Below are 246,105 nucleotides of genomic sequence, written 5' to 3'. Positions count from 1 at the left end.
GGCTGAGAGTCATGGGGAAAATAGTCCACTAGTGATGGCCTGCCAATACCATCATATAAGTTGGGACGGAGGAGGGAGTTATTCATTAACCTCTGCATTGTAGAGCTTGTCATGACTTGGGTTTGTAGGAGTTGTAATACAGCTGTCAGTGTTCTACAGTAGAACCAATACACTGAAAATGTAAAAAAGAAATGTCTTTTGCTTTCTTGCAACATACCCACTACAGTGAGCTGTGGGGGTTATTGTGCTTAAAGCATCCTTTAAAAAATAACTTTAACATGCAATAATGTTTAATTAAAATTATGTATTAATACCCTGTATGGAAGGGATTGCTGCACTCCGGGAACAAGCCAGGTACATTATTTTGTTCTTCGGTATAATCAATAATGGGCTCTCATAATTTAGGAGGGACACTCTGTGAAACTGAATAAACAGGTCTGGTGTGTGGGTGAATTCTGTGCATCTGGTATCAAGCCGGAAAATTGGTTTTGGTTTTATGAGTGACACTTCATGTAAATATTAAAACTAAGCAGTTAAATGATCAAATATCATGGTTTAAATAAATTAGTCCATTCTTTGCCACTTTAACAGTATATTCATAAACAGCCTTTAGTATACCAACAATATGTATAATTTCCATGCCACCAGGGAAGACTGTTAATTCATCACAGTTCCTATGGGATCACAGCTCTGTTTTATATGGCAGAGTTAGAAACTTTTTTTTTCTTCTTCTTTTTTTTTTTTTTTTTTTTTATTTTTTTTTTTTTTTTGGTGCCTGCTCATCTATGCAAGCTATGGAAAAAAACATGAACAATAAAATATATATATATATATATATATATATATATATATATATATATATATATATATATATATATATAAAATGTAAGGTCTAAGTAGCCGAACCAAATTCATTGCTGACTGTGAGAAACTTTCCAGTTTGGCTTTTTTGGTCTTAATTTAAAATTCACTTTGTAACCTTGTAAAAAAAAAAAAGGCAGCACTCGATGGTAATTATATATGTGTGTGTATTTATTTCTAGTGTATATATAATATAATGTTAAAAAATACCTATATAAATATAATAAAGACTAAACCTTTTTTTCTTTTCAAATGCTTTTATTTACATTTTAACAAAATTATAAAAATCAAACATAATATTAATTCAAGGTATAACAACAAATTGTAAAAATAATAAATGGGAAAGAAACAAAAAGGGGAGATTGGAAAGGGATTTATAAAATAAACGTACATGACTTCTATTATCAATTATATCATATAAAATGCCTATTATCTATATCTATCTGAGCTTAGGGACCTTTTGTAACCTTTAATTTAATGTAATGGTTCCATACTGCTTCATCGTACTGTATTCTCCATGTCAGCCACCTTCAACCTTGTGCATTATTATTACTAAGGAGCAGAAACTTCAAATTGAAACAAGTCCGACAATATCTTTCAAAATGAGCACACATATAGAAGAGAGTGTGAGTCTATATACAATGGTGGAAAAACATCTACAGTGTATTATGCATCCTTGTTTGAAAGCAGTGGTTTTACTTTCCCAGAAATGGCTATAACACCTGGAATGAGCTTGATGTGGCCAGCAATGATGAATCTCAAGGTCCATCAGAGGAGGAGACCTTACCATGGCCATCTCTGCTAGAAGAAGCATCTTCCACATACTTTACAAAATTATATGATAGCACTGGTTTCACTTCCCCAGAGAATATATTTAACATCCCTATTTGCAAGTTTTGTTTAAGGTCAAGACTTACCTTTACTCAAGTTTCGAGCCTCCATTGTTGCTGCTAGCCATTCTGCTTCCTGCGGCATCATCAAGCTCTAGAGCCAATGGCCAATCAAATGGTCCTTCTAGAGGAGCATTGGAGACTGCTGCACATGTGATTCAATGCTTTCCTATGAGATTCCACCTCATGTGACAGAGTTTTACTCGGTCATTCCAGCAGAAGGGCCTCCAGTGGCTGTCATTGCAGTGTTAAAACTAAAGGACCAATGCACCCAGACCAGAGGCGGCTCTAGACTTTTTGAGGCCTTAGGCGAAAATCAAATATGAGGCCCCCCTCCCCCCCCCCGCCACACGCGCTAAAAATAAGCAGCTGATATTAAAATTAACTGTATAAATTGCATATTTTAAGGCAAACATTAATAAACCTCATAATCTCACTATTAACAAACTTATTTTTGTTAATAAATTATTCTACAAAATACCTATATACAAACATTGGGTATAGATAAAAGGTTTGTGGCTGACTACTTAGTTATTCTTGTTGATGTCTCCTAAAACTGAAATAAAGTTGTCAACAGTGTATTAAAAGAACACTACAGTATCAGGAACACAAATGTGTATTCCTGACCCTATTGTGTTTAACTATTTAGCCCCCACCCCCCCAATGAAGTAAAAACGTACCTAATTTCTATAGCTGCACAAGTCCGTCAGCGCCGGATCCGCCCAATTGGCTAACATAATCTAAACTGATGATCTCAGTCAATCACAATGCTTTCCCATAGGAAAGCATCGGATTGGCTGAGATCTTCAATTTTGATGTCAGCCAAGGAGTTAATATATTATTAAATGGACACTCCAGGCACCCAGACCACTGCTCATTGGAGTGGTCTGGATGCCAACTCCCACTACTCTTAACCCTGCAAGTGTAATTATTGCAGTTTTTTATAAACTGCAATAATTACCTTGCAGGGTTAACTCCACCTCTAGTGGCTGTCTCCAAGACAGCCACTAGAGGTCACTTCCTCCTTCATAGCACAGATTATCTGTGCTAGAGCGTCGCTGGACGTCCTCATGCTGTGTGAGGACCTCCAGCGTCACTCATTTCCTCATAGGAAAGCATTGAAAATATTTTTCAATGCTTTCCTATGGGGAGCGCTAATGCGCATGCGTGGCATTGCCGCGCATGCGCATTAGGTCTCCTCGGCCGGTGAGCGGGATCAGTCTCGCCCACCGGCCGACGGAGACAGTAGGAGGAGCGGCGCGGAGGAGGAGACAGCGACGAGGGACATCGTCGCTGCCTCAGGTAAGTAACCGGGTATTGGGGGGTGGGAGGGAGAGGGTACCTCCAGTGCCAGGAAAACTGATTGTTTTCCTGGCACTGGAGTTTTCCTTTAATGATAATAATTTATATAATTATGATAATATATTATAATGAATTATTATATTAATAATATTTAAAATTGTTAAGTAATATTGTCATGATATACCACCATTATTCTGTGGAAAGATGGGGGGGGGAGGGGTACAGCTCTCCTGCTTTTTTTCTCTCTTCTGCTCTGCTCTCCTTCCCTTTTCTTTATTTTCCTTTGCTCTCTTTGCCTTTAATTTATTTTCCTTTGCTCTCCTTCCCTTTCCCTTTAATTTAATTTTCTTTTGCTCTCCTTTCCTTTCCCTTTAATTTAATTTTCTTTTGCTCTCCTTTCCTTTCCCTTTAATTTAATTTTCTTTTGCTCTCCTTTCCTTTCCCTTTAATTTAATTTTCCTTTGCTCTCCTACCCTTTCCCTTTAATTTAATTTTCTTTTGCTCTCCTTTCCCTTTAATTTATTTTCCTTTGCTCTCCTACCCTTTCCCTTTAATTTATTTTCCTTTGCTCTCCTACCCTTTCCCTTTAATTTATTTTAATTTGCTTTCCTTCCCTTCCCCTTTAATTTATTTTCTTTGGTCTCCTTTCCTTTCCCTTTAATTAATTTTCTTTTGCTCTCCTTCCCTTCCCCTTTAATTTATTTTCTTTTGCTCTCCTTACCTTTTTCTCTCTTCTCCTCTGCTCTCCTGAGTCCTTCCGTTATCTCAGTTTTCTCTCTTCTCCTCTGCTCTCTTTTCTTCAGCAGCAGCTACTCTTCTCTCTTCTTCTTGGTACCGCAGGCGGGGGAATGCAGGGAGGGGTTACGTCATGACGTCGTCGCGTCGTGACATCATCGGCATCGCGGATTGGCCGATTACCAGGAAGTGTGCAGGAGGAGGGGAGGGGACTCACTCCTGCACGGATGAAACCCATGTGAGAGGGTTTCATCTTTTAATAGCGCCGGCGCCGCGGCAATCTTAATGCGGCCGCCGGCCGGCTTTAAAGTGTTTATTAATTATTTTTTTTTACTGGGAAAGAGAGCCCTGCAGCGGCTCTCTAATTATATGGTTTAGGCGGCCGCGAGGCCCCTTCTAGCGCGAGGCCTTAGGCGGCCGCCTAAACCGCCTAATTAGAGAGCCGCCTCTGACCCAGACCACTTCATTGAGATGAAGCAGTCTGGCTGACTTTAGTGGTCCTTTACTTGGTAACATGTTCTACCAGTAAGCAGCTCTTCTGCATCTATCTATCTATAGGCAGGGTGACTAGATTTAAAAAAAAAAAACAGAACACCTGGTCACCCTAGCATGGCCAATATGATTTTTGTCTCCAGCTGAATATCAGAAACTATGTGAGAGAACAGCTATAGAGCACTATTAACTTGATCCAACAAGGCTCCTGCACTGAATCCTTTCCAGCACATTGGCTGCCTTTCTGCCAAAAAAAACGGGAAATGAATACGTCCCCAAAAATCACACAAATATTAAAAAATTGAAATCTAATTTTTTAACCCATGGAGGTCTGAATTTGGAGCCACACTCAAAATTAAAGTGGAAAAACACACTACAGGCTGGTCCAACTTTGATGTAATGTCCTTAAAACAAGTCAAAATGAGGCTCAGTAGTGTGTGTGTGGCCTCCACGTGCCTGTATGACCTCCCTACAACGCATGTGCATGCTCCTGATGAGGTGGCGGATGGTCTCCTGAGGGATCTCCTCCCAGACCTGGACTAGAGCATCTGCCAACTCCTGGACAGTCTGTGGTGCAACGTGACGTTGGTGGATGGAGAGAGACATGATGTCCCAGATGTGCTCAATTGGATTCAGGTCTGGGGAACAGGCGGGCCAATCCATAGCATCAATGCCTTTCTTTTTGCAGGAACTGCTGACACACTCCAGCCACATGAGGTCTAGCATTAGGAGGAACCCAGGGCCAACCGCACCAGCATATGGTACCTAATGGCAGTCAGGCTACCTCTTATGAGCACATGGAGGGCTGTGCGGCCCCCCAAAGAAATGTCACCCCACACCATTACTGACCCACTCACAAACCGGTCATGCTGGAGGATGTTGCAGGCAGCAGAATGTTCTCCACGGCGTCTCCAGACTCTGTCACGTCTGTCACATGTGCTCAGTGTGAACCTGCTTTCATCTGTGAAGAGCACAGGACACCAGTGGCGAATTTGCCAATCTTGTTGTTCTCTGGCAAATGCCAAACGTCCTGCACAGTGTTGGGTTGTAAGCACAACCCTCACCTGTGGACGTCAAGCCCTCATACCACCCTCATGGAGTCTGTTTCTGACCGTTTGAGCAGACACATGAACATTTGTGGCCTGTTGGAGATCATTTTGCAGGGCTCTGGCAGTGCTCCTCCTGTTCCTCCTTGCACAAAGGCGGAGGTAGCGGTCCTGCTGCTGGGTTGTTGCCCTCCTACGGCCTCCTCCACATCTCCTGATGTAGTGGCCTGTCTCCTGGTAGCGCCTCCATGCTCTGGACACTACGCTGACAGACACAGCAAACCTTCTTGCCACAGCTCGCATTGATGTGCCATCCTGGATGAGCTGCACTACCTGAGCCACTTGTGTGGGTTGTAGACTCCGTCTCATGCTACCAGTAGAGTGAAAGCACCGCCAGCATTCAAAAGTGACCAAAACATCAGCCAGGAAGCATTGGAACTGAGAAGTGGTCTGTGGTCACCACCTGCAGAACCACTCCTTCATTGGAGGTGTCTTGCTAATTGCCTATAATTTCCACCAGTTTTCTATCCCATTTGCACAACAGCATGTGAAATTGATTGTCACTCAGTGTTGCTTCCTAAGTGGACAGTTTGATTTCACAGAAGTGTGATTGACTTGGAGTTACATTGTGTTGTTTAAGTGTTCCCTTTATTTTTTTGAGCAGTGTATTATCCCAACCAGACCACATAGCATTATAGTGCCACAAGTTGGTCTAGCCTCTGGCAAAAGTATGGGCTTTAATATCCTAATGTAGAACCTACTAGCTTTTGGAAGCCCAGTCCACATTTGCTTTAGCTACTCAATATTCTCATATAGTCATTAATCCTTTTTTTTTTTTTTTTTTAATTCTTTATTTTTGGGAGCGCAATGTTAAGTACAAGCTCAAAATAAGACATATGCATTTCACAAGAAGTATAGTCACAGGTATATGCGGAAAATGTCAAGATGTTGTGCGCTTATTTTTTTTTGTAGGTGTACAAGTAAGATTATACATGCAGAAAAAATAAGAGAAAAAACAAACAATTGTCGCTGAGTAGTCGATTAATATAAGATAAAGCATTTCTATCTAAGTGTTGCGCTACGTACACGCCTAGCGTGTGTAGTACAAGGTTTTAACGATATGCTATTTGGTATATAAGTAAGATTATACATGCGGAGAAAACAAATGTCGCTGAGTAGTCGGTTAATATAAGAGAAAACTTTCCCATCTAAGTGTTACGCAAAGTGCAAGCCTAGCGTGTGTAGTACAAGGAGTTAACGATACGCTATATGGTGTATAAGTAAGATTATGCATGCAGAAAAAACAAAAGTCGCTGAGTAGTCGGTTAATACAAGATATAACATTTCTATCTAAGTGTTGCGCTAAGTGCATGCCTAGCGTGTGTAATACAAGGTTTTAACGTTATGCCATATGGTGTATAAGTAAGATTATACATGCAGAAAAAACAAATGTCGCTGAGTAGTTGATTAATACAAGATAAAACATTTCTATCTAAGCGTTGTGCTGATTTACTCATGAGTAAACATGTAAAGAGTTGAACAGATAGAAGATCGCTGGTGATACAGCAGGTATAAATGTGAGTTATGCTATGCTGGGCAGTAATCGTATGTCAAAGTCTACCTAGCTATGTGTGATATGTGTGCACCCTGAGCCTTGGTATGGCGGGGATGGACAGGAAGGTGCTTACGAGTATTGTGCAGGAGGAGGCCTCCGGTTGTCGGTTGCAGGGTGTAAGGTATTAGTGCGAACAACAAATTAAATAAAATTAAATTAAATACAACAGTTTGAGTCCTCTCTTGGAACTGAAACGTCCGCTTTGCCCTTTACAGCGGTACCAGCGCCTGTCTTCGATCAGCCGACTCCACACGTGGGCCACTTGAGATGGACAGGCTCTGTGACTGGCAGGATTATAGGCCCCTCTCCGGCGTGGGTTCTCCTGGTAGTCTGCTGTACCGTAGCTTGGTAGGGCTCTTTGGCCCCAGATTGCAGAGTGTTGGTTTGCTGGCCAGAGATGTTGCGTTCTGGTGCATTGCTGGGGCTTTGTGGCTGTCCGGCATTCACGTTTGCATAGACTTGGGAGCGGGTGCTTGGTTGCCGCCGTTTGCCCTGCTGGGTGGCGGCTTTGTGGGCTCGTGGCAGGGGCCTATAGTGACGGCGCTGGGTTGTGGGGCGGATCCAGTGGGCCACCGTTCTCACTGCTTGATCGTGGGTTAGCCCCTGTTGGCGGAGTAGTGTCCAGAAGCTCTCACAGAGCTGCTCGAAAGTGTCTTGGTGCCCTGCCCTTGGTCTGGTGTGTTCGGCTTTTGAGTCGGGTTGCTGTTGAGTCGCCATCTTGGCTGGGCCTTGGAGGCGCGGTTTCCTCGCGGGTGGAGACGCCGGTAAGCGTGTCGTTTGCTGCCGCAATCTGCTTTTCCCGTGGGGACCGGGATGGCCTCCGCCGGTGTCCAGCGGGTCTCGTGAGGAGGCCTTCTCGGTGTCCGCCATTTTGATTGGCGCCCCCAGGTAGGCCTCGGAGTTCAGGTCGCTTGTGGTGTGTTGGATACCCTCTTAATGGGAGGCTTTAATCTGCGTGTGGGTGCCGTGATATTCCTCACTGGCAAAAAGGGGGGGTACCGGAGCCCCTTCCACCTCCTATGTGCCGAGCTGCTGGCTGCAGGGAGACTGGCCGTGTCTCCTCCGCCGTTCCCGCATGCAGGCCCAGAGGGAAGCTTCAGGTTCTGACCACCTGTCGAGTGACTAGACGTCTCACAGGGTGTCTCTCGGAGTTGCAGAGTGGTTCTAGTCGGATCGGAGCTCTGTTTCTCGGGTGAGAAGTCGTTTTATTCTTATTTGTTTGCTTTCCTTTTGCAGGAGCTCCCTTCATGTGCGACTTGTCTGCATGGCGGTCAGGCCCCGCCCCCATTAATCCTTTTTTTTTATGAGATAAAAACACATGAATGGCATACCAAAGGGTAGAAGAAGTAAGTGATACTGATTAAGTTTCCAATGGGTATATAGATAGGGGAAATCGCTGTCTGAACCTATAAAAAATTAATAAGACATAGTGAAGACTGTTACATATATAAGATAACAGACACGTTCTTGAGTGCACTCACAAAATGTAGGAAGGCAAATCGCTCTGAAATAGCCACCACCTACTCCTGTAGGGGGGTCACACTGAGAATACACTGGATCTTGTAGATATTAAAATCCGGAAACCAAAAGTAGAGCAGGAACAGAGTATGGTAGAAAAAAGTATTTATTCATAAATACAATAAAAGGCACTGGTCCAACGCGTTTCGTTCAAACAGAACTTCTTCAGGGACCTTTCAAGTTAAAAATAATAGTACAGATACCATACATAAAAATTCCCGCTGTCACACAGCGGGAATTTTTATGTATGGTATCTGTACTATTATTTTTAACTTGAAAGGTCCCTGAAGAAGTTCTGTTTGAACGAAACGCGTTGGACCAGTGCCTTTGATTGTATTTATGAATAAATACTTTTTTCTACCATACTCTGTTCCTGCTCTACTTTTGGTTTCCGGATTTTAATATCTACAAGATCCAGTGTATTCTCAGTGTGACCCCCCTACAGGAGTAGGTGGTGGCTATTTCAGAGCGATTTGCCTTCCTACATTTTGTGAGTGCACTCAAGAACGTGTCTGTTATCTTATATATGTAACAGTCTTCACTATGTCTTATTAATTTTTTATAGGTTCAGACAGCGATTTCCCCTATCTATATACCCATTTGTTCTATTTTGGCACCTATGTGGAAAGTTGCCGTTGGGAAGCTGTTGTTAAGTTAAGTTTATTTATTTATTATTTATATTGTGTTTGCACAGTCTATTCGAGTGTGTATTTTGTGTTGATTAAGTTTCCAGTTTGTCACTGCACCCATGAAGTAACTTGCTAGAGAAACTTGGGGCCAAAATCAAAAGTGGGGGAGGGGGAATCATTATAATTGCATATAACTGTACTCATTTGACATGCCTGTATCTGCAGTTGTCATACAAACCTGTCTGATTCAGGATTTAATGGTAACTTGGTGTAGGGGATGTGGCCTCCCTCCCAGCAGCCCACTGGGTTGTGTTGGACAGGCTTCATCTCCAATCAGGTAAAATATCCAAGGGTAAAGGGGAAATGAATTTGATGGTGGGGAATGAACAAGGCTGAATAGAATGCACAATTTTAAAGAGTGAATTGTCAGAAATAAAAATTAAACTTCAAATTCTAGGCCAAAAATTCTAGTTCCTCCAAATTGGCTATTGTGACTTAAAATGTGGAATTCACTTTGAATTCACTATGTTCCTTACAGTTTGGATTTAAAGAGTTACTCAAGCATTATGACCACTTCAGTGATTTTGAAGTGGTTATGGTGCCAGGAGTCTGTATGTGCAGCGTCATTAGCCAGTCCAGAAGGTCTGGTCTGGCTAATGTCAATTCTGTGCAAAATTGGTATCTGTTGCAACACTAGGACTGCTAGCTGTATTATGAATTGAAAAGCACATTCACAGATGTCACGGAATCAGAGGCTCCTCTATGAGAACCCTCTGATTGGTTATTTGTCTTAAAACAGACTGAAAGTTAGTTCTGGGGGGGAGGGGAGAGCTTGCAAATGATGCAGACAGACAGTGGCGTACACATGACCCATGGGGCCCCGGTGCGAAAATTGATCCTCCCCCCCTCCCCACCCACGCTTACTCTGCAACACATGGCGGCAGGCACCTGGTCGCAGGGGTTGCGGGGCTGCGACCCCTGCGACCGCGGTATGTACGCCAGTGCATGCAGATGCACACACACTTAAAGGACCACTACAGACACCCAGATCACATCAGCTCAATGAAGTGGTCTGGGTGTCAGGTCCCTCTAGTTTTAACCCTGCAGCTGAAACTGCTATGTTTCACTGAGGGTTAATCCAGCCTCTAGTGGCTGTCTCACTGACAGCCGCTAGAGGAGCTTCCGCGATTCGAAGACACTGAACGTCCATAGGAAAACATTGAGTAATGCTTTCCTATGGGCGGTTTGAATGCGCGCACGGCTCTTGCCGTGCATGCGCATTCGGAGCTGAGAGGCGGAGGGATCCCCAGTGCCAAGGGAGTCCGGCGCTGGAGAAAGGTAAGTGCTTAAGACACATACACACACACTCTCACGAACAGACGCATACACACTAGCTAACAGACACACACATTTACTGACAGAGACACACTCAGTGACAGACATACATAAACACTCACTTACAAAACATACACTCTCACTGACAAACACACACTCACTAACAGACATCAAACGGACTCACTAACACACACACAGACACACACAGTAACACACTCACTGACACTCACTAGCAGACAAACACTCAACAGACACACTCACTGACACTCACTAGCACACACACACACTAACACTAACACACACACACTAACACACACACACTAACACACACACACACACACACTAACACACACACTAACACTAACACACACACTAACACACCCACTCCCACTAACACACACACACTAACAACCACTCTAACACTCACAGTAACACTAACACACACTAACACTCACACACACTAACACTCACAGTAACACTAACACCCACACTAACACACACACACACACTAACACACTAACACTCACACACACTGACACACAAACTAACACACACACACTAACACTCACACTAACACACACACTCACAGTAACACTAACACACTAACACACACACTCACAGTAACACTAACACACACACTAACACACACACTCACAGTAACACTAACACTCACACATGTTTTTTTTTAAAATTTAACCCCCCCAGCCTCCTTACCTTTTGGAGTGCTGAGGTGATTCCCTGGGGTCCAGTGGTTCTGCTGTGCTCCTGGGCGACCTGTCACCTCTCCCCCCTCCCCCCCCGGCTGGTCCTGTGGGCGCGCGAGGGAGCACTCTTCCCTGAGTGCTTCCTCTTCAGCTCCCTCGCGCGCAGGGATGCCGGCGCCGGAAGATGACGTCATCTTCCGGTTCCGGTATCACTCCCTCGAACGCCCGCTGGACCGGCTGTGGGGTGACAGCAGGGCCAGCCTTGGGGAGCCCTGAGGTGGCTAGCCCCCCAGGAGAAGAGGCTGGCCACAGTGCATACATCCCGGGTCGCAGGGGCGGCCGGGTCCCCTGGTGGCCGGGCCCGGTCGCAGCCACAACCCCAGTATGTACGCCACTGCAGACAGAAGAACTGCAGCATTTCTAAGCTGTTTTTAGATATGGTGTGGAGTGTTCCTATTATTAAAGAAAATACTTTAGATGAAACACCAAGAAAGCTCACTGACACAAGAGATCACACAGCTGGTGTCAGGGTGTCACATTCAAAATGCGGGAATCTCACAGAACCTCAGTAAGACTTGGTGTGTGTGAGATAAAAAAATAGAGATATAATACAGAGAGCTGGACACAATATAAATGTATCTATACAATACACAGACCTGGATAGATGACAGAGATACCCATACAACAGGTAGAGCTAGTAAAATACAGATAAAGAACACACAGAGCTGGGCCCAATAAGGAAATACAACTACCCCACACAGTCATGATCACTATGATAGATTACACAGAGCTGCAATACAAAGATACCCACACAGTACATACATGTCTGTATAATGCTCTCTCTCTCTCTGTAGCAGAGGTGCAATAGTAAAATCCACGATCTCCGCTGGTGCAATAGGTAGTCCACAGTCAAGCGCTGAAAAGTAAGGCAATATCCCAAATCCCCCAGTAACCGGACGAAACACAGTTCTGGGAGTCAACTGAGGTCTTTATTCACAGCTTCCATTTATGCAAGTCCCCATGCAAGGGGTTTCCTTACTGACATAGCAGAGGTAATACAGTAGGGGACTACATGGGGGACTTAACATTTGGAGCATTTCTCCCATCAGGCACTGCTGCACAAGAGGGACACTCCCACTGAAATACACCGTTAAGTGGATTATCCCTCCGTGCAGCAGAACCGGCAATTCACATGAAAATCTATAACTTCCATAATATTCACTTTATTTGCACGGACGGATGTTCGGTAGATAGCTGGGGTCTGAGTGCACATTTCGTGAGAGTATCGCTCAGATCCCAGCTAAAACAACCGAACGCTGCACGAAATACACTTTATTACTAAAGTCGTCTGAAAGTACTGAACACCGATGGGGAACCACAATAGGGGAAGACCGGAGCTCCCAAACGGCCTGAAAGTACAGTGGTGTTCGTGCCGTCGAGTAGCCATTTTCAGTTCCAGGCACTCGACGACAAAACACCGCTGGGGAGACAAAGGATCCAAGATGGCCGACAGCCGCGTGGTCGGTAGTCGAACAACGGCCAGCCAGGAAAGCACTTAACTACCGATTGCAACAATGTTGCAATCTGTTAATTGGTGCCACACGACCCTCAGTGTGTGGGCTTGGGTTCGGTACTTAATTTGTTTCACGAACAGCCGGTAAAGTTGCTGTTAGTGAAACAAGCAGGTAAATGCTAGCGGCTTTCGGCTGCCAGCATACGAATGCTATAGGAATACAGGTAATCATACGGTTCAATACAGAAAGCAAATTACATTTAAACACAATATGGCAGCAGTGTGTAGGACAACCTTTAGAGCCACAGTTCTATCATCTGAAGTGGCTAGGTTTTGCCACAATGCTCCCCCAGAACCAAGCTGGCATACACAGTCTGATCCTAACGGATCGGCTTGGGGATGTCCGGAGGAGTACTCACAGATCATTTTTCAAGTTCAGTCTGTCTGGACAACTCGTCGGCGTTACCGTTTTGCTTCCCTGGCCGGTAATGAATTGTAAAGTCAAAAGGCTGCAGCGCCAAACTCCAGCGCAGCAGCCTGGCATTGTCCCCAGCCACACGGTTCAGCCACACCAACGGGTTGTGATCTGTGAGTAAGGAAAAAGGTTGTCCATACAAATATGGCTGCAACTTTTTGAGGGCCCACACCACGGGCAGGCATTCCTTCTCAATGGCGGCGTAGCTTACTTCACGTGGCAATAACTTTCGGCTCAAGTAAGCTACTGGGTGTTCTCCGCCATCTGCTCCAACTTGGCTCAGCACTGCCCCCAATCCAAACATTGAAGCGTCTGTGTGGACAAGAAATCTTTTAGTTGGATCAGGAGCAGCAAGTACTGGTGCATTAGTTAGAGCCGTTTTGAGTTGGTTAAATGTCTGATCACACTCTGGGGCCCAGGTAACTTGTCGGGGAAGGTTCTTGCGGGTCAAGTCAGTCAGGGGTTTGGCTAGGGCACTATAATTGGGTACGAATTTTCTATAGTACCCTGCCGTACCCAGAAACGCCAGTACTTGGGTCTTGGTCCTAGGGGTGGGCCACTTGGCAACAGCTTCAATTTTGGCCGGTTCAGGTTTCTGGTGTCCGCTCCCCACCCGGTGACCCAAATACTGCACCTCTGCCATCCCGATATGGCACTTACTAGGTTTCAGGGTCAGCCCTGCCTCCCCTATACGGTCAATAACGGCTCCTATGTGGTGTAGGTGTTCTGCCCAGGTCTGGCAATATATGGCAATATCGTCCAGGTATGCGCATGCATATTCCTGGAACCCGTCCAGTAGCCGATCTACCATCCTCTGAAAGGTCGCCGGGGCGTTTTTCATCCCGATAGGCATGACCCGAAATTGGTACAGGCCAAACGGGGTGACAAACGCCGACTTGGGGATGGCATCATCGGCTAACGGAATTTGCCAGTACCCCTTACATAAATCTATGTTAGTGAGATACTGACCCCTAGCCATTTTATCCAGCAACTCGTCTATACGGGGCATCGGATAGGCATCAGACACGTTTTGTCATTTAGCCTCCGGTAGTCGACACAAAAGCGTGTCGTGCCGTCCTTCTTAGGTACCAGCACTACCAGCGATGCCCAGGGGCTATCGGAAGGTTCGATAACCCCTAGCTGCAACATCTCCTCAATCTCATTCTTCATATGTGCCCTGACTGCTTCAGGGACACGATATGGAGTCTGCCGCATAGGTAGCTGTCCCGGGGTTTGGACTTGGTGAGTGGCTAGCGGAGTGTACCCAGGCAAATTGGAGAAGATAGCCCCTTTAGCTACGATCAGCTCTTGTACCTGGGCACGTTCCTGAGGGCTTAGCCGCTATCCCAGCTGAACTCCCTTGGAGGGCTCTGTCTGTTCTTCCTGTTCTAATAGGTCAGGTAGGGGCAGATTCTCCTTATCCTCAGAGGCGGAGGCGCATATCGCCGCCACGTCCTCTATCCTCTCATGGTAGGATTTGAGCATATTCACATGGAGCATGCGTCTCTTCCCTACCCCTGAGCAGGGGCCAATCACATAGGTGGTGTCACATCTCTGTTCCACCACCTGATATGGGCCTTGCCAGATGGCCTGCAGCTTGTCTGTGCGAACAGGTTTCAAAATCAAAACCTTCTGTCCCACTTGAAAGCTGCGGTCTCTGGCTCCCCTATCGTACCAGCGGCGCTGGCGTTGTTGGGCCGCCTGGAGGCTGGTGTGCACGGCCTGCGTTAATGCCTCCAGTCGGTCCCTGAACTCCAGCACGTAAGATACAATGGGGGTATCATTTGGGCTACTCTCTCCCTCCTAATGCTCCCTAATGAGGTTTAACGGCCCTCGCACCCTTCTCCCAAATAGCAATTCGAAGGGGGAAAAACCTGTCGACTCCTGGGGTACCTCTCTATATGCGAAAAGTAGATGGGGTAGGAAGCGCTCCCAGTCCTTATGAGCCTCTCCAAACGTACAGAGCATCTGCGTTAGGGTACCGTTAAACCTCTCACATAAACCATTGGACTGGGGGTGGTAGGCAGAGTTTATTATCGGCTTAATGCCACATACCCTCCAAAGTTGTTGGGTGACCTCGGCGGTGAACTGGGTGCCCCTATCGGATATTATCTCTTGGGGAAACCCCACCCTGGAAAATATTTTCATTAACGCTTCGGCTACCGTCTCCGCATGAATGTTGGAGCGGGCGACGGCCTCTGGGTACCGGGTGGCGTAGTCCACTACAGTTAATATATATCTCTTCTCCGAGGGACTGGGCTTGGGCAGAGGCCCTACTATATCAACTGCTACCCTGCTAAAGGGTTCTTCAATAATGGGCAGAGGGCATAATTTTGCTTTGTGGTGGTCACCTCGTTTGCCCACTCGCTGGCAAATATCACAGGAGGTACAATATTGCCGTACATCTTTAGAGATCCCGGGCCAGAAAAAGGCGTGGGTCAATCTGTATCAGGTGCGTGTCATTCCCAGATGCCCAGACAAGGGAATGTCATGAGCTATCCTAAGCAGTTCTTGCCTATACTTTTGGGGTACTACCAACTGTTTGGTCGTCACCAGGGGCGGACTGAGAACCCTCAGGGCCCCCGGGCAAAATAAATCAAGGGCCCCCTTACAGGCCCCACCTATACTCCGCAGCAAGCGCCACCCATGTCCCGCCTCCATGCACGCCTCCAGCCACACCCTACACAATCTTTAGACACAAGGAACAAAAGTGCAATAATCCCTTCAAGGCCCCAGTAGAGACTACAATTGAGGGCTAATGGGCCATGGAGGGGGGTCTTTCTAGCAGAGGCTATCTCAGTGTCCCTGCTGGAAACAGTCGCCTCCAGGCCCCAGTAGAGACTACAATTGAGGGCTAATGGGCCATGGGGGGGGGGGGGGGGGGGGGGGCATTCTAGCAGAGGCTATCTCAGTGTCCTTTAGAGAGTGTGTTAGAAAGAATTTCCTCCAGGTCCCATTAGAGACTACAATGGAGTCTAATGGGGCCTGGAGGGGGGTCTCCAACACTCTGGTTCCTATTCACAATATAGCAACACAACATAGCTCGCTGATACCTAGGCCAAGTTGGCTCCTCTTACCTTAATTACTGTTGCTGGCTGGCAGTCTGTGGGCATGCTGGAAGGCAGTGGGCTTACTGGCTGCGGCTGGCAGGCTGTGGGCTTGCTGGCTACTGCCGGCAGGCTGTGGGCTTGCTGGCTGCGACTGGCAGGCTGTGGGCTTGCTGGCTGCGGCTGGCAGGCTGTGGCTTGCTGGCTGTGGCTTGCTGGCTGGCAGGCTGTGGCTTGCTGGCTGCGGTTGGCAGGCTGTGGCCTTGCTGGCTGTAAGCCTAACTGGTGGCCTGTGGGCTGGCTGGCTGGCTACTGGCCAGCCTGTGGGCTGGCTGGCTGGCTTGTCGGCCTGTGGGCTGGCTGGCTTGCTGGCTACTGGGGCACTTGTAGATTATTTAAAGAAATAATCCATGCACAATAACCACTACTGCTCTGTGTAGTCGTTATGGTGCCAGGAGGGCCGGGCCCCCCTCCCAGAGTAAGTAGTCAAACCGTTTAAGAACAGTTTGACAACTTACCTGGGGTCTGCTGGGATATGAGGCTGTAGTAGGGTATAGGAGCAGTGGTGCAATGTGTAAGGGGTGCAGTGTGTGTGAAAGGTTCAGTGTGTGTGAGTGGGTGTAGTGTGTGAATGTGTAGGGTGTGTGGGGCAATGTGTGTATGAGGGGGTTGTGTATGTGTGTGGCAATGTTAGTATGAGGGGCTGTGTGTGTATGGGTGTGCAGTGTATGTGTGTGTGAGGCAATGTGTGTAAATGTGTATGGTGTGTGTGTGTGTGGGGGCAGTGTGTGTGTGTGTATGGGGGGCAGTGTGTGAATGTGTATGGTGTGTGGGGGCAGTGTGTTTATGAGGCTAGAGTTCACTCTCACCACTGCGACCACCAGGAATCCCTGGTGGTCACAGTGTTGAGAGTGAACTCTAGCCCGTAGCTCCAGGGCTAGAGTTTACTCTCGCAAGAGCCGTAACGTTGCCGTGGTAACCGTGGCAACGATCTGTGCTCGCGCAAGAAGGACCCAGAGGAGCTGCAGGCTGAGCTCCCAGGTCCTCTCTTCCTCCCTCCTCGCAATTGCCCTCCTCTTACTCCCCCCTCCCCCTCTTCTTACCCCCCCCCTCTTCTTACCCCCTTCTTACTCCCACCCTCTTCTTACTCACTCTCTTCTTACCCCCTTTCTTACTCTCCCCCTCTTCTTACTCCCCCTCTTTTTACCCCCCCTCTCTTCTTACCCCTCCCTCTCTCTTCTTACCCCCCCTCCCTCTCTATTTTTACCCCCTCTCTCTTTTTACCCCCCTCTCTCTTTTTACCCCCCTCCCTCTCTCTTTTTACCCCCCTCCCTCTCTCTTTTTACCCCCTTCCCTCTCTCTTTTTACCCCCCTCCCTCTTTACCCCCTTCCCTCTCTCTTTTTACACCCCCTCTCTCTTTTTACCCCCCTCCCACTCTCTTTTTACCCCCTCTCTCTTTTTACCCCCCCACTCTCTTTTTACCCCCCCTCCCACTCTCTTTTTAACCCCCCCTCCCACTCTCTTTTTAACCCCCCCTCCCACTCTCTTTTTAACCCCCCTCCCACTCTCTTTTTAACCCCCCCTCCCACTCTCTTTTTAACCCTCCCTCCCACTCTTTTTAACCCCCCCACCCCACTCTCTTTTTAACCCCCCACCCCACTCTCTTTTTAACCCCCCACTCTCTTTTTAACACCCCCCCTACTCTCTTTTTAACACCCCCCACTCTCTTTTTAACCCCCCACTCTCTTTTTAACCCCCCCACCCCACTCTCTTTTTAACCCCCCCCACTCTCTTTTTAACCCCCCCACTCTCTTTTTAACCCCCCCCACTCTCTTTTTAAACTCCCCCCCTCCCATTCTCTTTTTAACAACCCCCCCCCTCCCACTCTCTTTTTACCCCCTCCCCTGTAGCGTGGCCGAGCTGCTGTGCGGTCCGCGGTGCCCGGCCGGAGTGATAGGAAGGTGCACCCTGAGTGTGCACCTTCCTGTCAGTCCGGCCGGGTACAGGAAACAGAAACTCCTGTTCCGTGCGGAACAGGAGTTTCTGTTTCCTGTACCCGGCCGGACTGACAGGAAGGTGCACACTGAGCACCTTCCTATCACTCCGGCCGGGCACCGCGGACTGCACAGCTACAGGGGAGGGGAGGTGAGAAGCTGCAGCCGCCTGAGGCTCTTAAGAGAGCGCTCAGGTGGCTGCAGCATTTAAAGGGGCGGCCGGGCCCCCTGATGGCGGGCCCCCCTCCCGGCCGGGCCCTCGGACCATGTCCGAAGTGCCCGACCGGTCAGTCCGCCCCTGGTCGTCACTGTGACTGACCCCCCCACTCCCCTTTCTGCCATACGATATAATAGCCCTTTCTCCCAGGTATACCGCTCCCCCTCTAACCCGGCCTGATCTGTGCTCACTCTATCCCTGTATACCTGCAGTGTGGGGTCTGACTTCACCTCCGCCTCAAATTGGGTGGGGGTATCCCAGGTCATAAGTGTCAAGGGGGTGTCATGGTCTCTTACCTGAGCCTCAGTGTGTGCTTGTGGAGCCGTGGTGCGTGCCTGCTGCCGGGTGGTCACTGGATGGGCTTCCTGATGTGGAGCCTGGGGTACAAAAGCAGAGGTCATCTGATCCAAGTCATTCCCTAGCACAACATCCACTGGCAAGTTCTGCATCAGGCCCACCTCTACCATCCCCTCCCCCGCACCCCAATCCAAATGTATTTTGGCAGTGGGTAGTCGGTACACTGCTCCCCCTGCCACTCGTACTGCCACTGATCCGTCGGTGTGTGCTGAATCAGGAACCAAATGGGGTGCTATCAGGGTTAAAGTAGCTCCTGAATCCCTGAGCCCCTGGACTTCTTTCCCCTCCAGGGTCACTAGCTGGCGATGATGCTGTCTGTTATCCGTGGCTCGAACCTCATGCAGGATTCCCAGGGGTTCTTCGGCTTGAGCGCTCAGTACCTCTTGAGCAGCTGGCTCCATTTGGTAATAGTTGGCAGCAGCCCTTGGTGCCAGGTTCTGTCGGACTTGGTTCCATGCCTGTCTGCTCCGGTTCTGGGTGCATTCACGTGATATATGTCCCCACTGCTTGCAGGTGTGGCATTGTATATTAGCCCGTCCATTATATCGGGAGGGTGGTGGTGGATTCCCCTGAGATGGACGGAAAGGGGTTGCTGTGGGAGCGGTAGGCGGTAGAGTACTGGGTTGCCCCGTGGGTCGAGGGTAAATCTTAGGTAGGGGCCCATGATGCCTCCTCGCATCAAAATGTTGGTCAGCTAATCGGGCTGCTTCAGTTAGGGTGAGGGGTTTTCGGTCTCTCACCCATTCTTGTGCCTCTGGGGACAAGCCGTTAAAGAATTGCTCCAACAGCATCAGTTGTCGCAACTCCTCCATAGTGGTGGCTTGGCTGGCTTGTATCCACCCCTGTGATGCTTGATCCAGCTTGTGTGCCCATTCGGCATGTGATTTTTTTTCCGGCTTGCGCAGGCCTCTAAACTTGCGCCAGTATGCCTCCGGGGTAATGGCATATCTTTCTAGTATCGCTCTTTTCACTTTAGCGTAATCCTTGCTGTCCTCTCTGGGTACAGCGCGACATGCTTCTGCTGCCCGACCAGCCAGCTTGCCTGCCAGTAACGGGACCCATACTGTCTGTTCCAAATCATGTAAATCACACAGTCTCTCAAAGTCCTGTAAATACCCATCAATCTCATCCTTCTCCTCGCAAAACATCTTAAAGGCATGATATGGGATTTTGGGTTTTACCTGGTTGCTGAGCGAAGCAATAATGGATTCTGCTTGGGAGGGTGCATTCCGCGGACTGTGTGCCATCACGTACTCCTGCACATCCGCCATCACCACGGACAGCATGTCCTGTGGTACAGGCTGTGGTAAAAATTCTAGCCTGGTCCTCATTTCCCTCTGATAGAGGGTCTCTTCCATGGCTGCTGGGGGTGTAGCGCTGCGAGCTCTGTCTCCTTCCATCAGTTCGGCAATCAGCACAGCTTTGGATTTGTTGCTGGCTATCTTACCCCTGGCTTCTAGCAGTTCCTTTAATGTCTGCCGCTTTAATGTAGAATAATCCGTATCCATTCACTTCGGTTCTTTTGTTGCATTCCAATTGCCATTCCCTTTTCCTGTTCGGCAGTTTAAATTGCACAAATTGTGCTTTTCGGCTGTAAGGTTGGATCCCGTCGCTTGCCACCAATTGTAGCGGTGCTGCAATAGTAAAATCCACGATCTCCGCTGGTACAATAGGTAATCCACAGTCAAGCGCTGAAAAGTAAGGCAATATCCCAAATCCCCCAGTAACCGGACGAAACACAGTTCTGGGAGTCAACTGAGGTCTTTATTCACAGCTTCCAGTATTTATGCAAGTCCCCATGCAAGGGGTCTCCTTACTGACATAGCAGGGGTAATACAGTAGGGGACTACATGGGGGACTTAACATTTGGAGCATTTCTCCCATCAGGCACTGCTGCACGAGAGGGACACTCCCACTGAAATACACCGTTAAGTGGATTATCCCTCCGTGCAGCAGAACCGGCAATTCACATGAAAATCTATAACTTCCATAATATTCACTTTATTTGCACGAACGGATGTTCGGTAGATAGCTGGGTCTGAGTGCACATTTCCCAGCTAAAACAACCGAACGCCGCACGAAATACACTTTATTACTAAAGTTGTCTGAAAGTACCGAACACCGATGGGGAACCACAATAGGGGAAGACTGGAGCTCCCGAACGGCCTGGACGTACAGCGGTGTTCGTGCCGTCGAGTAGCCGTTTTCCGTTCCAGGCACTCGACGACAAAACACCGCTGGGGAGACAAAGGATCAAAGATGGCCGAACGCCGCGTGGTCGATAGTCGAACAACGGCCACCCAGGAAAGCACTTAACTACCGATTGCAACAATGTTGCAATCTGTTAATTGGTGCCACACGACCCTCAGTGTGTGGGCTTGGGTTCGGTACTTAATTTGTTTCACAAACAGCCGGTAAAGTTGCTGTTCGTGAAACAACCAGGTAAATGCTAGCGGCTTTCGGCTGCCAGCATACGAATGCTATAGGAATACAGGTAATCATACGGTTCAATACAGAAAGCAAATTACATTTAAACAAAATATGGCAGCAGTGTGTAGGACAACCTTTAGAGCCACAGTTCTATCATCTGAAGTGGCTAGGTTTTGCCACACTCTCTATCTTCCTATACCTCTCTTAGCTCTCTCTTACATGATCTTATTGTCAGTAGTGCTCATGCTGTGATAACGTTAGCTTTCTATTAATATTGCTGATGTTATGAGCTATAAGCTATCAGCGCACAATATGCACATGGTTAAAGCATAAATATACTGATAGACTCCAACCATGTAAGCTCCTCCTGACTCACTATTAGCATTAGCACACAGTGTAAATAGGATTAAAGCAGGGTACTGATAGACACCTTATTACCTTTGCAGTTAACATGGTTAACAGAATCAGCAATCATTACAGATTAAAGCAGACTGAAATCAGATCAGTTTTCAGAGTCACAGCCCCAGTCCTGCAGTTTGAAGCTTCACAACGTCTCGGCTGTAGATTGAATGAGCATTTTAAAGAATATGGTGGGTAAGTTCAATAGGAGTTATTAAAAATATTAGTGGCAAGTGACAGTGTTCTCTGTCAAAAATGTAAAATCCCCTTGTCACCATACTGGTTTTATATATATGAATTATCTATTTGAGTAAAGTCCCTTGCTTAAAGTGGCACTGTCACACACTCCTATCTCCCTGCAAAATTAGTATTTCGTAAAGATAAAATCGTTATGAAATATTTATATTGACAGCGTTGAAATTTCACTGTAATTCCAACCCAGTCAAGAGCTATACTGAGAAAAAGTAGGGACTACTTTGTCTCTGTATTCTTCCTAATCCTGACATTTCTAGACACTGGGCGGAACTACCAACCTCTAGAAGTGTCAATTGCCCCAGTCTCCACCAGTGACAGTGCAGGGGATTGGCTTTATCTATAGAGAATCCTACGGTCTCCTCCATAGACCTCAATGCTTTACTCTTGCACATGGCTCTTAAGGGAAGAGGACCCGCCGGGCGAAGGTTATGGCGCCCTTTTTTAATGGAGAGTATGCATGAGAAAAACCTGTTGAAAGAGGGCAGATTTCAAACCAGACCCATATGCTAGATACTCTCAAGTACGGTAAGCTTCTCTAAACAGCTAGCAATGGTGTAGGAACCAATCAGGGGATGATCATACTAGAAGGGTGCCCACCTCTCTAACACCTGCCATTGATAGATGGCCCAATCGCGTGTAACAGCTTATATAAAAAAGAAAGCAATTTGAAAGAGGTCTCCTGAAACCCAATGTTGTTACAAAACTTATTTTTGCCATTGTGTTGGAGTAAACATCTCTCCCAAAGCCCCTTTCTATTCTCTCATAAAGCTTGGGGGAGAGGGAAAGTAGGTAAGCTCAAGTTTAGGAGGTTGTGTATGTCAAAACGTAACTCGTAACAAAGGGTGGTGGGGTGCTGCCAGTTTTGATCTATGTATCGGGTCCAGCCACTGTAGAGTTGTCATCGGTCTACCCACTTGTACTGCTTACACCTCTTTCCACCATTAAAAAAAAACTCCTGTTTAGACCATTCAACCACCCTTTGGATGTGTGTCGCTTGATAATAAAGACCGAAATCCGGGAGAGCCAGACCCCCCCTCACATCTCAGTAGAGTGTGGGTATCATGTCGGGTGCGTTTTTTTTTTTTCTTGCACCAAACAAACCTCAAAATCAAAGCACATAGTAAAGTGAAAAATGCATTTGGGACGGTAATAGGTAAAGCCTGAAAAAGGTATAGCACATGCAGTAAGAGGTTCATCTTGATGACCCCCACTCTGCCAAGCCAAGAGAGGCATGGCCAGGACCAGTTCTCACAAGTTTTTTGAATGTGGTTAAGCTGGAAATGAACTTGATAAAGCTAAGATCTTTAGTTAGCCAAACCCCAAAATATTTCAGTGAGGCATTTGTCCATTGGAATGAAAAAAAAAACCCTGGAGTTGCCTTTTCATTAGATACTGAAACATTAAGTATCATAGATTTAGAATAATTGATTCGAAAGTTGGATAGGGACCTGTAGATATCGAATGCTGTCATGATATGTGGCAGTGAGTTGTCAGGATCTGTTACAGAAAAGATCATTAGCGTATGCTGCTATAGTGTGGTACATCTTACCTGCCCGCAGGCCCCGAATGCCTGGGTACTATCTAAACACACTGAGAAAGTGTTCAAGGGCTATGGTTATTTTTTTTTTTTTGTCTCAAAGTACCTCTCCCAGTTTACTCAAGCTATCTCAATAAGCTCCTTTTTTTGATGAGAAGGCATTTTCACAGGTGCTATTTACTGTTATGTGTTTAATTATGTCTTCCAAACTTGGATTTGTTTGCTAGCTATAACCTGAATAGCTAAAGAAATGGCAGAAAAGAGAAGGTTCTTCCGTGATATTGATCAGACCCTTTTCACATTTGACAATTTTCTGCACACTACGTACCTTCATTTCTCTAGGTACTGTATATAAAATCTCTCTCCTTAAAAGTATGTTAATGTCTGCTAAACACCTTCCAGTGGAGATATGCGCCACCATGTATTTTTCAGATTGGATCAAGCTACTGGATGTGGCTCTTTAAGGACCATAACCTCTTCATCTTTCTGGGCTGGTTATGTTCAATTTCATGGCCAGATAACTGATTAATAATCAAATTATTATGAATTGAAAACCAATTTGTGAAATTTAGGCAAAAATATCTAAGCTATGAGATGTTTTCCAAATGTGCAATTGTTGCCTACATTTTGCAATTCAGTTTTCAATTCACCGCAAGTCAGTTTAATTGAAGAAAAAATGTTTTGCAAAACTTACTTTAATCAAGGTCCGTCTAGTCTCTGCCTTAAAAAAAAAAATCCATCCCTACACCAGATAGAGATTTTGGACAATGTGGAGATATTGCTTTATGATTTCCCCCCTCCTCCCCCGGGAAATATTTTACTATATAGTCATAAAGCATAAGTTTAAGAGTCATCAAGAAATCTAAAAAAAAAAAAAAAAAAAAACCAAAAAACCTGACCTTTGGCGTGTTCCACCTCTGTTTCGCAAGAGGAATCCTGAGAAATACATGGAATGACAGATCCAAGTCAAAGGTGCTGGTTATTGCAACATGGATGTGATCAACCTGTTAAAGCACACTGACAATTCCTCCAGAATGAGATAGTCTGAGCCATTAACAGTATTGTAGAATCAGCTATGTACTTCTCTTTCCAAACTTTTCTAGAGTAACAGAGCCAAAGTTTAGCAACTCAAAGTGGATCTGTCACCACAAGTAGTCACTGTCTAATCTGCTTCTATATAGCTCCCTGTGTCTAAATCTCTTTTTATTTTATTCCTGAATGAATGAATTTTCATAAAATACATAAAGAAAATTAGAAACTACGTTTCCTTACGTATAACAGTCAAGTTGACATAAATTGACAATAGGCTGGCCTTAAAGTTCTCTGTCAATAACTAATCAGATTTACCCACAATTTACAAGTACAATCAATGCCACACAGGGCCAAACAGCAGACATGATGGGCAGAGGAGAACAAAATGGCATGAGCACAAGAAATGTAATGGGAGCCTCCATGGTGGGGCTTGGAGGCCAGCTTCCTTACATACTATGGACGCTGACACAGAACCGAGCCACTTTAACCCCTTAACCCCTTAAGGACCAAACTTCTGGAATAAAAGGGAATCATGACATGTCACACATGTCATGTGTCCTTAAGGGGTTAAGGACACATGACATGTGTGACATGTCATGATTCCCTTTTATTCCAGAAGTTTGGTCATTAAGGGTTAAGCAAATCTGTTCACTAACCCAGGAATTAACCAAGAGATTTCAGATTTTCTTTTATGAGCTTAACTATATTGTGTTTGGAGCCTGCTTGTGGGATTGCGTGTGTGTAGAGTGAGCTGCTTGTTGTGTGGTAATGTGTAATAAGGTCGGATTTAGTCGTGTGTGTGTAGGGGTTGTAGAGAGTGTATGTTTAGGGAATGTAGTAAGTGTATAGGGGATTCAGAGTGTGTATGTCAGGAATGTAATGTGTGTTTAAATGACCCAGAAAGTGTATAGGAGATCTAGTGAGTGTTTTTATATAGTGTGTGTCTGGAATGTAATGTGTTTAGGGGTGCAGTGTGTGTGAGGGGTGCTGTAGTGAGTGTGTGTATATATATATATATGTTTGGAAGTATTGTGTGTGTGTGTGAGGGGTGCAGTGTGTATGTGAGGGGTGCAATATGTGTATGTGTGAGGGGAGCAGTGTATGTGTGTGTGAGGGTGCTGTGTGTGAGTGAGAGGGAGCTGTGTGTGTGTGTGAGGGTTATGTGTGTGTTTAAGGGGAATGTGTGTGTGAGAATGCTGTGTGTGAGGGTGATGTAACACAGTAAAGGAGTTTAAGCATGCGTGGGATAGGCATAAGGCTATCCTAACTATAAGATAAGGCCAGGGACTAATGAAAGTATTTAGAAAATTGGGCAGACGAGATGGGCCGAATGGTTCTTATCTGCCGTCACATTCTATGTTTCTATGTATGTGTGTGTGTCTTAGGAGTGATTGCGTGTTGGGAGGGAGGCAGATTAATGCCACTATATAAGAATGTATTTATTTTAAATAAAAAAAAAAAACAAGCATTATATCCCTGCCATCCCTGCTGGTGCTAGTGGTCACTGAACTCTAGCCTGCGGAGCTAGAGTTAACTCACGTGACATCAGGGGCATTGCCATGGCAACGCTCCGAATATTGCAAGAGGAACCGGGTAGAGCTGCAAGTTAGAGCTCCTCCAGGTCCTCTCCTGTCTCCCTCCCTCCCCAGCCGGCGGCCACATTACACTGTGGGCCGGTCCATGGAATACTGCAGGGACCGGCTGGGGAGATCCTGTGACCTCCCCTGCCAACCTTGGCCCATGGCAGCCCACCGGGCATTTGCCCAGTGTGCCCGATGGCTAGTCCAGGCCTGAGAGCCATTGTTTTATTTACACATTATTTAAACATTAACCCCTTAAGACCGGAGGGCGTACTATTACGTCCTTTTCAAAGCGGCTCTAAACGCCGCAGGACGTAATAGTACGCCCTCCGGTTTTTTGTTACTTACCCGGTCGCCGGCGATCCCACGCCGGCGATCGCGGTTAGGGGGACTCCCAGGGAGCCCCCCGCGGCACCTCCGTCCTCTTCAGCCCCCCCCGGGCCATGTGAAAGTGAGGTCCTTGCGAGGACCTCACAATCACATGGCCGGGATAGCTGGCTGCAGCAATGCCAGCAGGGGGACTAACTGTAATGACAGTTAGACCCCCTGCTGGCTGGAAATCAAATTAAAATAAGTGTAAAAAAATATATATATACTTAGATCATATATATATATATTATATATATATATATATATATGATCTAAGTATATATGTACACATATACACACACACACATACACTGTCTAGGTGTATTTTAATATTAATATATATATAATTATATATATATATATATATATATATATATATTAATATCAAATTACACGTAGACTGATACTGATTAAATATATATATAATTATTGTTATATATATATTTATATATAATATAATTAAAATATGTAAATACGTAAAAAAATTAAATAAAAAAAATAATTAAAAATAAAATATTAAAAAATATATAGATATGTTTTATTTCGTTCTAACTGTATTGTGATATTAATATATATATATTTATCAAAATACACATAGAAAAAATAATATATATCTATATACATAAATATATACGTATATATCACTTTATATATACCTATATATAAATAAAAACATAAAAAAAATTATATATATATATACACATATGTATATATATATATATATATATACATATATTAATTCTACACATATATTTATGTAATAATTTTACATAATTAGGTATCCTAATTAATTACAATTAGCGGGACCTGCCTGACAACCCATGCCGAAAGTATAGGGAATTTAATTTGCTAGCACTATATTTAATACTATAACTTTCCAAGACACCATAAAACCTGTACATGGGGGGTACTGTTTTACTCGGGAGACTTCGCTGAACACAAATATTAGTGTTTCAAAACAGTAAAATTTATTACAACGATGATATCGCCAGTAAAAGTGACGGTTTTTGCATTTTTCACGCACAAACAGCACTTACACGGACAATATTATTGCTGCAATACTTTTTACTGTTTTGAAACACAAATTGTTCAGCGAAGTCTCCCGAGTACAACAGTACCCCTCATGTACAGGTTTTATGGTGTTTTAAAAAATTACAGCGTCAAATATAAGGCTTGTGTTTAATTTTTTTCACATTAAAATTCGCCAGATTGCTTACGTTGCCTTTATGACCCTATGGTAGCCCAAGAATGAAAATTACCCCTATGATGGCATACTATTTGCAATAGTAGACAACCCAAGGTATTGCAAATGGGTTTATGTCCAGTCTTTTTTAGTAGCCACTTAGTCACAAACACTGGCCAAAATTGGCGTTTTTTGCATTTTTCACACACAAACAAATACTAACGCTAACTTTGGCCAGTATTTGTGACCAAATGGCTACTAAAAAAGACTGGACATACCCCATTTGCAATACCTTGGGTCGTCTACTATTGCAAATGGTATGCCATTATGGGTGTAAATTTATTTCCTGGGCTACTATACAGTCTCAAAGGCAACGTAACCAATCTGGCGAATTTCAATTTCAAATGTAACACGCTATATTTGACCCTGTAACTTCCCAAAACACCATAAAACCTGTACATAGGGGGTACTGTTTTACACGTGAGACTTTGCTGAATACAAATATGTGTATTTTATTGCAGTAAAAGCAAACAGTATTATGACATTGACAGTTAAAATGTCATGTAGAACTAAAAAAATTAAAATAAATCTTATTTTCTCCCATTGTTTCATATTAAATTATGTTTCATAGCTAAATATTTGATATTAAATGAAAGCCCTGTTTCCCCTGTATAAAATGATATATAATAAGGGGGGGGGGGGTGCATTTAATATGAAAGAGGTGAATTACGGTTGGACAGACATTTAGCGCAAATGCCAGGTTTTGTTTACGTTTTGTTCTGTTCACAACTTGTACATTTGGCTCCGTCCTTAAGGGGTTAATTCTCAGATATACACAGCTATAGTCCCAGAAGGATATTTTAGCCTAATTTAGCAATTCGGTTTTCGATTTACTACAATTCAGTGTTTAGTGAATAAACCCCTATTGTTATGACACATCCTTGAGTCTTAGGTTCCTGAATTGTCCCTTTTTAAATGTCAATAAATGCAGGATTCCATATCACACAGTATATATCATGTCACACAAAACTGATTATACTTAGGAAATCATTAAAGGGCTAGTCACCCTGTAGTTCTCAAACTTGTGATAAATACAAAATTTATGATAAATCAGCCAAAAATTTGTATCAGAAATCTCTCAAGCTATGGGGGCCGAAGGAAGGTATATAATGGCTCTTACTATTCCCCGTAGCTTGATGAGAACCAGACTATATTCAGGGAGTGGGAATGAGCTCCCTATAGAGCTACAACATAACCCAGGGAAAGTTGTGTTTGTCCAGCAGCTGTCACGTTGCAGAGTGGAGCTATCTCTGTAGCTGGTGTGTGCTGTCGTTGTTCATTGAATGTGCACAGCCATGTCCAGGATATTAATTGTTGGTGCTGGGCTAACAGGAAGCCTGTGTGCTTACCTTTTAAGGAAGGAACTGGCCTCCAAACTGCAGCTTGTGATATGGGATAAAGCCAGGGGAGCAGGTAATAATAAATTCTAATTATAATTCATGGTGATATGTTACATAATACCCATCCCCCAATTTAAAGGGACTGTCAGGAAGTAAGTGCTAATAACCAAAAACCACTTCTGTATTTCTCAGATTTGCTCTAACATGCACATAATTCCTGATGGTTTCTGCTATAATAATATATAACCACAGACCCCCCTTCCTGCACTCTGTAAGAAAGTTTGTGAATGTGAACTTGGAATTTGACATTGCAAATGACTTACTATTTATTGAACTAACTCACAGCACTAATTTAAACAAATGCATAGGTTACATAATGTTTCTATCAACCTTTTTTATTTTTATTTTTTTAAAGTATAAGTAGTTACAAAATAAACTTTTTGTTGGATTGATTTTTCAAGTTCCATCTAAGTTATTGTCATCTAATTAAAGGGACATGCAGTATTGGTACTTTCTCCGTTTTAGTTTTAGTGTGTGAACACCCAGAGGGTACAGCACAGATATGGTTAAATCTCTACTTAAATACACGTACATATGTATGCAGAATATTTTCATGATGTACCATAATTGTTTTGTATAAGGATGGATTTTCATTATTAGAATTAATAGAAAGTTGCTAGCAAGAATTGGAGGATCCTAGCCAATAAAACAAATCAAGGTTAGCTTCACATGGATGGCACAATTTAAATACAAAATAGAGTGTTTCATAGCTTGTTGACCATACTGACACCTTTTTATTTAGTGAGGGCTGCACCAAAGGGCAAAATATTAATATACCTTAACTAGATAATGTTGGTTACTGGTTATAGTGTAACAATTCTGTTAATCAAGAAACCGCTGTAAGACTTGAAAGGATGTGTTTTTATATATATATCCAAAATAAGTAAGCAGGGCACTCTCCTCCACTCTTCTAAGAATAAAGTATATGTTGCCTAGGTGCAATCCCGCGTAAATATATAAACAAAAAGTGAAGGGAGCACACTAGGACTCTTCTCAGTGGAAAAAACAAGTATTTACTGTATCAGCAAGTAATACATATTCTGTGTAAAGTACAAAAATCGACGTTTCGACCCTCCTTGGGTCTTTATCAAGATCACAGTGAAACAGTGCTAACAATGACAATTTATACATATACAAGTAATAAGGCTTACCAATTAGGTGATCGAGCAGCCGGCGGGCCGAGAAACCCGGAAGTGAAGCGGAAGGACCACGTGAGCGCATGCATGTGACCAGCGTGAACGTGCATGTGACCTGGTTGCTAAGCAACCGAATCAACGAAGCTTACGATCCCATACCATGGGAGTGAGTTTATTCTAAGTGCCTGTAGGAGGAGGATTGCTGCTAGCACCCAAGTGAGGATAGATCTGATTGAGAAACCAATCGTGATGTGCTTAAAAAAATCCATCAAGTGACAATCGTGAAGTAATATAATAAAAACATGTCCAAATCAAATCTATAACTATCTGGAGTATACTAGATAAACAAAAAAGGCTACACAATTATAAAATATAATATACATGTCCGGAAAATATTTCTAGTCCGGACTTTAAAGAGTATACACAAAAAGTATGTACAAATAATTCCATATAAGGATACTATACTCTAGTTATTTAAAGGAGCAGTGTCCTTTATACAAAATGCGATTATTATTCCTAATAGGTGTGCACATAGTTATTCCAACATCTAATCTATACAGTAGAAAAAACATATATCTATATTTGAAGGCCATAATTACTAAGGTGCAGGTCCATAGATCCATTGGGAGAATCTGTAGTTTAAATCTTCTACCGCCTGCATTTAAAAGTGAAAAAGTATAATTCATTAGAAAATTAATTAATATAGCGAGGCGATATGACCGCTTACACTGATAGTCAGCTGTGTTGTTCTATTTTTTCCACTATCTTCTCAGCTAGTTCTTTGTTAGTTTTCCGGTATACTTTCTACTATGCGGTCCTACTGGTGCACGTTTAGTTCCAATTGAGTTATCATATTATGGATAGGCATTATGAGTTGCACCTTAGTAATTATGGCCTTCAAATATAGATATATGTTTTTTCTACTGTATAGATTAGATGTTGGAATAACTATGTGCACACCTATTAGGAATAATAATCGCATTTTGTATAAAGGACACTGCTCCTTTAAATAACTAGAGTATAGTATCCTTATATGGAATTATTTGTACATACTTTTTGTGTATACTCTTTAAAGTCCGGACTAGAAATATTTTCCGGACATGTATATTATATTTTATAATTTTGTAGCCTTTTTTGTTTATCTAGTATACTCCAGATAGTTATAGATTTGATTTGGACATGTTTTTATTATATTACTTCACGATTGTCACTTGATGGATTTTTTTAAGCACATCACGATTGGTTTCTCAATCAGATCTATCCTCACTTGGGTGCTAGCAGCAATCCTCCTCCTACAGGCACTTAGAATAAACTCACTCCCATGGTATGGTATCGTAAGCTTCGTTGATTCGGTTGCTTAGCAACCAGGTCACATGCACGTTCACGCTGGTCACATGCATGCGCTCACGTGGTCCTTCCGCTTCACTTCCGGGTTTCTCGGCCCGCCGGCTGCTCGATCACCTAATTGGTAAGCCTTATTACTTGTATATGTATAAATTGTCATTGTTAGCACTGTTTCACTGTGATCTTGATAAAGACCCAAGGAGGGTCGAAACGTCGATTTTTGTACTTTACACAGAATATGTATTACTTGCTGATACAGTAAATACTTGTTTTTTCCACTGAGAAGAGTCCTAGTGTGCTCCCTTCACTTTTTGTTTATATATATATAATGCCAAATAATTTTGCACTCCAGCTATCCCTTGAAGTGTTGCCTGGTGCTCGGCTGCACGATGAATGGAAAAAAGCCAGCACTTTAGGTCTTGTGAAAAACTTCTCAGGTTTATTCCAACAGTCAGTCAACGTTTCAGTTCTATCAGAACTTTCTTCAGGACATAAATAATTGATGTTCACAATATTGATCATATATACGGAAAAACTCACTCACCCAGACCTCGATCACCTGTGCGCATTGGTGATGGCTGTACGTCAACACACAGGTGATTGGAGGTACGGCATCCGGAAGTGACGTCAATAGGGGGGCGGAGCTTAATCGCGCATGCACAGTGGTGATGGCTACACGCCGGCACACAGGTAATCGAGGTCTGGGTGAGTGAGCTTTTCCTTATATATGGTCAATATTGTGAACATCAATTATTTATGTCCTGAAGAAAGTTCTGATAGAACTGAAATGTTGACTGACTGTTGGAATAAACCTGAGAAGTTTTTCACAAGACCTAGAGTGCTGGCTTTATATATATATATATATATATATATATATATATATATATATATATATATATATATATATATATATATATATATAAATATAAATAACCACTGACTGCATGTGTTTCTAGTTTGGATTTTCCTGGGCACAAATAATTTGTTGGTATTGTTGGGTAGTGCATGAAAAGTGCTGTTCTTTGAAATGCATTTTAAAAAAAAAATTACTTTTTTTTTTCCCCAGACCATTTTCTTTATTATTTCATTATGTAGGACACAAATATGCAGCCTTGACCTTTTGAGAACCCCAGTGGGAGCACTGTACCCATATGGTATTTGGTATAGATGTACTGTAGAGAGTTAATAGTAGATTTGCAAAAAAAAAGGGGTTCAGATCATTCCAGATGTCTTTTAAATGATGACTGCACGAATCAATACATCTGTGATTTACCTGTGTAGTCTTTTTCCATGAATAAGACTCCACAGGCAAATCTGGGATGTATCAATTCGTCTGGATATGGATTAAAATGCATATGTTTCATCCTAATCAGCCATAAGGAAACTTTGCACAAGTCTAGCTGACAGCTGAATTAAAACCCACTGAAACCTAAGTCATGATTTAAAAACACTACTGGTTGGGATAGAGGAGCAGAATGGGTGGCCTTGTATACGGGCAAAAAGTTATCAATAACCAGGACAAAATTAACTATAACCTGCACATTGCTCCTAAATTGCATGGGTTCCTGGAGTCTCTGATAAAGTGGAATCTCAGAAGTCCTGTATGAAATGCTTGGTTAGTTTTCCTTTTAAAGTATATGCTACATAGTATAAGTAAACACTTTTGTGTTCTGCCTCTCATTATGGAGATGTGATGTGTCCAGGAAAACATGGTGAATCAAGCCAAGCCTTCTTACAGTCTTAAGAGTTTTGTTTTCTTTGTAGGAGGACGGATGTCCACCAGCCGATCTCCATCTGATCCAAGCTGTACTGCTGATTTGGGAGCTCAGTACATCACAGTCACGCCAGATTATGCCCAGAAACACAAAATGTGAGTTAAACTAGAACTTGTTTTGAGTCTGATTAGTTTAGTGTGTTAAAAGGACAATTTAGGCTGCTTACGACACTATAACAACTTCATCTAAATTAAGTTGTTATGGTGCCAGGAATACCCGGAGTGAACTCTCGCCTTCAGGGTGGTGGCATCCGGCTTTTGAAATTTCAGTTTCAGGAAGCACGGAGTGCCGCGGGGCAAGGGTGTCACTGATCAGTGACATCCCTTTCAGAAATCTGGCTTGCAAACAAACTTACCTTTTCCAAGCCCGTTTTGTTAATGGGGAGTCACTAATTAGCTGAGAGCATCAGTTGACCGAACTCAGCCAATCAGCTGCGTCCCTGCCTGGCACTCTGCGCTTACTGAAAACTCAAATCTGCAATTTATTAAAGCAGCCCTTTTGTATATCACACTTGCCCAACGACTCCATGATTAATCATTAATTTATAGTTGGGTGTTTTTTTTCACAAATGGGGAACCAAAACTGTCCAGTCATTCTCTTTCTTTCAAGGTTTCTTACAAACATTAATGATCAGAAGGGTGTTTTGTGTTGCCATGGAACAAAATTAAAATATGGTATACATACCTAAAATGTTTAACATGTATTTTGCTTTTTGGAAAGTTTCACACACATAATTACATGCATATATTTGTATCCAAAAATATTTATTGGAAATTATTAGAGTGTCGGCAACAGTATGGATTACATTACCAAATACCCTAGATGGCCGATTCCATTTAAACAATATAAACAAAAGGAAAGGACAAATCAAAGAGTCATACATTGTGAAAATATATAGATATATAAGTTGGGAGATCCCAGGGAAATTGTAGTGAAATAAATATAAGCAAACAGTAACCATGTACCAATTCAGAGAGGATAACACAGGTAGCTTGAACACGTTTACTCTGTAGAATATATAGGGAAATTGTCCCCCATGTTGGGATAATCAGATCTGCAAACTTTCTTTGTCTTACGGATGAGCACAACCACCTAGCAAAGCTAGTGGGTATGCGGCAGCCTCTTGGAGTCAAATGCCAGAGCTGAAAAAAGCTTGCGCTGTGCTCCTGCCCAGCAACAGCATATCAGCCAATCAGGTAATCAGGAGAGCCGTGCTAAGCGCATCCCACAAAGCAAATAGAATTCTGTATACAACCCAAAACATGGGTAAAATATACCAAAAAGGAATCAACCAGTAACAGCGTAAAAAGAGTAGAGAATTTAAACATCTATACATAAAATAATTCAAGAACCCAATAGTAAAGGGAAAACAAGAAAATATTTAATAAATCGTAAAGACATACAAGATGGACTTTAAAATGTTTGCATACTGCACACAGCTAAACCGATAACAAGACTACAATGTACAAGCTTAAGAAAGTATAAAAAATACACTGAAACTGGAACATAGTAAATTGCAACAAAATAAGTTCTGTGAAGATAAATGAAACGTTGTAACAAGTCTCTGAAAGCAGATTCTTTACGCAGGGAGCCCATGAGAATTTCCTATTGCAGATACTACTAGCATCCAACCTTATACTTAGGTGGATCCTTGGTTTGTTGGTCTTGTCTTGGAGTACGGTTATAGTCATGTAAAAAACAGAAAACAGTTAGAAATAGGCCAAATGACCACAAGATAACCTTATGTAAAGAAAAACAAAGTACCACCAGCAGGCAAAACCCTTACCCTAGGGGAGGGTGGGACAGGCGCTGTTGCTAAGTGGTAATGCTCATCCCTAAGACAAAGAAAGTTTGCAGATCATAGATTCCTGCAAACTCTGATTTGCCCTCTGGGAGGCATAACCACCTATCAAAGCGAGTGGGTAGAATAGCAAACATCTGGTAATGGTCCTAAGAAACTGAAGGCGTTCAATGTCTGATGGCCTCCAGTATAATTCAACAAAAGTTTTACTGGACAACCACCTTGCAGCTTTAAAGATAATAGGGAGAGGAAGGCCCTTTGCTGCTGCTTTAGTAGCTGAAGACATAGCGGAAAGTATCCAACCTCTAATTGTATTAACTTTGGCTGGACGAAAGGGACTCCTTGGTGTAATAAGTGACTGATATCATGTCTAACAGCAGCAGAAAGGTCAAGGTAACATTGTAACAGGTTGACTAAACATAAGCCTGGTTTGAAAGGATATTGAATCAAATCCAATTCCACTGGACCGGGGAAATATGGGATGTTTTTTGTCTCTCTTTTAGTATAATATGGAACCCTTCCGGGGTCCGGGACAACCACAGTTCTGAAATAGACAGCAGAGAAGCCAACTTAATAGCAGTCCATCTTAAATCAATTTTAGCATTAAAAGAATTATCCATAGAATTAAGGAAATTTAATAAGAGGTCTACGTCCCAAGTAGATGTAACATGGAGTATATGGGAGTTTGTGTAGAAGTTTAGGATGCAAACAGATCTACTTGTCTCTGGCCAAAATTGCTTTCTATCCGTTGGAATAGAGCAATCTTTAATTGCACCGTTGCCAGAGACAAATTTTGGCAATCGAAAGAATCTGTGAGCTTGTTTGCCTCTTCCGGAACATATTCTGCGTAAACCCGAACTTTGTTTGCTAAAGCCCAAGACCAAAGATCTAGCCTCTCCAAACAAAGACCCTTTGATCTTGTGCCCCCTCTATAGTTTATATAAGCCACCGCTCTCCTGTTGTCCGGTTGGACTTTTACCGACATCGGTAACTGGTTTAGACGAACTAAGCCCTGGAGAGCTAATTGTATTGCTCTAAACTCCAAGATGTTTATATGAAGGAGTCTCTCTTGGTCTGACCAAATTCCTCTTATTGCATTTTGGGCAGTAAATGCACCCCAACAGAGACGGACTGACAGCCTTCTGGGCCCCCGGGCAAAATTATATCCTGGGCCCTTCAAACCAAATTTTAAGTATTAAAAGGGACACTATAGTCACCAGAACAACAACAGCCTAATGTAGTTGTTCTGGTGTCCGCAGATAATCCTTGCAGGCTCTTTAATGTAAACCGTGCCTTTTCAATGAAAAGGCAGTGTTTACATTACTGCCTAGCAACTCCTTTTAGTGGGAGGCACTGATGTTCAATGTCTCCACATGCTCTGCATGTAGACTTGGACACTTCCCATAGAGCCTCATTGATTCAATGCAACTCTATGAGGAGATGCTGATTAGTGCAGCATGGTGTTTTGCTGTACATGCACAATAGCCTCTCATTGCTTTCATATAGGAAAGCATTGGGTTGGCTGATATCATCAAACTTGGATGGAACCAGCTGCAACGAGATTGGCGCGGCACTGGAATAAAGATGAGTAAAAACTATGCTTTCAAAACTATAGTGTCAGAAATACACATTTGTAATATAACTTTCAAAGAACACTGTCAGGATTATTCTCTTTAATTTGAATTGCTGGGAAAATTTAACAATTTTAAATTATGGGCCTAAATAGTTGTATTAGAAAAATTCTCCATGTCAGTTTTGTTGCTCAATTTGATTATTTAGGCATTTAATTTGAAATTTAGTTTCAATTTCTGGCAATTCTTGCTTTAGTAAATGACCCTGTGTGTATTCCTTGTGTCAAAGTAGGAGTGTATATGTGTATGTGTGTGTATATGTATATATATGTGTGTGTGTATGTAATTGTCATGCTTCTGATCAGGTCAGATAAGAAACTTCTATCAGTGTTCTTTATTAGAAAGCTCTGACATGGTTAGTCTTAAAATAATAAGAGTAGCAGGGCTTAAAGAGACACTGTACCTGGACCTATTAACCCTATAGTGCCAGACAGTCCCCCTGCTGGTAAAAAAAAAGTTAAAAGTAAAAAAAAAAATAAAAAAAATTAAACGTTAATACATTTTTTATATATATATATATATATATATATATATATATATATATATATATATATATATAACATCATACTAAGTGTTTTAATTTAGAAATATATACAAATTTTAATATAAAAATACACTTAGAGTAAAATTATAAAAAATAAATAATTCATTAAAAATAAACATGTAAAAATTATTTTTAAAATGTATATACATATGTAATTTTATTCTAACTGTATTTTCATATATATATATATATTATATGAAAATACACTTAGAATGAAATTATATATATCTATGTGTATATATAAATAAAAATATGAAATATACATATGTCAATATACATAATTACATAAATCATTTCATAAATTTAAGTGTATGTGTTTGTGTCTCTACATGTGTCTGTATGTAGGGGTCTCTGTGTGTGTGTGTGTCTGTATGTATGTGTATCTGGTTGTCTGAATGTATGGGGGGGGGGAGGCACGAGGTAGATATATGGGGGGGGGGCCCCAGGGCAGTTTTCACACCGGGGCCCTGTGGTTACTAGTTACGCCTCTGGTATTCAATATGGGGTATGTCCAGTCTTTTTTAGTAGCCACTTAGTCACAAACACTAGCCAAAGTTAGCATTTATATTTCTTTGTTTGTTAAAAATGCAAACAACAATTATGAACACCAGTGTTTGTGACTAAGTGACTAGTAGAAAAGACTGAACATACCCCATTTGCAATACCTTGGGCTGTCTTCTTTTGCAAATGGTATGCCATCATGGGGGTAATTCGCATTCCTGGGCTACCATACTCTCTCAAAGGCAACATAACCAATCTGGCAAATTTCAATGTGAAAAAACAGCCTTGTTTTTGACCCTGTTACTTTCAAAAACACTATAAAACCTGTACATGGGGGGTGGGGGGGGGAGGGGGGATACTGTTACACTCACAGACACATACATAGTCACAGACACATACTTACAGACACACACATACACTCAGACACACACATACACACACGTTTTTCAGATCAAATGTCCACCCATCCTCCCTTCCTGGAGAGCTGGGGTCCAGTGGGGCTTCAGTGCGGTGGGTGGCAGAGTTCTTGTCAGACGCGGGCTGTCTACTGATGATGTCATAATCCGGCTCCAGGTATCGGCAAGCGGCGCGAGGGAGCAGAGAGAACACGGTTCCCTCGCCACGGCTGACGGGAACTATGTCGCCTGCCAGGGGGGTCCATTAGGTATCCAGCGGGGAGAGCACGGAGGGGGCGGCATCTAGGCGGCCCACGGTGCGACCCCTGCGACCATGTTAGGTACGCCACTGTTTTCAAAAATATATGGTTTGACGGGGGTAAATTACAATGGCCGACTTTAAAAATGTCCCAAATAGGACATAGGTGCATGATGACCAGCTGTGAAAATGCCAAGTTGGAAAACAGGAATGCACACCCTCCAAATAAGGTATTTTAGCCCCCAGAGAACCCGACACACCTATGCATGGGTGGTATCAGTGTACTCGGGAGATGCTGCTGAACACATATCAGGCTGTTCTTTGGCACTAACCCTTAAAGTTCTCAGCACATGTATTCTTAAATTGCTATGTGTGTCAAAAAAAATCACCAATTATTATTTGTAAAAAAAATTTTGGGCATAGATTGGTGATAAAATGGTTGCATGAAAAGAGTCAAAATACCCCAAGTTTAATATCTTAGGTTGTCTTCTTTAAAAAATATATATACATGTCAAGGGTTATTCAGGGATTAATTACAGATATCAGTGTTACAATGTAACCTTTGTTAACTTTGAAAAAAAATGGTTTGGAAATAGCAAAGTGCTACTTGTACTTATTGCCCTATAACTTTCCAATAAAAGCTAAGAACCTGTTAACATTGGGTATATCTAAACTTAGGACAGTATTTAGCATGGGTGTTTTTATGCGGTTGTAAATTTGTAACAGATTTTGGGGGCCAAAGTATGAAAAATGTATTTTATTTTTTTTTTTACATTTTTTCATTATATTTTATAATTTTTTTATAGTAAATGTATATGATATGATATGATATGATAAAATGAATGGTATCTTTAGAAAGACCATTTAATGGCAAGAAAAATGATATATAATATGTGTGGGGACAGTAAATGAGTAAGAGGAAAATTAAAGCTAAACAACACAGAAATGTATAAACAGCCCTTGTCCCAAACGGTAAGAAAATTGAAAAGCGGTCACTAAGGGGTTAAAGGGAAGTGGAAATAATAAAGAGAAAGGTAGAACATAGAACCTAGAAACGAAATTACAGGTAAGTAATTAATGATTTCTCTGGTATTTTGGGGTTCTACCTCGTGGACAGCCGGTCAAAGTTTTACCTGGCAATCACAAACTGAGTAATACTGGCGGTCTGGTCACTAAGGGGTTAAAGATCGTTTTCTATTTTACATGTGAAAAAAAATCATTCTTCACCCCAGAATAGCAGTCAGATTTTGTCCTTGGATAAAGAAACTATTGTTGGTAGGCTTTGATCCAGACCATCCTAAACACATGGGGTGGCTTGGTGTGGCACAATGCCAGCGTCAGCTTGTCAGCTGAGTTACCACCCTCCGGCCCTGAAGAAAGGAATACCGGTAGGGCAATACCTCCGTTTAAGATGCAATTGTTAGTCTATGGAAGACTTCAAGACTAAGGCTAAGGTTCTGCAATCCTAGTTAAAAAGAAAAGGCTATCCGAACAGATGCCTTTAACCCCTTAAGGACCAAACTTCTGGAATAAAAGGGAATCATGACGTGTCAGACATGTCATGTGTCCTTAAGGGGTTAAAATGGCGTAAAAAAGGGCACTCCTGTCGGATAGGTCGGACCTTCTAAAGAAACCTCTGCCTACCAAACCAACTAGAGACCCGATTAGATGTATAGGGAACTTTCATTCAGGATGGTATGCAGTCAAAGGCATACTTAAACGGTTTTGGCCCTTACTCCATCATGATCAACATATCCACGAGGACATCCCTGCACACATCTCCATGACAGCAAGATGGGGGCGTAATCTTAGGGACATTTTGGTCCCGAGTCACCTTAAGACTCTCTCAATGGACCCTACTTGGCTTAGATCTCCCGCTAGGGGCACTTACCAGTGCTGGAGATGTAAGGAATGTAGGTACATATATAGAGACACTCTGCAAACTTTTCCAACTCTACGCAGACCGAGAGCTTCATAACCCACTCCTTTTTCAATTGTCAAATGAGGGGATTGATTTACCTTCTCAAGTGTAGCTGTCAAAAACAATATGTGGGTAAGACACTCTGTGCATTTAAACTGAGGATTTTGGAGCATGTAAACTCAGCTAATCCATCCCGACATGTTAATAACCCCATTTCCAAACACCTAAAACTCTACCATGGGAGTTCCTCATCTGGACTGGATTTCAGTGGCATAGAGAAAGTTACCCTGGGGCCCCGGAAGGGTGATTTGGACAGGAAGCTCCTACAAAGAGAGAAATTAAAAACCCTGTCACCATTGGGCCTTAATGAAAGCTTCTCGTACACTTTATTCATCTCGGATTGATACCTTCTTTTGAGGACTGGCACTGTATATATGGGCACCATGCACCAATTTATTATTGCTTTGGTTAATATCTATGTATCCATTTAGCTTCCCTATATCCTCGGAATTTGTTTTCCGCTGTATTATTGATCTGGAACTTTATATAATTTATGTACAGTCTGTTTTTTACCCACTGATCTATTAACATTTATCTACTCTATTATAATTTTTTTGCACCTTAGGCCTCTTGACCCTGTATGATGCATTTGATGGCACTGACATCCCAATTCCAATTCTTTGTATATAGGGACTGTCCTGCTCACCTATATGATAGATGTACTGTAATACATTAATGTACTTGTATCTACCTGGCCTTTTATTTATTTATATATATATATATATATATATATATATATATATATATATATATATATATATATCTATCAATAATGGGGCACTTTGAAACTTACTTAGAAATATGGCTGTACTTTGGCTCAGTATAATTTGATTTACATTTTTGTGGTAATTGAACCCTATACCATTCTTCTGCCCACTACTCTGGTATCCTATACTGGCCCCCTTATTAGGGACATTTTAAGTCTAGGTTCACTATGGTGACCATTGGCTGACTATTATCTCCTTAGTTGGGGTCTTTTGGTACATTTTTATTTATTTATTTTGTTTATGCTCATTGTTCATAGGGGGGCGATATTTAGTTTACCATATACTGTGTAAGGTTTATTAAGACTTCAAGTGCATCCTTGGCTCCATGTATTGGTGGGCTAGATAATTTTCTGCATAGCCGGAATGGTTCAATGATGTTGCTTGGCAGATGTGGAAACTGTTACCTGTTTATTTATATTGACATTATCCTAGGTTTGCTTGAGGAATTGTTTGAAGTTGAAGTTGACGGGGGCTGCATATATCATTGTTAGAGATTTGCACTGCATGACTGGGTGGGACAGGGACGCTGCACCTAACCCACTTCAGTGAATATGAACGGTTCTTGGTGGTTATAGTGTCCATCTAAAGATTAACCTGACCAAAGATAGTCATTGAAACCTTCATGCACCTCCTGTAACTCTTAATAACAGGCTATTCGAGGATGAATATGTTAAAAACAATAAATAAGAATAACATATTGAATGAACAACAATAATATAAAAATTAACCAACATTTTTTTTTTTAATTTGACAGCCCTGTGATGGGCATCTGTTATATATAATAAGGTATACTTCAGGTATGACATCAGTCATCTGTTGGTCACTCCCCCTCACACACACCCTCAAGATGTCCAGGGAACCGATTGGCTGTTGTTAATTACCTTTGGGTGCAGTATTCTGATATAAGGGAGTCCACATTCAGTAGATCTTTTCCTCTGACGAAGGTACATATACGAAACGTGTGTCAGGTTCTTTCCCAGTACATGCAGGGGGCTACAACGGAGGCAGAGCTACCTCACCTGGTACGCAGATTGCTCCAAGCGCTCCTACCGCCCAAACAAGCGAAAGCTGTGGAAATTGAGGGGATGTTTCGCTTACCCAAACCGACTAAAGCCCCGGCCGGGGCACCTCGAGACCTGATCGTCCGGTTCCAAAGGAGCAGAGACAAAACGGCAGTCCTCAACGCGGTACGCAACCACTCTCCATATTCCTTCGAGAGCATGGCGCTCTCCTTCTACGCTGACCTATCGGGGAACACACTCGCATGGCGCCGCTCTCTCCAACCCTTCACGGCTCTCCTACGAGCGAACAGCATCCCCTATAGATGGAGATCTCCCCGCACACTGCAGGTACAACATGGGGACGCCACTCACCCAGTCCACGACATACAGGGAGCAAAAGGGCTACTGCCAGCGCTGGGGCTCCCAGGGGACTCTATGGCTAACGGTGTGCCACCTACAACCACTCACAGCTGGAACCCAGCTAATGCCCCTCCATTTATACCACGAGAACTAAGGAGGGAACTCCAAACAACAAATCCCACCTGAAACACCTCAGACAGCATGAAGAGACACGCCGTCCTTCCCAATTATTATAATACCGTTACCATAGCCGCAGAATACTCAGTCCTCAATTCAATGGAAATATACCGTTGGAGACCTTTTTTTTTTAATTTTTTTTTTTTTTTTATTATTTAATTTTTTTTATTTTATTTATTTATTTATTTATTTTTTTTCTACCTAACTTATCACAGCCTCCAATTACCCTTTTGAACTGCAGCAGCCGACACCAGATGAACACTGGATCTAAAGTCTATTTGGCTTAGCCTCACAGAGCTAAACGAAAAGACAGGACTGCCTCTAAGTTCTTGTGGACTTACAGTGTATTGACTAATTTTTCTTTTTCCTTCCGCTCAAGAAGACATGGAAGAAGCCCCGCGAAAGACACAATCGGCCCTTGCACAACTCTGGAGGGGACATACCAAACCACATCAGCACCAACCACCTGGCACACGGGACAAATATCATCCCCCAGGGTCTTTGCAGATCCCGTGGTTGAGAGCGGGCTGATTGCGGACTTACCTCCTGCTACACAAGTCATGCTAGAGCGACCAGGTCTGCCGGACCCCGGTGTATGCCATATCAACCAAAGACATGATTATGCTCAATATTCGTTTTGCCTTACTATTTGCTTTGCATTAATATATGTTTTACCTTTTGTCCTCAAGCTACTAATAACAGCCCCTCCCCCCCCTCCCTCTCCCTCCATAAAGCGTAAGAGCGCTTACCCTGGTCATGGGACAATATCTGCCCCCTAGAGGGCATAGGCTAAGCAGGGGCCCACTGGTCATACCCTGACCCTCGGAGGAGATGACATGTAAATCTCACACAAGAGGGACGCTATCCTGCCACTTCTTTTTTTTTTTTTTTTTTAAATTCTTTATTTTTTCAGTGCTTAAGTTTATAACAAATGTTTGTGAGGTACCCCAAAGGCATTCCTCCAACGCATTATAAACAGATAAACATTAAGGTACGTGAAAAATCTAGCACAATTTTTGTTTAAGTATAGTTTAAGTGATAGACAATAGAGATTTTCATAGCTACAACTTTCACCTATTATGAAATATCATCGCTGTGTTATCTAAACATGAGATGCATACAGGCCATTGCAGTTAAGTCACATAATAACGTTCAGATTGGGTGTCGTTAACATAAAGGCTAGTCACAGGACAGCAGAGGACCAAGCCTATCCACTTAAAATTGTGGTACATGAGAACTTCAAATATGCATGGGTTCCTCCACCCCAGGCCAACCCCCCCCCCAGCAGCAAGCCAAGAGTCCATGACCCTGTGACATGGGATCTGCCCATGCAGTCTGAGGGCAGCAAGGGGACAAAAGCAAGGGTTCCGCTATGTCAGGTACAGTCCAGATAGGTGGCAGAGTGATAGACCCCATGTGCTATACTTGCTATTTTTAGTCCTGTGCCTGCCTCTAGTGGGAGTGTGGACCCTGCTGCCACGTTGGTTGTCCGGTTGGGCCTTGCGGATGTGAGTCGTCGGGCCATGTGTGTCCGCGTTGATCTGGGAGGCATTGCTTATAGGGTTTTGTCGCTGGGGCATCTTCTCTCATTGCTGGAGCTTCTCCTGCAAACGCTGGGCTGGCCGGTCGTCGGTGCTGGCCCCCGCTGGTTATATGCGCTGCTGCCAGCATCGGGTCGGCGTGGTTCTGTCTGCTCCTCCACCATGTGGTTGAACCCAGGGTGGGTCACAGCGGGTGTTCAACAGTGACCTCGTGGCCCGTGTCGGCTGTCCATTAATGTGTGGCGGGTGCGACTTTATTACTCCTTACTGGGGTCGCCCCGCATGCGGTCTCCGCCATTTTGTTGCGGCCTCCGAGTGTTGGGTCTGCTAGGTAAGGACCGGGATCACCCCCCCGGTCCATAGGGGGGGGAGACGGGGCCGGACACGCCCGGGATTGGGTCTCTGGCCGGGTGCTGTCAGGCAGGATAGTGGGGCAGCGGCCGTCCGCCCCACTCACCGCCGGCGAAGGCCCCAACCGGTCTGGCGGCGACCTTCCCTCCAGGGGACTGAAACTTGGGAAGCCGGCCTCTCCCTGGATCCAGCACCTCCTCGGCACTGATTACCGTTGGTGTCGGTCCATAATTATTATTTTCCCTCCGAATATTAGCGTTAATGGCCTATGATTTGCAGGAGCTGCTCTTTCATGCGACTTTCCCGCTCGGCGGTCCGGCCCCGCCCCCCCTGCCACTTCTACATTGTTAGTTTTTTCTTATTTAGTTCTCTCACCTTAACTCTCTTTAGGATAGCAGGTACAAACCTGTTTTATTCATGTCACACACTGTTTTATTTCTAGTGCATACGCTCTCTCACATAGCATCTACACATACGAGCTGATGGCTAAGATGTTACACCATAAGTAAAGATGTAAACCATGTTATATGAGCAGCACTTGTTTTCGTATGTCTAAATCTATCTGCCAAATTAATAACCAATGCAATGTTTCACACTGATGCCAGTCCGCACACTGCGGTATCCCGCTCATGCATAGATTAGTCTCACCTAACTCACTGCCACCGAGCTGATCTTGAGAAGTAAAACAAAACCCTAGCCTAAGCACTACGCCCAAGACGCTCAGTCAGTCTAGCACGCATACTACCCAACACGTCTAACATACCAAGTTTACTAACCTCTTTATCCTTTTAATACGAGAACCTTCTCGTAGACGTGTGCAAATAGCCTGTTTTAACTCTGCTTGTTCTTTTAAAAACAAAAAATGTGCTTTCACTTTCATGTCATATACGTGATACTTTGTATTCTCAATGTACTTGCATACGCCGTTATGGCTTTGTAAGAATTGTTGTTACCTCATGCACGAAAAAATAAAGAATTAAAAAAAAAAGGGAAAGTGAACTCTTTTGTGTCCTTGCGATTAGAAGACAGCTAAGGGTTAAATTATTGTAGTTTTCTGTCTTTCTAGAAGTAAATTGAACTTGGCCACAGTTGAGCTGTATTGGATGTTATCATTTTAACCCCTTAAATGGATACTATAGTGCCAGGAATACAAAGCTGTAGTCCTGGCACTATAGCATCCTCTGCCTCCCCGCTCGCAAACCCACCCCCAACCCACAGTAGTAGATAAAGGGTTAAAAACACAATTTGTACTTACCTGATCTCAGAGCAGATATCTCTTGATGATGGGTCACAACTCTGCCTCCTCCAACGTCCCTTGATGAGCGGGCGTGCATGCACGTCAAGTGCTGCATGCACATTAAGCCTCCTTACAGGAAATAGCTGACGCTGGATGTCCTCATGCAGAACGAGAGGATGTTCTACGTCAGTTACTGGACCAAAAGTCTGTTAACAGCCAGGAAGCGCCTCTGTCTGGTAGACAGCCACTGGAGGCTTCCTTAGGGCTGCAATGTAAACATTGCAGTTCCTCTGCAATAGTGCAATCAGGACAATGTACCCAGACCATTTCAATGAGCTGTAGTGTCCCTTAATGGACGTCAGGCGTACTATGCTGTCTTGCAAAATGTGGGCTTTAATTGCCGCAGGTCTGCATCGGGACCCCCTTACCTGGTGCAGTGGCGGATCCAGGGGGGGGGCAATGGGGCAATTGCCCCCTCCCGAGTGAGAGAGGACCCGGGAGCTCTTACCTGCAGCTCCTCCGGGTCCTCCTCTCGCGAGATTTGGAGCGTTGCCGCCGTAACCACGGCAACGCTCCAAATCTCGCGAGAGTGAACTCTAGCCCTGTAACTGGGCTAGAGTTCACCTCACCACCACCGGACCACCAGGGAATCCCACTGGACCACCAGGGAACGAAATATGTCCCCCCCTCCTCATCAATAAAGGTAAGAAGGGACATAAATAAATTAATTTTAATTAAATAAAAAAAAAGCCTCCCTACCCTCCTTACCCCCCCATACACACACTACCACAGAAACACTGCCCCCCCATACACACACTACCACACACTGCCCCACAAACACTGGCCCCCATACACACACTACAAACACTGCCCCCCATATACACACTACACACACTGCCCCACAAACACTGCCCCCATACACACACTGCCCCACAAACACTGCCCCCCATACACACACTACAAACACTGCCACCCACAAACACTGCCCCCATATACACACTACACACATTGACCCCACACACACTGCCCCCATACACACTACACACACTGCCCCCATACACACTACACACACTGCCCCAGAAACACTGGCCCCCATACACACACTACACACACTGCCCCACAAACACTGCCCCCATACACACACTGCCCCCATACACACACTGCCCCAGAAACACTGCCCCCCATACACACACTACAAACACTACACACACTGCCCCACAAACACTGCCCCATACACACACTGCCCCCATACACACACTACACACATTGCCCCACAAACACTGACCCCATACACACACTACACACACTGCCCCACAAACACTGCCCCCCATACACACACTGCCCCACAAACACTGCCCCCCATACACACACTGCCCCCATACACACACTGCAACTCTCACACACACACTGCAGCTCTCTCACACACACACACTGCCCCACATATACACTGCCCCCTAACACACACACTGCAACCCTGACATACACTGCCGCCCTCACGCACTCGCACTTCACCACTCACACACACACTTCACCCATAACACATACCACTGCTCCTATGCCCAATATCCCAGCAGACCCCAGGTAAGTTGTCAAACTGTTCTTAAACGGTTTGACTACTTACTCTGGGATGGGATCCTGGCACTACTGGCGCCATAACTACTACACTGAGCTGTAGTGGTTATTGTGCCTAGATTATTTCTTTAAATAATCTACAAGTGCCCCTCCCGAGATCAGGTTCTGGATCCGCCACTGACCTGGTGTGGTATACTTAACGCTTCAGCCAATCTGATCATGATCACATGACCGACTTGGCAGTGAGAGGCACAGTCTCTAGGGGAGTTGCCTGGGTTGTCAATCAGTCCTCAAAATGAAATAACGTAATAAAGAAATAAAAGCATTATCGGGCAAGAGCAACAATAATGAAATTGAAATTATTATATAATTATAAATTAGATCTCTCTCTCAATAAAAGAAAAAAAAAATCATAAACAAAAAATTATTTATATAGTATATATAAGTGTGTATGTATGTGTGTGTGTATATGTATGTATGTATGTGTGTGTATATATATATATATATATATATATATATATATATATATATATATATATATATATACACACATACACATGTACATCATTTTCATTTTCATCATAGTTAAGTGATTTTATTAATTACAATTTGAGTAACCTGTCTGACAACCCAGGCAGAACATCCAGAGACTTTAATTTGCAAGCCCTATATTTAACCCTGCAACTTTCCAAAACACCATAAAACCTGGGGGGAAGTGGTGGGGTACTGTTATACTCTTGAGACCTCACTGAACACAAATCCGAGTGTTTTAAAAAAGAAACATATAATGGTGATTATATCATCAATGGAAATGCAGTTTGTGTGTGAAAACTGCAAATAGCAAATACGAACGATAGCTTTGGCCAGGGTTTGTGACCAAGTGGCTGCTAAAAAAGACTGGTCAAACACCATTCTTGAATAGAATTAAAAAAACTAAAAAAAAAAAACTAAACAAGGAATAGAGCAGAGCTAAACAAACTAAGAACACTGGGATTGGAGGCAGCACACCTGATAATAGGGGAATCCCTCCAACCCCCAAGAAAACTAGAACAAGTCAAACAACAATATACAGGGAGCGCCAATAAAAATACTCCAAACACTATAATAAGTACAAAAATATATGGCTAAAAGGCACGTAATGAGGTAGCCAAAGTACTTTCTTTAACAACAGCCTAAAAACCACAATGTGTGTCTCCCCTTAAGGCTTTCTCAAGTGGTAAAAAAACAGGCATATAGCTCAAATGGTAGGTTTTGTTTTGGTTAGAACTTGTACAATTGCCTCCGCCCTAAAGGGGTTAAAACATGTCCTCCTAACTTCTAATACCTATGTTCTAAACATGTCGTTTTATTTATTATTTTACCCCCAGATTTCACGATGATCTATTGGCTCATGGCATTCTAAAGCCGTTACATGCTGTGGTAGAAGGAATGGTGATGAAAGATGGCTCTTATAATTTGGTTACACCTCACGGAGTCTCTTCCATAGTCAAACATTACCTCAAAGAATCAGGTAGCACATCTTTCATTTCCCTACATACATTAACACACTTTGTCTCTAACGTTTGCTTGTACACTGACTCAGAACTACCAGTAAACCAGCAGTTTATTTATTTTTATTCCTCGTTTGTTCATTGCCATATCTAAATAAAACAGTGAAAAAATGTAATTTTTACCCCATCGTTGTTTCCTGTACTTCTTACCAGTCCCACATCCGATAGCATTATTGCTGTTGGCTGTTGACTATTTCATCCAGCCAGTGATTATAGTGTAGGTTTGGTTGAAGAACAACATGTAAAAGAGAACAATTTAAATCAGCATATAGAGTTCAGAATGTTTTGAAATCCAAACAGTAGTAACCTTTTTTTATAGATGGTGCAATCCACATTGTGCCCAGTACTATGCTGTTGTATCTGTGAACTCGAAACACTTATTGTGTTTTGTTTTTTTTTTTACTTTTTTAATAGTGCATCTTTATTTTTATATTGAGTGCAGTTTGCTTGTCAATATTTATACAGTCAGACAGCACTGGGACAGGAAGATAGATTTTTAACCGTAATGCTTTGGCATTATTTGTGGAGGTTTCAATAAACTAAAAGCACTGAAAGATTAATTTGCCTCCATTATTTCACAGAAAATGCACTGTCACCTATGCAGCTTTTAGCATCATTAAATGTATTTGTCTAGACTAGCTATAGCGATTTTCTATCATTTATTTATTTTTATAATCCGTTTAATTAAAATTTTTTGTTTAAGTGTTTGGCATTACTTCCTTAATAATAGCTGCATTTAGTACCATAAAGGACAGAAACTGCATAATTAAATACTTCTCATTATTGTCTCATCTTCTGAGACACAACATTCCTATGAGCTTTCACCAGTGGAGAGAAAGTGATGAGCGAGGTGTTAAGGTGACTGTCCCAGCGTAAGCTGTCAAACTGTTTATGAATGGTTTGACACTTACCTGGCTCTACTTGACGTCCACGGTTCATCTGGTCTGTGTGCTAAAGTAGTTCATCCTTCCACATTAGCATACCAAGATTGCTAAGGATGAAAACCGGTATATTTTGAAGACACAGAACACTGCCTGTATCTATTGCCTATTGAAGGGTTTTCTAATAGCGATACTCCCCGCAAGATGTCTTTTGTAAGAATTCCTGTGGTTAAACAATGCAACAATCCTGGTTAATTATTGTTATATTGATGTTTATTTGTGTTTACTTTAATTGCTATATAGTATTTTTGAAAGACCATTTCATGTACATATATATAAAAAGAAAATGCCCAGATAAAATTAAATTTCTTTAACCCCTTAAGGACCAAACTTCTGGAATAAAAGGGAATCATGACATGTCACACATGTCATGTGTCCTTAAGGGGTTAAAGGCACAGACTAGATACCATAAATAATACATGCCGATCTAGTGGTTATGGTGCTGTTAGGATGCAAGCAACATTCCCCAGTTATTGATCAAATCGTTTTTGAGAGGTTGATTGAAATGGTGGTCTCCAAAGCAGTTAAGCAGTTAAGCTTTTAGCGTTAATTGGCAATATATGGTTCCCATTTGTACTATCAATTCTGGACATATATTTCACACTAGCAATATTCATTAGCAGACGCTGGCCCCTCTGTGCCTTGTGGACTTTAATGAGCAAGGTGGGGGGCTGTGGTCAAAGGGCTGAAACCATTCTGTGGTCAAAGGGCTGCATTGAGAAAGGTGTCTGCAGCCCAATGACACCATACCCATTTAATTGGTATGTTTGAATATGGTACTGAGGTTGCCCCTTTCACATGTTTTCTTTATCTTTTTTTTTATTTTATTGTTATTGTATTTGATCTGTTTTAGCACATATATATAAATGCTAAGCACTTTTACCATTCTAAGCAGGTGCTGATATCTACTTTGAACGCCATGTTACGCACATAAATCTTCAGGGTGACAAATGGGAGGTGTATAGAAAATGTGGTTCTTCTGAAGCTTTCGATGCAGTGGTTCTCACCATGCCTGTTCCACAGATATTGCAGATACAGGGAGACATTGCAAAATGTAAGTCATGCCATCTGTCTTATAGCCGTTCTGTATTGTGGAATATATCTGGAATGTGACAATAACCTAAAAATACATTTGTGAACTCTCCCCACCCCCGTCCAATCTATTGACTAATCCGAAACACCTCTTCCATTAACTACAGGAGATTGGCATCTTGTTGGGTGGAATGGGAAATGGATATAATAGGAAGAGTAATCAATGTCACATTAGAAGGAAGCCAATACTTCCAGCTTGTGCATCAAAGAAAACAGCATTGTGAACAACAGTATATGAGCCAATGCTTACTAATATGATACATAAATAGTCAAAATAATGCTAAATTAGAGAACATTGTAAATTTTATCAATACTGAAAATTAAGAATATAAATTTAATAACTGAAATAAATGTTTGGATTATTTGGGTATATAGAATCCCTCTGGAGAATTAACCCTTTCAAAATGATGTTAATGATAGTTTTGTGTAATGATGGCCTGTATTAGAATTTGCATGCAGATAGTTGCGATTTCTGTCCAAGTATCACTCTTAATTGAATATCTGCTCTTCCGGATTTCAATCATTTGGTTGCATCTGGGCAGATTGAAATCTGATCTACACTGAAGGTAATTCAGAGGCTGTACTGGTAAATACAGACTTTAGTAAATCTTAAAGGGACACTCCAGGCACCCAGACCACTTCTGCCCATTGGAGTGGCCTGGATGCCAACTCCCACTACCCTTAACCCTGCAAGTGTAATTATTGCAGTTTTCATAAACTGCAATATTTACATCACAGGGATAAGTCCTCCTCTAGTGGCTGTCTACTAGAGAGCCACTAGAGGGACTTCCGTGTTCATAGAACATCAAGTGTTTTAAAACGACGCTGGATTTCCTCACGCTATGTGAGGACCTCCAGCGTCGCCGAAATCCCCATAGGAAAGCATTGTACAATGCTTTCCTATGGGGAGGTCTAAATTGTGACCATTGCCATGCATGCAAATTAGGTCTCCCCCGCCGGCTGACGGCAGGGGAGGAGAGTAGGTGGAGCCTGACCCAGCGTCGAGGGACATCAGCGCTGGACTTCGGTAAGTCACTAAAGGGTTTTTAACCCCTTCAGAAACTTGGGATGGGTGGGTGGGTGGGAGGGAGAGGGGCACTAGAGGATCCTGCAGTGCCAGGAAAACGAATATATTTTCCTGGCACTGGAGAATCCCTTTAAGAATGCCTTTATTTTGCAGAGACATTTTCCCTGGATGGGACAATAGTATTGTTGATCATCTAAACAAGGGCTTCAAATTTTAAGTTGTATAGTATTAGCCAGGCCACAAATGCTACTAGCCAATGCAAGCCTTGAGGGTCTATGCCACACTTGCAAAGGATGAAGTTCTAATCGACTTGGTGTAATTTTCACTCGGTAGTGGCCAGTAACAATCCTGAATCTTGATTTGGACCATGGGTGTTGGAACATTAATTGAATAACTCTGAAAATGCTCAGAACATGTTATCAAATGTACTGAAAATACTGTTCTTGTGACTCCTGATCCTTTATTATGATTCTCATTATTATTTATCATGCCAACAACTGATGTAGCACTGTACAATGATCTATTCTACACTATACTTTCCAATTCGTATTAAACATATTTAAACACTAATACTACAAAAAACACCTCTGCATTCAAAAGTCCAAACTATACATGAACTGCTACTTTCAAATTCACCCCTGCTTTCAAACATAAGCATTATATACCAATACATTCACACACCTATACAACAGTACAAAAACATACCTAAATTAATACACAGTCGCTATAGCCCTCTAAGGATGAGGTAATGGTATATCCACATCTGGCAAAGCATCGTAGGATTTGTACAGAAGTTGAGGATCTATCTTTTGGTCACCCCTCGGTCTGCAATTATTAAATTAAATAAAACAAAATTAAGAATTTTACTTACCATTTGTCATATGCTGCAGCCGTGGCTTCTCCTAGCCTCCGGTCATTCTGGAGTCGTGCCTCCGGGACGATGGTCTAATCAGTCTCTAGGCACAATTCTACTACGATTGTTCCATAGAGAATCTTGCATGCAAAGACTTTCTATGGCAAACCATGATGGCTCTGTGCATGCGCACGTGACATCACAGTATGAGAGCTGGGTAGCTCTCATACCCAGATGGCTTGGCGACGGGCCTTAAAGCTGTGCTTCCAATCCTTCTAATTATTAAATGATGTAATTTGGGACCACTAAGAAGGGAGGAACAACTGTACGCACTAAAACAACTTCATTACTTATAGTGAGAGTACAGTGTTCTTTAAGTTCTGCCACTGGACTGTACAATTTTATATTTAAAGGATCTGCTTTAAAGGCATACAGGTGTATGTAAAATATATATAGAGAAATCAGCGCTAGGTTGCCACACAAAAAGGTAATGATAATAAGGCTGCAATCCTCAAAGGGGAGTCCCCTATAATCCCCTAATGGTAAGAAAAGATACAGAGCAAAACAGAATAAGGTTGCGCCTAAGATATATAAGTCCATAATGGTAGATGCCATATGTAAGAACAGGAATCCTGAAACGTAAAATAGTGTGTCTTCACAGTAGAGTGCTTGAAATCCAGTAGAGTAAATATGTGGAGGGAAAAAAAAAAGGAACTCCAATGGCACAGTATATAGATGAATAAAAGTGGTATGCAAAATGAAAATAATCTTACTCACACTTTTCAGAGCTGAAACCTAGCTCTGGTATGGCACACGTGAAGTGGAATGACCCCCACTCAAGGGTATGCAGAGTAATATTTGTTTGTCGAGTATCTGGCTCAGATTCAAAGTCCAAGTTGATATTATCCGACCCAGGGAAAAGATAAAATATATAGTGCTCTCTGTATGGTGGTTAGGAGGTATAAATAAAATATAAATATACTACTCACAGTATGTAGAGCAGACTTGTACTGCTCAATAAAAGCGCTTGGGTGGTATAATCCCCACCTTAGGATTCTTTAGGCTTCTTGTCAGATTGGAAATATATGTGTAGCCAGGTGAAAAAAATAAGAAAATGGCTATAAAGTATTTTATGCCAAAATATTTTTTTTATTATAAGGTAATAAAATTAAATTTATAAAATTATTACCTTATTATTACCTTATAATAAAGAAATTATTTTAGCATAAAATACTTTATAACCATTGCCATAATCATGTACCATCATCATGTTCTTCCAGAGTAACCGTATCCCAAGAATGCAGTAAATAAACGTCTAATTTCAACCTAAGGGACCAATGTAAAAAATAAAGCTAGATCACTGCCAAGAAGCTAGTAAGGTTTTATTGATTGCAAACAATTCACAGATGGTGATGCTGCTAAGCAGAAAATGTGGCACGTAAAGTACGTCTGCACCCATGAATGATCTAATGCCTAAATATAGCATTACCGACTTGTCTTAAAGAGAGCTGTGTGGATGCTTAATGGCATTTCTTCTTTATTATATATCACTTCAATATAAATACATGTAAAAGCTGCTTGGTTTTCCACATTTGTAACTAAAGATGTTTTGTTTAAAGTGTATTTGTCATTATAAATGCAACGTATACTCATCTCAAATAGCACAGCGTTTCATCTGTGCTATCAAAAATGCTAGCAAATATATAGATTTTTTTTTTGTTGCTGTTGAAACTAAAGTCCCTACCCACCTGCAAATCAATTTTCAGCATAGCTAATATGTCAAGGATTGAGTGACATGAGAGAAACCGAAGAACTCCCCTAAAGGCGCAACAATGTTTCACGTTAGAAGAGGCCAAGAGTCCTGCAGAGCTGAGGCGTGGGTGTTTTGTGTAACAATCTTGTATACAGCTTAACGGCAACGCAGGCACTTGGGAGAGGAGGTGTTACAAACGCAATAGCTCCTTAACCCCTTAAGGACCAAACTTCTGGAATAAAAGGGAATCATGACATGTCACACATGTCATGTGTCCTTAAGGGGTTAAGTCATAATCAATTTTTTATTTGTTGCTTGCTGAAATTATTGGGACTTAAAGTGAACTTAAAAAATATAATTCAAAATCCCTTACCACATCGGGAGGACTGAAATTAGAATGAGGATTAGCAGGCCTACACAAGTCTTGACCGTGCTGAAGTTTTCAGATCCACTTACAATATTGGGAGGGTACTCATCTGAAACAGGGGATGGCATGGTGAGCCTCGCTCACCAGGAAAACAATTGTTGGGGCTCGATACTAAACCGGCTCAGCTACTTTTTACTTAATGGTGACCTGACCATTAGCAGTACTATTTTCTTTTATTTTGTTGTAATATGTCACTGTTGCCTTTTGTTCTATACTTTCTTTGCATTATGATTTTTCAGGGATTGGTAGCTAAAGTTAGAGTTGCTGAATAATGCAGTGTAGTTGAGGTGCTCTCCATGGCATGTTGAGGGAGAGACTCTGCATTTTTTCTTGGGAAGGCCTTTTCTCTTTCTCTGTTGTCCTCTCAGCAACACTCCTGACAATTTTCACTTTGATCAATTATTACTATATAGTGGTGATAGTGTATACATACATTGATAAGCAAAACATATTAAAACCACCTAAGTGAGTCTAGTACAATCTGGATATAATATCCAGACTGTACTGATCAAATGAGTGGAGCGCTATAGATATACACTTACCCTAAAATAGGGTTTAATCTCAGATGTATGTTGGTACATATGAATGAAACAGAAAAATACAACACAATATTGCAGTAGTTATAGTTTTCAATCCGATTTGAAAAGCCCACATAGCGTGGGTGAAACGCGTCTCGGAGCTGAAGCCAACTACTGGGACATTCTACTCTTTTTTTTTTTTTTTTATTAGCGATTGGACACTTTAATTTTACTTTCATTGATTTTATATTTAAAGTTATAATAAATTAACTTTTTATACGAAGCTGCTTAATTTCGAGTAGGTCCCCTTGTGCTGCCAAACAGTCCTGATGCCTTTAGGTATGGGCTCCACAGAAGCGTGTCTTCTGGTATCTGGCACCAAGACATTAAGTTGTAAGGTTGCACCTTGATGGATCGGATTTGTGGTTTTTGCACATGCTCAATCAGATTAAGATTTGGGGAATTTGGAGGCAAAGGCAACACCTTGAATTCTTTGTCATGGTTTGCCTCAAATCATTCCTGAACACTTTTTGTAGTGTGGCAGGTTGCATTATCCAGCTGAAAGTGGCCCCTGCCATCAGAGAACACCAGTGCCATGGAGAGTGTACGTAGTCTGCAACAATCTCTAGGCAGGTGGTATATGTCAAAGTAAACATCCACATGAATGCCAGGGGCCAAGGTTTATGGTTTCCTAGCACAACATTGCCCAGAGGGTAACCCTCCATCTGCCTTCCTGCCTTCTTTCCATAGCGCATCTTGCTGCCATCTCTTCCCCAAGTAAAGCCAAATTCCCCAAATCTTAATCTGGCATTTTTCACAAGAACACCCAGATCTATATGTGCATGGTCCTACTCTACAAAAAAACTCTCTGTATAATGGATGCATGTCGTGTGGATAATCACTGGGTGCATTTTAGTATCCTGTTTGGTGTTGCATGGATGATGCATAGGTGTGTCCTGTTAATATTTCAAAGAATGTTAATATTTTAAGGACTACAAATGCTCAGCTTCCATGTATGTTGCATATGCTACATTCTATAATCTGTTTAACAATAAAGTTAAGACCTATATTGACTTGAAATCCATTTTAAAAGATAATTCACTTGCACCAATAATTTATGCTTCCTAATTGGATATCTTTTTAGGTATGTCTCGCCTTTGAAGATAATTAATGATCTAACGAGGAAATAATAGGCTTGGCTTTTACTCTAATTAGCAGAGTTTAAAATAGTGTATATAGCCTATTTAATCTGCATGCCTATGGTGGAATAGTTTTTATATAGGCTATATGGCTTGCATTCTGGTATTGCATGTCGGTATATTTAAAATACAAATGAAAAAATTGGCAACTATATATCACTGGATTGTAACTTTTCCAAGCAAAATAATAATATTATGAACGCAAGTTAATGTTGGCCACATGGTGGCAGTATACATACACTTCTCATACAATCTGACCTTTTAAAAGTAGCTTTAAGATAAGATGTCTGTGATTGAGTATAGAAAAGAACAAATAGCTTAGAAAATGATATTATGTATCTATCTCTTATGCTTTAGATTGAAGTATGCACTCTGTAAAGAGCTGAATGTACTGAAATGCTACTAGGTTGTTTTTTGGGGGCTTCCAACCACTGAAGCTAGCTGACAGCTAAAATATGACCCACACAATTTTTTTTTAAATTTTATTTTAATTTACTTACAAATTTAGCAACGAAGTTGTAAGTAATTTAAATAAATCCTATATATTTTCCAATTCATTACTTCTTGTACCTGTATAACTACTGATCTCCAAACAAACCTCACAATATTTTTGTGAAGGAAAATGTGGACTAACCTGAATGTTCTGATCAGTTAAAAAAATTTTTTTTTTAATTTTAATGCTAACCGCATTGTGGATTTGATTTAAATCATAATTTAAATCCTGATTTAAAACGCTAGTCTGTAAGACTTGATTGAAATCATTATTTTTAAGCTTAAAGACTCATTGCTGGTTGTTATAATCTTTAATATTTGCAACCAGATGAAGATTTCATATTTAATGAAGTGTTTTTTATGGATCAGGCCTCTGAAGTTTTCCCTGCTTAATTATCTGCCATTTAGGAGTTAAATCCCTTTTGTTTCTGGTTACACAGCCCTGGCCACACCTCCCCTGGCTGTAACGGACACAGCCTGCATAAAAACAAAATGATTTCTTTTTCAATCAGATGTTAATTAATTTGAAGGTTTTTATCTCCTGCTCAGTGAATTTAACTTTAATTACATACATGAGGCTCCTCCACAGTCTGGCAGGCTATTAACAGAGCAGGAGATAACAAATTCTAAATTAAATAGAATTTGCAATAAAGGAAGTGTAAACATTAGATGACTTTACAGGAAGATGACTTTACAGGAAGTGTTTAGGAAGGGTTTGTAAGTCAAATGCAGTGAGGTGTGACATGGCTGTATAAACAAAGGGTTTTAACTCCTAAATGGCAGAGAATTGAGCAGTGAGACTGCAGGTGCATGATCTATACACCAAAATCGCTTAAAGGACCACTCTAGTGCCAGGAAAACATACTCGTTTTCCTGGCACTAGAGTGCCCTGAGGGTGCCCCCACCCTCATGGACCCACTCCCGCCGGGCTCTGGGGGGAGGAAGGGGTTAAACTTACCTCTTTCTCCAGCGCCGGGCGGGGAGCTCTACTCCTCCTCCTCTTCTTCCTCGCGACGTCATCGGCTGAATGCGCATGCGCGGCAGGAGCCGCGCTCGCATTCAGCAGGTCGCATAGGAAAGCATTCATAATGCTTTCCTATGGACGCTTGCGTGCTCTCACTGTGATTTTCACAGTGAGAAGCACGCAAGCGCCTCTAGCGGCTGTCAGTGAGACAGCCACTAGAGGCTCTGGAGGCTGGCTTAACCCTCAGAATAAACATAGCAGTTTCTCTGAAACTGCTATGTTTATAAAAAAAAGGGTAAAAGCTAGCTGGACCTGGCACCCAGACCACTTCATTAAGCTGAAGTGGTCTGGGTGCCTAGAGTGGTCCTTTAATTAAAGCAACACTGTCATGGCTGCATTAACTTTTTTTTTTTTTTAAATCCCCTTCCAGACTCCATTACAGTTTATTGACCCCATAGGGATCCAAATCCCTTGGTCCCTCATTTTACCCTTTTTTTTAACCCCTTAAGGACCAAACTTCTGGAATAAAAGGGAATCATGACATGTCACACATGTCGTGTGTCCTTAAGGGGTTAAGCTTTACTACTAGCCAGGACTTAGGTCCTGGGTGCCGCCATATTGGTGTGGACAAATGAAGGCCCAGTGGGACGCAGTTATACAGTTGGGCATTCGCTATTGTACAAAATTTGGACAGAAATGTTGGCTCTTTGTTCATTTGTCAGAAAGACAAATTGACAAATATTTTTATTTTATTTTATTGGGATGGATCACTAGGGGCTGGGGGACCCTAGTCACTGTGGGGATGAGGGGTGACAAAGGGGCTTAGGAAAGGGGGTATTTTTACATTTGGCCACCACCCATCACCAATGAGTGAGGGCTGGCGTGGCGAGGACAATAGGCCCCTCTTTTGTCACTTGTCTCCTCTGTTAATTATTTTACGGTTTGTCCCACACTATTTAATGGGTGCCCACTTTATTAGAACAAAATCAGATGAACATGAATGGACAAACTGTAGACATTCTGCTCGCATGAAACTGTGAAATCTGACAGAACATGGTCTAAATGACAGAATGTTCAAGAATAGTAATAGGCATTGCAAGAACACTGAGGAGGGTGAGTATTGTATTTGTATTCGTGAGTATCTCTTTGACCACAACGTTATGGGGCCTGGAGGTGGCTTTCCTTTAGGCGTAAAACTGTTCATGGGCGTTTTTACACCTAAAAGTGTTTTCACTGGCGCCATTCTGATGTACATCCTCCAACATCCACTTTCTGAAAATCTCAAAAACAGAAGCCTTGGACTGCCATGGTCAAGGGTGCTGTTGATTGGCTTAACTTGGTCAACTGATGCCAGTCAGTAGCTCCCCCATTTACAAAACAGCTTGAGAAACTTTGTATTTAATTATTTTTTTTTTAAATTATATAAATGGGTGCTACCTATTGGCTTTAAGCATCAACTGACCACTCTAAACCAAACAGTGGCTTCCATTTTTTTTAAAGCTTTTCAGACATCATATTCCGGCACCACTACAGAGGGTGTGCGTGAGGAGCAGGAAGAACAGACTGAGCTCCCTCGTTGCCCCCAGCTTTCTGTCCTCCCAGCTGGGTAAAATTTAAGCAGAGTAGGCACCTGAAATGTGGGGAGAGCAGGTGCCTACTCGTGGCTCGCTGGGCCACAAAGCTATTAATTGTGGGCCGCGAGTTTGACATGCTTGATCTAGAGGTACAGTGGTAATGATAAGAAAGTGCTCGGGTGGAGAATTTCCTATGCTAAGACTGTGCCTAAGGGCACCTCTTAATCCAAAAAAGGATGTGCCCCTACATAACCTGGTATTGCCACAGTAAGGTAGCTGGATATAGTGCTGTTCTTAGTTCTTGTGGTAATTTAGACCGTTAGTCTTCACCAAAGGTGAAGATTAGGTGCGGCAAAGCGGATGATAAAGCAGAACGCTCATAATGAAGCAGCTACAGAGGCTGATACAGTGGCTGGGTATAGAGCTTGTCAGAACCCCTGACGCGCATTTCGCTTCTCTGGCTCATCAGCAACTGTACTAGAGGCTTTATCATCCGCTCAGTTCTCGGGGCTCCGCTGAGTAGACATTAGGACTCTATTGGTTTTATTATTGTATTTTGTATATAGCTTAGTTTTCATTTTTGGTACTTAGGATTTAGTATACTTTATATTTAAACATTTTATTAAAAGTTAAGTTTTACCTTCTTGAGCCCTGTAGGAGGGCTCTTTTTTTCTTTTTCTTTCTAGGGGCTATTTACACTACTCCCATACATTTACATAGCCCTCTCCATGGCTCTCACTCCTTTTAGTGATATAATATACCACTTTCTATCTCTCGTGAAAATCCTGCCTTAGGTTTACATTTGCATGCTAGCATGCGGCAGGAAAATAGTTAAAACAATAAATAAATAAATAAAATGAAACATTAAAGGCAGGATGGCTAACAATGTGGCGGCTCACCAGCTTTTACAAAATTAACTTTGGGACCTGGACTCTCTTATGCTCCCAACCCGTGAGCATCAGGTGGAGGATTTAAGTGGACTAATAGGGGGGTGGACACATCACTCCTCTGACCGCATCTATGGCTTGCAGTTGGAGGCAAAAAAAAAAAAAGAGGGGGGAGACATATACTATATATTTTACCATTAAATTTATTTTGTATTTTCTGTATACTATATATACCTGTTTCTTTCTGCTCCCAGAGCCTTTACATTGTTCCAGACTGCTTATTTATTTATTTTATTCCTTTGCATAATGTTGTTAATACCATATATTACTATTAACTCCTATAAGAGATAATGAGGAAGAACTATGAAGAAAACTACTACCGGTATTTTTAGCCTGTTGCACGCTTGTCTGTAATACTGCTTGTTAACCATGATAATTGGCATTTGGCAATCATGAATTAAAAAGATGTATAAAGTAGCTATCGACCTGGTGCTCATTTGTGATATTTTAGATAATGTACGGTTATTTATTTAATTTTTTTAAAACTGAAACAGTGACATTTTTTAAGTGTTGGTCATATAGGCCCTAAAACAAGGCAATGTTTTAAGAGACAACGGATTATTATGATTAATCCCTCCATGTCCTGCTGTTTCTGCGAGGTGTCTTTTCAGCTTCTTAGGACACTTTAAAAAAAAAAAAACTGTATTACACTATAATTTACACAGCTGTTAATTGGAACCCTTAATATCCGACCTTTTCCAAAGGATCCTGTAACTCAAATAACAATGTTTTATAAAACTATAACCATAGTATGGATGACTAATCAAGGAACTCGAGAAGGATCTGGGAGTTTATAAAACGCTATATAATTTTATGGCTTGGAAGAATTTGTGAAGTCTTAAATGGAAATGTTATAATCAACCAAAAAGTATGGCTCTCTTCATTTTAATACATATCGGTTGTAGTGACTCCATTTTGGCATTACATTGTTGGAGAGCTCTTAATAACGGAACTTATTTTGCTTGGCAAATCTTAAATATAGCAACCATTATGTCTAAAAAGAAATATTAAAGCTACACTTTAAATATGGAGCCGTATGTTTCTATCTATAGAGCTGTCTTCCAGTAAAGTGTAATACATATAGTGGTTATGAGGAAACTAGTTGAGGATATAAATCTATGTATGCAGGAAGGCTACACTTTGTCTGTTCCTCCTAACCAGCATTGTTTGTTCTAGTAACAAAGTTGCACGTCTTTTTAGATAACATAGTAGTAAGGTTTTTGCTCTGCCAACTAAGGCACAAAGCCAGCATTTGCTTTAGAAAGCTATTCTGATTTGCTGATCACCTCCTAGGCTGGCCAGTGCTCATTTCAGCATACTTCCAACATTTGGAGGTATGTAATGTGGGAGCATGCCAGAGACGCTGTTTGTTGCCGCCATGTTGCTCTGCACACTTTCACATGATAGCGCCAAATGTGACAAACCTCTCTATAGCAGACACTTTACTATTTTTATTGTTCCTTCATTTTTTAAAAAAAATGTTCGTCTCTTGTTATTTCATGCATCCTGGTTTACTAACATGTTGACCCTTCCTATAAAAGAAATATCTAGTGGCTGCCAACATTTCTCAAAAACTGCAATTTTTACATTGCAGGGTTAAGGGGACTGGAACACTGTGCCAAGACCCCTTAATTGAGATGACGACGTGCTCTGGGTGATTATAGTGTTACTTGGTATTTTATTTAATTGATATGTTGCAAATATAAATTCTGTACTGCCTTTCCAGAGGAGATTTGGTGCCCCCAACCTAGCATTCATTTGTTATACAACAGGAGTTGGCGACCTTCGACACTCCAGATGTTGTGAACTATATCTCCCCTGATGCTTTGCCAGCATTACGGATGTAAAAGCATTATGAGCTATATAATCCACAACATCTGTAATGCCGAAGGTTACCAACCCATGTTATACAACAAACTAGAGATTTTTAAAAAGGGAGAAATAAAGAGAAATCTAAAGAAGTAAACGTCAATTTACCAGATAAAGAAAAACGTTTTTTTTTTTATAACTTTTTATAAAGGATATATAAATGACTGCAATATATCACCAGTGTTCTATACCATGCTATAAATCCTAAAACTCTGAAATAGCTATGTGATTGGAACTTTGAGCATGAGGAGTACTTAGTCTTGAAGAAACACTCCAGTATATGTAATACTTAGAGCAGCATTAAGCATATACAGCACATGTGCAGCATGCCCATACAATGCTTCTGATAGAGAATCCTTGAATCAAATCTTTCTCTGTGAGACGCATTCACTTCAGCATTGAACTATAACTCAAAACTAGAGGCAAGAAACTATCCTGGCTGTCTGCTTAACACAGTGATTTGTAAAAGTGCTTTGTCCTTTTAAAATAACCTAGAAGGCACATGAGAGCTGAAGTGCTTTGTTTCCTTTCCTTTATACTTTCATGGTATCCAAACACGTCATCCAACATTGGCGTCCCGAAAAGTGGGACCCTGGTGGGAGGGTTGTGAAGGCCAGTAACTCGTTCGCACACAAGGCTATGTGTCAATCATGCATGCCTGCCCACTGAATTCACAACATGAAGGGCGCAATGTTCTAGTGCTCTGTGCAAGGTTCAGAGCTAGCACGTCTAATGATGCGCTCCCCACTTCTTTGGGCACAATTACCGGATGTCCCAAAGTAAGGATGGCATGTCAGGACCTGAAAATTAAGACTGTCATGCTGAGATCGTGATGGTTGGGAGGCATGCACACATCCCTTGCAGTACACCTCCTGACAGGCACAGCAAAATATATTAATGCACGTTTTTCCACTCTCCCAGTCAATAGGTCCACGGTGATTCCTGCCACAATATTGGAAGGGCATACATTGTTCTCAAAGCTTTTTTCCATTCTTGTTTCAATGTGAAGAGTGAAGTAATACCTTTCTTAGTTCTGTAAGATTTACACATGTGCTGGCAGTGGCAGGCCAATGAGTGCATGTGGGTGTGTTCCTTAGATCATTTGCATGACTGCATGACATTTGATTAAAAGAAAGACGTTCGTGGATATGTCAAGATGTTTTCCATCATGCTCAACGTATTTTAATGCCACACATAAAGCCAAGTGTCTGTTTTCATTGAGAAAAGCCAGAAACTGCCAAAGTCAACAGAAGGCAAAAGGAAAGCTAACAAAATTGTTAAGACATGCTGTTCCTTTTCACTGTTGGTATTTTTTATTTTTTATTTGTTTTGTGGATCATTCGTTCCACTCTATGCGTTTTTGTGTGCTCAGATTGACTATGCTCTTGGAAAATGAATTTAATACCGTTTTTTTTTTTTTTATCTATAAAATTTTGCATAGGATGATGATAACATAAGATTTGTGACCTGATCGCTATCTTATTTAGCAATAATTTATTTCCATTAGCAGTTCGTGCAGGGGTGCTACTCGACTTAGTAGTGAGTTTGAATTTTTAAAGAAGAAGGGGAAAAAATGAAAAGCATTTGAAGTGGACTGAGCTGGGTAGGGGATGGGTGGACCTGACCAGTGCTTCCATAGAAAAGTGAAATGCCTCAAGACCTGGGAATATGATCTCACACCTAGAACCAAAGGCACTCTCCGTGTGCTAACCTGAGCCAAGTAGGAAAATCAGACCGGAGCAAAGAATCAGCAAATGGGCATTAGGGGATATCTGGAGCTAGATTAACTGTACACGCGTCATGATGATAAGTAACTGCATTTCATTAGTGTGAAGCAGCTATGTAAATTATACCCACCTGAAACAAAATCACAGTACTTTGAAAAGATAAAATCTTTGTGAAATGCTAATAAATACTGTGGTGGAGGGGGGCGGGGCCTGACTGCAGAAAGGAGCAGACGTGTGTTGCTGAAGCTCCTGCAGCCCCACGCAAAGCAACTCAAATTTCACTAAGCAGAACCTGTGACCCGACTATCTTTGGCTGCTAAGTGACTTGGGACACCGAGACCTACAGAATGACACCTCTCCCGAGTTTGTAAGCCAAGGTCCCGACTATCCAGCCATTGAGGCCTACACACGAGGCGGACACGGAGGAGGCGGCCGCTCTCCCGTCATCCCAAAGCACTGACAAGCACAGCTCAAGCCTCCATTCCCCCCCCATGGACCGGCGGGGGTTATCCCGGTCCCCACCAATATGGCATGCAAAGCAACACAGACTGCAGCTGACCACCCGGACAGGGGCCCTGGATGGGCCGAACCCAGCAATATGGCGGATGCTATATCCATGCCTACACTCACGTTGCCCCAGCCTACCAGCCTGGACCGGATTTTCCAGAAGTTCTGGACCTGACTGGAATGACTCCTAGCCGGGTCCCCCCCTGTAAACGCAGAGGGGACGGAGGAGGTGAGGAGAAGAGGAAGGAGTAGGCTGATCCCGGGTAAAGCTTGCCCCTCCACACCTGCTGCGACCACTGAATACCCACCCGGGCTGGAGGTCCCACAGAGACGTCCTCCGAAGCATCAGCCACCACGCCAGAAGCCCGCCCACCACCAGCGGTGGCAAAACACCAGGGCCACCCACAAGGGGAAAGACCCGGCTCGCATAGACGTCAGTCTGTGGCAAGCAGAAGCTGACCCCACAAGAGGCCTGGGGCTGGGGAAAAGCCCTCCCTTCCTCACAATCACTCAGCACCGTTCACTTTGTCCACGCTCCAACAGCCACATGACCCACTAAAGGCCTAGGCTGATGCAGCGGCCTGTACACTGGCCTCACATGCAAGACCGGACACCTGCATGGACTAACAACCGGAATGATATACACTACTGAAGAAGAGTATTGCTCATTATCCGGACGGACACTGACTCTCCGTGACCAAGCCAATTGACCCAAAGCCGTACCACTTCAAGCAACATCTTCTAAACAGTGACTCTCTACCGGTTGGCTACCCTTCTGTCAGTTATCACACCAGCAGTTGCCAGGACTATAACGCTGCAAGTGTGACTCTAGCCCATAATTAATCATAGGGGATTAATCCACCAACGCATAGCCTGTAACTTGCTGCCAATTAGATATATCTTGTGGATAGCTTTCATTACCTAAAAGTAACTAATCTTATATCACATTTAACCCTTGCCTGTTTTACTCAGTTAGATTGTTAATTTAAAATGAACATAATGTTTGATCAGCCTGCTAACATACAGTTCTTTATGATATAACCAACCTAGCATGCTCATATACTAACACTGCGCACGTTACTCATATGACTTAATACTAACAAAAAATGTGCACGTCTCTCATATACCCCAATGTAATACTTAAATGTGACACGCTAGTATGTTAAATGCTTATGCACAGCAAAAAAAAATAAAAAAAAAAATAAAAAAAATACTGTGGTGGAATTTCACTGAAACACCAATGTATTCAAAAGATATCGTATAACGAATTAAGGACTGCTTTGTCTTATGTATTTTTCCTACACTTGACAAAAGATGGAGTAACCTTTGTCAAAACCTTAGCCAACACTATTGATGATGAAAAAGGATTTGTCTATGGAGTCTCCTACAGTCTTGCGGGATCCTCCATAGACATCATTGTTTGTACTCTCGTGCATGCACAAGAGTTCAGCACAAATGGTGGCTCCTAGCAAATGAAGCGCCAGGAAATGAAGGGGATCCTGCAGAAGAACATGTGGCAGCCACGAGGGGCAGGTTCAGTTAAGTAAAATTCACCTTTCCCTGCTCTTTGCAGTCCACCACACTCCCAGCTCCAAAATAATTTCTGGGGACCTTTTTGCTATTTTGCTGCACATGTGCAATAACCTCCCAATGCTTTCCTATGGGAATGATAATCTCTGCCATGGAGGCAGGATCAGGCGGGGACCGCCACGCCATAGGAAAAGAGGTAAGTAAACTCACCATTCCCATGCGATCGGAGGGTGGCCAATCAACTAAATAGTTAAACACTATAGTGTCAGTAACACATGTTTGTATTCCTGACACTATAGTGTTCCTTTAATCAGTGCACTAAGCCAATGAGATGCTATGAATGAAATACTTCTGTATGAGAAGCATTTTATAGTGTTTGTTGTGCATCATGCTGTGTGTGTGATGATGACACACATGAAGATTTTAAATTAGTCTTAACTAGGTAGTGCTGCTAGTGTCTGTTTGATTGCCAGTCACAAGAGGCAGGCGTTTCTTTTAAATGGCAATGCCTACGTTTTGTAAGTGTGCAGGGCCAGCATCTACACACTTAGATCACTACATTAATCTGACGCAGTGGGGGAACTAAAGTAGAGAGGTGCAAGACATACTTACACAAACATATACACTGACAGACATACTGACATACATATATTCACTGACAGATATATTGACACACACAAACATACTGACAGACATACGGATACAAACACTCAGACATACGGACACACACATACTGACAGACACACTGACACATACACTCACAGACATACACTGACAGACCTACTGACACACACACACACACATACTGACGGACATGCTGACACACCCACACACTGACAGACATACTGACACACATAGAAACATCCATTTACTGACTTGGTGACAGAAATACACACACACTGGCAGACATACTGACAGACATACCGACAGACATACTGACACACACACAGACACTGACAGGCCATACTGACACACATTCACACGTGCACAATTTACATTTTTAACCTCCATCCCATTTCTAACCTTGAAGGGTGCCTTCCCTGGTGTTCAGAGTGGTGGCTGAGGCTGTTGTGAGTTAGGGGCTGGCTCTCCCGGCCCAGCCCCCCTCCTCCCTGCCTCCTTAAAGGACCACTCTAGGCACCCAGACCACTTCAGCTTAATGAAGTGGTCTGGGTGCCAGGTCCTTCTAGAGTTAACCCATTTTTTCATAAACATAGCAGTTTCAGAGAAACTGCTATGTTTGTGAATGGGTTAAGCCTTCCCCTATTTCCTCTAGTGGCTGTCTCATTGACAGCCGCTAGAGGCGCTTGCGTGATTCTCACTGTGAAAATAACAGTGAGAGCACGCAAGCGTCCATAGGAAAGCATTATGAATGCTTTCCTATGTGACCGGCTGAATGCGCGTGCAGCGCTTGTCGCGCGTGCGCATTCAGCCGACGGGGAGGAGAAGAGGAGGATCGGCGGAGAGCTCTCCGCCCACCGCTGGGAAAAGGTACGTTTTAAACACTTTCCCCTTTCCAGAGCCGGGCGGGAGGGGGTCCCTGAGGGTGGGGACACTAGAGTGGTCCTTTAATCTCTCCCGCGCGGCTCTGTGTTTTCACTGGGAAGAAGTGAAGCCGAAAAGCATGGGGTTGGTCACGCTGTTAAAGGGCTACAGCGCGCGACCGGGCTCCTGCTTACAAAAGCCCACCAGATGGCCGTTAGTGGACCTGGTGGGCCTTCTTAGTGTGCGAGCCCCCGGCTGCACCAGGGGCCCATGGGGGAAAAAATAAATAGTAGAGGGCAGCAGGGGCCACTGGGCAGCTGCTTTTGGCCCCCCTGAGTAATTAGGCCCGGGGCAGCTGCCCCGTTTGCCCCACGTTAAAGATGGCCCTGCTTACAGGATACAACTGTTCAAAAATGGTATGTTGGCTACAATTCATTACTATCTGTAATCTATGTACAATACTTTTTGCATACTTATGATGACCAAGTTTACATGCATTGACATAGTTTTACTCATTCTAATGAACAACAAGACTGTGCATAGAAAAGAAACAAGTCTAAACTTTGATGGTAACCATACAGACAAAAAAGTTGAGTTATTGATGTTCGACATTTTTTTATTAATTTTTTTATCCTCAAAAATGGAGGACTTGACACCTACATGATTAATTTTGTGCATTTAAATACTTTAGAACAAAATTTGGCAACTAGCATCTTATCCTCGCTGTTTTATTTTAAAGGGACTCTATAGGTACCCAGATCACCTGATCTCAATGTGCCATACCCTTGTCTTGTTAACTCTGCAACTGAAAGCATTGCTGTTTCCTAGATATGGTAATGTTTACACTGCAGGATTAACATGCCTCAAGTGGCTGTTTTCCAGACATGCACCAGAGGCTCTTCTGCCCTGATAGCCGAGTTAAAGTAGGCTGTTCAAACAGATGGTCTCATAGGGACCATTTGATTGCTGCAGCATGGCATATTGCTGTGCATGCGCACTAGCCTCCTATGGGGAAACATTGATTTGGCTGAGGTCATCAACATTGATGATCTCAGCCAGAGACGTCACATGTAGGGGGCTGAAAGGTAAGGGAATCTCACACGTTGTTTTTTTTTTTTTTTGTTCCTAATGCTATAGTGTTCCTTTAACCCCTTAAGGACCAAACTTCTGGAATAAAAGGGAATCATGACATGTCACACATGTCGTGTTCTTAAGGGGTTAAATACTTTGTGTCCGCAGAGTCAGAAGTACAAAACATGCAGTTTCATGGACTGTGCAGCACTCTATTTAAAATATAAATAACCAGTTTCAGTGGAAGTAAACATTATATGGGCATACTAATTGACCACAGTAATACCTGTGTCATGTCTGTTAAAACTTCTGTCTTGGTGTCCCAGTAATTTGTCTGTCTTGAAGAAATGTCTGTTATTTTATACATTGATCATGTCTTGTCTGACTTTGGTCAGCTTGTTTAGATTTTTTTTAGTCTAATAAAAAACTAGGTTTAGATTTTGCTGTGGAAAAAGACAGGAAGCAAAATTGTGTTTATTTTTGGAATTGCTGGGTTTAGTTTTTACAGGTTTCTTTAAAGGGCATTTACATGTGTTTGTGGGAATTTAATATCTCTTAAACTCTTGATCAGTTGGTATATGTTCTCCAAAATCTGTCTTTGTGGTCAGACAGAGTAGATTTAATAGAATGCTTCTTGCTTTGCAATAACTGGAGGGAGTGTATTCTATTACATACAATCTGTGAAGGAGGATTGTTCCGAATTCCATGACAGTCTAGTTTGCAACACACACAAAAAAAAAATGATTACCACAATTAATCCACTTTATTTGTTTAGCAAAATAACGTGTATTTTTTTAGTCTCCCCTCTATTTCCTGTAAATTGCATTGAAGCTTAAACATAGCTTAGTCTCTCTTTTTAATATTTAACTGTGTCTATCCCAGTTCATACTACCCTTATACAGTTTAAAGCGGCTTTGCCACTTTTCAATATTTCATAAAGATCTATTCTTCATGAAATACTGATTATTTTAATGAAATTCGACTACTTTGTCTCCTGATAAATCTGAGGTTGACAAAAGGCAGAGCTCTGCTTTAAACTACCTTGACGAAGACCTCATACTAGGTCGAAACATTGCTGCTCCTTTTTGTTCTATTTAAACTGCCAGTGGCTTGAACAACTGTCTGGATAATTTATTGTGTTGCCTTATCGTTGTGGGATTGCTGGTCCTGCTCCTGAGCACCGGCTGGCTGCTGGGATTGAGTGCATATCCTATTATCATCTCTGCCTTAAACTTTTGTCCAATCCCAGCAGCTGTCACAATTGAGTGGACCCTGTGGGCAGACTTGAGCTGTGTAAAGGGCCCCAAATTACATCAGTGGATTTGAAGCTTGAGGACTTCTAAACCATGATAACGTTTAGTACCCTCTGTTCTCAGGCCCACAGAATGGGTTAGGGGAAATCACTGGTTCTACCTTCAGATGACTGCACGGGTGGCAGAGAAAGAGAGCAGTGAATTTTGTGTGGTTTTGCACATCTATTCTTATTTTGCAAAATGGTTCTCAACAACAAGAGGCTAAACTGGATCTTTATATCATCTGACAAATACGCCAGGTAGGCTCATGCAGGCTATTAACAGAGCAGGAGATAATAAATTCTAAATTAAACAGAATATGCAATAAAGGAAGTTTAAACATTTGATGTCTCACTACAGGAAGTGTTTAGAAAGGCTGTGCAAGTCACATACATGGAGATGTGCCTAGGGCTGCATAAACAAAGTGATTTAACTCCCAAATGGCAAAGAATTAAGCAGTGAGACTGCAGGAGCATCATCTATACCCCAAAACGTCTTAATTAAGCTAAAGATGTGTGGGTGCCTATAGTGTCTATTTAACACGAAGTGTTTTTTTCTTTTTTTAAAACAATTTAGGCAAAATGAACTGATTTTGGATTTTTTTCCCCTACTTTCAATTACATTTTGCAACATGCTGTTTAGTGAATAAGCACCCCAGAATGTCACTATGCTAGCCTATTTTATCTTGTGTAAGCATTGTTTGATATAAACCAGTTTTTACTTGAAGAAGGCACTCCTAAATGTTGACATGCACGCATAGCTGTCTGAGTGGTTGTAGTTGTACTGCACAACTGCCAATCCACAGGCTGTCTAATTGAAACATTTGAGGTTCATTGTAAATTGTGTGCTTCAGAGCAACTTTTTTTTAACATAATAATTGTTTACATTGTTTGCTACAAGTTAAAAGAAAACTCATTTGTAAAATTCACTTCTACTGGAAGAACTGCTATGGGAAAGTTTTTTTTATTATTTTTTTATTTTTATTTAAGTGATCCCTTGAGTTTCATAGTTAGTTTGCTTTCCTTATAAACTACTCAAGGAAATGTTACGTTGGTCATAATTCAAGTAAAAATATTTCCATGTGGACATCACATTTTAATATGTAGGAATATGTTCAGTGGGCAGATTTACAGGCATTGATTAAGAAAAAATGATGTATATTATGCTAAAAATATACTTGGCTTCTTACTTTATGAATCTGAAGATTGATCGTTGGTCCCGGAAGGAAGTCGGTTGGCATGAGAAAATTACTTTGTGTGTGTGTGTGTGTGTGTGTGTATATATATATATAATTTTTTTTTTTTTTTTGAGTTCTTGTTATTTTGACATGTATAGCAAAAATTTGAAATCCCAGATTACCTCTGGAAAAGGTTGCAAGTGTTGAAACAAATTCTATATAAAATTAGCTGTCACTACATTTTGGATATGTTTATATACAACTATAAGGTTGTGTCTATCACACATATCAGATTATAATGATCAGATATTGACGGTAACAGTTTATAATCAAAGTATGCATTTGTAAAGCCACATCTATAAGGGAACCCTACCAAGCTGCTCAATTCCTATTTTCCTTTGACATTGAAAAATAGCTGTAATATGTTTTTGTTTAATCCTTCTGTATAAGCATGATGTACTTACTTTATAACCCATAAGTTAGAGAATCAAGATAAGAAGTCTTGTGAATAACTTTTAGATTGTATTAAATAAAACTATGCTGATGTACAGCTTTACATTTTGGAGAGAGAAAAACAAACAAACAAACGACCCACAAAACCCCAAAACATACATACTGGCAGATTCTTGAATGCTACTAATACAGTACCTCCAGATTACACATCGAAATTTGTTAATAATTTGATAAAAGTTGATATTTTACAGTGTTTTAAAGGTACGCTAAGGGCACCCTAATCTCAACAAAGTGGTCTGGGTGCCTGTCTTTTTATCCCTGCAACTAAAAACATTGCTGTTTTGCAGGAGCGACAATGTTTTTATTGCATGGTTAACATTCCTCTGGCTGTATACCTGAGAGCCTCGAGAGGTGTTTCCGCAGCTATAAACACGGTTCTAGATCAAATGACTCACCTAGAAAGAATTTGATTGGTGCAGCGTAGCAGTTTGCCGAGCATGCGCACTAGCCTCTCAATACATCCCTATAAGGGAATATCATCGAGGGGGGCAACACTTGCATATGTAAAGAGATCCCCGCAACATTTAAGTTGAGGTGATTGATACAGTGCTCTTTTCCATTGTGAGGTGTCCTGGATCTTCACTCTCTCAACTGGAATCACAAGGCATGGTGTGGAAGATAATTGGAGTGATGTGTATTTAGTTTGTTTTTTCACTTTTTGTTTTTACATGTCCCTATATGATTCATGGTGCAACACATTTTGGAATTGGTGTAATTCTCTTCCTTTTAAAATGGATGGTTCCCGTTTGCATGTCCTGAGTGAATATATTCTATTGTGAGAACAGTAAATATTATACACCAATATTATTTTTGAAGTTGGCTTTAATTTGTTTTGGGTATTTTTGTTTTAGGTTGCTCTTGTATACCTAAATAATATGTATGTGCTTAGGAGTTTTTAAGGGAGAGTATAGGATATTCTTAGAAAAAATATAGATCTTATTTATGCAAAATAACTAGCCCGTATTTATTATTGAAAGGAGAATTAGTCTAGCTATTTTAAAAGTCCGCAGAGGATACCCCTACTTCAATTATCCATTTTGAGAATATAACTATAGGCTGAAACCACACTTTAACTTAGATTCAAAATAATGGGACCATATTTAGTAATTCTAAAAACAATTTGAGTATGCTCGATAAAATGAAACTCAAAATAAACTATTATATGGTGGTGCGCACGTGTAGAAATGTGGAGCTTGTATATAAACCATACTAGACTAAATACATCCAGTAAATAACCTACCTATTCTCCTATTGTCATATCTGAGCTTGAGACAGATGATTAGAGAGTAAGGGGAACACAGGTGAGGGCCTATGTTATGTATGTCAGGGGATGCTTAGATCAGCCAATAATAGTGGAAATAGGTATGCATACAATGCAAGTCCACATCATGCTTACATAGTGTAATACAATGCCTTATATTATAAGTTTAAGTAAATAGCTTAACAAACGTAACTTTAAATGAAGGGTGATTTAGCATCACAGGTGTAAAACTTCATACAATAATAAAACATGTACAAATAATACTTTGGACTCCAGCTGATAGAATGAAATGGTGCGGATAGTATACTGTAGTCGCATGACGACAATGGGGAGAAATTTGGACTTGAAGACAAAAACTGGATAGCGTCCTCTCCATGTATGGCTCGGATGTCTCAAGTCCCGGTGGAGGTATGGGCTGGATTCGGGCAAGAACTCTCCCAATACATACGACCCCGTGTGAATGGAACCACTTTAGTTAAGTCTCAGGAATGTAAGGTGTTGGTGGTGGTCCCTAAGGGTCTGCTGTAGGCCGTAATCTCTGTGACAAAAGCACAGTATCTATTGCTTGTAAGGCTTGAGGAGTGGTGAGTACAGTAGCCAGTAGACATCTAGTGTAGTGAAGCAATTCTTCTGTACCTATGTATCCCCCTGTTCTTTATGTTTGTGCCACAGAGTCTGTTTTCCATTGGGTCTAAGCATTTTTTTTTAGTAGTGTTTGACTCTTTTAAAGTTCTGCATTTAGGGATGCTATACTCAAGTGTTCAGTAAGAAGGCCCACAGCGTCTTCTTCATTGCTTTAACCCGCCCTTCAGTGGTGCGGATATCTACTCGTACTACAGCAATGTTCGACGGAAAGATTTGTTTTATATTGCAAAAAAGCAACAATCTTTGGTGGAGGGGAGTTCATTATTTTCATCCGATGAGGGTGTTATGTGTGGGATATCATCTAGCTCATCTAGCATTTGGTCTTCAGATAAGAATAAAAGTGTGTCGCCATGTGGCACACGACCTCCAGTTTTTTTTGTAGGCATGAGCAACAAGTCACTTTTCTGTCTTGTGATCCCACTATTTAAGGAGTCCATTTAAGACTTTTTACCTGTTTATGAGGCTCTGCACTTGTGATTTGTTAGGGGTATACCACGATTAAATATTTATTGGAGGCATGTTTGACAGCTTGTTCATCCCCCTCGATGAGTGATTTGTATTCAACATTTGACATCCTCCCTTTATTTAAAAAAAAAAAATAAGAAAAAATGTAATGCTGTGTCTTCATTATGTATTTAAATAAATAAGGCGTGAGCTCCTGACAGGTTTTCGTCAATGTTGTTATAGTTATTGTTGTTTCTAGAACTTTTTATGCTGTTATACATTATTAAGATTTTTTAAAAACTGCACACTACCTAGACACGTACAACCCACTAGTCTACAGCTCTCATCTCTGCCTCGTATTACAAATATTATCTCATATCTGCTGGGAATACATTTAAATCTTAGTTTTTCGATCAGCTTAATGCAATAACATATTATGGCTAACCTAGCCACAAGCTATGGGATAATGATATGTTCAGAAAACCTATAACTATGATTTTTAAATTTCATGTTGTGTTGGCATTGCGTCTTTTTAACAGATGACATAATTTGCTTTTTTGACTTCTACAAAGTATCTTGACTCATGCTGGGATACAGTTCACTGCAGGACTCAGCACAGACAGATATTCCGACTGTGTTTCGGAATTAGTAGAGGCAGGGTGACGAGCCCCAGGTAAGAAGTCAAACTGTTCTAAAACTGTATGACTACTTACAATGGTGGGGAGCCAGGGTACTCCTGACACCATAACCACTACAGTATGCTACAGTGGTTATGGTACTTGGAGTGTTCCTTGAATTTTGAATGTCAAGTAAAAAAAAAAATATGGTTGGGATCAGTATTCCACATCTGCGATTTTTGTTGCAATTGCTGAAAATGTTTTAAAAATCATAATAATGATATATCCTTTATCACTGGATTACGTAACAGGGTAATATATACGATGGGTATGTTTACTTTCTTAAAATTTCTGCTTCGTTGCAATATATCCAATTTATTTCAATACTGGTATCTTGAGAACTGTCCCTAGCTATTTAAAAGAGAGTTCAACTTTCGGTAAAGGCCAGTCTCCTGCCTGCAATAAAATACAAATTTACAAATTAGACTTTCCAAAAACAACGTCGCATATGTAGTAAAGCATTGGCTTTTTGAACTTTAGTGGCAACATAGAAAACAATGTAAAATTCAAGAATGGGCTGTAATACCTCACCCCTCCTAATTTCTTAAACCAGTCCCCGAGGGATTTAATGTCTTACAACAGCTGGACAGCAGTTGTTTTGGATGGCCTTAATAAAGGGTGCCTTAAATTGTTCACAAACAAAAACACAGAATTGTCAATGCTACAATTTATTTGTGCAAATTATGAAAAAAAAATTGAGATTTAAATAATGAGCTCTTCTGTCTTGGCTCGCTGTCAATGATTGTTATGAGCTCTTCCATTTGCATATTGCAGTTAGTATAAGGAGAGAGTGAAAACAATCCGGGTTATTTCCTAAAGTCAGAAATGTTGTGAATTTCAAGTAAATTCAAAGTGAATTTTAAATTTAAGATCAAAGTAGGCATAGTAGTTGAACTGGAGCATAGTTGACGAGGATCTTTTTTTCAAGTTTGGCTACTTTAGCCTTAAATGGGAAATTCTCTGCTGTTTAAGACGTAAACCATTTTAAAGTGGCACTGCACATGCCAAACTTGCCTTTCTTTAATCGATTCCTCTTCTCTCCCTCTGTCAGGATCTGTTGTTCTTTTCTTCCTGTCTGCTCTAGTTTTCAAGAAGCCAAAGTAAGGGACTATTTGTCTTTGTCTAGGTTTCCTACGCCTGACCATCTGTAAAAATAAAAAAACAGATAAAAGATGGCGCTAAAACTATTAAAATATCATATATAAAAGACCAGTGCAGCATACAGAAAATCACCAAAGTGTATAGTCACTGAATAACACTTACATACAGAAATAAAACAACAGGAAATATGGTGATTGCGCACACGGTAGATGATATCCTTGTATTAATTGAGATCCCTAGGTTTTGTGGGTATAAAAAACCATCATAGGATAATACATCTCCATATAAATACAATAATATAAAACTTGGAAAAACTCACAATATTTAGAGCCTTTCTGAGTTGGCTCTAAACTTTAGAGGCAGATACATCAATCAGATGTGGGTTTGAGCATTTGGGTCCATTGTAAAACGTCTGGGGTCTTCTTTCTTATAAAGATCAGGAACCAGGTTGCCAAATGGATAAAAGGTAAGTACTTTTATTGAAACAAAATAAAAATAAAGCACAACGCGTTTCGACCCAATACAATTGGTCTTCCTCAGGTGCATAACATAACCAGTGCCACAACCTTCTTATATAGTATACATAATAAATAAAATTACATTACAAACATTAACAGCTGTGGAATTGATGGTCCGTCCTCTTTGCCATATATGGAGTGTTTCATTTAGTGTTCATTTTATGACACGGCCTTATGAGGGACATATAAAAAACTACATGTCCACGCCCTCTCTAACCACATGATCGGAGTCGGACGAAACCGGAAGGGACTATTTTTAGCGAGACGGCAAAGGCGCGCGGCCATCTTGGGAAGGTCATATGTACCTCCATAGAGGATAATGGCACGGTGGACATCTTGGAAGAGGCGGATAAACTTGGATGATTGCCGGAAACACTCCATATATGGCAAAGAGGACGGAGTGTTTCCGGCAATCATCCAAGTTTATCCGCCTCTTCCAAGATGTCCACTGTGCCATTATCCTCTATGGAGGTACATATGACCTTCCCAAGATGGCCGCGCGCCTTTGCCGTCTCGCTAAAAATAGTCCCTTCCGGTTTCGTCCGACTCGGATCACGTGGTTAGAGAGGGCGTGGACATGTAGTTTTTTATATGTCCCTCATAAGGCCGTGTCATAAAATGAACACTAAATGAAACACTCCATATATGGCAAAGAGGACGGACCATCAATTCCACAGCTGTTAATGTTTGTAATGTGATTTTATTTATTATGTATACTATATAAGAAGGTTGTGGCACTGGTTATGTTATGCACCTGAGGAAGACCTATTGCATTAGGTCGAAACACGTTGTGCTTTATTTTTATTTTGTTTCAATAAAAGTAATTACCTTTTATCCATTTGGCAACCTGGTTCCTGATCTTTATAAGAAAGAAGACCCCAGACGTTTTCCAAGGGACCCAAATGCTCAAACCCACATCTGATCGATGTATCTGCCTGACCATCTATGACCAGCAGAGGAGCAAAGTGTGCTCAGTTTCCTGTGGTCATAGAAATTTTCCCACAATTCTCACCTTTCCTCCGTGATTTCGCGAAGTTTCCTGTCAGTATTCCCGAACGTCCTGTCATTTTAGACAGCCGGCGAAACTACCGAATTTCGTCGTAACAGACTGAGAAAAGTTTATCAATTTTGTGACTTTGTTCGGATCGGAATTTCATTTGAATGAATGAAATTCCGATCTATTCATGCCACGGCTGCATGTTGCAGCCGCTTAGTAGATAGCTCCCTAATTCCCATGGTATTAGGGAGCTAGCTACCAAAAGGCTGAAAGACTACTATACCGTGAGTAGGGGCATGTCTACTAAACAGTGAGCAGCCAGTGACTGCTCACTGTTTTAAAAAAAAAATTGAGTGGGGGCCCTAAATGAAAATGGGACCTATTGTCCTCCCCCTCCCGGCCCCCACCCCAATTTTCACTTAGGGACCCACCTGCCATTCATGGTTGGGGCCTGGGGAGGACAATAGGCCCTCCCCATTTTCATTAAGGGCTCCCAATTGTGCAGCACGGGTGGGAGCTCGGGAGGGGGGACACTAGAGGGCTTCTTATTTTATTTTTAAACAGTGAGCAGCCATGGACATTCGGGAGATTTTAATCTCCCTTATGTTATTATGGTGATCATATTGACCACCCCACAGAGTGAGGGAGGACATGGGGGGCTTAGGAAGTGGTGGGAAGCACTGCTCCCTGACGCTTCTATTTTTACATATTACAAGGAGGGAGTTGTGCGCCGGTAGCGCCCTCCTTGTAATAAACCAAACAGACATATGAAGAGGTCTTCGTTCATTTGTTTGAAATTTCTAATAATTTATTCATCTTTCTGCCGAATTAATGAATAGATGAAATTCCCGTTCGCATGCCCAAGTGTTTAACTGGGCATGCATGGGAATTTCCCAGCGCTATCTAGTGTGGGCAGATGACATGGACCTAGGTCTGGGGCATTTGGGGGTGACTAGGGGGACAATTAGATGTAGTGGAGTCAGGAAAAACTGGATTCGGCCATGATGCCGCTTTAATTCTGCAGCCCCAGCCTCCAGTCCACTGCCTGTGACTCAATGCACACTTAGAGAAATAAATAGGGATACTGTAGGCATCAAACCAACTTTGTATTAAAGGAACACTATAGTATCAGGGACAACAACATGTATTGCTGACACTATAGTATTAAAAGCATGTTTATGTGCGCTGCCCCCCTCTCCTTACATTAAAAGGTGATTTTGCTCACCTTTTTTCCCAGTGCTGTGATGGTCTTGCTGTGAATGGCCCTGCCTCTGTTGCTGATCTACTCAAATTTGATGATCTCAGCTGATCCAATTGGGAGGCCATGGAAACAATGTATCGCTATGGGGAAATTTTAGCATTTCCAGGAAGCACCTCTAGTGGCCCTCTGAGGGACTGCCACTAGAGGTGTTAGTAGGCAGTAATGTAAACATTGCCATTTATATGTTGATGCAACCCTAGCTACACCTCCCCTGCCTGTGACTGAGACAACCTGCATGAAATATAATGGTTTCATTTTCAATAAGATCTTAACTTACTTTAGAAATGTATATTTCCTGCTCTGTAAATTGAACTTTAAGCACACACAGTAGCCTAGTAAAGGAACTCTGTAGGCACCCAGACCACCTAATCTCATTGAAGTGATTTGGGTGCACTGTTCCTGTCCCGCTAACCCTGCAGTCTAAAACATTGCAGTTTCAGAAAGTTTAACTCCGTGAAATGACACTGGATGAACACGTTGTGCACGAGGACATATATATGCCGGAGGAGGCGGAGACGGAGCCAGCGCAAAGGGATCTTTGTGCTGGAATAAGGTGAGTATTTAAAGGAGTTTTAAAACTTTTAATTGCAATAGGAGGCTGTCCGTGAGGGAGAGGGGCAGAAGGACACTATAATATTAGGAATACAGCTTTGTTCTACTAACACTATAATGTTCCTTTAACAGAGCAGGCAATATGAAATTTTAAACAGAATTTGGGGCTGAGATCACCCTACCTGAACAGTACTGCCCACAGTGGGCATATCTAGTGATTTAAAGATAGGACATGTTAGGAGTTATGTGTAGGTAGTTAGATAAAGGAAGAAGAAAGTAAAACAACACAGTAAGAAACAATCATTATTTATTTGAAGCCTACAGTGAGGGTAGGTGGGAAAGGTGAGTTAACATATACACACAAGAGTATGAGGGTTAAAAGACACACAAAGAGAAAATGATTAAAATACAAAATGGGGATAGTAGGAGATAAACTCAAGAGAGGGTGTCTGAAAGTAACACAATGGGGGGGGGGGGGGGGGGTGGAGATTAGGTGCAGAGAGAGACTGGAGTAAGACATAAAATGTTAACATTTGTTGGGGAGAAGGCATGCTTACACACAGTTCCACCCCAGGTGCCAATCACTGCCAAGCTAATTAGATATGACTTTGAATAATAGGATGATGACCTTTGGTAGTGGTATGTATATTGTGAGGAGTTTGATCAAGGGGAGTTTATGGTCAGACCTATACCCTGGATACTGACTGGTCATAGAGATTTACTAGGAAATAAGCTTCAGTAAATTAGCCTACCTTTTTTTTTTTTTTTTTTTTTTTACATTATCATGTTTGGTGTTTCATCTGGTTTCCCCATTCTCGCTGTGGTCATATAGAAAGTTGGGCTTTAATAGATTTTCATTAGAGTCGTTTTTTCCCCTAGCAATGAATTTTAAGCTACTTTCATATTCATAATTCTTGTCGACATGTCTGTGATTTCTTTCCAACATAAACTTCAAAGGGCATTCATTACCCAAGAGGCTAACCATAAGCTAGTTTTACTTCTGTCATTGAAGTCTGCACAATAATTAGAATTGTATCTGTTAATTTAATGAACAAGCAGAGCTTTCATCATAAACATACTAATATCCATGTTTTTTTTATATTTTAAAAAATTAGAATAACCAGCATCGTAACAAGTACACAAAGATTAAACCATGAGAAATATTGTACACATTTCGAGGATGTAACCATTTACTGGAAGGACATCAGTAATAATTTTATGCTTTAATTATTAAGATTTATTCCATTAATTGTGCTATTTTGCAACTTCCCATTTTCTCTCTCCTTTATGATCAGTTTTACTCTATGGGGTTCATTCCCTAAACACCAAATTGTACAAAATGGAAAACTAAATGTAGGCAACAATCGGTGATTTCGACAAATTCTTCAAAGTTACTATTGTCAGGACATTTTGAAAATGAGTTTTTTGGGTTCTCTTTTTTGTTGTTGTTGTTGTTGTTGTTGTTGCAATTGTGAGTTTTTAGTTTCCTGCAATATGTTTAGTGATTTATCCACTGTGGTTGTACTTTATATATTTTTTTTTTATTTTTTTTTCCCACTTGGTTACCACGAACGACTGAAACGAATGTCTTTCTGAACAAGGGGAAGAAAAGTCTCAAAAGGATACTTCTATGATTTTCATAAACGTAATGCTAAACTGTTACTGTTGCTCAGTAGAGAGTATGACAGCAGTCTCACTCGGTCCATAGAAAATGTGTAGAAAATTAGAGCTACTTCAAGATCATGCAGTGATTGGCTGTAGGTAATCTTATCACACCAGAACAGACTTACTGCATGTAGTCGCCAATTTCTTTCTGTCAGTAGTTTGCCAAAGAACTCTGCGGTTATCTATAGTGGCTGTGTTCAGATCAAAGTAGACCATGGATTTGTATCTCCGAGTAAGAATTGCATAGTGGGTGATTCATTGTACTTGAAGTTTTAACTGAACTTTTGGGATTTGTAACATAAATTATGTTTCACATCAGTGCTGGGTGAGTCATATCTAAGAGTTTCCTATATCTCATTATTGTTAAAGATTAAGTTTAGAATTTAAAAGGTCATATATTTTCTATTTTGTTTAAGGGGAAATGGTCTTTTTGGGTGTATGTGGCCGATACATAAAATATATGATTATGTTTTCTGTCAAATATCATTTTGTTGTGGAAGAAATCTTTTTATGTAAAAGCCTTTTTATTTTTTGTTTTGTTTGGGGGTTTCATTGGCTCCATGTTGGTGGGTTTTTATAAAGTCCAACTTGATGAGTCATACACATTGTGTTCTACCCCGGTAGCATACCTTAGTGCCTGGCTTGTTTTGAATGGATTAGCTGTATGCAGATTAAATAGGTTCATAACGATAGTTGCTTTTGCAGGATTGGAGATTACCTTCCATGACTCTACTACTCGGACCTCATCTTTTTCTCTGGTGGAGTTGGAATGGACAACTCTATCCTACAACGAAAAAGCAAACCAGGCAAAATGATCTAGTTGATTATGCTGTTAACCCAATGATACCCATGCCTACATTTTTCAGTGCTGCACACCTCTCCACCTGCCACAACGCTTCCAAGGAGGCATGTCTTCCTCCGGCGATGACCCAATTCATTGCTCCTCAAGAAGAGCATGCTTTACTTCTCATGGGAAATAATACAATTTTAATGCTTTCCTGTGAGCTGTGGCGACGCGTAACCAAGTTTTTTTTTCTCGGTCAGTGCAGTAGAAGCATCACTAATGGCAATTAGTATGACAGCATAGATTAGTGGTTTGTGTGACTTTAGTGGTTATTTTAAAGGACCACTCCACACCCATAATGCACTTCACTTCAGCTTCCTTTATTGAAGAGGCATATCCTATTTTAATCCCATTGTATAAAAGTGCTGATTTCTTTGAGAAATCGGCCCTTGTATAATTATGGAACATCTCCCAGGCTGTCAATCAAACAGCCAGGGGGGTTTATGCACTCCTCCCATTAGCTACCCGGAGCTGACGGAAGTGGCAGGTGCGTTCTACTTGAGCATTCTTCTTCACAGACATCAGACCAGCGTCTTTAGCAACTCCAGTGCTTCCACAGACCTCAAACCAGACGCGCACGAGCGTGCGTGCACAGATTCAGAGGCTTCCCAATGCTTCTGAATTGCTAAGACTATTTAGGGGATTGCACAAGAAGATGACACTGCTGTTTTATTCTTGCTGAGCCTGCTGTGTTGATGTGACTCTTCCTTATGCAATCCAATACTTCTGCATCTACTATGACCCTTGCAACAGCTCTTACACACCACTTTTCCCATGGTGTCACACACAAAAATAAAAAAAATGTTAAATATTATTTAATCAGTCTATGCATGCACAACTCCATAATAACATTTAGTTCAGTGTTTAAGAATTGGTACACTGGGTACCGATTTCAAATTCTAAGTCATTCTAGTTATTGTAAACATGGGAGTCCCATTTTCTGTTCAAATATATCATATATCTCTATATTGTTAAAAAAAATTGTTGTTTTTTAAAGTATAATAAAGTGCAGGCCTCATCTTCTGCTCATCTGATGGTCCAGGTGCTTGTATGTCAGCATCATCATGCAGGCCTGATTTGTTCCATACTGTCATTCCATGTAGCTAACGAGTTTCTCTGTCTTCTTGGTCACTTGGTGTCGGGAGGACAGAGGTAAGAACAGGTCAACAACATGACTTAAACCCATACACGAGAGGTTCATTAGCGTTCACTGTATATTGGCTGAGCAGCTTATCGCTCTGACATGCCACCCCCTTTGCAGCCAGGCACTCTGTCCACCAAGTGACCGAATTATTGTCAGGACTGTTATGTTTATTTTTAAAACCCTTACATATTCTGCACTGTATCACAACTGATTATTAACAAAAGGAGGAAATGCTGGGACATTAGAATCAAACGCCAGTAAGTGAATGCATACACAGAGAATGGTGTGTGTGTATGTATATATATATATGTGTGTGTGTATATGTGTGTATATATATTTCTTTTTTACTTCAGATATGTTTACTAACTTTAGTGCATGGCTCCATAGAACAATTTTATTTGTATAGAGAAGCTTTGCCAATGTTTTAACCAGTTTATATATTTTGATGCACACACTGGGGAGGGGGCCGAGGGGGGTTGCTTTCAGTCTGGAGTTAGTCTGTGTATTAATAACCCTGCCAGTTCTGTATTTATAGGTCTATACAATCTAACACAGGCTGTTGGGTTTTCACATTCCTGATGGTAAAACCAGTTTGTAGTTATTCATTTTCCTCTGCACGGAGATTGATAACTGTGTCCCAAAGCCAATAAGAATTTATTATGTTATAAAAAGAGGACCTGATGCTGTAGGCAGATGGAAATCCGTTTACTATCTCCACCTAAAGGATAATGGTAAATAGATCTCTGTAAGCCAAAAGACAAACCACAGCCAAAAATTAACAATTTGAGTTGAACCTGCTATACTTCTTGCAGACATTTGTTTTCCGACCAGTTAAGGGTCTGCTCTGGGGAAATAAAATGCTTTCCAATCGTGCAGTTTATGTCTACGCTTTGCATTATTATTGTGTCATACCAGATGTCCTCTTGGCCAGGTGAAGGCCAATTGAACGATTATCTGTGAGCTGACGCTTTCATGGATTTAATTCCATTGAGAGCCAGAAGTAAGATTTACTAGAGAAACTGTGTTCATAGACAAGAAACAAATGGTACTTTTCACATATGATTTACTAGAATTTCCCATTTTAAAAAGTCGTTAAATCGTATAATTATTAAAAATAGAGATGTGTACACCTAGTTGACAGGTATATTGAATGAATCACTCTAAGTGACCGATCAAAACTATTTTTTTTATTTCTAATGTTAAAAAAACAAAACGCTAGAATCCCGCTAAACTAACTAGGGATTCGCCATTTTATCCCGGGACCTACTGAATGGGCCAGTTACAGTGCGCGATATATAAAGCGTGATATAGTATGTGAGAACGTGTGCTATTTAAAGTGTAATGCATGCATCCAATGGTGAAGCTATTTTTCTAGCAAGTGCTTTAAACATTAGACAAAGCTGCACCTTAGGTTACAGTTAGTCCTCCTGGATAATTAAAAAAAAATACATTTATTATTTTTAGCACCTGCAGTGTTTCACTTTTTGTTCTGATAATACAGCCTCCTAAAATATCTACATAAAACAATTAAATAAATCAGGGTTCTCACCAATGTGAGAATTCCAAGTGAATTTCAAATGTCAGGCCCAATGTAACCAAACTGGAAGCATACAATAAAACCAAAGAAAAGAGTTACTTGCACAAATCCCTATGCATATTTAAATAACTGGAGGGGTTTTATTATCATTCCAATGGCCGTTAGACGCAAGCCCACCTGCCACGTCAAGGCAAACCTCTTAGGTGGGTCCTACACTAACAATTCATCTTGCTTCCTTCAGCTTCAGGCAAAAAAAAAAAAAAAATCTCTAATGAGACAGAGAGGGGTATTTTTCTAAACACCTACATACTTATTAACCCTTCATAGGGAACTCGTGGGATGGGCAACAGCATTGTTACAGCTATTTGGTCTTACATTTAAAATTCACTTGCAGATCTCAGTTTAGCAAATAGCCCTGAATGTATAAATTAAAGGACCACTATAGGCACCCAGACCACTTCAGCTTAATTAAGTGGTCTGGGTGCCAGGTCCCTCTAGGTTTAACCCTGTCTGCTGTAAGCATTGCAGTTTCAGAGAAACTGCTATGTTTACATATGAGTTAATCCAGCCTCTAGTGACTGTCTCATTGACAGCCGCTAGAGGCGCTTCTCACTGTGAAAGGTGGAGAAAGGTAAGTGGTTTAACCCCTTCCTCCCCCTTCAGCCCGGCGGCACCCTCAGGGCACTATAGTGCCAGGAAAACGCATTTGTTTTCCTGGCGCTATAATGGTCCTTTAAGAAAAACTAACCATGCTAGGGTAACAATATGGCTAGATTTGCAACATAAATAGATTAAAGTAATACAATCTGCATATGTTTGCATGATCACTGGTTTCTTGAGTAAAATTGTAGCATATATTTTTTTCAATAGAGATATACGTGTTTTGATGTACTCCTTAGGTTGATCATTTTGCCTACCTATCCTAAGCCCAGTAGCCGAGCCACATAGTGACTGCCTGGCACTACTCAGACAGCACATCACTAAAGCAGTCCACTGGACAGCCTATTCATTTATTTCATTACGTTATTTTTATTTTAGTTATAAAAATTTCTCATGAGGGGAGAATATTGTATAACTAGAAATCTCAATGCAAGGCTATTTTCAATTATACTTAACTTTGTGAAACTGCAGGAAGCTCCTCTTGTGGCTGTCTGATAGAAAGGTGGTCTTAGCACTGCAATGTAAACATTGCATTTTGTGTGAAACTGCAATGTTTTACTTTGCAGGACTAAGGGCAATAGGGATACTACACCCAGATCACTTCAATGAGAAAGTTGTCTGGGTGCCTTTAGTGTCCCTTTAATTAGGTGAATTGTGTTGAGTTGCTTATGTTAGTTCAATAATTGCCCTGGAATTAATGAAATATAAAATTATATACATTTTAAACTTTTACCAATGCAAACATTTCTTAATTTTAAAGGATGGCATTGATCCATGTCAAGGCATCCTATTATTAATTATTATTAGATGTGCATAAAAAATCTAGGGGAAAAAAGTAAATAAAAATCAGAGGTTTTAAAAAGGGTCTTTTGAGCTGTCCTACCTACTTTTTTCATTCTGTGTGACTTGAAGAAAGTATTATACCAGAAATGAGATACCAGAGAAATAACACAGGTTAGTTTTGGATGGGTTCCATATAGGAATCCTCTTGCTAGATCTATGTAAGGATTCCTTTTTATAAGTGTTTTGTATAAAAGCACATATTTTGTTAAAAAAAATGGTCAAAATCATAGGGAAATGTCTGGCTGATAAACTGTCTCATTATAGGTCTAGGCAATGCAATAGTTGAACATTCCAACATTGGATTCTTTATTGTTTTACATTTGGCACTGTAACCCCCCTCCACCTCCCCCCACCCTCCCCCCCCCCCCAAAAAAAAACCACACACGGTACCGGTACTTCATTTATATAACTCTTACCCAAAGCACATTATGAAACAAAAAAGAAACAATGCTACATCAACTAATTGACAAATCATAAAATAGAGAGAATTAGATTAGACTAATGCTAGCTTTTAGGAAATGAAAAGCAAATAAGTGGATGAGTCCAGCAGTACCTATTGATTAAAAGGAGAAAAAAGGTTCAACTGAGAGGGGGTGGCATAGTATAGAACCTTAGAAGCCAGACACTTTATGACTCAAATGTGCAACTGTTTTTTCCATAAGTACATGCATTTACATACAGATAAAAATGTATTCAAACTCTTCAAATCTAATCATTTTGTTCATTCTCACACATTATACGTGTCATGTGAGTCAAGAAGGCCATTGAAGAGAGGGTTAAATTCCAAATCTTGTCATTTTTCCTGGTGTGTAATATTTCCAATAGTTGACTGATGGCATGACTCCTACATGTAATTATTTTTATGCTGTGTAGCCTTTGGCAGAACTGTTGGCAGCTGTTTTCACTTCTGCAAGTCATGATTTATCAGCTTTTATTAAAATTCCGCACCATCCTGAGGACCAAGTATTCATATTAGAAAGTAATGATCACACTTGAAATCATCTTTTGGAATCTGACCTCATATGATTGAGTACATTATGCAAGATGGGCCAGCATTCAGAGTAGGATTTGACAGGTAAATAACTTATTTGTTAGTAGTTCCATTTTTTTGGTTGCAGGTACATATTATAACGGAGTCTTGGGAGATGCATCCTGGATTATTTCACAAAGGAACAGCAGATAAAAATAGTTGAATTTTATTTTCAAAACTGAACAACTGTTCAGCGAGCAGGTAATTTAAAGAAATTCCCAGATTACTTGGCCACCACGTTCGCTTCTCCCGATTACTTCCTGAGTGGGGATGCTGTGTGTGTGAGAGAGGGTGCTGCATTTGCAAAACTAGATAACCAAAGGTTTTGCAAATGGTGTATGTTCTGAATTTTTTGAATTTTTCACACACAAGCAAATATGAACACTAACTTTGTGCCTAAGTGGTACTAAAAAGACTGGACATACCCCATATTGAATACCCTGGGTTGTCTACTTTAAAAAACTATGTACATGTGAGGTGTGATTCAGAGATTTATGATAGATAACAGTGTTACAATGTCACTATTGATACATTTTAAACATATATATTTTGAAACAGCAATGTCATACTTGTGCTTGTAGCCCTATAACTTGCAAAAAAAAGCTAAGAACATGTTAACATTGGGTATTTCTAAATTCAGGACAAAATTTAGAAACTATTTAGCACAGGTGTTTTTTGGCGGTTGTAGATGCGTAACAGATTTTGGGGGTCAAAGTTAGAAAAAGTTTTTTTTTTTTAATAATGGAGAGAAAATGGTATATAATATGTGTGGGTACAGTAAATGAGTAAGACGAAAATTGCAGCTAAACACAAACACCGCAGAAATGTAAAAACAGCCCTGGTCCTTAATGGTAAGAAAATTGAAAAACGGTCTGGTCACTAAGGGGTTAAGTATCCTCCTTCCTGGCTTGTTTCCTTATCAGTTCACATCAAATGTTTTTGAGCAAAAGTTAACACTAGAGTCTGAACCAACTAACAAGTCTGAGACTGGGAATCTCCAATTCGTAATGAATGCATAAGCATTTTGAGGTGACAGATATGAATTCTGAGTCCTCGTTTGGTGAGTCTGTCACTGAAGATTCAATTTTTTCCTCTGAGTCTAGTAGTGCAAGGCCTTCTGGAATATGAATATTTTTTCTATGCACCCTAATCTAAAAGATCTTGAATGGAAGTACCATCTTCTCTATTAAAAAATAAATCAATAAATAATTATGTTTTTATGTACCAATTGCTCAATTGGGTTAGACCACCCTCCTATTGGTGATTCTAGTTGCTTCCAGGATTCCAGGGACAAAGTAGAATCTTCTTGGAGAAAGCGGTTTTCTACTACAGCAGCACAGAGTTATGCCTTTATGCAGGAACACCCGTGGCTAAGGCGCAGCGATTTTGGCTTGATTCCCTAAAGAAGATTTAAAAAAAAAAAAAAAAATATTCAAGGAATTTGCTATTCATCTGTTACAAAATATCAGAATGGCATCTGACTTCCTGGCAGTTTCTTAATCAGAAACTTTAAATCTTTCCGCTAAACCAGTGGTAGTCAACCTTTTTCTACCTACCGCCCACTAATGCATCTTTTTGGTTGAAAAAATTTCCTTACCGCCCACCAGTTTTCGCGCAAATGCAGAATATTTTTAAGAAAGGAGGGTGTTTTAAAAAAAAATAAATGTACGTACATTTATCTTTTTATTTCTACTTAATGCAGGTTTATAAGGTTTTTAACTTTATAACGTTTAATGAGAAAACAATAAAGTAAATTGAAATTACCTTTACTAGTGATTAATGAGATCCATGAGGTTGATGCTGCGAGACTAAATATTTGATTTCTGGTTCGATTTTCGTAAGGAACAAACGAAGGTCTCTTTCAGTGATATTCAGACGACTTCTCTGTTTGCGCATAATATGATTTCTCATTTGTGCGTCAGCTCATCTCCTCTCCCTCCTCAATTCCCCTCCCCACCTTTTTTCCCCTTTTTTCTATTTTTTAACCGTCCTTATAGCAATGCCCAGTAGGAAGGCTGAGCTAGGTAGCCCACTTACTATAGTCCACTATAACATACAGACACACAAAAAAGACACACACACAGGACACACATACAAAGACACATACAAAGACACAGACAGGCACACATACAAAGACACAGACAGGCACACATACACACACACACACGTATGTGTGCCTGTCTGTGTCTTTGTATGTGTGCCTGTCTGTGTCTTTGTATGTGTGTCCTGTGTGTGTGTGTCTGTATGTTATAGTGGACTATAGTAAGTGGGCTACCTAGCTCAGCCTTCCTACTGGGCATTGCTATAAGGACGGTTAAAAAATAGAAAAAAGGGGAAAAAAGGTGGGGAGGGGAATTGAGGAGGGAGAGGAGATGAGCTGACGCACAAATGAGAAATCATATTATGCGCAAACAGAGAAGTCGTCTGAATATCACTGAAAGAGACCTTCGTTTGTTCCTTACGAAAATCGAACCAGATATCAAATATTTAGTCTTGCAGCATATACATACAAACAGACAGGCACACATACAAACAGACATGCACACACACATAAGACATACATAGACACACACACATGCAGACACACATACAATGAGACATACATACAAAGACAAGACACGCATACATACAGACAGACACATACGACACACACAAGACATACATACAGACAGGCACACATACAGACACACAAGACACATACATACAAACAGACAGGCACACATACAAACAGACACACATGCAGACACACACACATGCAGACACAAGACACACATACATACAAAGACAAGACACACATACATACAGACAGACACATACACACACACAAGACATACATACAAAGACACATACAGACACACACACACATATATACACAGACAGACACATACACACACACACAAGACATACATACAAAGACACATACAGACAGACACACACACACACACACACACACACACACACACACACAACATACCTACAAAGACACACACACACATTATATTTAAGTCACCCTCCTGTTTCCTACCTTTAAGGTGCAGGAGGGTGACTTTCCCTGGGGTCCAGTGGTGGCTCAGGTGGATGGGAGTCAGAGTTCCCACTCTGACTCCCTGGTGTTCCTCCCGCGCGGCTCTCAGTTTTAGCTGGGAGGAGTGACCGGGGAATCACTTCCTCCCAGCTCTGACGTCATCACAGGGGGCCCGGTCGCGCTGTTAAAGCGCCCAGCGCTGACCGGGCCCCCTTACAATCCGCATCCATCGGGTGGCCCTGACAGCGTGGGCCACCCGATGGACACTTTGGAAGGCGGCCCCGGCGGTTTACCGGGCGGGCCGGAGCCGCAAATGGTCACGGCGGTACCCAGTCGCACGGGTACCGCCGGCTCGCACCCGCCCGCCCGATCAACCTGGAAATCCCTACCGCCCACCTGGAATCCTGAAACGCCCACTAGTGGGCGGTAGGGACCAGGTTGACGAACCATGCGCTAAACAAAGAGTCTCTCCAATGCAGCAAGTAAGGCAGAGTGGTTCAGAGACTGTTTGGGTCACATTTAGATGACTTGCTCAAACAGATTGCAGAAGGGAAAAAAGTTTTACCAGTAGATCGAAGTAAGAAAAAGTGGAACAAAAGTTTTTTCAACAGAAACTGAGCCTCTCATGGAGATTCCTTAAGTTGACCCACTGCTTGAAGAAACAGTAGACATCCGTTTGACTTTAAGAACAACAAAAATAACTTCTCTGAGTAAAAGGATCATAGACTATGATTACAGTCCAGGTGGAATAAAGGCTTCTAGGGTTTTTCTCAAACTGGTACAACACCTCCACAAACAGCTGGATCCTATCTTTATACAAAGAGGCTACTGACTGAAGTTAAGCGACCTACCTCAAAGTGTTTTTTTTTTTGCATAACCGTTCATTTTCGGTGTACAGCTTCAGTACTTTTCAGTGAAATTCAGGTGATTTTAATGAAAAAGGTATTAGAAACTCTACCGAAAGAAGAACAGTTTATGGGGACCTATTCAAGGCTTTTCTTGGCTCAGATACCAGATGGCAATTATAGGCATATCCTGCATCTAAGAACATATTTATAGTCCTAAAGAATTGTTGCAGGGAAATCTTTCTTTTTCCGCTCACTTTTTAAAACCGGTTCCTAGCTGAACTCACTTGATCTGACTGATGCTTTTCTGTATATAATCAGAAGGAATTTCACCATTATTCAGATGGATGTTTTTTTTTCTGACCCGTAGGAAAAAAGGACAAATTCCATTGGCACCTTTTTGGCACTAACCTCAGACATCTGTTCCATAAGGGGAGCAGTGGGACTTTTATGTATCTTTACAGCCGCAAATCCAGCAGTCAGATGATCCAAGGCAAGAATGAGTCAGTTGCAGAAAAATACATATATTTTATTTTTTTCCTGAGACATGGATACATCTCTCTAAACTAGTTGATGAGACTAGAGTCTTCAACCTTACGGAGTTTCCTCTGGTGTAAAACATCTCAATTCCTTATAGAGTGTCTTGTCTTTTTAATTGTACAGTTTTGTGATAATCACATTTACACGTTCATATTTGGCTGAGGAGCAAATCTGTGTACCCAGTTGACAGAAGGAAAGGGAGGCATCAGGATTCAAAGAAATCCACCTAAGGGAGCTGAAGCCATTTGGTTACTCCTTCTGTTGTTCAGGCTATGTCTCCAGGGACAACATGTGCAGATAAGAACAGACAAATCACCAGCAGTTGTGGATGTGTATCAACAGGGAGGGACTCGTTCTCTGCTCCTGGAACAGTTTTCACGATGATCATTATCTGGTCAGACCTTTATTGGCTATCAAATTCTAAGGTCCACATAAGAGGAAAAACCAATACGCTAAGCCGACACTCTCTTCTTTAACACGAAGACTGGTCTCTCTCACCAGAGTTTTCAAAGATAGAGAGATTTGGAAGACCAGAGATCGTTCTATTGGCATCAAAAACAAACTAAAATATCTACAGAATTGCTTCTCTCATTTTAGCAGTAAACCCATATTTTTTAATTTTTCCGAGGCACTAGCCATGCTATGGGATTTTCATATGGCATTCATTTTTCCCCAATTGTTCTGATTCCACAAACCTTACTTTATTGGACAGATCAAGAATACTTGTTGTTCTTCAATTTTGACCTTAGAGGATTTGGTTTTGATTCTCTTAACCTATGCAAATAATGATTTTTGACAGGTTCCAGTGTAAGATAAGTTTCTGGAACACAACCTGGTCCTTTTTCACACTCTGCACAGGTTCAAGCTCACAGCTTGATATCTGAACACCAGATCCTGAGTTCTAAATGGACTAAAAAAGAGTACAGATGTCTTTGACACATTCATTACAGCTAAGAAGAATTCCTCCTGTACAGTATACTCCAGTATATGAAAATAATTCTACTCTTGGTGTTTTGATGTTAAGGAAGACCCTCTGTCAACCATTATTCCTTACATCCTAAAATTCCTGCATTTAGGATTCACCCAAGACCTATGACTGGCATCTCTGAAAGTTCTATTTCTGCTTTAAGCTTTTTCTCATTTAGAGACTTAGTGTCAGGATCCTATCCTGACAACTCAAATAATGTTTCTTTTCTTCTTTTATTTTTCTTCAATACCAGTTTTCACCACTAGTGGCCTCCCTAGTCACTAGTCAAAGAACAGTCTCTCACACCTGCCTAAACTGATCTTCTGAATGTGCTATAAAAGGCCACACCCAACTAAAAGAGTTGCCTTTACATTGAGAGAATTATTGTTCTGAACCTGACAAGACGTCTGCTCCTGGCTCTTACTGAAGAAAACCTGCTCTACTCTTACTTACTTTGAACCATCCCGATCTACTCTACAATCCTGATTTATTCCAACCAACCTGCTTCATTTTATTCTAGACTTTAATACCATTGTTACGACCTATGGTTCTCCTACCTAAAACAGTACAACCTTCCTGAATATTACAGACTTTCCTATTGTTTGCAAGTATCCTGAAAGACCAAAAAAAAAAAAAAGGTTACCTGCACTCTTTCCACATCCCTGTGTATTTTTAAACAAATGGAGGTTTTTAGTTGCCTCCAATGGCCATGAGAAGGTATGCCCACCTGCCACGTCAAGGCAGACCTCTTAGGTGGGTCCTAACTCTAACCATTCGCCTTGCTTCCTTAAGCTTCTGGCAAAAATATCTCTAATGAGACAGAAAGGGGTATTTTTTTATATACATCCCTACATGCTTATTAACCCTTAATAGAGAACACATGGGATGGGCAGCAGAATTGCAACCTAAGTATCCTGAAAGACCCTAATTATAACTATCTGAACCTGCAGTTCTGATTTCAAACCAAAGAGGCTGATCACCTCAATTGCTAACTTAACCTGTATTACTTTATCATTTATGTTCCTGTTTAGTTCTATCTAATTGTATCCCTGTTACCGGCTACCTTAAACCTGCTTAAGGCATATTGCCTAAACCTTCACTTCTGTTCCTTCTATTAACTCTAACCTCTAATTCCACTTATAGGTTCATCTTCTTCCTCCAACCTATAATTTCTCTTATAGGTTTTCCTGTTACTTTATAATCCTGTCTGGGACTTATTGCCTAAACTCTTGTTATGTTATCCTTTAATATACTTATCTGTAACTCCATTCATAGGTTCTATCTACTCCCTTTCCTCGTCACTATAAATCCTGTTACTCATATTGTTTTTCTTGTTTAACCATGTCTAAACACTCAAATAAAGAACCTCAAGTCAACCCCGGCATAAGTCTCTTGTCTGACCTGAACAGGTCGTGACACTTAGACTTAGATCCTCTGATAGCCATTGCAGTGTCAAGACTCCTTTCTACCATCAGGAAATTGGTACCTCCTTGGGATTTGAATTTGTGTCCTTTCAGCCTTCTGTGAAGCCCCATTAGAGCCCTTGGATTCCTGCTGTCTTAAGATATTCCTTATAAGAAAGTCCTGTGGTCGCTAAACATCTGTGGGAACTTTAGGCCTTGAGTTAAAAACAAAAAGATGTGGGTGAGATATGAAAATCCCAACCACAAGCAATGCCGCAACACCAAGTTTTGTAGTATCGTTGGTTTCAGGTAGATTCTTAGTGTATAGATAGGAATCCTGAAATGATATAGTTAATAGGGTTTAAATCCTGGTGCTGGACTTTTCCCAAACATAGAAAATATCGGAAAATATAAGTACAATAGTCCGCACACAGTGTTGAACCCTTAACGAATAAATTGAATGAAGGATATAGAAAATATGAAAAAGCTGCATCATTATTGCTATGAAAAATACATCAACAAAAGGCATACCATGGCAGGCATAGTATATTATACGAATAAGTGGACAGAAAAAAACTGACCTTATGGAGTGGAAATAATGGTACCAGAAAAGAGGCCAGAAGTTAGGGATACTCCCTGCGCAATAGGTAGGATGAGGAGGCGTGCAAATCCACAAAATATCTCAACTGGTATAGCTAAGCTCCCATAATAGCTATAAATGAAATAAGTGAAAAGCAGAATTGGTTAAATCCCAATAGAAATCACTGTGACTTTTAAATAAGTGTTCACATAATTTGTAGAAACCTCCAAGAGGCCTAGAAAAGTGCTGGTACACTGTGACTGGATGCCTAGCCTTGTCTTTAATTTCAACAGGAATTTCTTCTTTTTTTTTTTTTTTATTCGCAGATCTATGCAAAAAACATAAAACCGTTTGGATAAACAATACAGTACATTACAACACAGGAGTTAGGACTTGGTGTTGAGGGAGGTTGTTTCGATAGACTTTCACTTTGTAGGGGGTGTATTGATGGTGAATTAAATTCATATATTTTCTAATAAGTACATAGTGCCTTGGAAATTAGGATCTATGATCTTTAATTTAATTGTTTACCATTTAGCTTTCTCGTCCACTATTAAAACTTATGGACTGTCCTCTTTAAGACTTGTATTCTAAAAAAGAATAAGCTGTTATTGAGTTGCCTTTGTTTGAATATTGCTCAATGTCTGTTTCCATTTTACATTGAAAAATAAATTGTGCTTTGACAGTTGTCTAGTTAATTGTATTGATATCCAATTTCTGGCTTTATGCAGTTTAACTGCTGTTACCAGGTATAAGAAGACTTTTGTCTCCAGGTGATTCAGACTATCTAAGGACATCTGGAGGAGGATTCTAATTGAAGTAAATAGCAAACCATAAGATATACATAAAGACTTAGAATGGAGAAAGAAACTCATAGTGTAATAACGTAATGAATTAAAAAAAAAAAGACTTCAGGGTTGCACTCGCAGAGTAGCAGAAAATTCAGGCTCCTCAATAATCTGTAGATTTCACCAGATCCAACGTTATTCATATAATGGTTCATGCAAAGATAATTGAAAGGAACATAGTGCAACACTGATATAAAGTTAAAAAACACACTTTAATGGTTACACTTACAAAATATACTAAAAGTAGGTTAAAAGCCCATCAGTACAATCCTGTAGTCTCCAGTTTTGTTCTTAACAATATATAATACAGGAGTCCTCTCAGAAAACTTGGTGAAAAATAACGGCATCCAAAAAACCAATAAAATCAATATAAATAAAAAGCACACTCTACGCGTTTTGTCTAATAACGTTCGACTTCATCAGGAGTATTGAAAGTGCTAAATAATGCATGGATAAAGTGCTATAGTTCGTAGAATCTGGAACCTACTTTTAAATGTCCCTCTTTCGTATGTCCGCTCAATTACGGCCAATCCTTGCGTTTCTTCTCATCTGTTCTGAATTCTTCCGATGGCTCTGTCCATATATGGCGTTCTGGTCGTTGTCCCTGGAACGCAAATGCGTTATGCCTACCCGGAAGTGGTGAATGTCGATCCGCAGTAAATGATGACGTGGGTGGTATGCGCCTGAAACGCAAATGCGTTCCATAACATCCGACCGAACTCCACACTTAAAAGTGCATAAAGTCCCATATGATCACATAGGAAAAAAGAATAATTAAAACCTAATTGGTAAACATACAAATAACTTGTGTATCTGTGTATAAAAAATTTAAGAAATAAAATACCTTAACAAATTACATACTTTGTTAGTCAAGCTATAAAAAAGATGTGAAAAGATGTTAGGGAGTTGATTAAACCCTAAGATAGGAGTCAGGAGACTCCAAACAAAGAATAATACATATAATAAATAACTTCATGAAGTGTGTAGTCTTGTTAGCCAATAAATGGAGAGTAAACTCAGAACCCACTATACGTGAATTAGGCACTAGAGGGGGAGTCCGGGAACACAGATCACAGAAAAAGAGTCTACAAAATTAACGAAATATACGGAATATAAAAATTATCAAATAAATATATGTATATATTACAAAAATCATTAAAAAAATTTAATTAAATCAAAATCCACATTCAGCCCTAATGGCTGAAGCATTCTTAATCTGTATATCCAGAATCCCTCCCTTTATCTTAATCTCATAGTGATGTCACCACCTCTCACGTCCAAAGTGACCTGTTCAATTATGACCCAGGAAAAGTTCTCCACTTTAAGAGAGGGACAATAAAAGTGGTTAAATCTAAAAACAGGAGCAAACACTAGGTAAAAACATTGTTATTGAGGTATTTGAAAAAATCTTGTAGTTGTTCATCAGATCCTTTCCAAATGACAAGGATGTCGTCAATATACCGACGCCAGAGCACCAGGTTTGCCCCACATGTATTGTTATCCCAGATGGATGTATGCTCCCAACAATCCATAAATATATTTGCGTAACTAGGGGAAAACCTGGTGCCCATTGCTGAGCCCTTAGCCTGTAGGAAAAATTCTTCATTAAACAGAAAAAAGTTGTGGGTGTATATAAACTGGATAGATTCAATTAGGAACGAGATAAAGCCCGGATATAAAGTTGCATCTCTATCAAGATTTTCCTTCACGGCTTTAAGACCTAAATTGTGGTCTATAACTGTATATAAGGAACTGACATCCAGTGTTGCCCAGATGTAGTCCTTTGCCATTCAATGGAATCTAATTACTGCAGTAAATGTTTAGTGTCCTTAAGATAGGATTTGGCTAATTGTGCATACTTCTGCAAAAAAATGATCTATAAACTGTAATAATCTTGACATAAGAGAATCGATACCGCTGATATTTGGTCTACTCGGTGGTTGTTCCTTAGATTTGTGTACTTTTGGGAGACTGTAAAAAGCCGTGATTTGGGGGAATTTGCGATACAGAAATTGATGAACTTTAGTATCAATAACTTCACTATTTAAGGCTTTCTCCAACACAATTTATAATTTTGGCTTGTGTGGTGCTGCTGGCTGTGCGCCTTAACCTGCGAACGTCTACAAAGAGACTAAGCAGGAGATGGGATATGCTTCTCGCTACAGCACAACTAGTTAATCCACTTTGAAAACAAAATCCATTTTGGAGGTGCTCACTCAGGAGTTAAACTATTCTTCTCTTATAGAGTAAGTCTATACCAAAAGCAAAATCCTTGATTGACTGCCGGTATCAGTCATCTTGATGATGCAGAAAGGAGAATAGCCTCTGGTCCACTAGCAGGCCTGGGTCTTAAATGAAACAAAACAAAATTTGCACCAGTGGTACATTTGTCATAGGTCAATTGTCTAATCAAGATTTGCTTTTTGGGCAAAATATGTGTATACCTACTAACACTGGCAGGTGTGATGTTTGGATGAAATGGAAAATGGTTGTAGTGGGGACTTGCCAATAACTTGTGTAGCAGAATATCAAAATTCCTGCTTGCCAGGCTGACTTTTCCTAAATTTGGGACAGACCTGTTAGCTACACTTTGAGGTTTGCCTTTCCTTAGAACTGTGGAAAATCACTATCATATGGACATACCTTGTTAGAATAGCGGCATTTTATTACATGCCTAGCTACCCTTTTTGAAGACTTTTCTCTGGTGTTGAGCAGTAGAAAACATATCATGGACAATTGAGGTGGTATATATGTGTTCTAAATTAGAGTGCTGTGCAATTTATGATGGAAGAGATTAAGTTTCCCATTGGCAGCGTACAGTTTTGTGATCTAAAGTCTCTGTAAACATCATTCTTAGTCTGCCACATGTTCTGTATACTGTACACATTGCCAAACTGTGTAAGCAACTTTGAAACAGTCTGCAAATAGACACTGACAAGCAGTCAAAGGCTGTCTCTCTCAGATAAGAACAAAGTGCATACAATTAGTTGAAAGAAAATATTCAGTTGTGTTTTGCAGAAAGATACTCTTCTATTTGAAGCATGTACGTGGGAGGACTTTTCAAGTCTTCCATGTCTTCCAGGCTTGAGTCTTCATAGAATTGGTTAAACACAACTTCAAAGGATACTCGCCCAATACAAAGAGAACATTAATAGCAAAAGCAACAATAAGCAACAGATCTAGATAAAATGACTCGACAGAGCCATAGAATTTGTTCCAAAATCCAAATTGAAAAGACAGTCTGTTTATTTTTAACAAACATTATAACATAAGTAAGATTGCTGAATTGTAATTATTTCTCAGGATAACTGTTAGTGTTTTTGTGAAGTTTCGAACGCATGCAACTGAACAGATTATTGTTTTTACTCTAGCTTAAATAGAATTTTAATAAGACCTATAAAAGAAAAACAAGTGTTGTGCCTCTTCTCCATTATAATATATATATATATACAAGAGCTCCTGATAGATCCATTACATTTAAAGTCCTTCAACTGCTCCAGACTCATACTAGATTACTGCTTGGCTGTAGAAAACATTTTTTTGCTTGCAAAACTTTACATTCCTACTTTGTGATTTCTAATAGTATTTATTAACTTAAAGCAGGCTTCCGCAAACTCTGGCCCTCTAGATGTTGCTGAGCTACAACTCCTATGATTCTATGAATGAAATAGATAGACTGAGAATCATGGGAGTTGTAGTTCAGCAAAATCTGAAGGGCCGGAGTTTGGGGAAGCCTGACTTAACCCCTTAGGGACACGACGTGTGTGACATGTCATGATTCCCTTTTATTCCAGAAGTTTGATCCTTAAGGGGTTAAAGTAACACGATCAATTTTGTGTATTTTCAGGAGCTGCAACTTATGTTTAAATATTTGTAAACTGTGAATAAGGGTCAGTGTGAGAAAAAAGCAATCTGGGCCTTTGACAGTTGTGGAAAACAACACATTTAAAAACTGGAAACTTTTGACGTGGTTTATTTATACCTATGAATTGAACTCTTGTTATCTTTGAGGAATGGGTTGAAACACACTGAATCCAGAGATTCTTTGGGACATTGTTGTTTAATGAATTTTGACATTTTGTTTTCTTTATGAGGAGGATTTTACATATAATGCAAAGGTACGGCAATGGGCTCCAATGTGGCTCCCTCATATGCCAACACATTTATGACAAAATGTGAATCAGATTTTGTTTACAGTGATGTTTCCTTTTAAAATATAACATAATAAATATATATATATATATATACCGTCTTTCCCCGAAAATAAGACAGGATCTTATATTCATTCCCCCCCCCCAAAAAAAAAAAAACACACTAGGGCTTATTTTCAGGGGATGTCTTATTTTGGGGGAAAATGGTAGCAAGCAGGTCTACTTTCAGGGGAATTCCCATGAACATAGACCAGTTTACTAGGGCATTGAATCCCGCGAATTTATGTTCGGGGATACATTCCCAAACATAGATTAGCTTACTCTGGGATGCAATCCAGCAAATCTATGTTAGGGAAAACTTCCCCGAACATAGATTAGCTTACTCACAAATGGAATCCTGCCAATCTATGTTCTGAGAAAATTTCCTGAATATACATTGGAGAACTAGCAACTAGGGCTTATTTTGGGGGTAGGGCTTATATTACAGGAAGCCCCCAAAATAAACTAGGGCTTATTTTGGGGGGATGTCCTTTTGTCAGGGAAACAGGGTGTGTGTGTGTGTGTGTGTGTACGTATATATGTGTGTGTGTGTGTGTGTGTGTGTATATAAGATGTATTTGTTCAATGGAATAAACACCTTTTTTGATATCCAAAGTCCATGAGTGCAGTCTACATTTCTACATTGGTATGTATGTGTGTGTATATATATATATACATATATATATATACATATATATATATATATATATATAAAGCCTGGTATTGGTTTTTAGATGATATAATGGTTGTGTGGGAGGGCCCATTTAATTGCAACGTCTGTAATGAGATTAATTCTGGTAGTGATTCACTTTGAACTTTGACAACAAACTGTCTTTCTTTATGCCCTGTTATGTAATGAAATGGATCATCTGGAGACTGATTTGTATGTTAAGACAAAGTTGTTATATTTCAGTTTCTATCTAAAACCACTTATAGGACTATCTAAGAATACAGTACTATTTCTTTGGAGAATGATTATAGATCAGGAAAGAGTGAACTTAAATTCAAATAAGATGTGCAAGAAATTTCAGGATAGGGGCCAAATGCTCCTCTAACAAAATAGAGAACAGGTTCAAAAGAAAGCTAGGGCTAAATTATCACAGCTTTCTAGGAAAACAACTGAGCAGGAGAACAGGGTTGCTTTTTAAATGAAATACATCACAGCAAGTACACATATTGCCAAATGAATAAAATTATGGAAGTGTTGAAGTCATACCGATACCGATAATGCAGACCAGGGCCGCCATCAGGGTCCTGGGTGGCCCAGCACACTTTTACTTACCTCCCAGCTTCTTACTTGGCCAGGGAGGGGGGCCATGGCATTCCCTGGTGGTCCGGTGGCATGGACTGTGCAGAGGGGGCCCAGCACACTTTTACTTACCTTCCCAGCAGCTCCCTTCAGCGCCCCTATCTAACTCTCGCGAGTCCCACGGCTGTCAGAGCGTTGTCATGGGTTACCATGACAATGCTCCGCGCGGCACGCAGGCTGCGAGGTTTAGACAGGGGACCTGAAGGGAGCTGCTGGGAAGGTAAGTAAAAGTGTGCTGGGCCTCCTCTGCACAGTCCATGCCACCGCACCACCAGGGAATGCCATGGCCCCCTCCCTGGCCAAGTAAGAAGCAGGGACAGGGGATAAGAACATCATTTTATAAAATTAATTATAAAAAAAAAAAAAAAAAATTCTACTAATTTAAATAGGCTAATTTAAAAAGAAAAGAAACACTCAATACAAGTTAGGAGACAGTGTGTTGCCATGGCTCCCTGCATTCCTTGTTAAGGAGGTTTGCAACTCCTGCTAACTAAAAAGAATGGCTAACTACAAATATGAAAAACAATTAAATATTTAAAAAAAATACAAAAAAGTTACACAAATACAGATGCCACTCTAAACCCTCCCACTTAACAATAACATACCTACACAAACACACTCAGCATTCATTATATACACACAGTACACAAACACACACTGCATTCACTATACACACACTACACATACACTACATACACACTGCATTCACTACACACACTACACAAACACACACTCTGCATTCATTACAGGGAGTGCAGAATTATTAGGCAAGTTGTATTTTTGAGGATTAATTTTATTATTGAACAACAACCATGTTCTCAATTAACCCAAAAACTCATTAATATCAAAGCTGAATATTTTTGGAAGTAGTTTTTAGTTTGTTTTTAGTTATAGCTATTTTAGGGGGATATCTGTGTGTGCAGGTGACTATTACTGTGCATAATTATTAGGCAACTTAACAAAAACCAAATATATACCCATTTCAATTATTTATTTTTACCAGTGAAACCAATATAACATCTCAACATTCACAAATATACATTTCTGACATTCAAAAACATAACAAAAACAAATCAGTGACCAATATAGCCACCTTTCTTTGCAAGGACACTCAAAAGCATGCCATCCATGGATTCTGTCAGTGTTTTGATCTGTTCACCATCAACATTGCGTGCAGCAGCAACCACAGCCTCCCAGACACTGTTCAGAGAGGTGTACTGTTTTCCCTCCTTGTAAATCTCACATTTGATGATGGACCACAGGTTCTCAATGGGGTTCAGATCAGTTGAACAAGGAGGCCATGTCATTAGATTTTCTTCTTTTATACCCTTTCTTGCCAGCCACGCTGTGGAGTACTTGGACGCGTGTGATGGAGCATTGCCCTGCATGAAAATCATGGTTTTCTTGAAGGATGCAGACTTCTTCCTGTACCACTGCTTGAAGAAGGTGTCTTCCAGAAACTGGCAGTAGGACTGGGAGTTGAGCTTGACTCCATCCTCAACCCGAAAAGGCCCCACAAGCTCATCTTTGATGATACCAGCCCAAACCAGTACTCCACCTCCACCTTGCTGGCGTCTGAGTCGGACTGGAGCTCTCTGCCCTTTACCAATCCATCCATCTGGCCCATCAAGACTCACTCTCATTTCATCAGTCCATAAAACCTTAGAAAAATCAGTCTTGAGATATTTCTTGGCCCAGTCTTGACGTTTCAGCTTGTGTGTCTTGTTCAGTGGTGGTCGTCTTTCAGCCTTTCTTACCTTGGCCATGTCTCTGAGTATTGCACACCTTGTGCTTTTGGGCACTCCAGTGATGTTGCAGCTCTGAAATATGGCCAAACTGGTGGCAAGTGGCATCTTGGCAGCTGCACGCTTGACTTTTCTCAGTTCATGGGCATGGTTATTTTGCGCCTTGGTTTCTCCACACGCTTCTTGCGACCCTGTTGACTATTTTGAATGAAACGCTTGATTGTTCGATGATCACGCTTCAGAAGCTTTGCAATTTTGAGTGCTGCATCCCTCTGCAAGATATCTCACTATTTTTGACTTTTCTGAGCCTGTCAAGTCCTTCTTTTGACCCATTTTGCCAAAGGAAAGGAAGTTGCCTAATAATTATGCACACCTGATATAGGGTGTTGATGTCATTAGACCACACCCCTTCTCATTACAGAGATGCACATCACCTAATATGCTTAATTGGTAGTAGGCTTTCGAGCCTATACAGCTTGGAGTAAGACAACATGCATAAAGAGGATGATGTGGTCAAAATACTCATTTGCCTAATAATTCTGCACTCCCTGTATATACACACACTACACAAACACACTGCATTCATTATATACACACACTACACAAACACACTGCATTCACTATACACACTACACAAACACACACACTGCATTCACTAATCAAATACTCTCACTGCATCCACTACACACACATATATTCTTGAAAACAAATAATTCTGACTGGTATGTATATTTTGTGCATTTACCTTAATAAAAAAATATTTGCAAAAAAATAAATGACTAATTAACATGTTCTGTTAACAGTAGATTTGTGTAGAAATAGTTTTTTTTTAAATGGTAAATTTAATTTTTAAATGGTAAATGTACAGAATATCGGTATCGGTCTGAAAGTTCACAGATTATTGTTATCGCTCTAAAAAAATCAATATCTGTTGATCCCTAGACATAATGCATTTTGAGTAACCTGGGTTGTCTACTTTTGCAAATGGTAAACATAGAAACATAGAATGTGACGGCAGATAAGAACCCATCTAGTCTGCCCAATTTGCTAAATACTTTCATTAGTCCCTGGCCTTATCTTATAGTTAGGATAGCCTTATGCCTATCCCACGCATGCTTAAACTACTTTATTGTGTTAACCTCTACAACTTCAGCTGGAAGGCTATTTCATGCATCCACTACCCTCTCAGTAAAGTAATACTTCCTGATATTATTTTTAAACCTTTGTCCCTCTAATTTAAGACTGTCCTCTTGTTGTGGTAGTTTTTCTTCTTTTAAATATAGTCTCCTCCTTTACTGTGTTGATTCCCTTTATGTATTTAAATGTTTCTATCATATCCCCCCTGTCTCGTCTTTCCTCCAAGCTATACATGTTAAGATCCTTTAACCTTTCCTGGTAAGTGTTATCCTGCAATCCATGAACCAGTTTAGTAGCCCTTCTCTGAACTCTCTCTAAGGTATCAATATCCTTCTGAAGATACGGTCTCCAGTACTGTACACACACACCAGTGTTCTGTACAATGGCATTTTCTACTGCTAATACCTCTCCCTATACAACCAAGCATTCTGCTAGCGTTTCCTGCTGCTCTATTACATTGTCTGCCTACCTTTAAGTCATCTGAAATAATCACCCCTAAATCCCTTTCCTCAGATGTTGAGGTTAGGACTCTATCACATATTGTGTACTCTGCCCTTGGATTTTTACATCCAAGATGGTAGTCCATGATGGGGGTAATTCTCATTCCTGGACGAGTCGAGTTGAAGATACTGCCTCAGAGAACGACCATGTTTAGTTTAGGGCTGTCTATGTCAAGAGACGTAGTGGCTGGTACAGGGACTATGTTGGGTCATGTCTAGGGGTAGATTAGTTGGTTCTATAGTCTCAGCAAGGTCGAGTGTAATGCTAGTGTGGTTGTGGTCTATTATGTCCAGGCTAGGGATTTAAGAGAGCGAGAGCGGTGGTCCGCTTCAGGTAAAGACTATGGGGTACCTGTCAGTAGGGGGTACACTTATTGTGTCACCTGCTCGCTCCTGTGCAGGCTTTCCTCAATCCCGCAAGGGCATTGGGGGTGGGGGATGTTGCATAGCCCAGAGCTAACTTGTAAAACCCAGCCAGTGTAGGCTTTGGTGATTCTACCATTGGGTAGGTAACGCTTCACGTCATTGAGATGAGTTCTGTACGTATAAGAAAAGAGAAAGGAACAACAGAAACAAGAGTGCTTGAGTGGGTGGCTTAGGCTTCAGGTTGCGGGGCTTCTGTCAGCTCCAACTGGACAAATATGTGTGTTTTATTGCAGTGAAAGCTAACCATATCATGACATTTTATTCGTATTACATTATTTCTCATATATAAATATTTGATATGAAATTAAAGCCCTGTTTCTCCAGAACAAAATGATATATAAATAATAATTTATTTGAAAGAGGAACATTTTAGTTGAACAAACATATATAGCTCAAACACTAGGTTTTGTTTTGGGCAGAAATTATACAATTAACTCCTTCCTTAACCCCTTAAGGACACATGACATGTGTGACATGTCATGATTCCCTTTCGTTCCAGAAGTTTGGTCCTTAAGGGGTTAAGGGATTAATTCACAATGCAATGGGGCTTTCATTTTGTTTTGAGCACTGATTGAAATGGTTTAAAAAAAATCAAAAACGTAAAATGAAGGCTCTGTCATCATATTCTGTATTTTTTTTTTTAAAAAGTCTGGAAGCGCCATTGAAAAATACAACTAATTCAAGGATATAATAGTTAATATGTAGGACAAGAGTTACAAGGAGGAAAAACCTGCCATTTTGGAATCAAGGTGATTTTGTTTTCTTTTTTTTTTTTTTCTTGTAGACAAAATGTAGAAGTTTATTTTACAGAAACAATAGGGATGTGTGAAATGTTGAACTTGATGGAATTGTGTCTATAGTAATACTGTGTAGTAGAACAATTCTGATTGACTTAATGCAGCTCAGACGTAAATCAATGTATATTTTTGCAGAAAACGCTTCAATCGTGCTTCTGCAAATGGGACACTTAATAACCATACCATTTAGGCACCGAGGGGAAGATGAGATGTATCGCTCATGGCCGAGTATAACAGATACACATAAGAGCAAGAAATAAAAAAAATACTTCACAACAGTAAACTAGATATTTCTAAAAATATGTTTTATCATTCCGGGGGCTCCTTAAACTACTGAACCATTTTATGTTTTAAATCTATTTAAAGTGTTTACCTGCAATCAGACTTTTATTGATTTGAAGTCACAATGATGAAGAACATTAAACCTTAGACAGCTAGACTAGGTCACTGATTAATAGACGAGAAGGTAACCTTGTATTCTACCACGGGCATATTAACTACCTCTACATGGTACAGGCTCAATAAAAAGTCTCTACCATCTATGTCTTCAAACGTGTCTTGTAAAATCCAAAGTAATTATCTTTAACAATGTTATCCTGTCTCTCCTTTCCATCTCGTTCCAGTAAATTGGCTATCTGGAAGCGTTTAACAACTCTGAACACAGCACGAGATATTTAAAAAATACTCTAGGGCTCTGTCTAATCCAGTATTGCATTGTAGGAATATTTTTTTTCACAGTCGTGGTGATCTATTTCCCTGAAATCCAACGAAGCACAATTAGACAGAAAATGAATAGGCGGCTTCTGGCTAGAATACATGTTATTCTCATGACTGCTAAAACTTCACATGTCTACATAGTATTAATTATTTAGTAGGATGTAGTCTGGGCAAGCTGATGACTTTCCTACTTTGGGGTGCTCTTTAAGTAATGTCAGAATGTGAAAGTAGCCATTCAGATGATGAATTTATGTAATAATGATGTTAAGACTGCAAGCCAAACATGTACGTTTAACAGGGTATGCATTGTTTTTTAGGGTTTGAATAGTCATTTCAATGACCATTTTGAAAATATTAGCATAATTTCTTCTTAAAGTGACACTGTAGTGACAAGAATCATTCCAGCTAAAAGGGACACTGTATTCTCCAGTACATTTACATTTTGCAGCATAAGAACAATAGCCTCCAGATGCATTCCTAGGGGAGAGCATTTGGTTGGCTGAGATCATCAAATCAATTTTTAGTGAGGTTGAAGCAGGGCTGGACACCTAAACTGTCACTTCAGGACTCTAGTGTCAGGAATACAGGTTTTCCTGCCACTATAGTGTTCCCTTAAATAAGCTTTTTGCTGGCTGTACTGACCTAGTTACATTAGCGTTTCTTTTCTTGTAGTTTAGTTATTCTTTCAGTGCCTGGTAGTCTTTTAATTTAATGAATACAAATTATTAAGCCGTTTTAGAAAGTTGAAAACATCTGTTTTAGTTCCAATTCCTTGACAATAAAGCTAATGTATGTGATGTAGGAGTGCGTTTCTCAACATGTGCCCAATGGACTTCTTGCTTCAAACAAGTACATCCAACTGATTCCTATAGTAATGTAAATTTAAGAATGTGTGTTTTTTTTTTTTAAACAAATATTAAGTACTGAAATGGAATTGAATCTAGTGTCAATGTTCCTGTGATATTTCCCAGCATGGTATAAATACCAGAAACATCAACATAGTGATGTATTGTCTTTAAATCTCTACTAATTAAGTTAGCTCAATATATTAATTTAGTGGGATGTACATTTATTTTTGTCTTATAAATACCTTTTGAGGCGTGGCTTAGAAACCGAAGGAAGAAAATGCATGGCAGTATATCTTGCGGTTATAAGCCTTTCGGTGCTTAACTACCCGATTTCGGCTGAAACTGAGTCCTATACCTCCACACAATATGGGGAAGAAAACAAAAAAGCTAAAACCTATTTGTGATTTCCAGCAACTGCTGTCTAGACCGAAAACGGCGATGGCGCCCAACTTGGCTTATTCCTCCTCTGAAGATGAAGTACTGGATGCCCATGATATCGCTCACACAATAGGTCTTATAGCTACACCACTGACAGAAGATTTAACAGCCCCAGCCACAAAAGGGGACATAAGGGCCCGCATGAATAATATTTGTGCCTTCTTTAATGCTGACCTTGATATTATTTGAGAGGACATCACTGTGATTGCAGTCAAAATGCAGGCAACTGAAGAAAATGTCTTCTCCATGACCCACCAACAGGCAGCCCATAGAACTGTGCAGGTCAGACTGGACACCCTAGAAGACACACGGAAATGCAATAACCTCAAAATTAGGGATATTGCTGAAACGGTCGACGACCTTGAACTCCCGCACTTCTTACATCGCCTGCTGGCCTCCCTGCTGTCTTAACGCTCTGCCAAAGGTATACAAGTGGATTACTTTTTTTTAGGCTTACAAAGTGTAATAGGGCTCCTGCTGGGGCCACCCATGATGTGCTGGTGCTCTTCCTATTGCTCTGAGACAAGGTGGCAGTCCAAGAAGCGGTGAAAAGCAAAACTCCTTATTGTTTCAAAATGATGCAACTCCACTTGCTACAGGACTTGTGCAGATCCACACTAACATGGAGAAGGTCCCTTCAGAAGGTCACTCAAACCTTGCGCTCATCGGGAGTTGCCTATTAGTGGGGTCCCTCAAATATTCTGCAAGCCACTAAAGATGTTGGCACCTATCAACTCGCCTCCATGGAAGACTCAGCAACATTCCTCCAGAAACTGGGCCTCACCACGTCCACAGATCCTGGAAATGGGCTGGGTTGCTCCTGGGACGTTGCCAACATTGTGCCATTATCCCCAAGATGCGTTGCTGATACCGGGACTGATACCCGGTTGTTTGCACTGTGCTGGACTGAGTCTCAAATCAGTCCAACCTATTTTATTATTGTTCTTCACTTACCTGTGCTGCAACGGCACAAAATGTGCCAGTACACCCTCCCAGTGCTCAGGGGTTAACCAATCCTGGTTTTGTGCTGCCCAAAATTATTTTATTTAACCCCCCCCCCCCCCCAGCCTCCTTACCTTTGGGAATGCTGGGGGGAGGGGGGTTCTCCTTTTCCCTGGGGGTCCAGTGGCTGCTGGTCGGTCGGGCGGCACTGGTGAGGGAGCACTTTCCCCTGAGCGCTATGCTCAGCTCCCTCACGCGCCCCAGAGTGATGCAGCTGACCGGCATCACTCTGCGGCGTGCAAGGGAGCTGAGCAGAGAGCTCAGGGGAAAGTGCTCCCTCAAAAAAAGTTTCTATGTGATATTGGTTACAGATTTTTAAAGAGGTATGTATGAATTGTTTAACATTATCCCGCAAGGTGAGGATGTTAGGCTTTCAAACGTAAACAAGAGATTAACAGCTAGCAGGCAAAATCCAGTAGCCCAAGGCTAAAGACACAAGTTCAGCTACTACAGGTGAATGTTAAATTTAACTATTGCTCCAATACATATCTTAGGAGGGTCTACAATGAAAAGTTGGCTAAAGAACCAGGAAATAGTTTACTATGTTTTATTGTCAATTTGTGATGGCAAAGAAACCTCTGAATTTTTATTTCAGAATTCATCCAGATAAACAATACAAAAGTAGAAGCAGAGTGTTGCATTGCTGTTACCGGGACTGATACTCGGTTGTTTGCACTGTGCTGGACTGAGACTCAAATCAGTCTAACCTATTTTATTATTGTTCTTCACTTACCTGTGCTGCAACGGTACAAAATGTGTAAAGATAAATAGGTCTGAAAGGACAAAACACATTGAACATACAACATACCCGGTAAATATATTTAGGACCTGCCAAACCACACCCTCCCCCCCCCACACACACATTTCTTGTGACCACCTTAGGGGTATTGAGATGGACATGTATTGAGATTGAAGAGCTGTGGGTTTGAAATTCTGCTTATTTGAGAAATGGTTTCTGAAATGTGGGCCATCATGGACCTGATCTCTTAAATAAGTACGTTTCCATTCTCAGGTGAGACCGCACCTAGTCACTAAATAGCTGAATACATTTAATAAATATAACGTGGCGGATCTGCTATGTTTAATTTTCTACGAACTGGTACATATCCCCTGTTTGTGGACCAAACAGAACTTGTATGGTCCCCCTCTTTATTGGCTCACAACACCGAACACCCATGACCAGTAATTAAGAGATTAACTCGAGTGCTTTCTGTGGGTGACTGCCATTCGTATAACCGAACGCACGTGGTCCAGTGCATGGAAGCCATTTTGTCTCCCGAACAGAGGCGGTACTTGGTCATCAAGGGTGTGGAACTAATTTCGCCTATAAGACCTTGTGAACACCGGCAAAGCTGGTACCGCTGCTCTGTACACTTTCCCGACCAGCTACATGAATCCCGTTCGGGAGATGGGAACTACCGACTGGGGGAGCATTCGCTACCTAAGAGCCAGGGGAAGTGTTCATCGGTGTTCGTACAGGAACCCCCGAATGGAGACTGGCAGCTGCCCTGAATTCTCTGGAAATATTTTGGGGCATCACCTCATGGCTGACCAGTCATAAATTCACCCGAATGGCGATTTTGTTTTACCACACAGGTCTGAGCGCTTTTTGGATATGTTGGGCTCTCAGACCAGGGCTATTCTGGGATATCAGACTTGTGGGGTTCCTGTTATATTTTACTATGTGTTTGGGGTGATTTGTCATATTTTGTGTTACTTCCTGTAACTGAGAGATAATTGAGTTAGCTTTCCTTGGACTCGATTATCTCCCAGACACAGAGATACCTGGGAGGAGTTTGTGTTGTTTTCTATGGAGACCCCATGCTGGGGGTCTGTGCATAAAAAGCCAAGTGTGGAACAATAAACCTCAGTTGACGTCCAGTTACTAGGGGAATGGGCTATAATCACTGAACAGCGCTTCTTTGCAGCTCCAGAGGATCTGTGTGTGTGTGTGTGTGTCCTGTATTTCTTTTGCACATGGATAGCCACAAGTGTCCGCATATGATAACATAAGACTTGATTAGAGAAAACGATTAGTTGGGGATAATTGACTGAAAGATTTATTTCATGCCTCTTTCTAATGGTGAAGAGATATTGTGCTTTATTGCTGGTTTTGTTTGTAGCATAGCAACAGTGGGCTTCAGATAACAAAGGAAACTTAAACACTTTTGATCACGTTAACCTCTATACAGTAGAACTGTTCAAAGCCACCGTGCATTATGCATATATTAAAGGCCATGGCGCTCAGAAACTTGAATGAAATGAATAGTGTCTGAAGGTCCACTGCTAGTGACAGATGTTTTAATCATAAACCTGAAAAATATTAATAGGTTGCAATCTTGTCCCTTTAAAGACTGAGCAAGCATGCTACCAAGTAAAATCTTTCTCATAACCTTTGCTACAACCTACGCAAGCAGAGCAACTGCAAACGGCTTTGCTGCTTGAAATAACTGGAGTGTAGGCAACCAGCCAGCTTTGTTTTGGGGGAAAATTAAGCAAAACAAATAAAACTTTTAGTCTAGGGATATGCAACCCGTAACCCCATCTGTCTTACAAAGCATTACTGACACCAAATGTTCAAACTAGATTTTACTATGTCCAACGGGACTGGAAGACCAAGGGAACATTTCCCATTGCTTTTTTTTTTATCGATTAAAAAAACAAAACAAATAAAAAATGCTGCAATCATATGCAAAAATGTTCTTGTATCTGAACATATGGAGGAAAACTGCTGTGTTAAAGATAGACCCATGGGTTTGTTATAAGTGCAAGATCTATAAACAGTGGCTGAACTACCTCTGGTACAGCAGTACTTGGTTCCGCACGATCAGGTGGCCCATACACTTTGGGGTCCCTTGATGGCAAAGTGTGGCCCTCTAACAGTGCGACCAGACACCATTGTAATCTTGGCAGTGCTGGGAATGAGAGCCACTTCCTCCCAGATAACAGAGCCGCGCATGTGGGAGAGCCTCTGACTCTTACCAGCCTCAGCCAGCCAACTGGACCCCAGGGAAGTCACCCTTCTTCCTGATTGGGTGGAGAAATCCCTCTCCTCCCTGAGCACTGATTGGCGCGATTTGGTTCACACCCTTTTTCCGGATTGGCTGTAGCTTGGTTTAGGCACAAATTCACCAGACTAAACCAAGCAACGTTGTGGAACTAATTTCGGGGATGTACAGAGCCTCGAGCCCAGACTTTGTAGGATGGTTCTCTCGGGCTTCGTACATTCGATAGCCCCGCTATTTGCAGGGACCCTAGTTGGGACCAGGCGCTATCCGTGATATGTTTTACATGTGTGACCCCTTCCCAGGGTGCGGAGCCACTAAGCTTTCCCCCGTGTGTAATATGTTTTATTGTATGTAACTGTGTCCTGTTGGTATCTCCCAGAGCGGGGGTGGTTATCTGTAACGCATCCCCCCTCCTGCCTGGGACAAAGGGAAGTGTACTGAAAGAGTGGAGACCCCCTGCGGGGGTCTGTGTATGAAATTAATCTGTACCAATAAATTATAGTCAGAGTTGTACCTCCAGAGCTGTGTCTTGTCCAGTTTCTGGGGGGAAGAAAGAGTTAATCACTGTTTTAGCTGTTCCAGTGTGTAGAGGATGCAGCTGGGAAAGTCCTTGTAAGGACTGAGTAACTCCCAGGACTGTGTGCCATCCAGCCCCTGAGAGCGAATGGAGCTAGTTTCCCTATACATCCACAGCTAGGAAGCGGACCCTTGGCGGAGGTACCCAGTCAGGGTACAGGGAGCTCTGCCACAGGATCTACCTTTTTTCCATCTAAAAGATTCTTGCTCCAGGGCCTTTGCTACTTTAGTTCTGCCATTTTTTTTTGTATTCTTTATTTTAGTCGTGCAGAGAATAACACACAAGTATGCAGTGACATTTCATGAGATTACATTTGACATGAGTAAACTATACGAGTAGTATGATATGTCAGAAATACTGCACGTTTTTCTTTTTTATAAGAAAAAGAGAAGTACATTACAAACACAATTCTATCATGATAGGTATAGAGAGAAGTCAGAGTGCTGTGGAATAGAATTGCAGATAGATTCAACAGATAAGTAGTTACTACCAGGTAGTTAGTTAACTGTGGCAGGTTAATTAGGGCACAACTACAAATTGAGCCAGGATAAATCAAGAGTGGTGGCAACCTTGCCAGGGTTTGGGTTTGGCTACCTGCCATTGAAGACAAACATGCTAATTATAGATGAAATCTAGTGTCACTAGAAGCTCAGAGTATCATAGTCTATCGCATATCATGGAGTACCGCAGTTCGAGTACTGGCATCATAGCTGCAGAGACTTGATGATACTGGCGCGGAGCTGTTTAGCCGATGCCAGTGGATGGAGGAGCAGGAGCACATTCATGTGAGAGTCTCTTGCTGGGAGCTGCTTTGGTCGTCGTCGAGGCGTGAGGCAGTTCAGTCTCTTGGGTGAGAGTTCTCAGTGACATAGTGGGCGGTCGGCATGGCTCCGCTTTGGGTTTCTGCAGTCTCTTGTTTGTGTTCCCCACCTGGTGAGCTCCGGCTTTCCAGAGGGTTGCGAGGCTGCGAAGGGGCAGTCCCTGCTGGGGGGTATGACGACTCACCGCTGGTCTGTGGTTGCGGTTCAGAGGTTTGTGTCTGATCGTCCGCCTCCTCCTTCCCGCTCTCCGAGCCCTGCCAGCGCCCTGGTTGGGAGCCGCCGGTCTCAGCATGGCCACTCCTCGGGTTATTGCTGGTGGGGTTTCCTCGTCGGTGCCCCCTTGGCGATAAATTTTGGCCCAGAAGGCGGCGAATAGGCGATCTAGCCGTTCTTCAAGGGGCGGCAGCGGAACATCATTTAGTGGGTTACACGTGGTGACTGCCATGATGCGCAGTGCTGTGCCGGCAGTGTGGGACAGTCACTGTGGTGGTTATATGCTTTATCCCAGGCTTTGGGTGCCGGGATAACCCTCACCGGCGGGGGGGGGGGGGGGGCGCGAGTGTACTGGGGAGACCTCCAGGTTAGTGGGCTGCAGTCAACGTGAGGGATCGGCCGCCTCCCCCGTTGTAGCTGTGTAGGCCTCTTGTAGGCCTCAGGTCTATCCCCAGGTAGGAGCCGCTGAGTTTTGTCGGGGCACTTGACGCTTGTCTCCACAGTCTTGGGCCCCCTTCTCCAGGTCGCTTAGTTGTTGGTTTGGGAGGATTATGCCCCGATTTTGTCGGAGTTTGAGCGTTTTTGTGCGGAGCTCTGCTAGTGTGCGACCGCTCAGGATGGCTGCCTGGCTCCGCCTCCCAGTTCTGCCATTTTTTATTAGTTGCAAGGCCTTATCTCTTTTTTTAGATGTTTGATGGCTCTTGCAAAGCCGTTTATGAAATGAATTCTCTATAATACAAACCTGTCCTAGTATTAAATGGGCAATCAGAGCTGAAACTGACCTAACTTTCAATGCATTGCAAAGGTTTTGAACAATTTTAATAAAAACATCCATCCAAAATGAGAACAAAAACATTTGAGATATTATATCATAATCATCAAGCTTTGCTACCTCAGAAGATTGGTCAATCAGGAGCCTCTCCTTCTGGCATATGTAGTCTGAACAGTAATAACATTAATAACAGCTGAAGTGGTAGAGGTTAACACCGTAAAGGAGTTTAAGCATGCGTGGGATAGGTATAATGCTATCCTAGCTATAAGATAAGGCCAAGGACTAATGAAAGTATTTAGAAAATTGGGCAGACTAGGGGGGCCGAATGGTTCTTATCTGCCGTCACATTCTATGTTTCTATGTTACAAATGTGTTCTCCTAACGCTATAGTGTTTTAAATGTATAGGTTTTCACTCCACCACCCCCACGCTGTGCTGCTCTCTTAACGACTGTTACCTACCTCCTTGTCTGAGATCATTAATCTTGAAGATCTTAACCAATCCAATGCATTCCCATAGAAAAGTATTGGGAAGTTAGTGTGCATGCGCAACAAAACACCACAGTATGCCATTCAGCCGGAGTTTATGAGACAATCTGATTAAAATAGCAGAGTTTCACTTATCAGTATCATGGGAAACACCTCTAGTGACGGTCAGTATGACGGTCACTAGAGGCATTTAACCCCTTAAGCACGGCGGGTGTTCTATGCCGTCCTTTTTGGGGTGGCTCTAAACGCCGGAGGGCGGCATAGAACGTCTCCGCGATCCTTTATACTCACCGGGTCCCCGCCGTTCCCCCGACTGCAGTCGTGATCCTGGGGTCTGCCAGGGAGCTCAGGCAGACCCCTCTGCCCGATCCGGCCCTCTGGGGCTATGTGATCACGGGGTCCTTGCGTTCACATGGCTGGAATAGCCGGCTTATGCAGTGCCTGCAGGGGGACTGTCTGAGCTCTCAGGTAGTCCCCCTAATGCCTGCAAAAAAAAGTTTAGAAAGTTATTAAAAGTTAATAATAAGTTTAATAAAGTGAATAAAAGTACTTGGATCAAATATATATGTATATGATCTAAGTACTTTTATATGCACATACACATACATAAACCATTATTCTAAGTGTATTTTCATATTAATATACAAGTATATATATTAATATTAAAATACTTAGAATGATGTTATTTTATATATATATATATATATATAGCTATTTATAAATAAAAAATATTTTAAAAAATCATATATATAAATATATATTTAAATTCTGCAAATATATTTATATAATATTTTTACATAATTAAGTAATTTTATTAATTTAATTTGGGGGACCTGTCTGACAACCCAGGCAGAAAGTCCAGAGAATATAGCTCGCAAGCCCTATATGTAACACTATAAACTTCCAGGACACCATAAAACCTGTACATGACGGTACTCTTTTACTCGGGAGACTTCGGTGAGCACAAATATTAGTACAGGTTTAATAATGCACAGGTTTTATGGTGTTTTCAAAAGTTAAGACTTGAATTTCCTTTTTTTCCACATTAAAATTTGCCAGATTGGTTATGTTGCTTTTGAGAGTGTATGGTAGCCCAGGAATGAGAATTACCCCCATAAAGGCATACCATTTGCAAAAGTAGACAACCCAAGGTATTGCAAATAGGGTATGTCCAGTCTTTTTTTTAGCAGCCACTTAGTCACAAACACTGGCCAAAATTAGCGTTCAATTAGTTTTTTGCATTTTTCACACACAAACAACTTTGGCCAGTGTAAATTTTCTTACATTCCAAGTGGGGGCAAGAAACCTAAATCAGGTTTTTAACTCTATAGGGTCAGGAATACAAGTGTGTGTCCTGACCATATAGTGTTCCTTTAAATTTGAAATGTACTGTGAATTCACATTAAATTCTCACTTTAGTGCATAAACATTTTAATCTAATTAGTACTACATTTATTTATCAGCCTTGCATCCCATGATCTCTGGTCTGCTGTTGTCCTGACGTCAGAATTTCATTGACAATGATTACCAGATTTTTCTCTCTGTTGCTGTGCGTGTTGGCCTGTGTTTCCTCTGTATAACCCGTCATTGGATTGCAGTTGTGTTCTGGCACCCGTGTAAGTGCTTATTTGAAATTAACAATTACGTTTAATAACTATGTAAGAATCCCTTGTGGTGAGTCACATATAGGCTATTTTAGTACAACGTATTTATCGGTTGAAAGTCAACTCTGAGCCTATTTGTGCTTTAATCAAGACTCTCTTGTTTTCCTGGCTAAAATTCTCTGTTAAGTTTGGCTTTTAAAATTCCACAGGATGTTTCACTTTATTTTCTTGCATGACCCACCAATAGCATTAGGGTTAGTCATTGTTTTTTCTCCTTGCATTCTGCTTGGCTTACTGAGAAGCTCTATGGTTTCACAATATAAACCATCATTGGACACCTTCGATGTGTGCATAAACCTGAATGTGACGGGATCTCCCGTGCCACCGACTTTTGGAGAGGCATGAAGACTAGCCTCCTGTCCAAAGACTATGGGCCTGGTCCCAGAGATCCTTTTTGTCTGCTGAACTAAGTTATTTTACCATTTTTTTGTTTTTTAGTAGTTATATAAAATGCAAAACAGAAGAGAAGGTAATTAAGTTGTTGCATAACCGCTATTGTGCAAGAAGTCTTGGTGTCAGGCAGATAATTCAATTGTGAAGTCTTATCCTAATTATGTCCTAGACACCAAGAGGCCAGGGAGTGACTTGTATTGTTTTGTTTGACTCACAGTTGCGATTACTCCTATATATATGTGTGCTGTGGTTCAATAAAGTTGTTCTCCCCGGGTTTTAACACTCTTCTAATGTAGGGTGGAGGGAAGGCTTTATGTGGAAGCTATAATCACTGCTCTGGAATATAACTTCAGAGTTATATACAGGGTGAAAGGAGGCCGAGAGACTCCCGTCAAGCTGAGGCAACTAGTGCTCCAGGTTCCCCTGTTGCAGATAGGAGTCAAACTTGGTGGAAGTACTCGGCCAGGGTATGGCGGTTCTGCCACACTGAAGTTGCTGCAGTTCTCTGCTAATTTAAAGTCTCTTGTGTGCTAGTTTATTAATTTGTCAACATTATCCAAGTCTGTTAATATAAATTCAGTTGTGGACAATCCCTAGACTTAAGATCTGCTAGAAGGTCACATTCATTTATTTTTAAAAGAAAGAGTTTGTATATTAGTCACCTAAATAGTTCTCAGATCTACTTATCTGTGAGAAGTGGTATTACCATCTGCTTATTTCGACCCATTAGATAATGCAGTTAATAATTCGGATACTGAGTTGAAAGATTAGAGAGCACTAAGAATAGCACGATAATTTAAATAAAAAATACTAGTAAGAAAAATATATCTAAAGAAGTATAAAATAGATCCCCCCAAAAATAAAACCAATATAAATGGCATCTACCACACAGCTTTAAATGAGAAACAACATAACCTGTACAACATGCTTTCATGCTTATGTTACCCAGAGTGCCCTTGTGATATCCCCCAGTTTAACAACAAGCTGTTTAGCAATGGTTTGAGATAAACTGGGTTTCTTCTCAGCATCCCAAATTTGCCGTACTCTTGGTAATGAAAAAATAACACTTCTTCATTGACTATGCACTACTAAACTTGACATAGTCAATGTCAAAACTTTGTCCAGCCTGTACAACATTGATTGGATGACTATTCATTGATGAGTGCTGACTATTCTGAGCTAACCCAATCCTAGCACTCTGACATCCAAAATCTTCTAGGTTAGGGTAATGAAAAATGAATACCTAATTACCAATGTGGCAGAAATTGGAGTGTTCCTTTAGTGCCAAGAAGATTCCTGGTTTATGTTAAACTGTTTCTAAAACTGCTCCTAAAAAGAAAAAAAAAAGAAAAAAAAAAGAAACACATAGTGAAACCAATTGTGCATAGTTTAAAAAAAAGGATTAAAACTTTGTAAAATGAAAATGTACTGGGGCGGGGCCTGACCGCCAAGCAGCATGGCCGCATGAACCGCGCGCTCCGACCGAGAACCCATTATAAGCTACGATATTGCTACCTTTCCGACGACAATTAAGACGATTTAACGCAGTGGAGTGCAGGCGACACTCAGGCTCTCGACACGGGCGGATTGCAAGCCCCATCAGATAAGTTAAGCCCGAGAGGGAATTGCGGCCTACAGCCAGGGAAGAGTGTGGGAGATGCGGCCGATCTCCTGGCTACCAGACCGGCTGGAAAATGCCAAAGATACTGGACACTCCGTCCAGCCGGAGGGGGTTATCCCGGCACGAATCAGCTACAAGCGGAGTTAACCCACTAACCAGCCCCAGATGCAAACGCATAGCAGTGTCAACGGAGCCAAGATGGCGGCGGCTGGCTCTGCAGCAGTGACATACAGTTTGATAAAGCCACTGGAACAGCAACTGGACGACCTCTTTCGCAGCTTCTGGCAAAAGCTGCAGAGCAGAAGGGAATGCACTCTAGCAGCGACACAAGGACATGTGGAGCACAGATACTCACCCCCTGTCAAGCTACACCACGTGGCGGGCGACCAACGGAAACCACCGAGAGCACCCAAAAGTGCAAGGCCAGCAAAGGAAAAGCCAGGTCCGGTAAAACCCAAAGCCCGTTGCCAACCTACCAGGCTGAGAACTTGGAGGGGGAACACCTTGCCTCCTAACCCACCCGGAAGTATACACAAGCGAGGCAAAGGATGACAGCCAGAGCTGGCAGACCGAAGCAAAGCCTGACATGCCTGAGCCCTACCTTTTCCCACCGCCGAAGACCCCTGGTACTCCTAGAAACCACTATGCATGGGATGGACTGGCCCCGCAGGACAAGACTGGAACCCAGGGGATTGAAACACCTCACCGACCTTCACAACCGCGGGATACGCCACCATATGCTGGATGCCTGGCACTCAGCCACGCAAAAGCATCTGACACTTCAGGCAATAAGAGCCCTAGAGGACGGCGTCTGGCACCCACTATATCTCCTAAGACGAGCCGCAGCTATGAGGGCGACTGGCATAGGCTGACCTGGGCTCCTAAACTCGTGGCCACCACATCTGACCATCCCATGCTACAGATATGTCAGAATGTTGTGCCCTGAAATATTTTATTACGTTTCTCACTACTATCTTTTGTTTTAACACCTTGCTCTTCTCCTGTAATCCGTTATTTCTTTTGACAACTACTGAATAGAGCAGCGCAGGTCTTTTATATGTTTAAGCTACAAAATCAGTTTATGTATAATCAAGCACAGTGACACTAAGGTAAAGCCTAGAGTAAATATGAATCCTATCAGTTATACTGCACTAAACCGGCTGCAATATTAGCTAGAACCGCTAAACTTTACTCATACTAAAAGCGCAGTCTTACTAGATATATATGACAAGCTACAGTTATTCTACTAAACATGTGCTGATCACTTGTTCATATCATTGAGATATATAATTCTGCGTGTTATACAGCTTGACTATAACTACTTACTAAAAATTTTGTGCTATGACTTTAAATGCCACAGGAATGTACAACAATGTTATCAATGCGCTTGCATAGGCCGTTGTGGCTCTGTAAGCGGTCTTGTTATCTCTTGCACAATGAAAAAAAAAGAATTAAAAAAAAAAAGGAAGAGTAAAACCATATGAATAATGAGAAGAGAGTTGTTATGGTGCCAGGAGGACCTATAATTTACCTCACATTAAAGGGACACTATAGCTTAATGAAGTGGTTCTGGTGTCCATAGCTGATCCCTGCAGGCTTTTTAATGTAAACACACACTGTGTGCAGCACTGGCATTAGTTCGTATGGCAGATCATATGGGTGGAGCATTGTGAAGTCACATGGGGGGGCGGCAAATTTTTCTTTTGTCTAGGCTGGCAAAAATCCTTGCACCGGCTCTGATCCTGGGCAGGTGCACCAGTCTACTGGTGACCCACAGGAGGGGAGTGCACTGACCCGTCTTTACCGCAGTGCAAGTGCCCTCTGCCCCTAATTTACAGTGGCTCACACTCACAATGAGCCCTTTGCAGAGACGGGAACAAAGAGATTCTGCGGCAGCTGGCCGTCCTGCAAGCATTACATTAAAAAGCTGTTCACCATGCAGCCACAGGTGGCGCTGTGCTGGGAGACTGTGATTACTCTTCACTTCCTCCCAGCCTACAGAGCAGCGCATGGGAGAGAGAGAGGAGGAGGCATGATTTAATCTTACAACAAATCCAGTAAGCAAATCTTTATAAATGTGGGGGATCAGCTCTGTTTCCACAGTTTATTGGTGTTTACTCTGATGTCTGTATTAACATTGAGGGATTTCTAGGTAGTAACATCAGTGTGTGTCAGCAGGGCCAGCCGTTGGGATACCCTCAAGCAAAAGATGCATCCTCAAGCAAAAGATCTATGAGGGTGGGAGGCAGTTTACATCCAAACAGCAGCTCTGGGAGGCTATTCTGACATCTTGCAAACAAATTCAAGCAGAAACTGTCCAAAAACTCACAAGTTCAATGGATGCAAGACTTGTGAAGCTGCTATCAAATAAAGGGTCCTATGTTAAAATGTAACGTGACCTGTTAAAATGTTATGTTTGTTTGAAATAGCTTTTGATTTCAGTAAATATGCTGCAAACACAACAAATTACAACTTTCAGTTCTTTACAACCTGTAAAGTGTTTTGAAACTTACTGTGCGTAATCATTTGGAACAGTGCATTGTACGTTTTTTTTATGTTTAAAAAAAATACTCTTATCATTAGAAGGTATGTTCAATAAAATTTGAATTGTACTCTTAATAGTTGATAACATGAGAATTATGCTGACTGTTATTTACATCAATTATTTAGGTAAATGAGAAAAATATAATTTGCATAATAATTTGGAACAGGGTGTAGGTGGTACGTGTCAAAGTAACATCCACATGAATGCCAAGATCCAAGGATTCCCAGCATAACACTGCCTCCGCCAGCCTGTCTCTTTCCCATAGTGCACCACGAGAAACAATTAACCCCGTTATGCATGATTAAGGCTCCATAGAGCCAACACATCGCATTGCACCTTTTTGTGAGGAGACTTACCCTCTAATAAATTCACCATCCAGAACCTTGGAGTGTCACCTGTGTTTTTATACCTATTGTTCCCATAGTGCATCCTGCTGCCATTTCTTTTCCAAGTAATCTATGCACAAGCACCCAGCCATTCAACTGATCTAAAGGAAAATGCAATTCTTCAGACCAGGCAACCATTTTCCATTGGATCATGCTCCAGTTCTGACACTCGCATCCTCACTGGAGGCGGTGGACAGGGATCATCATGGGCAATGCAGCAAACTGTAATGCATTGTGATTCTGACACCTTTCTATCATGATTAGTATAAAGTCTTACGGCAATTTGAGCTACAATGATCATCTCTGTGATCGGACCAGACGCCTATCCTTCACTCACCACATGCATCAAGGAGTCTTAGGCGCTCATGACCCTAATGCCGGTTTGCTAGTTGTCCTTTCTTGGAAGGTAGTAACTACTGCATACTGGGAACATGCACAAGACTTGCCGTTTTGGAGATGCTCTGATCCAGTCATCTAGCCATCACTGTTGGGCCCTTGTCAAAGTCACTCAGATGTTTTCACTTGCTCATTTTTCTTGCCTTCAATACATGAAAATCAAGAACAGACTGTGCACTTGCTTCCCAATATATCCCACCCATATATATGTATATGTTTGGTTTATTAATACAAACAAAAATCTATTTATCGTTTAATTCTCTTAAGTCTTGTGTTAACAAATTCAGTAGGATTCCCTGCATGAGTAGTCTTCTTGAAATTGTATTGTTTCTCTTGATTTTAGTTTATTTTGATTAATTTATGTTATTGATGCCACTTATATTGCCAGGAGACAAGCAGGTCTCGAAGGCCATTCCATCTATAAAGAATTTGTTCCACATGAAAATGTATTTTTAGAATTCAGGTGTTTTTTTTTTTTTGTGTTAAATTTATAGGCATGTGAACTGTCTATTGATATGACCGTCTGTCAGATTTAGTTAGTAATAAGCATCAGTGTATGCACTTTTGTAACATTTAATTCTTACCCTTACAATCTGGTGTTTCAATTAGCGGTTGGGTCAGATGAAACCATGTAACTAATTTTAAATCTTTATAACCTCTGAAAACAGTTTGTGGCCCACACATCTACTTCTGTGAATGAGCTGTTATTCTGAGTCTTCTGAAATGGTCATGTTTACTGAAATGCTGACTGTTTGATCAAGTTACAAAAAAGAAATTAAAAAAACAGTGAATAGAATAGTGAGTATTGACTGGATTTTCCCCCCGGCTTTGCATTTTATATTCCTATTAACATGATTAATGGATTACTCCAAACACCATGACTACTTAAGTGATTTGAAGTGTTCATGGTGCCTGCAGTCTGTATGTGCAAGGTTTTGCTATGAAATGCTGCACATATGGAGATTAATTCCTTTGCCGATAAAGGTGTAACTCATTGGGATGTTATCAGCCATCTTGGAACTAGAGTTCCAGGCTAGCTAATGTCAATTCTGTGCAAGCTTTTATGCACAGAAATGAAATTGTTTGCTGACACTCTCAGCCAATGAATGGCCAGTAAGATCAGCATCTGCTTCTGCAAAAGCTGGATTCACGACTCAGCCAGCATTAAGAGATTTTACCCTATAACAAATCTAGACAGGGCTATGTAGACCATTTTAGACCAGCTCTATTAGCCAACTAGGTAAAGAAAAGCTGAAAAGACAAAATAATCTTACACTAAAATTAATTTAAAAAATCTATATAGGAGTGTGTAAAATGGTTTAATATGTAATTTTATCATGCCTTCTAATAGCTTTTTGAGGTTTAAAAAATATCTACTACTTTCTTTTGGAACAAAGAAAGATGTTATACCTCTCCCATGGCACCACTCACCATACCATAAGTGGGAGAGTTTCTGCTGAACAGCAAGCAGCTGTATGGGGGCCACCTCACCCGTTCCCAAATCCTCTATCAGTAGTAGTGCCATTACCTCTGAGTGTATTCCTTGCTCATTACTAATGGCACCTCCATTGCCGTCACCACCACCAGAAGTACCACCACTAGAGATGTCCCGAATAGTTCGCTGGCGATAGTTCCTGGTGAACATAGCTTGTTCGCGGTCGCCACAGATGGTGAACATAAGCGATGTTCGGTCCGCCCCCTATTCGTCATCATTGAGTAAACTTTGACCCTGTACCTCACAGTCAGCAGACACATTCCAGCCAATCCGCAGCAGACCCTCCCTCCCAGACCCTCCCACCTCCTGGACAGCATCCATTTTAGATTCATTCTGAAGCTGCATTCTTTTTTTTTTGTCAGAAGTGTGTTATATTTGAGCATGCTAGGCAGGCTGAACGTGCGTATATCATGGCTAGTTGCACTGAGGGTATGAGTATATAGCAGTACATTGTTGTGAAAGATGGCTGTCATGTTTAGGGTGTAGCTTGCACGTTATCAACTGTGTATTTATATCAGCAGCTCCACCACTAGTTATAAATCAAGTGTGAGTCGCCCCATGAGATGAGACTAGTGAATAACATAATATATGAACGGTTAAGGTAGAGGCATGTAAGGAACTACGACAATAAACTCTTTAGGAGGTGAAATAATGACATGTTTAAACGCTTGCTACTTTACGATTAGTTAATGTGCAGAGAGCAGTCCATGTGATCAAAGGCATGATGTGGAGGATCGGCTATAGTGGGACATGCTTGGCAGGCTGCTGTTTACTGCTTGTGCTCATCCGATCCCTTCTGGGCGCCAGGTGCAGACCCTGGGAGTCCCTAATACCTGGAACAACAAAGGCAAGTCTCTGGCTGAGTGCCGGGTTCGCGGCTTGAGGTGGTGGAAGCTTGTTTTGTCGGGTGGTCGGATCTGTCCCGGTGGTGCTTCACGTCCGGTGCGGGATTGTGGTGGCTTAAGGTGGAGGCGAGGCTTGACGTGGGGCAGGCTCTGCATTTCTGTTTGTGCCTCTGGTCCCATCTTCGACGCCTTTTGCGTTGGTGGATTTTAATGGGGACTTCTTCGCTTAGCTGTGGTGGAGCTTGTTGGGGCTGTAGTGGAGCTTGTTGGGGCTTCCTGCTTGTTATTTGCTTCCAAAATTGATTAAAGAGTCTGTCCAGCTTAGACTCAATATCCTGCCATGCTTTGCTGGTACCAGGAGGACACGCGGCTGCCGCCATATTGGGAGAGTCGCAGATGAGTATGTCAGCCTGGGCGGCTGTGCTCTGTGCGTCCATTAGCTCCAGACCACCTCTCAGGGGTGGACTGGGATAACCCCCACCGGTCCGAGGGGGGGGGGGGTGTAACAGAGCTCCTGCCGGGAAGTAGCTGCTCCTGGGCATCCCAGGATCGGGAGATCTGGCGCCTCTCCCGCCCGGTGAGCACCAGGCCACACTTGCCACGCGGAGGTAAGTAAGACTCTGTCGAGTTGCTGACCGCTATTAAGCATGTCGGGTCGGTCAGGTAGGAGCAACATTGCTGGGTTATCCCCTTCTGGGGGAAATTCGCTTGTTGATAGCTGCTTAAAGTGAGATATTGAGGGAGCTTTCCTCCATGACAGCTAGGCCCCGCCCCCCGGAAGCTGCATTCTTAGTGAGAGGAGGGACAGTGTAGCTGCTGCTGATTTAATAGGGAAATCGATAGCTAGGCTAGTGTATTCAGTGAAGGACTCATCTGATCTCTGCTGTAAGGACAGCACCCCAAAAAGCGCTTTTTAGGGCTTGAACATCAGTCTGCTTCTTTTTTTTTTTTCTGTGTAATCTAATTGCAGTTGCCTGCCTGCCAGCGTGTGTGTCAGGCTCACAGCGTATACTGTGCCCACTTGCCCAGTGCCACGACTCATATCTGGTGTCACAATAGCTTGCATTTAAAAAAAACCAAAAACTTTTTTGACTGTAATATAATAGCAGTCAGTTTCCTTCACACGTGTGCGTTTCTGGGCCTGCCCCTGAGAGCTAATGGACGCACAGAGCACAGCCGCCCAGGCTGACATACTCATCTGCGACTCTCCCAATATGGCGGCAGCCGCGTGTCCTCCTGGTACCAGCAAAGCATGGCAGGATATTGAGTCTAAGCTGGACAGACTCTTTAATCAATTTTGGAAGCAAATAACAAGCAGGAAGCCCCAACAAGCTCCACTACAGCCCCAACAAGCTCCACCACAGCTAAGCGAAGCAGTCCCCATTAAAATCCACCAACGCAAAAGGCGTCGAAGATGGGACCAGAGGCACAAACAGAAATGCAGAGCCTGCCCCACGTCAAGCACTCGCCTCCACCTTAAGCCACCACAATCCCGCACCGGACGTGAAGCACCACCGGGACAGATCCGACCACCCGACAAAACAAGCTTCCACCACCTCAAGCCGCGAACCCGGCACTCAGCCAGAGACTTGCCTTTGTTGTTCCAGGTATTAGGGACTCCCAGGGTCTGCACCTGGCGCCCAGAAGGGATCGGATGAGCACAAGCAGTAAACAGCAGCCTGCCAAGCATGTCCCACTATAGCCGATCCTCCACACCATGCCTTTGATCACATGAACTGCTCTCTGCACATTAACTAATCGTAAAGTAGCAAGCGTTTAAACATGTCATTATTTCACCTCCTAAAGAGTTTATTGTCGTAGTTCCTTACATGCCTTTACCTAAACCGTTCATGTATTATGTTATTCACTAGTCTCATCTCATGGGGCGACTCACACTTGATTTATAACTAGTGGTGGAGCTGCTGATATAAATACACAGTTGATAACGTGCAAGCTACACCCTAAACATGACAGCCATCTTTCACAACAATGTACTGCTATATACTCATACCCTCAGTGAAACTAGCCATGATATACGCACGTTCAGCCTAGCATGCTCAAATATAACACACTTCTGTAAAAAAAAAAAAAAAAAAAAAAAAAAAGAATGCAGCTTCAGAATGAATCTAAAATGGATGCTGTCCAGGAGGTGGGAGGGTCTGGGAGGGAGGGTCTTCTGCTGATTGGCTGGAATGTGTCTGCTGACTGTGAGGTACAGGGTCAAAGTTTACTCAATGATGATGAATATGGGGCGGACCGAAAATCGCATATGTTCGCCGTCCGTGGCGAACACGAACAAGCTATTCGGGACATCTCTACATATGAATAATACATTTTTTGGGAAGGCCAATAAGTTTTAAGGTTTCCATGCACAAGCCAAGGAATGATGAGTGAAAATTTTCAGGGCATTTTCAAATATGAAAAATATGAATTTGAGAAAACAATTTCAAGGGCAGAGTGAGGCAAACTGACTGAAGCAGAAAAAAAACATTAGTAGGTGTTTTTTATAAGGGTACACTTAGATGAGAGCATGGATTTGGGGGACTTTAAATGGAGAGTAGGGGGATTGGCAATATAGGTATTTGGCCAAAGTGCTTTTGAAACTGCCATGTTTAGAAAGTCCATCAAAGCTTGGTGCTTGGGGAAACCCATAAATCTTGATATTTTAAGAAAGGGCTTTCTGTTGGCTCGGGGGAGGGGCTTTAGAATCCACTGTTGAAGGAGGTGTTCAATGACCCCTGTTCATTTATTTAACTTTTTTCTTCTTCTCCTGCCTCGTGTATGGGCATTACGAAATTAGTAGCCGCATAACTTCTAACCAATTCCATAGGATTCTGTAAATCCTCTTTATTTATTTTTTATTATTTGTCTCACACTTCATCCTACTGAAAGACTGAAGGGCTGCCACATGAGCTGTAAGCTTGTGCCAAAAATAACTGCCCCTGTGGACTACAGCGTTTTTTTTCCCAGACTGATTTCCACACCTACTAATATGGTACCAGGATTTTGTTTTGTACTGAAATTAATTATATATACATTGTTATATCCTTGTACTTTTATAGGGGATGTGTCCTCCCTATAAATCACAGTAATGTAATTTGTTTATTATCTGTACAGCGTGTATCTAAACAGATTTTTATTATTGTTTTTATTTTCTGTTTTGCAGTAATTAAGGAAAAGCAAAGGCAGCAACTGGAAACTGTAATCTACTCCTCTCGCTATGCCCTTGGTCTGTTTTACGAAGCTGGCACCCAGATTGATGTCCCATGGGCAGCAAAGTACATCACCGATAATCCCTGCATACGCTTCATCTCCATTGATAATAAGAAGCGCAATGTAGGTCAGTGAATCCATTATTTCACTTAAACACACGGACAATGGAGGGTGGGGATCATGAGATGTCCTGCTTAATTGAGTGCTCCAGCTCTGGAGAGAACATGTATTTAACTTCAAGCCTCAGGGGATAAACACAATGTCACACTAGGTCAATGACGATAAGGAATCCGTAATTCCTTCAAATAATATTCATTTGTTGCTTCTTTGTAAAAAATCAGAGCAATAGAACTTAACATTCTTAACTCTTTGAAAACCTTTTTTGCCTCTATATAAAAAGAAAACAATTATTAGAATGGAATAAATTCCTCAGTGATACATATGTTAAGAAAAGGTAGAACTAATCTTTGGCAGACAGAATACTTACAAACCGGTAAGTAGGCTTTGGAAACCTGCGATGTAAAGACAAATAGGACACACAAAACACACAGTTCCAATAACTGCTTAAAGGGCACTCTAAGCATGATTATGGTGCTGTGAGTCTTTGGATATAAGTGCAGAAGCAGGGCTTTGGGTGAAGAGGAGAGCCCCACTTTTTGCCAAAGCACTCCAAAACAGACCAAGCTAAAAACTAGAGTCACCACACCATAACAACCAAAATTAACTGTAGTGGTCATGGTGTCTAGACTGCCAATTTTATCTTAGATGAGGGTGAAAGAAATGTTTTGCTTACAATGGTGCTAAATATTTGTGAGAGTAGTTAGGCTCATGATGGGTTTCAAAAATTAAGAAAATCTGAAAAGGGATGGAGAAGGACTGAGAAAAGTGAAATGCCAATTTAATTGGTTTAGTAGTAAGTAAATGCATGTAAAAGAAGCTCATTCTTGGGACCTTTTAAATTAGGGTAAGGAGTTTTTATTAATTATTAGATGGCAGGCCAGTAAAATGATTTGTAAAGTTGGTACATCAGGTGGGAAGAATGATCTGGGTGATGGGAAATTAAATCTAAAGAACACAAGATTAGAAATTAGAAAGGGATGAGAAGTAACTGTTCTGAACCAACATCCTGGAGGCTGTAAAAAATCAGGAGACATGTGCTTCCCTAACCTCCCCGCTACTTGGCTAGAGAAGCAACCCTAGAGTCTCATTGCTTCCTTTCTCATTTTTCTCTTTGCCCCATCCTGCTATACTGTGATGAGTTGTATATATTTTACGACGGCTCACACTTATGACAGGGCGTAAGTGCAAGCCGTGGCGATTCCCTGTTCTGGTGCGCACGTCTATGTTCGGTTAAACTTACCTGAACATAGACGAACGCACGAGAGCAGGGAATCCCTATGTTAAGGGAAATTTCTTTATTTTGATCTCCCTAGCACTTACTAAGTGTCTGTTTTATAAACCTGCAATTTTATGTTGTATGATCATTTGGAGAAAAATGTGAAAAGGGAGTGAAAAGAACGACTCTATTCCATGGAGGGAAAGTCCCTTCATTGCTACAATGTTAATGTAACTAGTAACACTAAATAGAATGTCCCTAGAAAGGGAATAAGTAAAGATATGTAGTTCCGCCACTTCCATAAGCCCCGCCCACTATGTACTATACTTAAAACTCTGCTTATTTGCATTATTTTTGATTAAGCTTTTGGGTTGGGTTGGGTGAGAACTTTCTTCTTTGGTCGATCTCCTTTAGGATTTAGGTTTTATTTTTACTGTAGCCCTTTGAGGGTTGAGCCAGTAGTCTGACCCTCTGGTCAATTTATTTAATTACAGGCAGACTGATACTTAGTCTTAGTGTAGACAAGCTATCTTTGAAATTAAGCCTATTTTTGGATCCTATAGTTATATCTACCTAACTCCTAACTCTCTATGCAGGTTATTGACTTTTAGTGAACTTATAGGATTTATATTATTCTCTTTATTTTTTTTCCGGACGGACTTATCCACCTATCAGTTTCACGCTCCAAGGAAGTCTTATCTGTCTCCCTAGTCTGTATATAACTAGGGCAATTTCTAAGCACATTGATGGGATCTCTTGCTAATAAGTTATCTGTCTAACCTTCTTAGTAAATACCTACTTTTGTTATCCATCTCATGCATTTGGGAATCTCCCAACCCCATACAGCATAGGTACATGCTGGAGCTATCCTCTTCAGGCACAACTACAGAGTTGTATCTATCTGTATAACTAATCCAAGTTAGATACTTTGTATCTCTTTTCTTTTTACAATTTGGTCTCGTAATTACCTCACTGTCACTAGTCTATTGATACTTTACAATATGTTACTAATACTAAACTATCTCTAAATAGCTGTTTGACATTGAGCAATATTACTACCTTTATTGCAAATTAGCTGATATATCTATTTTAAACTACAAGTTTCATTTTATCTACACACTTCTACCTTCACTACACTTCCTTGTTCCCCTAATGGGGGTATTAAAAATTTATTATTTTCTTTAGTTCGTTCTCTATGCTCTGTGATTGCACATTGGTTGCTTCACACTAATAGAGCAATTGTCTGCAAGGGTATAGAGCAGGGGTAGGCAACCTTCGGCTCTACAGATGTTGTGGACTACATCTCCCTTGATGCTTTGCCAGCAATATGGCTGTAAAAGCATTATGGGAGATGTAGTCCAAAACATCTGTAGAGCCGAAGGTTGCCTACCCCTGGTATAGAGACTGACTTTGGGGATACTTCATTCTAGTTAACCAATTGCAGTCTCTTCTCTTTCTATTATTACCTTTTGGGTTATGCCCTGCAACCAATGCACCCTTTGTGATTGAATTTCTTCAATCGGTCACCTTGGCTGTATATTTTGTCCTATAAGTGGTTTTACTCTGCAAGGTTAGTAAATTTTGTTCCATCATTCTAGTTGGCTCATTGGTAATTTCTATTCCCAAGCAATCAAGAAAATTTCTAGTACATTCAAAACCAAATTATTCAGAGATTTTTTTTTTTTTTTTTTACTCTTTGTGGTAAATTAAACGGAAGTGCAGCAGATTTACTTAAATTAATTTTATATCCTGAATATAATGAAAACTCGTTTAAAGAATCCATCAACTCTTCCATGGATATGAAGAGAGAGTCACTCAACGTGAGAATCACGTCATCTGCATACATTGTAAGTTTTATTGATTCTCCTAAAACCTCTATTCCTTTAATAGTAGCTTTATCTCTTATTAAACTCGCTAGTGGTTCTATTGTCATGATAGATATTTATATATATATATATATATATATATATATATATATATAGAGAGAGAGAGAGAGAGAGAGAGAGAGAGAGAGACAGAGAGAGAGAAATATATATATATATATATATAGTGTGGAGAGAGTGGGCAGCCCTGCCTAGTGCTATTCCTTAGTTGGAACTATTCTGAAGAAAAGCCACTCCCCACCACTCTAACAGTTGGATAACTGTAGAGTACCATTACAGATCTATTAATATTGCCCTGTAGACCAAAACTACATAATATGGGCTTTTAACATCTTTCGGAATGTCTCCAAAATTCATAAAATGATTAAATAAATCTGTATTAGGCGCTACTATATATTTTTTTCAAATATTCGAAAAAAGCAATTACTGAAACCGTCTGGCTCAGTTGCTTTTTTGTTTTTAACTTTTTTAAGGCTATGCTTACTTCACTTTGATAGCCTAGGAAGCTTAAGTTGTGAAAAAAAACAGACATCTAAACCTGTTTATCTCTATCTGGCAAATTATAGAGTTCTAAATAAAACTCTTGAAATGCTTTACCAATTTTATCGGGCAGAAGAATAGTTTCCTTTAGCTTAACAATTTTAGAAAAAAATGTTTTTGTCTTTTCCTTTTTTAACCTGTTCGTAAGTAATTTATAGGCTTTATTGCCTTTATAATACCAGGTTCTTCTTAACCATTGCAGTGCATAATTGGATTTTGAATTAAGAGTATTAATTTTTTCTCAAATTTTTTTTAATTCTTCATTTACTTCTTTTGTGGGAGTACTTTTATTCTGTTTTTCCAAGAGATCATATTTAATAAAGAGTTCTGCTATATTCTGCATTTTTCTTCAGTTCACAATTTTATTAGATGACCCCTAATTGTGCATTAAATGCACACCACAAAGTTGATCATGATATCTCTATATTGCCATTTCCCCTGAAGTATAGATCTGTTGTTTTCTTTATAGTCTCTACATTTTTTTGGGGGGGAGGGGGGGGGGGGGGGGTAGGGGGTTTAACAGTTGTTCGTTCAATCTCCAACTAGATCTTGTTTTAATAAAGTCATCCTTAATAACCAAAATTATTGCATTATGGTCCGACCATGGAATGTTAGTAATTATAATTTTTTTTTAACCAATCTTGCTGTATCTATCTCTGTCAGTATATAGTCTATTCTGGAATATACCTGGTGTGGGTGGGAGAAACACGTAAAATCTTTCTCTTTAGGATGCCAAATCCACCATATGTTTATTAAAGGTGATTTTCAACTCAATGACTAGTTATACACAGACACTAACTTCAATTTTAAAAAGCACAGGCGTGGGAAATTAACCTTTAATTTCCATTTTAACCTGCATGTGTCACCTTGTGTGTCTGCAACAAGGCCAAACATTCAAGGATATGTAAACGTTTGATCAGGGCCATTTGGGTGACTGCTGTTATTATGATTTAAAGGAGCCAAAAAACTATGTGATTAGAAATTAGTGCCAAAATGTCACAATTTCTGCCAGGGTATGCAACCTTTTGAGCTCAACTGTATCTCTACAAATATATTGTTAGATTCAACATTTTTTAGCAGGTCTCATATGTCCTGTGTTCCCTCTGTATCTCATCTGGAAAATGTTCCTTAACCCCTTAAGGACACATGACATGTCTGACATGTCCTGATTCCCTTTTATTCCAGAAGTTTGGTCCTTAAGGGGTTAAAGAGACCCAATATTTCTCCTTCTGGGGGTAATTGTTTCTATTTGTGGAACAATTATATACTATCACCACTGATATTGTTTGCTAAAAACAAAACCCTCAATCCTCACTATATCGTGGTATAACTTTAGCAACTCAAAGGGTAGATAGAGACTCTCTAGGTATCCCCTACTTTGTGTACCCCACGGAGAGGTAGAATAACTGATACTTTGACTGATAATTTGAGTTGTGTGTTTTTTTTTGTATTGTCTTTCTTCCTGATTTTGTTTTCCTTTTTATCATCAGTCAAAGTAATGTTTCTGTTTTTTATATTGGAATATGTCTGTTAACTATCTTATCTGTCTTTGTATTTACGATGTGTGTGTTTTTTTTTTTTGTGTTTTTTTTTTAAGCTTTAAGTAAACTATCTTTAAATATCCTTTTTAATTGGTTGACTAACAACAGAGTGACTGGATTGTTTTCTTACCAGCACTGTACCCATTTGTTATGCTTTGGCAATGCTCTGCAGTTTTATTTTTAGGTCCTGCACATTTCTAATAAAAAAATAAATAAAAAATACATACAAGACTTGGTAAAAGTCAAACATATCTAAACCTTAAGGTTGTGTGTATCTTGGCTTCAACACACAGTGTGGGCTCACGTTAGTTTGTAATGTAACAGAATATTTGAGGAAGCCCTGTAACATGACACCTATAATTAATGGACTAACATTAAGACTCAGTCCCACACATTAAAAATCTTAAATTACAGCAATACATTATATTATTTTTAAAGACTATACTATGCTTCAATAATCTGATGTATTTTTTTATTTATTTATATATTTTACGTTTTAGAATTCTGTCCTGTGATCCTTCTAGTCTGCACATCTTTCAGGAATAATCTTTAACCTAAAGCTGTTTTTCATTCAGAATTTCTAGCCAAGGCAGTATTGCACATCTGTATTCTGGTCTGAACAAAAATACAAGCCTTTATTACTTCTCTTTGGTCTTGTAATATAAACTGCATGGCACTTTCATCCAAACTTTCTTTTTCTTTTTTTATCCTCCAAGTCCTGTGTATGGATTTTGGAAGTCAATGAAATATCATCTTTTTACAGCTTGTGATGTAGATTTGTGAAAGTTAGTTATTTAGCAGCAAAGACAAATGCCAATTAAAATTCAGATAATTCATAGGTACGCCTCGGACACATAGTGGGGACTCTATTTTAGGGTGCGTAAATTGGAGGCAAACATACCATGCACGAACGGGTTAAACAATCTCATAACACCCCTCAGGGGCATATGACATAGGACAGACAATAGGTAGAGAGAACAGACGAGTTAATAGAGAAGAAGATGGGCTACCCACATGACCCGCACTACACCGGGACACCTGACACACGCTACAAACAAACACAGGGAAAAGGCAGGGGGAGCCCTGGGATGTAGGATAGAGACACATAGGGTGAAATATAGGACTGTAACACCTCCATACCCCCTAGATCCTCCAAAGGAGGCACAGTAAACCTTAGCGAATTAGACAACTAAGGGTCATGCAAAATGAAGTCCAACCACCAATGCACATAAATACCCAGCCACATAACCCCTGATGTGTATGCTTAGATGGGGGTAGCAGCCTGAAGGATGTATTTATTTACCTTAATGTGTTGTTTAAAAGCTATTCTATTTCTACTTTCTGTACCACTTAATACTTTGAAAAATATTCTAATAAACAAAGATTGACAAAAAAAAAAAAATTCAGATAATTCATAAATACTTAGTTTCCTCCAAAGTGTCTCGAGTGATTATGAGAAAAAAATAATTAAAAACACACCACCCAAATTGTAAAAAAAAGCATGTAATTTATAGGGGAACTCTAAGCCCAATAACTACTACAGAGAACTGTGCTGGTTATGGAGCCAAGAGTTTCCTAGTGCCATCCCAATGTTGTGCCAAACAATTTTGGAACAAATGACACTAAACTAGGTCATGGAGTGGCTACTGGCCCCTTTTTACAGGTATCACTGAAGTGAAAACCAAAGAAAAGAGTTACCTGTGCACTACCCCAAATCCCTATGCATATTTAGACAAATGAAGTTGTTTTTTTTTGTTTCACTCCAAAGGCCATTAGATGGAAGCCTAGCTGCCACGTCAAGGCAAACCTCTTATGTGGATCCTACACTAACAGTTCACCTTGCTTCCTTCATTTTCAGGCAAAACAAAATCTCTGAGAAAGAGAGGGACTGCCGCCCAGCCCATGTGTTCCCTATAAAAGGTTAATAAATCTGTAGGGGTTAGGAAAAATAGCCCTCAGAAAAGAAATTTCTGAAGCTGAATGAAGAAAGGTGAATTGCTAGTGTAGGACCCACCCAAGAGGTTTGCATTGACGTGGTAGGTGGGCTTATATCTAATGGCCGTTGGAGTGAAACAAAAAAACCTCAGTTTGTCTAAATATGCATAGGGATTTGGGTAGTCCGCATTGTCATTGCTGCCACCCAGGAGTGTGGTTTTTGTGTATTTGTAATCATGAGTTCTGCCTTCATAATATCGGTTTTGTCAAACTTTAGACAAAACTCATTGGCTGGGAAGAGTCAATTGACCTCGTTAGCCAATTAATTCCATCCATAATGAAGAGAAATGTACAGGCACTCTTCCATCTAACAGGTGCTGGATATCCGGGTAACCCACTCCTGGTACCTCCCAATAATATATGCAACAAAAAAGGATACCGCACTCTGTATAAATACTGCTTAGAAGCTAATTCTTGCAAAAATAGTTTTATTTAAATAATCAAAGCGAATAGAATATCATAAAGGTATACTTGATGACTAACAAAATATATCTACAATCCTACCATTGCACCTAAACAATAATTAATATATACAAAAAGCCCCCAATATAAACCGCAAAAGATAATCAAGTAAAGTGCACAAAGGCACTATATGATAGAGAGCCCTCTATCTCTTATATACACTGTACAGAAAAATTCATCAGTAATATAGAAAAAATTCATCAGTAGTATAGAAAAAATATATATGTGAAAAAACAAAGAGAATGTCCAAAAAATAAAACAGTAAAAAGAAGAAAAAAATATAAGAAAAAATGAGAAAAAAATGAAAAGTATTTACAGTCCAAATGTGTATACACTGATGATTATAAGTAGTTATTACTCCAAGTGTTAAATGGTTAGATCTCACCACAGTTAGAGGCCAGAGGATTCCCTGTATCATTAGTTGTTTGTATCTGCGTCCAAGGGATTATCTCCGGTCTGTGCCAGGATAGAGGAACATGTAGTCAGTCCTCCTTTGTGCAATGCGTCCTCCAGGCTCCTTCCTTGCTTGCTCGTTGTTTGTAGAGGGTCTCTTTACCTTTGATGAAATGCTGTAGCAGGCGGTGGGGTGCTGTAACGGGCTGCGCGCTCGGAATCCAATGATCCCTTCCCTTCCCTTGAATCAGGGCCATTGAAGGGATCATTGGATTCCGAGCGCGCAGCCCGTTACAGCACCCCACCGCCTGCTACAGCATTTCATCAAAGGTAAAGAGACCCTCTACAAACAACGAGCAAGCAAGGAAGGAGCCTGGAGGACGCATTGCACAAAGGAGGACTGACTACATGTTCCTCTATCCTGGCACAGACCGGAGATAATCCCTTGGACGCAGATACAAACAACTAATGATACAGGGAATCCTCTGGCCTCTAACTGTGGTGAGATCTAACCATTTAACACTTGGAGTAATAACTACTTATAATCATCAGTGTATACACATTTGGACTGTAAATACTTTTTTCATTTTTTTCTCATTTTTTCTTATATTTTTTTCTTCTTTTTACTGTTTTATTTTTTGGACATTCTCTTTGTTTTTTCACATATATATTTTTTCTATACTACTGATGAATTTTTTCTATATTACTGATGAATTTTTCTGTACAGTGTATATAAGAGATAGAGGGCTCTCTATCATATAGTGCCTTTGTGCACTTTACTTGATTATCTTTTGCGGTTTATATTGGGGGCTTTTTGTATATATTAATTATTGTTTAGGTGCAATGGTAGGATTGTAGATATATTTTGTTAGTCATCAAGTATACCTTTATGATATTCTATTCGCTTTGATTATTTAAATAAAACTATTTTTGCAAGAATTAGCTTCTAAGCAGTATTTATACAGAGTGCGGTATCCTTTTTTGTTGCATAATTCCATCCATAGATTAACTGAATGGATATCGCTAATGTGGAACATACAACTTTTTTTTAGCAACGTATGTGACAAGAGGCTCACCGGGGGCTCAGGTAATTGTGAAACAGTAGAACTTCATCATTCGCACTAGAGCAATGTTGTAATGTAATGGTGTTTAGAGTGCAACTTCAATCCAATCCCCTTTTTATTTATGTAATTTATTTTTGTTGAGCTTTAGCGGTTATTCCATAAAACATATGATTAAGATTATAATTAAACATTACAAATATAAGAAAAACAATTACATGAATTAAAATATGAAGTAGTAAACTAGAGCCAGGGTTCTACATGGAGTACATTATGGTTTTGCGTTAAGATGCACCTATTATATCAATTTTGTCTTCCCTGTTCAGTATAATATTTTTTGCAATAAAGTTAAAACAGTGGCAGACAAGACTTTTATTCCACAAGAAGCTAAAACCAAAAAGGCAGAAGATTGGCTCATTTATATGATGGTGTCAAGGTGACAGTTGATTGAGTTTTTATTTTTTATATGTAGAGTCCTCAGACGTTGGACCTTCACTTGTTGTCCACACCAGTGTTCCATTTGGAATTAACCATCTAGAAGAAGAAAAGGAAACTGTTCAGCCACTCATATTGAAGGAACTTTATACCATATTACCCAATCTTCCAAAACCCATAGACATCAAGTGTCAGAAATGGAGATACTCTCAGGTAATCCTCTTCTTGTCGTAATTGTACTTCTCTCCTAACCAATTTGTTGACCATATAGAACACAAGGTAAACTGGTTATGTTTGTAAACGTTGCACATCTAATTAGATATTACTTGCAGGGTTTTTCAGTAAAGTGAGAATTCAAAGTGAGCTCAAAACAGGAAATATCTGCTATGCATTCAATTTGGATACTTAAGCCTTAAATTTGAAATTCACAATTTCGTAAATAGCCCTGTAAATTTGTGAGAGTAAGTAACACGGGAATAGGGAAACCTCTAATTGCTATAATTGTGGGCTCCCACATCCCAATGTGAGATGTAGTACTTGTGGGTTTCTATCTTTTCTGGAATGATAAAGGTAAGGGTGATTTGCATCTATATTGTTTGAAATATAGTTCTTGTTAAATTAACCCCTTAAATCCGGAGGACGTACTATTACGCCCTGCAGGAACCGGCTCTAAACGCCGGCGGGCGTAATAGTACGTCCTCGCCATAATGGCCGCCCACGTGGCCGGCGCTAATCGCCCGCTGCAGATCGCGGTCGGGGGGATGCCTGGCCCCCCAGGCAACCCCCCCTGTGGCCGGTGACCGCGATCTGCAGTCTCTGATCGCAGTGACAGGCTGTCACTGCGACCAGTATTCAGCATGTGTCAGCCGATTTCAAATCGGCTGACACATGCGGCCGGCGGCTTTCCCCTTCTGCAGATCGCGGTCGGGGGACTTACCTGGCCCCCCAGGCAGTCCCCCTGGGGTCAGTGACCGCGATCTGCTAAGTCTGAGATCACAGTGACAGGCTGTCACTGCGATCTCAGAGCTCTCTGATCGCAGTGACAGCCTGTCACTGCGATCAGTGTTACATGTGTCAGCCTATTGGCTGACACATGTAACTGGCACAGTGATCCCCCTGCAGATTGGAAGGGGGGAGTGCTTGTACCACCCAGGCACTCCCCCCCTGTGGTCAATTACCCAATCTGCAGGAGGTGATCACAGTGACAGGCAGTCACTGTGATCACTGATCCTGTGTGTCAGCCAGTGATGTGAAATCACTGGCTGACACTGTCATTGCCCCCTGTCCTGTAATAAAAATAAAATATTAGTTAAAAAAAAAAGAAATAAAAAAAATTACAGTTACAAATAAAATATACTTAGATCATATATATATAATATATATGATCTAAGTATATATATATATATATATATATATACACGACATGTATTTAAATATTAATATATATATATTAATATCAAATTACACGTAGACTGATACTGATTAAATATATATATAATTATTGTTATATATATATTTATATATAATATAAAAAAATATATATGTAAATACGTAAAAAAATATAATTAAAAAATATATAGATGTGTTATTTCGTTCTAACTGTATTGTGATATTAATATATATATTTATATCAAAATACACGTAGAACAAAATAATATATATATCATAATATATATATATATATCTATATACATAAATATATACGTATATATCACTATAAATACCTATATATAAATAAAAATATTTTAAAAAAATTATATATATATATATATACGTATATATACACATATGTATATATATACATATATTAATTCTACACATATATTTATGTAATAATTTTACATAATTAGGTATCCTAATTAATTACAATTAGCGGGACCTGCCTGACAACCCATGCCGAAAGTATAGGGAATTTAATTTGCTAGCACTATATTTAACCCTATAACTTTCCAAGATACCATAAAACCTGTACATGGGGGGTACTGTTTTACTCGGGAGACTTTGCTGAACACAAATATCAGTGTTTCAAAACAGTAAAATGTATTACAACGATGATATCGCCAGTAAAAGTGAAGTTTTCTGCATTTTTCACGCACAAACAGCACTTACACGGACGATATTATTGCTGCAATACTTTTTACTGTTTTGAAATACAAATATTTGTGTTGAGCGAAGTCTCCCGAGTACAACAGTACCCCACATGTACAGGTTTTATGGTGTTTTCAAAAGTTACAGCGTCAAATATAAGGCTTGTGTTTCATTTTTTTCACATTAAAATTCGCCAGATTGCTTACGTTGCCTTTGTGACCCTATGGTAGCCCAAGAATGAAAATTACCCCTATGATGGCATACCATTTGCAATAGTAGACAACCCAAGGTATTGCAAATGTGGTTTGTCCAGACTTTTTTAGTCTTTTTTAGTAGCCACTTAGTCACAAACACTGGCCAAAATTGGCGTTTTTTGCATTTTTCACACACAAACAAATACTAACGCTAACTTTGGCCAGTGTTTGTGACCAAATGGCTACTAAAAAAGACTGGACATACCCCATTTGCAATACCGTGGGTTGTCTACTATTGCAAATGGCATGCCATTATGGGTGTAAATTTAATTCCTGGGCTACTATACAGTCTCAAAGGCAACGTAACCAATCTGGCGAATTTAAATTTCAAATGCAACACGCTATATTTGACCCTGTAACTTCCCAAAACACCATAAAACCTGTACATAGGGGGTACTGTTTTACACGTGAGACATCGCTGAATACAAATATGTATAAACAGTATTTTGACATCCACAGTTAAAATGTCACATAGAACTAAAAAAAATTAAAAAATTCTTTTTTTTCTCCCATTTTTTTATATATTTTTTATATTAAATTATGTTCAATACCTAAATATTTGATGTTAAATGAAAGCCCTGTTTTCCCTGAATAAAATGATATATAATAAGGGGGGGTGCATTTAATATGAAAGAGGTGAATTACGGTTGGACAGACATATAGCGCAAATGCCAGGTTTTGTTTACGTTTTGTTCTGTTCACAACTTGTACATTTGGCTGCGGTGTTAAGGGGTTAAAACTAAAAGCATCATAACAACTTATTCAGTCTCACCCATGTTGGTACCCTTGCAGCCAGTGACTATTAGATATGGTATAATCGATTAGCACTCATTGTAAAATTACAGACATTAGCCCATATGTGGTTCTAGCACAACTTATACAGTGTATGAAGCAGGCAGCATCCTTCCTCTATACTGCTAGTGTGTGGCAAGTGCTAAGGGCTGATGTCATAGATAAAAAGAAATATAGGGTTAAAGCATTTGCCTTAGTTGAGTATTTAGAAGTCTGAAAGAGTTCAATCTCATATAGTGCCAAATGGCTGAATGGAGAGACACTGCTAGCAGACTGCAGCCACTATAACCAATTCAATGAGATTAAATTCTTATACGGTCTACAGTGCAGTGTTCCTTTAAGTGTATAAGCATTAAACACCTGAGTGCAAAATTGATGTGCTCACATTTTAGTGCTAATTGATTTGAAAATGTTAGCAGAGCTGACATCAACATTCATTGTATTGTTTAATGAAAACAGGCATTAAACTGAATACTTTGAAATGAATTGTGTAGATGCTCTTAATGATGAGAGACAGCACAACTAAAAACAACAGTGTAAGGGTTAATGCGTATCCCTTGCTGGGGCAAGATAAGGAACCACACACGCACACACCACCAACAAAACAATTGTAATTCTGTGTGCTTATGATTTAATAAGACTGAGCGTTATCTAAGCGAACAGATTATGTTGATTTAGACATTAGCAAACCAGTAATAAATACAGAATGGGTTCTAAGTGCAAGGTTTGGAGTAGAATCTTGAGCATGTTTGGGGTAATATGATATGCGCTGCTTCCTGTACTTAAAATAAACGTGCAAAGCATTTAGCCCAAACATTACTTTTTTTCTTTTTTTTAAGAACCTTGCCTAAAAGACTGAGCATGTATTAGCAGGTGACCTTTTATTGACAAATCACAATGATATGCTCAATTTACCTCATTGCAAACCATTAAATTGTATGATGTTTCTTACATTACATTAAGGCATGTTTTACTTTTTGATTTTTGTGGGTTTTTTTTTCTGTTCTTTAAATCTGTACCTCCCATAAAATGGGGGTATTTTAAAGAATTATTCAAACCCTCTTCAACCTCTGGTTTTTTTATTCATAGCCCCCCCCACCCCTCCTCAACTGTGAAAAGCAACCATCACCACTTCTAAAAACAGAAGTGGTCATAATGTTTGCTTGGATTAACCCTTTGAGGTTTATCTGATATGAAATTGGACACACAGAACATTGTCATATTTAAATGTATTCAGATGTGCTCCATCCACATTTGCATGCAAAATGTGTTGAAGGGTTGCTCTCTTGTGCTCCCCGTCCTCCCACTCAAATAAAGGAATAACTTGCCTACAATCCTATGTTGAGGCTAGGTTTGCCTCTGGCAGCAAGCTGCTGTATATTTGTGTGTGCAGAGTTTCAAATTGTATAATCTAGCCAGCTTCTGGGAATTGTACAAATATAGAGTGAGTTAGTGCAATTTGCAGAAAATGTTTCGATAAAAAGCTACACACAGCTGAAGCCTTCTTCCACCTATTAAAAGATGAGCCCATGCACCTCCCAAGGAAAGGCTTCCTGCTGCAATTTGAGATGCCACATGCATACATTGGCTACTAATGCAGTGCATGCACTAGCCAAAGAAAAAAAATGCATCCGTAATACTGAAGCTTTACACTCACTAGCAATATTAATATAATTTTAACAGAATAAGACTGTGCCTGTAATTATATCATGTTCTTTTTGTACAAGTGTAAGGGAAACCTACCGTGAACAGACTAAAGCTCAGAAGCATGCCATCTGGTTATTTTCAAGTCTCAGAGCCTTATACAACTTTTAGTTCACATCTTACAGAAATTCTATTACTCCTTAAGGGGAATCTATCCCAGATTTCTAAATGTAATAGTTGAAGCTACACTTCAAGCACCATAACCACTGTGATTCACTAGTGTTTATAGTGCTGTGGGTGTCCTAGTGCCCCCCTCAAAGGTAGTCCACCACTCCCCAGGGCTTAACTCATTTGCTGCGAGTGTCATCAGATTCTAAAGATTGTTACTCTTACTCATACAAACAGATATACTCTCTACAAGACTGAACTGCTATCACTACTCAAGAATGTCACCTGCATTCGTAGCTACAGCCAAGATAGGCCCTCCCACAGTTCATTTGACTCTCCCCCTCTCTGCAGTCCTTCAACAAAATCCCTAAAAATACACTTTTTTTTAGAGAAGCGTGTCCACTCTCCACTTAACTCCTGATCCATTCCAACCTTCCACTTTCATCTCGGCATACTGCGCTCCCTCCTCCCAAACACCCCTCCTCAGGTACATACTGATCACTTCATTCCCTTTGTGCTTTTGTAAGCTTGCTTGGTTTGTAAGCTTGTTTGGGCACCTACTGTTGCTGTGTGTTCGTGTTTTGTTTAGCTATTGTACAACTCTGCAGAATGTGTTGGCACTACATAAATAATTGTAAATGTCTAAATAGCATTATTTTTGCAGTTTCCAATGATTTGACCACTATGTGCTGACCTTCCTTTTAGCACAGTTAGCAGAAAAAAGTATGAATCCCCAGTAATTGTGGAACACCTCTACAAAAAAAAAACCCATGCCTCCTCCTTTTTAGTGGTAAGGATTTACTGACATATGATGGTGAATGCCTTTTTCACCTACCCTTACTCCCACCCCAATTACCAATATACCCCAGAAAATATTAATCTAAAGAGCTGGTGTTTCCCAACATCTTTCCCAATAACAGAGCAATATAAGATTGCGCTGGATGCCAGATTAGGGCCCTTCCTACAGCCCTGGCCTTTTAGTGTGCATAGTGTATGTGTAGGAAGCTGAGTGCGTGGTGGGGTGGAGGCAGGCTGAGTGGGGAAGTTTTGCATTTGCCCCTCCTGCTTAACTTTAGGCAGGAGGAGGTATCATACCTGGTGGCCCAATGGGTGAACGTTGTGGTGTGTATCTCTATTAGGAGACTGCGAGGGAGCACATAACCGAGAAGGGAGATCTTTAAATTTACCTGTTGACTCAAAAAAGGACCCCTCCGGGACAGAGCTGAAGCTCCAGAGTCAGATGGAGCCCATTCCCTGTTTCAATTTGTGGGTAATCAGACTCTGCGGTAGTTTAATATTATTCATATAATCTGTCCACACGTAAATATAGTCCGTCATGTAACTGATTTTATTTGCAACCTTATAACTAAAATATTGAGAAATTCCTAATTAATTGTTTTTCCCCCCATGTAAAAGCAAGTGATAGGCCTCCTTCCTGCACAATGAATCTGAGTGAGACTGAACAGCTAGCATGTCAAACTCGCGGCCCACAAGGACCATCTTTGCGGCCCGGCGAGCCATGAGTGCATGCTAAGTGTTATAGCAGAGTAGGCACCTGTTTTCCCTATATTGCTGGTGCCTACTCTGCTAACACTTACCCGGCCGGGGAGGAGGGCCACGAGGGAGCTCAGCGTTCCAGCTCCTCACTGCTCCCTTGCGTGCGCCGACTGAAGTGAAGCCGGGCGCCGGAATATGACGTCATATTCCGGCACCGGGCATCACTAAACCGCGCGTGGGAGCAGTGAGGAGCAGGAAGGTAAGGAGCAATAAAGAAAAGTGTGTGAGTGTGTGTCTGTCAGCAAGTGTGTCTGTCTGTGTCTCAGTGAGTATGTGTGTGTTTGTGTGTGTCTGTGTCTCAGTGAGTATGTGTGTGTGTGTGTGTGTCAGCAAGTGTGTGTGTGTGTGTGTGTGTCTGTCAGCAAGTATGTGTGTGTCTGTCAGTGAGTATTTGTGTGTGTGTCTGTCAGTGAGTATTTGTGTACTGTGTTTCCTTGGAACTTGTCTCTGGTGTCTCTATAAATGGTATACCAGGAGACAAAAGGGTGAGGAAAGAGTATTGTGCATGTGTTTGGAGCCTGCTTGTGGGATTGCGTGTGTGTAGAGTGAGCTGCTTGTGGTGTGGTATTGTGTAAATAGGTCGGTTTTAGTCGTGTTGTGTTTATGGTGTAATGTAATGCATATGTGGCTAGGGGCTGTAGCAAGTGTGTGCATATGGGCTATAATATGTGTGTGTGTGTGTGTGTATGTATATATATATATATATATATATATATATATATATATGTGATGTGGTGTTTGTAGGGGTTGTAGTGTGTGTGTTTAGGGAATGTAGTATGTGTTTGCTTACAAGGAATCGAGTGTGTATTCTAGGAATGTAGCGTATGTGTGTGTGTATAGGAGATTCGGTGAGTGTGTTACATAGGGATCTAGTGTGTGTGTATGATCCAGAGTTGGGTAAGGGATCTAGTGTGTGTCTGGAATGTAATGTGCTGTGTGTGTGTGTGTATGTATATGTATATATATATATATATATCTCATGTGTGTGTGTAACGGCACCCCAGGCATAAAATGGGTTAACAGCTGTTTAGTAGATCTTCCCTTCCAGAGACACAGGCACAGCTACTGTAGACACCAATACACCGAACCGGAGAAGCATGTGAATGCTCTCAAACATACGAATGCTGTACACAGCCGAATGGGAAAAACCATACGAATAGGTTTACACTCCTAGCAGTCAAACTGGAACAGCATACAATAAATCACCCCAAGAACGAGACAAGGCTCCGTTTTGAGGGTCAAGCAGGAATAGACAGGGCTGTGGGTTTATTGTTCTTATATACACATTAGTACCACCCACAGGGTTTTGGAAAACAACAAATAAACACATACAATACACTCAGACACTCCCACACAAAATCCTCCCCTCTGCCTGTGATACAATTACCTTACACAATGGGTAATGTAATTATCACAGGCAGAGAAATACAGTTTTCCCACATTATTCATAACTTTAAAATATGCATCATATTCACATAAAACTTACATTTTCAGAATCAGCATACTCCAAATACAAACATACGTCAAAATCATACAAATTGGTCCAGTGGTTCAAAAGATAGATCGTAGTCCTTTGTGACTAAATGAAGCATGGCGTTTCTGCCCAAAACCAGTTCCACAGAGTCTTCTATCCTGGAGATAATTGGGAAGTAATCCAATTATCTCCAAAGACAGAGGCAAAACTCCATTGAACACATGGCAGCAAACGACAATAAAATACATAAAAATATATAACTGTGTAGCCATTGCATAAAACAGGTACATTCAACATATCCCCATATAGCTTAGATCTGAATGCACATTATTACTGAATGGCGCTCAGATAACACACATACAGTTCAATTGCTATGGAGCCAAAGTCTTTCCCATAGTCTTTCATTATACGAATGGGATCCATGGCATAGCTATCTGGGGTATCACCGCTCAAACAGGGCAAGCACCGAATGACCTGGCTTTCGTGTCTTTGCAGGGGAAAATCAAGTGTTTCAACATGGGCCCACAGTCTAAAGGCAGCAGGCGGTCAACCAGGCTCCTCCAATGCACAGTGGCGAGATTGGTCTCGTCACAATATATATTTTTGGAAGTATTGTGTGTGTATGTGTGAGTGATGTCTGTGAGGGTGATGTGCGTGTGTATATGTTAGGAGGGATTGTGTGTTGGGGGTAAAAAAACAAAACAAGAAAAAACAGACATTATAACCCCCCCCCCCTTCTTACCTTTAACCTGGGAGGGGGGGGGGGTCAGCATAGTGGTGCCTGGGAGTGGGGTACCGGCACTCTCATACCATACCTGGTGGTGCTAGTGGTGAGTGAACTCTAGCCTGTGAGGCTAGAGTTCACTCTTGCGATTTGGAAGCGTTGCCATGGCAATGCTCCAGATCTCGCGAGAGGAACCTGCAAGATAGAGCTCCGCCGGGTCCTCCTCTTCCTCCCCAGCCACATGTCTGTGCAAGTAGGCCGATGATGGAGATCTTTGATCTCCCCACTGACCAGTCATGGAAAACAGCGGGGCCGGCGCCCTGCATGGACCGGCTGGGGAGCCGATGGCCATTCCGGGCCTGACTGCTAGTATTCACATGATTGGCACTCAAAATGCTTGTGAGATGCAGATAAAGAGCCAGTCCTGATTTAGACTATCAAATTCTAAAGTTACAAAATACTTTTTTTGAAGGCGGACTTTTGAGAAAAATACACAATGCAAATTGAGAGCAATAAAAGAAAGTACTAATGTTTAGATGGAGCCCCAACTCATCAATGAATAGCAATCTCTGGATTATAACACCAAAACGTTTACCTGCCAAAATTCAATACAATTACATTTGAATGGCTCTAAAAGAACAATTGCAGTTTGCTGAATTATTCCTATTGTTTCCCCTGCAGCAGTTATCCGGCACTGTTAGCTCCGCGCCCATCGCACGGGAAGCTCCGCCTCTGCCGTATGAGAAGCTCTGCCCCCGACGCACATTTTATTTTTTTTTAAATCTCGGGCAGCCATGTGTGAGCTGTGTCGGCCACATGGCGCTCCATGGCGCCCTGTCGGCCGCACAGCTTGCACACCCCTAAGGCCGGCCCTGCCTACACCCCGAATTCAGATCATCTTACCTTTTTTTTTTCCTATCTTTTTCTTTTCCTTCTCTCTGAAATATGCAACACTAGTTACTAATGTATTACGTTCTTGAAATGACACTGTATAAGTTAATATTTTTATTTTGTTTATCAAAAAACCCTTGTCAAAATGCAAGATGCCCATGAAGGAAAGCAGAGACCTCCTATACCAGGGATAGGCAACCTTCGGCACGCCAGATGTTGTGGACTACATCCCCCATAATGCTTTTACACCCATAATGCTGGTAAAGCATCATGGGAGGTGTAGTCCAAAACATCTTGAGTGCCGAAGGTTGCCTATGCCTGTCCTATAGCATCAATAGTCATATTAAATAAAGTCAAATGTTAAAAAACACGTAATATTTTTGATGAACAACAATTGCATACACTCTGTACTGTTACAAATGCAAAACTATGACAGCAAACCAAAAATAAAGAATTTAAAATGTTTATATATCTATATAAATATTGTTGATAATCAGTTTACATAGTAACAGTCTAATTTAACTTGGTATATTATAAGGTTAAAAAAAAAAAAGAAATCTGACAATGTGACAATGGATTTAGCTACAACAAAAGAAGAATTTTTTTTTTTTTTAAAGAAATCTATATCTGTATAATTTTTTTTCTGACAACTGGTCTAGTGTAGGCTACACTTCCAGAGAGAACGTGCAGACCGGATAGGGGCTTGAAACGATTCCTAACTTCTGATAATACTAGTTCTCTTCAAGTATGTTATGATTACAAGAGATCAACAATATCTACCACTGTTGATACAAATCTGTCCTCTCATCTTTTATGTGTATAGACAACCTCTGTTTCTCCAAACATACAAACAGTCCTTGCCATTTACATCACTCTCTGATCCAACTGTTTATCTTACTGCATAGTTCTGTAAACCAGCATAAAATATACTATATTAGGACCAAGAGCTCTTTCCCCTCATGCAGTTTACATTACCGAGTTTCCAAAAAAGATGGGAAGCTGGTATTTATCCAAAATGTTTCAATGTATATACAGCAGAAAAATATTACTTTAACATGCAGCTACACTTCCCACGATATTGTCAAATTATTTTTAAATGCAAATAGTGTGTTAGGAATTTCAAGCTTATAACGTTAGATTGTAAGCTTTTTGGAAGGTCCCTCTTCTCCTTCTGTTCCAGTATGTGATCCGTGTTTTGTTAGCATTCAATGTTTGTCATTTTTTACTTATTGTGAAATATATTGGCGTTATTTCTGTAATTGTAATAAGTTAATTGTTTCTATTGCAAAAATTATGGGATATATAATACGTTTTAACCCATATTTACCACCTAAGCATGTTTAGTGAAAAACTATTAATTTATATCTAAAAAGGGTAATTTGCCAGAAACTTCAAAAGGAAGTGACCAGCGGCAGCTGTGGTTACTGATTCAGTGATCATCCTTATTCCAGCTCTACAGGGGTTGATGCATAGCCACACAGACACGTCTTCTCTTAGCTTTCTGGGATGCTGGAGGCCCTATGCCTCTGGGCAACTTCGTTCAAGACTGTTGCTGTCCCTAAAGATGTGTATTGGCTGATTGTCCACTGCTGATTGAGTATTGACCATTATTTCATTTCTATATTTATCTGATGTGTTCAATTTGTCAAAGTAGATTACAGCTATGTGTCTTCTTGAATGTTGTATTTTGAATTGGAGCAAAATATTAAAAATCACTTGTAGACTAAAACACTACAACACAATAAGTAGAAATGTATAAAATGAAAACGTATTTACCGATCTAAATAAAATTAGCTGCAAAAAGAGAATACAAAAGAAATGATATAGCGTAGTATGTCTGTGGACATAAGATATGAGCAAATAGTGTACAATAATTAAACTCACATTCTTCAGCTCAATTAGTCAGCATGCGGTAAAATACTCAAGCATATTGATTGGTGGACCATGCAATAACTCTGTACTACTTCTATAGTAACTTTCAACTAAATTTGATGATATACACTGAAGAATGGTATAATTATATCACATGCAGTAATATCATACTTCTCAGTTTCCATAATCACATCCAAACGTCACATGATCACACCGATACAGTACACCATTGGAAACTGGTAAGCGCACTATGTATTTTGACATAGAAGTTGTCTCCAGGTGCATAATATGTCTAGAGCATGAATCCCTTTTTAATACCCATAAATTACATGATTAACAGACTTGAGGGATGTTTTTTTAATTCTCACAGCTGCATTGCATTCTTACTTTAACATTTGTTATCATGTCATTTACCTTTCCTGATCGGTCTTTAATCTGGACGGAAATATATCCTATGCCATCTTTGAATAGTCGTAAATACCACTTAGCCATTGTTAGATTTCTGGAAGCATCCTCACAAGCCATATCTATTACAGCCCATGACTAAAATTCAACCATTGATAAACAAAAACAAAGCACAAACCCATTTATATACAGGGAGTGCAGAATTATTAGGCAAGTTGTATTTTTGAGGATTCATTTTATTATTGAACAACAACCATGTTCTCAATGAACCCAAAAAACTCATTAATATCAAAGCTGAATATTTTTGGAAGTAGTTTTTAGTTTGTTTTTAGTTATAGCTATTTTAGGGGGATATCTGTGTGTGCAGGTGACTATTACTGTGCATAATTATTAGGCAACTTAACAAAAAACAAATATATACCCATTTCAATTATTTATTTTTACCAGTGAAACCAATATAACATCTCAACATTCACAAATATACATTTCTGACATTCAAAAACATAACAAAAACAAATCAGTGACCAATATAGCCACCTTTCTTTGCAAGGACACTCAAAAGCCTGCCATCCATGGATTCTGTCAGTGTTTTGATCTGTTCACCATCAACATTGCGTGCAGAAGCAACCACAGCCTCCCAGACACTGTTCAGAGAGGTGTACTGTTTTCCCTCCTTGTAAATCTCACATTTGATGATGGACCACAGGTTCTCAATGGGGTTCAGATCAGGTGAACAAAGAGGCCATGTCATTCGATTTTCTTCTTTTATACCCTTTCTTGCCAGCCACGCTGTGGAGTACTTGGACGCGTGTGATGGAGCATTGTCCTGCATGAAAATCATGTTTTTCTTGAAGGATGCAGACTTCTTCCTGTACCACTGCTTGAAGAAGGTGTCTTCCAGAAACTGGGAGTTGAGCTTGACTCCATCCTCAACCCGAAAAGGCCCCACAAGCTCATCTTTGATGATACCAGCCCAAACCATTACTCCACCTCCACCTTGCTGGCGTCTGAGTTGGACTGAAGCTCTCTGCCCTTTACCAATCCATCCATCTGGCCCATCAAGACTCACTCTCATTTCATCAGTCCATAAAACCTTAGAAAAATCAGTCTTGAGATATTTCTTGGCCCAGTCTTGATGTTTCAGCTTGTGTGTCTTGTTCAGTGGTGGTCGTCTTTCAGCCTTTCTTACCTTGGCCATATCTCTGAGTATTGCACACCTTGTGCTTGTGGGCACTCCAGTGATGTTGCAGCTCTGAAATATGGCCAAACTGGTGTCAAGTGGCATCTTGGCAGCTGCACGCTTGACTTTTCTCAGTTAATGGGCAGTTATTTTGCGCCTTGGTTTCTCCACACGCTTCTTGCGACCCTGTTGACTATTTTGAATGAAACGCTTGATTGTTCGATGATCACGCTTCAGAAGCTTTGCAATTTTAAGAGTGCTGCATCCCTCTGCAAGATATCTCACTATTTTTGACTTTTCTGAGCCTGTCAAATCCTTCTTTTGACCCATTTTGCCAAAGGAAAGGAAGTTGCCTAATAATTATGCACACCTGATATAGGGTGTTGATGTCATTAGACCACACCCCTTCTCATTACAGAGATGCACATCACCTAATATGCTTAATTGGTAGTAGGCTTTCGAGCCTATACAGCTTGGAGTAAGACAACATGCATAAAGAGGATGATGTGGTCAAAATACTCATTTGCCTAATAATTCTGCACTCCCTGTATGTATAAAGAAAGGGGGCTTAATGGTTTAAAAGTGTATCTTAAATTGACCAATAGGCATCAAAACAACTTTAGCTCAATTAAGCAGTTTTGGAGTGCAAACCATGCCCCTGCAGGCTTACTGCTCAATTCTCTGCCATTTAGGAGTTAAATAATTTTTGTTTCTGTCCATGCAGCCGTAGTCACACTTACCCTGGCTCTGAATCACATAACATGCATGAAAAAAAAAATATTTTTTTATCAGATGTTAACTGATTTTTGTAGGCGTTATCTCTTGCTCTGTAAATTGAACATTAATTACACAGAGGAGGCTCTAGAAGGGTATTAAAACAGCAGTAGATGGAAGAGGAGCTTGCTCACTGACTTTAACAGATGCCATTCTTGTAAGCTCCTCTAGATTACTGCAAATCTTGACAAATATCTCTGAATCTTAGGCACAGCCAGCCACAAAAAAACGTCTAGCTGGATTCCACAGAACTAGGCACCTCACTAGATGCTGTCCTTTCTTGCTCCAACTCAGCTGAAATAGAGACGAAACACCAGGGCCTAATGTACACAGAAGGCATGTCTTTGCAAACCCTCTGAGATGTGGGAGAATCTGGCCTCTCTTCCCTCTACATCTACTTCTCGCACCAGCCATGGGTCGCCACTCACAAAAACCTATCTTAGTGGTATAGGGCTGGGACAGAGGGGCCATGCTACAACGGCTACACAGCCCAGGGCCGCTCTAGCGAAGATCCTAATGTCACCACCCGAGCAGCAAGGGCCAGAGCCTTCAGTGGATCCACGAGCACCACGACTCCTCACTCCATAGTCCTCAGATGACAACTCTGACCACCAAGCATGACCTGAAGGTCCACTCGTCTGACTTCCACAAAATACTGGCGGCGAAACTAGCTACATCAAAACAGATTTGCAGGCCATCAGGGAGAGGACATTGTTGAAGTACAAACTCACCTGCCCACGCTTCAAGACTTGCAGCAGATCTAGACCCAACAGCAAGCGGTGTTGGCCCAGCTAACGGCAATAAAAGATGGCCAACACCCCACACACATCAAAATCGGTGAAATTTCAGCGGCAATCACAACAGAGGAACTGCAACAATACACCAGATGTCTGCTGGCTACCATATTACCCCATGCGGTAACAAAGAAAATTGTTATTGGTGGGGTATTTGGTTTACTTGGTTTCTACAAGCAGTCACCTAATCTGGCCCGGGATGTAATCCTCAAATGCCAAACTGTCCATGACAAGATCCATGTCAGTGCTTAAGGGTAAAACATCTCGACTACTCATTTTTCCAAGACCTCACAAAAGCCACTCTCCTACAGTGTAAATCCTATTGCGTGGTAACAAGACAAGTGAGAGAAGTGGTCTTGGCCAACAAGATGGATTCTTAGAGGTGCCAACTACATGTTTGTTTAAATTGTGCAAGTATTTATTTATATATTCTTTTAAAGCTCGACTGGCAATGCTCCAGATCTCGCGAGAGGAAGTTTTAGCTTTAGTAAGCAAAGTGGAACATGTTATTTATTGTGCATTGTATTATTTTTGCTGATAAATTAAAGGAGCATTCATTTATACATCCTCTGTCTCTCTACAGCGTAATTTGTATTTTGTTTTGTTTTATAAAATATATATTTTTTTAATCTACATTTTTTTTATTTTTTTTATTTGTTACTTCTGTCATGACTGGTGCCTATACCTGTATAAAAGAGAATTAGATTTATTTTCTTTCTAATTTGGTGAGGCGGACAAGAATAACTTGCAATATTTAAATCAGAATGCGTGGGGCATTAAGCTTATTTGTGACCCCAGTAACTGTTTTGAAGATTTCAGTTTTGAACTACTCCCTTAAACCCTTTTTTATTTTATTTTTTAAATGTCAGGCAAAGTCAAGCTGTTAAAATGTGCCACTGTTTAAATGTTTTTTTTATATTTACATATAAACATATATAGTTGCTCCAGGTACATTTTTCGGGTTTTAAAATGTGCAATACAGGGGTTACATATAGAAATGTTTTTGAGACACAAACCTTAAACCGCACCTAAATTGAAGCTTTATAAAGATATACTACAATCCAAAATTATACATAACAAAATATAATAGTATTCATTAATTAAAAAGAAAGGGTAAAGTGTCAAGTCTACAATGGCAATTTGAATAATGTCTCTCAGTTTATATATGTTTGTTTACATTTCTAAAGGTTGGTTTGCCTTTCAAAGAGGGAATATTATAAGAACATTTGACAAAGATAGGCCTGTATTTTACAAGCTTTCCAAAAGATTCAATACTGTTAGGACAACTTTCCAATTGATTGATCTACAAAAGTCCCCATTAAAGTCTATTTTTTGTAGATAAATGATTTGAAAAGTTTTTTCGAACAGGATTGAATCATTTGGAAAGTCTATTAAATAGAGGCCATATTGTTTCTGCTCATTTTGCTCCTGTACATGGAGGAAGGGGGGCATCCTAGACATTTGCACTTGATGGGTATCCAAAAGGTCAAACCTTGGAGAGGTGGGTGACCATTTCAAGGAGCTAAGTGGGCTAAGGCTAAAATTTCAATTTTTAGGAAAATTTAAAAAAATAAAAATATATATATTTATGAATATTTAAAGGGACACTATAGTCACCATAACAACTACAGCTTAATGTAGTTGTTCTGGTGAGTATAATCATTACATGCAGGCTTATTCAGAGAAAAGGCAGTGTGTTTACATTGCTCCTAGGGACACCTCCAAGTGGCCACACCTCAGATGGCCACTGGAGGTGCTTCCTGGCTCAGTGCTGCACAGTAGGCAGCACTGTCGTTCAGCGTCCCCACGCTCTGCATGGGGGAGCTGAATTTTCCTCATAGAGATGCATTGATTCAATGCATCTCTATGAGGAGGTGATGATTGGCCAAAACAGCCTTTAGCCCCGCCCCCTTGTCGATTGTATCCAATTCAATGCTTTTCATTGGCTAAAAAATTGACCGTTCTGGTGATGTCACCAAGGGGGCAGAGCCAGCACAGCACTGGTGGACCCGCAGGGCTGGAAAAAGGGTTAAATTCCTTTTAAGGGAATGGTGGGTTTAGCACTATAGGGTCAGGAATACATGTTTGTGTTCCTGACCCTATAGTGTTCCTTTAATAAGACTTAATATTTTTTACTGTGTAATATTTGTATTAAGATTCATTATGAACTATCATTTTGTATATTTTAAATAAAGGGGGTTTGCAATGTATGCGTTTTGGTTGACAATGGTTGGGTTTTCATAATATACCGTTCTAAACATGGCTTATGAGGTCACTTACGGAAATCTAAAGATGGCTAAAAGGTATTACCGGCTGTTCAATGATGGCGACATTTATGGTCAGAGGCTTACAGACTGATAAGGAAAGGAAACTGATACAACATACATTAATGGAGGGACACAATTCGTAAGAATTAAAAATGCCCCACATGTATGCAAATCACTTGTTTTATTAGTGTGTATATAGGTAGTGATGTTGTGGATATTTTATGCATTTGAAGAAGACATCTGTCGAAATGCATTGTGCTGTTAGTTTTCATTTGTGTCTTGTATCTACATGATCCGTATCTACATGATCCTGGAAACTGAGAAGTTATTACTGTATGTTTTAAATGCTTTAGATTGTACCTTAATTTAGTATATCCGATTTTTATTTGGGTAATTGGAAGTCCAGGAGGGTCAATATGCTGGAGTATATTATCCATGCTGACTAAATGAGCAGATACTTGTAGTTTAGAAGAATGTGAGTTTATCGCTGTATACTTTTGTGATCATACCTTATGTCCACAGACATACTACTCTGTGAAATGTTATGTTTACGTTCTTGTTTTATACATAATTTTATTGTAGTTGGGTAAAGTTTTGTGTGTGCATAATTTTTTTTTTTTTAAATATGCAATATTAAAATTGAAGGGTTTTACCACATTAATCAGACAAAGGTACACTCCAAACAAAAAAACACCAAAAAATCCCTGTTTAGTAAATATGCCTCAAAGAAAAGACGCATGTTAGCATTTTTTTCAGTGGGGCTATATTGGAAAATAGCATGGAAAAGCTGCAGATTTCTTGTTTGCAGCCTTTGCAAGCCCTTTGCTTTTAACGAATCATAGACTTTTTGGCTGTCCAATCACTGACTTTCCAATGCAGCTCAATGAGAAATCTTTGCAACTGCAAGGCAGATGTTCTGGGCTATTGCTGCCTCTTGAGTTTAGCTCCACCGATCTAAACAACCAGGAAGTAACAGGACTGGTAGTCTGACAGCTGGGGTCGTGTAACAAGGTTAATTTATAAAAGTGCAATTTTCCATTGAAATCTGCACTTTTTGTAAAATAGAAAAAATAGAGAACACTCTTAACACATAAAGCATTTGGAATGTTCCTGTAACACACCACATTAACATTGATAGATGTATTTGTTGCCTTTGTTTTCTAGGTGTATCTTTCCAACAATGCAATTTGTTTTTTAGCTTTTTGATTTTTAAAACCCTCTATAAGAATCTAACAAATATTGTCTTAGTATTATTTTTAAGTATTTCAGTACTTTGTGAATGTGTAGACCCTTACAGTCATATGCCTCAACATAAGCAGTACAATTCAGTTTACATTATACCCTGGCACCATCTGTCTTCATACTATTTCAAAATCTAACCCCTAGCCCTACCCCGAACAGTAACCCCAACGCTAGGGTTAGATTCCTGTCATCATTCCCGTAAATTTCCCTCCCTCTTCCATTTTGCCACTTTTCAGAAATCCGAAGCACTTCGGCACTTCCGAAATTCGTCACTTCGGCACTTCCGAAATTCGTCACTTCGGACATTCGGAACCGTTCGACTTGCCAAAATTCGTCTGAATTTAAATTCAGAGCGCAACGAATTGCACATGTCTAGAAATCTTCATCACCAGCAAAAATGGGATGCACAATTCTGTGATCTGGTTACAAATAAATCCCTTAATGCCAACACCAGGCTGGAGCTACATCCAACTACATCTAACTAATAGCATACACTCCCAGCAAGAGATCGGTTTATTTAATATTATTACATTGTTTCACTTTTATATTACTCACATGCTTTTCTGACTTGCATTGCAGGTTACTGAATCCTTCCCGGAGTGTCCTGGACGGATAACTCTACACAGCAAGCCTTTGCTCCTGTGTGGAGGAGACGGATTTACACATTCTAACTTTGACGGATGTACAGAGTCAGCTCTACGGATTGCAGAAATGTTATCATCTCAATTATGATATTGGCACAAGAGTTTTTTTTTTATGTACACTCTAGTTATGTAATACTATAAATCTTTGCTGGTGGACAATACGCAGTTGTGTGCTCAAGTTAATTGCATTTATTGTTTTGTAAAGCCTGACTGGCATCAGCCGAGATTGATTGTTATATTGATATAACCTGAAGTAACTTTTACAGGATGCGTCTTTTGTTTATTATGAAGCAGGTTCTTTAAAGGAACACTCTGGGTATCATAACAGCTTCACCAGAATTAAGTTATTATGGTGCTTGGAGGTCATTAGGCTCTGTCTTACCTTTAGGGGTTAAACCGTTCATGAAAGGTTTAACACCAAAATCTAGAATCCAGTGCCATTTAGCTCTGCCCTTCAACATCTCTGAAACAGGCAGTCTTTGTCACTGACAATCTAAGCCAGGGGTAGACAACCTTCGGTACTCCAGTTGTTGTGGACTACATCTCCCATAATGCTCTTACAGCCACAATACTGGCAAAGAATCATGGAAGATGTAGTCCAAAGCATCTAGAGTGACAAAGGTTGGCTAACCCTGCTCTAAGCCATTTACAAACGGCCTGGGACATGTATGTAGTTTTCTCAAGCCTTTTTGTGAATGGAGAGCTACTGATTGGCTTAAAGCATCAGCCGGCACCATAACAACTTAATTCTGATTAAGTTGTTTTGGTGCCCGGATTGTTCCTTTAACCCCCTTAAAGAAGCAAGAGTAAATTATTAAGTTTTTTTTTTTTTCCTTTCTCTTAAGGGCCTGTGATGGAAAATGTATGTCATGCACCATTTTACTAGCACTTAATATTGCATAGGTATTGACTGATATGCCTTTGTATGAGCAGGCATACTACCTGGGTCTGGGTGGATGACCTGGACAACCGAAGCCGCAGACTCAACCTATGCATCCTCAGCATTAAGGCGGGCCAGGGGTAAAATATTACTACTTTTAAGTATTACTAAACTTCGATTTTTATAATATGATATTCAATTGTTCCATGTTCACAAAAAAATTATTTTAAAAAGTATTATTTATTTAATTTTTCTCTTTGTCCCACCCCCTTCATCCTCCACTTTACTTTTCATTATGTTCCTATTTCTCCATTTCCCCTCTCTTAGCACCAGCCATCTGATTCCATAAAAAAAGGGGGGTAAGGTTAGCGCTAATAATATATTAAACAGGCAGCGACCTTTAGAGGGTAACCCTCTAACCCTCTATATAAGAGATATACAGTAAAAGAAAAAAAAGGTTGCGCCACAGATAAAATGGATCAAATAAAAGTAAAAACAACAATACAATAAAAATATAAATAGGTATAGTCCAGAATGGTTTGTCAGTCCCAATAGGTGTCTTGAGGTAAAGTAGGTATAGTCACTAATTCCGCTGTGGGGGTAGATTCTCTTGTTGTAGTATTTTTCTACCGTCTCATAATATGGAAGACACAAGGTGAAAAAGACTAATCGTGCGGAGTGTATACACTTAATGTGATAGTATAAAAATGATATATGTTACACTCACATTTAGTTGAGCTATAGCCAGCTCGGGGTTTGTAGGCATACAGCGGTATAATCCCCGCTGATGGGATATATTGTTGCTTGTCCTCCAAGGGGTACGTCCAACTCTCAGGAGAAGAGGGAAATAAAAACAGCAGATAGTGCTCTCCGATTGATTGATTAAAAGGTGGTGAATAAAATAAGATAAAATATACTCACAAATAAAGTGCAGATCACACTGCACTCAGGTTATAGCGTTAGTGGTATAATCCCCACTTCAGGATATGTAGAATAAAAATGCCAGGAAAAAAGTAAATAAAATAAAATAATAGTAATAATTGTGTATATAAAATGATAGTGGTACACTAATTAGACCAAAAAATCATTTATTATAAAATAACACAATATAAATAACCATTTAACGCGTTTCACCGCTGGGGCTTTATCAAAAATGGAATAACATATTACCTGGCACATAAAGAATTTATATAGGTACTGGTACTTTAAAAAATGGCGCCAAGATGACATCATTGTTCGGCAGCCAGTTAAAATCATACAATTAACATTTCACATAAAATAAGTAAAAGCTTTAAATAAGAATATGCATCATATTCCTTAATGTACCTTATCCTTGTGGGTTACATTCTGTTTAAAACCGAAGTCTTAAAACATAGATTTGAATAACTTTTAAAAATTGCGCGTCACGTGACTCGCACAGCATCTTGGGGAATGTAGTGTGCGAGTCACGTGATCGGCGTGAGGTAGTGCAGCCGTCCTATTGGTGGGCGGCATGTACTCCTCTGAAGGTGGGGCAACGATCATCACGTGACCCGCGGCCAATAAGGAAGTAGTGTGCGGGTCACGTGGTCGGCAGATCGGCGAAAGGGCGCTTGGGAGATGTAGTTTAAAGCGCCCTTTTGTCTAAAAATCGGATTAAATGAAAAGGATTCTTTACTTTTACACATATAGATAGACTTAAAATTAGACATAATGTTTATATTTTGGTTGGACATATTTTGTATTCATATAAAAGTTAAATTGATTGTGTTGATATAAATTAGGGGGGGGGGGATTAATTAGAGACATGTGTATGGGAATTATATAACAAATATTAATAATATGATTATTAAAATACATAAAACAATTTTAAATCTAATAACACATTATATGAACCATTTTAAAAGGAGTATTTTAAATAAATATATTTTTTAAAAGTTTTTTTTAAAATTAACTTTGGTATAATAAAACATTTTGAGAACCATTATATAATAAAATGGTGATAGGTAAAAACATAGGAATGCCACATAAAAAAATGATTATAGTGGGGATTATATGTACATACTGCAACTGTAATGCATACATTGAATGTGTGTTGACATATATATATATATATATATATATATGCTGCAAATAGCAGTGAGGAATGCTGTCAGGTTGGGGGTATCCTAGACCATAATGCCGTAGTTGACAACTATGAGTAGGATAGCCCCAAACTGACAGCAAAGAAATAAAAATGATAATATAATTTAATAACATCATAAAAAATTAAATAAATCAAAATCAACATTGAGACCTTGGGGGGTTAAAGTTTGTAAATTAAACACCCACTCCATTTCTAATCTCCCTAGAATATTTTTCATATTTCCACCTCTCCATGGCATTTTGCATTTCTTGATTCCTATACATTTGAGGAATTTAGGATCTCGGTTATGTTTGACAAAATGCTTTGATACAGAGTGGTTGGGATATCCATTCTTTATATTTCTGCAATGTTCTGCTAATCTAACCTTAAGACATCTGGTGGTCATGCCCACATATTGGAGGCCACAAGGGCACTCCAATAGATAGATGACATTGGTGGTATTACAGCCTATAAAGTCTTATAGAACAGAGCCATATAAATACCAAAGACCAACAGCACCCCACACACGTTATGAACCCTCATATGCATATGATACTAAGAAACACTTTATCAACCCACAACAACCCTCTCATCACTCCCCATACAAACCAAGACCTCACTATAAGAACTTCAATCCCAACCATGCATCCACAACCTCATACCACCGACCAACCACATTTAAACCACGGAGAATTCCCCACCACACCTCTATGCACCAAGAATCCCGTTCTAACTATTACAATGCACGTAGCCCTGAAACCCAAAGACCTAGCCACTACTACAAAAATCACAGTGAAACCCCCATTTCACCAAATATTCAAAGACCTAGCCACTACTACAAAAATCACAGTGAAACCCCCATTACACATACCAATAGGTACCAACTATTATCTGTAGACTCCGAAATCGAAAATGAAGATCATTTTTTAGAGATTCAGACACACCCCAACACCTTCATAAATACACCACATCCAACAAGAGTAAAGAAAAGAACTCTAAGCCCAGAGGCAAACGGAGCGGCAGAAGAGAGCAAAAGAGAGAGATTAGAAAGACAATGATTGCACCAAACGAGTCCGATGCTGGTATTTTTAACTTATCACAGAAAGTTTTAAATGCAGCACAGATTTCAGTTTTAAGTAAAGGACTAAAATATGCACCAACCAACTCTTTTAAACCCTTTGAAGCATTTTTAGATGTAAACAAATTTGTACGGAAAGCCACACTCAAAAGATTTTTTAATGTACATAACTCAGAGGCCAATCCCCCCAACCCTTCTTCCCCACTCCCCTCGACCTCCACTGTCAACCCTTTTCATATCAACACTGACCTCAAACCAAAATCCACTTTTTATCCCTATCATTTTAAAACAGCCCCACTTGTGATGTTTGAAAAGTCTGTATTAAGAGATTTTAACAAAATTAAATACAATAAATATGACGCCCAAAATCTAAATACACTAGAAAAACAAGCAATTAAACAATTACAAGAAGATAAAGACATTGTTATCAAACCTGCTGACAAAGGTGGAGGCCTAGTTATCCAATCTAGCACAATGTTTATAAAAGAAGCTTACAAACAACTGAATGATGTTGCTGTATATGAAAAACTATCTAGTGACCCTACATCCTCTATACAGAAAAAAGCAATCACCTTTTTACAAAAAGGACTAGATAACAATATCATAAACAAAAAAGAATTTGATTATTTGTTTTTAAAGTACCCTCGGATTCCGGTAATTTATTTTTTACCAAAAATACATAAAGATGCTAAGAATCCCCCAGGTAGACCAATTGTATCCGGGATTAACTCTCCACTGTGTAATTTATCTCAGTATATTGATATCTTGCTACAACCAGCAGTAAAACTTACAAAATCTTATTTGAAAGATTCAATGTCACTGCTGAGATTTTTAAACAGTTTTAATTGGGAACCAGATCTTATACTTGTCACATGTGATGTCACCTCATTACATACCATCATCCCTCACCAACTTGGATGTGATGCTGTCAAAACTATATTATCCAATGAAAAAAGAATTCCGGATACTCAGATTGATTTTATTGTAGAAGGTATTAATATCATTTTAACCAATAATTATTTCTGGTTTTATGATTCTTTTTATCTCCAAAAGAGGGGGACAGCTATGGGGACCAGGTTTGCTCCCAGCTATGCCAATCTCTTTATGGCAGACTGGGAATCCAGCGCCATTTGGGGACAACATGCCTGGGAGCAAAACCTGGTCTCCTATTTTAGGTATATTGATGATTTATTTTTTATATGGAAAGGCTCAGAGGACTCACTTAATTCTTTTATATCCCATCTTAACTCTAATAATAGAGGGATTGTTTTAACATGTGAATATAGTAAAGAAACAATTAACTTTTTAGATTTATGTATTTTTATCAAAGAAGGCACAATTCACACTAAAACACATTTTTAAAAAGTATGCACTAACACTGCAATTGACCACACCAGCTGCCATTATAAACCATGGCTTGAAAGTGCACCCAAAAGTCAGTTTTTACGAATACGACGCAATTGTTCCCATATCGATGATTTCAGTGAACAATCACAGTTTTTAAAGAAACAATTTAAAGAAAAAAACTATTCCCCCACAAAACTGGATAACACTATACAAACAGTGAAAGATAAATCAAGAGAGAGTCTTCTTACCTATAGGGATAAAAGTAACACAGAAGCCCCCACCCTCCCGATTATTTTTAACTATAACAATAAAAGTGGTTTTATCAAGAAAACAATCAAAAAGCATTGGCATCTCCTAAAACAAGACGATATCTTGAAAGACATTTTACCAACACAACCGAAAATTGTTTTTAGAGGTGCTCCCAATTTTAGATCCATTCTGACTAATAATTACACGAAAGAAATCAAAAATACCCAACACACTTTTTTAAATGGAGCTAAAGGTTTTTACAAGTGCAAAAGATGCATTGTATGCAAGAGCACTGACCCCTCCACACAGTCCAAAATTACTAGCTTCAGATCTAACAATACTAAGAAGAACTATACTATAAAAGACTTTATAGGCTGTAATACCACCAATGTCATCTATCTATTGGAGTGCCCTTGTGGCCTCCAATATGTGGGCATGACCACCAGATGTCTTAAGGTTAGATTAGCAGAACATTGCAGAAATATATAGAACGGATATCCCAACCACTCTGTATCAAAGCATTTTGTCAAACATAACCGAGATCCTAAATTCCTCAAATGTATAGGAATCAAGAAATGCAAAATGCCATGGAGAGGTGGAAATATGAAAAATATTCTAGGGAGATTAGAAATGGAGTGGGTGTTTAATTTACAAACTTTAACCCCCCAAGGTCTCAATGTTGATTTTGATTTATTTAATTTTTTATGATGTTATTAAATTATATTATCATTTTTATTTCTTTGCTGTCAGTTTGGGGCTATCCTACTCATAGTTGTCAACTACGGCATTATGGTCTAGGATACCCCCAACCTGACAGCATTCCTCACTGCTATTTGCAGCATATATATATATATATATATATATATGTCAACACACATTCAATGTATGCATTACAGTTGCAGTATGTACATATAATCCCCACTATAATCATTTTTTTATGTGGCATTCCTATGTTTTTACCTATCACCATTTTATTATATAATGGTTCTCAAAATGTTTTATTATACCAAAGTTAATTTTAAAAAAAACTTTTAAAAAATATATTTATTTAAAATACTCCTTTTAAAATGGTTCATATAATGTGTTATTAGATTTAAAATTGTTTTATGTATTTTAATAATCATATTATTAATATTTGTTATATAATTCCCATACACATGTCTCTAATTAATCCCCCCCCCCCTAATTTATATCAACACAATCAATTTAACTTTTATATGAATACAAAATATGTCCAACCAAAATATAAACATTATGTCTAATTTTAAGTCTATCTATATGTGTAAAAGTAAAGAATCCTTTTCATTTAATCCGATTTTTAGACAAAAGGGCGCTTTAAACTACATCTCCCAAGCGCCCTTTCGCCGATCTGCCGACCACGTGACCCGCACACTACTTCCTTATTGGCCGCGGGTCACGTGATGATCGTTGCCCCACCTTCAGAGGAGTACATGCCGCCCACCAATAGGACGGCTGCACTACCTCACGCCGATCACGTGACTCGCACACTACATTCCCCAAGATGCTGTGCGAGTCACGTGACGCGCAATTTTTAAAAGTTATTCAAATCTATGTTTTAAGACTTCGGTTTTAAACAGAATGTAACCCACAAGGATAAGGTACATTAAGGAATATGATGCATATTCTTATTTAAAGCTTTTACTTATTTTATGTGAAATGTTAATTGTATGATTTTAACTGGCTGCCGAACAATGATGTCATCTTGGCGCCATTTTTTAAAGTACCAGTACCTATATAAATTCTTTATGTGCCAGGTAATATGTTATTCCATTTTTGATAAAGCCCCAGCGGTGAAACGCGTTAAATGGTTATTTATATTGTGTTATTTTATAATAAATGATTTTTTGGTCTAATTAGTGTACCACTATCATTTTATATACACAATTATTACTATTATTTTATTTTATTTACTTTTTTCCTGGCATTTTTATTCTACATATCCTGAAGTGGGGATTATACCACTAACGCTATAACCTGAGTGCAGTGTGATCTGCACTTTATTTGTGAGTATATTTTATCTTATTTTATTCACCACCTTTTAATCAATCAATCGGAGAGCACTATCTGCTGTTTTTATTTCCCTCTTCTCCTGAGAGTTGGACGTACCCCTTGGAGGACAAGCAACAATATATCCCATCAGCGGGGATTATACCGCTGTATGCCTACAAACCCCGAGCTGGCTATAGCTCAACTAAATGTGAGTGTAACATATATCATTTTTATACTATCACATTAAGTGTATACACTCCGCACGATTAGTCTTTTTCACCTTGTGTCTTCCATATTACGAGACGGTAGAAAAATACTACAACAAGAGAATCTACCCCCACAGCGGAATTAGTGACTATACCTACTTTACCTCAAGACACCTATTGGGACTGACAAACCATTCTGGACTATACCTATTTATATTTTTATTGTATTGTTGTTTTTACTTTTATTTGATCCATTTTATCTGTGGCGCAACCTTTTTTTTCTTTTACTGTATATCTGATTCCATAATCCTGTGTCCTCTCACTGTATCTCTTCCCTTCTATATCTACCATAACCTTTTATGCACCTCCCCTTTCTTGTTCTAATGCAAACTGTGCCGTTCACTTATTGTCCTGTTGTTCTCTTTCAGTGAACTGATATTAACTACATATGATAGTGTGCCATGTATTTGCACTCCTTTTTTGTTTTACTCAATGTATTGCCATTTACAGTTTATAGTCTTATCTGTTTTCCTTTTACTGTTAAGCGTCCTAACACCTTTGGAGCACACACATTAAGTAAGAATGTGGGGAAAAATAAAGAGCTCTATGTGTCTGGGGGAGTAATTGTCTAGAGGTAATCTACGGCACTCCAGCTGTACTACATAATGCTCTTAGCCATAATACTGCCAAAGCATTCAACCTAAAATGTTCAATTCCTTTGGCAGTTCTCAATTAATCTTTATAAATAATTGTTAGTAAAAAATAGCCACATGAAATAAAAATCACCAACAATGATCAGCTACAACATTAAAACCAGCTTTCCAATATCATGTAGGTCATGCTGCCAAAACAGCTCTGATGCATCGATGCACGGACTTCATAAGACCTCTGAACATGTCCTGTGGTATCTGGTATCAAGACATTAGCAGCAGATCCTTTAAGTTCCGCAAGTTCTGAGGTGGGACCTCCATAGATCGTATTTATTGTTCCAGCTCATTCTACAGATGCTCAATCGGCTTGAGGTCTGTGGAATTTGGAGGCCAAGACAACACAATGATTTGAGGATCATGAGAGTGTGGCTACGCAGCAAATTGTGATGCACCGTGCGTACGGACACGTTTCTATCATGGTCATTTAAGCTAAAGTAGCTCTTCTGTGTGATCGGACTACACAGGCTAGCATCAACTCCCTATGTGCATCAATAAGCCTTGGATGCCCACGGCCCTGACACCGGTTCACTGTTTGTTGCTATCACAATGTAATTTGCTACAATTCACATTTTACTGAATAACCCTTCATATACTGTATTATGTGAGTACATACTCACACACATATTTAAATTTTAATCTTAATCTAAAGACATTGTGAATATTTGCGTATTGGGGGTTATCTACAAAGAGTTAATCAGGGGCAATGTTCTAAAAGTCAAGCCATCAGCAGGAATATTCCATTGGTTTCCATGGTGACTGCTCAATGTTTGAGACTTTGCTTCAGAATTACTCTCATATCCCACTCATGTTATAACAGATGTAAATATATTTTGCTAATTAGAGAAACTCTCTTAATGGTGTCGTAAGAATTCACACAAAAAAAATTGAGAAAGATCACGGCATATCTTTTGTTATTATGATCTATTATAGGTTTACAAAAGCACAGCTTTTAATTTTCACACTGATGAAAAAAAAAAAAAAAGAGTATGATACAGTTTGTAGAAAGTAAATATGTGTATCATTTTGAAATGTGTATATGCATAGATATTCCATGAAAAAGCCAAATCCTCAACTATTCATTCCGTCTTTAAAGGGGGCCCTCCAGGCACCCAGACCACTTCTGCCCATTGGAGTGGTATGGGTGCCAACTCCCACTACTCCTAACCCTGCAAGTGTAATTATTGCAGTTTTTTATAAACTGCAATAATTACCTTGCAGGGTTAACTCCACCTCTAGTGGCTGTCTATTAGACAGCCACTAGAGGGAACTTCCTGCTCTATAGCACAGGAAACCTGTGCTAGAGCGTCGCTGGACGTCCTCACGCTGTGTGAGGACCTCCAGTGTCGCTTAAATCCCCATAGGAAAGCATTGAAATTCGTTTTCAATGCTTTCCAATGGGGAGCGCTAATGCGCATGCGTGGCACTTCCGCGTATTAGGTCTCCTCGGCCGGTGGGCGGGATCAGTCTCGCCCACCGGCCGACACAATACAGAGGAGGAGCGGCGCAGAGGAGGAGGCAGCGACGAGGGACATCGCCGCTGCCTCAGGTAAGTGACTGAAGGGGTTTTCACCCCTTCAGTAACTGGGGATTGGGGGGTGGGAGGGAGAGGGTACATCCAGTGCTAGGAAAACGGATTGTTTTCCTGGCACTGGAGTTTCCCTTTAAGCATACAGTAGTTTAAATAAGCAGAACAATGAATTCATACACACCCTAATAGCATGTGCCAAGATTCCACAAATTATTCTTGAAATGTCTTGTCAGTCCTAGAAACATGCCTTAGGCTTAGAGATCATGGCTCTCTCTAAGAGTAAGTTATTTATGCACTATGATGACAAATTGCATCACCACCTATCATCAACTGTCAGTGCATCTTAGGCTTCCTATTAAACATGCAATGAAAATAATGCATGTTAATGCGATAAAGGCTGACCTTGAACTTGAAGGTGCATCTGTTAGATTTTATTCAGTATTATGGATATGGTTTGTTGCACGCATTAAAATCAGCATTAAAAGAACACTATTAACTGGCTGTTCCCTCTGTCTCATTTTCTAAAATGTGACAATTTCAAGAGAAATTAGCATTTTTTAAAATGGCATTAGTAACACCCTCTCAGCGGTCATTCAGACAGCCAGGAGGGTAACCTGCTCACTTGCTTTGAATTAATGTTTAAAATGGTAGTAAGTGCTTCTCATGGAGTATATAGAACTGTTGCAGCGCTACAGAATTTGCTGGCGTTATATAAATAATAAAATAATAATGGCAATTGCTGTGCTTACTCTGAAGGTCTCCCGCGCTTCTCTACAATGGGAGATAATCACTAGTGATTACAAGCTACTGCTAGTTGAGTTTAACTTTATATCTATATACACAGAGAGATAGTAATATAAACTAAATGAGGAACACTCCAACGTTACAAATACATACATTTATATTTAATGTTTAGTTTATCACCACTCAGGAAAGGTGGCGCAGCTGTACCAGAGCCCACAGGGTTGTGAGGGCCCATTGAGTTTAAAAAATTAGAGAAAATTTATTTATACTTACCGTAATTTTCTTTTCCTGGCTATTATTCATGGCAGCATTTAACATATGGGTTTAGCTCCTCCCTCTAACCCTCAGGACAGGAAACACAATCAATCAAACAATTAAGCCTACCTTCCCCTACTATATTAGGTACCCCAGTATCCTCCACACCTCAGTCCAGTAACAAGACAAATAAACCAAGAGAGGGCGGGAGACCAAATGCTGCCATGAATAATAGCCAGGAAAAGAAAATTACGGTAAGTATAAATAAATTTTCTCTATTCCTGGCTAATCATGGCAGCATTTAACATATGGGATTCCCAAAGCAATAACCACTCAGGGAGGGTAAGTCATGCTACAAAAATTGTTTAATATCCACTTAAGGCTTATAAGAGTTCAAGACCGAAAGGCCAAACTCCGAATCAGAATGAGAAGAGACATCCACTCTGTAGTGACGTACAAAGGTCTTCAAAGACGACCAGTTGGCAGCTTTACAAATGCTCTCTGCAGAAACCCCTGACTCTGCAGCCCATGAAGTAGCAATGGACCTTGTGGAATGAGCTTTGATGTCCTTGGGAACCGGAACCTGTTTCGACCTGTAAGCTCTAGAAATAGCCTGAACGGTCCAGGAACGAAGGGTAGCGACAGAGGCTGCTTCACCTTTACGAGAACCCCAAGGAATCACAAACAATTGGGGAGACTTTCTCCAATTAGCTGAACGTCCAATATACGTGGAAAGACACCTCCTCAGGTCTAGTGTATGGCATCTTACTTCTTCAGGAGATGATGGATCCTGAAAATACCCCGGCAGGACAATCTCTTGATTCAGGTGGAAGGAAGTAACAACCTTAGGAAGGAACTCAGGTCTAGGGCGTAGCACAACTCTATCATCGAAGAAGGTAGTGAACGGTTGTTCAGAAGACAGTGCTCTGATATCTGACATTCTCCTAGCAGATACCAAGGCCAGTAACAACAGGGTCTTTAGAGAAAGAACCTGCATAGGGACCTCATCGATAGGTTCGAAGGGATGTTCCGTCAAGGCCTGCAGAACCAGAGGCAGATTCCAAGGAGCCGAGAATCCCTTGATAGGAGGTCTAATCCTAATGACAGCTTTGAAGAAACGAATCACCATAGGATTTAAAGCCCAACGAACACCAGAAAGAGCTGAAAGAGCCGAGCAGTGCACTTTAAGCGTGTTAAGTTGAAGGCCTCTCTCCAGGCCTGCTTGAAGGAAACCCAGAACCTGAGACACGGAAGGGGAACTTAAATCTTGAACCGTGGAATTACACCATCGTGCAAAGGCTTCCCATACCTTATGGTAAGTAGAAGAAGTAGAAGAATTCCTGGAACGTAATAGTGTTGAGATAACCTGGTCCGAAAGGCCATGTTCAACTAGAGACTTCCTCTCAATAGCCATGCATGGAGCCTGAATTTGTGAGGCTCCGGATGAAACACTGGACCCTGAATCAGCAGGTCTTCTGATATTGGAAGTTCCCAAGGCAGGTCCATCGATAGTCTCTGCAACAGGGGAAACCAAGGACGACGAGGCCAGAAGGGAAGAACAGCTATCACCTTGCAATGTTCTTTGGAGATCTTTCTCAGAACAGCGTGTATGAGCGGAATCGGAGGGAAGACATAAGCTAGATTGAACACCCAACTGATGGATAGAGCATCCTGAGCAACTGCCATTGGATGGTATCTTCTTGACACAAAGCATGGAACCTGCGCATTCCGATAGGTTGCCATGAGGTCCACTTGGGGAAGACCCCACTTCTGGACCAACTGGGTGAAGATCCTCTTGGAAAGTTGCCATTCTGAAGCTTCTATCAGGTGTCTGCTGAGGAAATCCGCTAATACATTCTCCTTCCCTGGAAGATAGGTGGCACACAGGCCTTCCACATGATTCTGAGCCCAGGTCATAATGGGAACGATCTCTCTCATCAGGGCTACACTCCTTGTTCCGCCTTGATGGTTTATGTAGGCAGCAGCTGCTTTGTTGTCCACTCTCAACTTGACCCAGCGATGCCTGATGAGCTGTTGAAAATGAAGAAGAGCCAGGAAAGTAGCTCTTAGTTCTCTGATGTTGGAAGGCAAGCATTGAGTTTTCGGTGGCCATTTTTCTTGAAAAAATCGATTGCCTAAATGTGCCCCCCAACCTGTCAGACTGGCATCCGTCGTAATGACCACCCAGTCTATTTCTCGTAAGGGGAATCCTCGGGAGATGTGTTCCCACGACATCCACCAAAGGAGCTTCTGTTTCAGAGCCGAAGGAATGTGAATCAGCGACTCCCAGTCCCTCGAGCTGGTCCTGAAATTTCTCAGAAAAAATTGTTGAAGAGGGCGAAGGTTCCACTGTGCCCACCTGACAAGCTCTATCGTGGAGGAGAGAGTCCCCAGGAGTCTCATAAACTCTCTTGCCGAGGCTGAAGTCTTCAGTCTGAAGTCTCTTATCCGATCTTGAAGTACGATCTTTCTGTCGTGTGCGAGAGATACAATCGCCGTGTCTGTATTGAAATTCGCTCCCAGGAATATTAGTTCTCTTGAAGGATGCAAGTGACTCTTCTCGTAGTTGATGAGCCAACCGAAATGAGATAGAGTGTCGAGGACTAGTTGTCTGTGTAGAAATATTATTCCCAGGTCCGGGGCCACTACCAGGATGTCGTCCAGGTAGTGAAACACCGCTACACCTTCTTTTCTGAGCAAGGCAATGATGGTGACCAGAACCTTCGAGAAGGTCCTTGGGGCCGTGCTTATACCAAAAGGAAGGGCCTGAAATTGAAAATGTTCGTTCCGGACACAAAACCTGAGAAACTTTTGATGGGCGATCGTGATAGGGACATGAAAATAGGCATCCCTGAGATCTACTGATATCATCCAATCTTGGTGATGAACAACAGGGATGATGGAGCGAATGGATTCCATGCGAAATCTTCTGACTCTGAGGTAAAGGTTGAGCTGGTGGAGGTCTAGAATAGGTCTCCATTTTCCTTCCGGTTTCTTGACCAAAAACAGGGGAGAATAATAACCCTGGAATCTTTCTCCTATGGGTACAGGTACGATGGCCTTTTCCATAAGAAGATTGTAGACATAGAGACTCAGAATCTCTCTTTTTTGGATGTTGGCAGGAAGCCGTGTGCGAACAAACCTTGGTGGAGGCGGATAATCTTCGAATTCCAGATGATAACCTCTGCTGATAATGGATCTGACCCAAGCATCTGGAATGATTTCCCAGGCCCTCTGAAAGAATGAAAGACGTGCTCCCACTCGAGGAACCTGGAGTAAGCCACCTTCAGAACTGCTTGTTGGGGCGAAAGGAAGAAGTCTGCGTCTTGCCCCTAGAGGATTTTACATTCTGGCCGCTCTTCCAATTGGAATGCCTAGAGAATTCTCTGCCTGGTCTGTAGGTCTTACTTTCTCTAAAGTAGCCTTGATCCCTAAAAGGTCTGCGGTCCAGATGAGGTCTCTTAGGACGTCTATCTTGAGGCAGCATGACCTGCTTAACCTCCGCTGCTTTCTTAATAGCTTCATCCAGCGGTTTCCCAAAAAGCACTTCTCCCATAAAGGGAAGTGAGCATAGATTATTCTTAGAGGAAAGGTCTGCCCCCCAGGACCTTAGCCAAAGCGCCCGTCTAGCGGTGACTGCATGGGCCATAACCTTCGAAAGAATTCTAATAAGGTCAGTGGAGGATTCCAAAAGCCAGTCACTGGCGAGTTTGATATCCCTTAAGGATTCTGCCATCTGACGTCTACTAACACCTTTATCGATGTCATCCTCCAAGTCAAGCAACCAGGAACGCATGGCTCTAGACAAAGCAGAGATGGATACGGCCGGGTGGCAACCCAAACCTGCTGTCATGAAGGCTTTAGATAAATCAGCATCTATCCTTTTATCCATGGGCTCCTTAAGGGAAGCATTGCTATCAATCGGAAGCGTAGATCTTTTAGCAACCTTAATGATAGGAGCATCCACTTTAGGTACCGTAGTCCACAATCTGGAATCCTCCTCTTTGATCGGGTATAACTTTGAAAGCCTTCCCTGACTAGTAATCCTTTTACTAGGAATTTGCCACTCGTTCCTCATCAGGTCTTTAATCGAGCTGTGAACTGGGAAGGAAGGTTTTTTCTTATGCAAATCTCCAAAATGTCTGTCAGAAGCCGAACATTCTTTGGCCTCTTCCGGCAAATCTAATGTACGTCTAACAGCCATAATCAAATGCTCCATAGCTTTGGAGTCCAAGGAGCATGGTTGTTCCATATACTCCTCTTCGCTGGAAGAGATTGGCTCTAAATCCTGGTACGCTGAAGGTTGTCTGTATTCGTCTTCAGACTGATCTGAATCCATGCCGAAGGTCTCACCTCTTGATCTCTTATTCTTGTGAGATTCAGCAATTCCCTCTACCACTGCCTGCTTGATCCAATACGCAATATCCTTTGCTGAGGAGGTAGAGGCTTGCGGTGACTTCTGGCGATCAGATTCACCTGCGACCATGGCTAAGCATCTTCTGCAGAGCCTGCAGTTATCCATAGGCCTTGCTCCACATCCCGGGCAGGCTGCCGGTTTTTCCCTTCTCCTCGATGGGGATCTGGGACAGGACCGGTCACGAGGGCTGTAAGAAACAGAAGTCATAAGACTGTACCCTCTATGCACTCTTTTTGTAACTTGAAGAAAACATAAAAAACATTGCTCACCTATGACCTATAGCAGATCTCGTTGATTTTGCAGAAGGGGATGATGGATCCATACTGACTGTAGGGCTAAGAACATTAAAAAAAAAGGTAATGTATTCCCAGCCCAATATTATGAAGATTTTAAAAGAAAAGTAATTCACTTACCTGCAGAGTTTTAAGAACAGTCTACTAGAGCACTGTATCTGTAAAGGGAACTGAAAACGAGCGTTTTTAAGTCTGAAAACCGCCATTTCAAATTTCCCGCTCTGCACCTTTAAAGGATCGCACATGCGCACTTGGTCGCGAGATCGCGGAACCGCCATTTTGGACATGGGCAAATTTCACTCTGAGTCCGGGCGGACGCATTGCGCATGCGCGAGCGTCTTACCGTTATGCTGATCGTCTGATCGAGGTCTGAAGCACACACAGGACGCCAGAGGATTCCCACAGCCTGTGGAACTAACCACCCAGGCTCCCAGGGGTTCCCAACTCCATGGAGATTGGGCTACATGTGCCTGGGCTTCCTGAGGAGGGAGGCTGACCTCCACAGGGACAAGACCATATCAAACATGGTCAGGTGAGCAAAAAAAAAAAAATATTTCAGATAAACTGAGAGAAAAAAAAAATATATATATATACACAAACTGTCCTAGGGCTAGGAGGACAGGAAAAGACTGAGGTGTGGAGGATACTGGGGTACCTAATATAGTAGGGGAAGGTAGGCTTAATTGTTTGATTGATTGTGTTTCCTGTCCTGAGGGTTAGAGGGAGGAGCTAAACCCATATGTTAAATGCTGCCATGATTAGCCAGGAAAAATAAATAAAATAAAATAAATTCTCTCTCTCTATCATTGTCTAATCAGGGGCCAAGGTTAGCACTGGAGCCTTTTAGCACTATGGTCTGATTAAGGAGGTCGAAATTTCTCCCATAAACTTGACCACATTTAACAAAGCTCTGGATTGGGTCCGGTCCCTGCAAGATCAGGACAGCTTGGCAATGGCTGTCTCCATGGCAGCAGTGCTGGGAGGATGTGATTATACTTTACTTCCTCCATGCGAGTAGAGGAGAGCGAGCTGTAAGGAAAGTTAAGAATTTAATGTTGTGTTAAAGAACCTATTTGTTATACCACCGTCCCACACAGGTGTGTCACTGCTAACAATTCATAGCGATAGGTCTATTTTCACTGGTATCAACTGTGCCGCCATGCTCTTCACTATTCATTTACTAGAAACCCCATTTAATATGCCGCTGCATGCCTCCCCAACATCCTGATTTTGGTGCAACAATTTTGAAACCATGCTCCCTGCAGGATCTGCCCTGAGCTGGCCTGCTTCACTGGCAAACAGGCTGGCATGCCTGTAATTCAGGCGTTACCCTGCTTCTTAGGTCACCAGTGTCGAGAGGTATCCAGGGCTGGACTGGGAATAAAAAGAAGCCCTGGTAACTTTTTATCCCAGCCCTATCATAATTGTGACAGATATGCTGATGGAAAAAAACAAAAGATTGGAAATTATTTAACCAACAAGAAGGAGCATGCTTACAGAACATAAAAATAAGCAAATTGGCTGCTTTTGTTCTACTCAGATGTGCAACATATATTTTATGTTACCATAAACGTAAAAAGTCCAGTAATGGGAGTGAAACATTGACTGAATGTCGCTGCATGTCTCATTTAAATAAATATTATTTTGTTTTGTCCTGACTCCTGTGAGTACACTCTTCATTGGATGTAGTTTGATACCAGGGCATTTTAGACTGGAGAAAGGCAGAGTTATCCACTAAACTAATGATTTTTGTGGATGAAAATCTAAATTGCTAAATGTAGGCTACAGTAGTCAAGTTGTCACTATAGCTAAGTTGGATTTTTTTTTTCAAATCTGCTATTTTGGTCTAAATTATGCAATTTAGATTTTCACTTCCTAAAATTAAAAATGTAGTTCAATTTTGACTAATATACATTTTATATTTGTGTGTAATTTCCGAGTGTATTATGTGTGTGAGTGTATATATATGTATGTGTGTTTGTATATATATTATAAACATAATTTATAAAATTACACCTGTGAGATACAAAAAATATATATATATATACACATACACATATATATAGTGATACACATAAATTAATATACATTTGTGCAGATGTATAGATGCATAATACTCCCACACATCAAATGGATAAAGCAAAACTATATTACTTTTTTTAAATCCAATCTGCCATTTTAAAGTAAAAACAGATATTGACAGACACACAGATTTTATTTATTAACTGGCACATAATCACGGATGCCCACACATACACTCATTAACAGACAATGGTGCACAAACAAACTAAAGCAGTATACCATACAAACATTGACACTCAATCATTAATGCAGATTTACTCACTGATATACACACTGTGACCCATACAAAAACACTGGCACACAAAGAGTCATGCTGATACACGATGACCAATATAAACACTGGTATACACACAGGGGTGTGTCTTCTGCAAGGCAAACAAGGCATCTGCCTTGGGCGGCACGTTGCAGGGGGCGGCAAAAAAAAAACAACGCCCCCAAACGCCCAGGCAGATCCCTTGCTTGCCTCATATCTGGGGGGCTCAAGAGCTGGCTACTTTTGAGCCCCCCCGATGCTGGCAGCTGGCAGCGAGGGGGCATGCTCACCTGAGCTCTTTCTGCTCAGCTCCCTCCGTGCCGCTTAATGAAGCAGGAACATGAAGTCACTCCGGCTCCCAGCATCACTAAGCGGCACGTGAGGGAGCTGAGCAGGAAAATCAGAGCTCCCTCACCGCCTACTCAGCCTGTCTGCCCCCTGCCTGCCCACACAGCAGCCTCATTGGACAGGTAATCCACTCCAGCTCTCGCAGGGAGGCTGGGTGGATTTAATTATATATATATATTTTTAAAGTAATAATTTGTGAGTGTTGGGAGAAATGTGTATGTGTGCGTGCGTGCGTGCGTCTCACTGTGAGTGCGTGCGTCTGACAGTGAGAGCGTGTGTCTGTGTATGTCATTGTTTGTCACTGTATATGAGTTTATGCGTCTGTCAGTGGGTGTGCATCTGTCAGTCAAAGTGCGGCCTTGACAGGAAGGGGTGGGGAAATTTAAATTAGCAACCACATCAGGAAATTCATGGCTACATTGCTAAACTGCAAAGAGAGCAAAATCAATGCTTTTGTTACAGTAAATGCACGGTCTTTCCACAAAACACTGCACTAAAGAAAATGAAGAATAAATCCCAAATAATGTCAGTTATTTATTTTTTTTCTTTTTCCAAAGACAATTTTTTATTGTGAATATTGTGAGTACACAAAATATATTCGATGGGCATAACCTTGACAGTAAGATAATCATGGATAGTATACCAACAACAAAACAAATATGTGTTCAGTCAGACCGTGCTTAGCATGGAGCTGTCAGTAAGGACAAAACCAGGGTCGGTTAGGGATAACCATGTCCTGTTACAAAAAGGAGTATGTGGAGATGTCACTGAGCAGAGATATAAAATGTGAAACTTTTAAATAACGAGTAACGAGACATGGAAAAATATCATAGTCAACCCTAAAGGTTAACCAATATCCCAAGGTTGAGTAAAAGTCCTACAGTAAAAGCATGCAAGGGTGGACTGAGAGACAGAACAAAAGTTGAAAAAAAAAATAATACAACAGACAACTAAACATGGTGTCTGTTCATTGCCTAATCTCGACACTGCCAATTTTTCCTACTGAGATGCCTAAAGAGGAAGACAGCTAGCGGGGAAGGGTTGCCAAGGGATTAAGACCTCCTCCGAGAACCATGCCTTGTACTCCAGTATAGCTCTAACCTTGGACAAAAAAAGTCACCATTACCTTTTAAAAATAAAATACATGAAAAGTCGATGCTTTTTTTTTTTCTTCTTCATGGGATGATATATGCTTTTATTTAGAAACGGACATCCCAAGCCAGTTCAGTCCAGGCACTGAAGCAGTAGAAATGGAACCATTGCCCTTGGACGAGCCTATAAAATGCTTTTGGACATCCCTGGTCTACATCAATAATCTAGATCAGTATATCTCTATAAATTAGCTCTCCAGTACAAATCCTGGAATCCTTAGCCAGCCTTTGCATGGTTAACATCCAAGTTGGAATTATGGGACTTAGAATTCATTAAACTTTAAAGAGCAATCTGTTAGCATCTCATGAAATTGTCATCAGGCTGTTATGCTAGACTATATTATCAGTAACCAAGACTTTCACACTTTGAGTCTCACATGTTGGTTTGACGTGCTAATAGTAAATGTGCGAATTTAAATGAAGTACTAAGACATATTTTTAATTAGAGAAATAGCCCACAAATCACAAATAGCAGAGCTATTTACATACAGAAATTCTGTAGCTCTGCCACACAATCTATGAAATATGTTTTTGTTTGTCTCTGTAAACCATTTACTACAAAAATATAATGTTATCCATGGCAATAGTGCCCACTCCTTATTAACATGAATAAAAACAAAAATATGAATTTGAGACAACACCATTAAACTCCTTATGTTCTCTATAAACTCAAAAAGTATCCTTAAACTTTTGTGAAGCCAGTTGTTACAGAGAATGATTTTGTATGATTTCCAATAAACAAATCCATCTTGTATATGCTAAGTTATGTATTAGCTTTAGTATATTGGTGAACTTGGAAACTAGACTTGGAGATTTGTTTTGTTACAAACTGCAATTTTTCTGAGCTTGGATCAATAGGTTGATCGTTTGAATTCCCGATTTCCAAACCTTCATATAGACTAATCACTAAAACTAATGCTATTCAACCCAAACCCCCTCCACGTCATGTCATTGCTTTGGCACAGTTATCCCCCTTTCCCCCTTTTTTAAGCTCTTTCTCTAAGTTGGGCTTTTTACAGGCCTAGCTGTTCGTCTGTTTCCCCACATCCCAAATGGCTTGCTTTTTGACACACACACATATATATATATATATATATAAAACCAAGAGGGCTGCACTCACCTGAACATGCATACATTATAGGGTGCTGCTGGGGCAAAAATATACAAAATACACAATCCAGCACACTCGCTTATTCACTAAACAATGATTTCAAATCTTAGAGATTGTAATCATTGTATTTAAAAACATCTCACCTAGGCAACAAATGATGGGGGTTTAGTTACATTATATGATCATACATTGCATAAGCCTGCCAACTACGTCAAAGTACCCCATATTCGGCAGGTCCTATCCTAGTAGCAGCCTAATGCTTGCTCTTATGAGATTAATCCACTTACTTGGGAAATACTTCCTTACTGGGACTCTCTGCAAGTCAACTGCTGAGCTGCTGACACACTCCAGCCACATGAGGTCTAGCATTGTCTTGCATTAGGAGGAACCCAGGGCTAACCGCACCAGCATATGGTCTCACGAGGGGTCTGAGGATCTCATCTCGTTACCTAATGGCAGTCAGGCTACCTCTGGCGAGCACATGGAGGGCTGTGCGGCCCCCCAAAGAAATGCCACCCCACACCATTACTAACCCACTGCCAAACCGGTAATGCTGGAGAATGTTGCAGGCATCAGAACGTTATCCACGGCGTCTCCAGACTCTGTCACGTCTGTCACATGTGCTCAGTGTGAACCTGCTTTCATCTGTGAAGAGCAGAGGGCACCAGTGGCGAATTTGCCAAGCTTTGTGTTCTCTGGCAAATGCCAAACGTCCTGCACGGTGTTGGGCTGTAAGCACAACCGCACCTGTGGACGTCGGGCCTTCATAGAGTCTGTTTCTGACCGTTTGAGCAGACACATGCACATTTGTGGCCTGCTGGAGGTCATTTTGCAGGGCTCTGGCAGTGCTCCTCCTGTTCCTCCTTGCACAAAGGTGGAAGTAGCGGTCCTGCTGCTGGGTTGTTGCCCTCCTACGGCCTCCTCCATGTCTCCTGATGTACTGGCCTGTCTCCTGGTAGCGCCTCCATGCTCTGGACACTACGCTGACAGACACAGCAAACCTTCTTGCCACAGCTTGCATTGATGTGCCATCCTGGATGAGCTGCACTACCTGAGCCACTTGTGTGGGTTGTAGACTCTGTCTCATGCTACCACTAGAGTGAAAGCACCGCCAGCATTCAAAAGTGACCAAAACATCAGCCAGGAAGCATAGGAATTGAGAAGTGGTCTTTGGTCACCACCTCTTCATTGGGGGTGTCTTGCTAATTGCCTATAATTGCCACCTGTTGTCTATCCCATTTGCACAACAGCATGTGAAATTGATTGTCACTCAGTGTTGCTTCCTAAGTGGACAGTTTGATTTCACAGAAGTGTGATTGACTTGGAGTTACATTGTGTTGTTTAAGTGTTCCCTTTATTTTTTTGAGCAGTGTGTATATATATATATATATATATATATATATATATATATATATAGTATCTCACAAAAGTGAGTACATGTCAGGGTACCTGTAGTCTCTACCTCAGAGGAGGTGAGAGACTTAGACGTTTATCCTCCCAGAGGGGTTGTTTCTTCCGTTCCTCGCGGTCCTCTCGGCCATTTACAAGCCGACCGCAAGGGATCCACTTCCTTATATGACGCGACGCTCAGTAGTCGACGTCATGACGCCAACCCGGGTCGACCTGTCACTCAAGTCCCGAGCACTAATCAGGACTCGTCGGGGGCGTGATTACCCTCTAGAATCAAGGTATAAAGTAAGGCTTTCGGCATCTGCTCATTGCCCTGTCGTGGTTCTAGCCTGTCTAGTCACTCAGCGCTCTTGTATTCTAGTTGTCTCTTTGGTTCTGACCCGGCTTGTTTGTACTACCCTGTTTATCTCTGATACCCTTTTACTCGGCTTGTCTCTCGCTTACCTGTCCTCTCGTTCCCTCGACCTCGGCTTGTCCCTGACTATTCTCTACTTACTCCTTACGTTAAGTCCGGCCATTCTAAGGTCCGGTATACGTACCTACCACCTGTTTGTACTCTGCGTGTTGGATCCCTGTCCCGATCCTGACAGTACACCTCTAACATTTTTGTAAATATTTTATTATATCTTTTCAAGTGACAACACTGAAGAAATGACACTCTGCTACAATGTAAAGTAGTTAGTGTAACAGTGTAAATTTGTTGTCCCCTCAAAAAAACAACACGCAGCAATTAATGTCTAAACCGTTGGCAACTAAAGTGAGTACAACCCTTAGTGGAAATTTCCAAATTGGGCCCAAAGTGTCAATAATTTGTGTGTTTACCATTATTCTCCGGCACTGCCTTAACCCTCATTGGCATGGAGTTAACCAGAGGTTTACGGGTTGCCACTGAAGTCCTCTTCCACTCCTCCATGACAACATCACAGAGCTGGTGGATGTTAGAGAACTTGTGCTCCCCCACCTTCCATTTGAGGATGCCCCACAGATGCTCAATAGGGTTTAGGCCTGGAGACATGCTTGGCCAGCCCATTACCTTTACCTCCAGCTTCTTTAGCAAGTCAGTGGTCGTCTTGGAGGTGTGTTTGGAGTCGTTATCATGTTGGAATACTGCCCTGCGGCCCAGTCTCTGAAGGGAGGGGTTCATGCTCTGCTTCAGTATGTCATAGTGGCATTCATGGTTCCCTCAGTGAACTGTAGCTCCCCAGTGTCGGCAGCACATTAATGCAGGCCCAGACCATGACACTCCCACCACCATGCTTGACTGTAGGCAAGACACACTTGTCTTTGTACTCCTCACCTGGTTGCCGCCACACACGCTTGACACCATCTGAACCAAATAAATTTATCTTGGTCTCATCAGACCACAGGACATGGTTCCAGTAATCCATGTCCTTAGTCTGCTTGTCTTCAGCAAACTGTTTGCGGGCTTTCTTTTGCATCATCTTTAGAAGAGGCTTCCTTCTGGGATGACAGCCATGCAGACCAATTTAATGCAGTGTGCGGCGTATGGTCTGAGCAATGACAGGCTACCCCCCACCCCTTCAACCTCTGCAGCAATGCTGGCAGCACTCATATGTCTATTTCCCCAAAGACAACCTCTGGATATGATGCTAAGCACGTGCGCTCAACTTCTTTGGTCGACCATGGCGAGGCCTGTTCCGAGTGGAACCTGTCCTGTGAAACTGCTGTATGGTCACCGTGCTGCAGCTCAGTTTCAGGGTCTTGGCAATATTCTTATAGCCTAGGCCATCTTTATGTTGAGCAACAATTCTTATTTTTAAGATCCTCCGAGAGTTCTTTGCCATGAGGTGCCATGTTGACCTTCCAGTGACCAGTGTAAGAGCGATATCATCAAATTTAACACACCTGCTCCCCATTCACACCTGAGACCTTGTAACACTAACGAGTCACATGATACCAGGAAGGGAATATGGCTAATTGGGCCCAATTTGGATATTTCCACTTAGGGGTGTACTCACTTTTGTTGCCAACGGTTTAGACATTAATGGCTGTGTGTGGAGTTATTTTGAGGGGACAGCAAATGTACACTGTTATACAGGCTGTACACTTACTACTTTACATTATAGCAGAGTGTCATTTCTTCAGTGTTGTCACATGAAAAGATATAATACAATATTTACAAAAATACGAGGGGTGTACTCACTTTTGTGAGATACTATTTATTTTTTATATATAAATATATATATAATAGTTTTTAGGGGTGGGGAGGACAATAGGTGTGTCCCCCTTTTATTTTACTTTAGGGCCCCCACCTGCCACTCAGGGGTGGGGCCAAGGGGGAGGACAATAGGTCCCCCCCTTATTCTTCTTTAGGGCCCCCACCCACGGCTCAAGGGTGGAGGCCAGGGGGAGGACAATAGGTCCCCCCCTTATTTTACTTTAGGGCCCCCACCCGCCGCTCAGGGATGGGGGCCAGGGGGGCAATAAGTCCCCCCTTTAGTTTAAAAGTCCCCACTCGCGCGTCACAGGCTGCTCACTGTTTACTAGACTTGCCCCTACTCATGGTATAGCAAGTAGGGGCATAATTTACTAATACTAAGTAATTTTTACTTAGTATTAGTAAATTTTGCTGAAAGACCAATTTAGGCTTTCAACCTTTTAATAGATAGCTCCCTAACACCGTGGAAATTAGGGAGTTATCTACTTATTTATTCCTGTCATTCCATTGACTGGCTAAGTAACTTACATTTTATATGAATGTGTGTTACTTGATCGTTGTAAGTGTTACAAATGCTTACAGCTGAATTCTGGCTATGTTTGTATACTTTTTATTTAAACTTGTATACCGTGTAACATTCTTCATTCTTCCACTGGGTAGGTATTTTAGTACTTCGGCAATACTGTGCTTTGGAACTTCGGCAATTCAGCTATTCGGACATTTGGAAGTATCCAAATTTTCTAAAATTCGTCCGCATTGACATTCGGAATGAAACGAATTGCACATGTCTAATTCTAATATAAAATGACAAACTTTACACACACACACAAAATGCCCACCTCTCAAAGGACGTTCCTTTGGTATATCAAGAATCTACCCCTGACCATGCTGGAAACCCCCTAGAATGTTTTACAAAAAAAAAAAAAACACAAAAAATCCCCCACAACTTAAGAATATCATTTGTTGTACTAAATTGATAAAACTGCCAACAACTTCCAGGTATAATAAAATACATGAAAAAAATATATTTTTGAAAGACACCATCTGAGTTTGGATCATGAAACAGATGTAATAAAGAATATTATTTTGCAGGGAAAGCAGATGATCCCTGGAATGTTCTCCTTAGGGAGCTGATTGGGGCCTCGTACTGTGAAATTATTTAAGAATGCCTGGTATAGACATACAGTATTGTTTAGGATTAAAATATGTCTGATTTTTATGTGTAGATAATAAATTAAGAACACAAGATAGGCAATTTTTATATCCATAAAGTCAGTTTAATGAGTATTAATGAAAGTTTAAAAAATCATGTTAATGTTTTAGCAGCTATCATTATGACATCCGTGCTTTTATTTATTTTTTCAGATTTTTTTTTCTGATCCTTAGAAATGCTATTTAAGTATAATGCAAAACATCTGGACGTGTATTCTTATTTAGATCAGAGTTTTATGCTATTTAAATGCTGCTGATTTCGGCTAGTTTTAAAAAGAACTCTTGGGATTCGAGAGAAAAAAAAAAAGGAAAAAAGATTTCATCTATATTTAATAAAGTACTTCCTTTTTGGAAGGCAGAGATTAAAATGTCAGGGGGGCACTTCCTGTTCTGAGGCAGTATTTCATGATAAGAGCAAATTGAAATAATGACACTGTGTCTGGCAGGACAGTATCACGTTTCTTAAAATAAACACGTTTAAAATTCATCAATAATTGTAAAACAAAATTCAGTTTCAAATTTGTTATGACTGTTTTTGGTCATATTAATGTTCAGCAATTGTAAAAATGTAAAACTGAAGATCAACTATAACTATTAGACTTCATTGCCACAAGAGCAATTCTCTTATAATGGAGCTATGCAAAAGATAGATTCATACGTATTACAGCTCTCACAATGCTCAGACATACTCAATGGCTGGAAAAACAACTTATGGGTTGTAGCTTTGTTGAGCATCTGCAATTTGGCCACCTTTGTGTTAAGAATAGAGTTGAGCGGACACCTGGATGTTTGGGTTCGCCGGGTTCGGCCGAACTTCGGCAAAAAGTTCGATTTCGGGCTGGAACTTGACACCGAACCCCATTGAAGTCAATGGGGACCCGAACATTTGGGCACTAAAATGGCTCTAAAAAAGTCCTGGAAAGGGCTAGAGGGCTGCAAAAGGAAGTAAAATGTATTGCCGAAGTACAGTACTGTCGAAGTACTAATATACTTACCCAGTGGAAGAAGAAGAATGTAACACTGTATAAAATTTTAAATAAAAAGTATACAAACATAGCCAGGATTCAGCTGTAAGCATTCGCAACACTTACAACAATCAAGTAACACACATTCATATAAAATGTAAGTTACTTAGCCAGTCAATGGAATGACAGGAATGAATAAGTAGATAACTCCCTAATTCCCACGGTATTAGAGAGCTATCTGCTAAAAGGCTGAAAGATCTGAATTGGTCTTTCAGACAAATTTACTAATACTAAGTAAAGATTACTTAGTATTAGTAAATTATGCCCCTATTAGTAAATTATGCCCCTACTATTTTCCCACGCTGTGTAATTTGACTCATAACACTCTGATTGGTTACTTAATCCACCAATCAGAGTGTTACGAGTCAAATTACACAGCGTGGAAAAATTCCAAAGAACTTTCCCACGCTGTGTAAAATGACACAGAGCACTCTGGATTTCAAGCCAACCAATCAGAGTGCTGTGACAGTTAAATGTAGAGACTTATGGCTTAAAACCACCAATCAGAGTGCTCTGAGCCTAATTGGGGGGTTTGGGGACCCCTAGTCACCTGGGTGGTTACATTTTTATTTAGGGCCTGCCCGTCACTCAGGGGTGGGGGCCAGGGAGGAGGACATTAGGTCCCCCCCTTATTCTAATTTAGGGCCCTCATCCACCACTCAGGGGTGGGGGCCAGGGGGGGCAATAGGTCCCCCCTTTAGATTAAAAGCCCCACTCGCACGTCACGAGTTGGGGCTCAGGACGGGGGCCCCCGGTTTAAAAAATATATATATTTTAATAATGTGCAGCCACAGGCTACTCACTGTTTAATAAACATGCCCCTACTAGCTTATATAGAGGCTGGGTCACATGCTGCACTGGCCAATTATAGCCATGCCATTAGTAGGCATGGCTGCGATGGCTTCTAAGGGCACACAAGTCAAACGCTTGTTGATTGGCTGCCCTACAGCTTTTCAAAACGCGCCATTAAATCGCCAAACACCGAACTCGAACCCGAACGGTTATTGAAATGTCCAGGCTCGGGTTCGGGGTCAAAAAATCGTAATGTTAGGTACGAACCCGAACTTTACAGTTCGGGTTCGCTTAACTCTAGTTAAGAGATTTACAAAAATTTTTTGGTCCAAACCAAGATTGTAAGACCTACTGTTTTCATATAATTGTTGCCTTCATACTATTCAGAAAGAGGGTTATGGACATCCCTTGTTATCAGGACAATATCTGTAAATTAGTGGATTTAACATTGCGGTAGTGATGTCCCAGACGGTTCGCTGGCGAATAGTTCCTGGCGAACATAGCGTGTTCCCGGCGGCGGGCGAACATATGCGATGTTCGGTCCGCCCCCTATTCGTCTTCATTGAGTAAACTTTGACCCTGTACCTCACATTCAGCAGACACATTACAGCCAATCAGCAGCAGACCCTCCCTTCCAGACCCTCCCACCTCCTGGACAGCATCCATTTAAGATTCATTCGGAAGCTGCATTCATTTTTTTTTTTCAATTTATTATTTTTTTTTTCAGTGCATATATATGTTACAAGCAGATACTCCCTCCAGACACTCTGTATTACTGCAGATACTCCCCCAGATACTCTGTGTTACTGCAGATACTCCCTCCAGACACTCTGTGTTACTGCAGATACTCCCTCCAGACACTGTGTTACTGCAGATACTCCCTCCAGACACTCTGTGTTACTGCAGATACTCCCTCCAGACACCCTGTGTTACTGCAGATACTCCCTCCAGACACCCTGTGTTACTGCAGATACTCCCTCCAGACACTCTGTGTTACTGCAGATACTCCCCCAGACACTCTGTGTTACTGCAGATACTCCCTCCAGACACCCTGTGTTACTGCAGATACTCCCTCCAGACACCCTGTGTTACTGCAGATACTCCCTCCAGACACTCTGTATTACTAAAGATACTCCCCCCAGACACTGACACAGAGCAGAATAGGGACTGTTCCTCCTACATAGGGTCACTTGGCAGATATGGTTTGACACCTATCCTAAGGATCCCTGATACACACTGACACAGAGCAGAATAGGGACTGTTCCCCCTACATAGGGTAACTTGGCAGATATGGATTGACACCTATCCTAAGGAGCCCTGATACACACTGACACAGAGCAGAATAGGGACTGTTCCCCCTACATAGGGTCACTTGGCAGATATGGATTGACACCTATCCTAAGGATCCCTGATACACACTGACACAGAGCAGAATAGGGACTGTCCCCCCTACATAGGGTCACTTGGCAGATATGGATTGACACCTATCCTAAGGATCCCTGATACACACTGACACAGAGCAGAATAGGGACTGTTCCCCCTACATAGGGTCACTTGGCAGATATGGATTGACATCTATCCTAAGGATCCCTGATACACACTGACACAGAGCAGAATAGGGACTGTTCCCCCTACATAGGGTAACTTGGCAGATATGGATTGACACCTATCCTAAGGATCCCTGATACACACTGACAGAGAGCAGAATAGGGACTGTTCCCCCTACATTGGGTCACTTGGCAGATATGGATTGACACCTGTCCTCAGGGACCCTGATACACACTGGGGGGGACCTACTGTCCTACCCCCCGCCCCCACCCCTGTGCGGTGGGTGGGGGCCATAAAAATAGTGAGGGGGGACCTACTGTCCTCCCCCCGGCCCCCACCCCTGCGCGGTGGGTGGGGGCCATAAATCACAATGGGGGGGACCTACTGTCCTCCCCCCGCCCCCACCCCTGCGCGGTGGGTGGGGGCCATAAAAATAATGAGGGGGGGACCTACTGTCCTCCCCCCCAGACCCCACCCCTGCGCGGTGGGTGGGGGCCATAAATCACAATGGGGGGACCTACTGTCCTCCCCCCGTCCCCACCCCTGCGCGGTGGGTGGGGGCCATAAAAATTAGGGGGGGACCTACTGTCCTCCCCCCCGGCCCCCACACCTACGCGGTGGGTGGGGGCCATAAAAATAATGAGGGGGGACCTACTGTCCTCCCCCCTGGCCCCCACTCCTGCGTGGTGGGTGGGTGGGGGCCATGAAAATAATGAGGGGGGGACCTATTGTCCTCCCCCCGGTCCCCACCCCTGCGCGGTGGGTGGGGGCCATAAAAATAATGAGGGGGGACCTACTGTCCTCCCCCCCTGGCCCCCACCCCTGCGCAGTGGGTGGGAGCCATAAAAATAATGAGGGGGGACCTACTGTCCTCCCCCCCTGGCACCCACCCCTGAGCGGTGGGTGGGTGGGGGCCCTACTGTCCCCCCCCCAGTCCCCACCCCTGAGCGGTGGGTGGGGGCCCTAAATAACCCCCCCCCCAATCAAAGGTGACTAGGGATCCTCAAGCCCCTAGTCACGCACCCCCCCTCCCCAAAATAAGTTACCCCCTACCTACCCCCTTCACCCTAAAAAATAGTGAGGGGGGAATAAAATAACTAACCTGTAAAGAAAAATTCAACTTCTAATTCTAAAGAACTTTCCCACGCTGTGTAAAATTACACAGAGCACTCTGATTGGTTAGATTCCAAGCCCACCAATCAGAGTGCTCTGTGCATTAACCCCCTCTTTGTTCTGTAATAATTATATGTCACATGAAATGTGCATTAACCCTCTCTTATTTCTGTAATGATTATTTGCCATCCAAAAAGCGCACTAACACCTTCTTCTTTCTTTAATTTTTATTTGACTTACAAAATAGAAAATAAAGAATTTAAAAATAAAAATGCCCACCCCCCACCAAGGCTCTGCAACACATACACAAACACACACTGCATCACACACACTCACACTGCATTCATATACACACTCTGCACTCATACACACACACACTGCATTCATACACACACACTGCATTCAATATATACACACACTGTAAATAAATATTCAATTAATATAATTTTTTTAGGATCTAATTTTATTTAGAAATTTACCAGTAGCTGCTGCATTTCCCACCCTAGTCTTATACTTGAGTCAATAAGTTTTCCCAGTTTTTTGGGGTCAAATTCGGGGCCTCGGGTTATATTCGGGTCGGCTTATACTTGAGTATATACGGTACATGTGTACTACATAAAAGTTCCATGAAAGAATTAATATATATATATATATATATATATATAAATAAAATCACATGGGGCAATAAAGATAGGATTTCAACATCACGGGATACCCATCCATTTTCTAGGAAACAACGATACTATAATCTATCTTTTAGTCTCTGTTGGGCAGCGGTATCAATGTCCTGCATGATCTCCTTCATGTCACAGAGGGGGAATGATGTCAATTGCTGTAAAATGTAACGTGCAACTGATGACAGCTGCCAAAAAACGCATAGCTACCGTCTTATCAGTCTTGTTATCCCTGAAGACTATTTGAATTGAAGACTGATGATCTCTGATCCACTTACAAAGGGTAAAATCTATCTTGCCAATGTACACAGAACCACCGGGACATCTGAACTTATACATAAACTCATGGGGCAGGTCACATTATGTTGATTTAGCAAAATATGGATGACAAATGTAATTCCTGGCAATATAAAATATATATATATATATATATATATATCATACACTGAAAGCATCCAGGTTTACGTGAATATTTATGCTCACATTTTTTTTAGAATACATCAGAAGGAGCCAAAAAGTCTTCCAAACACTTTGATTTATTGACAGTACCCTAGGGTGCACTGGTTGGCAAATAGTACACAGGAGACCAACACAACCAGCAGGAAATTACTAGTGACCACTGGTAGTGCCTTGCAAAAGTATTCAGCCTTTTGGATTTTTCATATTTTGTAGTGTTGCAACCTAGAATTCAAATTAATTTTACTATATGATATGCACGGCATACCTGATTTTAAAACGTATTAATGTTTGGGGCAGAGAAAAAGGTGGATGTAGTGAGTGAAGAATTAAGGGGACATGCCACACTGTTAGATGAACCGAAGGAGTAAGAGCATTTGCACAGTGTGCAAAGTCCTCTTAACTTTAATTAATTTATGGTCAGCCAGTTTACACAGATTTTGTTTCTCTACATCCCTCCTAAGGTTCCATAATTAATACCACTACACAGAGCATGTGCAGAGTTGTAACAAAACAAAACAAACAATCAGTTTAGTATATTGCAGGAGCCTGGAGCTTCAGTTCCATAAGCCCCTATGTGAATTTGGCCCTGAGTTTAAAGGGACACTATAGTCACCTGAGCAACTACAGCTTAATGTAGTTGTTCTGGTGAGTAGAATCATTTCCTTGAGACATTTCCATGAAAACACTGCTTTTCAAAGAACAGGCAGTGTTTACATTGCCCACTAGGGATACCTCCTGTGGCCACTCCTCAGATGGCCACTGGAGGTGCTTCCTGGGGCAGTGCTACACAGTAGGCAGCACTGCCATTCAGTGTCTCCACGCTCTGCATGGAGGTTTTAACAAGTTTGTGTTCCTTTAACAAGGTGGCTAAGGGTGGGGCTGTTCTGAGAAATTGTTGGTGACTTATGAATACCAATTTATGCAACTAATGTGATTCAGAACAAAACCAAAGTATTTTATACAGACTGATTTCCAAACACCTTTACTGTGGTTTAACTGTGCATTACTGTGAGTATTATTGCTATGGGGATCTTTTATACATTCACACACACCAATAAAATGGAGCTCCTAAAAAAGGGGGACATTATGATAGAATAGAGGGACAGAGGGGTTTGAACCCAAGATAGGGACAGTCCATCCTAAACAGAAGCACATGGGATGTATGGTGTCAATGCACTTTGATTGGTTGACTTCCAACAGCAAAGTATCACTCCCTCATTAGATTTGCCAGGTAATACATTATCCCTTAAGCTGGGTACATCGCATTATACCACATAGGCTGGGGCAAGTCATTAGTCTAGGCATTTTGTTGGTAGATTAACAGATAAAAAGTCTGATTTTTAAAGGGAATCTCCAGTGCCAGGAAAACGATCCGTTTTCCTGGCACTGGAGGGTCCCTCTCCCTCCCACCCACCAACCCCCGGTTACTGAAGGGGTGAAAACCCCTTCAGTGACTTACCTGAGGCAGCGGCGATGTCCCTCGCCGCTGTCTTCTCCTCCGCGACGCTCCTCCTCTCCATTGCGTCGGCCGGTTGGCGAGACTGATCCCGCCCACGGGCCGAGGAGACCTAATGCGCATGCCCGGAAATGCCGCGCATGCACATTCGGTCTCCCCATAGGAAAGCATTGAAAACTAATTTCAATGCTTTCCTATGGGGATTTGAGCGACGCTGGAGGTCCTCACACAGCGTGAGGACGTCCAGCGACGCTCTAGAACAGGTTTCCTGTGCTATAGTGCAGGAAGTGACCTCTAGTGGCTGTCTAGTAGACAGCCACTAGAGGTGGAGTTAACCCTGCAAGGTAATTATTGCAGTTTATAAAAAACTGCAATAATTACACTTGCAGGGTTAGGAGTAGTGGGAGTTGGCACCCAGACCACTCCAATGAGCAGAAGTGGTCTGGGTGCCTGGAGTGTCTCTTTAACTTGCACTACACAGGACTCCATGCACTGGCGGAACTACCGCGGTCACAGGGGTCACAGCTGCGACCGGGCCTGTCAATCCAGGGGGCCCGGTCGACCCCTGCGACCGGGGTGCCGGCCAGCATTTTGGTGCGGCCCGAACCGCGTGGAAAAACCACCGGGGCCGCATTGAAGGAGTTTTTTTGGTTTTTTTTTAACAGTTTGTGTGTGTGTGTGTGTGTGTGATAGGGATGTCTGTATCAGTATATATGTGTATGTGTCTGTGTGTGCCTGTATGTATGTATGTATGTGTGTCTGTATGTATGTATGTATGTATGGGTCTGTGTGTGTGTTTGTATGTATGTGTCTGTGTGTATGTGTGCATGTGAGGGGGCGCAGACGTATGGCTGGACCCTAGGGTTTTTGCACTGGTGCCCCGTGGTTTCTAGTTACGCTTCTAACTACCGTATATACTCGAGTATAAGCCGGCCCGAATATAAGCCGAGGCCCCTAATTTTACCCCAAAAAACTGGGAAAACTTATTGACTCGAGTATAAGACTAGGGTGGGAAATGCAGCAGCTACTGGTAATTTTCTAAATAAAATTAGATCCTAAAAAATTATATTAATTGAATATTTATTTACAGTGTGTGTATATAATGAATGCAGTGTGTGTGTGTGTATGAATGCAGTGTGTGTCTAAATGCAGTGTGTATATTATGAGTGCAGTGTGTGTGAATGCAGTGTGTGTGTATGCAGTGTGTGTACGAGTGCAGTGTGTGTGAGTGCAGTGTGTGTGATGGAGAGCATTGGTGGGGGGGGCATTTTTTTATTATTATTTAATTATTATTCTTTTAATATTATTTTTTTTTTCTGATATTTTTTTTTATTTTATTATAACTTTTTGATTTTTTTTTTTCGGCCCCCCTCCCTGCTTGTTAGCTGGCCAGGGAGGGGGGCTCTCACTCCCTGGTGGTCCAGTGGATGGGCTGTAGGAGGGGGGCTGGCAGAGAGCTGTTACTTACCTTCACAGCAGCTCCTGTCAGCTCCCTTCTCTCTCCTCCGGAGCGTCCAGCTCCCAGGTCAGCTCCCTCTGCAAGTCTCGCGGCGGCGCGGAGCGTTGCCACGGTAACCCATGGCAACGCTCTGACCCCGCGGCTCTCGCGAGACTTGCAGAGGGAGCTGACCTGGGAGCTGCACGGACCGGAGGAGAGAGAAGGGAGCTGACAGGAGCTGCAGGAAAGGTAAGTTACAGCTTCCTGACAGACCCCGGTCCTTGTCTGTATTATGGCAATGTAAATTGCCATAATACAGACAATTGACTCGAGTATAAGACGAGTGGGGGTTTTTCAGCACAGAAAATGTGCTGAAAAACTCATCTTATACTCGAGTATATACGGTATATTCTATCCTTTAGCTATCTTAATTATTCAGTAATTTTGGTAATTGGAGATTTGAAAAGGGAACAGTGAATGCAAAGTCAATATATCTAAAATTGCTTAACTTTCTTCCTTCCTGTAAAGAGTTATCTAATGTTTACACTTTCTTTATTGCAAATTATGTTTAATTTTGAATTTCTTATCTACTACTCTGTTAATAACTTGCTAGACCCTGCAGGAGCCCCCTGTATGTAGTTAAAGCTCAATTTAAGGAGGTCTGGCTAAGACTGCATAAACAGAAACAAAGGGGATTTAACTCCTAAATGGCAGTGAATTAAGTAATGAGATTGCAGGAGTGTGATCTATACACCAAAACTGCTTCATTAAGCTTAAGATGTTTTACTGGCTATAGTGTCCCTTTGAAGGGAAGCTATAGTGCCAGAAAAACAAACTCGTTTTCCTGGCACTATAGCTTCCCACTTTGTCAAGGCCCACCCCGTTGTGCAGAAGGCGTTAATAACCTGGCCCTGGGTCCAAAAGTCGCCTTCAAGCCCAAAAGTCCCTCTAGTGGCTGTCTGGTAGACAGCCACTAGAGGAGGAGTTAACGCTAGCAGGTAATTATTGCAGTTTATAAAAACTGCAATAATTACCACTCTAGGGTTAAGGGCGATCAGAGTTTGCACCCAGACCACTTCAATGTGCTGAAGTGGTGTGGATGCTTACAGTGTCCCTTTAAATGCAATGGTGCCCAAATATATGTAACGGAGAAGTTTCATCCAAACAGCAGTAAATGTTCCCAGTAAGTGCAGCTGGCTCCATTTGTATACACAGATTTACAATGGTGAATTTGAACACAATCAGATTTAGTTCTTGTGGGCTGTTTCCACTTCTAAGAGACGGTGGATTGTTTCTATACAGTTTTTTAAATTGTTTTATTGTAGACAGGTTTTTCAATTGGCTTGAATTAAAAAATAAATGAATTAAAAAATTAATGTAGTCTTGGGAAAATGAGTGTTTCACTAATCATTCAAGGCCTTTGATTATTCCACATTACTTTTCTATTTGGATTAATTGAAAACAGAGGAAAACTACAGATTTCTTTCCTGTTTATGAGCGCTTTTTATTTTTTTATTCACCGAAGGGAACCTTTGAGCTTTTTTCATTCTTCCGCTTTTTGTTTTAATATAAATATGAAATCAGCTCTATCACAGTTATAAATAAATTGAATCTGTCTCAGTAAATTTATTCTGAAATACATTTCTGTTTAACTTCTAAACTATTTTAAATTACCTTCTAATTTACATTTTAAATTAGACAAGCATTGTGCCTTTGTGTCCATGCGCCAAGGCAAAGTAAGGGCCTTGGGACACCCGGATGCGTAATTATGGTTCCACGTTAATCAGAATGCAAAGAGTTGATGATTAATAAACCAATCCATCACATGCCACATGTCTCTGATACACCAACAGGACTGATTGTATACAAATGTTGGGGGGAAAAAATGTTGAAACATAAATTATGTATGTAGCATACTTTACCATGTCCCTACAGGTCTACAGATCAAAATAACAAAAAGAAAAATATTGGACATTGCTATTCTAACTGTCCGGCTTTGTGGATTGTGATTACGTCTCCAGAAAAATAATCTAATGGACACGAGGAGAGTGATGCTTTAAAAAAAACACACCAAAAAAACAAGAAAAAAATTTCAAAATCAACTTTCGTTTGCAGTTCCTGGACATATTTTGGTATCTTATTTATGTGCAGTAGAATTATTGTAGAATTATTATTACTGGTAGAACCAAATAAATCTCTCTGCTTCTCTTCTATTAAAGGACCACTCTAGGCACCCAGACCACTTCCGCTTAATGAAGTGGTCTGGGTGCCAGGTCCTTCTAGGATTAACCCATTTTTTCATAAACATAGCAGTTTCAGAGAAACTGCTATGTTTGTGAATGGGTTAAGCCTTCCCCTATTTCCTCTAGTGGCTGTCTCATTGACAGCCGCTAGAGGCGCTTGCGTGATTCTCACTGTGATTTTCACAGTGAGAGCACGCAAGCGTCCATAGGAAAGCATTATGAATGCTTTCCTATGTGACCGGCTGAATGCGCGCGCAGCTCGTGCCGCGCGTGCGCATTCAGCCGACGGGGAGGAGAAGAGGAGGATCGGAGGAGGAGAGCTCTCCGCCCACCGCTGGAAAAAGGTAAGTTTTAAACACTTTCCCCTTTCCAGAGTCCGGCGGGAGTGGGTGCCTGAGGGTGGGGGCACCCTCAGGGCACTCTAGTGCCAGGAAAACGAGTATGTTTTCCTGGCACTAGAGTGGTCCTTTAATCATAGAAAAGATTCAAAGAGTGACACTTTAATTTTAGGGGTTTTGTGGGGGAATGGCGAGGAGCAGAGATGTACAGAGATGTTTTAGATGACATACTAATAATATGTGGAACTAAAATGTAATTTAGAACAAGTGACGTATCTCATTTCAACAGATTTATTTCTAAACACACTTATTGCAGTTTAAAGATACATTACGCTGAGTATTATTGCTGTGGAGCTCTGTTATACTTACAGGCACACCAACAATATGGAGCTCCTAGAAAAGAGAGGCATTAGGATAGAAATGAGGGATGGAGGTCTCAAAATAGGGACTGTCTCTCCTAAACAAGGACAAACTGTGTAGAAGAGACAGTTCGCATTTGGGAGGTATGTACTATGGGTATGCCACTGTAAAGTGGCAAAGATTGCCTCTAGTTTTGGGTGTATAATCATAATTTTTTTTGTATAAATATCTGCAGAACTATACTGCAACGAAAAAGCGCTCATTCAAACAAGACATGTACAAACAAAGCCTTGCTAAATATAGCAAATGACATCTTGGACTAATTATATGCAAATTAGTGTTAATAGGGGTTTTTTTTTTTTGTCCTAAATGTCAAAATTTTCCATTGCATTTGGACATCCAGTTTCTGTTTTAACTGCTTTTTCTTTTTAAGTTGTTTCAGCAGCTTTAGGCAATTTTATTTAGCTTAATAATTGAGTGGGTTTTGTTTTCTATACAACGTGAAATGTGAAGAAGAGTTCCGTTACTTCAATGTAATGTATGTAAGAGGAGACCTCTGGTTGTACATCAATATAAAATGTATAAATTATTTGCCGCTTCCTTTTAAAGTTTTTGAAGGACCAAACCTCTTTAATCTAGTGCTTTTGGTTTAGGATTTCCTAATGCACTGGAGATAGAAACAAGTTGATCTCCGCCATATATCATATAGAATATATGTAAAAGCCTTAATGCCCCGTAGAGGAATACACAGATCTACATAATACCCCTTCCAAGAGTTTGCTAGATCAAATTTTTTAAAATAAAGTTTAAAAAAGTCCCTATAAATTCCAAAATGTAGTGAATAAAAATACTAATTACAAAATTTAGACCAAAATAGTTGACCTTGAAAAATTCATGACTATTTTAGCCCAACATTTGCCAGTTGAATTTCAGTCTTAAGAAAATAACCTTTACTGGTATGATTGAGGATGTCCCAGTATAATGCATATTTTCACACGGAGGATAAACATGCATGACTTATATGTGGGGTTCCATAGCATTCCTGAAGATAGGGTCTGGGTTTAAAGTAGGCAGGCTAGGCAGCTGTCTACAGTCACTATCCACACAATAATAATTATGCAGAATATTAAAAAGGTTTCTCATGAGGAAGACGAATGGGCAGATATCCTATCTCTTCCCCTTGCCCCTTTAAGGCTTGGGCAATAGGACAGAATTGGGTTATTTTTAATTTGATTCAGGGTGGGGCGTAGGGGATGCATGAAAATTATGGGCACCTAAGAGTTATATCTGGTCCTCCATTGAGATTGGTCAGTAGATTAACTTCCTCTGTAAGATCGCCATTTTAAACCGTACTCTTCATACAAGAACCAACCTCACAAAATGTCTACATGATAAAAATTTTTAAAAAAAATGTCTTTCATATTTGCTTAGGAGAAAGAGGCTACATCAGTTTAAGAATTCATCAGAAAACTAACTTATGCATTGGATCAGAATTGTGTTTTATGGGTGTTGAAAGAAGGCAAACTTGCAAAGAAATTGGATGGAATGTGGGCGAGAAGAGCATTTTTTTTTTTTTTTGTGAATATTTCTTTTATTATGGCACATGCGATATGGGGTACAGAAAAGAGAGAGGAGGCATTGTGAGGTAACACGAGTTGATGATAACAATATAGTGAACAATACACCTCTAAGAAAGACTGCCATATTTTTTGTTTTTAGAAACGTCATGCAAACAGATTGATACAAGCTTGGTTAATAAAATAAAAATTAAGTATGCTAAACAACGCTTACGTTATGGTTACTGAAGTTAATATCAAGGGTAGGTGACATGTTAGGCAGGGAACAACTGTGAATATCCTGGTCAAATCTGATTGGGAACACGCTAAATATCACACAGTAGGCCCCTCAGGAAGTTAAATAATCTGCACAAGCTGGGTACACGCTATGACCAAAGCCCTCATAGTAAGTCGCTTAGGTGAACTGTTTGAAAAACTTCCTGTTAGCCCCGGCATCAGGCTATACATGAGTAGTTTAAGGGTACTTACTTAAAATCAAGGTGAGAAATAAAGAAAAATATTGAAAAATATTGAAAAAACATTGAAAAAACATTGAAAAAACAGCACCCGCATGCATTATGCAAAAGGAGACCTCTAGGAGGCAGTTAACTGGTGAAGGCATAAAACGACTATAATATCATTAATCATTGAGATTACTCATGTCCCGCTGCAAAACATCACATTAGCCCTCTTAGACTGTCAAGTAGCCTTGTTACATTCTCTAGACCGTACAAGGCGTGTGTTCTAGTGTAGCATGAGATCTCATAACAATATATAGAACTTAACACGTAAGACATCCTTGCTAACATTTGCATTTAAAACGAGTGCCGTGCTATCAGGGCTAAAGATCAAAGCATTATGTATCATGAAAACATGCGTAGAACACTATTTAAAGCGGAGTTCGATTACTGCTTAATATGGTATCTAGCAGAGAGTAGCTTAGTGAAGTTAAGTAGCCTGATACTGTTAGAGGGCGAACCCCAATAGGCAAATTAGAGATAGTGCAAGAGAGTGAAACAAAAGTAAAACGAAAACAAAAAGTCACAGGCAATACATCAATACCAAAAGCAAATGCCATGGTAGTAAGTGAGGCGGCTGCAGGAGCGTGGCTTGTATGAGGCCTGAGTCCATAATCTGTGGCATTGTCCCATGTATTACGAGTGCAGGCCTGTGTTTGGAGTCCCGATCAGCTCACGCCTGCGCTGGTCAGAACAAAATAAACGAGGGATAAGGAGCTTTACTGGCTAGAATTATCAGAGTCAGGTGGGGTAGTCTAGGTATGCATCAGTTATTTCCCAAAGGCAAGCGGTATCTGTGTGGTTCTTTTAGCCGATGCCCATGAGTGGGGGGACAGTGACCAAGGTGTGCAAAAGTCTCGGGTGTCGTGGCCCTAACTGGGGCCAGTTAGGCTGGCTGGGGCATTGCAGGAGTGGGACAAGCACTGTCCTACCTCGCTCCCTTGGATATGTACGGCCTTCTCCGCTCGCGCGGCAATTGGCAGGTGTTGTCAGTCCTGCAACGTTCCGGTTTTTCCATGCGCCATCTGGCTGTATGTGCCACCGTTGGGTCCCGATATTTCGGTGTGGACGTCTCGGATCTGTTCCCAGAACTGCTGCAGAGGTTCGGCGTGTCGGCAGTAACGAGGATTTCAGCCTTACGGCTCTGGGTGCCCCGTCGCTGTGTCGACTGCGCTGTTGGGCCTGTGTGCACGGGGGGTTTGGTGCCTCACCCCGCCTCAGAGCCCGGCGGTATCTGTTGTGCCGGACGGCCATCTTGGAAGCCTGGGGTATCTGTAAATAGTAGCTGCGCCTCGCTGCAGGACGTATCCATGAGGCCACCTTTAATTCAGCTTGGCGGTGGGTTACTCCCCGGCTGTGTAAAGCCTTCCTGAGGCCTGTGCAGAGCCAGTCAAAGGTTTCCAGTGAGGACCTGTGCGTCCCGAGGCTGGCGCTCTGTTTTTCAGGCCCTGGCTGAGTGGCCCTTGTGGGCAGGCTGTGTGGATTTTTTGCCCCGCTTTGCTTCACCACCCTTTTGCTCGCTTTAGGAACGTGAGTGGGTATTGCAGGCTGCTGATGTGTGCCTCGAGTTCTGTGGTCGCTTGTGTCCGCCATTTTGGGCACCCTCACCTCCAGTCTGTTTGTTCCGGCTGTCGGTCCCGACTGCAGGCGTGCAGCCGAGCCAGCTCCATGTGGCGGGGACCGGGATATCCCCCCCGGTCCGTAGGGGGGGGGGAGATGCTTGGTGCCTGTTCGTGGCCCGGTGTGGTGAGCAGGAAGCGGCCGCCTTCCCAGCCCGTCCAGCCCCGTAGGCCTCACTCCGCCGTTTCGGTTCCCGTGCATTCTGCGTGGCAGGTCGGGTGTCCACAGGTGTGTGCTGGTTTCCCCAAGCTTTGTATACGCTGAATGTGGTTCCTTCTGCGGTTCAACCCCAGTTATTAGGCGTTAAGCGTTCCGATCGGCGGGAGCTCGAGCAGAGCACGTCTTGCTCGCTTGCTTGTCAGGCTCCGCCCCCCGCGAGAAGAGCATTTTGATAGAGTAAGGGCCTTGATTTTAAGAGCTTTGATGCCCATGATAGACCAGAAGTAATTTCCTATTTTTCAATGGGTGGTGCAGATTAATTTCTTATTTAGGCGAAGGTCATAGTTTTACGACTTGTATGCATCAGTTACTACATTAGTTTCATTTTTAATTTGTTTGACATCGCATGCAACCAGTATTCCTGCACATTAATTAAACAATATAATATTATATTGGCAAAACTAGCTTTTATATTTCAAACCACTATCTGTGATGTTTTAAAATATATTTCTTCCATAGTAATATAGAGATCCTTTTTTTTTTTTTTTTGTAAATTAAAATGCAAACCTTCAGAGAGAGAATTATTGACCTGTCCTATTCACTCTGCTCTCTTTGTCATCGGAACATTAGCTCATTTTGCTCCGACTAACTGATTTTCTCCAAAGTGAAGGCATTTTGTACAGCAAGCACGTTACTGAGCACTAATGTGCTAAAGCAATGTGACAAGTGTGATATAGATTCATGGCCAAGGTCTGAAATTATCAACATTTCGATATAGTTGGTTAGCCAGAGGTCTTTTTCTGCCCCAACATCAAAAATATTTTGTATAAGCAATTTAAAGTGATATTTATGAGTTTTATTTTTCATTTCAGATAGCATTGTGTCTGGAGAAATGTTAATCTTTTGTGATCAAGCATTAATAGTCATTTTAAAGCAATTTTCTGCTTGTGAGACCCAATGCGCATTTCATGTGTATATATGAGGAGATTGTAAAGATTATTTAAGGGGCAAAATAAGTTGTAAATTCCTAACAGACAGATGTGAACAAACTGAATGCTTGAAAAGTTGGGGCTTGAAATGTTCTGAAAGTCACTGATGGAAAAACCAAACAAACTATAATTGATGTAGAGCATTCTAAAGTGTGGAGAATCATGGTAGAATGCATTGGATCAGAAGTATGTTTTATTGGATTTTGGAAAAAAAACAAACTGGCAAACAAATCGGATTGGAATGTGGGTGAGATGAGCATTTTGAGGGAGCATGGGCCCTGATTGTAAAGGCTTTGATGACCAATCGATTTACAATCGATACCAGAAACAGATTAAGTTTATCAATGCAGACTATGGTAGATCGAGTCGGTCATAAATTGATCGAGGTGGCTACATTTTAACCTTTTACCTCGGACATACAGACTTACTGTAAATTACCTTGGGATCCAACTAAAGAAATTGGTTAATTTCTCTCCCTCTGCCATGCTGTCTCTCGCCTCCGGTCGTCGCCACATGCGTGTAGGCCCCCGTGGGCCCATCTTGCCTAAGTTATGCGGATAGCTCGGATTTGGTGGTGGCCCAGGGAAGAATGCCCCCGACTTTGTGAGCCCTGTGTCGTCGGGGTGAGCTGGCCAGGGAGGCGAGCGCCGGCAACATGCATGAGACCGGAGAAGGGTGAGGCACCATGGGGCTGGAGCTCCGACAGGGAACTGCTGGAGTTGGGGAGGTGCAGGGGACAAGGGGCCGAGGACTTTTCAGGGGTGGGAGTCTGCCGGACTGCCGACATCCCTCAGTGGCCACAGCACCGCAGTGTTCCCGGTTGAACGGCCAGAGCTGGCCTGGAGGGGAAAAGAGGGGGACAGTTGCACAGGGGGTGCTAGAGAGACCTTGCAATGACTGACCGGCTTGGCAAATAGGAGCACCCTTGGCATTAGCGTACCAGAGGCCACGGTAGAGAGCAGCCTGCACAGTTACAACTTATTTTGCCAGGCACTACTATGCCACCTCCAGCGGAGAGACTCAATTATTGCAGCTTTACAGATCCACTTCACCTGAGCACTGTCCCAAGCAAAGAATAAAAAACAACAACAAAGGACAGATAAGGATAAAGGGACTGTTCCATGATAATTCGTTTTAGACACCGTTCTTTATGCAATTTTAGCTTTTACTTGCTTTGATTATTTGATACTAGTCTGTCATTACTAAGTTAGCTTCAAATGCTAAAGGAATACATAGTTTATATAATTGCTATAATGCCTTTAGGGGCCAATGATTGATGCTGTTTATTGCTGCGTACATAATAGCTGCCAGCTACATGATAAGCTGTAAAATAGCTTATTACTACATACTTGACAACCAGATAGCCTCATTATATATTATGCCAGGCTATTACAATGCGTTTTACATGTTTGTAGCTTTAACTGTACTGCTTATGTACTACCTGACCATGTACTGACTTATTTAAAACTGCATGACCTGTTTGCACCAGGCCTCAGAAATCCGATAGATCGGGAAGCCTTAACATCTGAGATTAAGCTACCAGGCCGCTATGCATCGCAATATATCTTTCATCGCATTACATGTATGACTGCATATATAGTGTACATGCTCGTTTCCTATAATTAGCGCCATCAGCATTACCAACACAGTTTTTAAATGACAGACTGCTGATGTGACTATTATCAGAATAGCTTCGAACCAGATATTGACACAGGCACGCTGACGGCTGTAAATGCATCAAGCTTTTAAGTCCCATGCAGCGGAAAATCAGATCCTTATATTAAACATATACTGTCACATACATTGGCAACGGATGTCAGAGGTTCACTAGGATCATAAACAGAAATAAGATATAACGACTGCGCAATTACATGCCACTCCAGTAACATGTACAGCTACCGGATTATATCCAGGTCACATTTAACATTAGAGAATACATACAATTATAGGACGCAACCAGGCGCAGACGTTAATGTTACCGCAGTTAACAAACTAATAGTCTCTCATTGCCTTTTTTATTATACTATCTCACTACGACATGCTTTTGATTGTGATGCCTAATTTTGAAAAGCCTATGTATACTTAATATATGTGAATATGTGCATACATTGACCCATACGCCTCTGCGCAGGCAACCGCATGATAGTCAGATGAAACCATAATATGTTTGTCTCATGTCAACTACAATTTTAAAACGCACGCCTCAATGTAGGCGACTAACCGCATCAACTGTACTACACGCGTTGATACTGTGAAAACAATAAAAATATTTAAAACAAAATCCAAATAAATACAGTACTGTGCAGAAACCATGATAAAATCCTTTAGAATATTCTGGAGGCGAAGGGTCTCCCACCTGGTTCGACACAAGTATAACTAATAATGTGACCACAGAGGGTTTGTGCATAAGATAGATAGAAAGATGGATAGATAGAGATACATAGATAGATAGAGATAGATAGAGATAGATAGAAAGATAGAGATACATAGATAGATAGAGATAGAAAGAAAGAAAGATAGATAGATAGATAGATAGATAGAAAGATAGATAGAGATACATAGATAGATAGAGATAGAAAGAAAGATAGATAGATAGATAGATAGATAGATAGAAAGATAGAGATATATATAGATAGATAGATAGAGATAGATAGAAATATATATAGAGATAGATAGAAAGATAGAGAAAGATAGATAAATAGAAAGATATATAGATAGATAAATAGAAAGATAGATAGATAGATCGATCAAAATAGACAGCTAGATCAAAATAGATAGATAGAAATAGATAGATAGAAATAGATAGATAGATAGATATAAATAGATAGATAGAAATAGATAGATAGATAGATAGATAGATAGAAATAGATAGATAGATAGATAGATAGATAGAAATAGATATATAGATAGATAGTATTAAACATTTTGTTGTGGTGTGTATGCAGTTTGCTGGTATGATTACCACAAGCCAAAGATATATAAAACAGGAAATTCTTGAGGCTTTTGACCTTCCGCTGACTCGGCAATCGGACCATTAGTAGACCTCAACAAATCTGATAAGTAACATGAATACACAACCAAGTTGTTTTCTCTTCAAGATGTTTATAATCTGGTGTTTATACCTATAAATATGCGCAATCACTTTTATTTTACAAATATACACACATGCAAATTTAATTTAATTTAAAAAGCCTCACACCGGATACACATTGCGGTGGGAAAGACTACAGAGACAATTTCTTTTTTTCTTTTCCCTTTTCGTTTTCTTAAATAATTGCACAACATCTTCACATTAAAACTTCCTTTTTAAAAAAAATGTGAAGTCAGTTCTTGGAGTTTAAATAATATTGCAGATACGATGGGCTGGAGAAAATAAGAGTTATATAAGCAGTTATTTAAAGGAACACTTTCTTTAGGAATAGAAATATGCATTCTCCACGTTATTGTGCCCTTGTTGGTCATTTTCCCCTCACAGCACTGGTCTTCTTGCTCAAGAGCAGCCTATTTGGCTGAGAGCATCGAGATCTTTGACCCCAGCCAATCCAATGTTTTCACATAAGAAAGCATTTGGAGGCCAGTGTACATGTGCGTTATAATGCCGCACTGCGCCAATCAGATAAAGTTGAGTTTTACTCTTTGAATGTATAGCCATCTTTGAATTTTTTGTTTCCTCTGCAACAGTACAGCTGTACTTTTTTGAGTGGCTGCACTATTTTGAGTGGCCTCCCCAAAATCTAATTTAAAAAAATGAATTAATAAATCAAACTCCTGAGAGCATTAGAGCAGAGATTAATGCTGAGCTTGGTTTAGATTTGATATAAAAACAAGTCTTCCACTGTGTGGTCTGGTGTGTGTGAGTGGTGGGGGTTATATGGAGGGATACATATATTACTGTGGCCACAGAAGAAAGTTCACAAAAAGAAAGCATTAAAGTATCAGTTGCATCCACAAAAACAAAATCATACAGCCATGAAGTCATAGCCACATATCGTTGCAAGTCTAAATTATTAGAATCAACTTAAAGGACCACTATAGGCACCCAGACCACTTCAGCTCAATGAAGTGGTCTGGGTGCCAGGTCCATCTAGGATTAACCCTTTCTGCTGTAAACATAGCAGTTTCAGAGAAACTGCTATTTTTACACTAGGGTTAATCCAGCCTCTAGTGGCTGTCTCATTGACAGCCGCTAGAGGCGCTTCTAACTGTAATTTTCACAATGAGAAGACGCCAGCGTCCATACGAAAGCATTGAAAATGCTTTTCTATGAGACTGGTTAAATGCGCGCGGCTCTTGCCGCGAATGCGCATTCAGCCGATGACGGAAGAAGAGGGAGGAGAGTCCCAGCTCCGAGGGAGCCCGGCGCTGGAAAAAAGGTAAGGGATTAACCCCTTCCTCCCCCTTAAGCGCCACGGGAGTGGGACCCTTAGGGCACTATAGTGGTCCTTTAACAAAAAAGAAAAAGTGGAATTGTGGAAACCTCAATTACTATTTTTATTACTCTTGTATATTCAAAATAGTGCATGCACACGAACATCTAGGTATTCACGTGGGTCATACGGGTTCCAGGTAGAATTTTTCCTGATAAGGGACGGACATAATTATAGTAGTTTCTGAAAATCCATGGATTCTGTGAAAAGAAGCTATTGGGTCCAGATCTCTAAGTAAGACTGAGTCTGACCTACAGCATTGAATGTGAGGTCCTCTTTACCACGCAGTTGCTTCATTCATTGAAACCACAGGTCAAGGGGAGGGGGGTACTCTTTTCCAAAAAGGGGGTTTAGGCTCTTGGCTACATTTAAAATGCAAATCGTTAGGAATTTTTTGTATTGGGAGGATTTGGTTGTTGTGTGATGGCCGAAAAAAAACAAGGCTGGCTCAAATGGAAATGGTTTACCAGAGAAACTCCTGAGAATTCCACAAATTAGGGAGCAGTTTGATCAGAAATGGAGGAGGAAGTCCCCCTCCACTCTGCATCTCCAGCACTGGCTGTCAATTGAGGGGCCTGTGGAGTAAAGAAACGGTGGGGTCCTGTACCAACAAATGAGGAGTTTATATTCTGACTCTGATTTTAACACAGATTGCACAATGCTGGGTTAGATCACATATCTTGTGCAACTGTTGTGGTGTCAACTCCCTTCCCAGTGCTTCCTTCCACTTCCTCATCAAATCTAGGTGGGGTGTATTCATTTTATTTTGAAGTGTCATATAAAGAATCAAAATTCAATGTTCTAGAATGTCTGGGTCATCACAAAGGGATTCAAATGATGTAAGTTCCCTTGAGAGGAGGGGGTGTTGTGAGATGGATGAGCAAAACTCCTGTAGTTGCCTGTAGCAGCAGTGTTAAATAAAATCCATCCACATCAGCACAAGCAGTGGTCTGCCCATCTGCATGGCTTTAACAACTTGCGGACTCCAGACTCTCTGAAGGTATGTGGTATAGTAGTAGAGCCTAAAATCTGGTAGCGCTAAACCCCCCCCCCCCCCCCCTCCCACACACACACACACAACCTTTGGCAGGGCAAGGGTATCATAGTTGATCCGTGGCTTACCTTGATGTCAAAATTACCTGAGGATGAGTGTCTGTAAGGATGTAAACAATGCAGCAGAGATGCATTAGGCACAGCTTACAAACGGTGTTATCCCTCGCCTCCCGCTTTGGAATAAAGCCTACCTGGTCTCCGTGGGTCAAGTCAGGAATGTACAGTCGTGGTCGTTGAGCAAGAATTTATGTAAATAATTTCAAGTCGCAATTTAAGAGTGAGTTGGGGCAGTGGCTCCTGCATTGCTCCACATCCCTGCCTTCTTTTGGTATCAGGGAAATATTTGCAGCTAAAGCCTAAGAGCCAAGTTAGTCCATGTCTGGTTGGTTAGGTAATTAGTATAAGTTTGCAAAATAATCCTGGATCGTTGCTGCAATTTTGTCGGGGAGGTATTGGGTCTTGTTGTCTGTTGTGCGCATTTTAGAAATATAGGAATATAGGACGTTGTCCTCCGTTTATTTATCAAGCGGACCAAAAGTATTTCACCTTTATTGGAGTTGGAGAAGAAGGATGTTTTCTGCAGGAGAGCCCTATTAGTGAGTGATGAGCAGTTTTGAGAGTTTCCATCTAGCAAGTGTCAGGTTTTGCCACGTTGAAGGGTCTTGTGACGGTCTGTGTTTTCTTTCCAGATTCTAAATCTCCCCCAATATGCGGGAGATCTGCACTGCTGGGCCCTCTCCACTGCTGTACCTTCTGGAGATGAAGCCCCACATTGCACATTTATATGCCTCCCAGACAGGGCCTCTTTAGATCTCCTTATTCTATGCGATAATGCAGTGATATAATTGAAAACCTGTAATTATACAAAATGTAGAGTACCATGCAGATACATTTTTTCCAGTGTGCAAATATTACAAAAGCGAAATGCGTTTCGGACTTTTCCCGCAAAGAAATTATAAAAAAAAATGTTTTTTAAATAATAATTATTAACACAAGGTACAGTATTCCTTTATCATCACAATCTCCGAGTATTGACAGACATGGTGTGATTAACAATTACTGAATTTAAGCCTGGTTTGAAGTCGACAAGGATTTAACTTCAGCATTGTTAACATCATAAAAAAAGTTGTGACATTTTTGGTCAAAAACTCTCACACAGCACCAGCTGAAAACATATTGAAAAGATACAAACATCGAAATTTAAACATATTCCAAAATAAAATGTGTGTCTAAATCTAAATGAACCAATTGCCCAGCCACAGAGCGCTGTTTGGCACTGTTGCTCAACAGTTGAAAACCCACGATTATTTCATTTTTTTGTAATTCTTAATTTTGTAGTGCTTTGCAAATTTCACGAATGAACACAGACATTTCAAAAGGTATCATCAGAAAATATCAACCAGTAGAGAGCATCACATGACTGATTCATAGAACTTTTTTAGTTATATCTAGATGTGTATTCCTGCTTGTAAGATATAGAGTAGGGTAAAGGTCATGCTGAGGGAGATTAATAAAACATGCTCACGAATTACTTTTAACTATAGACAACAACGCTTAATTGAAGGCATATGTAGGCAGGGCAAGCATGACTAGATATAAGAGATATATAATAGTAAAGAGTAGCTGGATAGTAAACTATAGTAATGGTAAAGGTTGCTCCAGGCTGAACAAAAGAAGAAATATTATCTACAGGAAATATAAACTAACAAGGCATCATGGTAAACTGGTCATACATAGCGACAGCCGAAATCGTTCTCTCACGATTAGAAGTTACGCAATAGGCATGTCAGCTTTGAGAAAGAGTAATGGGAGCTTCAGCCCATGCCCAGTACAGGAATGTCCCATTTCTGTCACTGTCGGCCCCCCTGATGGAGCCCCTTGGCTCGGACCCAGCGCTAGCACTTGTCGGCCAGACGTTCTCTAAGCAATGCGGCGTTCAGCTTTAGCCCTTAGGTGCAGAGTTGTGCTTCGTTGATCAGAGGCTCATGGGGCAGATATTGCTTAGATTAGTGGTGCAAGCATGGTTATGTGGGTAGGTGGGTGTCGGCATACATCGAGGAACATCAGTGTTACTGCAGTTGTGAGTCTTATATGTGTCCAACTTAAAGACAAGCATGAAACCAAAATGCATGGTAGTGAACTCCACTGGGTTCTCTGTGGGCAAGTCCCGCTTCCTCCCGTGTTACACTCCACCACACAGCAGGATAAGACATGCTGTAGAGCTCGCTGGGTGCTCCTTGCCTTTGGCTCACCTGTCTCCGACCCTAAGGTGGTGTGAATGGAGGCCTGAGGCGAGGACGGGTTCGGTATGCACCACTCTACCAGCCCAGGTCTCTGCATGAGCAGACCGCTCGTGCCCTTGGTTACGGATTCAGATTGGGCCGGTAACGGGAGTGCTGGCTGATGTGTTTCGCTTAGAAGTAGGGCTGCAGTTCAAGGAATGTCCTCTAGATGCTAAAGGCCCAGGAAGGCCGTCGTGGGGACCAAGCCCAGACCCTGGATATGATGGTCAGGTAAGCCAAGAGCAGTCCATTTAGTGTTGGAAGGCTCTGTTGCTACAGTTCTGAGTGGTGAAGTGGAATGCCTCAGGAATGGGCCCTGGGACCGCCATGTTGTTGGATGCACATACGCACCCGATCGCCTTGCTTGCCTCCTGGGAAGCATGTTGCTCAGCCTCAGCTCCCTCCAGTGAGGACCTGGATAACCCCCCTGACCCAAGTGGGGGACCGGGGCCTGCGCGGTGTATTACAGGGCTGTGGTGTGGCATCCAGGCTTGTGAGCAGGGCAGCGGCCGCATGCACCGTGTCTTCCCAGAGTAGGCCGGAGGCTCCGAAGATTCGTACAGCCAGAGCCCCAAAACTCCCGATCTCTGAGTCCACGATGGCACCAACAGTCTCCTGTGCACTTCTGCAGGCTATTCCGGCCAATTATCAGCGGTGAGACCTGGATTTCTGACAGTTAAGGGTCGATGTAGCAGGAGCCTCAGTGCCATGCGATCGGTCAGCATGGCGGTCAGGCCCCACCTGAAAACCCACAACTATTTTAACGGTCTAAAATTAAAATAAAACAAAAAGCACCTTGATAATTATATTTTCAAATCATATTCTTCTTTATAAAAACTAGCTACACCTTGTGCTTTTTTATCACAATGTTTAAACATAACATATGCAACTTTGTACAATAATAAAAAAAAGAAGTCATTGTGAGACTTCCGCTTTAAACAAAACATAAAAATAGTGTAAACGTATTAACAGTTCAACATTTGAATGTAGAATGGCATCTAATTTTCCTTTGTAGATGGCTGCAAAATACTGACTCCATGCCAATAAATGAGGACTAAGTGACCTATACAAGCATTGTATAAGGTAAACAATACTATGTCATATTATACCAAAAAGGAAGCACAGAAGAAGGGTGGTTTGTTCACGAACCATCTGCATTCAGTTCTAGATACTAGGCTGGATTATTTTGAGGAAAATAGAGCCTCCGTCAGCAGTGAAAGGGTAAAGAAACAGCTCAGTAAAATTTCCATTTTCCTTAATCTCAAGGGAAATGGCCTTTCATTTATGCAGATGAGAATCTAACAGAGAGAGAACCGGGAAGCAGCTGCTTGACCTCCCTGTTGGAGGCCACAAGATGTGAGGGTCTGTGTTTATTCTCAGTTTTATGTAGAGACATTGTTCCTTACAGGACCATGACTGTCACTGAGGCTGTGACCACAACACTTTTGCAAAGCCTTCAAATTTGCCACTTTAATTGTAAACGGGAAAGCCCATGCTTATGATAATTTCTTTGCAAACAAGGGTTTTCAAACTGTACTTTAAAGGAACACGACAGGGTCAGAAACACAAACATGTATTCCTGACCCTATAGTGTTAAACCATCAATTTAGGTGACTGGCCCCCTCTTAGCCCCATTAAAAGCTGCCCCCCCCCCCCCCCCCCCCAGCCCCACTTTGTTGACATCATCAGAATTGCTGATTTTTTTAGCCAATCTATGATTTCCCATGGGGAAAGCATTCGATTGGCTAAAATCACCAAGGGGGTGGGACCAAACTATGTTTTGGACAATTAGCACCTTCTCATAGAGATGCATTGAATCAATGCATCTCTATGAGGAGAATTCAGCGTCCTCATGCAGAGCCTGGAGACGATGAATGGCATTGCTGCCTATTGTGCAGCACTGAGCCAGGAAGCACCTCCAGTGGCCATCTGAGGAGTGGCCACTTGGTGGTGTCCCTAGGGACAACGTAAACACTGCCTTTTCCCTGAAAAGGCAGTGTTTGCATGAAAATGCCTGAATGTTGTTCTGGTGACTATACTGTCCCTTTAAGAGCAGAATTAGGCAAATCCCATATCACACCGTCTCCACATACAAATACAAACTGCAGATTAAAGCTATGTACACAGTGGCCAAAAGTATAGGAACATTGCATTTAATATCATAGACTTTATCACAGGCTAAATAGCCAGGGCACTAGATCGAGATGCTGGCGTGCTGGTACAGCCTCTTTAGATCTCCTTGTTCTATGCAATTATATGGTGATATCATTCAAAGCTCAATCTGTAATTATGCAAAATATTGAACACAATGCAGATACATGTTTTCCAGTGCGCAAATATTATAAAAGCGAAACACGTCTTGGACTCTAGATATATATATATATATATATATATTGTAGGTATTTTTAAACATCTTTATTTTTATAAACACATTTTATAATAATATTCTATTGGTTTTAATTAGTCCATAGTCATTTGCCAAGCGATTTGCACCAGATCGGACCAATAGGCTCCAGTCCATGCAAGTAAATTACTTGCTAGTACATGAGCATTTCAATACAGACTCTGAATATTTAGACATTTAAATATGTAAGTTGGGACATTTAAATTGTATATACGTTTTCTTTTATAAATTTTACCGTGTCTAAGTGTGTTATACTATCGTAATTTGATGCCTCACCTTTACATATAATTGAGGGGGAAAAGAAGAGAGAGATAAAAGTTGCCTATTGGAACATTTAAAGAGGCACACATTAAAATCACACATTAAAAAAGTAGAGACTACCACTCCACAATTACTCAGAATTCAATAGTACAGCTCCAATTGCTGATACTCCGATTGTAAACTCATTGGAACAGAGCCGTCTTCAACTCTAGCTGTGTCTTAACATTCCGTAAACTAATAACTTGTTGTAAGAATCCCCTCTGTATTATTGTAACTGTGTCCTCCAGTTAGTCCAGTGCGGTTCTTGATGTGTTCCAGCTCGGAGTACAGTATAAAAGGATAAAATTAATTATATATAATAGATTAGCCTTGCAAACCTACTGCATTGATGCACAGTACAGACAGGTCCAGATGCATGGCAATGCCAATCGTCTTTCCTTACTAAAAGAGCAATTATTATTTTCATTATCATCATTTATATAGCGTCAACATGTTCCACAGCACTCTACAATATTAAAGGGGGGAAATTTAACAATAGAAATACAACAATGCAAATTGTTACAGGAGCAATAAGATAATGAGGACTCTACTCAAAAAAAGCTTACACTCTAGAAGAAATTGGTATAAAACCATGATAAACCTTATATATCCAATAGGCAAAGTGGTCAGGTATCGTCAAGACAACCCCAATCTGTCATTTCCTTGTGGAAGCTGAAGTACCTAGTGGGTACTTTTGCTTCTGCATATATAAATAATCTGTACTTTTTGTATTGCCACCTGCAGGAGGTAATTGGTATTGTGTGGTCTGTCTTATTTAAGAATACTGCCATATTTTGGTGATTTTCTGTGGTATTTTTGTTGGCCCAACCTTTGTATGTAAACTTTGTATTTCAGCTTAAGCAGTGATTCATGTATAATCCGTGTTAACCTCGCACCAACAACATATAATACGCACACAATAATGTAATGGTATATGCGCACATATACACATAATGATACGACTGTTCCAACACTAGTAGTAGTGCTAACACTCCTGCACAAAAACTAAACAAAACATGAAGACACAAATGCTCTGAATCTGCGACGGTCCACTAGGCTCTGTTGTTCTGGGATCTGGAACCCAAGTGAAGCAGTACAGAGATCTCTTAAAAGCACAACCTACAAGAAACTCGGGAGGTGGAGAGAGGGTATTGGTCGGTGGATGATGGCATGGTGCTTAATTAAATAGTAGAATATCCAGGTGTCAAATCCAAAAGGGTAAGGTGGATGGAGAAGCAAGGTCAAAGGTAGTCTCAAGGTCAGCACTAAACAGTTTAGTGCTTTATATCTGTTCTCTTTTTTTTCCCACTCAATGCTTCAATAATATCTTCTTACAAAGTTCTTTAAAAACTGTTATAGATTGCACGCAGCTGATTTTCTTTTCTCTCTTTTTTTTTTGAGTCTGTGCTGTGGGAAAATGAACTTATTTTTCAGTCACCCATGACATCTGACCGTTCAGCTGATCACGAGAACATTGCGGTAAACCACAGCTCAAGTTGATATCATCATGTTGAGCACAGTTCCTGTCGTTGCATGGCACCACTTACATCACCTGCCCTGCTGTGAAGGAAAGAGAAAAAAGAAAAAAAAAAAGAAAACCTGCCTTCTGTATCTTCGGATATCTCTGTGGTCATACTTTAGCACGCATTTATTGTAAGGTGTTCCAGTATGGTAAATGTTTCTGTAAAATTTGATCACATACAAATGAGAAGGTAGCTGTGGCTTTATTTTGGTGTAAAAAATATATTTTTATTTGTATTTACTGTGAGTTCCTCAGACAGACAACTTTTGTTATTCTTCTAGATTACCGAAATACTCAATACGGTGGCCTTCAGAGTGCAAGCATCTATTCTCCAGATGAGTTATAGACTCATAATAATTTGGCCCAAAAAAAGCATTTTTTCCAAAAATCGTTGGCTCTGCCTTATAATTAATTTTATCTAAGTAACTGTCCTGTAACTCACTGTTTAGCAAATAGACTTCATAGATAGCGCTGTTGGTAGAGATGTCAGAAATGGAGACATACCCGAAACAGCACAGATTGTGTGGTTATAAAAGGGGTACTTCAAGTAAAACATTCATTTTATTTTCAGTAATAAAAAATGATGACATGTAAATTAACACTATCATAAAATATTATTTAGACCTATAAATTAAAGCGTCACTGTCACCGTCTGGGATTTTTGCAGAATTAGCAAAGAGCCCCAAAAGTGACATCACCAGCTGGGGGTTCTACTTACCTGAACCTATCCCTTGCTGGCGCTTGCCATCTTCTCCCGGCGGGTCCTCTTCAGCGCCAGTAGCCAGCATCAATGCTGAACTCTCGTGCATGCACAAGAGTACAGCATTGATGTCTATGTCTAATTCCATGCAGCCGTCACTGCTGACAGCTGGGGGAATTAACACTTCTAGATGGCGGTAGCTCCTCCCAGTGTCTAGAAGTGTCAGGAATAGGAAATATACAGAGACAGAGTACTTTGTCTAAGTATATCCCTTGACAGAGTCAAAGTTCCCTATTTTGTCTCAGTATATCCCTTGACTGGGTTTGAATTTAATTGAAATTCCTACACCGTCAATAAGATGTATTTACACAAAAACATTTATTAAGGTAATTTCATCCACACTAAAGGTTAATAGTGTGGTGAAAAAACACACTTATCTCAATGGATAGTGATAACGGGCTTCCTCCAGGAATATATCAGAACGTATTCCTTAATATACAATACTGGTACAACCAACAGAATGGAGAATACAGCTGTAAATCTACAAAATCATAAAAACAAATGATAGTGCAACACTGTAATAAAAGATATTATAATGTGCTATTGGGTTACACTCACAGGATGAACAATGATAAATTTGCCTTAGGGATCCTACCCTGATTTAGATGGGGGGGCTGATCCAAGTCACCTCCTCTCCTTTCAACAGCACTGCGATTTGAAGGGCCGGACTCAGGTTAAAGAAAATATATAAATTCTGCTTTATTGTTAAAATCAATTAACATAGAATAAAAAATATATATTACAAGTTGCTGTATCTGGCCCTGCATGTTTCGTCCCAAAGGACTTTCTCAGGGACCATTCAGAAATATAAAGCATGCGAAGACCGGGAAAATCAACCAGAAGAGATAGCGAACAGCTGGGGATGTGAGGAAACACTTCATGGACCACCAATGAGAAGAATGAAGGGTCATAAAGGTCATATATAAGGAGAAACAGGGCCATATAACCCCTTAAGGACACAACTTCAAAAATGGAATTGTGACGGAATATTTCCATCGTGCGTCCTTAAAGGGTTAAAGCGGGGCAAACGGGCTAGCTGCCCCAGGCCCAGTTATTCCTGGGGGGCCCAAGGCAGCTGCCCTGTGGGTCGTGCTGTCCGCAAAAAAAGTTTTTATTCGCCACATGAGCTCGCCGTTGCTGTGGCTGCACCGGGGGCCCACACACTAAGGTGGCCCGGTCGGCGATGTGGCCCATTAATAGCGCGACAGGGCCCCCTTGCTTTACAGCAGCAGGCTGGGAGGACGTGACTGCCGTGAGTCACTCCCAGATAGAGTGAAGCCGCGCGGGAGGGAGGAGAAGGTCGTAAGGAGGGGTTGAGCCTCTCACTCCCAACTACCTCAGCCTACCACTGGACCCCAGGGTGTCAGTGTGTCTGAGTATCCACATGTGTCAGTGTTTGTATATATGTGTCTGCATGTGTGTCAGGTTGTGTATCTGTGTGTGTATCTGTGTCTGTCTGTCTCTGCATGTCTGTCTCTCCAGCCTCCTGAATAAGGTAGGAAACTGGAGGGTGGCTTTAACATTTTAAAGTTTGCATGTGTGTCAGTATGTCTGTGTGTGTGTGTCAGTATGTCTGTCTGTGTGTGTCAGTATGTCTGTGTGTGTGTGTCAGCATGTCTGTCTGTGTGTGTCAGCATGTCTGTCTGTGTGTGTCAGCATGTCTGTCTGTGTGTGTCAGCATGTCTGTCTGTGTGTGTCAGCATGTCTGTCTGTGTGTGTCAGCATGTCTGTCTGTGTGTGTCAGCATGTCTGTCTGTGTCAGCATGTCTGTCTGTGTCAGCATGTCTGTCTGTGTCAGTATGTCTGTCTGTGTCAGTATGTCTGTCTGTGTCAGTATGTCTGTCTGTGTCAGTATGTCTGTCTGTGTCAGTATGTCTGTCTGTGTCAGTATGTCTGTCTGTGTCAGTATGTCTGTCTGTCAGTTTGTCTGTGTGTGTTCATATGTCTGTCAGTCACCATGTCAGTGTGTGTGCCTCAATATGTCTGTCAGTGTGTATCTCTATGTTGTCAGTATGTATGTCTGTGTATCTGTATTTAGTCAGTATATCTATTATATCTATGTTTATATATGTAGTCTGTATGTATCTGTATGTGTGTCATTGTGTGTTTGTTCATGTGTGTTAGTGTGTGTAACAGTGTGTATGTGTATTTGCATGTGTGTCAGTATTTGTAAATGTGTGTTTGTGTATCTGCATGTGTGTCAGGTTGTGCATCTGCGTGTCTGTATGTTATTGTATGTATTTGTGTATCTGTATGTTGTCAGTGTCTGTACCTGTGTGTGTATATCTGTCTGTTTACCTGTATAGACTCAGTGTGTTTATCTGTGTATCTGTATGTGTGTCAGTGTGTCTGAGTATCCACATGTGTCAGTGTTTGTATATATGTGTCTGCATGTGTGTCAGGTTGTGTATCTGTGTGTGTATCTGTGTCTGTCTGTCTCTGCATGTGTGTCAGTGTTTATATCTGTGTGTCTTCTTGTGTTTCAATGTGGGTGTGTGAGTGTGTGTGTGTGTGTGTGTCTGTGTGTGTATGTGTATCTGTGTTACAGTCTGTGTGTGTGTCAGTGTATGTATACATGTGCATTCATCTCAGCATTAAAAATGCCAACATTACACACAGGTACACAGTCATGCATTGAAAGTTAATACTACATACAAACAAACCTTTGTTTTAAACACCAAAAACAGATATAAACACACCCCTGCATTCAAAAACAAACACTACACATAAATGCATGCTTGCATTCAAACGATACCACCACATACAAACACACCCCTACATTTACACAAACATACTCCATACAAAAACATGCTTACATTTAAACACACAAACACTGCTTAGTACTAAATACAACCTTGCAAGCATGGAAAAATGGTACAGCACCAGCTGTCAAAACATTGTTGGAGTTGCAAGACAGATGGGGATCTATCGTTTGGCCACCCTTGTGCGGTCCAAAAAATGATTGCACTTGTGCCCGCTGTACTGGAGAGTGGAAGACGTGATTGCATGTCAGGGAGTGGGAGGGAGGGGGGCAGGGTCCAGGAGGCCCAATCAAATGCTTGCCCATGGCCCAATCAATATTAAAGACAGCCCTGAGGAGAGACTCAAGGGGGGAGGGTTTTTACTGCTTTTTATTTTATATTCTGATTTTCATTATATTTGGATTTTATTTATTTTTGGTTGCTTTATATTTCTGAATGGTCCCTGAGGAAGTCCATTGGGACGAAACATGTAGGACCAGATACAGCAACTTCTAATGTATATTTTTTATTCTATGTTTATTGATTTTAAAAATAAAGTAGAATTTATACATTTTCTTCAACCTGAGTCCGGCCCTTCATATTGAAAGTGCTGTTGAAAGGAGAGGAGGTGACTTGGATCAGCCCCCCATCTACATCAGGGGAGGCACCCTAAGGCGAATATATCATTCTTAATTCTGTGAGTGTAACCCAATAGTGCATTATAATAATAATTTATTACAGTGTTGCACTATCATTTGTTTTTATGTTTTTGTAGATTTACAGCTGTAATAAGAGTATTTCTTCTATCATTATGAAATACTAGTTTATGGAGGGAGGGTGGTAGTTGACAATGCTGCTTTAGTCAATCACTGTTTTTTTGTTTTTTTTACCCTTGCTACATGGAGACGTCCATTTGTATCTCAATTTGGTCAGAAGCAACATGTCTGCTAAGAATCTACATAATGAAAATACAGCATATTTTTTTAGATGCAAGATGCTTGCACATGATGTGAGAATTTGTGAACCCACACTAGGTATTCCTTACTTACACTTTTGTCAGATAAACTGCACTTCTGACCGAGGGAGACGTTAAAGACAACCATCAAATTTTCACTTCTTGGTTTGTTTGTTTTTAAAGAATTTATTTAATTAAAGAATTTTTTTTAATGATTTATATTTAATTTTTAAGGAAATCCCACTTTTTCATAGCAGCCATGTTGGGTCACATTCTACAGTTATGATATCCACTGCTACTCAACCCAACCTGCCTGCTGCCATTGATCTTTATGAACCTGCAGTTCAAAATTTGATAACAGTTGTCCACTAAACAGTTATTCACTAAAGTGTGAATTCAAGAAAATTTAACGTGAATATTAAATTTAAGGTCAAAATCAGCAAACTAGGAAAATTCCCCAATTTAGCTTATGCTTTCCATTCAGCTACTGTGGCCTTAAATTGGAAATTAACTTTAAATTCTCACTTTAGTGACTAACAGTGTAAGTCGGGAGATAAATGGAGAGAGGAGTAAAGGAAAGGGGGGGAGAGAAGAAAAGGAAAGTGGAGCGAGAAAGAAAGGGAAGAAAAGTAAAAAAAAGAGAGGAAGGAAGGAAGGAAGAAATGGAAAGGAGAAAGGAGAAGGAAGGGAGAAAGAGAAGTAAGGAAGGGAGCGAGGTGGAAGGAAGGGAGCGAGGTGGAAGGAAGGGAGAGAGAGGCAGAAGTAATGGGAGAGAGGGAAGGAATGGGGAGATAGAAAAGGAAGGGAAGGAGAGAAGGAAGGGAAAGAAAGGGGAAGGAGAGAGAGGGGGAGGGAGATAGAGGGGGAGGGAGATAGAGGGGGGAGGGAGATAGAGGGGGGAGGGAGATAGAGGGGGGAGGGAGATAGAGGGGGGAGGGAGATAGAGGGGAGGGAGGGAGAGGGGGAGGGAGGTAGAGGGGGAGGGAGAGGAGGAGGGTGGGAGGGGGAGAGGGGGAGGGAAAGAGGGGGAGGGAAAGAGGGGGAGGGAAAGAGGGGGAGGGAAAGAGGGGGAGGGAAAGAGGGGGAGGGAAAGAGGGGGAGGGAAAGAGGGGGAGGGAAAGAGGGGGGAGGGAGAGAGAGGGGGAGGAAGAGAGGGGGAGGGAGGGAGAGAGAGAGAGAGAGAGGAAGAAAAATAGAGGCGGGAAGGAATAGAGATTTAATAGTATGAATATGACAAAATATTCTTTCTACAGAGGGTGTAATTGAATGACTGGAGAAATGAAAGGGATAGATGCTACAGCGACAGTTTTAAAGAAAGTATGTGTGAAATTGTGTACTGTAAGTATTAAACCTGGCAAAAAATAGGGTCTACTAAAAATTACAATGATTTTAGATTGTCAAACACCTCTATATTTTTTTTTCTTCTAAGTTTCTAGCATTAACCTTTGACTTGCTTTTTGTTTTATCTATTCCTTAATTTATGTATGTATTTTAAACAATGCATGCTGTATCTAATTTTCACAATGTAACATGAGATATGGGGATATGCTTTGCTAGAGTTTCTCGGATACCCTAATTATGAACAGAATTAGTAGGATATTATGGTTGCAGCTGAGGCCCTGCAGCCAATGTTCTCGGTTACAGATTCAGTACCAATTTCCAAAGCTGCTGGACTGTGGGAACATTATTTAGGCCTGGTGGCCGGTTTACGTTGTGGAATGGAGCAAGTAAATATTTTGCAACTAGTTTGAAAAATGCCAAATTTGACCCAGACACTGAGAGAGTTAATACCTAGTGTGTGATTTGTCCTCTTTGAGAGAGAACACTTCTTGACCAGTCAGAACGTGATATAGATGAGTGAGCGGTTTAGACCAACTGAATAATACACAGATCACCAAAAGCCAACATTTAGCTCTGAGGCCAAAGCCAGACTAATAATTAATTGAGCCCTAGGCAGAGCACCACGGAAAAAGGATACCTGCCCCTCCTCTGCTACTTTTATTGGTAATTGGGGATTCCCGGGAACAACTACCAGTTTAGGTTAGTGTTTAACTATTATTATTAGTAGTAGTATTATTGCAATTTATATACGCCAACAGATTCCTTAGCGGTTTACAATATTATAAAAGGGGGGATTTAACTATAAATAGGACAATTACAAGAAAAGTTAAAGGAACGATAGGTTGAAGAGGACCCTGCTCAAATGAGCTTACAGTCTATAGGAGGTGGGGTGTAAAACACAATAGGATAGGAAGTAGCAATCAAATACGGTGGGAATGAAGCTGAGCTGGAGGACAGAGCAGAGTGATGACCTTTAGGAGAGAGCAAGGCACTTTTTAAATGATTGAAGACTAGGGGAGAGTCTGATGGCGTTAGGCAGGCTATTCCATAGGAAGGGAGCCGCCCACAAGAAGTCCTGCAGCTGGCATGAGTTGGCCATACTGGTGAGAGCAGTGGACAGGAGAAGGTCCTGGGCAGAGCGAAGAGACCTAGAAGGGGCATACCTGCGGATCTGTGAAGAGATATAAGAGAGGCTAGAATTGTTCAGTGCTTTTTAGGTATGGGTTAGTACTTTGAATGGACTCCTATAGGATACAGGAAGTAAGGACTGAGATGGGTGAGGTGTGAGAGGACCGACTAAAGAGGAAAATCAGTCTGGCAGCAGCATTCATTACAGATTGTAGCGGGGCAATACGGTTTTTAAGAGGACCAAATAGGAGAGGGTTATAATAATCCATGTGGGAAATTACTAGAGCATGGACAAGTTCCTTAGTAGCATCTTGTGTAAGAAAGGGGTGGATGCAGGCTATGCTTTTAAGATGGAATCTACAGGATTTGGTAACATATCGGGAGGCTTAAAGGTGAGGCCAGAATCAAGTATAATGCCAAGACAGCGTGCTTGCAAGGATGGACTGATGTGGATACCACTAACTTAAAGGGAAAGCGAAATAGGAGGATCAGTATTAGGAGGAGGAGGAGGAGGAGAGACAAGGAGTTTTAGAGAGATTGAGTTTCAGAAAGCGGGAGGACATCCAGTCAGAGATGGAAGAATGGCAAGCAGTGACACGTTGCAGAACGGCAGGGGAGAGGTCCGGGGAGGAGAGATATATGTGGGTGTCATCAGCGTACAGGTGATAATGGAATACAAATGAGGTAATAAGTTTGCCAAGAGAGTCAGTATAAAGATAAAATAGAAGGGGACCAAGGACAGAGGCTTGGGGGACTCCAACCGAGACAGGACGAAGGGAGGAGGTATCATTAGAAAAGGAGACACTGAATGAGCATTGGGAGAGATAAGAGGAAAACCACGAAAGGACAGAGTCACAGAAACAGACCGATTGAAGAGTTTGAAGAAGTAGAGCAAGATCAAGGTAGCAGAGAGGTCAAGAAGAATTAGTATGGAGTAATGGCCTTTGGATTTAGTTGCAATTAGGTCATTAGTAACTCTGATAAGAGCAGTCTCAGTAGTGTGGAGGGGGCGGAATTAATTGAGTAAGCAAATAGCTTCTCTTACCCATTTCAATTCAAGATGGTTGGACAGAGCTTTTATCAAACATGCTGGACCCCACACGTAAACCTCAATACACACTGCCAGGCTTACATACATATTATACATGCACACAACCACAAGGATAAACACAAATGTATGCATACACCCTGCGACACACACTGCACAACACTCAAACACACACTCTTCTATACACATAGATTGCTCAACATACATCCAGCTACATCCACTACTACACACACTATTACTACAATCACATACATAGTTAAAAACATACCCAGCTACAAACACGAACATTGCTACACACACATTTTAAATTCATTTAAACTGATGTTTTATTCAGCCACCTTCCAATTGGCTTCCCAGGGGTCCAGAGTGTGTGGGGGGGCAGGGGCTTGCATAGTGCTCCGGATTATGGGTCGCAGGTACCTTTTCTAACCTTCCAGCACTGCCATTCAGATGTGAAAAGCTGGCAGTAAGTAGGGCCCATGTGGGCCTCATTGGAGAACTGTCTGTCACCTCTTGTTGGTGACCCTGTGGGTGAAGTATGTAAAACAAATATACTAGGGAGCCTTAAGTGATGACTTTTTTTCATTATTTAGTTAATAATACTTGTTTTAGCACTGAATAACATGTCCTGTAATCTACCCCTGGTAGTGTCATGGGGTCTCATCAACCATCCTGGAGCTAGAATTCTGAGCTGGCTCATGTAAGTTATGTGCGCATGTTTTTTTTGCACAGTGTGCTATTTATTGGATGAATGGCGACGGAGTTGGCTTCTGGAACTGTGAGTCACTAAGGAGTAGAGGAGCCTCAGAAGTCAGTAGAGACCCGGGTAAGGTAGAAAACCATTGCAAAACGTCTTAGCCCATTACCGGGGAACCAGGTCATGGAACTCTTGGCATCATGATTGGAGAAACCCTATAAATTAATAGCACCAGCAACCCAATCTTTGAAATAGCATGCAGCTCTGCACATTTAAGAGGTGTAGAATAATCCTTTTCAACATTAAAAACATTGTCCAATTGATTGCTTTAACATGGTAAATTCCTCCATATGTGTATTTATATTGGTTACACATTCAATAAAAGATGCTGCCTTATAATCACAGCATAGCATGTGAGATTTTTGTGTTGCCCTATGCCTGCCTCTCTTTCAGATGCCAAAACTGAGTTATCGTGTACTTAAAAAAAAAAAAAAAAAAAAGCCCCTTTAAGTGAAACTATGCGGTGTTTACAATGTTGTTGGTATACAGCAACAGCAGCTGGTAGCGGCCACAAAATACCAACTCGTTTTCTACCTTGTTGCGGTTTGCTACTAAAGTCCAAAGCTTTGTATTGCCAACACTATAGTGTTCCTTTTGATAGTGACAGCCATTTTAGAGGCTAATGGCTTTCTGGTAAAAATTAGAAACATTGGGCAAGAATCTTTTTTTTAGTGTTCTACAAGTTATTGCGGAGATTATTCCAGGGCTGAATTTACCTCTTAATCCATTTAGGCAAGGGGACATTCATTACACCATTTCATTCTATAGAATTTACATCTAATGGATCCTACAACAGAAAGTGCTAGACTGCTCAAACGAAAAAAATAAAAAAAAATAAAAGATTTTGCAACGTATGCTCTTCTGAATCTATTCAAATTAACAACATAGGGTCTATTTCCTCACAATTTGCTTCAATGTTAACTTTTCAGAGTGCAGCTGGGAGCCAGACTATTACTCATTCCGATGGGCCTCAAGACATGTGCTTACTTTGTTTGATGGGCATCTGGCTTTGGACATATCTACACCAGGTCCCAGTTTACAAAAGTAGACTTGTAGGTGAGGAATCTCGTTATCCAAATTCTGCTTCAATCAATATATACTTTAAAGTGATTTACAACCTATCTTGAAGAGTAGCAGTCACTTACCAGGATTTTAATATCATGTTTACATATTCCAATATTTCACAAACATGCATTTATGTGGTGTGAAAAATGTAATTAAATATAGGTATCTACACACCATAATGAAATTTGCCTTTCGACTGGGAGCCTCCATCTTAGCTCCGTGACAGTCATTATAATAAGCTTTGTTCTTTGTACCTGGCGGTTAGCACAGGGAGGAGGAGAACTTAAACAATGTTTCTGCTTTTCTACATTCATTTGCCCTGATGTTGCCTTGCCTGAACTGGCTTATGATATAATTTGCCAAATCTTTATTATAAATTGGAAAACAGAAAATGTCATTAAAGAAAAAAATAATAATAAAAAACAAAAATTATATAAATATATATATATATATAAAGTATAGTAGTTATAGGTGATTTTCTATGTTTTATTCAACGATCCTTTGGACAGCATGGCATGACAATTTGTCATTTCTAACATCTTTACAATGTACACTATGTTAAAGGAACATTCCAAGTACCATAACCACTATAGCACACTGTAAGTGTCCTAGGTCACAGCTTTGCTTTCCATATTAACTTTGCAGAGGAATCCAGTTCGACGAGCTAAGTAGAGCTGTGTAGGGCTACTCTCATTTACTGAAAGGATCAGCTGACCACTCTCAACCAATGAGCACAGGCTTGTATCATAGAAACATAGAATGTGACGGCAGATAAGAGCCATTCGGCACATCTAGTCTGCCCAATTGTCTAAATACTTTCATTAGTCGCTGGCCTTATCTTATAGTTAGGATAGCCTTATGCCTATCCCACGCATGCTTAAACTCCTTTACTGTGTTAACCTCTACCACTTCAGCTGAAAGGCTATTCCATGCATCCACTACCCTCTCAGTAAAGTAATACTGTACTGTGCTTAGCTCAGGCATGAGACATGCAGCATTGGCACCCAGAGGACGCAAGTTATCAAACTGTTCTTAAACAGTTTGACAAATTACTCTGGGACGCAATCAGCGTACCCCCGGTACCATGATCACCAAAACATGCTATGGAAGGGTTACTCCAGCCTCCATAACCCCTTCTGCTTTTAGAAGTGGTCATGGGACAAGGAATCAATATTTTCAGTGTACAATGCAGATAACTATGTATACAAATACATAGTTATTTGCAATTTATGCCGGGGGCTTGTTACATCCCTGGCACACTTGACTTGGCCACCAGGAAATCACTCAATGTTAATTTTGTGTAATATTTACGTCCGTCATCAGCACTCTGAGTGCGCATTGCGACAACCAGCTTCTCTCCTTGCAGGCAGTTCTGGGAGCGTAACTGCAAAGAGACGCTTGTATGAACCTTCCCTCCCTTGGTGCATTCCATCCCGGCCCTCTATTGACATTTAATTTTTATGACCATCTCTGTCCACCCCACTCTCTATCCCTTCCCTCTCTTATGGCTGCAGGGAATTGGCTCTGTCTATAAAGAAACTTGTGGTCACAAGGCATCCTCCATAGACCTCAAACTCTGCACACAAATGGGAGCATGAGAAGTATTTGATTGGACCTCAGCATGGAAAGGAGTGATGTAATGTGACAATGGACGAGGCATGGAAACACTAGAGGAGAGCTTTACTTGGTGCTGACATCTGGGTAAAATATATTTTTAAAATAAATTATCGTTAAAAATAGGGCGAGAGGAAGTAGCAACTATTAAAAAATAGTACTATGGAGAAATTTTAGAGTACCCCTTTATTTGTGGTGTTTCTTATATATTATTATCACTATTTATATAGCACCAACATATTCCTCAGCACTTTACAATATTATAAAGATAGAAATTTAAATATGAGACAATTACAAAATGTTACAGGAACAAGGTTGATGTATATATTGTAATTTAGTTATAACTGTATTACCCCATTATCGCTAAATGTCTAACATTTTATTTAAAAAAAAAAAAAAGCACTAACTTTATTTTTTGTGATAGCCTTATCTCTTTTAAGATACTAAATATATATTGGCAAAGACCAGTGGGGTTTTTGCAGGAATGAACAGGCAGAGTCAACATTTCATAACCTCGTTTCTAAGAGAGAGAAAAAAAATGAAAGAAAAAAAATACCAGAGAACATTTTTAAAAGACATGAAAAACATAACATGATATCTTTTCTGCCCTATCCAATAGCAGGCGTGTGTGCAAAACTTCATAGCACTTCATGCGGTTACCCAATACTTGAGGTCATTGAAGTGTACACACACACACTCTTATTACTTTACCTTCACTAGTGCCAGAATACATTTGGCACTTGGAGAGACCTCCTTGTATTTATTTATGGATGTTTATCATGTATGAGACAAAAATTTGGATATGAAAAGTTATCTACCTCTTCTATTCCCGACTTGGATGAATCGTCACTAGAATAGTCCTTATATGATCCATACACAAGATTGTGGTCACTTGTGTGCTATAGTTCATTTGGTACAATGTTTAAAAAGTAGGGATGTACATGGGCAAAATATTTGGTTCGGTTCGGTAATTCGGGTAAGTAAAAAATTAGTCTGCTTCAGCTTCAATTTGGACTAATGGCAATGTAATGGACAGGGGGCTCCTAGTGCTTGGACTGCCACCACAACCGCTTACACATCTATAGGGCTCCCAGTGCCCGGACTGCCACCACAACCACTTACGCATCTATGGGGCTCCCAGTGCCCGGACTCCCTCCACAACCACTTACACATCTATAGGGCTCCCAGTGCCAGGACTGCCACCACAACCACTTACACATCTATAGGGCTCCCAGTGCCCGGACTGCCTCCACAACCACTTACACATCTAGCTAATTGGCCAAGATTCCGGTCATCATTCACGTAATTTTCCCTCCATCTCTCTTGTTTTGCCACTTTCCAGAAATCCAAAGCACTTTGTCAATTCGAACCAATGTTATTCGGTTCGGTTCGGCACTTCCGAACTACCTAACTACAGCACTTCGGACATTCTTAAGCATCCGAATGTCCGAATTGCATGAAATTCATCCAACTGTACATTTGGAATGTAACAAATTGCACATGTCTATTAAAAATAAAAAACATTTTTACAATGCTTTCCTATGGACGCTTGCGTGCTCTCACTGTGATTTTCACAGCGAGAATCACGCAAGCGCCTCTAGCGGCTGTCAATGAGACAGCCACTAGAGGTTTTGGAGGCTGGATTAACTCTCAGTATAAACATAGCAGTTTCTCTGAAACTGCTATGTTTATAAAAAAAAAAAAGGGTTAATCCTAGAGGGACCTGGCACCCAGACCACCTCATTAAGCTGAAGTGGTCTGGGTGCCTAGAGTGGTCCTTTAAGCCAAACTTAGCTGCAATTGATGTAAACTGCCAAACGCACGAAGCACAAAGACAAGCGGACGCTCATAAAACGGCGACCTCAGGCCACACTGCAGAGCACGCTCCCACCCAGCCTCTATACGAGCGTCTGGACGCACTGTTCCGCCGTTCTGGGAGAAACTGGACAGTCGGACGGCACATCTAACCCTGCAACACCAAGAAGAGGTGAGGCTGACTCAGGCTGTGAGGCAGCACGGGCAGACCCCGGGAAAAGCCGCCATGCACCGACAGACGGCCCACCCACCCAGGCAGGGGAAAATTAGGAGACCCCCTCCTATACACCGGCCACACCGCAGGAGAGCCGCCCGCCGCTGGCGGCGGACAACCACCAGGGCCCTCCACAGGGCCCATCATGGGAAAGGCCCGGCCCCGAGAGGCAACCGAGTCTGTGGCCGCATGGTGCGAACCCCACTTGATGCCAGGAAAGAGGGAGAAGCCCCCTGCCGCAACCACCTCCACCCCTCGCTGACCCACCTGAAAAAAATGCCAGAACTCACGCCCAGAGGGAGCCTGAGCGGTCGACACGCACCCGGTTGCACAAGCAGAGCCATCAGAACGGGCATAGGGTGAGGCAATCCGGACTCATACCTGCAACTAACAACCCAGCCCACAACGCAGAGACTAACCTTTTACCCAACTGAACTATAGACTTTAATGCATGCCACTTACCGTGGTAATCAGACCCAGCCATAAGCAACACATACTTCATCCCTACCAAGGGAGTACACTCACCCGGCACAGCTGTACGCAGGCACCACGCATAAAAGCAACACTACCCTCGCCACCTGCATGGCGCTCACAATGGCTTTTTACCGCACAAATATAATGACACACCAGCCTGACCCCGAGAATGCCCAGCTCAGCAGATTCGGATAGTGCAGCTTCACCCTCACGAATCGCTGTAGTGCCTCAGCATGCTCACACACGGTACCACACACCTGTGTTACTCTCCTTGTCACGCACTGTCTTAACTTAATCTAGCTTGTGTTTGTGATTTATCTCAATATGCAGCAGTTAAACAATCATACCGTAATAGCTTGTTATAAACTACCCTAATGACTGGCAAAGGCACACCAGCTGACTCATGGTTTAACCTACTCAGTATTATAATGTTGAAATATTAAGACTAGTTTATGCACTGTTAATTTAACATGTTACATACTGGATCAAACAATCCATAGCCTGAATATCCATGCTACAGTTTAAACTTAAACAATCTGTAATGTATCTACATTGACTGCAGGGCTCCAACTGTGGCTGCAGCATTATGGTAGTAACTTCACATAACCGTTGTTTACTTACCTTTAAAATGTATTATATCTGTTTCGATAATCGACATAACAAAAAATGTGGCATTACTGAACAAGGAAGTGTATTTATCAGATGCAAATGTTGTATTAACCCCATTTTGTGAACAAACCGTACATTATCCTTTTCTCTTCTGTATCCCATCTCATATGCCGCAATAAAACAAAGATTGACAAAAAAAAAAAAAAACGCCTAACGACCCGTAAGTCCCTTTAGTTGCTGTTTGGTAGACAGCCACTAGAGGTGGAGTTACACCGCAAAGCTTATTAAGGCAGTTTATTAAAAAAAAACTGCAATAATTACCTTGGCATGGTTAAGGGATCCGGGACACTGCAATCAGACCACTTCAATGACCTGACATGGTCTGGGTGCCTTTAGTGTCCCTTTAAGAAGTGTTACAGTAATCTTTTAAAAAGTGAAAAGTCACATAGCTGAATTAAAACATAAAATCGTATATAGATTGTGTTAACAGTTTATTAAATAACCCTCCGTTTTCTTTTAAATTTATATTAAAAATGTAGCAAAATTACAATCCAGTTTAGTCCAGGCACACCTAGGGCACACAATGCAAATCAGAAGAGGAAACATGGTTTCATTTCTCCTGTTTTTTGAATACTTTCCCTAAGTTGCTTACCACGTGCAAAGGACATTGCTGGACAGCGATTATAACAGTGATTGACAAGAAGCCAAGGCGGATGTACCAAGTTACAGTATGAAGAAGTGTGGATTTCTACAATTTTTTCACATCTCACATATTCAGATTTGTTCACAATAGGGCATAATTAAACTGAAGGCTAGAAATTCTTGAACGTAACTGTGACCTTATAAATGTATGGTACTTTATATATTTTAGGTCTATCCAACAGAACTATTATTACTTGACAGATTATATCAAGTGATATTATGTTACCCTTTGGCGTCCTTAATGCATTTACCATTTTATAAACTTACGTGTAGCTATGTTAAAGTGTTTATTACAAGTTTGTGTAAACAAATGTGGGAGGAACATCACAAAGAAAAAGAAAAGCAGATGTTAAGATAACGGCTATGGCGCCAGACCTCACTGTTTAAGCTGCAATAGTCTAAGAATAAGGCATGTCCTTTTCATTCCTATGGTATTTTCTTCACTAAATGGTGTTTTCTTCTCTTCAACCAAATGAAGAAATTTAGGGCAAAATATAACCAAAAAACAATCCAAAAGAGACAATTTTGGTTGAAATGTGTATATATGGCTAAAATGTTAATGATTTTCTGTGTTTGAAGTGAATTATTACTGACACGTGCATCTTTAAAAGTTCTTACTTTAAATCAGAGGCGGCTCTAGACTTTATGAGGCCTTAGGCGAAACGCAAACATGAGGCCCCACTAACAAAAAAGTGTCACATATACACATTGACGCACTGTCTACCTGTGTATGTGCCTGAGAGTGTGTCTGACAGAGAGTATCCTTGTGTGTGCGAATGTATGTCTCTGTGAGCATGTTTGCGTTTTTGTCTGAGACCCTATGTGTATGGGGTAGCTGATGGTGAGAGGGAGCGGGGGGTGTGATGGTGAGAGGGAGTGGACGGTGATGGTGAAAGGGAGCGGGGGGTTGATGGTAATGTGAGAGGGAGCAGGGGGTGATAGTAATGTGAGAGTGAGAGGGGGTAATGTGAGAGTGAGGGGGTTAATGTGAGAGTGAGGGGGTTAATGTGAGAGTGAGGGGGTTAATGTGAGAGTGAGAGGGGGTAATGTGAGAGTGAGAGGGGGTAATGTGAGAGTGAGAGGGGGGTAATGTGAGAGTGAGAGGGGGGTAATGTGAGAGTGAGAGGGGGGTAATGTGAGAGTGAGAGGGGGGTAATGTGAGTGAGAGGGGGGTAATGTGAGTGAGGGGGGGTAATGTGAGAGTGAGAGGGGGTAATGTGAGTGAGAGGGGGGTAATGTGAGAGTGGGGCGCGTAATGTGAGAGTGGGGGGGTAATGTGAGAGTGGGGGGGTAATGTGAGAGTGGGGGGGTAATGTGAGAGTGGGGGGTAATGTGAGAGTGAGAGGGGGTAATGTGAGAGTGAGAAGGGGGTGATGTGAGAAGGAGGGGGTGATGGTGAGTGGGGGGAAGCTGAGGGTGGTGACGGAGGGTTATGCTGAGGGTGGTGATGCTGAGGGTGGTGGGGGGTAATGCTGAGGGTGGTGAGGGGTGATGCTGAGGGGGGTGATGCTGAAGGTGGTGGGGGGAGTGATGCTGAGGGGTGGTGAAGCTGAGGGTGGGGTGAGGCTGAGGGTGAGGCTGAGGGTGAAGGGGTAATGGTGAGGGTGGTGGGGGTGAGGCTGAGGGTGGGCAGGGGTGAAGCTGAGGGTGGGCAGGGGTGAAGCTGAGGGTGGGCAGGGGTGAAGCTGAGGGTGGGCAGGGGTGAAGCTGAGGGTGGTGGGGGGTGAAGCTGAGGGTGGTGGGGGGTGAAGCTGAGGGTGGTGGGGGGTGAAGCTGAGGGTGGTGGGGGGTGATGGTGGTGGGGTGATGGTGACGGTGGTGGTGGGTGTAGCTGAGGGTGGTGGGGGTGAGGCTGAGGGTGGTGGGGGTGATGGTGGGGAGGGGTGATGGTGAGGGTGGTGAGGGGTGATGGTGGTGGGGGGTGATGGTGGTGGGGGTTAAGCTGAGGGTGGTGGGGGGTGAGGCTGAGGGTGGTGATGGTGGATGATGGTGGTGGGGAATGAGGCTGAGGTTGGTGGGGGGTGATGGTGACGGTGGTGGGGGGTGAAGCTGATGGTGGTGGTGGGTGTAGCTGAGGGTGGTGGGGGTGAGGCTGAGGGTGGTGGGGGTGATGGTAGGGAGGGGTGATGGTGAGGGTGGTGGGGGTGATGGTGGTGGGTGGTGAGGCTGAGGGTGGTGGGGGGTGAGGCTGAGGGTGGGGAGATGGTGGTGGGGGTGAGGCTGAGGGTGGGGTGATGGTGGTGGGGTGAGGCTGAGGGTGGTGATGGTGGGTGATGGTGGTGGGGAATGAGGCTGAGGTTGGTGGGGGTGATGGTGGTGGGGGGGGGTGAAGCTGATGGTGGTGGTGGGTGTACCTGAGGGTGGTGGGGGTGATGGTGGTGGGGGTGAGGCTGAGGGTGGTGGGGTTGATGGTGGTGGGGGGTGAAGCTGAGGGTGGTGGGGGGTGATGGTGGTGGGGGGTGAGGCTGAGGGTGGTGGGGGGTGATGGTGAGGGTGGGGGTGAGGCTGATGGTGGTGGGGGGTGAAGCTGAGGGTGGTGGGGGTGATGGTGGTGGGGGGTGAGGCTGAGGGTGGTGGGGGGTGATGGTGAGGGTGGGGGTGAGGCTGATGGTGGTGGGGGGTGAAGCTGAGGGTGGTGGGGGTGATGGTGGTGGGGGTGAGGCTGAGGGTGGTGAGGGTGATGGTGGTGGTGAGGCTGAGGGTGGGGTGGTGGGGGTGAGGCTGAGGGTGGTGGGGTTGATGGTGGTGGGGGATGAAGCTGAGGGTGGTGGGGGGTGATGCTGAGGGGGGTGATGCTGAAGGTGGTGGGGGGAGTGATGCTGAGGGGTGGTGAAGCTGAGGGTGGGGTGAGGCTGAGGGTGGTGGGGGTGAGGCTGAGGGTGGTGGGGGTGAGGCTGAGGGTGGGCAGGGGTGAAGCTGAGGGTGGGCAGGGGTGAAGCTGAGGGTGGTGGGGGGTGAAGCTGAGGGTGGTGGGGGGTGAAGCTGAGGGTGGTGGGGGGTGAAGCTGAGGGTGGTGGGGGGTGAAGCTGAGGGTGGTGGGGGGTGAAGCTGAGGGTGGTGGGGGGTGAAGCTGAGGGTGGTGGGGGGTGATGGTGGTGGGGTGATGGTGATGGTGGTGGTGGGTGTAGCTGAGGGTGGTGGGGGTGAGGCTGAGGGTGGTGGGGGTGAGGCTGAGGGTGGTGGGGGTGATGGTGGGGAGGGGTGATGGTGAGGGTGGTGAGGGGTGATGGTGGTGGGGGGTGATGGTGGTGGGGGTTAAGCTGAGGGTGGTGGGGGGTGAGGCTGAGGGTGGTGATGGTGGATGATGGTGGTGGGGAATGAGGCTGAGGTTGGTGGGGGGTGATGGTGACGGTGGTGGGGGGGGTGAAGCTGATGGTGGTGGTGGGTGTAGCTGAGGGTGGTGGGGGTGAGGCTGAGGGTGGTGGGGGTGATGGTAGGGAGGGGTGATGGTGAGGGTGGTGGGGGTGATGGTGGTGGGTGGTGAGCCTGAGGGTGGGGTGATGGTGGTGGGGAATGAGGCTGAGGTTGGTGGGGGTAATGGTGGTGGGGGGGGGGTGAAGCTGATGGTGGTGGTGGGTGTACCTGAGGGTGGTGGGGGTGATGGTGGTGGGGGTGAGGCTGAGGGTGGTGGGGTTGATGGTGGTGGGGGGTGAAGCTGAGGGAGGTGGGGGTGATGGTGGTGGGGGGTGAGGCTGAGGGTGGTGGGGGGTGATGGTGAGGGTGGGGGTGAGGCTGATGGTGGTGGGGAGTGAAGCTGAGGGTGGTGGGGGTGATGGTGGTGGGGGGTGAGGCTGAGGGTGGTGGGGGGTGATGGTGAGGGTGGGGGTGAGGCTGATGGTGGTGGGGGGTGAAGCTGAGGGTGGTGGGGGTGATGGTGGTGAGGCTGAGGGTGGTGAGGCTGATGGTGGTGGTGAGGCTGAGGGTGGGGTGGTGGGGGTGAGGCTGAGGGTGGTGGGGGTGATGGTGGTGGGGGTTGAAGCTGAGGTTGGTGGGGGGTGATGGTGGTGGGGGTGAGGCTGAGGGTGTTGGGGGTGAGGCTGAGGGTGTTGGGGGTGATGGTGGTGGTGGGGGGTGAAGCTGAGGGTGGTGGGGGGTGATGGTGGTGGTGGGGGGGTGAAGCTGAGGGTGGTGGGGGTGATGGTGGTGGGGGGTGAAGCTAAGGGTGGTGGGGGTGATGGTGGTGAAGCTAAGGGTGGTGGGGGTGATGGTGGTGGTGGTGGGTGAGCCTACCTTTCCCTGGTGGTCCAGTGGGCTCCCTGGTGGTCCGGTGGCCCCTGCTCCCGGTCTGCAGCTCCACAGAGCTGCAGACCGTGTAATCTCGCGAGATTCAGAGCGTTGCCGTGGTAACCCGCGGCAACGCTCTGATTGGCCAATTCTCGCGAGTCACATGGTCTGCAGCTCTGCACACTGCGGAGCTGCAGACCAGTGTCTGCGGTGGCCGGCCTGGCAGCAAGGAGGGGCCTCGCACCCGGCGGCATACTGGGCAAGCCGCCGGGCCCCCTCCTGGTGTCAGGTCTTCGGTCACTGACCGAGGACCTGACACACTCTGCTAACAGGCGGTTTAGGCGGCCGCGAGGCCCCCGCCAGCGCGAGGCCTTAGGCGGCCGCCTAAACCGCCTAATTAGAGAGCCGCCTCTGCTTTAAATGTAATGATACTGGAACTCAAAGTGAGTTCAGGACATTTGACAATATACATTAAAGGGAAACTATGGTGCCAGGAAAACAGACTTGTTTTCAGGAAACCAGACTTGTTTTCCTGGCACTATAGCTTTCCCCTCCTGTGGTGCAGAAGGGGTTTACAAAAACCTGTCACTTACCTGGGTCCAGCGGCGATATCCCTCTGCGCTGTCTCGGGTCCGCCTTCGCTCCTTCCCTGCCAACATCAGCTGGCAGGGGAGACAATGCGCATGCGCGGCAATGGCCACGTTCACCTTAGGATTTCCCCATAGGAAAGCATTATTTAATGCTTACCTATGGGGTTTTGGGTGACGCTGGACATCCCCATGCATAGCGTAAGGACGTCCAGGGTCTGTTAGGCGACCAAAAGTCACCTAAGAGCCCAGATGTCCCTATGGGACTGTCTGGTTGAAAGCCCTAGCAGGTAATTATTGCAGTTTATTAAAAAATGCAATGATTACCTTCTGAGGGTTAAGGGACCAGGGACAGTGCACTCAGACCACTTCAATTAGCTGAAGTGGTCTGGGTACCTATAGTGTCTAAGCAGAGCAGTCCAATGTAATTCACCAAAAGTGTGTTCAATTGAGATATGGTTGGGGTTCTCTGCGCAAAAGGCCAAGTTCTTCCAGATGTTGTGGACTACATCTGATGCTTTGCCAACATTATGAATGTAAGAGCATTGTGGGAGATGTAGTCCACAACATCTGAAGTGTCGAAGGTTGCCTACCCCTGCTCTAGAACATAATTGTTTATGGAAAAATGGTCTTAAACCATTACTACTCTGCCAACGTTTACAGTCGGAACAATGCAGTCAGGTGATTAGCTTTCTTTTGGCATTTGCAAAGTCAAAAATTGTCTGTCAGGCAGCCAGAAGGTGAAGGGCGATTCATCACTACAGATAATGCATTTCCACTTCTCTAGAATGTTTATAAAACAATTTATTGTTTCAATGAGCCCCTCTAAATCTTACAAATCATACTCAATCACTTAAGGCCCATTAAGTCTGCCAACCGCCTCGGTCCCATTCCTCCCGCTGAATCGGGAGTCCAGGAACTAGACACTGACTGAAAACTAGAAGTAATAGGAAGTATACAGAAGTTACTAATGCAAAATAAAACTAAAATGTACAAACATAATGACCACCATTATTTCTGCTTTGCTGTGCTTTTACCCCATTTTTTTTCTCATACCTAGAGTTTCCAGTTGCTGAAATGCCATGCACTCACACATGTATACACCAGAGACACCGTAAATGTTCACTTTGAATTCTCACTTTTAGTGAATAAACCATTCACTAAAAGTGAGAATTCAAAGTGAACATTTAAGGTCAAAAAGGCCAGCTGGAAAAATTCTCCAAGTTGGTTAAGCTTTCAGCTCAGCTGCTCTGGCCTTAAATGTGAAGTGCGATTTGAATTCTTATTTTAGAGAATAACCCTGAAAGAGTTTTAAAATTTAAAAAATAAAATGTTTATATAAGTATGTGCTTACAACCCTATTTTTAGTTACAGTCTGTGCATATGTATTACACGACGAGTAAGTGATTGCTCATTACAAATTTCTCATTTTCTAATGGTCGGTATTATTACACGTGGATTTGATGATGGAGGTACCCAAAAAAAATCTGTACTCAGCAGAACTTTGTGGGGTCTCCTTGTGTAACACGGTATGCCATACATAGGAGGAGGATAAGACATAGAGAGAGAACAGTAACAATAAATACACGTAAAACAACGTTAAGTCATATTATCAGTCTCTGGTATGAACATAATTTCCATTCTAATCTATTTTAGTTTTGAGGTCACTCACTTTTAAAACATTGTCCCCCCCAAATATAATGTCCCTTTAATTACCCATTATTTAATTACCCATTTAATCATCTCGGTGTCTGGGGAGATATCAGCTATGCCTCACTGATAATGCCTAACAAGGCTGAAACACTAGTCTGGGGTTGCTGGGTCTCTCATGCAGAGGGAACTTGCTGGCATTTTGGATCTGGACAGTCTGATATGCCTCAGATACTGTATTTTTCGCTCCATAAGACGCACCACACCATAAGACGCACCGAGTTTTTAGAGGAGGAAAACAAGAAAAAAAATATATTCTGAACAAACTGTCCCATAGTGTTTCTTAACACCCCCCCTCCTCTGTCCAATAGTGTTCCTTACCACCCACTCCCCTCTCTTGTCCCATAGTGATTTTTAACCCCCCCTCCCCTGTCCCATAGTGTTCTCCCCCTCCTTTCCTCATCCCATAGTGTTCTTCCCCTCCTTTCCTCATCCCATAGTGTCCTTCCCCTCATCCCATAGTGTTCTCCCCCTCCTTCCCTCGTCCCATAGTGTTTTCCCCCTCCTTCCCTCGTCCCATAGTGCCCTTCCCCTCCTTCCCTCATCCCATAGTGTCCTTCCCCCTTCTTCCCTCATCCCATAGTGTCCTTCCCCTCCTTCACTCATCCCATAGTGTTCTCCCCCTCCTTCCCTCATCCCATAGTGTTCTCCCCCTCCTTCCCTCGTCCCATAGTGTTTTCCCCCTCCTTCCCTCGTCCCATAGTGCCCTTCCCCTCCTTCCCTCATCCCATAGTGTCCTTCCCCCTTCTTCCCTCATCCCATAGTGCCCTTCCCCTCCTTCCCTCATCCCATAGTGTCCTTCCCCCTCCTTCCCTCATCCCATAGTGTCCTTCCCCTCCTTCACTCATCCCATAGTGTTCTCCCCCTCCTTCCCTCATCCCATAGTGTTCTCCCCCTCCTTCCCTCATCCCATAGTGTTCTCCCCCTCCTTCCCTCATCCCATAGTGTCCGTCTCTCCCCTTGTCCCACGCTATTCTGCCACCCCACGCTACAATACAGGTAAGTAAAGCTTCACATTCGCTCCACTTTTGAGGAGAAAAAAAGTGCGTCTTATGGAGCGAAAAATACGGTATGTTCTCTCTGTGATGGCACAAGATGAGATAAAACCAGCTTGAAATCTGAGCGGGGACCCACCGAAGGGCTCTCTTTTTCAGCTGCTGTCCGTTCTCAGTATACTCCTGTGCCCAGTTTTTTTTTTTGCTCCCTTTAATTACCCATCTACCAATTTCAAATTACCTTCTATTGCAATTTGTTTAGATTTCATTTATTTCCTTCAAGTTGTAAATAACTTCTTGTGTATTTTGTGTAAAACCACTACACGTCAGATTATAAAACTCCTATAGTACAGTGAGCACTCTTTCAAAAGTTGTCTCTTGTGAGGGTGGTTCATATAAAAAAAAAAAAAAAAGGAAAATACATGAAAAATAAAACAAAAATCTTACAAATAATGTAAGTGTGCTGGCTATAGCCTTTGGAAACTTGGTTACAGTTGAAATATAAAAATGTCTGCAATGTAAATATATCTCAACTCTGCAAGAATCTCTATGTCTCTCCTCTGTGGCAGATACATTAAACAACTATGTGGCATTCTAAAATAAGTTTTTTTTAAAGTCACAAATATTAGATCAGTTGAAATGCTTATTCAAAAATATTAAATATCGAGTCCACAAGAGAAATCTCAGAGCTCTATTACTAGTAGAACAGTTTATATACAGATACATTTACAAAACTCTAAATAAAACCAGTTTAGATGGGGGGGGGGGGGGGGGGGGGGGGGGGAGGGGAGAAAAAAAAATCTTGTGAGTATTAAATTTCCCTTTAACCAGAAGCCTGGTGGTTCTGATTGACCTTTAACCCCCTGGATTTCACTAAAAGCCAGATTTAAAAAAATAAAAAATAAAAGAGTCACATTAAGTTGTAGTCTTTGTTTTCTCAATTATTAAAATATCTGTTCTGGTTATTAAAATTAGCCGTAGCACGCTTGTCTTTTTAAGCTGATTATTGCATTGATAGCGCAAGCCACTGATGTTTCTACAACTTTAATAGGTCTGTTTGTATTTGCCATTTGAAACACATAGCTTCTATACGTCTTTACAAAATTCCTAATTCCCTCCTACACTTCCCCCTAACAAAATCAATATGATATGAGTTTATGGAATCTGCCCCTAGGTAATTCCATTTTGTTAAATGATTTTTTTCTCTCTCTCCATGTAGCATATTTAAGAGATCTGGCTTTCTTTGGGGCTAATTGTTTACAGATGGAAATCTAGAGTGACATCTGTTAATTTATCTTTCTGTCACTCAAAATATTTCATTGAAGGAGTCTAAGTAGATGATCAGCAAGGCAAGAGAATTTTCAAACTGACATCTGCTCAATTTTTATGTATTATTATTATTATTATTATTATTTTTTTTAAATATTCCTTTCTCTGCATAGATGACAAAAGCTCAAAGGAAGAGTGGCATACACTGTGTACGAAGCTGTGCAAGATGTTGACATGTTCTCGGGAGAGAAAGCTTGAGAGAGAAATCTAAATCCTAATTGTTTGGAATATTATACCCACGATTAATTCTGCTCACCAGTTGCCCCTTCCCCCTATTCGGAATATTGAATTTAGCGATTTATCCCAATCTCTCTATCTTGACAGCAAAAAAGCATGCTGTTCTAGTAATGTGGATGCACTCTCAGTGAACTTTGCTCCGCACATCTGTTGTAGGGAAAGCAAGTAACTCATATTCCTAAAATCACTGACACCAAAACAACTTCTCCAGCTAAAATTGAGGCACTTTTCTTTCACTACATTTTCTTCAAGGTTGCGAGCAAAAAAAGAAAAATCTTAGAATGTTCGTGTTAACCTTTGAGCTTCCATGAAGTGTATAAGACATGGAAAAGTACGTTGTTACAAATCCCTCTGGCGTTCAAGCAGTTAATTTCCCTTCAGAGTTTGTGCGTAAGCATTTCTATTTTTAGAAAAGTAGACACAAGGGAGTTTTATTTCTTTCAAAGGAGTCATTGTTTTTTTTTTTTTCCCTTTTTTTTGTTTTTAAATATTAGAATTCTGAGTACAAATGTTGTGCGAAGTGCGAAGTGCGAAGTGCGAAAAAAAAATAATATGTTGAACAGCATGGAATTCCGCGTCCATTTACAGTTGTATCCCCTGTGATTTGTGTCACGACAAATAGTACCCCTCTCCCACTGTAAAGATCTCCAAGAAATCAGGTGTGGTGAAGCATTAAGAAAAATAAATGTTTTAGAATAGATTCATTTTAAACATGATGCAGAATATGTTCTTTCCATGCCTGATCATTCTGCCATTTTGCATTCTTAGAAAATGTCAAAATTAGCCAAAGTGTTATTTTTATATGTGTAATTTAACAGGATTATATTTTTCTCAACTTAAATAAAAAATATGAATTTACTCTGCTTTACTATATTTTATAAGTATGGGACACTTGGGTTTTATTGGACTTTTGCAAAGGTATGGTCCATTCACGGTTATTTAATATTAGCAAAGGAGGGATATTCAGTTTTTTTAATATTTCTATTTATTTAGCATCAGTATGTGTGCTTTTTAATCACTTGACAGTTGGTTTTCAACACTACATGTCGTAAGGCACCTATTAGCTGTAGCTGTAGTATGAAATGCAATTAGACAATGTTTAAAATGTGCCATTTCCGCAGAGCCAAACCCCGAATGACAAGGAGAAAAAAAAGGAAAAAAGTTCATTGGATCTAACATTATGTTTTCTGCATAGATTTAAAAACACATAACGATGACCTACCAGAACCCATGTTTGGAGTCTCTTCCTTTTTGGTCCAAGCAGCAATATGAGGGATTGTTAAAAGATAGTATTGTTGACCATCTAAAATCCCATGGATTTCAAGATGAGAGACAACATGGGTTTACTTCAGGGAGATCATGCCAAACTAATCTTATTGATTTTTTTGGTTGGGTAACTAAAATTATAGATCAGGGTGGTGCAGTAGACATTGCTTACCTAGATTTCAGTAAGGCTTTTGACACTGTTTCACATAAAAGGTTCATCAATAAACTGCAATCTTTAAGTTTGGATTCCAATATTGTTGAATGGGTAAGGCAGTGGCTAAATGACATGCAACAGAGGGTTGTGGTCAATGGAGTATATTCAAAGCAAGGTCTAGTTACCAGTGGGGCACCTCAGGGATCTGTACTTGGACCCATTCTCCTTAATATTTTTTATTAGGGATATTGCAGAAGGTCTTGATGGTAAGGTATGTCTTTTTGCTGGTGATACTAAAATTTGCAGCATGGTTGATGTTCCAGGAGGAATAAGCCAAATGGCAAATGATTTAGATAAATTAGAAAAAAAGTCAGAGCTGTGGCAACTGACATTTAATGTGGATAAGTGCAAGATAATGCATCTTGGGCGTAAGAGTATAGAATACTTGATACCCTACTAACCTCAACATTTGAGAAAGGGATTTAGGAGTAATTATTTCAGATAACTTAAATGTAGGAAGACAATGTAATAGAGCAGCAGGAAATGCTAGCAGAATGCTTGGTTGTATAGGGAGAGGTATTAGCAGTAGAAAGAGGGAAGTGCTCATGCCATTGTGCAGAACACTGGTGAGACCTCACTTGGAGTATTGTACGCAGTACTGGAGACCGTATCTTCAGAAGGATATTGATACTTTAGAGAGAGTTCAGAGAAGGGCTACTAAACTGGTTCATGGATTACAGGATAACACTTACCAGGAAAGGTTAAAGGAACTTAACATGTATAGCTTGGAGGGAAGACGAGACAGGGGGATATGATAGAAACATTTAAATACATAAAGGGAATCAACACAGTAAAGGAGGAGACTATATTTAAAAGAAGAAAAACTACCATAAGAAAAGGACATCGTCTTAAACTAGAGGGGCAAAGGTTTAAAAATAATCTCGGGGGGGCGGAGCTTAGCCACGGAACCAAGCGGTCGCACACGCGGGGAGCTCCGGCCAAAACAAAACAAAAATGACGAGAAAATAAAACTAAAAGAGCCCACATACCTCTGAAACCCAGCAAGCAGACCGGGAGAGCAAAGCAGGCACCCGACTGATGCCCTTTACATTCCAGCAGATGGGTCGGAAAGTCCGCCGCAAAGTCAAGGCCAGATTATAGGGCCCTCGAAACGGCGCTATACAGTGCGGCACTCTCCATACCCGCACAGCCAGCAGAGAACAAACATACCGATTCGGACACCATGGGAAGAAAATCCCAGCGGACGGCGGCAGGTGCGTGCAAAGATACTCATGACATTAGCGCCATACTCCAGCGCCCGGCGGGCCCAAAGATGGCAGCCATGCCTGACCCAGAGACTAACTCCACATGCTCGGATCATATTACCCACGAGGCAAACAGGACAACTTCATGATAGAGAGACCTAAGTCCACGCACAATACACCCAACCACTTTGTCCTGGATGAGGGATACATAGGCGAGTAGTGTGGTACGAACCTGTGTCGCCAGAGCGTCCACTAAGATCCACTCACACGAAATAAGCTATCGTAGTACCACAATCAGAGTTGAACATGCTCAAATACACCAAGATAACTACACATACCTTATCATCTTAGGGGGACCTATGGCGACGCAACGATAGATCAAGCAGGATCGATGTAACGGGTAAAATTCACCCTATACAAACCTGTACACTTAGTTACAGGTCACGCAGCACTACAGGCAACACGTACCATTACTGTTCAGTTACTATTTTTGCAACTTGTTTTTTTTTTCAATACCAAGCTACAAACTTAAATGTAGATAACATAGCCATATAGCTAACTAGTCTAGCATGTTAATAGCAAATTAGCGAGGTCTCATAACCAGTCTTTATTCAGGGGCTGAACAAAAATGTTACTGTTCAAACTGCTAAACTTCGCAATGAAAATCTTGGTACTACTTATTGTCTTATATAAATGGAATCTATGCTGCTTTTTGAACCTAAACAACGTAAACCTATACTGTCAATTTCCTTACCAAAAAATGTGCAAGATCTACTGTTTACCCTTATGTTTTAACGGTGTATACTACGCTAGAGGAATGCCTTTCGGGTACCTCTTAAGCATTTGTTACCATCGTACGCACTACAAAAATAAAGAATTAAAAAAAATAATAATAATATCAGGAAGTATTTATTTACTGAAAGGGTAGTGGAGGCATAGAATAGCCTTCCAGCTGAAGTGGTAGAGGTTAACACAGTAAAGGAGTTTAAGAATGCGTGGGATAGGCATAAGACTATCCTAACTATAAGATAAGGCCAGGGACTAATTAAAAGTATTTCGAAAATTGGGCAGACTAGATGGGCCGAATGGTTCTTATCTACCATCACATTCTATGTTTCTATGATTGACAAGATACCACAATAGCTGTGGTAGATCATCCCATGGGTGCCAAGAGCCAACTACCCAGCCTGCATCATCTTAAATGTAGACCTGACACATGAAGTGGTCACTCACCTATATTGTTCATTAGCAGGAAGAGGTGATTTAGTGAACTGTGCCTGTCTAACCGAAATCATGAGATGAGGTCTACGGAGGAAAAGCCCCCAAAAACAAATAGTGCTTATGGTGCTTGGAATGTTCTTTAAATGGCTACATAAGCTAAGTGCTAATGATGCAAACTTGGAATTCTGTTAAGATACATATGTAAAAAAGACTTGGCAAAAATACCTAGTAGGAGAAAATTCTAAGGACCCACAGGTCCTGGCTGGAAGTCTAAAACCTGGTAGATATAGAACCCCCTCATCCCCTAAATAAATTAAATGCAGAAAGCCGTCGTCTTAGGTATACATTAGTATGTCTGTTAAGCCCAACGCGCGTTTTGGCGCTAGTTTGCGCCTTTGTCAAGAGTCTTTTTAAAGTATGTTTTACATATGTATCTTAGTACCATAGCGCAGCTTCCCATGGGCACTTACCAGGATGTATATAGTTTAACGTCAGATGCCCTTCATGTTAGCAGTCTTTTGAAGCTACCTATTAGACTATCCCGTTGTCATACTGGATAGGAATTTTTTTTTGTGAATCAGGGCTAGCCAAGTACTTAGTTATACCAGTTAGACCTATGGAGTATGCTATAGATAGATTGCACTCAGCAACCTGTACTTTACAGATACCCGACGAGCTCTGATTTACTTAGATACGAGGACCGATTTCTCTGTTCATTCAGGTCCGGCTATACTTCACTATTGTCTGTTCTAAGACTACTTTGTAATTACTTACTATCTTACTATCTTCGGGGGGGATTTACTGAGTGTTATAATTGGGGCTTTAATTGTTACGGCTAGCATCTCGACCATACTCTTGGTTCGAGGAACGCTGCCACTCTTTCTCCCAAATACTCTGGTATAATCTCCATATTACCCTGACAATGTATAACCCCCTCAACGATACAGCATTAGGACTCCCCCTTTTTTTACCTGCTCTTATTAGCATACACGTGTGTATTTCTGCTATAGCATTAAACGTGGGAAATAATATTTGGAGTCCTCTATCACAGTGGGTACTTTCTATCCCCTAGATCCACATCTAAACAATATCGGCTACGGATACACTGTTGCAAAAGATTTACTAGCAGCAGTTTATACAAATATTGTATCTATTTAAGAATCCAGCCAATATGGTGTGTGACTTGTACAGCTAGCAGAATAGCTGTAGGTCTTTTTTCACTCTGAGCTATTTAACCCTCAAGAGGGACTAATAAAGATTTATTATTTTGAATAGGTTCGTCTTATGCTCTAAGACTGGCAATCTGTTGCCACATACTAGTAGAGCATTCTTCTTAATAGGGTATAGGGACTGAGTCTTGGGAGCACTCTCTGAGTCATCCCATTCCAGTCTCTTTTTTCTGTATAAATACACATTAAAACCTAAATTAGAACTTAATGGAATTAGACGTTATGGCAAATAAAACCTAAAGTTGAACCAAAATCTTAAACTAAATCAAATATTAATGTAAAATCCTTTGTGAATAACTACCCCTATATACTCCTTATATGAGGAGCTTGATAGTATAGCAGTTGGGGCCCTTTTCCATTGTAGGGAATAATAAAACCACTCTGTGCAAATAATAGTATAGCCCAATTAAACCATAATACTTGGTGTACCTCAATTTAATCTCACACTAAGACAATTGATGTATCAGGATATAAAATTCAGCAACTTTTTTACTTTAGCGTGATTCAACATGGCTCTAGAACAGGGATAGGCAACCCTCGGCACTCCAGGTGTTCTGGACTACATCCCCCATAATGCTGGCAAAGCATCATGGGAGGTGTAGTCCAAAACATCTGGAGTGCCGAATGTTGCCTATGCCTGCTCTAGAACATGTTTTTTTTTTTGTGTTATTTTAAATTCTTTATTTTTATTGTACAAAGAAGAAAATAATATGCTTGCAGCACCCTGGCAGTGTTGGCAAGCAATGCATTAATGTACAGGAATAAATAATGTCATGGTATGAGATAGTCACACTTTTTTTTTTATAACAAAATTAAACAGGCTGATATATAGTTCACTTGTTGATTATAGAGAGAGCTCAATAGTTAATCACTGCATAAATTTTTAGGTTAACTCATGTAGTCACAGGCTTGTTCAACGTGTTTAAAGCAGTGATATAACAGGCTTATCGTACATGTCAGGAGCATATAAGGAAGTATCCTATACAAAAAAAAACTTTGACATGTGGATGGTTATAATGAAATAATAAGTATGCAATCAGTAAGTATGCATTGTTGAACATTGTAAAGCACATAATGTATACCCCGGCGCGCTCTGTGTGTGGTGGAGCCGGTTGGTCCCTGTGGGGTCGGCTGATGCCTGCGCTGGGGGCTGCAGGTGCTGATGCACAAGACTTTTCGTTGGTCTGGATCAGCTGCCCGCATGGTGACTCCTGGTGGCTAAAGCAAGGGCGGCATATGGCTGGATAAGGAGCTGGGAACATCGAGTTAGGTAGTAGTCCCAAGGTGAGACTTCGTCATTGTTTGTGGCTGTCTCCGTTAGTCCCAGGTTGCGGCTAGGAAGGGGCTGGATGCCGCCGGGTCACGTGGCTGCCATTAGGGACTATGCGCCGTCGTTTGATGCCTGAGGGAGTGGATAAGGCCTCTTGCCGTCACTTGCTTTGGGACTTTTCTCTTCCGCTCCATCTCCCCCAGGGCTGCGTCCACTATGAGGTTGATGCCACTGACCTGTTCTGCCTCTCTCATAGTCGTTGGCTTCCCTGGTGTGTGAGGCCGCGTTGCTTGTGGGGTTCGTCATGTTGTATACCGCCATCTTAAGTAAGTGGGGTGTTGTTGCTTCCACCCGCCTGTGGCCGTCTAACAGGGCCCGTGCTTGTATGCCCATGCTTGTGAGCGCGCCGTGGTGGACCGCGATGACCCCCGCCGGTCCAAGGAGGGGCGGGGGGGTTCTGCATCTGCAGGACTTCAGGGCCGGAGGACCAGCTGCGTCCCCAGCCCTGCATCGACTGCTAGGCCGCAGGTCGGACCTGCCTCGGTCTTGTTCCCACCCGGGGCTCCATGGGGTGAGTGGGTGTGGAGCCTGTTTAGCCTGGCTGGATTGCGGCAAGGAAGGCTTAAATTCAGCCATTTGGTGGGAGCCCCGGGTGCTTGCGACCTCTCTGCATGGCGGTCAAGCTCTGTCCCTGTCAGGGTACCTGAAGCCTCTACCTCCGAAAGAGGTAGAGACTTAGTAGTTTACTCCTCCAGCAGGTCGGCTTCCTCCATCCCTCGCGGCTCTCCTAGACACTCTCACGCCGGCCGCGAGGGATCCGTCTCATTTTATGACGTCACGCACGCTGCCCGACGTCATGACGCCAGTCCGGACCGATCTGTCACTCAAGTGACTGGAAGCCACTCAGGACTCGTCGGAGGCGGGTATACTCACTGTAACCAGGGTATTTAAACCTGTTTCTCCCATTCACTCATTGCCCTGTCGTGGTTCTAGCCTGTCTAGTCACACAGTGCTCTGGCGATTTCAGTTATTCCTTTGGTTCCGACCCGGCTAGTTTGACTTACTCTGTTTCCCTCTGGTATCCTTGACCCGGCTTGTTCCTCGCTCACCTGTCCTCTCGTTCCCTCGACCTCGGCTTGTTTTCTGACCATTCTCTTTACTCTCCGTACGTTAGTCCGGCCATTCTAAGGTCCGGTATACGTACCCTGTCCTGTTTGTACTTTGCGTGTTGGATCCCTGTCCCGATCCTGACAGTCCCCTAGAACATGTTTTTTGTGCTCACAGACGTCTCTTTGTTTTTTTCACAGCTATGGGAGATCCTGATTAGTGGTCAACAAGTGAAGAACACGAAAGATACCAACATCTAGGAATTTTGGGGAGAGGAGTCCTGTATATAGTGGACAGCATACATAGGACTAGAACTTGCAGACATACAACAACATGTGGCAACTGCTTGATATCTCCTTTGGAAGAGAGGGCAGCTGTTTAAACATTTACTGGTTTGCTGTCAACAAAGCTGTGGTCAGTGCCCTTAGGCCACTAGAATCTGTCTGCATCATTATTGATATAAGAGTACTATGAGGGTAAAAGGTCATAGATCCAAGCAGTCATGGACCACTATAACCCAACTCCTGTCAGACCAATTGTATATCTATAGCTTTTGACTAGGAATAAATATTTGACTGTCGAATGGTCTGAAACAAGTATATGCTGTCATCAATGAATAAATTAATTACCAACTAAGAAGACCTGTATATTGTGCATCTGCATGTGTGTATCTGTATCTGTCTGTGGATTTGTATGTGTGATAGTGTGTGTCTGTTTTTTGCATGTGCGTGTGTATATCTGTGCATCCATCTCAGCATTCAAACGCCAACTTACACACAAATACACCTCTGCATTCAAATGTCAAAACCTCACACAAGTACACCACCACATTCACACACACATACTCCATACAAAAACATACCTACATTGAAACAACAAACACTGATCAGTGCTAAACACAACCCTGCAAGGATTGGCAAATGATAGATCGCTGCCCAGGGTCCAATCAGTATTAAAAATGACCCTGGACCTCATGTTGCTTTAACCCCAATATAGCAACTCTATGAATTATATGTGTCGTGTTTGTTCAGAAATGCTTTAGACTTCGCAAAGAGGAGAGGTTAAGAGAGGTTCTCCCGAGAGCTTGTCATTCCAAAATTCTGTTAGTCCAGTGAACAGAGGATTGCAAGATACTAATTTGTGTCTATTATATCACATCTGCATCTCCATCACTGGACTAATATGGCTACAATCTCTACTCTAACACACACACACAGACACACACAGACACACACACACACACACATATATATATATATATATATATATATATATAAAATAGACAAACATATGGGCTGCACTCACGGTCTGTCTTTTATGAAGTTCCTTTATTCCATATAATACATAAGCAGATCGACGTTTTGGTCCTCTCTGGGACCTTTCTCAAGATCAAATGGCATGCATCAAATGGCATTTAAATGTTTTCTATGTAATTATCCACAATAAAAGGATTGCAAAATGATACTATAAGAGCATTGGACCACATTATTGCTTTGTGAATATTCCTGGGTTGCAGGTTTGGAAGTACTAGCACTATTCAATTAGAAATTGTAATTCTGTTTATTGAAATTATCAATTTGTTTAGAGAAATGTGTATATAGCATAATAAAAATATAGCCAAAGTAAAGACGAGAAAACGCATAAATGACAATGATGGTACATTGTTCATAATGGCAAACATTTAAGAGTGAACAGAGATTAAAATCGGTTTACATCACCCGACGAATTAGAACCAACACAAAAGACGGAGACGAGAGACACACACCACACCAGCTAATGGGGACCTGCGAGTCCGATAACATAATGGGCATATGAGCCTGACGCAAAAGTATGACATAAAGTGGAACACACTTGGATCAATCAGCAGGGACTTGACCTACTCACCCCAGCATTCTATCGACAACCATAGAGGGGGTGAAATTACACTGTAAACATATCCGACATAGGTAGAGAGCCACATGGCTCATGTTTATTATTATATACCTGTAAATGTATAAGACACCAACTGGATCTGCGTATCCACGAACTTCCCAAAAAAAAAAAAAAAAGTTGAGAGACCTGCGAGTCTCACCTTGACGATTGTTATCAAGATATGCATTAACGAAAACTACGTTGACAACAAGAAAAGGCAGGACCTGCGAGTCCGCATAGTTTATTGGGGACTACGAGCCCAACTGCAATTACTTTATATCGATAAGTAAATATAAGAAAGAGAACGACTACAGAGTTAGAAAAAACTAGCTCTGGAGTCAAGCGGACTAAATGGGCACCATACATGGGCATAACCCAGAACAATATAAACTAAGGGAAAAAAGGATCCCAAGCATTAGGGTAGATGGAAGGGAGAGCATGGGTCCTGCTTCCAAAGACCACTAATCGAGGGTGTGCCCATACAGGGGGGTACGTAACTCACTAGAGTCCCATGGCTGAGTACATGAAGTAAACCCAAAAAATAAAATAAAATAAAAAAGTCTTTATTGAGTTAAATTACTAAAAACCAAAAATAGGTAACCCAAGAAGGTACAAACAAACTGTGCATAAAAAAGGAAAAAAAAGGGGAGGTGGGGGGGAAAGGGGGTATGTATGTAGGAAAAACGTGCTACACACACTAGGTCTCAATCGTTAATTTAGATAAATAAAGGTCACATAGGTATACCCTTCAGAGAAAATATACTAAGTGTAAAGTATATTCTAGGGGGACCATACAGTAGCCAAAGGCTCAATAGGCAAAAATAAGAAAATCAGCGGTGGGCTAGCAATAGTATGAACAGGCAGAGTTATCTATATGCTTAAATCAAGCTCCACTGTGTTAGCACACCCCAGTGTCGTGCCGCAGTCACCTCTATGAGTCCTAGGATGAGCAGACCCGTGGTATGAGCTGCCCTCCTAGTAAGGGTAACGGTGGTGGTGTATATATTATCTGGGGACATGAGTAATAAAACATCAAACACATATCCACTTCTGATGAAATGTGCAGAAAAGAATAATAATAATAAAAAAAAATTTAAAATGTTTAATAGCCCTGTGGGAATGAAACGCCCCATGGAGTTCCCAAGATGAATGGGAACTCAGAGGGAAAACGAAAAAGGAGGAAAGATGTAGAGCCAAGGAGGAAAAGAAAAGAGGAAAGGTGACGATAAAAAACCCAAATGTGAAAATTTACAGCGGGGTCAGATAGGAGATAAGGTCTAGTCCTTGGCGTCCGGTTTAAAGAGAGAAACAGGCCCTTTACAAAGCATGTTCAATGTTGACTCTATAAAGGTAAAGGAAGCGCCTCTGTGCTGCTAGTTGAAGGTCTTGAAGCCATGGGTTCCAGATTTTAAGACAACTCTCAGTTGCACTAATTATGTGAGTGTGTCCATTTACACTGCCTCCTTCACCTTACAGGTCACATATTAAGTGTAGAGACTGTGTCCCCAATAACTCCACAATAGCTCTACTAGCTGCAAGTGCTACTCTAACAACCAATTTGTTTTGTGCTCAAGGTAGAAGTGCTCTTGCTTAGACTTGTTTTTTCTGGACTGGGGTGTACATACATGCCCTCTCAAAGGCAGTGACACTAGCAGTACCAGCAGTCATACTTTGGGGGGAAATAAGAAGTGTGCAATAGAATGTGTTAAGTGAGGTATGTTCTTGTAAGGGGTTAAGATCGGTTTGTGAAAATAATGGACAGGAAATAAGTTTGTGGTCCTGGAAATGGGCAAAATCATGGAAACACATGTCTGTGGGAAGGTTCTATTGCAGAGAAGTGTTGTGAGAGTGACTGTTCATTAATAAAAGAGAACTTCCTAGTAATCATGTGCCAAACTCAAATGGAGCTGGTCAGTGCAGGGGTAGTTGAGAGGATAAGAGGACGTGCTTGTCTTGGTAGCCATATATACAAAGAAGGAAGTATTTACCAAAGAGATCATGTTCCAGGTCTACCCAGCGCTTCATCCCCCTTTATGCATGTGAGTTACATGGCCTATTGGGAAGTACCAAAGATCTCTCCAGATTGTACGGTCTACATCCAAAATGCTTTTGCCAAGTTTACCCAATGGCCAGTCCAGCTTTGCTCTATATTATCTGTCCCCCTGTGGACCCGGGCAGTATAATGTCTTGGGTCAGCCTTAATGGGACCACCACTTTAAAAACTTAGTTTGTCCATTAATATGTGAACAAGACATGTTGTTGCTTTTTTTTTTTTTTTTTTTTAAACCAGTGAATGAAAATTGCAAAGCAAAAATAAACTTTTATACAGATTAGTCCGTCAAAGCAGCTTACTGCTTAGAAAATACAGGCAATGCTAGCATTTCGTACTAACTCTGTTTTGATTCATGTTCCAAACACTGCAGTTAATGGACTACTATCCATTTTGATCTGTTGGCAAGCATCTAGTGCCATTTGTAAATTGGACCATGGAACATTATAATGTGAAGGCAGGATAAGCAAATAACCAGCAAACACCAGACACTATAAATCAGTGGATTGTGCTATCTAAAGAATATAGCTTCTTCTTGTTCCAGTTGATTTACACCCAACTGATCCTCGTATAAGTAATTTATAGCAACGCACTGCTGGTTTCGGAGAAACAGAACAAAATTTAAATGTTATGCTTTATTGATTTAACCTTTGAGGTGGCAGGGTATTCAAGTTCACTGTCTCGGCCTCTAAAATATACATACTCCTCTTGTCCATTTATATTTCTCTAGGTTCTCAAATACCAACGTCTTTTAAATCCATTACACATTAAAGAAGATTATCACCTTATTTTTATTTGTAGTTTTGTTTGTTTTTTTACCTCCAGTCAGCACTTTAACTTAGAGATGGATGAAAATGTCCACCCCACACAATATTATACGGTTAACATCTTTAACCTTTTGCTGTCTCTGGGAAAATGCATTTTAGCAAAGTAAGATTTTTCAAGTTGTTTGAATTAGGGTAAAACATTTTTCACCCAAAATACCGATATGAACTTATTGTTATTTATAATTATTACCATTTATATAGCGACAAATTATTCTGCAGCGCTTTTTAATAATAAAATAACATATATAATAAAATAATAATAAATGAGACAAACTATAAAATTTTGACAGAAACAATAGGTTGACCGTGTAACAGAACACCTGGTCACCTAAGACTGACACATGCCTCCCAATTGTCACCTTCCTCTAAAGAGGACTATAATCACCACAATTAACCCTCCCAGATCTGCACCCCTTTCCCATGGCCTAGGAGCCACAGAGGCCATCAAGGAG

General features: G+C 41.4%; 1 protein-coding gene across 2 annotated transcripts; it reads left to right on the top strand.

Moving 5' to 3' along the window:
- The first annotated feature begins 28,792 nt into the window (after positions 1–28,792).
- RNLS (renalase, FAD dependent amine oxidase) lies at positions 28,793–155,366 on the top strand. Of its 2 annotated transcripts, none has more exons than XM_063435279.1 (7): positions 28,793–28,989; positions 33,221–33,326; positions 48,717–48,859; positions 50,733–50,894; positions 126,743–126,916; positions 136,473–136,648; positions 155,141–155,366. In XM_063435279.1, exons 1-7 carry the CDS (start codon positions 28,860–28,862, stop codon positions 155,291–155,293), a joined length of 1,044 nt encoding a protein of 347 aa, XP_063291349.1. In that variant the 5' UTR covers positions 28,793–28,859; the 3' UTR covers positions 155,294–155,366. The 2 variants fall into 2 exon arrangements, with proteins under 2 accessions (XP_063291349.1, XP_063291350.1); XM_063435280.1 differs by having other exon boundaries at positions 28,794–28,989; positions 50,736–50,894.
- Positions 155,367–246,105: the final 90,739 nt, after the last annotated feature.

This window comes from Pelobates fuscus, chromosome 10 (assembly GCF_036172605.1).
Source record: "Pelobates fuscus isolate aPelFus1 chromosome 10, aPelFus1.pri, whole genome shotgun sequence".
In the NCBI taxonomy this organism is placed as follows: Eukaryota; Metazoa; Chordata; class Amphibia; order Anura; family Pelobatidae; genus Pelobates; species Pelobates fuscus.
The sequence above is the reverse complement of the archived record's forward strand: the minus strand, read 5'-3'. Positions and strand labels throughout refer to the sequence as shown.

What these genes read in the sequence shown, in the direction of transcription:
- RNLS (XM_063435279.1), top strand. Translation starts at nt 28,860, where the DNA reads ATGTGCACAGCCATGTCCAGGATATTAATTGTTGGTGCTGGGCTAACA. An exon ending in GGATAAAGCCAGGGGAGCAG is followed by an intron (nt 28,990 to 33,220) that starts GTAATAATAAAT and finishes TTTTCTTTGTAG; the next exon opens with GAGGACGGATGTCCACCAGC. An exon ending in AGAAATGGAGATACTCTCAG is followed by an intron (nt 136,649 to 155,140) that starts GTAATCCTCTTC and finishes CTTGCATTGCAG; the next exon opens with GTTACTGAATCCTTCCCGGA.